Source organism: Podarcis muralis, chromosome 3 (assembly GCF_964188315.1).
Source record: "Podarcis muralis chromosome 3, rPodMur119.hap1.1, whole genome shotgun sequence".
Lineage (NCBI taxonomy): Eukaryota > Metazoa > Chordata > Lepidosauria > Squamata > Lacertidae > Podarcis > Podarcis muralis.
Genome location: NC_135657.1, coordinates 120,675,977 through 120,913,710, shown reverse-complemented (window position 1 = coordinate 120,913,710; position 237,734 = coordinate 120,675,977). Strand labels below are relative to the sequence as shown.

The 237,734-nt window shown below is 44.4% G+C and overlaps 8 protein-coding genes across 23 annotated transcripts; 6 read left to right on the top strand and 2 right to left on the bottom strand.

Moving 5' to 3' along the window:
• Positions 1–4,423: 4,423 nt before the first annotated feature.
• Positions 4,424–9,215, bottom strand: ANKRD66 (ankyrin repeat domain 66). The gene is made up of 5 exons (XM_028721680.2): positions 9,077–9,215; positions 8,544–8,698; positions 7,308–7,536; positions 5,800–5,974; positions 4,424–5,328 (listed from the first exon to the last, which is right to left on the bottom strand). The coding sequence occupies exons 2-5, from the start codon at positions 8,680–8,682 to the stop codon at positions 5,308–5,310; spliced, it is 564 nt and encodes a 187-aa protein (XP_028577513.2). The 5' UTR covers positions 8,683–8,698; positions 9,077–9,215; the 3' UTR covers positions 4,424–5,307.
• A 6,872-nt stretch (positions 9,216–16,087) lies between these two features.
• LOC114593256 (dual specificity calcium/calmodulin-dependent 3',5'-cyclic nucleotide phosphodiesterase 1A-like) lies at positions 16,088–39,198 on the top strand. Its single transcript, XM_077926617.1, has 15 exons — positions 16,088–16,248; positions 17,317–17,499; positions 19,012–19,078; positions 19,855–19,971; positions 20,692–20,832; positions 21,497–21,597; positions 21,941–22,066; positions 22,659–22,769; positions 22,915–23,035; positions 26,106–26,187; positions 29,031–29,151; positions 30,320–30,501; positions 32,024–32,302; positions 33,974–34,255; positions 37,446–39,198. The coding sequence occupies exons 1-15, from the start codon at positions 16,142–16,144 to the stop codon at positions 37,805–37,807; spliced, it is 2,382 nt and encodes a 793-aa protein (XP_077782743.1). The 5' UTR covers positions 16,088–16,141; the 3' UTR covers positions 37,808–39,198.
• A 1,861-nt stretch (positions 39,199–41,059) lies between these two features.
• PLA2G7 (phospholipase A2 group VII) lies at positions 41,060–57,420 on the top strand. 4 transcript variants are annotated; one of them, XR_013392433.1, is made up of 12 exons: positions 43,611–44,987; positions 46,345–46,456; positions 46,789–46,939; positions 47,910–48,003; positions 49,114–49,182; positions 50,169–50,313; positions 51,507–51,620; positions 53,109–53,200; positions 54,004–54,174; positions 54,320–54,428; positions 55,481–55,629; positions 57,079–57,420. XR_013392433.1 is itself a non-coding variant. In XM_077926613.1 (11 exons), the coding sequence occupies exons 2-11, from the start codon at positions 46,370–46,372 to the stop codon at positions 57,189–57,191; spliced, it is 1,185 nt and encodes a 394-aa protein (XP_077782739.1). In that variant the 5' UTR covers positions 41,060–41,166; positions 46,345–46,369; the 3' UTR covers positions 57,192–57,420. The 4 variants fall into 4 exon arrangements, 3 of the variants coding, with proteins under 3 accessions (XP_077782739.1, XP_077782738.1, XP_028577672.2); XM_077926613.1 differs by lacking the exons at positions 43,611–44,987; positions 54,320–54,428 and adding an exon at positions 41,060–41,166; XM_028721839.2 differs by lacking the exon at positions 54,320–54,428 and having other exon boundaries at positions 44,762–44,987.
• A 2,568-nt stretch (positions 57,421–59,988) lies between these two features.
• On the bottom strand, positions 59,989–72,875 carry TDRD6 (tudor domain containing 6). Of its 4 annotated transcripts, XR_003705700.2 has the most exons (6): positions 66,583–72,875; positions 64,630–64,748; positions 64,411–64,500; positions 61,875–62,000; positions 61,393–61,453; positions 59,989–60,192 (listed from the first exon to the last, which is right to left on the bottom strand). XR_003705700.2 is itself a non-coding variant. In XM_028721845.2 (5 exons), the coding sequence occupies exons 1-5, from the start codon at positions 72,842–72,844 to the stop codon at positions 60,146–60,148; spliced, it is 6,579 nt and encodes a 2,192-aa protein (XP_028577678.2). In that variant the 5' UTR covers positions 72,845–72,874; the 3' UTR covers positions 59,989–60,145. The 4 variants fall into 4 exon arrangements, 3 of the variants coding, with proteins under 3 accessions (XP_028577678.2, XP_028577677.2, XP_028577679.2); XM_028721845.2 differs by lacking the exon at positions 61,875–62,000 and having other exon boundaries at positions 66,583–72,874; XM_028721844.2 differs by lacking the exons at positions 59,989–60,192; positions 61,875–62,000 and adding an exon at positions 60,199–60,971.
• A 3,967-nt stretch (positions 72,876–76,842) lies between these two features.
• CYP39A1 (cytochrome P450 family 39 subfamily A member 1) lies at positions 76,843–123,213 on the top strand. 5 transcript variants are annotated; one of them, XM_028721847.2, is made up of 12 exons: positions 76,843–77,575; positions 83,684–83,819; positions 87,400–87,574; positions 89,408–89,557; positions 92,023–92,116; positions 95,858–95,956; positions 102,461–102,551; positions 104,093–104,226; positions 104,813–104,908; positions 109,529–109,617; positions 114,114–114,201; positions 116,211–120,989. In XM_028721847.2, exons 1-12 carry the CDS (start codon positions 77,396–77,398, stop codon positions 116,280–116,282), a joined length of 1,404 nt encoding a protein of 467 aa, XP_028577680.2. In that variant the 5' UTR covers positions 76,843–77,395; the 3' UTR covers positions 116,283–120,989. The 5 variants fall into 5 exon arrangements, with proteins under 5 accessions (XP_028577680.2, XP_028577681.2, XP_077782736.1 ...); XM_028721848.2 differs by having other exon boundaries at positions 114,114–114,234; XM_077926610.1 differs by lacking the exons at positions 114,114–114,201; positions 116,211–120,989 and adding an exon at positions 122,536–123,213.
• A 10-nt stretch (positions 123,214–123,223) lies between these two features.
• On the top strand, positions 123,224–135,966 carry RCAN2 (regulator of calcineurin 2). 3 transcript variants are annotated; one of them, XM_077926616.1, is made up of 4 exons: positions 124,082–126,930; positions 132,027–132,130; positions 133,423–133,594; positions 135,642–135,966. In XM_077926616.1, the coding sequence occupies exons 2-4, from the start codon at positions 132,047–132,049 to the stop codon at positions 135,800–135,802; spliced, it is 417 nt and encodes a 138-aa protein (XP_077782742.1). In that variant the 5' UTR covers positions 124,082–126,930; positions 132,027–132,046; the 3' UTR covers positions 135,803–135,966. The 3 variants fall into 3 exon arrangements, with proteins under 3 accessions (XP_028577688.2, XP_077782742.1, XP_028577687.2); XM_028721855.2 differs by lacking the exons at positions 124,082–126,930; positions 132,027–132,130 and adding an exon at positions 123,224–124,048; XM_028721854.2 differs by lacking the exon at positions 124,082–126,930 and having other exon boundaries at positions 128,825–132,130.
• Positions 135,967–142,086: 6,120 nt separating this feature from the next.
• On the top strand, positions 142,087–151,377 carry ENPP5 (ectonucleotide pyrophosphatase/phosphodiesterase family member 5). The gene is given in 6 exon segments (XM_028721637.2): positions 142,087–142,267; positions 148,253–148,381; positions 148,384–148,425; positions 150,988–151,095; positions 151,098–151,306; positions 151,309–151,377. Coding segments are annotated over 6 exon segments (738 nt in total).
• Positions 142,141–206,705, top strand: CLIC5 (chloride intracellular channel 5). 4 transcript variants are annotated; one of them, XM_077926614.1, is made up of 7 exons: positions 168,084–168,439; positions 171,125–171,237; positions 184,437–184,546; positions 185,872–185,997; positions 188,118–188,224; positions 202,072–202,253; positions 205,289–206,705. In XM_077926614.1, exons 3-7 carry the CDS (start codon positions 184,491–184,493, stop codon positions 205,454–205,456), a joined length of 639 nt encoding a protein of 212 aa, XP_077782740.1. In that variant the 5' UTR covers positions 168,084–168,439; positions 171,125–171,237; positions 184,437–184,490; the 3' UTR covers positions 205,457–206,705. The 4 variants fall into 4 exon arrangements, with proteins under 4 accessions (XP_028577694.1, XP_028577689.2, XP_077782740.1 ...); XM_028721861.2 differs by lacking the exons at positions 168,084–168,439; positions 171,125–171,237 and adding an exon at positions 142,141–142,223; XM_028721856.2 differs by lacking the exons at positions 168,084–168,439; positions 171,125–171,237 and adding an exon at positions 153,981–154,527.
• Positions 206,706–237,734: the final 31,029 nt, after the last annotated feature.

The following is a 237,734-nucleotide window of genomic DNA, read 5'->3' as shown; positions in this document are numbered from 1 at the left end:
TATATAAAATAGTGTGAGGAGGGAGAGGAAAGAGGAGAAAACATTCCTTCTAGAAAGCAGAAATGCTTGCGCTTCTGGAACAGTCACCTTAGCACAGAGGTTGTCAACCTGTTTTGGGTCCACAGCTCCCTTGACCAACTACATTCTTTCTGTAGCACCCCTGTGGGGCGCAGGACGGAGCCCAGTTACCGGCATGTCACCCCTTGCCTGCAGAACTGGCAGCCCCTCAACCCTTTTCCAACACCCTCCCTTGTGGAGTGTTCCCTCAGCCTCCTTCCCCCTCTCCTTGGGAGTCCTCTGGGCAGCTGCTGCTGCTGCCCCTGGTCTTTGGGTGCCCCCCCTGCCCCAAAGAGAGGCACCATTCGCCTGGGGAGCTTATAGCCAGGGCTGCTGCAATAAACAGCTGTGCAAGCCTTTGAGAATCAGAGACGCGAGAGGGCATCAGAGGAGGGAGGGACGGAAAGAGGGACAGAAGGCAGGCTCTACCTCTCCTTCAAATCAGAATCAGTGAGGCAGTGAAGGTCCTGTGTGAGTGTCTGGAGGCAGCTGGTGGATGGAAGGTGGCTAACAGATTGTTGAATCCTGACAAGACAGAAGTCCTGTTTTGGGGGGACAGGAGGCGGGCGGGTGTGGAGGACTCCCTGGTCCTGAATGGGGTAACTATGCCCCTGAAGGACCAGGTGCGCAGTTTGGGAGTCATTTTGGACTCACAGCTGTCCATGGAGGCACAGGTTAATTCTGTGTCCAGGGCAGCTGTCTACCAGCTCCACCTGATACGCAGGATGAGACCCTACCTGCCCACAGACTGTCTCGCCAGAGTGGTGCATGCTCTAGTTATCTCCCGCATGACTCTACCTTTGAAGGTGACCTGGAAACTACAACTACAGTAATCCAGAATGTGGCAGCTAGACTGGTGACTGGGAGCGGCCGCTGGGACCATATAACAATGGTCCTGAAAGACCTACATTGGCTTCCCAGTACATTTCCGAGCACAATTCAAAGTGTTGGTTCTGACCTTTAAAGCCCTAAATGGCCTCAGCCCAGTATACCTGAAGGAGCGTCTCCACCTGCATTGTACTGCCTGGACACTGAGGTCCAGCTCTGAGGGCCTTCTGGTGGTTCCCTCACTGCAAGAAGTGAGGTTACAGGGAACCAGGCAGAGGGCCTTCTCGGTAGTGGCGCCTGCCCTGTGCAACGCCCCCCCCCCCATCAGATGTCAAGGAAATAAAAAACTATGACTTTTAGAAGACATCTGAAGGCAACCATGTATCAAGACGTTTTTAATGCTTGATGTTTTAGTATGTTCTTATATATGCTGTGAGCTGCCAAAAGTGGCTGGGGAAATTTATATTATTATATTATATTATATTATATTATATTATATTATATTATATTATATTATATTATATTATATTATATTATATTATATTATTATATTATTATTTTAAAGGCACCCCAGGGTGCCATGGCATACTGGTTGAAAACCATTGTCTTAGCATGATGTAGGATTCCACACTTTAATTTAAGCTTCAATCCACTGTTACTTATTATTTCTATTTATATTTCTGAATATTTATAAACTGCCCTCTCATGAAAATAACATCACTAAAACATCGTAACACTATAAGATTATAAAACAAAGAGAAATGACCAACATTGAATCAAATTAATTATCCTAAAATGCTTGGTGGAAAAAGAACATTTTCAGCAGGTGACAAAACGTTAGAATGGCAGCTTCCTGTTTGGCTTCCAGAGGAAGTCTTCCAAAGGTGCCACCACCTGACCCGCCTGTTGGTGTAGAAACGAAGGGCTCGTCCACACTTCCCTTTCTCCAAGGAAAACCCATGGCATAGCGCTGAATTGGAACAAACGGCCAGGGGTTTTTCCGCAGATAGCTGTTGGTTCCGAATGAGTGCTGAAGAGTGGGTTTTCAGGGGAAAGAGACCGGGCCAAGACCACAGGGCTGGGACAAGTGGGAAACCGCTCAGACATTTGCTGCTTTCTAGGCACAGGGCAGCAGAAGATGAGCCCTAATAGAAGTCAGGAGGCCTTCTCTCAAGGATCCCAGGGATCCGATACACCATTCTGGATGGTGCATAAGGGACATGGGAGTCCTTCAGGTTAAAACTTTTAAAAGCAACCCTTTAATGAGGCAGTTTCATTCCTTTGCTTGTCTGTCATTTTTCTTTCCTCCCCTTCTATATTGCCAATGGAAGGGATTCCCCCCCCCCCAGTGGAGTAGAAATGAAATTGAAGAAGAATAGGAGGAAGGAATCCTTTGTTTAGAAAGACTTCCCCCTTTGTCTCACTGCAGCTCTAAGGGAAAGGGTCTACTTCTTGAAACTCCTAGGATGTCTGGTCACATCCACAACATACATTTTAATCACATTTAAAGCAAAAGGCTAAAGAATCAAGGAAACCAAGCTATGATTTCCAGTAACCTTAGCAAACTGTGGTTCCAAGGATTGTTTAGGGGAAGTCAAGTGTGTCCAGAATATATCTAAATGATGTATCAAAATGTCCACAAACTTTTGAATATATTTGCTACCAAACTAATTCAGATGGTGAGTCTAATATCAGTTTAATGGTAGCAGGGAATTAAGAAGATTGACTTATTCATATATTTTTTCAAAACAACAATAAAAACTATTTTAAACTGTGTGAAGCATAGCAAGATAAGTTTTTGTTTATTATAGCATCTGGAATTCCAACCTTCAGGTTTCCACAGAGTTAATGAAACTCACCATGTTTCTCATATGGTTTTTAAATGCTGTTATCCATGGCACTTAGCTTTTCTACATAAGCATGCAAAACTGAGCATATGACGCCATGCCTGTGAAAAGAATACTCTCCATATTTACATTTCTCAGAGACCTGGAGCTTCATTATGATGGATATAACTCAGTGGGTTTGTTTTCTCTGGACAAGTCTGAAAGCTCAGTGGCTGTTCATCCAACTTCCATATTCTAAGGATGTGGCATGAAGATTTTCCTCCTGAGTGGAAAAGCTGTTTTAAAGGATAACAGTTGTCAGGAGCTGGACTGAGGAGGAATGATGGGAGCCCATCCCCCTTTTTCTGAACCTTCCCAAGGGCAGGAGGACAGTATTGATTTAGAACAGTGGTTTGCAGAGGGACATAGTCCAGAGAGAAAAGCTGGAAATGCTGAGGGAGGAACAGCTAGAAGAGGAAACGCCAAGAGAGCTGGCAGATTCAGTGTCCTTGGACAGCATTCCTGACCCCCCTTCGCCTAAGACCAGACGGGCTCTGAGAGTGATAGAACAGAGAGCTCAGCAGCGACAAGCTCAGATTACCCAACGTAGGAGTGACGCAAATTAATGGGGACGGAGGGGTGAAACTTTACTGGGAGCGACACCATTTTTTAGAGAGATATGCATTCCTTTGTCTCTTGCTGTGATCATTAATGAACTTATTTGGTAAGACCGCTCCTTTCGTTTTATCTGCTTATTTGCTGCCACAGGGGGAGGGATCCGATCACCCAAAGTCTGACAACAGTCCATTGTTGCAGTTTTCTAAATTTTGGGCATTGGCACAACCATTAATTGCGTTGCTCGTACTTGGAAGTCAAACTATAATTGGAGACACTTGGATTTAGAAAATAAAATATGGGCTGTTACAGCAATCTACATGTTTCTTGCAAAGCTATAGAAATTGCACAAAGGTGGTCTGATTCTGGACCTGCTTTACAAACTCTAACCATGTCAATAATCCATTGCTATACTCTGGTTTTTCGTTGTTCTGACCTCCGATTTGCTGTTTGCTTGAGCATTTCCACAGTGGGAAGGTTTGCAAACTTCAGTCCCTTCCTTTACATTCACCTCCTGGATTCTTTATCTCTGATCACCAGCATCTCTTTCTTCAGTGTGATTTATCCAGCAATGTGTTATCTCCTGTTGCTATAATTCTAAGGTCCCAAATATAAAATAAATGTTCATAAATGTACATGGCAAACACATACATAAGTATATAAACCTTGTGTCTGAAGCATCACCACCACAGGCACCAACCTCTTGGCATCCTGCACCAGCCGCTCCGGTTTCACCTCTAATTTTTACTAGATATGCCCAGTAAATGGTTTGCATCGAACCAAAAGATGCTGTAAGCGCTGCTCAAAAAGGAAGGTCATAGAAGTCATAGAATCATAGAGTTGGAATAGACCACAAGGGCCATCGAGTCCAACCCCCTGCCAAGCAGGAAACACCATCAGAGCACTCCTGACATATGGTTGTCAAGCCATAAAGACCTCCAAAGAAGGAGACTCCACCACACTCCTTGGCAGCAAATTCCACTGTCGAACAGCTCTTACTGTCAGGAAGTTCTTCCTAATGTTTAGGTGGAATCTTCTTTCTTGTAGTTTGGATCCATTGCTCCGTGTCCGCTTCTCTGGAGCAGCAGAAAACAACCTTTCTCCCTCCTCTATGTGACATCCTTTTATATAATTGAACATGGATATCATATCACCCGTTAACCTCCTCTTCTCCAGGCTAAACATGCCCAGCTCCCTTAGCCGTTCCTCATAAGGCATCGTTTCCAGGCCTTTGACCATTTTGGTTGCCCTCCTCTGGACACGTTCCAGTTTGTCAGTGTCCTTCTTGAACTGTGGTGCCCAGAACTGGACACAGTACTCCAGGTGAGGTCTGACCAGAGCAGAATACAGTGGCACTATTATTTCCCTTGATCTAGAAGCTATACTCCTATTGATGCATCCCAGAATTGCATTGGCTTTTTTAGCTGCTGCGTCACACTGTTGGCTCATGTCAAGTTTGTGGTCAACCAAGACTCCTAGATCCTTTTCACATGTACTGCTCTCAAGCCAGGTGTCCCCCATCTTGTATTTGTGCCTCTCATTTTTTTTGCCCAAGTGCAATACTTTACATTTCTCCCTGTTAAAGTTCATCTTGTTTGTTTTGGCCCAGTTCTCTAATCTGTCAAGGTCGTTTTGAAGTGTGATCCTGTCCTCTGCGGTGTTAGCCACCCCTCCCAGTTTGGTGTCATCTGCAAATTTGATTAGGATGCCCTTGAGTCCATCATCCAAGTCGTTGATAGAGATGTTGAATAAGACTGGGCCCAAGACAGAACCCTGTGGCACCCCACTAGTCACTCTTCTCCAGGATGAAGAGGAACCATTGATGAGCACCCTTTGGGTTCGGTCAGTCAGCCAGTTACAAATCCACTGAGTGGTAGCATAGTCAAGACCGCATTTTACCAGCTTCTTTACAAGAATATCATGGGGCACCTTGTCAAATGCCTTGCTGAAATCAAGGTAGGCTACATCCACTGTGTTCCCTTCATCTACCAGGCTTGTAATTCTGTCAAAAAACGAGACCAGATTAGTCTGACATGACTTATTTTTCAGAAATCCATGCTGACTATTGGTGATCACAGCATTCCTTTCTAGGTGCTCACAGACTGTTTGCTTAATGATCTGCTCCAGAATCTTCCCTGGTATTGATGTCAGACTGACTGGGGAAAATTATTTGGGTCCTCTCTTTCCCCCTTTTTGAAAATAGGGACAACATTTGCCCTCCTCCAGTCTGCTGGGACTTCGCCTGTTCTCCAGGAATTCTCCTCCTTCAGCCGCTGCTCTGCAAGCTCTGATAAGCTCCTCCCACAGCTAATCACCTGACTCAACAGAAGCCCTGCCCCCTCTGACCTTTGCACAGGGAGAGCAGCTAATCAGCCACAAAGAAACACACACACACAAGAAAACCCTTTCGCTTGTCCGTGTCACTTAGCTAAGGCAGCTGGGCTGCATCTATAGAGCTCTGCTCATTACTTACTCTAGGAGTTGGATCGTCGTCTTTCCCCACATGCTTTTTTGTGGGTTTCTTTTGTGTGTAGGCTTTATTTTTCAAAGTTTCTGCCTTTTTGCACTCCCAATCTTCGTCCTCCAGGTCCAGCTGAGTCCCCTTTAATTTTGCTCTCTGACAGAACTCCCTACACTCTACCTCTGCCCTAGATGAAAGAGAAAGGACGGTCATCTTCACCAAATTCAACAAAACCTCTCAAGCCATCTGGAATTGATATGGCATATTTATTTAATAGTGGACGTGGGTAGCGCTGTGGGTTAAACCACAGAGCCTAGGACTTGCCGATCAGAAGGTCAGTGGTTCAAATCCCCGTAATGACGGGGTGAGCTCCTGTTGCTCGGTCCCAGCTCCTGCCAACCTAGCAGTTTGAAAGCACGTCAAAGTGCAAGTAGATAAATAGGGACCGCTCCGGTGGGAAGGTAAATGGCATTTCCGTGCGCTGCTCTGGTTCGCCAGAAGCGGCTTAGTCATGCTGGCCACATGACCCGGAAGCTGTATGCTGGCTCCCTCGGCCAATAAAGTGAGATGAGCGCCACAACCCCAGAGTTGGTCACAACTGGACCTATTGGTCAGGGGTACCTTTACCTTTTATTTATTCAATAAAATATAATATTCTTAGTGTGCTGATTGGTTCTTTTCAATCAGTAACCCAAACCACTTATTTCTATGTTACATTTTGTTTGTCCAGGACAACAATGGGTTGGGATCTACTTTTTGCTCTGGTGTGGACAAGCCCCTGGTTGGAGTGGGGGTGGACTGAAAATCCTTGGTTCAGATCTAGGATGCCAGGAAGGGGAGGCAGGCCATTGCAGAGCTTATGTGAGGCCGGGGTGCGAGTCTTGCTCTTCGCATGACAGCAGAGGTCCGGCAGGCCTGGAGGGGGGGGGGTGCTGAAAGGAGTCCTGGCCAGGTTAGCTCTCCAAGGCCTGGGGCAAGCGTACCTGGCTGCCTCCCCCCCCCCCCCCCGCAGGCCAGAGAGGCATAGTGGAGCCCACCAGGACAGCTGTGTGGATCAACAGCTGGCTTAACTATGGGCCAACCAGCCCTCATGGCAATGCACCCCCCCATATGTTGCCTGGTCAGTCCGTCCTCCTGGCTGGCACCCCCCCCCCCCCCAGGACTCCTTGACACTCGCCTTCAGCCTTGCACAGCCAGGGCAGCGTCACTGAACTCCCTTCGGGGTCCTGAGGTACCTGCACAGGTAGTGGTACTGGAGCTTTGGAATATCCCTCCAGGGGGGATTTGGCTGCTTCTTTATTGTCACTCAAACACTGTTATTTTTAGAGCCTCGTCTTCTTAATCTGATTTTTATACTAATCCCTGCTTTAAATTGCATTCTTTTAACTTGATTTTTTAAAATAACAACTTTTTAATTCTATTTTGAATGATGTAGTTTCTCTGCTCTACCAGCTGAGGAGTGGGATATAAATCTAGCTAATAATAATTGATTTATCTGTTAACAATTTGTTGATACTCACACCTCTAAGAACGTGACACAATCTTTGTGTCCGTAGATCTCTGCGATCCTCTTTGGTGTGTCCCCATAAAGATCTGCAGCATCAATAGGCGCATGCAGAGAATGAAGGGTTCTCAACACTCCTAGTTTCCCTGATTCAGCCCCAAAATGAGCTGCAGTCCATCCTGCTTCAGTTCTCAAGCACAGGCGAGCACCATGATCCACAAGCAGTTTTATTATCTTTGAGTGCCCTGTAGAAATACAAGTATGGGAGCAAAGTGGGTGAAATGGATCACAGTGGAATTTCTTCATTATAGACAAGTTCCAGTTGCAGCCACCTGCTACCTGAGGCAAATCACAAAATAGTGTCCCCCTCCCTGCCAGGTAAGAAGGGTGAGGGAAGATGTACAACAGGAACAAGGGTGGAGGAGAAAATAAGGATCTCTATCAGGACCTGCTGCCCCATGGATCCTGCCACCCTTGCCTCATGAGTGGGCCAGTCTCGGTTGCTGCAAATATACCCAAGTCTCTGTGGCACCTTAAGGGGTCTCTCTCTCTCTCTCTCTCTCTCTCTCTCTCTCTCTCTCTCTCTCTCTGTGTGTGTGTGTGTGTGTGTCTATAGTGTTAAATGGTGGCTCCCCACATGCTGGCTCTCATCCACCATTCCTGGCCCTCAACCAGGCTGGCTGGGGCTGATGGGAGTTGGAGTCAAAGACCTGGAGGGCCACACATTCCCCCCACCAGCCTTTAAAACGAACCAATTTATTGTAAGCTAAGCTTTCATGGCTCAAAACCATTTCATCAAATGAACAAAGTGTAATGCTGTGTTGATGTGTAGACATGCGCATGAAAAGACAAGAATTGCAAGCAGTGCTGTTAAATGGCCAAGACAGGCAACAGATGAGATTTGGGGCAATTCAGTCAATACAGTGACCATTTACAAAAGCAGTAATTGGTCATAGTGGAGTCATCTTAACACTGTTATGTTATTTCCTACCCCTAGTGGAAAAGGAAACCAACAACTCACATAAGGGCCATGTGAACAGAAACTAACCTCTCAATGAGCTGTCATTCAGACATTTCATGCTGCAGCCTCCCTCTGGAATTTCTTTCTTTGAAGAATGTCGCTTTTCAGGTCAGGTCAGCAGCAGAGAATCTTAGGAGACTGAAATGCTCTATTTGTTTCTGAATTCTGCTGTTTTCTTCTGTGAGATTAGTACCCGCTTTGTAAATGCAGTAGAAGAGATTTATTACTTACCTTTTGCTGCAGCCCAGTGCAGTGGTGTTCTGTCACTCCAATAAATATCTTTGCAATTTGGGTCACACAGCCCTGTCTTGAGAATCTCACCCACCAAGTCACAATTGCCCAATGCTACAGCTTCGTGCAGCTCTGTCATGCTGTTACATTAAGCTCTGTGCAAGACAAAACAAAAACAAAAAACTGAAAACCCAAATCCTGCATGATTTTGTACTTTTTTTATCCAAATGAGACACAGTTATTAGTGGTACTGTGGTACCTCGGGTTACATATGCTTCAGGTTACAGACTCCGCTAACCCAGAAATAGTGCTTCAGGTTAAGAACTTTGCTTCAGGATGAGAACAGAAATTGTGCTCTGGCGGCGTGGCAGCAGCAGGAGGCCCCATTAGCTAAAGTGGTGCTTCAGGTTAAGAACAGTTTCAGGTTAAGTGCGGACCTCCGGAACGAATTAAATACTTAACCTGAGGTACCACTGTAGTAAGAAAGAAAATATTTACAGGCAGTCTTTGCTGAAAATGAATCACATGCCTACCGCCTGTGCTCATGCTCCAATCCTATGTCCCCTTGTTTGGGCTTAAGTCCCACTGACATTAGGAGAGAAAGACAACATGAGATTTTGCCCCTGCAATAAAGAAAGCAAAGTCTGTCTGCTGATGACAAAATCCCCCAGTCTGTTGTTACTTTCTCTCTATGGGAACTGGCTCCTCCCTTGTTAAAGCTGCAGAGCTTTAAAGGAGAAATCTTTACAGGAATGTTTTCAGCAGATGCATGTCACACAGGCTTAGGCATTGAATTTTAGACAGCCTGTGCAAATAAGGTAAAGGGTCAATATTGCACGATAAGAGAATTGGGTTGTAAGGTTTTGTGATGCTGCAGATTTATTAAATATTTTAAGGAAGGCATCTTTTCCAACTGCTCTTCCCTATCTGAAAAAAGGATGGCCTGAACTCTTTTGAGGGATGCTTCCAGATGGGGAGCACCTGAGGCTTCCCAATTGTTGCTCTTCTCTTGCAAGCGGCAAGCGGAATTGCAAGCAACTCTCCATACTAATGAGCATATTGTGCTTTTTAAAATGTGTACAATCTGCTATGTTCAGTCCTACGCACCAGCAGGCTTGACACGGCTGCTGTCTATGTCAAAGGGAAGGTCCCAGTTGACCTGAGCTGCCCTTGATTCTAAGCCCACATTTGCCACAGTGGCTGTTGTTTTATCAGACATTGGGGTTTTTAATCAATCTTTTAATTAACACAAAATGCTTTGTTTAGTTATAATTTTAAGAATGTTTTAAAATATGGAAATGCCATTTAAATGAAAGTATAGAGCTGTAACACTATAATGCTAATTCTGAAAAGAAGGGGGGACTTTCTGGTCACCACCACCTTACAAAGGTAATAAATGACGATGAGAGAAATGGCTTTTTAACAAACATTTTTATAATAGCATAACATCATCATACTTTAATACTGTAACACTTTCATTTAAGTGGTATTTAACTAATTTTTTAATATTAAAAATTATAACCAGTAATGCACCAGTAATGAAAAGATAGATTAAAATGAACAATACAGTATAAAATGGCGCCCACTGGAAATATTATGGTGAGTGTGCTCTGTGATCATTCACCTGCCTGATACATTATTGCGCTTCTTCAAACCATGGACTTCAAAAAACACACCAGTTAGTGCAGTTAGTGCTGCTCTTCTGAAAAAAGGGAGGACTTTTTGTTGCCAGAGGAAAGACAGGAAAAAGTCCAGGATTGCAATGATTGGATGTTGTGTGAGTATCCCATAATAACTGAGCAAATTCTGCACTAAATGCCTAGTGTACAAGATCTGCTTAACTATTGTTGACTGTTGGCTGTTATGTTTTTATGGTGTGCTGCTACTATAAGTTGTCATTTTATTACAGTATTTGTTTTTAATATTAGTTTCAAATAAAGTATGACTATATTTCTGAAATTTGAAACTGTTGCTTAATCTAATAAAATAAAAGACAACTTCCCTGGATGTCTAGATGCAGGTTTGGGGCAAGTATTTGATGATGATTTAAAATCACAAAACATGCAGCAAAGCATGAGAATATAGGCTGTTAGACCTCTAAAACAGACTATTCTAAATTAATCCCGAAGCTCTCCAGTTCCCTTACCATAGAAAGAAACCACACATTTAGTAAGGAACCAGGAGAACAAAAACTTTTAAAAAGAATGGGAAAAATTATAAGTTATCTAGGAGACCACTGTAAGCAGATGAAAACATTAGCAGGATTTTAATTCCACTTATTCTACAAGGAAGGCTCAAGCAGTATGTGGACCGAGAACTCCCAGAAGGGCAAGCTGGATTTAGAAGAGGCAGAGGAACCAGAGACCAAATTGCAAACATGCGCTGGATTATGGAGAAAGCTAGAGAGTTCCAGAAAGACATCTACTTCTGCTTCATTGACTATGCAAAAGCCTTTGACTGTGTCGACCACAGCAAACTATGGCAAGTTCTTAAAGAAATGGGAGTGCCTGATCACCTCATCTGTCTCCTGAGAAATCTCTATGTGGGACAAGAAGCTACAGTTAGAACTGGATATGGAACAACTGATTGGTTCAAAATTGGGAAAGGAGTACGACAAGGCTGTATATTGTCCCCCTGCTTAGTTAACTTATATGCAGAATTCATCATGCGAAAGGCTGGGCTGGATGAATCCCTAGCCGGAATTAAGATTGCCGGAAGAAATATCAACAACCTCAGATATGCAGATGACACAACCTTGATGGCAGAAAGCGAGGAGGAATTAAAGAACCTTTTAATGAGGGTGAAAGAGGAGAGCGCAAAATATGGCCTGAAGCTCAACATCAAAAAAACGAAGATCATGGCCACTGGGCCCATCACCTCCTGGCAAATAGAAGGGGAAGAAATGGAGGCAGTGAGAGTTTTTACTTTCTTGGGTTCCATGATCACTGCAGATGGTGACAGCAGTCATGAAATTAAAAGATGCCTGCTTCTTGGGAGAAAAGCAATGACAAATCTAGACAGCATCTTAAAAAGTAGAGACATCACCTTGCCAACAAAGGTCCGTATAGTAAAAGCCATGGTTTTCCCAGTAGTGATGTATGGAAGTGAGCGCTGGACCATAAAGAAGGCTGATCGCAGTCCCATGGATTGCAAGAAGATCAAACCTATCCATTCTTAAGGAAATCAGCCCTGAGTGCTCACTGGAAGGACAGATCATGAAGCTGAGGCTCCAATACTTTGGCCACCTCATGAGAAAAGACCTTGATGTTGGGAAGGATGGAGGGCACAAGGAGAAGGGGACGACAGAGGACGAGATGGTTGGACAGTGTTCTCGAAGCTACCAGCATGAGTTTGACCAAACTGCGGGAGGCAGTGGAAGACAGGAGTGCCTGGCGTGCTCTGGTCCGTGGGGTCATGAACAGTCGGACACGACTAAACAACTAAACAACAACAATTCCACTTGTAATGTAACAAATACTATGGATAATATGGATTAATATAAAATTTAGAGTATGGAAGAATATGCAGTTGTAAGTGTTGAAAATAGGACCCCATGGGGAGTGGGTCGTGAGATTGAGAGTAATCTCAATATATAGATATGTATGTGGATTGTTGCCTTTGTCTGTTCAAGATCTGTTCAAGAAAATTGGAGATATGAAAGGAACATTTCGTACAAAGATTACCATAATAAAAGACAAAAGTGGAAAGGACCTAAAAGAAGCAGAAGACATCATGAGAAGAGAAGACTCCCTGGAAAAGACTCTGATGTTGGGAAAGATGGAGGGCACAAGGAGAAGGGGACGACAGAGGACGAGATGGTGGGACAGTGTTCTTTTTTTTAAAAAAAATGATATTTATTACTTTTCCAACATTTTCAACACAACACTACAAACAAAAAAAAGAAAAAAGCAATACAAATACAATATAAAAACACTACCCAACACCAACACACCAAACTAACAAAACAAAGCAAAAACAAACAAAAACAGTTTAAAAACACCTCAAACATTTTCAATATCCCATCCTTCATTCACTTATTTCCAGCGACCTCCTCACACCTCCCTTTTTGTATTCCACTTCTATTATTTGTTTCAGCAATTCCTTTCCATCTTCCTCTGTTTCCTATCCTATAATTATCTTAACACATTCTTACCTTATTTTTCCCTTTAAATTTCTATTAATCTGTTTGTACTTAATTCCTTATAACATTTCTACTAAAGCCATATAACTTCATTCCAACATTCTTCTAACATTCCTTAATTTTACAATATTTCTATAAATAGTCTTTAAACTTTTTCCAGTCTTCTTCCACCGACTCTTCTCCCTGGTCTCGGATCTTGCCAGTCATTTCCGCCAATTCCATATAGTCCATCAACTTCGTCTGCTATTATCCAACACTTCAGTGCTTTCAAGAGCAGCCATTCTCTCAGCCAGCAAAAAGCAGATGGTTCACAACAAAGTTTAGGGGTCTGGCAGGGCAAATCCACCTCCTTCTTTGGCATCCGTCAATATCTTAAATTTTACTCGAGGCTTCCTGCCCTGCCAGACAAATTTAAAAACATCCCTCTGCCACCTCCTGAAACAATCTGTCCCATCCAAAGCTTGCAATGTTTGAAACAAAAGCAACATCCCCAGCAACCCAGCAGCCCTCATCCCCACCACAGCAACTCGGCCCAACAATAACAACTTCAGATTTGTCCATATTTCCAAATCCCCCTTCTCTTCGATCCAACATCCTTCACAGTTATCCTTGAATAGATTCACATTTTTGGCGGTCATAAAAGGTAAAGGTAAAGGTACCCCTGCCCGTACGGGCCAGTCTTGACAGACTTTAGGGTTGTGTGCCCATCTCACTCAAGAGGCCAGGGGCCAGCGCTGTCCGGAGACACTTCCGGGTCACGTGGCCAGTGTGACATCGCTGCTCTGGCGAGCCAGAGCCACACACGGAATGCCGTTTACCTTCCCGCTAGTAAGCGGTCCCTATTTATCTACTTGCACCCGGGGGTGCTTTCGAACTGCTAGGTTGGCAGGCGCTGGGACCGAACAATGGGAGCACACCCCGCCGCGGGGATTCGAACCGCCGACCTTTCGATCGGCAAGCCCTAGGCGCTGAGGCTTTTACCCACAGCGCCACCCGCGTCCCTTTTGGCGGTCATACTAACCCCCAAATACCTCTCTTTCTCAACCGATGTTAGTCCTTTCTCCTCCTGAAACTCTATCAAGCTTTCCTTTTCCAATTCAAGTAGGGCTCTGGTCCTCAAATTCGTCTGTTTTTCTTTAAGTTCAATCATAACGAATGTCAGCTTATGTTCATCAAATTGTCTTTGTATGAATGGGGCTCTCTCTCTCTCCAGTTGCATTGCTTTACATTCAGCAGCAAGGGTTTTCTCCCTGACTTCATCTGCAGTTTGCCGTATCAGAGTAGATTCCTGTATCAATTTCTGGGTGGTTTCTGCAGTAGTATTCACCTTTTGTCCCAGATTGTTTAAACTTTCTACAATTAAGTCAATTTTAATATTTGCAGCATCCACTTTCACATTCATCACGTCTGTTTTCTTGTGAAGTTGTTCCAGCGAATCGTTTATTTTCACTAATGCAGCCACTAAGGCCTCTTCTGTCAACATTCAGTCTGTTTTTTTCCTTTCCATTTGCCATAACACTTGAGAGATTCAAGGTCAATTCCAGAGTCTCACAATTTTTTATCTTGCAGCTGGAAATTCCCCTAGCCCAGCTCCTGTAAAGCAACCAATTTCAAAAGCTTCCACTAGGGGAAAACCATTTCTATTTGTATTAGTCAGTAAAATCCTCTTTTAAACACAGTTCCAATAATCCAAAGTTAGTTTCAATTTTCAGTTACACTTACTCCTTTTTTTTAAAAAACAACTGGAGACATTAGAAACAATGTATTCTCTTGTTTAGCTACCTGTCAATGAACGTTCTAAACGCTGTCAATGAACATTCCAAAAGACATCAATCCTGCTAGCAGCCCGTTTCCAGGGTCAGAGCGGCAGTATTTTAACTCTCTTAACTCTCTCCTGCAGGCATTATTCAGTCCACCACTTCCCCCCTCTTCTCCTGTCTCCGAAAGGGGGGGGGGGTTAGTTCTTTACTGATGGAAATTTAGTATTTTACAAAAGGCTTTCCAAGACTTCAGCTTGCAGCCTTATTGCTTCAATTTATATATAAAAAGGGGAGGCAGACTTCCTGTATTGAACCTCCCCGTTTCGATGCCAAATTAAACGTTTAAAAATCCAATTCTCCCACTTCAGCTCTACTCACGGATAGTTACTTTAGAGTCAAATTGTCCACAGGAAAAAGTCAGTGCTCTCCGGCAACAGCTATGCGGCTTCGCTCCGTGGAAGTAGCAGACGATTCGAAGCACCGCGCCGCTCACCCCACGTCGCTCCGGGTCCCCGAAACCGGGTTTCCCCGCGAGTAGGGGAGGCGCAAAAGGTGCCCGCCGAATCCCACGTTCACAGGCTTCTCCCGCCTGTGATTTTTACGGGTCTCCACCTTCGCCGTGGCGGTACAGACCCAAATTCCCACGGGGCAAGTTCCTCCCGATCAGAGGAACTCCGCCATTGCCGGAGGCACCAACCCGGAAGTCCCGAGATGGTGGGACAGTGTTCTTGAAGCTACCAACATGAGTTTGACCAAACTGCGGGAGGCAGTGGAAGACAGGAGTGCCTGGTGTGCTCTGGTCCATGGGGTCATGAAGAGTCGGACACGACTAAACGACTAAACAACAATGTGGATTGTTATAATTTCATAATTGTAAAATCAAATAAAAATGTTCTGGGTTTTTTTTTTTTAAAGGTTTTCAACTCTTCAAAGGTCAAACTCTTCAAAGGTCAAATTTATGTGCTTTTCCATACAGCAGTCTGAAAATGCAGGCAGTAAAACTTAGGTTCCAAAGTGGTGAATGTTTCTAGATTATTTGTATAGAAACACAAGATGGCTTGCTTAAGCCACACTGTCTAAACTTGGAGCACCCTGCTTAAACCTCCTTACTGGTGGAATCACATGGTGGAATGGCTTGATAACCTTTCCTCCCAAGGTGAGGGGCAGTGACTTAGCTAAGGCTGGCAGGACAGCTTACTTTATGGTCTTAACCCCTTCATGCATTAATTAGTGTTAAGCATGTTGGTTATATGAGGCTGATTTATCCCACAGAAAGGATAACAGTCCATAAAAGTTTTTAAAAAATATGTTGACCATTTAACTAGGGTTGGACAATTTCATCTATTTCACTATTTCATCTCGGGGCTACTAGATTCTCCTGCTTTTGACGTGTACTTTAGCAATCCTTGCATCTGTTGTCAGGACCACTAGGTTTTCACATAAAATATAAGCGAGGGAGGGGGGAACAACCCTGGGAAATAAGTGTGGACTGCTGTTTACGCCAAGGTTGTTAGTGGCTACATCAGGATGACATCACAATGCTTATGTAAGGGCTTGACTTCCTTCTGTTGAACTGACACCCACAAGGTATTTATAAGAATGATGTGCACATAGGGATAGGGAGCTACTCTTAGCTTACGTATATTTAAATGTAGCAACTTACTGCAGTAAAGTTAGTAGACAAAACAGCTGCAAATATGACACAGGATAAACGGGGGAAGCTTGGTGCCAGAACAAATTATACCTCAGCAAAGTCAAAAACCTGTGATCAAAGGGCCAAGAAGAAACTTTCTGCCACTCTGCTGTAAGTCCAGCATCTTTACTTCTAAGCTGAGGGCAGGGATGGGCCCCGTGGCTCTCAGTCCTTGTTGTGTTTCATCTGACCCAAGAACACGGCCTGATCAGAAGCTTGCCACTCTTTCTTTTGGCTCTGACAGCTGTTTCAGTCACATTGTCCAACCCTAGTTAAATGGTCAACATATTTTTTTAAAACATACGGTATATATGACTTTTATAACAGAAGCTGCATGAAAAGTCCAAAATCCACACTTGGACAATACTTTTATTGGGACCAACAAGTAAGATGTTACACAAATTGGGAGGGGAGAACCCCCAACCAAAATACATAAATTAGGCTGGATGTAGGAGCTATGAGGTCCTCAGATTGTAATCATCATCTTAAATAAGAACTGCAGATCATTGGCATTATTCCTTTTATCAATCTCCAAACACAGATTAGATATCAATAGAAAATGTCAAAAATTGTGTGCTGATTACCCCAATCCCCATCCATTGCCATTTTGTTATGGCTGCACCCTGGCACCTCCATCTTCTGTTGTGTTTTGCTCTCTCAAGTGAGTCCTAGGGATAGAAGTTTGAGAACCCCTGAACTAGGACACCTGGGGAATGGCAAGTAAAAGAGAAATTCCCTAACCCAGGAGATCTAGGCCAAAGGGGGGCAAGATGTGGCCCTTCAAACGTTGCTGTGCTCCAGCTCCCATCAGCCTCAGCCAGCATGGCCCATATGGTCAGGGATGATGGAGGGCCACAAGGACCCCGACCCTAATGTATCCCATCTATAGAATAGTGTGACCAGAAAATAAAAAAATAAACATGTTAAACCAGGCCACTAATATCATTCTGGTGGCGGTGGTAAACAGGATGATAGCATTTATTTATTTATTGGAAGGCATTTTATAATTGATTTTGATGTTTTAAGTTGGTTTTGCTGGTATTTCTGTTGGGCATTTTATATTTGACTTTTAGAATTGCTTTTTAAATTGTTGCTATATTTTAATCTTTCTTTTAGCTACTTAACTTATTTGAAAACTGGGGTATATATTATTTAAATACATATCTCTGTTCCTTGCAGGAGCCTTTTGGACACTGAGGATGACCTGTCTAATATCCAGTGGGGATCAGTGCCTTTAGAAGTACAGGACTGGCTGACTGTTACCTTCGCAAGGAAAAAAGAGGTGTACAGTATCAAACCTGAGGATCAGCCAAGCATTCGAACTATTTCATATGCAGTCCAGGCTAGTGTTTTGGTAAAAAGGTAAGCATGGGCCATAGAGCAAGTAATGAGCCTAAACTCTGTAGCTCATGACTGGTGGAATTAAAGGTGCATCTAACGCAGTCCCTTCAGGAAATGTTACATCCGGAATCTCATTCACCAATTTACACGTGTTCATTAGGTAAAGGTAAAGGTACCCCTGCCCGTACGGGCCAGTCTTGCCAGACTCTAGGGTTGTGCGCTCATCTCACTCAAGAGGCCGGGAGCCAGCGCTGTCCGCAGACACTTCCGGGTCAAGTGGCCAGCGTGACAAGCTGCATCTGGCGAGCCAGCGCAGCACATGGAACGCCGTTTACCTTCCCGCCAGTAAGCGGTCCCTATTTATCTACTTGCACCCGGGGGTGCTTTCGAACTGCTAGGTTGGCAGGCGCTGGGACCGAGCAACGGGAGCGCACCCCGCCGCGGGGATTCGAACCGCCGACCTTTCGATTGGCAAGTCCTAGGCACTTAGGCTTTTACCCACAGCGCCACCCGTGTCCTTAGAAGACCATAAACACAGGGAGTCTGGGGGCCCCAGGAGACCCAGGACCAGCAAGCTCACCCAGCGGGGGCTGGAGTGGTCCTCTGCTTCCTGCTCACTCCAGCAGTGGCACAACCAGGGTGGTCTGAGCTGGGGCTGCGGGGAAAGGCACTGCTTCTTCCCATTAAACAAAGGATTCGCAGAGGGAATTACGGCAGGTGTCACTGTGACTGAGAAGATGTTCTCTGTGGCACACTTAATGGAATATGCAAAATAAGGTCAGATCGAGAGCTGGTTGTTAACGGCATAATGCAGGGGTGGGGAACATCCCCTCCCACACCAAGAGCCACCAGCACCCACACATCCGCTGGCATCAGAATCATCACAACCCTAAACCCGTTCTCTATGAAGAGAGAGCACGGGAGATGGGAGATTTAGGTGAGGCAAGGTGAGGCGACTGCCTCAGGCAGCAGGATCCAGCAGGGCAGCAGATCCCCATGTCTATCTTTCTTCCTCACTTGCCTCTGATGCAGGACAAGGAGTTGGGGCTTTTGTCTCCATCTCACTGCTCACCTTTCCTGAAGGCAAAGGCTCCAATGCAGCACATTCGCCCCACTTTCCCAGCCCAGTGAGAACAAGGAGCCTTGAAGTCACAACACACACCAGCATTAGGCTGGGGGAAAAGCTTCTGTTGCCTCAAGGCTTCTTGCCAGACCCATTTCACTGGGAGGAGGGGCGGCAGGACCATGCAAGCTTCTCAGCAGCCTGAGAAATGGCCCAGGGGCAATTAGCTGTCTATAACGCTTGACGGAGCAGCCCTGTCCAGTTGTGGGGGGGGGGGGGCAACATTTAGAGATCATCCAGTGAACTTCATGGCCATGTGGGGATTTCCACCAGGGTTGCCTCATCAGCCCTAGTCCAACCCTCTTCCTGCTTTGCCACATAGAGTCTTCCCCACTACTTGACTTGACCTACTCTAAGGGTCTTCTTAGAAAATAATCTATAGCTTACATATATTTCATTTGTTCTCCTAGGATGTTCCGTACACCCACCAGTGCAAGTGGTTTGGCTTATCCAGAGAAAGTAATTGCAGCTTTTAAGGTGAAAGTGGTTTTTTAAAAAATAATAAAATAAAACGGGAGGTGGTGGACTCTCCTTCCTTGGAGGTTTTTAAGCAGAGGTTGGATGACCACCTGTCAGAGTTGCTTCATTTCTTAAATCAAAGAAAGAAAGAAAGAAAGAAAGAAAGAAAGAAAGAAAGAAAGAAGCCATTTGTATTGATGGCAGAAGTCATTGGCCAAGAGAGCCTTGTTGGAAGGATGTGAGGGTCTTCTCAAGGGAGCCAGGGGGCCTGCTGTGGCTGGGTGTCCAGAGAAGGAGGAGGTCATTTGGTTGAGGGAGTTCCTCTCTCTGCATCTCTGGCTTGTAGGTCTGAGGCCCTTCCTGCTCTGAAATAGGGGTTTCATTTCTTGTGTGCCTTGAATCCCGTGAGTCTCCTCGGCATAGTTAGTGGTGGTGGATCTGAGAACTTTGCAGCCATAAAATGAAGATCTGTAATAAACTATTATGACCAGCCATAAGAACACCTAATAAATTGCTCTTTTGATCTCTGTAAACCCCCATATCTATAAGCCAAATGTGGCAAACAGGTTGACTTTATTTAATGGAAACTGCAGTTGGAGGAAGAGCAGTTTATTATCTACACGCTTTCAATAATCTGTCATAACTACATTCATTGGTATTACATTTTTTACTCACGTGACTTGGGAAACAAAAATGTTTGCATTTATATTTTTACATTTTACATTTTATATGTTGTCCAGGAACCTAGATTAAGAAATAAAAGTGCTTTTTTGTGTGTTTTCAATTACCAACAGGACATTGATAAATGGGATTTTGATGTATTTGCCTTAAATGAAACTTGTGAAGGGCACAGCTTAAAATACCTGATGTGTGATCTGTTCAACAAGTATGATCTTCTGAGACAATTCAAGGTCAGGAACTTACCTAGTTAAATCTTAATATGTTAACAATTCAGTGTTTCCAGACTTTCTTTTAACAGAGCAAATTCCATGTTCTTGAAGGGCAAATTATAATACGGCAGTATCTAAGCAAATGAGAAAAAATTATGATAGGTGTGAAATAAAGCACATAGTGAAGCAAAGGGGTGAGTGAGTGTGTGGCTGTACTGGGAGAACGGGGGGGGGGGGTTGTTGCCCTTTCCAGATTACCCCAGTTTTGTGTTGGAAAGCTGTGGGCTGCCAGTTGGATGGATGACACCTAAAACATCAATGCACATGGAGCTTCCAATCTACATTACACTCCCATGTGGACGAGCCCTAATTCTTGCCTTCATCTGTCCATTCCATGCCATGGTGCCACCATGGATGTTTCACTTGCTTCTGTGCATCTGCGCCGTCCCCAAATCTGCTCTGGAGGGTTGCTGGAAAGCTAGAAGAGGGGGGGCAGGGGGGGAGAGGGGAAGTCCTATTGTGAGTGTGGTTGTTGCTTTCCATGCACAATGGTTTGGTTGGAAACAACCCAGGAACATCTCATTTGACCCCTGAATGTCTGGACCTAAATCTTAAGTCTCCTCTGTCACGTCCGAATGATAATTTCAGAAGGGTGTTTGTTATACAACTGGTCTTGCCAACGGTTGCAATAAAAATGTTTATTTCCAGTTCTAAGCATGTCCTAATTCTTGCCTTGCATAGATCCCAATTACCTGCCTGATTTCATTTGCAAGTGCTCTGGAAGTTGGCTACAGCAAGCACCAAAATCCGTATCACAATGTGATGCATGCTACAGATGTTACCCAAACTGTGCATTGCATAATGCTTCACACTGGTATGATGGTAAGAAATGCCCTACAGTGAAGGAAAAGAGCATTTGGGATTCTTAGGTCCTCCTTTTCTTGACCTAGGAAAGCCTTTTGTTAGAATAATTTTAGAAACTCACATATTATAGTTCTTTACTAAGGTCTATATTCATTATTTACTAACACATCAGTAGCCATTTCACTCATAGGATATAGCTGACCCAGAATCATAGAATCACAGAAGTGTAGAGCTAGACAGGGACCCCGAGTGTCATCTAGTCCAACCCCCTGCAAGGCAGGAAATTGGGAACCAGTGAATTATACATGGTGTTGCCATGCTATTAAAAAAATGCATTGACTCATGAGATCAATGGAAAAGCTAAGGCAGATGAACTTGTGTTAGTGCACAGGATTCAGAAAGGCTGGCATAAGATTTAGGAGGAACCCTAAGTATACATTACTCAGGAGCGTCAGGCATAGACTCCACCATTGACCCCAGTATTGTGAGAGGAAGCGGAAGCTGCTTGGCCCACAGGACAAAATGTGCACCGTGATCCCAAATAACCCCCCACCCTGGCAGCTGCTATTACCACTTAAAAAAGAAAAACTACTAGAGGAGATTGTAGTCATAGATCATTCTGCATCATGTCTAATTGTTAGTTGCATGCAGGACATGACTGACTTTTAATTCTTCTCACTAGCATTGGTTCACTGACCTGGAGATATTAGCAATTCTTTTCAGCACGTCAATCCATGATTATGAACATACTGGAACCACAAACCATTTCCATGTTAGGACAAGGTAAGTCTCTTTTGTCATTTTCCAGTGTGACCATTGCAGCTCCACCTAAACTGAAATGGTAGAACTACCGTAAGTGGCTGAAATAGAAGCAGCTCGGGAGAGCTAGCATTGCCCATCTCTCCCTCTGCTGGAACCAGTGGAGTGCTTGCTAATAGATGTCAGATCCCCAGAGCACAGTGTGAAAACCAGTACTCTAAAAAGTCAACATTTCCCCCCTAAAAATGGTATATTTTCATCTCTGGGGATGACCTGGCACCAGGAAAAAGAAATGTTCAATCTGTGACTGCGCAGCCCTTCCTAGGTCTGTTCTGGGTAATATGGCTAGTTTTTTGTTTTATTCTAGGTCAGAAATGGCACTTTTGTACAATGATAAATCAGTTCTTGAAAACCATCATGTGAGTGCTGTTTACCAACTCATGCAAAGTGAAGATATGAACATCTTGGTCAATTTAACCAACGAGGAATGGAGGTGAGATAATATAGGGGTGCTACATAAGGTGTAGTGATGCTTGTGCAGTTACAGGCCTTTCAAGAGTCACTCAACAATGCTATGATTCTATAAGTAAGGATTGCCTTTACAAGCACTCCAGAGTTAACAGGGAGACTTTACTAATTTCCACCTTTGCAGCTATGGCTTGTAGGCCACAAATGACAAATACAGTTTTGTATGTGGGTGGCTTTCCTTCTCAGGGTAGCAGACAGCTTAATTCAGATAACTTTGGGCTCTGAAGGAGGGCAGAATGCATGGAAACCCTTGTTTTAGAGAACTCACAGAACTCACTGTTAAGTTGTGGGTGAACATATCAGACGACACAGCGATTCTTCAAACAGCTCTTCTTTATTCTGAGGCCAGAACTGAATTGAACCGAAGGGCTCAGTCAGCCTGCTTATATAGCGCTCCAGTACCTTGTTACTGTAACAACTTTCTAAAACTATCCAATCACTGAATGTCGCTTTCGATCCTTCATTTGCATAACTATCTACAGTATCCCCCTGCTGGCCCAGGGTGAGAACTTCAGTACATAACACTCACCATGAACAAATTATTTATTTGCCTTCAGGGAACTGCGCCGGCTGGTCATTGAGATGGTTTTAGCTACGGACATGTCAAATCATTTCCAGCAAATGAAATATCTGAAACACGTTCTGAAATGCCTTCAGCATGTAAAAAGGTTGGTTGTATTGGGAAGGGGGTGTGCGTGTTGGAAATCTGAATTTTTGTTGGTGGTATGAATTCTTTAAATCATCTCTCATTTAATATGAGAAACAATCCTACTCTTCTGCTGAAGTAATTCAATAATGCCCTACATTTGACAGGACAGATAGAGATAAACTCATGTCCATGATTGTCCATGCAGCTGACATAAGTCATCCATCAAAGCCCTGGAAATTGCATCAGCAATGGGCAAATGCACTAATGGATGAATTCTTCAAGCAGGTACCATTTTCAAAAGTTCATTGGTAGGCTAGATTCCTTTGCATGTTTGAGATAGATATTAAATTCATATCTTACCTGCCCAGAAAATCCCAAATGGCCTAAAACCTTTATAAAAAATATGCAAGCAAACATGCATAAGATAACACTTGGCATTTATTGTTGTATGTAATGTAACATAACCTACCCTTGTTGCTTGCACCCATCGTCACAAGAAACCACTGTGAAGCGCTGTCTCAATTCACATGTAGTACTAAACCAAATCATGGCTAAGTGGGAACAAGGCAGCGCACACAGAGCGGACATGGAAGCCTCTTCCCTCTCCCAGAGCTGCTGCCGCTACCTCATTACTCAGGATGCACCATGGTTTGGCTTAGCATTACATCTGAATCCAGGCTTGTGGTTTGTCTCATGCCAAATAAATTACAAGCTGTTTGCTTTCGGCTTACTGAGCATGGTTTCTCTGAGGAGGGACAAACCAGTTTATGTAATGCCAAGCCAACTCATGCCTTAGCAGTGGGTAGCAGCAGGACTAGGGAGGAGTGTTTTTGGTTCTGTGCATGCTTCCTCGGTCATGCTAAACCATAGTTGAGTTTAGGGTTCTGTGCAAACCAGGCCAGTGAGTAGCTCCGGCTTCTCAGTCCAAGCCATTGAATGTCAGGCCTGAACGGGAATTAGAGTTGCAGTCTCTCTGGTCCAACATGTTATCTGATTCTCCACACTGCTTCCCAAAAACCTTTCCTAAGGAAAAAGGGGCACTTCTCTCCAAATTGGGACACACACATCCTCAAGAGCTTTATACATACAGTGGTACCTCTGGTTACGAACGCTTCTGGTTACGAATGCTTCTGGTTATGAACACTTCTGGTTACGAACGTTTCAGGTTATGACCTCTGCTAACCTGGAAGTAGCTGCTGGTTGAGAACTTTGCCCCAGGATGCAAATGGAAATTGCGCGCTGGAAGGCCCCATTAGCGAAAGTGCGCCTCAGGATAAGATCAGTTTCAGCTTAAGAATGGACCTCCGGAACAAATTAAGTTCGTAACCAGAGGTACCACTGTATTACAAAGCTGAATAATCTGGCTAATTATAGTTGCTCTAAAGCTTCTTCTGCCAACAGCAGAAGCAGCATCCACTGTAAAGCAAGCAGGACAGGTCTCTCCTGCTGTGCTGCATACTAGCAGCAACCCCATTGGAATGCATTGCTCCCAAATAGCAGGCTCTGTTGTGGCAAAAATATCTTCAGGAGGACTGATAGGTGTGCCTCTCCCTGTGCCCCCATCCCTGTATCTGTACACTTGAGGATCCCTTCTGTTGTATTTTAAGGATAAATAGGTGTGATTAACAGCTTGGTGTGAAAGATTAACACCCACATGTTTCAAACTCTGTGTCAGAATTTGAAAATGTTGCTTTTCAAGATGATTGGAGGAGCAGAAGTTTCAACTCTTAGGTATTTGCTTCACACACTTGCAGGTTGACAATAGGAAGGCACAAACTGCCCCACATTGTGCTTCATATTAAGAATTTTGGGCATGTTCAGCCCAAGGTCAAGTAACAGCTGCAGTGATTCCATTCTGGCAGTGAAGCCAACAATAGACAATTGCAATGATTTATGAGATTCATGTGATTCACTTGCATTCCCCACCCCTGCTATATGTGGGGACTGGAGGTTATTTTACTGATATTGTGACTGGAGAGAAAAGGCTTAAGCAGCACACACTGCGCTCCTGAGGACAATCGTCCTGTGCCTGGTATTTAACTTTATCAAATTCATGGTGTGGTTGCTGATTGTGTCATTTATATTATGTTTCATTTGGCCCTATGTCTCTGGAAACAGGAGTATCTGTTATGTTAGAGGTTCTCAGACTGTGATCTGCAGAACATCGCTGGTCTGTTGAGCTTCATTCAGGTGGTCCATGATTTGTCTGTAGAAAAATAACTAAAAATAATGTGTCATCTAGTGCAGCGCATGACAATTGCTACGGCAAGCAGAAAAAAATATTAAGTGGTCAACCAAGACCCTCAGCAATTTTCAGGTGGCTTTGTGGCAAGGAAAGTTTGGGATCCATTGCATTATGTTATACCAAATAATGTAATGTGTTTAAATAAGGAAAACACCTTGAAATAAAGGTTGTTATTTATTTCTTATTGGGACTTGGTAGAATCTTTGAAATTCCAAGTGGAGGGCTCACACTGCACTCTCACAAATAGTGTCTCTTTTTACACAATTATAAATAAACACACACTTATCTTTTCATATTACATACATTCTCAGAGTGTAAGGGCTGATTCAGATGCAACAATCTTGTATAGCCCATGGTTTCATTAAGTCAGAAATGACTATTGAGCCTACACTCTCCCCTCTCATTTCTCCCTCCCATGTACGAGCTTTAAAGCTTTTGTGTTGGTATCTTTAAGCCACAGTTGCCCATTATGTCTGAAACAAGAAACTGTGGTTTAATGCTGGTTTTCTAAGCAGTAGGAAACCTGTGGGCCTCCAGCTGCTGCTAAACTGCAATACCCATCAGGTTCAGCAACATCTGGAGGGGAATCAGTTCCCCACACCTGTTCTAAGCTGCTTCATAGAATCATAGATTTGGAAGGGACCCCAGGGGTCATCTAGTCCAACCCCCTGCAATGCAGGAATCTCAGCTAAAGCATCCATGACAAATGGCCATCCAACCTCTGCTTTAAAACCTCCAAGGGGGGAGAGTTCACCGCCTCGCGGAAGTCTGTTCCACTGTTGAACAGCTCTGTCAGAAACTTTTTCCGAATGTTTAGTCGGAACCTCCTTTCTTGCTCCTTGAAGCCATAGGTTCGAGTCCTACCCTCCAGAACAGGAGAAAACAAGCATGTTCCCTCTCTTCCATGTGACAGCCCTTCAGATACAGTATTTGAAGATGGCTCTCATATCTCCTCTCAGCCTGCTCTTTTCCAGGCTTAATATACCCAGCTCCTTCAAGTGCTCCTCGCAAGCCTTAGTTTCAAGAGTTTCATATCAAAATAGAAGTGAATTTATTGGATATCGTTCACGCTGTCTTATATCTCTGTGCATTCTTTCCCCTCCAACTCAGGGAGACAAGGAGGCTGAATTAGGATTGCCTATTTCTCCACTCTGTGATCGTGGGACTACCAATATTGCTGAAACTCAAATAGGTAATGTGAGGGAGGGAGCCAATCTTTAGTCCTTCCTCTCAATCCTTTTCTTTTTGAAAATCAGATGTATGCTTTTCTCCACCCAACCCCTTTTTAAAAAATATTTTTTATTAAGTTTTCCATTTAACAATACAATCATATCACATTAGTTAATCCGAATTATGCCAATACATATCATAAAATCCAAATATTTTGCCGAATTTTTTAAATTTTTGTTGGGGGTACCCATGCTTCGAGTTCAGTAAGGGTCCAGTCATCTCATATTTCTGCTGCTTTAAAGATGTATGCTTTTCTTTGTCACCACAGCAAAACAAAAAACAAAAACAAACAAATATGCCCCAGGTGCTAGAAAATGTCCTGGCTGGATCCCCATTTCCTGAAGCTCAAAAGCAGATCCAGAAATCACATTCATCATATTATTATTATTATTGTTGTTGTTGTTGTTATTATTCAGTGCTATGTCCCTTTCACCACCAAACCACCTGACTCATTGTCAAATTCCCCCACTGGACTGCTTTGTGGCGTTTTTATAATCCCTTGCAAGCCATGGGTCCCCTACAACATCCCAGTCCTGAATGCCTTTGAGCTCCATTTGGGTCTTGCCTTTCTTTCAGTTCTAAGCAGTGCAGATTACTCAGCAGTTTCCAAGCCTACACTACTTCACCATTTTAAAAAATAATAAATTTTGGCTACTGGTAAACTATTTCTTGAGGGAGTTAATTCCATAGTTAAATTATGCACTGTGTGAAAAAGTATTTTCTTTTGTCTGTCCTAATCTTCCAACATTCAGCTTTTTTGATGTCCACAAGCTCTCGTGTTATGAAAGGAGAAACTTAGGTATCTCTGCCCACTTTTTCCACTGTTTTCATGTATGTGCTCTTTGAATTCTTTAAGGCATCCCTTATTGCCTGGCTGTATTTATTTTGCCAAAGTTTATGTTCCTTTTGGTTCTCCTCATTTGCACAAGTTTCTAAAGGAAACTTCCTTGCCTCTGATGAGTTCTTTGACTCTGCAGTGGTACCTCGGGTTAAGAACTTAATTCGTTCTGGAGGGCCGTACTTCTGTTCTTAACCTGAAGCACCACTTTAGCTAATGAGGCCTCTTGCTGCTGCTCATCCTGAAGCAAAGTTCTTAACCCGAGGTAATATTTTGGGTTAGCGGAATCTGTAATCTGAAGCGTCTGTAACCCGAGGTACCACTGTACTCATTACAGCACCCTCTTGGCGGTGATGGTACCTTTCTTAATCTGTGGTATAAATGCTTATGAGATAAATGCTTAAATGATATGCACTTACTGTTTATCCTTTTATTACAACTGTTGTTGATTTTTTTACATCATCAGATACGGGGTTGCACATTTCATGTTGTTTGCTCTGGTGCCTGCTTGGTCTAATATATGCTCACTGGGCTGTGCTTCTCTCCAAATGCCAAACCTGTTCTGGCAGAGCTGCACTTCTACCAATTTTCTGCGCCTCATCCACCAGGTCCCCTGCTTGTGGCCTTCATGCTGGCCTTCGCCACCAAGCCCAACATTTCCGCCTGAGGCCTGAGCACCCCAGGCCTTTTCCTGTGCTGACTACTGCAGGGCGACTTGGCCGGCCTCTAAAGTGAACTGGGAGCTACCACTGGGGTTGCAAGCTGCAGGCTGAGCTTTGCCATGTCTGAATCCTATTAATAGGTATTGGTGCTTCAAGGAGACTTGGATATGCTGAGGGTTTATGCAAGACATTCTCACCACTCTCTCATTACTTTGGGAGACCAGGCCTCCGCCAGGAGAAAACTGGAATGGCTGTGGCAAGACCAGCTGAACTTACCATATTGCCCTGGTGCTGACATGCTAAGCCAAACTTTGACTGAGTGAGCTTGTGGAGAGGAGCTCACATCCACTTTGCTGCTCCCAGGATCCCCAAGCTAAGCTAACATTTGGCTTAGGGTGCTGTCCAAACCGGAACTTGTGGTTAAGCTCCATCCTTATTAACCATGATGTCTTAGGTCAGTATGGAAGCAAAAAAGAAATGGGAGGAGGCAGGCAGCTGCAAGCTCCTCCCCAGGAACCTGCATGTTCACATGGACTCAGGGCCTGATTCACACATGACCCTAAACCATGTTTATTAAACCATAGCTTAGTGTACTACCACTAGAAATAATAATAGTACAGTGTTGCCCCGCAAGACGAATGCCTCGCAAGACGGAAAACCCGCTAGACGAAAGGGTTTTCCGTTTTGGAGGTGCTTCACAAAACGAATTTCCTATGGGCTTGCTTCGCAAGACGAAAATGTCTTGCAAGTTCCTGCAGGGTTTTTTTCCTCCCCCCCCCCTTTTTCCCAAGCCGCTAAGCTGCTTATCAGCTGATCCGCTAAGCCCGCTAAGCCACTAATCGCGCTAATCTGCTAATGGGCTTGCTTCGCAAGACGAAAAAACCGCAAGACGAAGAGACTCGCAAAACGGATTCTTTTCGTCTTGCGAGGCACCACTGTAATAATAATAATATTAATAATTTAACTTTTTTTTGGGGGGGGGGAACTTGCCTCTTTAGAATCCTTTCCAGATATATCATAGTTTTAGCCAAAATATCTGCACTCATCTCAGACCAGGGCTGGATCTACACAGCTATAAAAATGCTATGGGAAAAAAACATTTTAAAGCTCACAATGGAAATGATCATTGACTTTGTATTTCAGCTCTACAGAGCTATCTGATGTCACATTGTTATAACACATTTATAACGTTATAAGTACACTAATGTAGCTGAGTCCTAGACCCATAAGCTCTGTACTGAAGAATGTTTCTTCATCTAGGACAAGAAATTGAAGAATTATGTCTGGATGTTTTCTTCTTTTCAGGCTTTATTGATGTCATAGTGAAACCAATTTTTTCTCTTATAATTGAAGCAGCTGAGAAAATTGTTGAGCCTCTTATTTATGAAGCTTTTGAAACTGGATGTTCCTCTAGCAGAGATTCTGGGTATTTTTCTGGGTATGACTGTTCTTCTTGCTTTTTTTGTTAATGTTATCCTTATTTTTTTTACAAATTGCTCTTGTCACCATGGTCTTTGATACTGGCAAGATATTAACTCATTTTCAGTTTTGTTTCAATAATTGTTCTTCATTTAACTCCCCAACCTTTCATTTTTTAAATTTTTGGTGTTTTTTTTTTTGTTCTGTTAAGAGCCCCGTACTTCACCTCTGCATTTCTTCTCTTTTCTCCTCCAGGGCTTCCTGATAGCCCAATGAGGAATTTTAAGTTAACACTGTGAGTTTACTGCATTCCAGTAACTTTCATGTTTTTGTAATGTGAGATTAGTTTTTAAAATGTTGAAGTGGAGTAAAATTTTGATATCAATATTTCACTTTTATTTCCAGTGAAAGGGTGAATTGGACTCCACTAGCAGATTGATAGGTCTTTAAAAAGTCCCGCAGTAGCTGCATTTGATTGTCCCAGTGTTCATTTCTGTTCCTGAAAAAGAGGGCATTGATTTTCTCTCATTATTATACTATATATATTTTCTGGTGTTTTAAAATATATGCTGGTATACGTTTGAGGAAAGACGCAAACCCCCAAACCCAAGAAATTAATGCATGCCAGATTCTAACTAATATTTGGGATAGGAAGGGGAAATGCAAGCTGCCAAATTCATGCAAAGCAGCCTGGCCAGGCTAATTAAGTGTAGCTCCATTAAGAACCATTGGCAATGCAAGAGAACTGTCTTTTCCAGGAGGAGAAATGGCAGGAATAAAGGTTAGGGTTTTTGGTGAGAGATTTACTGGGGGGAAAGAGGACAAGGGCAGAATGATCTTGGCTGCTGACCCTGTGGAGCCTGGCGGCGGAGCTGGAGCCGCAGCATTAAGCTGCTAAACACGCCCCCCGGAGACACCTGGTTGGGTGCCTGCCGAGGGGCGTGGGCGCCAGCCAGGTGAGGAGGGGCGGGGCTAAGGCCCCCGGCCAGGGGCGGAGCTCGGTCTCCCGCCCACAACCACTCCCCTCTCTTCCAGGGAGGAGAGTCTTTGCTTCTCCAGAACTCTAAAAACCTTAAAAATTACTTCAACAATTTCAGCCTGACTCATTACTTATGGTTTTCTTTCCTTTTGTAAAGATCAGGGTCAATTGAAGATGAAAATAAACCAAAACTTAGTGGGAACAGTTTTGAAGAGGAAGAAAACGTTAGTCTGGGAAGCGTCAAAAGTGAAAGTGGGACTTGCACAGAGAGAAATCTCTTAATTTCATTGGATATAGCAAGCTTTGAAGAACACTTGGTGCATAATATTGAAGCAAACAGAAAAAAGTGGAAAGAGAGCCAGGAGCCCAAGAGCAAAGGTAGGAGGATCCATTTCTGCAGACTCTGAGCCCTCCATACACTGCAATAACCATTTCCCACATTTGTGTCCACGCCATTCTTGCTGCTCTCAACAAAGTCCTTTTCAGAAGGAAGAGACTGTTTTCTGGAGCAGAACAGATTGCAATTTATATTTTCCTTCAATAAAAATGTCTTACTATTATTAAAAACAACGACAAGGTCTTAATTTGGCATTTCAATTCTCCTAGACTAGCCCTAACCCTCTGTCCAATTAAACAGAATCAATACTGGGAACAATCTCAGCTCATTGCTATTCTTCTATGTATAACTATGGGCTGCACCCAAGCTCCCTCCCCTCACCCCCCCATCCCATAGTGCTCCCCCTTCCCACCCCATTCAGCTAACTACTAACCCTACTTTTTACCTTCCCGGCCCCATTTCTGAAGTCACTTCTTTCTCCCCTTCTGCAGCACTGCTTTGCACCCAGGTTCACCTTCACCACGTTTAGGGAAGTTTTTCATGTTTGATGTTTTATCGTTTCTTAATATTCTGTTGGGAGCCGCCCAGTTAGATGGGAGGCATACAAATATTATTCTTATTCTGATGTCTGTGCCTCCTCCCTCTCTTTTTGTGCAAGTTGCCTTCACAAGCCACACCTCGGTGACCTCCCACATCTTCCTCCTCCCACACATTGCAACTCCTCGGCACACTTGTCACCATTCTTTCTTATTCTTCAGACCCTGCCATGCTCTTGCTCTCATCTCCAGCCCCACTCCCATGTCTCATACACCCTTGTTTTTTGCAACCGTCTTTGGACCCCTTTTTTCACCTTCACTTTCCTTTTTCCTTCACCTTCCTCCTCTTCTCAGTTCTCCCTTGCCCACGCATCACCCCCATTCCCATGCCTTTTCCTCTTCTTTTGTGCAGCCCTCTCTGCAGAGGCACACAGTTAATCACCTTCCCTTCCTTTTTCCAACTCTCTTGCATACAAACTGACCCTATCTCCATGCTGCCTCCTCTCTTATTCTGCAGCTCTCTTTGCAGGAACACCCCCCCCCCCATGCTGACACATGCAAATTTATCTTTCAGATGCATTTGCATTAAGAGCAAGCCTGTCAGTTGACCTGTTCAGTTAGAGAAGGTTCGGTTCCCACTGTATCCAAACAACAAATGTTTGAGTAAAGCAGGGGTAGAGACACCAAGATGAATATATTTATGAGTTTGGGTGGGCGGATTCCCCTTAAAGTCTTGGGTACCAGTTTCTCTCCCATAATTTGAGTTAGCAGATGTAGGAGATGACTAAAAGCTTGAAGTCTTCACCCATGTGCGAGACAGCTTAGCAGTGTACAAAGGCTGATTCTGATACTTTTGTACATGTAAAAAACAAGAATGAAAGCCTAAAACGAGTGGTCCACAAAGTGGTTGTGCATAAACCACATTTTTTAAAAAATGAATATTGGGAAATGTTTCATAAATATTTATCTGTCTTTCTACAGATGAAATTATTTTAAGGGGAATATCTTACATTTCCTTTGTTTTTAGAATCACCAATGAAAGAAAGTAACAAGGCCAAAGACAAAGTAAGTAAAGATAAAAAAGAGGGGGGGAAACCCCAGAAAACATCAAAGCCCAAACACCATCCTTCAAAGTCCAATAAACTTTGTATTGCACCACAAAGTCCTACCGTTTGCGATTGTGAGCTTTGCCACAACAGAGCATTTGAACCAATGGATGTCAGCTTCATCGTTTACAACGCAGGTGCATCAGAACTGTTTCAGCCACAGCCAGATGATGAGGTCATGGATGTCACAGAATCATATGGTATTCAAAATAACTTTTCTATCCAGATTGTTGTCTTCATAGATCCATTATTTTTATTTTGCCCAAAAATGCATTCAATCTATCTTTAGGTAGTGCGCTCGCTCTCTCTCTCTCTCTCTCTCTCTCTCTCTCTCTCTCTACTGTATATCACTCCCCAACCAATTTTCCTTGCATCCTTTCCCCACATTTAACAAATTCCAGTTCTGCAAAACCTCAGATTTTGCAGCACCAAATTAAGAGTTTTGTAATTTGCATTCATTCACTCATAAAAGAGATAAAAGGATTTGTCAGTTTTGGTCCTCTTAGGTTTTGATTTTTCTGATCTTTTGCCACATTTCTGCAGCAATTTGAAAATGAATCAGCATTCTAGTGCAAGTGTTATCTAATAAACACATTTTTGTAATCTATTTTTATTAATATACATATTTTTGCAAGCAATGTCTCCTAATATAATGCATTTTCATTAATATATGTATTTTTAATGCACACTTTTACCTAAATATGCATTTTTGTAAACATTGGTTGATTGGAGAACTGCATTTCAGTATTCAGAAAAATACAAATTTTTAAGGATGGTTATGTTTTGATTAAAAGGGACGCGGGTGGCGCTGTGGGTTAAAGCCTCAGCACCTAGGACTTGCCGATCGAAAGGTCGGCGGTTTGAATCCCCGCAGCGGGGTGCGCTCCCGTCGTTCGGTCCCAGCGCCTGCCAACCTAGCAGTTCGAAAGCACCCCCGGGTGCAAGTAGATAAATAGGGACCGCTTACCAGCGGGAAGGTAAACGGCGTTCCGTGTGCTGCGCTGGCTCGCCAGATGCAGCTTGTCACGCTGGCCACGTGACCCGGAAGTGTCTGCGGACAGCGCTGGCTCCCGGCCTATAGAGTGAGATGAGCGCACAACCCTAGAGTCTGGCAAGACTGGCCCGTACGGGCAGGGGTACCTTTACCTTTATGTTTTGATTCTCATATTGTTTCAGAAAAGGTAAATTTGAGAAATTCGGCTTTAAATGCAAACTGAATTTAACTTCTCCCCCATCTCTATTCATTTCAGTAACAGAACCTGTTATTTTCTGTTTACAAAAGTATAGCAGGAACTGATGTAGAAATCTAGACATACCGTCTGTAGCTTCCAGATGAGTGTTGCTTCCTTGAAAAATTGAGTTCCTGAATTGGATTCATATTTTCATGCAGGTAGTCTACAAAGGCACTTGAGATAAGGGAGGGTAGATCTGCATTGATTGAGCCTCAAATAAGCCAAAATTGCAGGCAGTTCCAACCGATGTTCATATGCTTCACAAGTAATTACAAGAACCCAGTACTTTTGATCAAAGACGACAGTGCATGAATGTAATACCTTATTTTTAACACATCACAGTAATTTAGGAGACAAATATTTTATGGGAGTGGAGTATTAGGATCAAGTTCCTAGCACATGAACAAGAAGCTGATTAAATATTTCCAGTTATGTTTCTACTTTAATATTTTTGCTGGTCTCTTCTAAGGAACTAGTTTAAGGAGTTCCTAGTAATGCAAATCCTAAGTTTTTAATTTTTATCAAAAGTTGTCTAGATTACAAGAATGTAAGCAGAAGTGGCATTTCATTTGAGAAATAGAATTTTTCATTTGAGAAGATTTAGCTGACTGTCCCTCTTTTTGCATATTTGTTTTGTAGAGGAATTGGTGGATAATAAAAGTTCATGGAGGAAAGCTGCTGGCCAGGATACAGATAAAAACATATACGAGATGAGAGGCATGGTTCCAAAAACAAAACCTCTGCGTCCTAATGAAAGCGATGATGTGATCATTGAGGAATTCATACCAGACGATCCTGAGCCCCCAAAAGAAAGTGAACCTCCTGCCGTCCCTGATCACAATGGTGCCCAGATGTCACCTGGTCTTGGCTTTATGTCAGAGCTAACCAAAAGTGAAGTCGAATTCTTTTCCCTGTGGAACGGTAATTGGCCATTTCTGCTCAGGCTTCAGTGATGATTAATAGGTAGTTTTAGCACAAACCTCAATGAACCTTCAACATTTCACAGATGAAAATGGTCACTTATTGGCTGGTGCCATCGGTGAACTGTGACAAGCCAACATCATACGGGTGGTGGAGGAAATAGCGGTGCCAACACAACCCAGGCACTGTGTGCCACAAATAGAGATGGCAAAAGCAGTACATTGCACTTATACAGTGGTACCTCAACCTTAATCCGTTCTGGAAGTCTGTTCTTAACCTGAAACTTCTTAACCTGAGGTACCACTTTAGCTAATGGGCCTACCGCTGCTGCTGCTGCCGCATGATTTCTGTTCTCATCCTGAAGCAAAGTTCTTAACCCGAGGTACTACTTCTGGGTTAGCAGAGTCTGTAACCCAAGGTACCACTGTAATCTCATTTTACAGTCAAGGAAGACCATCTGGTGACACAGAATTCTTAGGAGAAACAATAATAGAGTACTGTACCTCCCAGCCTATACAGAGTTCCTTCCACTTGCCAAAATGACGACAGCTTCTCCCTCCCCTATGCATTCCTTCCTGGTTTAAGGTATGTCCTCATCAGGACTCAGCCTAGAGTTTCAGTGCCAAGACTGAGTCCTGGACAATGGCAGTCCAATTATCTGATTATGTGGCTTTCATCACCACTGAATAACTACAGTTTCTTGCTTCCCCTCAGAATTCAGAAGGATGTTGCCTTTCAGCACATGCATGGCAACAAAATTAGAATTTTTGATCATTTTTGACATTCCTTTCCCTCCACAAATTCTACAACTGGTTCCCCCTTTTCCCATCCCTTCTTCTATCAGTACAACAGACACGTTGACAAAATAAAGGTGTGTTTTAATGACTTCTAAACATGCTGGAAAAGTGCGTTTTTTAAATTTTTTATGTTCAACTTAATGTTTTATCAATGAGCTAAAAAGCAAAATTTGGAAATTGAATAACTCATTATTGTATGAAAAAGAATAACGGAGAAAGTTAAAAAAAACCTGAACTGAAATCCTTTCTTCAAAGTAGCAAAACAAAGGAAGTACCAATCTTAACCATGTGGGATACATGTAAAGCTTGAGGATGTTCATAAGTATTTATGGATTATTCATACTTTCAGTAATTTAGTAAGTCAAGACAACAACAGAAAAATACAAGGACAAAATGAATGTGATTTTGAAATGAAACATAAGGAAACAGAATCTAAGGAACTTTTTTGCAAGTTTTTAAGAGCAAAACAAAAACTGCAAACAGTAGATACTTATAAAACGTGTAAAAACATGTGCATACTAAACAGAAATGCTTTGAAATAGTAGTAAAAACAGCCAGACTACATGACCTACAATATATATATATATACACACACACCAGATATTGGCACTCGATAGAAACAATGGTGGCGTACACCCTCAGATCAGGACCGGCCCACCCATGAGGCAAGATCCACTGGGGCAGCAGATCCTGACATCGATCTTTCTTCCCTCTTGTTCCTGTTGTTGATCTTCCCTCGCCCCTTTTTCTCTGGCGAAGAGAGGGGTACCATTTGACGTCCGTCTCGGGTGCCATAATGCCTTGGCCCAGCCCTCCCTCAGGTTCACTATATCATTATACCTCTCAGGCCCCAGAACTAGGACAAATAACATATTTTTTTAGAAAAGTCTGAAATTCTGAAATTAATATATGACGATGGAATGTTTATTGATGACCCTGACTTGAAACAAGTGATATTAGAGACTAATAATTTCCTAAAAGTCAGTTGCGTGTCGAGGTCCCCAGGGCCACCCCAATAACTCACACATCACACTGAATTTTTTGTTTAAGGTTTTTGGCATAATTTTGGCCACAACTTTATTAAAATACAAAAATGTGAGTGGTTGCTTAGGCATTGGTTGCGACTATCTGCCCCCACCATGGGGGACAGACTGACATTCCGCACGATGCGAAAGTCAGAAAAGGGGAATACACTTGGGGGTAGCGACGGAGCAGGGAACCTGCCCTCAGCCCTCCCCAAATGCAACCAGGAGCTCATTGCTATGGCCCGAGCCCCCTTGACAGAGTGGACAAGCAATAGTTAGCCCCCGATTCCTTTAACGGAATCCCTTGCAGCAGCAGCATTAGAGGGGCAGGCACAGCCAATCCATGCCCCTCAACCAACCAAACCATAAACCAATGCCTAACCGCAACCTTACAAGTTGTGACGATTTGCTACGCAGTAGGCAAAAACCAAATGGCCCCAGCCAATCAGCCAGATGGACAAAATTCCTACCGGGCCCCTGCCCCAAGAGCAGACGACCCCATGACAGGCATAGCAAGGTCAAAGCGAACAACCCTAATTCTAGGGAGGGGGGGACGGGCAATCCGATGCACGGGCGAAAAGAGGAAGCCCTAGCCTCGTGCAAGGAGTTTTAGCATTTCTGGCTGTCAATCAACAAATGGCAACATTAACTTCTTCCAACAACAAGGGAAGCCCCAATCGCATCAGTGGCCAACGATCAATTAGCCCGCCCCCAACTTTGGAGTGTCCTGGTGGCCCCCACCGCAACACGTGCTCTCCATGAAGGAGAACACGCTTTGCCACAATTCAACACACAGAAGGATGAGCAGATCTCAGCCTTTAAAGCAGAGCTCAAACATTGAGTTGGGTGAGGATAAAAAATGATGGCATTGCTAAATAGTATGAAAAAACAAAATTAAACTTTAATCCCACATAAAAATGTTGAAAAGTAACAATAAATTTCTTAAAATGTAACATTAAATGGACTCATCTCTCCAGCTCAATGCCTGGTCAACAAACTAATGTGATAAATCCCGGTAATTAATAAATTATGTGTATGAGAAGAGAGAAAAAGCTACATGTGGATCATCTTTTTAAATGGCATATACAGAACCTTCATCAGCACATGTACATGCAATGAAATATGTTTATGTGGACTTGTCAAACATGGATGCTTTCACACATTTCCAATATGATGTGATTCACAAACTCTAAGCATGGTTTTCCCACTATGTTTTACTCAGAATAGACCTAATTTAAATCATGTTTATTAATGTTAATAGATCTACTGTGAGTAACACTTAGTTAAATACCACCCTCAATCAGGCAAAATGCATGCAAACATAGTAATATATTCTCTAACGATATACTTTTTTCTCCCTCTCTGCAGAAGAAACTATGAGACGTGCTGCGGAGCAGCAGAAACAAGACCAAAGCAGAATGGCTGCTGACGCTGCATTACAGGTGGCAACATCAGCAAAACAAAATGAGGGTTGTCAAGCAAACTCAGCTGATCAAAACTTTGTTCTACAAGTAATCTCTATTGACACCCCTATTGTAACAAACAGGACAGAATCAGAACAACATTGTGACCCATCCCAGAAGGAAGTTGCCAGTACTTCTGCCCTAAAGCAAGATATCACCACGCCATCAAATGCATGCCAACAAAATGAAACAACCCCACGTGGAGCTGGAGCTGCAGCTGTATCTGTCACATCCTTGAGCTATGGGGTATTTAAAATTCCCCAGTAGATTATTGATCTAACTGGTAGGCTAAGATTGCACTGTCTTCAAGCTTAACAGAAACCAAGAGCTGATCAAATACAAGGCACCTGACTCAAACATAGAACTTCTGACTGCTAAATGTTCAAAAGTTAAGGGAGAAATGCTTATTGTGAGATCAGTTGACAGAAATCTGAAACACGCATTGGTCACTACAGAATAGGTAGAGGTAATTCTTAATAAACCTTCTTATTGGTGGAAATGAAACCCACCTCTTCCCCTTCCCCTGAAGATTTTGAGTCTGTGGGACTTTTCAGGAGGCTGAAATAGAAGTGTGAGAGAAAATATACAAGGAGAAGAAAGGCATGTCTATGGGATGGAATTAGTAGCAGTATTGTGTGCTAAAGAAACAGACGTTAAATATTTATCTTGATACCATTTTTAGTCAGACTACAGAGTTTGTGTTTGGGATAGAAGAATGGTGAAGGGGCAGAGAAGGAGTATAAAGATTGCACATATGGTCTTGAAGAGGAAAAAAACAACCTTTTCAGGAGCACTTTGAGACTTCCTAGCCATCATGCACACTAGGGACCCATCTCAGGATCTGGCAAAATGCACGTGGCAGAGAGAGCACACTCTCAATCCGGTGTTTTGTTAGGGGATGTGATATGTTGGGGGAGCTCTTTCTTGTTCCTTTGAGATGGACAGATCATTGCCTGGTCATTCCCAGTGCTGGTGAGAAACATAGAATCATAGAATCATAGAGTTGGAAGAGACCACAAGGGCCATCGAGTCCAACCCCCTGCCAAGCAGGAAACACCATCAGAGCACTCCTGACATATGGTTGTCAAGCCTCTGCTTAAAGACCTCCAAAGAAGGAGACTCCACCACACTCCTTGGCTGCAAATTCCACTGTCGGACAGCTCTTACTGTCAGGAAGTTCTTCCTAATGTTTAGGTGGAATCTTCTTTCTTGTAGTTTGGATCCATTGCTCCGTGTCCGCTTCTCTGGAGCAGCAGAAAACAACCTTTCTCCCTCCTCTATATGACATCCTTTTATATGGAAGAACATGGAAGAACTCTCCCAGATCAATTGACTTACAACTTTTCTAATTTCCTGTGTCTCTCAAATGGTGGCTGTTTCTGTTCCTCTTACACAGCAAAAAACAAACAAACACAAATATCTATTTTCAGACACTGAGATGTAGGGTGCGGACTTTGTAAGCCTAGCCTATCAGTGCAGTAAAATCCTGCATCCTTAAAAAAAGTCCTCTTAGGGTTTAAATGTTATGTTAACTTTGCAGGAAGGGTGTGGTATACTATTTTTGTCCATAGTAATTTACTATGGAATTGCTATGTTCCTACATCACAAAGCATCAAACTATGTAAAATATGAAACATAAAAGTCAACATTCTGCTATGCTCATCTAGAACGACTATTGTTACATCCTAGAGGAATCAGTCTTGAGTAGACAGTTTTCAAATTCATGTGTTCTTTTGAACAGCAATGCCTGGCCATAGTAACTTTCTCAAGTTGCAGTGTCCTCCAAACTAACAAGGACAACTTCATAAATATTTTTCCTACATGGAAAACATATCAATCAGCCTAAGAAAATCTGTGCAACCTGCATGTAATCAGCCATGTGTGGCAATCAGTCGGGATTCGCTTTTACTTAGTGTCCAATGCAGTCGGGATTCAGGCCTCATCATGGGACTGAAACTGCCTTGATCACGCTGGTTGATGATCTCCGGCGGGCTAGGGACAAGGGTGAAAGCTGTTTCCTAGTTGGATCTCTCAGATGGATCTCTCAGCGGCGTTTGATAAATCAACCATAACATCCTTCTGGACCGTCTTGAGGAGCTGGGAGCACAATGGTTCCGCTCCTTCTTCCTGGGTCGTGTTCGGAAAGTGGTGTTGGGGGATGAGTGTTCAGACCCCTGGGCTCTCACTTGTGGGGTGCCTCAGGGCTCTGTCCTCTCCCCCAAGCTTTTTAACATCTACAGGAAGCCGCTGGGAGAGATCATCAGGGGGTTTGGGCTGGGTGTTTACCAGTATGCGGATGATACCCAGCTCTACCTCTCTTTTAAATCAGAACCAGTGAAGGCGGTGAATGTCCTGTGTGAGTGCCTGGAGGCGGTTGGAGGATGGTTAATGGATTGAGGTTGAATCTTGACAAGACAGAAGTACTGTTTTTGGGGGACAGGAGGCGGGCAGGTGTGGGGGACTCCCTGGTCCTGAATGGAGTAACTGTGCCCCTGAAGGACCAGATACGCAGCCTGGGAGTCATTTTGGACTCAGTTACCCATGGAGGCCTGTGTCCAGGGCTGCTACTAGCTCCACCTGGTACACAGGCTGAGACCCTACCTCCCCGCAGACTGTCTTGCCAGAGTGGTGCATGCTCTGGTTATCTCCCGCTTAGACTACTGCAATGAGCTCTACGTGGAGCTACCTTTGAAGGTGACTCAGAAACTGTAGAATCCAGAATGCAGCAGCTAGACTGGTGACTGGGAGCGGCTGCTGAGACCACATAACACTGGTTCTGAGAGATCTGCATTGGCTTCCCAGTACATTTCTGGGCACAATTCAAAGTGTTGGTGCTGACCTTTCAAGCCCTAAACGGCCTCAGTCCTGTAGACCTGAAGGAGCGTCTCCACCCCCATCGTTCAGCCCGGACACTGAGGTCCAGCTCTGAGGGTCTTCTGGCGGCCCCCTCTTTGCGAGAAGTGAGGTTACAGGGAACCAGGCAGAGGGCCTTCTCAGTAGTGGCACCTGCCCTGTGGAATGCCCTCCCTTCAGATGTGAAGGAAATAAGCAGCTATCTTCTCTTTAAAAGACATCTGAAGGCAGCCCTGTTTCGGGAAGCTTTTAATGTTTGATGTATTACAGTATCTTAATATTTTTGGGGGGGAAGCCACCCAGAGTGGCTGGGGAAGCCCAGCCAGGTGGGTGGGGTATAAATAAATTATTATTATTATTATTATTATTATTATTATTATTATTATTATTATTATTATTATTAATTCTTTTGAAGAAGAGAAAATTGCCTTTTTATTATATATCCTCAGTTCTCCCTTTTTCATAGTGGCGTTTTTTGTTATAAAGAAAATACTACACAATATGACGGGTGGGGGAGGCAGCCCAGGCTGACCCCCCCCCCCTCGCGGCCACTTCAGTCCTTCCTTGGCGGCCTTTCCTGTCAGGGGAAAAGGTGGGGCAGAAACCGAGGGATAAAAGAGGATCCCGCGTGTCCTCTCTGGCGACCAGACCCGGAGCGGCGCCTCCCTCCGACAGGCCCAGGGCGGCCGGGCTGCGCGGCTTCTCCTCGCTCGAGCCCCGGCGAGAGACCCCTCGGAGGAAGGAGGAGGAGGAAAGGTCGCTGCTACCTATTGGTATTCTTCCTTTTCCTTTTTATTCTGCGCCTCTGCAGCCGGTGTCCCCCTTCCCCCGGGGAGAGGAGGAGAGGCGGGCCGGGGCCTCAGCGCCGTCCCGGGCGGCGAAGGGCCGGCGGAGAGGGAGGCCGAGGAGGCGAGGCCGGCGGGCGGCTGGGCCGGGAGTCCCTCGGGAGCCGGCCGCCCTTCCGCGGGAATCGAGAGGGTCTCCGGGGGAGGAGGAGCCCCTTTCCGGGTCCCTCACAGGCCCCGAGGCGCCCCAGGCCAGTGGAAGATGCCCAAAGGGCTCCGGGACCCGGTCCCTCTTCCCTCCGGGCAGGCAGAGCGGCAGCGAAGCCCAGAGGAAGAGAAGCGCCTTTGCCCGGACTGGAAGGAGGGCACTTTTCACAATCCTGTCGTAATTTCAAAACTTAACAGTCAACGTTTGTGATTTAAAAGAAAAAATTAGCCTTCTGAAATGAAAGGGTAGGGTGATAAAGATCATAGTTAAAAGTTATCTAAAATATCTAAAAGTTAAAATAATTTATTTCTTTGTGACTAGCACACTTAATACAAGAGACAATTGGGCAAATAAAGCATAATGCCCTTTTGGCACAGAAGGTATTTAGGATTATTATTTTTTTAGTACTGAGGACATTAATAGAAATGTTAAATCTCTTTATTATTTGAGATGATGCTCACTTTAAAAAATTAATATGTAGAACAGTGAGTGCATTGTCTTGTATAAAACATGGTACATGTATTCAAGATTCCGCTTAAAAATATGTAAATGTGAGTGACTTTTCTATTTGTTATAATCTTGTCTCATTTGTCTCTGTATGTAGTCAAATGTAGTCAAATTTCTCACAAAGGAAACAGTCGTGCTGCTACTTATGCAACCAAGCTGAGGTCAGGACACAGCCTAGTTTAGGGAGGGCCATCACTTATTAGCAGAAAAGCACCAGTATACTGAGTTTATTGGTGGGGTTTATTCTGATATGGCTGTGTGCTGTTTGTTATATTGTTATTCTTAGAAGGAAAGGGAATCTGGTTTAGTATCGCTTCCAAGGTCCTGTGTACATTATTCATCCATGTATACATGAAAAAGCAAATATCAGACCCAGAGGCATTCCTAGACACCCCCACATCTCCTCCCCTCAAAAAAACACCACACACCCCGGGATGTAATTCATAATCACAAATGACTCTTAAACTGGGTGTTTAAAAGCACACACCTGTAAATGTCTACACATAAGTAAAGCCCACCAAGTTCAATGGGGCTTACCATATTTTTCGCTCCGTAAGACGCACCTGACCATAAGACGCACCTAGTTTTTAGAGGAGGAAAACAGGGGGGGAAATATTCTGAACGAAACAGTGGATGTATGATTTTTGTGGTTCATGCTGTAGCCATGGACATGCTATGTGATCTGCTGTGCTGGAGAAGACTCTTGAGAGTCCCATGGACTGCAAGAAGATCAAACGCATCCATTCTTAAGGAAATCAGACCTGAGTGCTCACTGGAAGGACAGATCATGAAGCTGAGGCTCCAGTACTTTGGCCACCTCATGAGAAGAGAAGACTCCCTGGAAAAGACCCTGATGTTGGGAAAGATGGAGGGCACAAGGAGAAGGGGACGACAGAGGACAAGATGGTTGGATAGTGTTCTCAAAGCTACCAGCATGAGTTTGAACAAACTGTGGGAGGCAGTGGAGGACAGAGGTGCCTGGCGTGCTCTGGTCCAGGGGGTCACGAAGAGTCGGACACGACTAAACGACTAAACAACAACAACAATGCAAAAATCCTGAGGATCCATGTGGATCCGTGCTTTGTAACCATGTTTTTGCGCCATTGTGGTCCCAAGAAACAGTGGATGCATGATTTTTTTGGTGCAGGCTATAGCCATGGACGTGCTATGTGATCTGATGGTCAATTTGGGGTGACCCAATGCAAAAATCCTGAGGATCCATGTGCTTTTACCTTCCCCCTCCCAGGCAGCCTCCTTTATCGCTAGCCTCCCTTATCTCCCTCATGTTGCTTGCCGCTCAGCAGCTTCCTTTCAACACCCCCTTCCCTCTTGTTTGCCTTAGCATCTTTTCCTTAGCTAGAGCAGTTTTTTGCTCCCCCTTTTCTTCTAATTTCTCTCCTCATTGCTTGTTTTAGTATTCCTGTCTCCTCTCCTTGCAGGTTCGCTGTCTTTACCTGCCCCCCTCCCCTGGCAGCCTCCTTTACCCGCAGCCTTATCTCCCTCCCGATCGCTTGCCAATCACAGCTTTGTTTCAGTACCCCCTTCCCTCTTTCTCAAAAAAAAGGGGGGGAAAGCACGATCTGTTTTTTGCCCCTGGGCAATTCGGCTCCAGGGACCACGCATTCGTTCCATAAGACACACAGACATAGAACTAGTCTAAATCTGGCAGGAACTTTTGACAGTACCCTGCTTGTCTGTGCATGACTTTCAACAAGGCGCCAGCAGAAAGGCACTAACTGGAAGGTTGCGCCCCAGAGTTCACTTTACTTAGAAGTAAGCCCTGCTTCAGTCAGTGGCCCTTGCTCTCTGGGGTAAGCATGCAGCGGCATGTGTGCTGAACATTGGTTGAGGCAGGAGAGAAACCAGGGGAAAGCTTGGCTGTCTAGATTAAGAAGTGCCTTGCCTGACACATCAGCTGAAAGGCTGCTGTGGGGCAAGCAGGGGGAGCAGAGGGTGGGGCGTTAAAAAGCTGTGATGTGCACAGGCTGGGTTGTGTGTTGCCCTCTGAATCCTAGCCAAAATGCTCGAGTTCTAAAGTTTCAAGAATTCTAAGCAGAATCAGACTGCTTCACACAGGTTTGCTGCATGTCATGCAAAGCCATACTAAATGTGTGGTTTTCCAGAAATGTATTGAATTGGAAAATGAGCCATGAAAGTAAATGTCATTCTTGAATTGAGCATCTTGATCTTCACCTATGAAGAATGTTAAGGACAGTGTTCTCAACACTTTAAATTCTCATATTTCAAAGAATTGGTCAGAATAACAATTTGTGGAGTTAATAATCTCATGAGCTTCCTGTGGAATTTGTTTGGCATAACTTCATTTTCTTTGTGACAGGTTATGATGGATTTTGGAACTGTTGGTGGCTAAAAAATTGTCTTTATTTTTATCAATTCAACATTTGCAGACCTAAGGGGAGATGTAGGGAGATGCTTCCCTGCTGACTTGCTGTAGCCAGGTTGGGAGGTGAAACAAGTTTTTCTTCTTCTAATGTGTGGAGGGTTTTTTTTAAGTCCCAGGAAATTTATCCAGGGATTTTTGGGAGAGTGAGCAGGCTTTGGAACAAGCAGATCCAAGTCCATGCCAACACCCAGAGAGGAGGAGAAATAAGCATTCTGTTTTGTTCCTTTCCCATCTCTCCTGGTCTCGTCTCCCTTTTCTTTCTTTCTGCTTCCCTGCCTTCCTTTCCAATCACAGTGTTTTCTGAATTTTGCCTGGAAAATGAGAGAACTGAAAGAGGAAGGGAGAAGGAGCAGCAGGCCTCCTGACAAAGGAGACAGTGAGGGGGAAGGAATGCAGATGCTCCGTGGGTGCCACATTGGGGGGCACTAGGCCTAGAGGCATGCCTTAAGCGATGGGCACTAAGGAAGTGTATGTATTTGAGGGGTTCCCCGTGCCTTGTCTTTTATTTAGGCCATTGTCGTGGGTTGTTTTCCCCCTTGCAGAGATGCTTGTTTGTGTTTTTGTTCGTGTTCTGGCCCAGCCCCAAGGTCACCAAAGCAGCAACAGTAGTCCCCTGGAGAAGGAGCTGAAGAACTGTTGGCAGTCACCCAAGGAGCTGGTTTCCAAAGCACAGAGGGCAAAGTTTCAAGAGTACGCCATTCCTAACTCTACAAAAACTAGTAGTGTTGCTGTGGGAAGGGCATGAGGGATGCAGTGCATATTCAAAATGTCTCCCAAAACCAAATCATGGGTGTTGCACATTCACCTCTGAAGTAAGACCCTTGGCTGCAGGCGAGAGAGGCCAGAATTCTTTAAAAATGGTGTCTTTCCCCAACCAGTTCTCAGTGTGACAAAGACAATGAACATTAGGAATAATCTACGTTGTTAATGTTGTTGTTATTTTAGACCAACTTTCAATTTGAAGTTCCCAGAACACTAGAATAATTGCAGTAAAATATCAGAGCCACATTAAATTTGTAAGATTATCAAGACGCACAAAACTTCAACAAGATTTAAGCAAAACAAAAAAATTCCTTCCAGTAGCACCTTAAAGACCAACTAAGTTAGTTCTTGGTTTGAGCTTTCGTGTGCATGCACACTTCTTCAGATAAAGATAACTTTGTTATCTGAAGAAGTGTGCATGCACACGAAAGCTCATACCAAGAACTAACTTAGTTGGTCTTTAAGGTGCTACTGGAAGGAATTTTTTTGTTTTGACTATGGCAGACCAACACGGCTACCTATCTGTAACAAGATTTAAGCAGTGCATGATGCACAGCACATAGAACTGCTCAGCCATCTTGATGGTCAACTGAGGGCAAATGGAGGAAGTAGGTCAGGGGTCAGCAACCTAAGGCCCATGGGCTGGAAGTGGCCCACAGAGGTCATTTCCCTGAGCTGCCCTCAAACTAAGTTGCCCCCACACACCACACACACACACACACTGCGCTAAACTGGCATAGCATGGTGTGGGGACTCGCTTCTGCTCCCCGGAAATCATGTCTGTACACGCAGACGCTGCAAATTGCATCTGTGCAGACGCAGACACAGGAAATCGCAGGTGCGCACGCAGTCCGATGTGCCCCAGGCAAGTTAAACCTTCCAACCCCTGAAGTAGGTCTTCAGCTCCTGACTAGAGTAGATATTCTGTGGGCTATATTATCGCTTTGAAGTCCTTTTCAGTTTCAGTAGCACTTTATATTGTTTTGGAGAATCTTTACTGATTTTAAATGTTCAGTTCAGCATAATTAGTTATTAATATTTACTAGCTGCATGGCCTATTTCTTTCAATTGAATGGAAGACAGCATATTTAGACTATGTCCAGACACTGACTGACCAAGCCTCTTTAGTTTCCACATGGTTGACAATTTTCTTGTAAACTGCTTTGAGGTGGTTGGTTTTTTATAATCAAGTGGTATATAGATTTTATGAAATAAATCAATAATATGCCTTTGCAGCATACCCATAGTTATACCCACACACTCGTAAGATGATCTTGCTTTTCAGACTTGCCTGTCAAAGCGCCAAGGAAATGGGGAGCAACCTTGAGAGGATTCCTGAAGGGAAAGGCCCTTACTCAGTTGGATGCACAGATCTTATGACCGGCCACAGCATTCAGGTATCTGCAGCTGTTAAATCATCAGATTTTCTTTTAGCACCCAAAGCAGCTTACGCTAAACAAAATGAAGGTGATCCAAAGTACAACTTAATAGATTTAACAGCTATATATGTAGAATTATGTATAGTGCCCCCTTGTGGTCCATAGACAAAACATCCAGTCACATTTCAAAGGTAACCTCTCAGTTAACAATGTATACTTGGGGCCCCTCAGCTGAAGGGCCCCTTAAGTCTGCACATATTATGCATACCTATATATCTGCCACTGCATTCTTCTCTTTTAAAACTTTTGAAAGCAGCTTTGAATAACTTGATTTTCTTATTCATTGCTAGGGAAGTTTTTTGCGTCTCTATTACCCATCCCAAATTGGTACAAGTGATGAAGAAACAATATGGATTCCCAATAAAGAATATTATTATGGACTATCTGATTTTCTGAACATAAATCGGACATTAGGAGGGTTCTTTTTCACATGCAACTTTGGTAAGTTTTGAAGGACATTTTTAATACAGTTGGAGTCAATGAAGAGCATGTTTTACTGCATCCCTTGTGTTTCAGTTCCTTTATTTCAAGTGAATACATACCAGGGATTGAAACTGGGACATTCTACATGGCTTTACCCCTGAACTATGGTCCCTTCTTGGGTCTTCTTCTGAAAAAATCATGTCATGCATTCATTATCATATATAAGGCCCGAGTTATAATTTCATTTATTTTGATGACATTGTTCTGAAAATTCATATAAGAGTATTCTTGTGATCACCATATCTCCTATCAGACGAGTTTGCTTATTTCACTTAATATTTCGAACTTAACTGTAGGGCAGATTCTTTTATCTTTAATTCCTTTCAGTGACTCCTGTCCTAAATGCTAAACTCCAGACACAACAGGTTCAGTTGATTTCCCCCCGTCTGAAACGAATTTGTGCAAGATGTTACAGCACCTATCAGTCTTCTTACTTGAAGTAAACATACTGTAAATAACTGCGGTGATAGGTTCATGTCAGGCTCCTTACTCCACAAACAAATGCAGCTCTTCAACATTTATGATAACAGCTAGCAACCCATATCTGAAAAACGCAGAAGTCTAGTGTCCAGATCAAGGGAAGTCATAGTACCATTCTATTCTACCTTGGTCAAACCGCACCTGGAATATTGTTTTATTTAGGTAGGAATAGAGGCAAACCCATTTGCATAAACCGATATATATTATAACTCTAGCCAAAGATCCCAAACCTCTTGCAGCTTTGTGTATATGAATACGTGAGTTCTGGACATTCATGTGGCTTCAGATACATACTGTAACAACTGCTGCTACAGGCTCAAACATGTATGAGCTACTGTTTGGGGTGGTTGAGGAAGAGCAATTTCAGGTGTGAAGTACTATTTGCATGAGAGCAACAAATTGACATTTCCCAAATTCATAATACAAACACATACTCTATTCAATTTAGGCTCAGTGACATGTCCTGCAAAATGGAACGCTGCATTCAAGCTTGGAGAAAAATACCCCCTAATTATTTTCTCCCACGGACTTGGAGCTTTCAGGTAGTGTTGCATTTTGGTAGTAGAGTGTTTCCTAATACAGTGGTACCTCAGGTTACATACGCTTCAGGTTACAGACTCCGCTAACCCAGAAATAGTGCTTCAGGTTAAGAACTTTGCTTCAGGATGAGAACAGAAATCGTGCTTCGGCAGCGGGAGGCCCCATTAGCTAAAGTGGTGCTTCAGGTTAAGAACAGTTTCAGGTTAAGTACGGACCTCCGGAACGAATTAAGTACTTAACCCGAGGTACCACTGTATAGATGATTGCATTTAAGCAACATAATATATCAGAACTAGACAAACTAACGGGAGAATTCGGAACCAGCAAGACCAAAGATTTACCGAAGACTGGAATAATTTTACAGAGTATATCAAAAATATATGTGAAGGACAATTAATGTTTGTAGGCTTTCAAGAAGCTCTGTGATAATAATGGAAGGAAATATTGTTTTATAATAATTGTTAAGATTAATATGGTTAAAAAAAACACAATACAGATGGAAGAAATGTGAATAATTGTGATAATATGGAAATTTCCAGATAGACTGAAGGAAGTCTGAAAGTGGAAGGATTAGAATTGGATGTATATTTTGAACGGAATGTTTTTCCTTTATTGTTATATTTGAAAAATTTTATAAATAAAAAATTAAAACAAAAAAACAAAATATGTGGTTCATGAAGTTGACAGTCCTCAATAATGGTTTCAGCCTACAAAGATTATTACTACCTGACTGGGGATGTGAGTACGAATTGCTGCCATCCAACCCCACCCCAGTTGGAGAGCGCAGCCTGAAGTGCAGAGCCCACTTTGCCCATGGAGGCTCCCGACATGCGGTGACTAGATCCCTGCAGAACTGGGGTTCTAAAGCATGTGGGGAGCCTCCGTGAATGAAACAGGGGCTCTCCTTCAGGCTTTACCTTAAGTTCATTTGTCCCCTGCTCACTGTGCTCACATGTAGGATTTACCTGCAAGTGGAACAATTGGGTTTTTAAAATCTGTGTACAGCATCTAAAAAACTTCATCATCATCAAGATGTAGTATGCACATGAATTATAAATTCTGTCAGGACTGAACTAATCTGTATAACTAATTTGTCGTGTTTTTATTTACAGAACTCTGTATTCAGCAATTTGCACTGAAATGGCATCTCAGGGTTTTGTTGTTGCTGCTGTTGAGCATAGGTATGCTGACTACACATCTTGAGTTTTGTATTAGCTGAAGAAGCAGCATGTACACAAATATCTGATTAAGTACTAACTAGAAACACAGTAAATAAAGAAGACGTATGGACTAGATTTAGAAAGTAGAAAATAGGCACTTTAGAATTAGATTTTAGAAAGCTTAATTTTACTACACAGACTTTCTTTTTCTTTGGGGGTGTTGAATGATACTCAGAGGTGTGGACAGTATGACATCAGAACTGAACATCTTCATGGATCTTTTAGGAATGTGTGGCACTCTAGTTATTTGAGTATTATTCTCCAAAACGGTTGGCCTAATAACTCCTGGTCAAGAGCAGCCATGGGCATGCATGTTTGCTTCAAGTGTGCTGAGTTGACTTATGGCCTATAAGATCTAATTTGTTTGTTTTTTAACTGGAACCTCAGGATCTACCAGTGAGAGCCAGGTGCAAAGCACATACATTTAGGAACCAAGATCAAGGTGCCTTTGAGCATATTCTGAGCCTGGGATTTGTATTCAGTAGCAAGACTGAACTGAGCTCACTGTCATTTCACATAGATGTCCACTCCTTGGTAGCTTTCCTTATTTCAGAAGCCAAATTTAGGTGGGGAAAGTTGCTTGGGAGTCAAAACTCCATCCCTATATCCTCCAGAGGTCTACCAGTGTGTCCCAATCTGTCATCTGACCACCACCGTTCTACACTGGCTGGCAGCAGCTCTCCAAGGTTTCAGAGAGAAGCCTTTCCCAGCCCTGCCTGGAGTTGCCAGAGATTGAACAGGGAACCTTCTGCATGCAAAGTAGAATAACAACCATTTTTAATAGAAGTTTCCTTCAGTACTATCATTCTTCAAGGTAAATTGTAAATTGGTTTTTCAGTATTTCTACTTGAACATAGAGGCAGAATATGGTGCTTGAGAGGAAAGGAGTGCAGCTATCTCAAAAGGGAGGTCCAGAGGCTTCAGAACAGCATTTTTCTTTTTATTAGAGACCAGTCATCTTCAGCTACATATTACCTTAATGAGAAACCTGCTTTAGGAGCAAAGGGAGAAGCCTCAGAACTGCACAAGGAGTGGATCTATTACAGGAAATTAAAAGCAGGTGAAGATGAAGTTGCTTTACGTCAACAACAGGTATTTGAAGAAGTCCTCTATCTTGGAGCAGTGTGCTTTTGTGGTAGTAGAGAGTTCTCAAGAAGGTTGAAGATGACATGAGAGAATCATTGGCTGTGGTGATTATATTTGCTTCCCTTGTCCTGGAAAAGGACAAGCTCCTTTTCCAGGTTGTTTTTTTTTAGCATTTTAAAAAGGGAAATGTGAACTTACGTTAAATGGGGTCTCTGGGGTTTGGGATAGAGCAGTCTTGGAAGCACTTCCTTTTGGTTGACAGGCAGGGCTCTCTGGTAATAATTTACCCCAGAGGAGGAACCTTTCCACAGATCCCAGAGCAAATCCAGGGCTTTGGGGGGGGGCACTCATTAGTCCTAGAAAGTGAAAATCATGTAAGAAAAACAAGAACAAAAGCCAGCCGTGCTAAGTGCAGTAAGTGGAGCACACTGGATAGAAGGAAACAGGAGGAGGTTCTTCTGGATTCAGAATATCTGAGTCGGATGCTGAGAAATTCATATATCCAAGAACAAGTCAGAGGCCGTGGACTCTTGCTTCTGCCTCTGAATGTCAGGTTTTCTTTTCTTATAAAATAGGGTGGTGGGAAAAGTGTCCCACTCGAGACCCCATGAGAAGAGAAATTTAAATCAAGCTCAAGGGTTCATTTCTGCAGCAGTTCTAGAAGGGTGACAGTCATTATTTCTGGGATTTTTTAAAAAAAACACCCCACATCCATACACCCAGTGAGACTATAATCTTTCATTTGCTAGATATAACCTTTTGGAGGATGTGGAGAATCCTGTGAACTGTAGTTTGTTTAGGGCGTTGGGAATTGTAGCTCTGCAAGGTCAGTTCCCAGGACTCTCCATGACTGATGAAGTGGCATTATACATGAAAAAGTGTAATATTTCTTTTCATGTATGGTGTGCGTGTGACCTAATTGTGAGGTTCTGGGACTAATGGAAACTAGATTGGAAGTACTGTACCTCTGCGGAGTGATCCGACACTTGCCGTTCTAATGTCAATTAACAAAGTCTACTGTTTCTATAGATGAAGTCCAGTACTTGGTTTAAAAAAGATTTTGACCACATTTCTTAGGTTCTGTTGATGTCAGACCATAGATTCATAGGAAATTTCCTCTGCTTATCAAATCAGCGTCTTGGTGCATTGGCTATTTTAAGTCCAAAAGGATAATGATTTATGTTTGCTTTTTTGTGTAGGTGCAACAAAGAGCTGATGAGTGTGTTAGAGCCCTTGACCTCATGCTTGATATTAATTCCGGAAAACAAATAGTGAATGTGCTGCCATTGAACTTTAACTGGATGCTTTTAAAGGTAAAGAAACTTGTGGGCTCCTAATACAAATTGAGTAACTACATGGGCTAAGCTGTTTGCTACAGACTTTCCAATTTCTTTGTGCTGTTTGCTACACTTCCCAGCTGTTGAAACATGGCGGAACTGCCTTTGTACATGGCACAAATGTTCATTTTTTCAGTCTGCAATGAAGCTGGTTTTGTAGAGCTCTTCAGCAGTGTGTCAAGTAATACCCAGAAGCTGAAACTAGTGCTAGCAGTTCAGCCACCACCACAAGAGAGCTGTGTTGTGTTTTGAGGTGACTGTCAGAGGCACCTACTGGTTTTGGCTCCTTTTAAGTATGGCAATTCACTCCTCTTTTCAGTTACCAACTCCCGGTGCCCTATAAAGAGAAGTGCAGTGCTGCCTGCCTCTCACAGCAATGTCCCACCATTGAAGATTCTTTCTTGACTTTCCCTTAGGAATGAAGACTAAAAGCTGGTTATTGACTCACTATCCTCCTCACATAGGTAAAAGGTAAAGGGACCCCTGACCATTAGGTCCAGTCGTGGCTGACTCTGGGGTTGCGGCGCTTATCTCGCTTTACTGGCCGAGGGAGCTGGCGTACAGCTTCCAGGTCATGTGGCCAGCAGGACTAAGCCGCTTCTGGCGAACCAGAGCAGCGCACAGAAACGCCGTTTACCTTCCCGCCGGAGCGGTACCTATGTATCTACTTGCACTTTGACGTGCTTTCGAACTGCTAGGTTGGCAGGAGCAGGGACCGAGCAACTGGAGCTCACCCCGTCACGGGGATTCGAACTGCCGACCTTCTGATTGGCAAGTCCTAGGCTCTGTGGTTTAACCCACAGCGCCACCCGTGTCCTCCTCACATACCTTTGTACAAATACCAGGGTACTAATACCTCATGATCAGTGCCACAGCAGTTAAGGGAAACTGCTCCCATTGTTTCCCAGAAATTATAATCTGTAATCAGTGTTAATAGGGTCAGAGCCAGCTCCAGGCAGGAGTCACCATTCTGAGGCCCCATGATTTGTCAAGGGGGTGGAGGCAGAACTGAAGGGGGAACTGGATAGGTTCATCTTCTGCAGGCAAGATTCCAGATGTTGTTGGACTTCAGTTCTTCTTCTTCTTATGATGTTGTTGTTGTTGTTACTAAATTCAACACTTCATCATAAGATCTCAGGGCAGTTCACAGAATAAAATACAAGATAAAAACACAAGTAAATAATTAAAACAAAACAGTGAAACAATAACCCCCCTTCCCACAGCCACATATTAAAAAAGGCTGTGAAACATTAATCAGCCAAAGGTCTGGTTGAAAAGGAACATTGGGCATTTAAGAATTGTATGTATTAGCCTCCTGGTTTCTGTAGGTCTAAGCATGTTTAACTCTGTCTTGGACTGAGTGTGTTCAGTTATTCCCAGCCAGATGGGCGGGGTATAAGGAATAAATTATTATTATTAACCAGCTAGAAGAGCAACAGTTTCTCTTATCTTTTGTATTTTCAGGATTCTATTGATGTACAGAAGATAGCTGTGATGGGACACTCTTTTGGTGCTGCTACAACTATTGAGGCTCTTAGCAAAAATGTCCAGTTCAAGTAAGAACTGTCATCTTAAAAGCCTGTGAATGTTTTCTGATCCCCACCCCCTGCATTAACAACCGAACTCTGTTCAAAAGGTAGGGCTTAACCCTGTGGCACCAAGAGCACACACCGGAAGCGCTAATGGTGACATGTGCCATAGCATCTGGTAAAATCTGTGTAAAAAGCCATTATGGAACTTAAGAACCGGTACCAGGATTTATATCGCTTTTATTATTGTGCGTCTTAAGATTATAAAACTGTGGGGAGAGGTTGTCTTGTTTTTTATATCACTTCAGTGCCTAGAAGATTGAAGGCAGTTTATAAAATAAAAACACAACTACTAATACTGGGAGGAATTCAGTGATGCGCTCTTCTGATGGTTCTGTAGTGCAAGCATTTCAGTTCGCCAGACAGAACAATCCCTTTCTCTCCCCGCCCTCCCCCCACATATTGTTCCCAGGATTCTTCTGACTGCCCCCCACCCACCCTGGATGCAGAGCCAATTTCGAGGGGCACACAGAGGGAGGAGGAAGCCCTGTTGCATAAGCAGAAGCCCCTGTACAGAGTTTTCACTGATAGGACTCCTGAGTTGAATCCCACTCATTGGAACAAGATGTGGCTTTGAACAGAACATCCTCCTAAAGCTTGTATTTGTAACATCTCTGAGAAACCTGTGGGAAGGCTGAATGATGTGCAGTATATATAGAACTAGTGTCCCACGTCCTCTGCAGATCTCAGAATATAGTCTCACCAAAAGTATAGACCTTGTGCAACTAATACCAACATGCCCACACACTTGCACTTTCCCCCCCGTACAGGTGTGGCATCGCCCTTGATGCATGGATGCTACCCCTTTGTGAAGAAGTGTATCCTAGAGTTCGTCAACCATTGCTGTTTATTAATTCAGAAAAATTCCAATGGGCTTTAAATATTCTAGAAATAAAGAAACTTAACTACAAAGACAGAGAGAGAAAAATGATCACTATCAAGTAAGTGCTAAATTGCAACAGTATTAGTTTATTTTCAGGGGAATTGGAATTGTCTGTGCATGTTGTGAAGGCAGCAAGCTATTGCAGGAAGAAAACAGCACTTTGCTAGATCACATAGCTGTTTCATCTTCAAATTCTATTTCAGTCCTACCTGTCCTGTGGCAAAATGGTTATATCAGACTAACCCATGCGACAATGCAGCCTGTGACTATCCAAGTTCTAGCATGCCCTCCAAAAGAGCAGGAAGAATCAAGGTGCATCTTCTTAGGGCAAAACTACATGTGATGTTAAATGTATATTTGCATTTATAATGTGCAGGTTCTTAAAAATGTGAATAGTTCTTAGCCCCCACCCAAAGGGACACTATCAAGATTTAAGCAGTTAGCTGGAAAGAAATCAATTATTTATTTCCCTGCTGCAGCCCCAAGCAAAACTCTGAAGCTGCATTGAGAGGAAATTTTCACCCATGGAGCATTTCCTCCTCTCTGTATAAATAAATGCTTCAGATGATGGGTTTTCATCAGGACCACAAGGGCAGAGGAGAGGGAGAGAATGACTTAAAGTCTCCCTATTTTTGCTTCTTTCCTAATAATGGTCAGTCCCCTGCTCCAGGTGTTACTATTTGCTTTTTAAAAACCTGCATGTTTCAAAAAACAGAACCAGCAAACTGGAGGGAAAGGGAAACTTTCTTCTGAATGCAAAATTTTGCAAGTTCTGAAGATTCTCAGCATGACAGCAAAACCTAAATAGTGGGCTCACCCTTCTCCTGTCCCTAGAAAATGTTCATGAAAAAGCTCCCATCCACTTCATTCTGTATCCCAGTTTCCGTTGTGTCAGTCTGCAGCGACTTACAGAAAAGAAAGAGTAAAGATTTCAAAGCAAATCCTTTTCAGTATCTGCCTGTCTCTAAAAAGGGCTACATTGATGAGCAACACATAAGGGCAAAAAGATACAGCAAATTACTAAACTGTAATTTGGGACGCATATTCGCTTGAATAAAATGTTTTGATTGGTGGGGCAAAGATGTCAGGTGACCTGCTTTTGCACAGCACTGTGCATTGCAACCCTAACTATCATCTGTATGCAGCTGTTATTGATTAAAATTTACCTTATTAGCCTACTTAGATTTATTTGGGTGAGAATCACATGCAGTTGTGATAAGAGGTGCTCCTTTGCCATCCTAAGGAAAAAACCATTATGCTTTACTTTTAACAAAAAACTTAATTTTTAAAGATGTTGCTTATAACTGTACAATTAACCCTTTTGTGGCTGTAATGTAGTTGAGAAATATCTTTGCTATTTGCAGAGGAACGGTACATCAGAGTTTTCCAGACTTTACATTTTTGACTGGCAACATTGTTGGAAAGATTTTTGGACTGAAGGGACAATTAAATCCTAATACAGCCATTGATGTTAGCAACAAAGCTTCATTAGCCTTCTTACAGAAACATTTAGGTAAGTTACTACATTTGCTACATGATTTTTATATGTGATTTGTTGTCTACCCCATCCGAATGGTAATATCTGAAAGTCAAAAGATGGAATTCAACATCAAGCCATGATGAATGTTCCATCTGCACAAGTATATCATCTTACCAGGTGGAATGATTCCCCCCCCCCTCTGTGCACTGTTCTGAGGTCTCTCTTGACCCCCAGCCCTCATAAGCCATTTGGGGTGTCTGTGCAGGAGAAGGGGGAGCCCCATTGCAGAATCTGAAATCCTTGTGCAGGCGCTGAGGGGGCCTGTTAGCTGAACGTGTAATTCCGTTCTCCTGAAGGGGAGAATTGGGATCCATGATGTGGGTTGTCTCCACCCATCTCGCCACTGGCAGGAAGTCTTGGGGGGAAAACCTGAGGAATTCTTCAGGGGAGAGACGGGGAAAGCATGGATCTGTGCCTGGAAAGCACAGGGCAAAAAGTAAGTGTGGAGAAGCCCATTAGAAAGGTTGTTTTCTGCTGCTCCAGAGAAGCGGACACGGAGCAATGGATCCAAACTACAGTGGTGCCCCGCAAGACGAATGCCTCGCAAGACGGAAAACCCGCTAGACGAAAGGGTTTTCCGTTTTGGAGGTGCTTCGCAAAACGAATTTCCTATGGGCTTGCTTCGCAAGACGAAAATGTCTTGCGAGTTCCTGCAGGGTTTTTTTCCTCCCCCCCCCTTTCCCAAGCCGCTAAGCCGCTTATCAGCTGATCCGCTAAGCCGCTAAACAGCTGATCGCTAAGCCGCTTATCGGCTGATCCACTAAGCCCGCTAAGCCGCTAATAGCGCTAATCCACTAAGCCGCTAATGGGCTTGCTTCGCAAGACGAAAAAAACGCAAGACGTAGAGAATCGCGGAACGGATTCTTTTCGTCTTGCGAGGAACCACTGTACAAGAAAGAAGATTCCACCTAAACATTAGGAAGAACTTCCTGACAGTAAGAGCTGTTCGACAGTGGAATTTGCTGCCAAGGAGTGTGGTGGAGTCGTCTTCTTTGGAGGTCTTTAAGCAGAGGCTTGACAACCATATGTCAGGAGTGCTCTGATGGTGTTTCCTGCTTGGCAGGGGGTTGGACTCGATGGCCCTTGTGGTCTATTCCAACTCTATGATTCTATGATTCTATGACTTCTTGCCCTTCTGGCTGTTCTAGCCATTCTATACTATTTATTAATATGCACAGCAGATTCAAAATTTAAAATAAATTTCAATCCCCAACCTAACATTGATAAATCTCCTAAAATAACTGGTAGGAGCAGAATGTCAGACATCTAAAAGAAGATCAGTTTTAATATAATGCAACTCCAACATGTCACAAAAGCTTGATATTAAAAGGCAACACTGATATGTTATTTCACCATATCTGATTTTAATCATTCTTCTGCCCTGAGATATGTTTTCATTTGATTTACGCTTCTGTTCTGTAGGTCTCAATAAAGATTTTGACCAGTGGGACTCTCTCTTAGAAGGCAAAGGTCATGATGTCATTCCAGGCACCAACATTGATCTACCTCCAATGCCACCTCAGTCCAAACAATAAAGACAGAATGGAAATTGTGGACCCTTTAACAATTGACAAGGAGCTCTTGATTGTTGACAGTGCTATTTGCAAATTGAGAGCTTGAAGAATAGTTTTGTAACATGAAGGCAACTGTGCAGCAAATTATAATTGGTTTATTGTTAACATCAGTATATGAAGGTGCCACCACTCTGCTAATTTACTTTCCAGAGCCAAGAAATATACCAAGTAAACATCAGTTAATAATGTGCCTTCTGTTGCCTGAAGATGACTTTGTGTAGAACAGATCAGATCAAGTGCTGTGTTCCTAACGTACACAAACATTGGGGTGGGGAGCTAAACATGAGATTAGGAGGCCTCCATTTCAGTTATTGATAGCACATTTTTTGCCACTCATATGTAATGCAGGTTTTGATACTGTGCAGTTTAAGTCTTTAAAGGACATTATCTCTACTGTATGAAAAACAAAAACAGGCATCGCTATAACACCCACTTCCACACAAGTGGAATGTTTCACTAGGTGGGCTGCAGGCTTCGTCCAGCCTCATCATCTTAGGCTCTCTTTATGTTAGCATGTTAGGGGTCCCAGTGGAAGAATCAGGTCTATTACGTGAAGTTCAGTGTCACTGTGGAGTACACTACCATGGGCTCTCTTTCTTCCCACTGCCATCAAGCTGGATCTGCCCAGGAAGGCCTGTATTCCCAGCCAATAAAATTGCATTCCTAGCCAATGAAGCCTCCTGGGCTTCAAGGAGTAGCCCCAAGCTACAAGCCTCCTCTTTGCAGAGGAAAGTCATGACATCCAGAACAGGTGCGCTCACTTCCCAAACTCAACTACCCACAGTGGCTCGCATGAAGCTCATTGCTTCCCCCAGGTAGTGGTCCAACACCTCAACAGCATCTCCTGATTCAGATGGCACAGGTAGAGTTGCATGCCAGCAACATACTGGCGTAACACTCTAAAACCCCAGTGGCTTCATACAGATGTTGAACAGCATGAGGGACAAGATTGACTTCTGGGAGACACAACTCCCATGATGTAGCAGTCCCCCACTACTACTCTATGGAAATGATTCCTAAGGTAAGAGAGACATCACTGCAGCACATTGTCTTCCCATTTCCAACCCCCAGCTGCTCCAAGAAGCTACTATGGTTCATGGTATCAAAAGCCACTGAGAGATCAAGGAGAATCCTTGGTGTTACTTGTGCTTGAACTCATCACTGGTATCATGAGTGCTGAGGTGGGACCAGGCTCGGGCATGGAATAGGAGGTTGAGAAGAATGAGGGAAGGGCTGAGATAGGGCAACAGAGCCTGGAGATAGTGGGTGCTTCTCCCTTGCAGAAGATGGCTGTCTCAGCTGGGGAAAAGAGCATGGGAATGGAATCTGAGGGGCGGGGGAGAACCAGAGTCAGAAAGGGAACTCACACGTAGCCTCAACACATGCTCAAGCATCTCACAAGTGAGCCAGCCTTGCCTCTTCTTAAAAGTGAGTGCAGCTACCAACCCTCTGGAATGGCACCACTGCTTCTGTGCAGTTGTGAGCTCCTTGCCCTAATCTTGGGACTCCATAAACTTGGACCGCTGCTTCTAGTCTGGCTAGCCTTGCCTTTCCTATTGCCAAACTTGATCATGGTGGCTGCTGGGACACATTACCTGTTGCTAAGCCTCTCTCTTGTCATGGTGGCCTGGACAAGAGCCAAGAAAAATCACTTCTCTTGCTGGTGGCAGAGGTGCTGGGCCTGGTGTGGGATAAGCATCCTGCTTCCTACTGGGAGATCCCCTTGAGAAAGAGTGGGCCAGATCCTGATTACCTCCAACCCCAAGGACCACTTCAACAGATGGGAAAGAGCCGCACACCTGCCAATTACCTAATGTTAGCTGAAGTGTTTTCCTTTGCCTGTGTTGTGGCACAAGCTTGGCTGCAAACTTTGTTTCCTTTGGCCACAAAGTCTGAAATCAAACCATGTGGGCAGAGGAAGTGCAGCCAGCCATCACCAACAATGAGCTAATCGAGCTGCCTAGTGATTGGTGTCACATAGGGCAGGGAACCAGACTTGGCGAGATGTAACTAACAAAGCTGTAACTGTTATAAACCCACTGCAAACTGGGCAGACTGATCCCCACCTACCATACCCCTAACTCTGCATTGTTGTACAAAAATCCTATACAGTGGTACTTCGGGTTACATACGCTTCAGGTTACAGACCCCGCTAACCCAGAAATAGTACCTTGGGGGTTAAGAACTTTGCTTCAGGATGAGAACAGAAATCATGCTCCGGTAGCGCGGCAGCAGCAGGAGGCCCCATTAGCTAAAGTGGTGCTTCAGGTTAAGAACAGTTTCAGACCACTGTATACAGTATTATAAGTTATACTGCAAGGTTTAGCATAGTTCCACATCTCTGTGTATGGTCAATCATGCATGTAGCCTATTTATAATGGCTGAGATCACACACCATCCATGAAGCAGGAAAATGAAACGGCAAGAATGAATACTACCCACACTATAAACTTTATTCTTGTTTCATTAAACAAAACAAAAAAGAAAACACAAAGCCTTTCATACAGCTAAGGCTTAAAATTTTTTTGGTTTGAATGGAAGTGCACTCAAAATACGCAAGGAAGAGTATTTCTTTTACAAAGATGCTCCAAAGCTTAAACAAACTAACATTAAAGATAATGAACACACATTTGAGGTTTGCCGAAGGGTACCATTAGAAAATGAACATACTTGAGTGGAACATATTTTAAAGACTCAGAAGTGGCATTCTCCTGGTTGGAAGAGGACATGCCCATTAAACGCTTGTCATCAATGTGTGCAAGACTCCTCCATCTCTCAGGTGCAATTTAGTGCAATATCCACAAAGCAGGAAGATCAGCACTGCCATCTGAAACGCCACTCACTTCCTCCACTGTAGGATATACAGGCAAGTTAACCGTTTATACCATAGAGGGTTGTGTGTGCTCTCAAGTGTATTAAATACACATTTCCTTTACAGACGTTAATCTGCCAGTAGCAACAGCTGTAAAGAGACAATTTTTCTGATATCAGTTGTCATTCAAATCATGAGGAACTTTATTCATATGACCAGTTCCAATAAATTTAATTCTACTGATCTGAAACTCCAGCAAAATTGAGAGTGGGAGAGAACTCTCGTTCACAAGTTCCACAGCTAACAGAATAGTACCCGAGAATGACAAGGCAACAATCAAGACTGAGCAGAGATGAAAGCAAAGAAACAAAAGAACAGGGGAGACGTAGACCTTGGCCTCCCTGCCAACTGCTTCACAGTTCTGACAACAGCACTTCTCCCCACTCCAATTGCTGGGCGAGCAAAGCAAATCCTCCCCACCCCCTGCAGAAAATTAATTTATCATGCTGAATCCCACATTCTATTTTCCTGCAACAGAGGAGGGGCTCCTTGGATGGGATATATCACTGTGGTCCCTTTATAATGGGGCAACTCATCCAGGGATCTTCTCCTCTGCTCCAGGAAAATGAGTGCCATGCCGATGCAGGCTGCTGCTCCAAAGTTTATGCTTTGCTTCTCTTCTGTTTTTTCAGCCCCTGGAGGTGCACTGCATTGTCTCTCGAGACAGACAGCTGCCAACCATAAGCTTCCTCAGGTGTCTTTGGGTAAGGTATTTTCTCAAAAGCTTTTAGACATTCCAGGTATGCTGTGTCAACTGGATCGCCTCTATGTTCTTGTTGACACTCTCAAAGAACTCTTAATAGGTTTGTGAGGGGCAAAGCCATGCTTCACATCCCACACCTCTGGGGTGTTTGGGAGGCCCTGTGAATCTAAATACAACCAGATAGTTGAAATTATATAACAAAGGGACCGTGCGCTGCCCCTCCATAGCCAGGCAGCCATCATCCCAGCCAGGACAAAACAAAACACTAGCTCCAAAGTATGTGCTACATGAATGGGGTTCAGTCCCACATGGAGGCCATGATATCCTGGGCCTCTCTCAGCCACGCGGACGCTTGCCCTCCAAAGCACGAAGGGAGGCAGGGCTGGCAGCACGAGAGGCTGCAGCTAGCTAGCAATCCTCACTCTTCCCTCACAGAATTCCAGCTGCATGAAAAGAAGACTTGCAAAAGGACTAATGAGCAGCAAGAGGGAACGGAAGTGAGGCAAGGATTAAATATACGATACACATAGAAGATTAGATATTATTTCGTACAAGTTACAAATTCAAACATTTTCTAAATATCTTACCTTCTGTGCCAACAGGTGGCTTGACAGTTGAATACACAGTATCCCTTTTGTTGTCTAATATCTGTAGTGAAAGGAAGGGGAAAGAATTATCTCAAGAACAAAATAATATTTTGATAGCTGTTTCCAATGTATTGCTTAATGGTATTGTAAGATAGTACTGAACTACAATTCACTGACAAGTGCAAAATATAGAGAGTGCTCCTCATTTTACTCATTTATGCAAGGGCTTCTGTTACAGGAGAGAACTGGCAGTAAGCCTTTATTAGAAACCAGCATTCAGCAACAAAAATGTTCTTCCTAAACTCTGAATCAGTTTCCTAAACAAAACTTGCTTCAAAAGAACTTTACTGAAATAACAAGGCATAAGCTCAAGTCTTTTCAATTAACAAATAATGTACATTATTGAATAAGGTTCTAGTTTTTCACACAACAAGCAGTTATATTACAACACCAACACACTTCACAATTCTAAAAACACTTACAGAGAAGCAATATCCTATTTATTATTGCAGAAGCCATGTTGATTCTTCATCAGCAAGGCTATTCCAAATGCTTAATTCCAGGATAGACATTAAGGGTATAGATTAGGGCAGAAAGAAGAGAAGCATCTGAGAAGGAAAATGGGATAAAATATAGATAGAAACAAGTTTTTACCCTCAGCATTCAATGCCCAGGTCATGTTTTCCTTACACCACTGTGCAAGATAGTGAGAAAGGAAGAAAAAGGGTTCTGCTACTTTCACGTCATCCTGCCTCTATAATGAACTCTCTTAGCCTCACCCCTGCTAGCACAGAAAAAAGGAGGAATTATTGCTGGACATGAGTGAGAGGAGAAATGAGTATGAGGTGTGAGCAACTTCGTTGGTTAAAATTATATTAATGCAAGGACTTCTGCTTGCACAACTGAGCATCCCCGTCCTCTCTCTGCAGCCCCCCCCCATCTGCTGCAGAGGATTGGGGAGCTCCCAAAACAAATCTGGTGGCACACGGAGGAGGGAAAGGGAAAATTAGGTTACACAAGCAGAGGTCCTTGTGCTAATGAAACAATTTTGTTGGCTACAACCCATCATTCTGCTTGGTCTAGGCAGTGGAGCATTCTTACTGCAAAAGACAGCCACTAGTTTGAGGGAGGAAGAGCAAAAGGATTTGAAATGGAAATATGGGGCAGAGGACATTCAGGCTGAGAGCCAGAGTGCAAAGCCAAGCAGGAGACTTACAACACTTGTACATAGTGCTCTTTGTTGGCTCTAACAGTGTCCTATGCTCTAATAGGTTCACTGCATGCTTCAGAAGCATAGCACACTTGCACCTTCCTGCTCCCTGGTGGAGTCAGAAGTCGAAAAAAGAGCCTGCAGGAGGGCCTGCCTATTTCTAGCCCAATGCACATCACAACGGGAAGACCAATTCTATGCCCCAAACACAAGCGGTCAAGATACCTGGGATTATCTCAGGCTACCAATAAATAAAATAATAATAATAATAATAATAATAATAATAATAATAATAATAATAATAATAATATATTATTTATACCCCACCCAGCCACTCTGGGAGGCTCCCAATCAAATATTAAAAACAATACAGTATTAAATATTAAAAACTTCCCTAAACAGGGCTGCCTTCAGATGTCTTTTAAAAATAGGATAGTTGCTTATTTCCTTGACATCTGATAGGAGGGCGTACCACAGGGCGGGCGCCGCTACCGAGAAGGCCCTCTGCCTGGTTCCCTGTACCGCCAGAAGGCCCTCAGAGTTGGACCTCAGTGTCAAGGCTTGAACGATGAGGGTGGAGACGCTCCTTCAGGTATACAGGACTGAGGCCATTTAGGGCTTGAAAGGTCAGCACCAACACTTTGAATTGTGCTCAGAAATGTACTGGGAGGCAATGCAGATCTCTCAGGACCGATGTTATATGGTCTCAGCAGCCGCTCCCAGTCACCAGTCTAGCTGCCGCATTCTGGATTCTACAGTTTCTGAGTCACCTTCAAAGGTAGCCCCACGTAGAGCTCATTGCAGTAGTCTAAGCGGGAAATAACTAGAGCATGCACCACTCTGGCAAGACAGTCTGCGGGGAGGTAGGGTCTCATCCTGCGTACTAGATGGCGCTGGTAGACAGCTGCCCTGGACACAGAATTAACCTGCGCCTCCATGGACAGCGGTGAGTCCAAAATTAATCCCAGGCTGCGCACCTGGTCCGTCAGGGGCACAGTTACCCCATTCAGGACCAAGGAATCTCCCACACCCGCCCGCCCCCTGTCCCCCCTAAACAGTACTTCTGTCTTGCCAGGATTCAACCTCAATCTGTTTGCCGCCATCCTTAAAGGCTGAATGGTGGACTTACAAGCATTTGTGGCAGGACTGTAACTATGTTCATAAATTTGGGGTTTCAATAGTGCAGGTAATTTGACAGTTTATGGGAGAAAGGTTAATGATGGACTCCAGTTTATATTTACTTTCTACGTTTGTCAATGAAAATGTTAATGCAATTTGTAATCTTCTAATGTTCCATATTTTGGTTGCCGCCATCTGGTAATGGCTCAGGGTTGGAAGGATGTCTCAACTTTTTCTCTGGACATCTGGCTCAAAAATCTTTCTATATTGCCATATCTCGTCATCTGTGAGGCATTGGGGGGGAGAGGCTGACCCACAAGACTTTGCAGCCACTTGGTGGCTTTTTGAGACTTAGATGACAAGACCAACATATGGTTGCACAAAATAGGATTTTATTTGGAGAGATGTGTAACTTTATTTATTATGTACTACTGTCTTTTTCAACAATGATATTCATTTTGCACAACCCCAGTAGTAGGTCTGGATTTTCTCTATTATTATTATTATTATTATTATTATTATTATTATTATTATTATTGACTACCTTTGGATTTAAGAATTCCATTGTTTTGGTTTCTATATACCGTACAATTCTTTCTGGGTTTTGTGTCTTACTGCTCTTGGGTTCTAATGAAAATGTTTTTAAATAATTAAAATAAAGCAACTTAGCACTTTAGAAAATACTTTACCTCAGTTGGACTTGCATCCTGTTCAGGAATCCGATTCCAAACATTGATAGGACTTACTACCTCTTCATTTCCACTTGAAAGATTCAAAACCTTTATGTAAAAAGAATGCAATCTTTACAGACGTAACTTTTATAGGGCACCTTAATGGACAAGTATCATTGACATAACAAGATCCAGTTACATGTGGCAAATTCATTCACCATATTCAAGCTGACTTACCTTTGTACCTTCAGCAGATACGCCTAAAATCTGAGCCTTGTACCAATGAATGCCAGACCACACCATGCATTTGGAACCAATATCAAAGCCATTTAAGTTGCAAGTAGTTTCATTTTTTTCTGAAACAGAGAATGTGCATTATTTTTCTACGATGTCACACTGCAAGGCATAAGCAATTTAAAATGAAGCTATAGGGTTACCGATTGCAGTCCAAAGCTATGACAACTCCCAAGCAGTATTGCCAGATTTCAAGGCTTCCCTCCATGTTGTCTTTTTTACAGCTGACTCAATCTATGAACAGACAATTTATTACGTTGAAGGCAGCTTGCTTTTTCAGTATTCCACTGTAACACCTGACCACTAGTCAACAGTCTGAAGTTATCTTAGTTAACAGTTGAAGTTAGGGCAATTTATAATATGCCTGTTGGGCATTTTCTTCCTAACAGAAAAATGGTCACCGCTAGACTGATCAACCACTGAAAGAAAAAGAAGCCAGCAGTGCAGGTGTGGGGCGTGTGCAAGGAAGAGTGAGAGAAGTCCTACTGCTGCATGCGTATGCAAGGAACATGTGCATTGCTCACGTTATCTCTAACTACTGTGTTTTCTACATTCTAAATGGCACTATGCAATCCATAATTTGATTTGCTTCTTAAGCATCTGCTCTGGAATCCAGGCTGTGGAGCTCCTTGTCCTGCAAGACTGGTCTACCTCCGCTTGTGTTATTGCTTTAGCCACTTATCTGTTTAGGCAGGCATTTCATGTTGGCTGGCTGGCTAGTCTCTGCAGGACTCCAGAAGTGTTTTTAAGGGGAAGGGAGACAAAAGGCAAACAGGGCATGAATAACACTGCCAGCTTTGGAGGTATATTCTTTTCTGGCATTTCATAACCCCACAGCGAAATCCTATTCTTTATTATCACTATAGATTTCAAACAGCATGCTAGGAGATGAGACAGGACTTCGCCCTCTCCTCTTCTCCCTCACCCAGAACTCCCTATCTGCTCCGGAGGCCGACTGCAGAAGGGAGGAAAGGGAAGGAAAGTCCAGTGTCTGTGAGTGGGAATCTGCTGCACAAGTGGAACACTGCAACTGGATACCATCCTATGGAGCTAGAACTGCTTGTGCAGTTACAAGCCTATTTCTCTTTGTTAAAGTTTACCAGTGCCAACCCAAAAGAGCCCTGATGATGTCGAAGTGCACAGAAATGAAGCATGCACTTCATAGGTCCAGAGAAGAGTTAAAAACAAAGAAAACATTAAACAATGCTGCTGTGGATATTGCTATGGATGGAACAGGGAGTAACTCTTGCTTCTTAGTGCACAGACAGAAGAACTTCAGTGGATGCACCTTTCCCCACCACTGTGGTAAAGCTACGGCTGCTGACCTTCTATCTACCTGTAATAATAAAAAAAGGAAAAGCCCTACACAACATTCTATTCAACAACTTTAGCTAGAGCCCACCAAGAGATGACAAATATGAATGGGCCTTTCCCTTAATGCATGTTTTGCATTGTCAAGAATTCCCGTTTTCCAGAAGGGAGCAGCACACCATGTGACTAGAAATGTTACAACAGGTGTAACTCAAAAAGCCAATTTTTTCTTTTACTTCAGTATATATCTATACAGTATTTACTAACCAGCACATTTATCTGAGCCCAGCAATTTTACAATGTTTTGTAAAAGGAAAATAATGTCATTACTCATTCTATATTCAATAATACATTTCAGTTTTGACAAATAGTACTCCTAAGTGGTGGTGATTGCAATCCTTGAAACAATTTTTACATTCATTTCCTTCTGTACAATTCCTCCTCCTAGCGACCACTTATTACAGTATTCTTACGTAACAAAACCTGCAAAGTAAGAGTAACTCTCTTCAGCGAGAGACACCATATGCACCACAGGTCACCTGCAACACTTAAAAGTAAGCAATGTAAAAGCAAGCACTGTCTTACCTGTACTGTGACTTGGAATGTCAACTGCTTCTTCATCTAGCAGTGTGCTTCTCAAAAAATCCTCTCCAACCAAATTGCTCTCTTTAAATCTTTCACCCGCATCATGGCTCCTCTGTGTTTCAATGTGGTTCTTCAGCAGAGTTTGCCTTGCTAGACAACGGTAACCTTCACTTTCTTGTCCTGTTTCACACACCTCCACAACGTCCTCACGGCAAAAGAAGTCTTGCAGTTTGAATCCAGTTTCTGAAAATGGTAACTGGATTTCATTATCCGCAGGCAGCTCCAACAACATATCCTCCCTGATTTCACCAGCTTGTAAAAGATACACTTCAGGTGTAACAGGTTCCGGCAGTAAACAGTCACTTTTATCCTTTAGTGAAGAGCACTGTTCTAACTCCCCTTCTGCATGTGTCATGTCAAGCAAGTCCAATTCGGCTCTCTCTCGTGTTTCCTCACACAGGGGAGGGCTCACTTCAACTGTCTCCAGATCCAGTGTGTCTCCAAATGGGTGCACCTTCAGTTGAAAAGGCAGCTGATTTGTATCTGATAAAGTCACCACCTCAATAGGCACCAAATCTGACACACTCAGTGTTTCATCCACAGCTAAATGTACTTCACATGTATCCAGTGTTAACATTTCCGCTTGGCCTTCAGTCTCTTTCAGAGTTTCAAACAAATCTAGTTCTAACATCTTAGATTCACCACCATTAGGAAGCTGTGTTTCAGTAACATCTGCAAAATCTGGTATATCACTTTCTTTTGCAAATGCAGAATAGTCAGTTCCCTTTTTAAATGTTCCAGACACAGTGTGTTGGTCTCCAATGTCAAGTACTTCAGAAGTGGTTTGGTGGTGCTTGGTTTGAGATTTGGGTGAAGAAGTTGGGGAAAATGCTCCAAATGAATTACCACTCCCTGTAGCAACTAAACACTTATCTGCCGGTTGGAATGCCTCTGAACAATGTAACAGATCTTCTGAAGGCATTAGTGCACAGGCAGATACTTTGGTTTCATTTATAACCACCTTTGAACTATCTGTCCCTACATCTTTAATCTGTTCTTCAGGTTTGTGAATACTATTTGTCAAAGTTAAGGCACAGTCTTCAACAAGAGGCTTCCAAAAGGGTTTCATTTGTTCATTGATGCTGATTTTTTGACATTCCAATTGAACAACAAATAAGGGGATTTCAAAAGGGTCATCATTTTGTTTTTCCATGATGGTAGTGTCTAATAGAGAGTCTGCCGTGACATCACAGAAGATCTTGTTTATTCCTTCAGCCCACAAACCTTCTGCAGAGTTAAAGCCAAACAAACAACAAAGAAATGCTTGAGGTGGTATTACCAGCAGGTCATCAGGAATTTGCCTGATCATCTCTGCACTGGTAAGTTCCTCGGTTCCATGGTCAATATGAATGAGACTCAAGGTTTCCCCCTCTACACTGCTAATAACTGCCCGGTGAAAGGTATTATCTTCACTATTCTTTGCTAGACAGGGACAGCCACTTTTTATATCCTCAACATCTATGCCCATAAGCTCTCCGGCTTCCTGAAGCTTTGTTTCAATTAAACCAATATCATCTGAGTCAGCAAACTGGCACCAAAAATATCCTGGGTGCTTTGCAACTATCAAAAAGGTTTTCAAAGTTTGACCCACCTTAGGAATCTTCCAGAGGAAGGATTTGGTGTTTGACATATTGAAAGGTTTGATATACTTATCAGGAACAGCAACTTCACACAGGTTTATCAGATCAGTGTCACTCTCCATTTTGTCAGATGTTTCCCCCAAAGGAGGTTGTTTGTACTCAAGGTAATTATCAACCAAATCCACTGCTATATTACCATCTTTGTCACAGAGATGAATGTTCCATTTGCTTTCAGTTTTCTCCACAAATTCGCCATTTAGCTGAGTATCACTTGTCCTTTGGGAGAAATACAGCACTGCTTCCTGTGTCCATTCTGAAAGCTCTGTGGTCTTAACTCCATACAATGAACAATGAATGCTCATCACTGGGACTGATGAACAGTCTTCAAGGAGTCTACCTGTTTTGCAGATGCTAACCAGTGCGGTATTGCCATAATCAATATACTGCACCCTCACCAGTTTACCAGAGGGTTTTTCAATGACTGCAGCTCGATACCATAAGCCATCTTCTGAAAACAATGCACACATTATGTCTCCTATGTGAAGCTGTTGCCCATTCAGGCTCTCAATATTTTCAGATTTATTTAGTTTCTCTGAAATGCTGTCAAGCAAGGGCTCATCTTCTACTAGGTGAACATAGAAGTCGGATGGATTATTTATATGAGAAACATACACCAAAGTTTTAAGACCAAGGCTTATGATTTTTTGAGGTAAAGCACAAATATTTTTAAGTGAAAAGTGTGTATTAGTTTCAGATTGATTTCTGCTTTTCAAGTTATCAGGGGGAGTTTCTCTTCTTAGCATGGAATCTCTATGACTCCTACCTGTTACAGGATCATTTCCATTATTTTTTTCCACTGGTCCAGGAAGCTTAATTGTCACCTCTCTTTTTGTTTTCTGCTGAATTGTCACCTCTCTTTTTGTTTTCTGCTGAAATTGTCTTACTTCTCTACATACAACAGTGTGTTTGCTACTGCCTACTATGTCCAAATTTTCATTGTTCCACCTCTTGTCCTCAAAAGTTGGTTTATCCATTTCTGTCAAAGATAGCCTTTTTTCAGTGTTTTGTTCCCTGGTGAGCAGATATCTGGATGCTGAAGCTCCATTTTTTGTATATTTGGCCGTCCCTCTGCTGTACTGCAAACTCTCTTTCAGTTTTGCATTGATCTGCATCTTACCATCATATAGTTCAATGATCAGTTTTCCATCAGGTTCTTTTGCTACAATTAAAGCCTTTAAGGGCTTATCTAGTACTGCTTTTTCAAACCATGCAGAAACTTCTTTTGGAACATCAACAACATCAGATAGAGAGCATTTTATGGCTTGCATTGGCAAAAGCAGTAACTCATAAGCATCATTTGGTACTAGGACCAAGTCTCCATTCTTTAGCAACTGCCTATTCCCAAAATCCACAAAGAAAACTTCTTTGGTATCTTTTGCTGAAGTTACTACTGCCCTGTACCAGCAGCCATCCATATACTTTGCAAGATACACATTTCCAGGGCCCTGTGATGTTTCCAAATTGTACTGCATTTTGCTGAGTTTAGCAATACTAGTAGTTAACTGCCCAATAACATTTGCATTTCTAGCAAGTTGGCAGTAAAAGTGACAGGGATCATTAACATGTGTGATATAAACCACCTCTTCACTTCCTATTTTAATGTCATGTGTAGAATAATAGTATGACAGAAGATGAACAGAAGATATTAGAGGTTTTTGAGGCTGCACACATCTGGCTAGACCCTTCTTTGTTAAAAAATGGCACACACTTTCAAAAGGGGTAATCAAGTCCACAATATTGATGAAATCTGTATTGTTTAATGCTGCAAAAGCAAATATGGTACATTTCAGTTCTAATGTGCTTGCTGACTCCACAAATTCATGAAAAGCTTCAGTGGCTTTTTCATCCCACACAAACGGATCCTGACCATTTGGCTGAATTAAGTTGTAAAGGCTACATCTGAAAGCTTGAGCTTTCAACGTCAGAAACTCTGTCTTAGTTGCACGGACATTCTTTAGTGAAACATGCTCTTTGTTCCCATAGTCAACATATGCAACTTCCACCTCTTCAGCACAACATACTTTACTAGTAATAAGAGCTCTGTACCACTTCTCATCCTCAGAATACTTAGCCAAACATACATAATTTGGCCATTCACGGGGTTGTGCTGAATGCATACAATAATCTTGAATTTTAGCCATAAGTGCTCTCAGGTCTTGGGAACTTTTAGCTAGCTGACACCAGAAGAGACTAGGACTTTCTGTATAGGATACTACCACATCTACTGTATTTCCAACTTCCAGATGCCCTTCACTAGAAAACCCTGGCTTTATTTCAGAGTAGTTTTGCATAACATAGAGTGAAGGGGTTGGGGCAATGCTAGAATCCTCTTTTGCAAATGCTTTGCATGACAAATAGCAACTACCTTCACTGGGCTGCTGCCTGACGATCAAAGTTTCAGTAGGATAAGGGGCTGAACTGTGACGTTGTGGCGAGGGTTCATTTTCATCTTTGGGGAAAAATTTTCTCACAGGCTTCTGCCCTATGCCCTCTATTCCAGACGTGCTCCTCAATGGCTCCTTGGTCACTTTCTGGAGAGTCTCTAATTCCTCACCCTTATGATGCTCAGCATACTTCTGTTGAGACATGATTTTGCCCAAGTTTTTTTCTCCTGCTAGTGAATGATCAAAAACTTCCACTATGTAAATGTCCCCTTGCATGCCTAAGACCTTGATTACCAGCTCCTTGTTTAGCACGGCTTTCCTGAAATAGTCTACAGCATCTGGGCTCCATGACTGCCCTGGTGGGAAAGGATTAGCCAATGCACATCTGAGTGCTGCAGCAGGAAGTTCTCTGAACTGGGGAAGCAATTCCTTCACCTTATGCAAGTCAATAATTTCAGTGTTTCCTCTGTCGACCAGATAAACTTCAATTCCTTTTCCCAGCACCTTGGTGACAACAGCACGGTGATAGCAGTTCTCCTTCAATGCGACACAGCACAGGGATCCTGGTTTGGGCTGAAGCAGAATACCCTCTAGTTTTTTACTCTGAGAATAGAAGTCACTTAAGTTCTGTATGAGGCAACGGAGGGGTTGGCAATGCTCCTGCAGGTGCACCCAGAAGTCTGTGGGATCCTGGAGGAAGGACACTTGAGCACTGTGGTACTCACCAGCCTTCAAACGCACAACAGGAAGTGGGTCAGCGGCAAGCATGGACTGAACTCCCAACAGAGAGGCACGTTCTTCCTTGGCTGTGGCACCTACCTTCTTTAGTTCAGCCATTGAGTCAGAGGAATGCTCTTGACTGCTGTGAAGGAGGCTCTGCTCCAGACAATGGGCCTGGACCCCATAGAGGCAGTTAAGGTTCAGGCCATCTTCTCCATAGAGAGTAACATAGTAGAGGTGCTCAAAGGGACAGTAGGCTTCAATGTGGGCTTGCACCACCTTGCTCAACAGCAATGTTTTAAGCTGACTTATCTGAGAGCGGGTCCAGCCACAGCCTCCATCGGTAATACCTTGCAATGAACAAGGATAGGTCACCACCGGCATTCGGAAACACTCAGCAGGCAAATTGCGCAGGTTTTGCTTTGTCACAAATTCCTTCCTCCCATAATCCACATAGATCACCTGCGCCACCTCTCCAAGCGGCTCCTCCGGGCCACCCAGAGGATCTACTTTCAGCAGCAGGGCCCGGTACCAGCAGCCATCGATGCCCCGCGCGGCGCAAGGGGATCCTGGGGCCGGCAGGGGTTCCTGCAAGTCTTTCCCAGCGGAGGCCTCGAAAGCCTGGCGCATGGCGTCCGAGAGCAGCTGGATCTCTCTGGAGAGGCTGCGCAGTTGACAATATATCCTGCAGGGGTCGGATACCTGGGTCACCAGCATGGGCTCCGTCACTCTCATCTGCAGCTGCGGGTAGAAGTAGTCCAGGGCTGTGGGGCCATCCTGGGTGCGGGGAGCGGCAGGGCCGCCGGGCGCCTGGGGTGGGGCGCTGCTGGGGGCCCCGAGGGAGGTGGCGAGCAGGCCGGTGAAGGTGCTGGGGGAGACGTGGCCGGCCAGCCCCAGGTGGCGCATCTGGGCCAGCAGCCAGGGCAGCTCCAGCACCACCAGGTGCTGCGCCACCAGCACGTCCCTCACCAGGCCCGACACCTCCTGGCCCTGCAGGCGGCCCAGGAACTGGGCGGCGGCCGGCGGCCAGCTGCGGCGCTGGGGCGGCGCCAGGTCGGCCAGGACGCAGCCCAGCACCTCGGAGGGCAGCTGGAAGAGCTCGGCGGGGCCGCGCGCCAGGGCCTGGGCGCCGGCGCTGAGCGTGCGGCCCTCGTCCAGCAGGAAGACGCGGTAGGCGGGCGCGGGGCCGGCGCGGAGGAGGCCCAGCACCCGGCAGCGCCGCCAGCGCCCGCCCGCCTCCGCCAGGCACAGCTCGCCCGCCGCCAGGGGCCCCGCGCCCGCCAGCGCCGCCAGCCGAGGCCCCGCCCGCGCCTGCACCTCCTCGGCCAGCCGAAGGTACTCCTCGCGCCGCTCGCCGCGGAGGCCCCACAGCCGCACCAGCGGAGCCTCCGCGTGGAGCTCCACGAAGGACACGCGCAGAGACAGGCAGCTGCCCGGGCTGGGCAGCGAAGAGCACATGGCGGAGGAAGGCGGCCGGCCGGCGGGCAGGCGGGCGGGCAGCGGGCGGACACCGGCGCCTCACGCGGCACCAACGGCGGAGCAGCGGGGAGGGGGAGGGGCCCGTTCCTCGCCCCGCCCACCCGCGCGCGCGCCCGCCCCTCCCCGCGGAAACGAGCCAAGGAGGGAAGCGGGCGCGCGAGGGCAGTTACCTCACGGATATTCCCCCGGCGCTTCGGGGAGGCGGCAGAAGGCGGGGGGAAACGGGGCGCCCGCCGTGGCCGGGACAGGGAGGGTCCCGCCAGCCCAGCTGCCGAGGGCGGCCTGCCGGGGCGCTGCTTGCAGGCGGAGCAGCCGAGCTGCGGCGCCCCTTGTTTCCGCCCGCCATCCTTTCAGCCCGCGACCTGGACACAGGTGTCTCCCGCCCCCCCCCGCCCCCCGGGCCGGTTTCCTCAAGGGCCGGAGCAAAAGGTGTCCGTCGTCTTCCTCCTGCCTCGCCATGCGGGAAGGAGCGAGCCTTCAATGCCCCACAGACAACACCTCAGACAAGGCTGGCAGGCGCTCCCTGCTTTTGTGCTGAGCTGCCTTCAGAGGGAGCTGACATTTGGGCTACCAGCAGAAATCAGCATGTCAAGTTGAAGCAAGGAGAGGAGGTTTCATGGGGCCAAGTCACAGGCAGGCAAATACCCTTGACCCTAAGGGGCCTCCAGTCCAGTCTCCTGCAATGCAGGGATCTTAGCCGAAGCATCCAGGGCAGATGGCCTTCCAACCGGGGCTTAGAAACCTCCAAGGAAACCTCCCACCTCCCGAGGGAGACCATTCCACTGTTGAGCAGCTCCTGAAGTTGAGTTGGAATCTCCTTTCCTGTGATATGAAAGCATGGGTTCAAAGCCTGCCCTCCAGAGCAGAAGAAAACAAGCCCGCCCCACCCTCCATGTGACTGCCCTTGAGAAGATAGCTATCATATCTCAATCTCCTCTTTCCCTGGCTCCTTCCATTGTTCCTCATAAAGCTTGGTTTCCAGACCCTGGATCATCTTGGCTGCCCTCCACTGCACATGTACCAGCTTGTCAATAACTTTACATTTTTGTGCCCAAAATTGGACGCAGTATTCCATGTATGGTCTGACCAAGGCAGAATAGAGTGGTATTATGACTTCCCTTGATTTGGACATACTTATCTTGATGCAGCCTAGGGTAGTGTTAGGCTTTTCTGCTGCTGCATGACACTGTCAACTCGTGTTAAGCTTGTGGTCCACCAAGGTCCCTAGATCCTTTTCACATGTAAGCCAGGTGTCCCCCATCTTATATTTATGCATCTGGCTCTTCCTGCCTACTAAGTACAGAACCGTACATGTGTCCCTATTAAGATCCGTTTTGTTAGTTTGGGCCCAGTTCTCCAATCTGTTAATGTCATGTTGATTCCTGATTCTGTCTTCTGCGGCATTAGCTACCTCTCCCAGTTTGGTGCCATCTGCAAATTGGATGTGCATCCCCTCAATTCCTTCATCCAAGTCGCTGAACAACAAGGGGCCCAGGAGAACTCTGCAGCACCCCATGTGTCACTTTCCCCCAGGATGACTAGGAACCATTAATGAGTACTTTGGGTTTGGTCTGCCAACCAGCTACAAATCTAACAGTTGCCTCATTCAACCCACATTTTACCAAGTTCCTCACAAGAATATCATGGGGGACTTTGTCAAAAGCCTTACTGAAATCAAGATACACTATGTCCACAACATTCCCCTGATCCACCAAGCTTGTAACTCCATCAAAATGTAATGAAATTCGTCAGAATGACTTATTTTTGAGAAACCCACGATGGGTCTTAGTAATCAGAGGCTGGCAAAGCATGTAAGACAGACATTGCATGGAGGATTCCCCATTGCAGAGATCATGAGAGGTGAAACAGTATTTCTGAAGTTTCGTGGAGGAATTATAGAAAAATTAGCTGAAGGCAGATGTGCAGAAGAGGGACTGATTGAGGAAAAGAGAGGGAGGGGCTAAGAAGGGTGGCTGGAAGAAAAAGAACCCAAGAGACCACAAGTAAGTAAAAGGGAGAATGGGGCAAGGAAGTTGCATCAAAGGGAGTTTATACCAGTTTGTTTTTTAATTGAAATGTAGTCTGGTGTGTGTGTGTTTTTTAATTGTATTATACCAAATTTTTGGGATTTTAAAATTTACTCATAGGTTTGATAAATGTATTATAAGCAAGGACAACAAACAGCATCACGTTTAGTAAGCAGACAAATGTTTTGTGAAAAAAATGTAGCATATACTCATTAATGATTAAATAGCCTATAGTGTAGCTTGATTCAAAGGTCGTGTTTTATCACCAAACTTTGCTAGGTCAGCATGATACTAACAATCAGCTCACTTTGGGAAGCTCAACTATTCTAAGATAAATCCAGTATTTTTTCAAGATTGCCTATGAATGTAACAACAGTACTTGGATATTATAGCTCCATCTACATGTATGACAGCTTGGAAGATAAACAGATATTTTACTCAGTTCATGGTCAATTTATTTATATACCACATTTCCCACAAATATGTATGTGCTGAAAGCAGTTCACATAAAAATGTTTTAAGTACTGTACATTATTGAGATGTAATAAAAAATATAATCTCATTACAAAAGAATCCAGCATTAGCATTCATTAAAATTTAAGTGAACGTGCGCTCCCGTTGTTCGGTCCCAGCGCCTGCCAACCTAGCAGTTCGAAAGCACTCCCGGGTGCAAGTAAATAAATAGGGACCGCTTACTAGCGGGAAGGTAAATGGCGTTTCCGTGTGCGGCTATGGCTCACCAGAGCAGCTTCAAAACAAAAAAAATTCCTTCCAGTAGCACCTTAAAGACCAACTAAGTTAGTTCTTGGTATGAGCTTTCGTGTGCATGCACACTTCTTCAGATACAGAAGCTTCTTCAGAAGCTGCTTCAGAGCAGCTTCGTCACGCTGGCCACGTGACCCGGAAGTGTCTCCGGACAGCGCTGGCCCCCGGCCTCTTGAGTGAGATGGGCGCACAACCCCAGAGTCTGTCAAGACTGGCCCGTACGGGCAGGGGTACCTTTAAAAGTTCACCAATATTAAAAGCAAGGCTTTCCAATAACTTCCTATCCAAAAGTAGCCCAAAAGCTGATGATGCTAGTACCCGGCACCCCTCGACCTATGCCTCAAACCAAAAGCCCAGAAAGCCCATGGGCGTAGCCAGGATTTATTTTAGGGTGGGCAGGCATTTTTTTGGGGGGGGGTGCAGAATGAGTTATATGCGACGCAGTCAGATAGTTAAGTATTTTTATTTATTTACTTGATGGGTGGATAGCTGCCCCCCCCCCCGCCCTCCCCGGCTACAGAATTCTTCTGGGAGGCTCTCAGGCCTGGAGCGTGGGGCAAGGCAGACAAAAGCAGTCATTGCCAAATGACACACAGAGTCTTTCTCCCCTCACAGTTCTGGAAGCAGGTCCCTCATGAAGGCTCATTGTAGAAACACAAGTGCAATGTGCTTGACTTTTTTTTTTTTAAGTTTTATGTACAAGGAGTCCTCAACTTACACAGGGCTTACATTCTGGGGATCACACCTAAAGCTAAAATTGGTCACGGTAAATGGCGAGTGGGATTGCCAAAGTCTTTTCCCCCAGATGCCCATCCATTTCTGTCCTCTTTAAAGAATAAAAATTTAAAAATAAAATTTTGCCAAGGGCATAAAACTGAATGCACACAAGTTAAATGTGCATTAGTTGCAGGTTTACTGTACACCACTTAGAAAATCTGAATATTAAAAAGTATATAAAGACCTAGATAAACAAATGAGCAAGCCAGCTGCTAGAATCCCTGAATACAGAGACCCAGAGCTCCTTATGAGTACACACTGCTCTTTTCAGCCCCAAAATACAAGGGGAAGAAAAGGGGAATCTTCCAAATAGCTCCCGTGGCTGGAAGCCTGCAGATAAAATGTGGAGAAAAAGCTGAAAGAGCTCAGGTCATCACAGCTAGTCATGTGGTGAGCTTCTCCATATGGTGGATGTGATGAAAGTCCTGTCCTTTTGAACTACTGGAGTGCACAGAGAGAGACAGAAATGAGTAATGATCAGCAGTTGTGACACATTGCTCCTGGACCTGTATGCATTGTGTCTGTTCCTAAATGTCTGTAAATACCAATTGCGCTCAGGCTCAGGCTCTGTGGCCCCAAAACTATAATACTGTCTATTGATATAAAAAATATATCAAGGCTATGTATGCACAGTTAAATAACAAAGGATCTATTTTCATTATTTGGAACAGAATAGCTTACAACAGTTAATATTGGACAAGAAGGAAAATGAAATATGGCTTCATGTTTCAGAGAACAGAGAGAAGAGAAGTCCATTTTGAGGGTCAGTTAGAAAGTAAAACTAGCCTCTCCCAGAGGCAAGCTGAACTATGTAATAAACTTGTCTTTTATCATAGCATCCACAAGAAGGCAGCAGTACAAACAAGATTTTTTTGAATACTATCCTGAAGTAACCCCTAGCAGCATTATATCTTACAGCGGCAGCCTGTGTCAGAAAAGCAACTGCTACAGAGGAAAGAAGATGGAAATCATTTTGGCTCTCCTGTTTACAGTGGTTCTAGGTTTTGTTGTCAAGCATATTTTCTTTCCATTCAGAAACGTCAATGAGCCGCCTTGTATCCGTGGCTGCATCCCTTGGTTCGGAGCTGCCTTCAAATTTGGGAAAGCTCCTCTGGAATTCATCAAACAAGCCAGACTCAAGGTAATAACTGTGGGAGCCAGGGATGGGGAGGGAGAATGAATGAATGAAACCATTTTGTACAGTCACGGACCAGAGATTGGGGAGGGAGAGGATGAAAAGGCTTGAGCTTGAGCTGAACAAGCCAGGTTTCTAACTTACCGTATTTTTTGCTCTATAAGACTCACTTTTTCCCTCCTAAAAAGTAAGGGGAAATGTGTGTGCATCTTATGGAGCGAATGCAGGCTGCGCAGCTATCCCAGAAGCCAGAACGTGAAGAGGGATTGCTGCTTTCACTGCGCAGCTATCCCTTTTGCTGTTCTGGCTTCTGAGATTCAGAATTTTTTCCCTCTTGTTTTCCTCCTCCAAAAACTAGGTGCTTCTTGTGATCTGGTGCGTCTTATAGAGTGAAAAATACGGTACTTTGCTTTTTACAATTTAATATGCTTTGTGTTAGCTGACTGTTATCAAACAATTTATATAGTCTGAATTACTATGATAGAATAACATGCTGAGAGAAATGCTAAAACACGTATTTGCTCTCTCTCTCTCTCTAGCTTTAGGGCGCTGTTCAGAACAATGTGGCTGTTCTTGTCTAACAGGACAGTTCCCCTTGAACAAGCCAAGTGTTAGGTTACTAAAGTTCATGTGTGCTTTTCAAGCTGTCCTGAAAGCTACTCAGTGTTGAAAGAATGCATTAAAATAGAATTCTACGAGAGTCTTATAAAATGAGTATTTTCAAGCACTATGTATACAAATGTGTTTTTTATAATAAATTTTGCAACTTCATTGTAATGCAGTCTGCTTTTTTCCCCTTTCACAACAGTATTGCTAAGAGATTTTAGATAATACTGTTTTCTGCATTTTCAATGCAGCCTTCAGTGCTGATGGCATAAGTAGGCAGAATAACACCGGACATGTAAAAGTGGGAGGTCTCTCTCTTTCTCTCTGTACTCAGGTGATCCCCAAATTAGCAAAAAATGAAACCTAATAGGGAAAGTTAGAACTGTGCATATGTTCCCACATGCAGGAAAGAGGTAGAAACAGAGTATAAACCACATTCATAGAGTGGGAAAGATTGTGCATAAGGAGGAAGGAGGAGGAGTAGCAGAAACGCAGAGTGAAACTGGGTAGGAGAGGCAAGCAAGGACAGAGACCAGAGAGGAATTGAGGTTTGTGTGGACCAGAAAGCGCTTTTAAATCAGAGCCATGTAGGGGAAAGGCGGTGTGCTCGCAGCCCAGCAAGGAATGAATGGCTGTGGCTGCCAGTTTGTCTTGCTCTATTTCATCACAACAACCACACTTAGCATTTTGTTTTTTGTATATCTCCCACCCCAACTATTATCCTGCTGATCTTCAGAAATGGGTAACAGGGTGGAGATACCTTATGGGTGCATTACCTCCCCCTTGTTCAAAATCCATTCCCTAGAACAATGTTTCTCAACCTGTGTGCCGTGGTATGTTGGGGTGCCTTGAATGATAGTCAGGTGTACTGCAGGCAACACTGGCCTCTGTCCCTGTTCCCTCCCCTCCCTCCTCTGATGCCCTCTTGTGTGTCTGCCTCCCAAAGGCTTGTGTGGCTGTTTGTTGCAGCAGCCCTGGCTATAAGCTCCCCAGGCGAATGATGCCTCTGGGGCTGGCCAGGAGGTGCTGGTTGCCAGGAACTGAGGCAGCCTTGGAGTAAGCAAGCAAGCAAGCAATTGGGTGAGGCAGCCCAGCCAGCCGGTCTACCAGCCCTTGCTGTTGGGAATAGATGGAAAAGTGGAAGGCTGGGCATGTAGGCAGGTGCCATGATTGCTTTTCTTGTGCTTGCTGTGTGCAATGTCTGCCTGGGAGCTGAGTTTCTGGTGCCGAAGGGGAGCCAATGGGCAGGACCCAATGGCTCCCCCTTAATGTAGTTGTATTAAACTACTTAACTTTTTTATTATAAAAATTACATACCGGTATTTTTATATGTAAAAGATTACATATAATCACATTACGTAGCATCGTACCCTCTTATTTTATCTCTTTGGCTCAACTGAGCCTAAGGACTTCCCTCCCTCCCGTCTGGTGGTTTACAAAATTAAACTTTACATCTTTACATTTCGCTTTGTTTCCTATCCTTGTTGTATCAGTACCTAAAATATTATATTACTCAACCTGCATAGGTAGCAATTTCTATGCCGGCCAAGAGGCCAAAAGTGCCAAGAAAGGCCAATCATGGCGTCCGGCACACTTCCATTGCGCAGCTTGCTAACTATCCGTGCCACTCCAAAAGTCCTTCTGCCTCTTCAGCCGGTAGCAGAGCAATTGCAGCAGTTAGAAGCAAAGTGCAGCGTGTGGGTAATAAACTCAGAACAGACACAAGGCTTTCCTTATCTTCTTAGCCTTTAATCATGTAGAATAACAGCATAAATCAGACCTGGCGAAAGCTCGCCCATCCTCCCTCTCGCATAGCGTACCAGAGGCAGACTGAGACACTCAGAGCAAACCACTCCCGTAAGTGTCTGTGACCACGCCTCATGATGCAAGGCGTCACACAGAACCTCTTAACCCTGTAGGTTCTGATTCTCCCACACCCCCTCTCGCATTGCATCTTGAGGGGACCTGTGCACACCTCTTTACGGACCTCTTTGGGTTCAAAACCTTCCCCATTGCCTTTCGCCCCTTCCTGGCATCTTTCCCAGGCACCTGTTGAATCCCTTCCACACTCCCAGAATCACACTGTGTGAAACCAACCCACGCACTGGTGACCTGAAACCTCTCAGGTGGAACACCCTTTGTGGCCCGAGATGAACGCCTGGGCACAAACTGGGGTGCTTCATCTGAACTTCCCTCTGACCCACTGGGGCCAGCAGGTGTGTCTTCTCCGTCAGACTCTTCCCCCTCTGACTTGACGACCCGTCTGTGAGCTTTCTCCATTATGCTAACAGGAGATGAAGGCTCGCTCTTGGACACTCCTTTCACAACTCTTGGAGATGCCCAAACCTGCCCTGAACCCTGATCCTGGACTTGGTCCCCATCACCGGGTTCAGCCTCTGCCTCCCCTTCCTCCTCAGAATCAGACAGACATTCTGAGAGAAAATCAGGACCATCCCTAGGCCGTGACCAACCACCCTGCTCACAGAACTCAGCATGCTTGCTGACCAGCAGTTTGGTCTGATCACCCTCTGGGTATGCAAACTTCCACCCATTGCTTGCAGGTTCATACCCACAGAAGATCATGTCCTGGTACCTTGGACCACCCTCCTTCCGTTGTGCTTTTGGTATTGGCACTGAAGCCCTTGAACCAAACGAACGGAAGAAATGCACCTGTGGCTTTTGCTTGTGCAACAGAAAAAACGGTGTGTCACCTACAGCGTGATTGTAGGACCTGTTAAAAACAAAGCTGGCAAATTTCCAAGCTTCACTCCAAAAGCTCTGAGGCAGCCCAGAGTCACACAGCAAGACCCTGACAGCTTCAGCCAGTGTTTCACTCCTGTGCTCTGCCACGCCTCTCTCTTGAGGAGACTTTGCACCCGTCACCTGGTGACGTATTCCCTTTTGCTTGAAAAACTCCTTCAGAGCAGACCCAGTAAACTCTGACCCTCGGTCGCTCTTGAACCCTTGCACCTTGGTGGAGAACCTTAGTTCCACCTCCGCAACCCAATCCTGGATCAGTTGCGCCGCCTCCCCCTGCGATTTGAGAGAGAAACACCATGAATTCTGAGAAAAATCATCTGTCACCGTCAGCAGAAACCTGGCCCCACCCAGACTCTCACACTTCATGGGTCCTGCAAGGTCTGTGTGAACCAGCTCAAAAGGTTTTGTGGTTACCCTCTTTATCCCGGGAAAACTGCACCTTTGAACCTTTCTGCATGCCCTGCACTCTAGGGATCCCTCACACGGTGTGATTTTACAACCTTTGGTGCAGCTGGGCAACCTCTTAACATCTTCCAAACAAGCATGAGACATTCTCTTGTGCCATACATGAACACATGAATCATGACTGGGAACACTAGCACACTGCGCCTGTGCTCTTTCGGTATTCCCCCCACCCTCCAGAGGTGATTCCAGAACAAAGAGATTGTTCTTGCTTTCCATGTTGACAAGTTGTCTCCCCCCTCTGAAAATGGAACAGGTATCATTTTCAAAGCAAACTTTGTACCCCTGCATCACAAGAGCAGGTACAGATAACAGGCAACAATGCATTTCCGGCACAACGTAGACCTCTAGCTCCGCCTGTAAAAAGGAAAGATACATTTTAGCAACAGCAGAAACTGGCTTTTGTGTCCCATCAGCGAACGTAACAGTCATTCCAGCTGAAACAGCCCTGCAATTCCGCAGCCCTCCAGCAGGTGGCGCTCTAATCAGGTGATGACTGGCTCCGGAATCCACCACCCACTGCACAGCTGTGTCCCTGCTGGAGTTGTTTTTCAAAGCCGCCAGAGAAGCCGTGAGATGATAACAGTCTCCCTTCTCTGAGTCACGTCCTTCCTTTGCGTTCCCACGCTGGCCTCCTCTCCGAGACTGGTTCCCATGGGAAACGACCTTGGGACCTTCCTGCCCAGCTGCCTTCGCTCTCTGTGGGCAGCAGCGACGTACGTGGTCAGCTGACTTGCAAATGTAGCAACGACGCGTGGAAATATACTGGGGTGAGCTCTCAGCTAGCATAGCTTCCGGACCAGCTCCGCCCCCTCTCAAATGGCACTCCTCCACGACACACACAGTGGAAACCTTTCCAAAATGGCTTTTGGGCTTCTCTGCCCCCCCGATGCTTCCAACAGCACTTCGTGAGGCTGCAACAACAGGGCCTCCGGCTGCGCACTCGGCTTCTTTCTCCTGCTCCTGGCCCCCTGCTGAGCTATTGCACAAACTTTTCAGCACTTGCCAGGCCTCACACGCAGATTCAATGCCTTCCAGGTGATGCTGTAACTTAGCATGTACACCTGCCCTCAACATGCAGATCTCAGCTCTCACAGCTTTCTCTCTCTGCATTTTCTCCTCCAGAGAAACAGATTGCAGCGTCTCTGCATCTCTGTCCACCAGTTCTACATTTCCAGTAGGCACTGGTTCTCTCTGGGATATGTCCCAAATTTCCGTGGCTAAAAACCACGCTCTCACCCTCCTGGCCCAGGTATTCCACGACTGGGCGGTGAGCTCTTGAAGCCTTTCAAACGGAGCTTCAAACACCTCCTGGCCATCTGCCATCTTCCCCCGGGGCCCCCAGCGTACTCACAACAGCGTCCAGCTCCCGGTACAGCAGACCAGCCTCCGGCAGATTAGATCTCCTTCTCCCAGCGAGCTGCGTTCAACTTCAAAGAACAGCATGGCCCTAGCTGGCACCAGCTTCTTCCCAGCCGGCCCCCCACACATGGGACGTCTCCTGCAACAGCTTCAAAGCTTTGGCAAAGACCCATAACCTATGCCGGCCAAGAGGCCAAAAGTGCCAAGAAAGTTTGATCATGGCGTCCGGCACACTTCCATTGCGCAGCTTGCTAACTATCCGTGCCACTCCAAAAGTCCTTCTGCCTCTTCAGCCGGTAGCAGAGCAATCGCAGCAGTTAGAAGCAAAGTGCAGCGTGTGGGTAATAAACTCAGAACAGACACAAGGCTTTCCTTATCTTCTTAGCCTTTAATCATGTAGAATAACAGCATAAATCAGACCTGGCGAAAGCTCGCCCATCCTCCCTCTCGCATAGCGTACCAGAGGCAGACTGAGACACTCAGAGCAAACCACTCCCGTAAGTGTCTGTGACCACGCCTCATGATGCAAGGCGTCACACAGAACCTCTTAACCCTGTAGGTTCTGATTCTCCCACAATTTCATCTTACAGAACTTCAGATAACCCTGCTAATGATGTTAATTGCTTACAGTTGTCTTTCAAATATAATATAAATTTGTTCCAGTCCTTTTGGAATGCTTGGTCTCGCTGGTTCCGGATTCTTTCTGTCAGTTCGCCAGTTCAAAGTCGATCCGCTTCATCTGCCGCTCTTCTTTTGTTGGTAACTCCTGTTGTTTCCATCTTTGGACTAACAAAATTCTTGCTGCAGTTGTTGCATAGTCTATTCTTCCTGCTGTTTGTTATATATATGTGTGTGTGTGTGTGTGTGTGTGTGTGTGTGTATAAAATAAAAACTACGTAACTTTTTTAACACTATATTTTTCAGTATGGACCAGTATTCACAGTGTATATGCTGGGAAAACGATACACATTTGTAACTGATGAAGAAGGTTTTCAAGCATTTTGTACATCTAAAGATGTGGATTTTGAGCAGGCAGTGCAACAGTCTGTCCAGCGTACAGGTAGGTAAATGATATTTAATTTCAGTGGGGAAATGATTTCTTTCTATTTTAGTTGATAAAGGGTTGAAACATGTGAAGTGGGATATCTTTTTACTTTAATGTAGCTTTGGGGACTCCAGTTTTGACTGGAGCAATGTGCTGAGGGAGCAAGTATTTCTCTCTCTCTCACACACACACTCATTTTTTTAAAAAAATTATTTAATCATTTTTTCAATATAAACAGCAACCACAAAAAAACACATACAACAAAAACCACAATAACACTAATAACACAATTTAACAATTCAGATTTGGATACACTGATATACGTATGACTACACCTTTTTAACAATATTTCCCCACCTCTCCTCCCCCTACTTCCTACCACTGTCCGCCTTACCGCTTAAGTATTCCTTCCAGATTTCTTCATATTTATCCATTCTTAATTTGTGTCAATATGCAATTTGTTCGTATGTCGCTAGTCTGTTCATATTGTCAATCCATGTGCTCAATGGAATCTTTTTGCGGCTCTTCCAATTCATCAAAACAAGGTTTTTTTGCTTCTAATATGGCACGATACATCCATTTTTTTGACCCCTTGTAATCTCCCATGTTTCCGGTATATAATTTAGAATTAAATTCAAATCCCCTAAATAACAATTTATTTGTATTACTCTTGCTATATATATCCTCACCTCACACCAAAATGATCTTATCATCGGGCAGTTAATCATCATATGTACTAAGTTCGCATTTTTACTTCCACATCTCCAGCAGTTGTCTGCATTTGTTATTTTCTTCTGGTAAAGTTTTGCTGGAGTCCAGTGGACTCTGAATATTATTTTCTGCTGAATGTCTTAGTCTTAGATCCATAGAGGCTATTTCTGTTGATTTTATACTTGACTCCCATTTATCATTTGTTATCTGTACCCCTAACTGTTCACTTCATTTTTGTCTATCATATTCTAAATCATATTTCTTTCTGTTGAGTAGGGTTTTATATAGTGCAAGTGTAGAGTTCTTTGTTTTTGTTGCCGAAATTAAATCTTGTAGCAACATGGGTGTTTCCGATGCTGCTATAGCGTCAGGACCAAACTGCCTTTCCAACATATGTTTCAATTGGACGTATTGCCATTGTGTTTCACTGGTTAATCCATACTTTACTCGCAAGGTCTTATATTCCACAAATTTGTAATTTTCATCAATTAATTGATTCAATGTCAAAATACCCTTTTTCATCCAATTTTGCCAAATTATTACTTGATTTCCAATTTTTAATTTTGGGTTGGCCCATATTGTTAATTTCTCATGCTGCAAGGGGTCATCCTTATTATTTTTATTTATATTCATCCAAATTTTTATAGGTGCTTTAATAGTCTCCAGGGTAATAGGATATTTCATAAAATTGGAGCCCAGTTTAGTCCACCCTACAAGAGGTTCAAAGAAACTATATTCAAGAGTAGCCCAATTGGGATTCCTGCTAGCTCTCCAATCATTAGTCTTACTCAGCAGGTAGGCCTGGTGATACAGTTCCAGATTTGGGAGACCAAAGCCGCCTTCCTTAGTTGGAAGTTGCATTTTATGTAGTAATATTTTTGGTGGCTTTGTACCCCACAGGCACAATCTATTCTTGTAAAGAAGCTGGTAAAATGTGGTCTTGACTATGCTACCACTCAGTGGATTTGTAACTGGCTGACTGACCGAACCCAAAGGGTGCTCATCAATGGTTCCTCTTCATCCTGGAGAAGAGTGACTAGTGGGGTGCCACAGGGTTCTGTCTTGGGCCCGGTCTTATTCAACATCTTTATCAATGACTTGGATGATGGACTCAAGGGCATCCTGATCAAATTTGCAGATGACACCAAACTGGGAGGGGTGGCTAACACCCCAGAGGACAGGATCACACTTCAAAACGACCTTGACAGATTAGAGAACTGGGCCAAAACAAACAAGATGAATTTTAACAGGGAGAAATGTAAAGTATTGCACTTGGGCAAAAAAAATGAGAGGCACAAATACAAGATGGGTGACACCTGGCTTGAGAGCAGTACATGTGAAAAGGATCTAGGAGTCTTGGTTGACCACAAACTTGACATGAGCCAACAGTGTGACGCGGCAGCTAAAAAAGCCAATGCAATTCTGGGCTGCATCAATAGGAGTATAGCATCTAGATCAAGGGAAGTAATAGTGCCACTGTATTCTGCTCTGGTCAGACCTCACCTGGAGTACTGTGTCCAGTTCTGGGCACCACAGTTCAAGAAGGACACTGACAAACTGGAACGTGTCCAGAGGAGGGCAACCAAAATGGTCAAAGGCCTGGAAACGATGCCTTATGAGGAACGGCCCTAAGGAAGCCAGACTATCCTCCGTCACTTTTTCAGTGATGGCTCCGACCTGGTGGAATGCTCTGTCCCACGAGACTAGGGCCCTGCAGGACTTGAGCTCCTTTCGCAGGGCCTGTAAAACAGAGCTATTCCACCTGGCCTTCAATTTGAATTAGCCTGAACCTCTATTCCATTTTCTCTTTCCTCTTCTATGAAGAAACCCTTTCTGGGACCCCACATTTAAATTCTTCCCTGGTCTCCTTGCTGGCCCTTGTAGGACCAACTTGGCCAGTTAGCCCTGGTGATCATTTGATGTCTACTGACCGGGTTCCCCCCCCAAAAAATGACTCCTGAATTTTTGAATTTTATTGATACTGATGCTGTATTTTATGTTGTATTTTATGCTGTTTTAAAGTCGCATTTTAATCAATGTTTTATATTTGCTGTTAGCTGCCCTGAGCCCGGAGTCCTGAGTCCGGAGTCCTGAGCCCGGAGTCCTGAGTCCGGAGCCAGGAAATGTGGGGTATAAATAGAATTATTATTATTATTATTATTATTATTATTATTATTATTATTATTATTAGCCCAGCTCTCACTTCCATACATCACTACTGGGAACTAACTAACTCACTGGGAACTACTTACCTAACTCCCACATGCCGCCTAACCCTGCGGAAAGCAGGATTTAACCCCCACCTATCAACTGATCACTATCTTCCCCACCCCAATGTAAAGGAAACATGCTGAACATGCCATTAATTACTTATTGTTTGTGGACTTAACACACACTCCACAATAATGAATTCTGATCCTATTCACTTTACTGGTTCTAGAACACAGATTAATATGCAAACTACAGCAATATGCACTTCCATGTACACTTCCGTGACATACAGGTACCTGTATTTTTCCACTGGGGGGGGCATGAAATTTAGATGGAAGAAACAGTGTGGGAGTGCCATGGCATCAGACTCGAAGGAGTCTGCCATTCCTATATATGCCATTAAGAAATTCTCAGTTGCTTATTCACGCTATAATGAAGACATATTTAGTGAAGACAAGGAGGCACCCAACTTTACCAGGGAACATTATGTCAAGATTCTGTATCTACATATTTTTTATGTCTAATCAGAAAGAATTGCCTATTTTGAAAGACAACACAACATGAAATATAGGAACAAAACTGTTCATGATGCCTGCACAGATTCTAGGGTATTTTAAGTAAAACTTTACAGCTTATTCTGACTGATGTTATTTTTCCCACTTGGATTTTGAAGCTTCAATTCCTGAAGAAATATTTTACAAGAATAGGAGCAGGTTATATATCATGATGAAGGGAAGACTGAGTACATCTAATCTGCAGCATATGCCTAGGAGTCTCTGTCAGGAACTTCAGAAACACATGGAGGACTTGGGTCACGAGGGGACTGAGGAGCTCAGAGATCTTGTAAGGTAGGTGATTTTGCAAACCAGCCAGAATGGCACAGGCCTCCATTCTTTTCATTAAATAAAATTAATATCTAGAATAAGCCATAAATGTTGTATTTTAGAATAAAATAAAATATAGTTTAAACACTACAAGAGAAAGCAGAAGGGTAGGGCACTGGTGGAGTTGCCATAAACCCATTTTACTATTGGATAGGATATTCTTGTGAAGCCAACAGTAGCACCATCCTTGGTATGTAATAGCAAGGGAGTGTGATAAATATACTCTTTGAGGCTAATTTCATAGAATCATTGAATAGAGCTGGAAGGGACCCAAGGAGCATCCCGTTCAACACCCTGCAATGCAGGAATATGCAGCTGGCCATACAGGGATCAAACCATAATACATACTTGTACATTGGAACAATTTGACTTTGGATCGGCTTTGGATCCATTCCAGTCTAGTTTTTGCTCTGGTCATGGGACCGAGACGGCTCTGGTCGCCATAACAGATGACTTCCGTAGGCAGCTGGATTGAGGCGGGTCGGGGCTGTTGATTCTTTTAGATCTGTCAGCAGCCGTTGACATGGTTGACCACAAACTTCTAGACCACCACCTCACCTACGAGGGGATTCAGGGTGCAGTCCTTCAATGGCTGCACTCAATTCTCTCTGGTCGGGGACAGAGGGTGGCACTGGGGGGGAAGGAGTTGTCGTCACGCTACTCCTTTGTGTTTGGAGTACTGCAGGGTGCAATTCTCTCCCCGATGCTTTTTAACATCTATATGCGCCCCCTTGCCCAGCTTGTCTGGAATTTTGGTTTGGGAGAATTGGATTCTAACATTACAGTGGTACCTCGGGTTACATACGCTTCAGGTTACATACGCTTCAGGTTACACACTCCGCTAACCCAGAAATAGTGCTTCAGGTTAAGAACTTTGCTTCAGGATGAGAACAGAAATCGTGTTTTGGCGGCGCGGCGGCAGCAGGAGGCCCCATTAGCTAAAGTGGTGCTTCAGGTTAAGAACAGTTTCAGGTTAAGTACGGACCTCTGGAACGACTTAAGTACTTAACCCGAGGTACCACTGTATTAGAATGACATATCCTGATGACACCCAGCTTTATCTGTTGATGGACGGCCACCCTGACTCAGCCCTAGACACACTGTTCAGATGTCTGGAAGCCGTGGCTGGATGGCTACGTGGGAGCTTGGTAAAGGGAAATCCTTCGAAGACAGAGGTCCTTTGAGTGGGTCGAGACGATATGGGGTTGTGGGGCCAACTCCCATCCCTTGCAGGGGCGCAACTAGTGCCAGCACCTTCCGTCAAGAGTTTTGGTGTAATTTTCGACACCTCCCTTTTTAGGGAGGCACAGGTTACAGCTACAACAAAGGCAGCATTTTTTCATCTCCACTGAGCTAAGCAGTTGGTCCCTTACCTCTCTCACCTTGACCTCACCACTGTGATCCATGTGATGGTCACCTCCAGGCTTGATTATTGTAACTCACTCTATGTGGGGCTGCCCTTGAAACTGATCCAGCAACTCCAGCGGGTGCAGAATGCCTCAGCGAGACTCCTTACGGGATCTTCGCTGTGGGATCACATTTACCCAGTGCTATACTAGCTGCATTGGCCCCTGGTGGAGTACAGGATCAGGTTTAAGGTGCTGGTTTTAACCTTTAAAGCCCTATACAGCAGAAGTTTATCCACTACAATCTATTTCACCTATTTTTACTTTACTTTTTACTTTACTATTTTTACTTTAGTTGTATGAAACCAGTATAGCCAACAGCTGACCATTCCAAGTGGATTCTAACATTATTTTCCTCCAGTCCACAACTATACCTTTTCTCCCATTGCAGGCACATCATGTTCCCATCAACAGTGAACACCCTGTTTGGAAAAGACATATTTTTGACCACCAGGGATAATGTCAAGGAGTTTGAGGAGCACTATCAGAACTTTGATGATGATTTTGAATATGCTACCCAACTTCCAAAATATTTTTTGAAGTAAGGGAGTAGTGTTTCTGTTTGACAATATAAATTTATCCAGAAATTCATGTTCTAGCTTAGACTGTCCTCAGATTCCTGTTGCTTATGTCTACAATATTATGGGTGTAATCCATAGACAACGTACCGTATATGATGGCATGCTTTCCCTCCAACTGGCATACTCCTATAGTCATTGGATCCAAGACTGCTTGCAGTAGCTATTTGGGGAGCCTAACTAGTATGCGCAAAGTTCACTTTTGATTTGCTAGATTTACACTACAACAAAGAGGGGACCCTGCATTCTGTGAAGAGGTGTGAGCACAGAGTCAGCTTAGTGTGATGTTATGGAACAGGGGCAGTGCATCCTGTTTTACCCCCGGAGGAGAAACGTAAATGTGCCACCTTGCTGCCCCACCTCTGATTATGCTCCTCTCCCCCGCCACTGCTGAAGCCTGCCTTACCCGCATTGCACAGCGGCACTCACAAAGCACCAGCAGTTGTGCTGGCTTCTGGCGAGATCTCGCTGAAATCTCACAAGTTCTCATGTGCTATGTGAGATCTTTGCAGAAACCATTGCTGCTCTGGGTGCCGCTACTCCAGAGGTGGCAGGACTCCATGGGGCACTGCCTGGTGGGCTTCTGTCGCTCAAGGCGAGCTTGCCTCATGGCCCTGCTATGGAACCTGCTTGAATGGGAGCAAATTTAGGCCAAGTGCAGTTTTGGCTATCTGGAAACAGATGCTAAACTTTTTTCAAAAAATAATTGTGGTCATTTAATCCTCACCTCAATGAAAATAGAGATAGGTAGTAAGGGAAATCCTGGTTAACCTTAACTGCATCATGAGTTGACAAACTGCCTGAGCAGAGTGGAAGGATGTTCCAAAGATGGCTCTTTCTTTTCTGGGAGTTAGCTGTGAGCCAGTCTGCAGTAGCTCACCATGTATTTAGAACAAAAAAAAAATCCTTCCAGTAGCACCTTAAAGACCAACTAAGTTAGAAGTGCTTTTGTATGCCTAAGAAATCCTTTAGATCCTGGCCTGCAACAAGCCCTTATTGGATCTTCCCCCTTCTTGTAAGGTGTTATATATTTAGTGGTCTGTGTTTGCCTGAGCTTGAGTCTGGACTAAGGATTCTGAGCTCCTGTATTCTGATTCGATACATGATGTCCAATCACAGAACATTTCAGGATTTGGGCCTCTGCCATTGGCCCTTGAACTCTGAGTCATGATTCGCAGTTTGGAAGTTTAGACATCCAATCACGTTGAGAGTGGGAGTGGCCCAGGCTTTCAGGAATGTATATAAGCAGTTTCTTTGCCCCTGTTTCCCAGTTATGTAGTTCAATAAAGGTTCTTGCTGTTATCACTGAATCTTGCCTTGTGGGCACCCACCTACACTTCATAAGGCTCTTCTGAGAAATCCTGCAGGGCTTCTCATAAAAGTGAAAGTACTTGCCCTGCGATCAGAGTTGGGATTAGAAGTGGTTCTGCCTCAAGCAGAAAGCCTTCCCTGATTCTGCTGGCAATTCTCCAGTAGTGACAAAAGGGGCAGTGGTAGTACTATTCCTTCTTTTTCAACGCACCCTGTTCAGGAAGGCCAGCATGGCAGGTCCTTTCAATCTTACTGACCAGCATGAACTGGGAGCTTCTTTCTTTCTCCTCCTGTGGGGTGTAATGGCTCCATTCATTATTGTGAGGAAGGGGAAAACCCCAGTGGGAATGAAAGAGAGTAGGGGGGGAAGAGAGGTGTATTTCTTTTTCCTTTACATATCATGAAAACATTTAAGTGGTTTACAACAACAGTATCTATATACAATAAAACCACATAAAAATTAAAATTGAGAGACTACCCTCTGAGTTTGTCCCACTAGAGTTTTATTCCTTATATTCACTGACAGGATATCACCACTCTTTCTTCTGGCAGCACGCTCTCTTTATGCCAGCCAGTTAGGAGAAGAACCATTCTTCCTAGCCAGAATAAACAGAAAGCAGCACCTTAATGTGGTGCCTTGAACTGTGAGCAGATTTGGTTGCTCAAGGGCTCATCCACACTTACCTTTTGCCATGCTCTTTCCAGGCAGAGGTCCAGACTTTAAAGCTCCATGCCTGAGTGTTGGATTTTTTGCCCCAGAGCTTTCCCCACAAAACCGCACTGTTTAGTGCTTAATCTGAGCAAATGTCACTTTGGGTTTTCCACCGGTTGCCGTTTGCTCCAATTGAACTTTGAAGAGCAGGTTTTGCCTGGAAAGGCTCCAGAGCCAAAAATATTGACGTGGGATGAGCCTGGAAAGAACAGAGCAAAGGTCAGGGTTGCTGAGCCTTATTGCTCAAAAGCAGGGCAAGCACCTGACACTGCGTTCTGCTGAACTTCTGCAACTGAGCATTACTTGAAAGTTTAAAAAATTATGGGAAAATTGTTTAGAATTATTTCCTGAGTACAGATAATCATATATATTTCATAAGGGTTTGTTTTCCTTTTTGCTTCCTAGAAAATGGTCTAAATCAAAGAAGTGGCTCCTAAAAAGTTTTGAAAAAGTTGTCTTGCATGCAGAGGAAACTAATCCTTCAGATGACAGTTCTAAGGTAAACCTTCCATAAGGCTTTTCATGTTAATATTATTATTTATAAAATACTAAGCCAGGTGCTGCGCAAGCCAATGAAGAGTGAGGAGTGAGGCGTTGCTTTGACGCCAGAGAGGGAAAGAGAGCCTGTGGTCCTCCAGCTGGAGTCCAACAGAATCCCTCCTCATTGCCTAACAGTCTGTAAGGGGGGGGGGGCAGTCCTATGGGCCACCTGTCATCTACAACCTGAGGCGTCTTCCTAGACTACAAAATGGCAACAGGGGTGCTTTTCTTCCTTTTTTTCTATTGGCTCTTCTGTGAGTTTATCTATAATAGCCTGTAAAAAATAAGCTGGTGAAGGCTATGCTCGTGTGTGTGTGTGTGTGTGTGTGTAAGACTAAACTTGAGCACAGTGGGATTTCCTTCTAAGTATACCTATAGAAGAGATATGAACATGTGTTATTAGCAATTGTACCAATGTTTTAGGGTTCCAGAAGTTTCACTTAAACAGCTATCTGATGTAGGAGCAAGGGGTCCATCTGATGTTACCTTCCTTGCCTCTGCCCCACCAGTCCTAATGGGAAGCAGGCACCACGACTTGGGCATCAGACAAGCTGATAATTAGGCAACCTATAATTAGTAACTCCCCAAGTTACTATTAGTTGGGCAACTAAATAACACTGTGGCTATATGTAAAAGAAGCATATACCATGTATAGCTAAACTAGCTAGGAGCCTGACCCTGCTATCTGTAACCCACAAAGTTCCCCAGCTGTGGTTATATATGAAAAGCACCAGCTGAGGTGATGCCAGTTGGAACTCAGAGCACTGACATCAGGATGAAAGCACCCTTGTGATCTCAAAGGCAGGCCTTACTTCTGAAGGTATAATCCTGCTCTTCCTATTGGCAGCAGCCTGCAAGGCAACTTGCAAGCATGAAATAAAAACCACAGTCAATATCTAATTCTGGTGACCTCGCTGTAGCTTGGTGGTTACCTCTAATGCCAAAGCAAAAGGAAACTTGGGAATTGCAGGAGCAGAGATGGAGTTTGCTCTTCATAGGGTCAGCCTTATGTGGAGACTACTGGAATCAAGGTCGACCAAACATTTAATAATAATAATAATAAATAATAAATAATAATTAAATAAGATAATTTCATTCATACAGTGGAAAAAAGGAGGAAAGAAAAAAGTGAGAGAGAATATTAAAAAATACTGTTATATTACTATACATATACCATGCAGATATGTATATTCTTATTATCCTAATACACATATATTCATCAATAACCTAATATATTCTGTGCAAAGTTGCAAACTCATTCGAAATATCACTGTATCTATTCAAAAAAAGTCTGCGTCTATAAGCTGTCTGTTCATATGTTGCCATGTTGTCAAGCCATTGATTAAGGAGGATCGTATCTGTATTCTTCCAATTCATAAGTATCAGTCTAGCTCAACCAACCGTGGGAGCAGCTGACTGTAAGCCTAGTTTATCAGGAGCAACTGGCTGAAGGCTTCTCTTTTCTGGCTGCTCTGCCCACCAAACAATGCTCTGGGCATCAGCAGGCTGTCACTATTTCGGCAGAATGCCAGATAGGCCACTAGCCATTCTGCTAACAGAGATACGTTGGTGGAGCAAATGAAGGGGTTGAGCTGTGGGCAGCATGTGGGTGAGAAATATGGGGAGGAACACATTTGAATCTAATGCTACCCCCTCATTCCATTGCCACATACCCCATCAATTGCAGAACATTACACAAGCTCCAGAGCTGCCATAAGACATTTTCCTCACATGGTTTTTGTATGTTCTGGTTGTGTATTTCCCCATTCCAAGACTCAGCATGTACTGGATCAAGGGTTCTTTCTAGCAATGTCGCAGTGGTGTTTCTTTAGTTTTGGCATAACAAGAGCACAGATTTACCGTACTTTTCCATGTATTAGACGAGGGTTTTTTACTCCAAAATAGTGTTTAAAAATAGAGCTTGTCTAATACACGGGCAGTACATTGGGGGACCGGGTGATTGGTTGCAGCCACAAGCTGCAGCTTGTAAATGGCGATTTGGTGAGTGATTGGTTGCTGCGTCAAGGCCTGCCTTGGATTGGCTGCCGCTGCGGCAATTGGGTGTTTGGTTTCCAGCTTGTGTTTGCAAATGGGCAGGTGCTTGTCGGCTTCTGCGACGTGAGCAATTCTGAGCTCTTGTCTTTAGGGTTAGTGATTTTCTGTACACCCCCCCCCCCCATGGGCAATCCCCCCCAAAAGCCCAACAACTCTGCACAATCCTTCCCAAAAGCAATCCCCCCCCCCAAAGACGCAGCAACTGTAGGCAATCCTCCCCCCCAAAATAGCTCAGCAACTCTGGTAATATAGCCATCTCCCCCCATTTTCTTAAATTATAGCACCCCAAAATAGGGGGCGTCGTATACATGGGGGCATCCTATAGACGGAAAAGTACGGTACTCTGTCTGGCAATTAAAAGCAGCTAGCAGCAATAAAACATACAATGACAATAAACAAGGGCGTGTAGGGTGTACACATTTCTTCCCTACTGTCACCTTGAAGATGTAAAATGTACCTATTTCCATTTAACAAATATTTAGAAGCATGGAATCATTAAAAATAACTCTTGTGCTTGGGCTTCTTTGTGGTCTGACCATCAGTGCCTATCTCTCCCACCTAGGTGGCAGTTAGGGATGAAAGAATAGGTCAGTTTCTGAATCACTTCCGAAACAGTTCAGTTCAGAATCATTTTGCTTAAGGAAAAAAGTCCTCATGGAAAACAGCCAAGCTTTTAGTGCAAATTTGTTCAAATACATACATGCATGCGATTTTGCCCACTCTAAACATTTTCCCCCAAGAGATCCATAATAATAATAATAATAATAATAATAATAATAATAATAATAAATAATAGTCAATGCATTTTAGTACAATAATATTTTATATGTTATTTTCACTAATATATGCATTTTTATGCACCCCTTCCCTTAATATACACATTTCTGTACACATTATTTGACTGGAGAACTGCGTCACACAATTCAGAGAATTTTTACAAAATTTGAAGGTTAACTGTGTTTTGGCTTGGCTCTTGTTTCTTCAAGTGTGGATCAGGCAGGGCTCACATTAAAATCCAAATGAAATTGGTGATGAGCAGAGCACGGGGAAATACCAGCTAGCATGAGGCAACAGATTTGACACTTTTGTCTCTTTCCCCATCATCTGTACCTGAAGGAAGTGTGGTCACTTGGGCATTCTAGAAAATGGTGTAAGGAAGAAAGCTTGTGTGTGTGCAGCGCCTCACACCTCTGCAAGAGAAGGCAGGGCCACCTCTTCCATAGTAAAACTTGCAGTGTATGGGGAAACAGCCACACACACATGTTCCTCCTCATCCCCTGCCCCATGAAATTTCTCTCACCTTCCCAGCAAAAGAGGCATTAAAATAGCCTCTTTCACAAGGAGGAAATTGGTTAGAGCATGGTGCACCATGATAACAGGTTCGATCCCTGTATGGGACAGCTGCATATTCCTGCATTGCAGGGAGTTGGACTAGATGATCCTCAGGGTCCCTTCCAACTCCATGATTCTACAATTCTACAAAATTTAAAATAAAAAGCACTTGATAGCCAGTGGCCGGTGTAAGTCAGCTTGTTATAGAAATAGCTTGGGTTCAAAGTAAAATATGGCTGCTCTGTGAGAATGACTTGTTACCCCATTAGTGTATGCTATTTTTATTTGGTCTGTGTTCTTCTGATTTTAACAGACACTTTGGCAACATGTCCTAGACACTTTGCAAGGAAAGACCTTCAGTGCTAATTATGGCCTCTTACTCCTTTGGGCATCTCAAGCTAATGCAATTCCTGTAAGTATGAGACAGAAAGTATGCTTCCTTCAGTGAGTAAAGTGAATCAAGGAGCCACTGGCAGGCAATTTTCTGAGCCTTCAGTTTCTTAGAAAAGTACCGTATTTTTTGCCCTATAGGACGCACTTTTCCCCCTCCAAAAACAAAGGGGAAATGTGTGTGCGTCCTATGGGGCGAATGCAGGCTTTCGCTGAAGAATGGAGAGCGAGAGGGGTCGGTGCGCACCGACCCCTCTCGCTCTCCAGGCTTCAGGAAGCTATCCGCAAGCCTTGGGAGCCCGCGGGAGTTCCCGCCGGGCTCCCCTGGCTTGCGCAGAGCTGCCTGCACCCCGAAGCCCGGCGCGCTGAGCAGTCGCGCCAGGGCTTCGGGTAGCTCTGCGCAAGCCGCGGGAGGACTCCCCCGGCTTGCGTAGAGCTGCCTCTTATCCCGAAGCCCTGTCGCACTGAGCGGTCGCGCCGGGGCTTCGGGTAGCTCTGCGCAAGCCGCGGGAGGGCTCCCACGGCTTGCGGAGAGCAGCCTGTTCTGGGGGCTGGGGTCAGGGGAAGCTCGGGCTTCCCCCGCCCCAGCCTCGCGCCTGGGGGGGAAATAATTTTTTCCCCTTTATTTCCCCCCCAAAAAACTAGGTGCGCCTTATGGGCCGGTGCGCCCTATGGGGCAAAATATACGGTAAGTCTCTAGCTGTGCTGGTCCTGGGGGGAAGGTTACTGTTACCGTAGTCAAAGTTCAGTCCTGAGTCACTAGCCTGGAAATAGTTCACAAGGTGCGAGGCGAGGTCCGAAGCAGGGAGCCGGGCGGGGACAGGAACACTCGAAGATCAGAAGCAGGGAGCCGGTCGGGGAACAGGAACGCTGGAAGGTCAGAAGCAGGAAGCCGGGCGGGGAACAGGAACACTGAAGGAACAGGACTGGATGCTGGCCGAAACAGCTCTTCAATGACGACGTTGCTCCCGCAACCTGGGACCGGGCTGACTGGCCTTTATCTTCTCTGAGGCCAGGGGCGGTCCCGGCCCCCAGGAGCCCCGCCTCTCCTGGCCTTAAGGCGAGCACTCCTCCTGGGAGAAACCAGTTCCCTTCGCCTCTCTGCCCTGAGCCTCTGCAGTTCAGGAGAGGCTGAAGGGTTACTGGGCCCAGGGGGAGGCTCACCTGTAGGCACTGAGTCCTCAACCACCTCTGGAGCCAGAATGGATTCGCCTGGTGCCTGCTCCTGAGGATCCGGCACAGGTGCAGGCTCCTCAGAATCAAGGCCCTGCCCCAGTTCAGCCGGCCCTGGAGGCGGGGACTCCTGTGCAGGCTGGGATTCCTCCGGTTCAGCCTCTGAATCGGATTCCCAGGCCATCACACTAGCCCTTCCAGGAAGAAAGTTATGAAATAATGTGCAATTTCTATGTATTTTCTTTCAAATGACCTGGGCTAGCTGCTCCTGTGTTGATGTTTATAGCCAGTGAGTGAAGTCAGGCATGTGACTGATAAGGTGATTTGTTTGAACACCAGGAAATCAGAATAATTGCACCAGGGCCCATGCCAGCAACCGGGGCCCCAGACTCTGAGGTCGCATTTTTTAAAAGAGTAAGTCTCTTGTCCTTATAGAAAGAAAGGTATTAAGCAACCTTCTAAGTTGGGGTCTGATGCAAGCAGAGACTGGTGTAACTTCTTCTCACTCTGCAGACAAAGAGCCCTGGGTGGAGTTGGAAGGGCCCACCCACTTTCAAATCCCGTTGGTTATGATTTTAACTCCTCTCTCCCTTTCTGGAGGGAAGGACTTGCCTGGGCAGTTATCATGGGACCCAGATGGAAAGAAGAGTGTCAGGGACTGGGCACATGAGGAGGAGCTTCCACCTAATTCAGAGGCCTCATTATTATCATAATCTTCCCCCTCTGCCTGGCTTACAGCAAAAATTGTTTGGGGAGGGGTGACCGCAGTGCAAAGGCACATTCAGCCCCGCCCCACAAAAATGGGCTGTGCACAGGGCCTCACAAATCTTGAACCTGATATTGCCATCCTCAATTCAAGGGACAGCACTCTGCTTTTGTATGTGAGGCAGGCATTCTGGTAATGCTACTTCTTTCTCTGGGTCTCACTAAGGTGGGATTTCTGGATTAGGCGGCAGTTTTTGAGGAGAATCCATAGGTATCTGAGGATGCTGTCAAGAACATATTCTTAAGAGCGGGGAATAAAGGAAGCACTATCCTTTGGGGTTCTTCCTCCCCTTCATCTGAGGCAAAATTTGCAGGAGAGATTGATTCAGTAACAAAAGATTCTGAATCCCATCGTAACATGACGCATGAACGTTTCATCTCGGAACCCTTAAGAATATTACGCATAATGCCTTAACAGGTTTTAGAGGCTAGGCATTATTCTGAACGCACATTGAAAACAGCAGCCCTGTGTCAAGTCTCCCCCCCCCCCCAATGATTCTATGATCTTCCCTTCCTTGTGTAGAAAAGCAAATGAGTGCCCCTTCGAAAGAAGGGGCATCCCAGAGTCACTTTCTCTTCCTGCTGTACACAGGGAGCCAGCCAAAGAGGAGCTCTGGGACTAGAAGCAAATTTTAAATATGTAATCCAACCACAGTTATGCAATTTTATGATAGTGTATTGTTAAGAAGAGATATTAAGTATATTTAATATTTAAGAAAAAACAGCAAGTAGCTGAGATGAGGCATGTCATAGAATCATAGAATTGTAGAGTTGGAAGGTACCCCAAGGGCCATCTAGTCCAACCCTTTGCAGTTCAGGATTCTAAAGTATCCATGGCAGATGGCCATCCAATCTCTGCTTAAAAACCTGCAAGGAAGCAGAGTCCACCACCTCCCTAATGAGACTGTTCAGAGGGATGTGAGATCAGTTAGTCTACTCTAGCAATTTGAACTTTGTGGTCTTTAACCCCTTCATATACTTATGAGCATTGTTTGACTGCGGATCTCCCACAGATTTTAGGTCCCATACATTCCGGTTTCAGATACTGAAGCAAAAACAGTTGAGTCTAATAAAAATTACATTTGGCTAGATCACGTACATACTGTTGCCAGAACACCAGATATAGTAAACTACTCCCCTCAGGAGGAGATGGGATAGTAAAGGTAAAGGTACCCCTGCCCGTACGGGCCAGTCTTGCCAGACTCTAGGGTTGTGCGCTCATCTCACTCTACAGGCCGGGGGCCAGCGCTGTCTGCAGACACTTCCGGGTCACGTGGCCAGCGTGACAAGCTGCATCTGGCGAGCCAGCGCAGCACACGGAAACGCCGTTTACCTTCCCGCTGGTAAGCGGTCCCTATTTATCTACTTGCACCCGGGGGTGCTTTCGAACTGCTAGGTTGGCAGGCGCTGGGACCGAACGACGGGAGCGCACCCCACCGCAGGGATTCGAACCGCCGACCATGCAATCGGCAAGTCCTAGGCACTGAGGTTTTACCCACAGCGCCACCCGCGTCCCTGATGGGATGGGGGATATCAAATTTAGAATTTTATTATGAAGTGTTCCAGTTGAAATATTTAATAGATATTGATTATAATGATAAGATCAAATGGTTAGGATGGAGAATGAAATAAATAATGGAATAGGAAGAGAGGGGATCTTTATCAGAGATATACAGATGGCATGTAAGAAGACGACAGGACCTAGGAAAATAGCTGCAGCAATTTGGAAGAAGTGGAATAAGAAATGGATGCCTATATATTCAAAGTGAGCTCCATTAAAATATATAGATAAGAGTGATACAGATCCTGGATGGTGGAAGAAATTAGAAGAACATGGATTCAATAAATTAAAAGATGTGTTAGATGAAGACAGGAAGTTAAGGACAAAAAATAGCATTTTGGAGAAAGTAGGAAAACAATATTGGTTGGAAGTGCAAGGGCTATATAAATTAATAGAAGCGGAAAAAATAGAGGATATGATGAGGTCAGGATCCGTAATTGATGAAATACTTAACAAAAGACAATTAACAGAGAAAGGGATAGCAAGCATGGTATATAATAATAATAATAATAATAATAATAATAATAAATTTTATTTATATCCCGCCCTCCCCAGCCGAAGCTGGGCTCAGGGCGGCTAACAACAATCAAAATAATCCGACATTCTAAATCATTCATTATAAAATTAATTAAATCAAATTAAAATCAAATTAATGGCAACCATCAAGCCAAATTCTGTGCAGATTGCCGATTGCCAGAGGAGGGGGTCAGGCTGCGCCCTGACCAAAGGCCTGGTGCAACAGCTCTGTCTTGCAGGCCCTGCGGAAGGATGTCAGGTCCTGCAGGGCCCTAGTCTCTTGTGACAGAGTGTTCCACCAGATTGGAGCCGCGACCAAGAAGACCCTGGCTCTAGTTGAGGCCAGCCTAACCTCTTTGTGGCCTGGGATCTTTAGGATGTTTTTATTTGCAGACCGTAGATTTCTCTGTGGGACATACCAGGAGAGGCGGTCCCGTAGGTACGAGGGTCCTAGGCCGTATAGGGCTTTAAAGGTTAAAACCAGCACCTTAAACCTGATCCTGTACTCCACCGGGAGCCAGTGTAACTGGTATAATACCGGATGGATATGATCTCGCAGCGAAGACCCCATAATGAGTCTCGCCGCGGCATTCTGCACCCGCTGGAGTTTCTGGGTCAGTCTCAAGGGCAGCCCCACGTAGAGCGAGTTACAATAATCCAGTCTGGAGGTGACCGTCGCGTGGATCACAGTGGCTAGGTCAGGGCGAGAGAGATAAGGAGCCAACTGCTTAGCTTGGCGGAGATGAAAAAATGCCGCCTTTGTTATAGCTGTAATCTGCGCCTCCATAGAGAGGGAGGTATCGAAGATTACACCCAAACTCTTAATGGATGATGTTGGCACTAATTGCACCCCCGCAAGAGATGGGAGTTGCCCCCTCAATCCCATATCGCTCCGTCCCAGCCAAAGGACCTCTGTCTTCGAAGGATTTAACTTCAACCGGCTCCCACATAACCATCCAGCCACAGCTTCCAGACACCTGGTCAGTGTATCTTGGGCCGAGTCAGGGTGGCCGTCCATCAACAGATAGAGTTGGGTGTCATCGGCATACTGATGGCAACCCAGCCCAAAACTCCGGACAAGCTGGGCGAGGGGGCGCATAAAGATGTTAAAAAGCATCGGGGAGAGAATCGCACCCTGAGGCACTCCACACACCAAGGAGTGGCGCGATGACAATCCCCCCCCAAGCGCCACCCTCTGTCCCCGACCAGAGAGAAACGAGCGCAGCCATTGAAGGACTGTGCCCTGGATCCCCCATAAATTAATGATAAGAAGTAAGGAAAGGATGATAAGGATAATTCAGAATAAATGGGAGCGGGAAGGGCTGTTTCATTTGAATACGGTCCAAGAGATGATGAAGAGTACAGATAAAATAAAAAGAATAAGATAAATATAAAGAATTAAGTAGGAAATTCCTATTGAAATGGTATAGAACCCCGGTGCAACTGGCATATATAGTTAAAAGATGTTGGCATTGTGGTCAAGAGTTAGGGTATATGCACATATGTGATGGGAGTGCATTTGTGTAAAGGAATATTGGCAAAAGATTATATAGGTTATTTCTGATGTATTTCGGGTTAAAATAGAAGTCAATAGAGAAATGCTTATCTCAGGAATACTGGAGAATAGTAAAACAGAAAGAAAAGAGCAAGATTGGTATAAAATTATGATCTTAGCTGGTATGCTTGTTATTGTATTAGGATGGAAAGAAAATGATAAATCGACAATGGAAAAATGGAATGACGATGTTTTTGAATATATACAATCTGATATATTTGAACAGGTAATGACGGAAGATACATGGGAAAACAAATGTCAAAAGATTTTGGATAAAAGGACAAGTTATAGGAACTGGATAGCATGGGGGGAAGCCAACCCAAGCATCCAAATTAGAATGAATAATCTGTGTACATGGTTAAAGATATGAAGAAAGAACAAGTTTTGGAGGGAGGGGTAAAGGGGAGGGAGGAAGGGGGGAATTAAAAAAAAGGATAAATGAGTAGGGACAAAAGTATATACTGCTATGTATAACTAATAGGAGGAGGATTTTGATGCACGTTATTGTTAGAGTTTCAACTGAATGATTTTTTTGTAAGTTATTCGACATCCCTAGATGAAAGTGTGATCATAAAGAATGGGGGGAAATAATAATAATAAAAATAACTTTAAAAACAAACAAACAAATGTACATACTGTTTAATCATTAGGAAGAGAATAAGAGGAGTCCTGGCTGTCTAGTCCCATCGTGTACAATGAGATGCTCCTGAAAGCCCACTAGAAGGACATGAGGGTTATAGCCGCTGATATTCAGAGACTTGCTACCTCTGAATATAGCAGGTTAGCCACTTAGACTAGGAGCCATTGATAAACCCATTCCATGTGAATCTGTCCAATCCCACTTTAAAGACATCTGAGGTAGTGGCTGTCAGCACTCACAGTGACAACAAATTCTATGGGTTAATGTGTAATTTCCTCAGGTCATTCTATGACCATTTCCTCTGGTCTTTCTTTAGGTTTCATTCTGGACACTAGCATTTATTCTATCTCAACCTTCTGTTTACAAAAAAGTCATGGATGAACTAGAACCGGTTTATAGAAAATCAGGTAAATATGCCTAAATGCCTTACTATGACATCGGAACTGTTTGGAACAGTCTGCATATCTGCATCTATGTGCATCTATCATAGGCTTTGATCTGAAGGATTTCACCAAATTAATTTAGACATAGCAGTAAGCAGTGAATTGGTATTGGATGCAATTTGAGGATCACAAAATGCTTATTGTTTTAGTGTTGAGACATATGCCCCAGGTACTTCTTGATATTGAAGTAGACATTTGTATAACTACACTTATGTTCCAACTGGGATTAATCTATGCACATATCTTAGTTTGTTTGTTTTTAAACCACATGGGAATTGGCCAGAAGAATACGCTTGTGAAGAAGTGTCAAATCCTGCCTATTATTAAACATACATGTCTATTGGAAAACCTTGTGTATGAACCTGTCACCCAAGTATCCCTTTAAACACACCTTGAGAGGAGGGGGAACTTTTGGTAGAGATGAACCAGGCACTGTCCTTGAATGGGTCTGAATAGTTTGTGTGTAACCCAAGAATGTAGGTCCAGACCTGACTAAAGCAAAGCTTTCTTTTATTGCAAGAAAAGAGAGAGAAACAAAATTATTTGGGTGTGTGGCAGCATTAATTATGAATATTGTAATCTATTCATAACTCTAAACTAAGACATAAAAGGTCCCTACTGCTACAAGAAGTAACAGGTGCCAGAAATTATATCTTCTAGACTGAAGAGTGTAGGGAGTGGTATACAGTAGCATCTGTGAAGAATATACCATATTTTTTCATGAATAAGATGCCCCCATGTATAAGGCGCCCCCTATTTTGGGGGACTCCAAATTAAGAAAACACCCCTCAGCACTACCTGTGTATAAGACATGCTCCAATTTTAAACCTTATTTTTTTGGTAAAAAAACCCCTAGTCTTATACACAGAAAAATACGGTACTTTCTAACACTATAGGCCAATGACTTGTTCTGCTATCTTGAACAATGGGATTTTCCTGCCAAGCATGAGGGAAGCTGCCAAGGAGATAAGATAAAAACTCTTGTCATGAACTCATTGTATTTTGGGGAACTCACAAATTTATTAATTAATTTATTGCAAGTTGAAATGCCTGAATCCTTGTCATGTCAAATGAGTGAAACCCACAGTGGGTAGAAAAAGGAGAAGGGTGCCTGTTATGAACCAAGTGCTCCAAATGAACTAAGTGCTGGTCTGCCAAAGGCATCCACCTAGCACTGCCTTGCACTTTCTAAGCAAGCAAGGCCCAACCCTCTACTGCAGTTTACAACCCACTTGTTGAGTAAGATTATAGGTCGTTTGCTAGACATTTGATATGGTAGGGCTGCCAGAGAGGAAAGTGAATCAATATTGTTTCAACTGTTTAACATTTGTAACTTCTCCTCCAAAATTTGATCGTAGTCACACCACCTTTCTCTCATTATACTTAACCTGAGTTCTACTGCTCTCATTAAGAGTTCCCACACTTGCATGGCTGTGAATTCACATAAAGATATGGGAAAGCTTGCAGTGTTTCAGTAACTGGACTTTTGTATGTGACTTTTGCAGGTAAAGAAAACATCCAGTTATCTGAAGATGACCTAAAAAAGTTCCCATTTATCAAGTGGTGTATTTTGGAAACAATACGATTAAGGGCACCAGGTGCCATCATCAAGAAAGTGATCGCTCCAATGACAATTCAAGTAAGGTTTTGTTAATGACGGTAATAGTGTACCACAGTTCTTCATTCAATAATCTTCAAAATGAATATGTTGTTGAATGTATGAAACATACAGATACACATAGAAATTCCTGTCAAGTCATCTATTTAGCACAAATGACACCCTCTCCAGCCTCTTTCACTGTCTTGAAGGTAATGAGGGATGCTGAAATTTATGTGAGATTCTACTCCAATGAAGGCATCATAGATAAAAGCTAGCAAGTACAGTACATCTTCGTGTTTAGGGTCTGGCTAACAATCAATTATTACCTAAGTGCATCCCTTTATTAGTGACCTCATATAGACAGGATTATCTGCTGTGTTCTTGTGAAATAAATATGTTTATAAATGACTGGCTTTGTTGGAACAGAGTTTGAAGTATGCATTAGGCAGCACTGTTTAGGGAAGTTTTTAATGTTTGATGTTTTATTGTATTTTTAATATTTTGTTGGAAGCTGCCTAGAGTAGCTGGGGAAACCCAGCCAGATGGGTGGAGTATAAATAAATATATTGTTGTTATGATTGTTATGATTGTTATTATTATTAAGAGCATGTTCTTCTGCTTTTAGAATTTTGTTATCCCTGCTGGTGACCTGCTGGCCTTGTCTCCATATTGGATTCATAGAAACCCCAAATATTTTCCTGAGCCCAATACTTTTAAACCAGTAAGTTATAACATGGGAGCCGTTTGTTTTTCTCTTTTCTCACTAGCTGATGTGGAGTGTAGTATGTATGTATGTATGTATGTATGTATGTATGTATGTATGTATTTGATGCTGGTTGCATTTTTAGCCCACCTTTGCCAAAAAACTTAAGCAACCCTGTGAGGAAGGTTAGGCTGAGTGGCTGTGTGTGGTGACATCGCCCCTTTAAGACTGGTTTATGGGAATGGGTTAGGGGCTTCCGATCCCGCCTGCCTTAATGGAGGCAGCCCCCCTGACAGCAGGTGAACAAAAAACAAGGATGACAGAGGGCAAATCCTCCTTGCAAATTACTCCAAGGGACGGGGGAATGGACTTCACTTGCAGTTCATCTCAGTACCTGGCTCTCGCTCCAGCATGGAATGTGGGAGGCAGGGAGGCACTGAGTGCAAACGTACTTCTCCTGGCAAAAACCCTCCCACGCTGCCGTGAAGAAGCAGAGGTTCTCGGTTTCCGGCCACACCCACGATTCATGGCGCTAGCTCTCCTCTGCCCTCTGGGGAAAGCAGGGGAAAGCCAGGATTTATGAGGCAAAATTCCTGGCAATGCTCCTGGGGGGTTCTGGGGAGTTCACTGCATCCTGCGGTGCCGCTTATTCACATCTCTGCCTGGGAGTGTGTCCCTGCCATGGACGAGCCTCCATCCATCGGCAGCATGATTTGAGAATGGTTCCTCAAGAATTCAGAATATTGGCATTAATTATGGGGCGCTCCTGAAGTGGCATATGATAATGGGCTGCAACTAACCAGCTACCGAATGGACTGGATGTGAGCAATGAAGGTATCTGAATGACTGAACAAGCACGAAATTTCTTACAACAGTAAGGAACAATGATGGGGGGGGGGCAATGTTTGCTTTCGTGGTTTTTTAAGGGTCTTTTATTTTCTGACCACCTCCCCACAAAATGGAAGAATCGTGTGCAGGCGTTATGATGTTATCTGATATCAAGAAATGTGGGAGCCATTGATTTATGCTCTATAAAGGGTTTTACAATGCTTTTCTATACCCTCCCCTCTCAAACGTATGGATTTTATATAAATTATTCTTGGACTTGATCTGTAGTGAGATGAGATTTGCAAGGACGAGGGTCTGCTAATTGCACTGGGGGGAGAGATTTTATATGTGTCTTTGATTTTTAACTGTGGGCTGTGGAAAATAATCCCCAGAGTTTTAATGGTGGAATGGTCATCTTGTTGGGGATTTATTTATGGCTCAGTGTGTCCTTGAAGAACGGAAGGACTGCTTTCAAAGGAGTCCTTAAAGGAGAGGAATGTGAATGGACAATGAATTATGGCAGTTAATCCCTCTACACACCAGACCTGAGAAAAGAGTGCCTGAAGGGCTGCACACGGGAAATGGACTTTTATGTGTTTGGGAAACAACAGAAGAACTGACTGCAAGGCAACAAGAGCGGATAGCTATATAAATGGATTAAAACGAATAAAAGGATGAAAAGATGATTAAATAAGAACAATGAAGCAGCAACATCAGGAAGAATTGGACATATTTGCAACAGGAGCTGGAAGCCTATTTTTTTTATTTAAAAAATGTTTAAATAGTTTGGATTGATTTGTTAAAATTTGGAAAACAAGTTTAAAAATTTAAAAAGAAGCAGAGGTTCTCCATTTAATTGGATCTTTAATTGGCTTTAAAGTACAGTGGTACATCTGGTTACGTACTTAATTCGTTCCGGAGGTCTGTTCTTAACATGAAGCAGCACTTTATCTAATGGGGCCTCCCGCTGCCACCGCACGATTTTTGTTCTCATCATGAAGCAAAGTTCTTAACCCGAGGTACTATTTCTGGGTTAGCGGAGTCTGTAACCTGGAGCGTCTGTAACCTGAAGCGTATGTAATCCGAGGTACCACTGTACCAGCATGTGATGGAAAAGGGTTGCAACAACATACTGCTGAATATACTAACTACAGGGATCAAAGGTTTGAATTAAGATTTTCTTTGGCATGAGAGTCGGTTGGAGAGAAGGAAGCATTTATATATTTATGATCTGGCAACCCTTTGTGTGTGCTACTGATGGAATGTAATCTAAGATGAAGTTTAATTGAGCCATAAATCTCTTGCTGGAAGGAAAAGAATTTAGGAACTATGATAAGAACACTGCAGAGATTCTGGGAGCTGGAAAGGAGTATTAAAGGAGGGGGAAATGGCAAAGATCTGTGGCATGTTTTACTAGTGAGACAGAATGGTTTCTAGCAGACTGCTGCCTGTTCCGAGACATCGAAGTAAGGGACGGAGAGATAAGACCTCTGAGAAACTTGGAGATTCAGTTCTGTCCAAAGCCATGATGGGAGAAAACAACAGCTAAGAAGTGAAAGAGACAACACCATATATGGACAGAAGAAATATCCATGGATATAACAGTTTTCACACGCAGGGCAGAATAAAGATAATAGTTTTGAAGCTTTATAAATTTATATATTACAACATCAAAAATGGAAACCATTAATTATGTAGCTGTTGACTATGGGATTATTATTATTATAACTGAAATGTAATTGACAATTAAGTTTATGGGACGCAGTGATATAGAATCGGAAATACACCCAAACCACCATGCGGGGAGCCACTTTAACTAAAATGTATTAATTGGAAGTTGATTGGCACTTTGATAATTGTATAATTTGGGATTTAATTGTTATTATTATAATTTGGCTATTATTGGGGGTATATTGGAAAACTAATTAAAAAATGATTCTTTAAAAATTATATGGAAATGAGTTAGAACCTCAGAGATAATGAGCTTAGATACAGCTGTTTCCCGTTAAGGCTTCAAGACCGGTGTCACAAGGTACTGTATTTTTCGCTCTATAAGACGCACCAGACCATAAGACGCACCTAGTTTTTGGAGGAGGAAAACAGGGGGGAAAATATTCTGAATCTCAGAAGCCAGAACAGCAAGAGGGATCTCTGCGTAGTGAAAGCAGCGATCCCTCTTGCTGTTCTGGCTTCTGGGATAGCTGCACAGCCTGCATTCGCTCCATAAGACGCACACACAATTCCCCTTACTTTTTAGGAGGGGAAAAGTGAGTCTTATAGAGCAAAAAATACGGTAATTGGGTGGAAGAGGTCTAAGTCCCCATAAAACCTGGGTTGGTGGGAGCTCTTGGCAGCCAGCCAAGCAGAGGCTGGGCTTCTGATAGCATCTTGTTCCATTGCTCAGCCTACTGAGATTTAAGTGTGTTTATGTTAATTAGCTGGATAAGTTAGTGTTTGTTGTTTTCTTACCTTTTGAGCTATTTGGAGTTTCTCTCTTTCATAGGGTTTTGTTTTAGTAAAGTCTGTGGATGATTTTATGACATTTGGTCTGGTCTGAACTCCTGAACCCTTTAATTTTGACCATGTTTTTTGGAGCAAGGGTCATCCACCACACCGTGACTGACCCAAGGGAGCCAGGGAGCTTCATGGTTGACTGGGAATTTGAACACTGGTCTTCCAGGTTGTAGTCCAACATGAATCACTACAAGGCACTGACTTTCTGTGTGGACATGGTTCTCATGGAGCAGGCATTTCCAACACACTGATCACGATTGACTTGGGAATCGCTGACCGATTTTCATCAGTCGCAGGCTGAGAAAGAAAAGCCTTTCTCTGCAGCCTGGGACGCAGCAGCCGCCGCTGCTACTGTCAGTCTCATGCAAGCCTCAGCTCCTCCTCCTCCTCCAGCCATGGAAGTAGGCTTGCCTTCCTTCCCCAATGCCTGCTCTGCACTGTGCTCTGGGGGGGGGGGGGTAGAGCGCCAGTGGTGGTGTGAGGGGGACGCAGTGCCCTGAGGGAGGGCTGGGATGTTTGTGGGGGCAGGGTGTTCCTGCGGGGTACTAACTTAGGGGTGGGGGCAATAACATGATTGAATGAAAAGCTCCAGAAGCAGAAAGACTGAGGTGGAGGGAGAGAGTGAGGATGCTGTGTGTGTGGGAGGCAGGGGGAGGGAGAACAGGGAGGGACGGAGGGAGGGAGGGAGGGAAAGAGTTAACACACACAGAGAGAAGCTGGTTCCTCAGATCTGTGCAAACTAATATAAAAATATAGTTTGACTTTTCTCACTTGTTTAGTTACGGTACTTGTTCATATTTAATAAACTTAAATGACTTTGGAGGGTGGTAGATCACTGCCAGTCGCAGCCTCCTTGAGGTTGGACTTGCCTACCATAGAGGAACTGGAATGCTTCTCCTTAGGCATGGCTAAAGGTCATAACAGCTTGTACTGCCATAATAGTTTGTACTGAGGAAAGTATTGGGGAAAGGAGAATTATTTTAAAAATAACCACAACCATGGGTATTGAAAGTAGACCTTTTATTCAAATGAGAGCCAAGTTCTTGTTTACATTGCTATCACAAGGATTCTTGGGATTCTAAGAGAAGCTTTTGAGCGTCAAAACATCTGCAGCCGCACTTGCTGCACTTTAAGCTTCCCTGCTATCTCTCTTCCGGATCTAGAATTTATGAATGTTTAAAATAAACTCACAAAAGTAGCTTCTTACTCCATGCTTTGCCAAATAGAAGGTCATGTTTGTTATTAAGCTTATTTACCACAAAGTTGATTTTGAGAAAGGGAATTTTCATCACACAGGATCGTTGGAAAGAAGCAAATTTAGAGAAAAATGTTTCCTTGGAAGGTTTTGTGGCATTTGGAGGAGGAGGACACCAGTGTCCAGGAAGGTCAGTAAAACAGCTGGAGTTTATTTCTTAAACTCTTTAGAGAGTGACTCTACTCCTATAACTTCATTCCCTCTTAACAACAAAGCTTCACAGATGATTTTGTTTTTTCAAAAAGGATTGAAAAGTTTATTACTGTTACAAGCTATTACAGCAGATACCTTGATGGAGGTCTTCCAAAGTTGAATGGTAAAGGCAGTGCTGGATAATGTGGCATGTAGGAATGTCTTGTAGTTTCTCTGAATTTACAAAACAAAAAAAATTCCTTCCAGTAGCACCTTAAAGACCAACTAAGTTAGTTCTTGGTATGAGCTTTCGTGTGCATGCACACTTCTTCAGATACCTGCATGCACACGAAAGCTCATACCAAGAACTAACTTAGTTGGTCTTTAAGGTGCTACTGGAAGGAAATTTTTTTGTTTTGACTATGGCAGACCAACACGGCTACCTATCTGTATCTGAATTTACAGTTTCCTTGCCACCTTCTGAAGCTGTGTAAAGTTAATTTCAGTTGCTCCATACAGTGGTACCTCGGTTTAAGAACAGTCCTGTTTATGAACTATTCGGTTTACGAACTCCACAAAACTGGAAGTAGTGTCCCGGTTTGTGAACTTTACCTCGGTCTAAGAATGGAATCCGAACGGTGGAAGGGTACCGGTGGCGGGAGGCCTCATTAGGGAAAGCGCACTTCAGTTTAAGAACAGATTCGGTTTAAGAACGGAGTTCCAGAACGGATTAAGTTCGTAAACTGAGGTACCACTGTATACTTATTTCAATATTTGGTCACAATGCATTCTGTTGATGTTGCAGGATGCAATGTTAAACATTAGCTGAAACAATAGCTTTTGCATCCATTTGTATAGGTGTAAACCAATTTTCTCACAAAGTGCACCGTGTCAACATTCTGTTGTTGATGGCTTTCACTTCTAAGAATTAGAATATAACAAACATTCCATGATGTAACAGTATCTTTTTAAAAATTGTGGGAAAGCTTGCAAAGTTAAATTGCAAAAAAGATGCAACCATTTTTTTTCAAGTTTGAAATTTGAATGTATCCAAGAGCAGGCCTGGGGGTAAAAGCCTCAGCGCCTAGGGCTTGCCGATCGAAAGGTCGGCTGTTCGAATCCCCGCGGCAGGGTGCGCTCCCATTGCTCGGTCCCAGCGCCTGCCAACCTAGCAGTTCGAAAGCACCCCCGGGTGCAAGTAGATAAATAGGGACCGCTTACTAGCAGGAAGGTAAACGGCGTTTCCGTGTGCGGCTCTGGCTCGCCAGAGCAGCGATGTCACGCTGGCCACGTGACCCGGAAGTGTCTCTGGACAGCGCTGGCCCCCGGCCTCTTAAGTGAGATGGGCGCACAACCCTAGAGTCTGTCAAGACCTGGCCCGTACGGGCAGGGGTACCTTTACCTTTACCTAAGAGCAGGCCTAAGAAACTTACTGAATTTTACTTCTAGTACGCCGGCTCCCTCGGCCAATAAAGCAAGATGAGCGCCACAGCCCCAGAGTCGGTCACGACTGGACCTAATGGTCAGGGGTCACTTTACCTTTTTGGGAAAGCTATACTTAAACATCTTTTTTAACTCGTTATAAATCGATTCCCAGAACTCTTTTAATTTATTACATGACCACCACATATGAAAGAAGTCGCCATCCTTTTCCTTGCATTTCCAGCAAGTTTTACTACTAGTTCTGTACATTTTTGCCAATTTGGTGGGAGTAAGATACCAACGATAGACCATCTTCATAACATTCTCTTTTAAGGCAGAACAAGCGGTGAATTTTATACTCTCATTCCAGAGTTTGGCCCATACATCATAGTCTATGTTGTGTCCTAGATCAATAGCCCATTTTATCATAGCCTCTTTTATAAGTTCGTCTTTTGTATTCCATTCTAATAGGAGATTATACATTTTTGAAAGTAGTTTAGACTTACTTTCTATAATGTCTATTTGAAATTTCGATTTTTTGTCTTCAAATCCTAATTTTTTGTCCTCTTTAAAAACATCATTGACTTGATGGTATTGCAACCATCCTGTCAATTTTCCAGCAATACAATCATAAGGCTTCAATTTCCAACCTTTTTCGGCCTTCATCAGAATCTCCTCATAGGTGGCCCCTCTCCCTTCTATGTTCAGTTTTTGAACTGTTAACATATCAATTGGTGACACCCACCACAGTGTTTTCCTTTCCAACAAATTCTTGTTTCTGTCCCAGACTTCAAATAGAGCACCCCTTATCACATGATTTGTAAACCCTTTATGCACTTTTGCCTTACCATACCAAAGATAGGAGTGCCATCCAAATCTATTGTTGTGCTACTCCAAATCTAACAAATCTGGGTTCTCCTGGGTTATCCACTCCTTTATCCAACATAAACACGCTGCTTCATTATAGAGTTTCAGATCAGGTACAGCGAACCCCCCTCTTTCTTTCTTATCTGTCAGTATTTTAAATTTGATCCTTGGACTTTAAAAACCTTAATAAATATCTTTTAAAAATAAATAAATAAATTTGATCCTTGGTCTTCTCCCTTGCCATATAAAACGCGAGAGAGTCTTTTGCCACTCTTTAAATTGTCTTAAACCTCTTATTATCGGGATTGTCTGGAACAAAAATACCATTTTTGGTAATAAGTTCATTTTGATCGCTGACATTCTTCCAGTCATTGACAGCTTTAGTCTGTCCCATATTTCTAAATCTCTTTTAATCTCCTTCCAAACTGGTTGGTAATTGTCACTGAATAAGTTTATGTTCTTTGCCGACATCCAAATTCCCAAATATTTAACTTTTTTGACCACCTTGATTTCAGTTTCTTGTTCTAACCTTTCTACTTCACTTTTTTCTAAATTTTTGCCTAACATTTTCGTCTTTGTCTTATTCAATTTAAATCCTGCCAGTTGCCCAAATTTTCCCATTTCTTCCAATGCTATTTTTACACTTTCTTGAGGTTCTTCTAAGGTTAATACCAAGTCATCCGCGTAGGCCTTAAGTTTGAATTCTTTGGCGCCTATTTTGACCCCTTTTATCTCTGTTCTTCCTCTCAGGCAATTTATTAGTACTTCTAATACACTGATAAAAAGCAGCGGAGATAGTGGGCAGCCTTGTCTGGTACCCTTTGTAATGTCAAATGAGTCTGTTAAGGTGTTGTTCACAATTAATTTTGCTTTCTGCTCTGAGTAAATTTCCTCAATTCCTTTTAAAAAGGTGCCACAGAGCCCCATCTTTTCTATACTCTTCTTCATAAATGACCAGGATACATTATCAAATGCTTTTTCAGCATTGATGAACATCAGTATGGCTGGCTTATCATTTCTTACTTCCAGGTATTCCAATATATTAATAATATGTCTCACATTATCCTTCAATTGCCTACCTGGCAAGAAACCTCCCTGGTCTTTATGAATTAAATCATTTAATATTGTCTTCAATCTGTTGGCCAAGATGTCCGCAAAAAGTTTATAGTCATTGTTTAACAATGATATCGGTCTGAAATTTTTAACTCTGATGGTCCGTATCTTGTTTGGGGATCAACGTTATGTAAGCCTCCTTCCAGGAGTTTGGTATTTTCCCTTTTCCTTGTAAATAGCATTCATTACTTCCCCTAGAACAGGTACTAGCTGCTCACCAAGTGATTTATAATACTTAGAGGTTAACCCATCCGGTCCTGGGGCTTTACCTTGTTTCATCTTCTTTATTGACTTTTGGATTTCTTGATTGGTTATTGGGGCGTTTAATTGTTCTCTTTCCTCCAATGATATCTGTTTTCCTTTGTAAATTTCCAGATATCTTTCTATCTTTCTTATATCTTCTTTTTCTTTCCTGTAAAGTTCCTTATAGAATCCTTGAAAGGCTTTTCTTATTTCTTTTGGATCTTCCGTCAGCTGTTCCCCTATCCTGATTTTACTAATTAAATTTTGACTTTGACGTTTTCTCAGCTGCCATGCCAGAAGCTTCCCAGTTTTATTTGCTGATTCAAAGATTTTTTGTCTCATTAACTTTACTTTCCATTCCACTTCTTGATTCACCAACATGGAATACTGAGTTTGTAGCAGATAAACACACTACTCCTAATACAAACTGGGCTAATGTTTGTATTACTCAGGTTTTGAAACTATCCCATCATTGACAAAACTGTCTTACCCATGAAATGAGCCCACACAGACTACCCCCCTCCCACATTGTGCAACCAAAGGGGGCATTGTGCAAATGGTTATCTGCACAAAAGTGGCTGAAAACATCTGCTTTAAGATAAATCAAGTCTACTGTATATTTTGGAAAGTTGTTTCTTTGCTATATGCCTCTTTAAAAATTGGGGAGGGGTATTTTTTATTATTGTTATGTTATGCATTTTGTGTTTTTATGTTGTAAACTGCCCTGTGATCTTTGGATGAAGGGTGGTGTAAAAAAATTAACAAAGAATGAAGCATTGTAACAGAATTTTAGATGATGTTTCCTGAGATCAAGTCAGTTTTTATCTACTTGTACTGTTTGCATTTTAGATGGTTTGCTATCATGGAGATTCAAATTCTAGTAGCTATGTTGCTTTGCAAATATGAATGCCATCTTTTGGATCCACTACCAAAGGAGGTAACATATTCATAATGAAAATTAAAGTTCATAGTATGTAACTTTAATTATCTTTCATCTCCTCTGTTAAGCTTTTGTAACATTTCTAACTAGATAAAAGTTCACCATGTAGTGCCTTTTCTTATGCAGCAGTTTTTTTAAGTGGAGAGTATCTGTGGAGGAACAGACATGAAAAACATTGCAACAGATGTCAACCAATACAGATTTTTGATTTCAGTCTGTTGCTTGTGTATCTTTCCAAAGTCACAGAAAAACATATCACTTGGGACAAATGCTCCACAATAAGGACTCAGCTTAATCGATTATCAAGCTGATAAGATAAAACAAGATATATAGTCAACATCTATTTCCGGCTGAAATGGTTACATTTCAGTGAGAATACATACATCATATATTAGCTGCACAGTGAAGTCTTAGTAGTAAACAAGCAATAGCTTAGAAAACTGGACAAATCTATAAAGATACAACAAAATGGCAATATTATTAGTCTAATTGCAAAATGGCGGGAAGAAACTCTGAGTTTACTGGAACATTGTCTGGTTGTTGATTTACAAGTTGATGTTACTTCTATCAAATACATGAGGTATTGTAAAGAAAAAGACTACGTCTCTGTTGTCTGCTTGTCTGTACTCCTTATTGGTCTTGGTGATATATTTTTCTGTAACTTTGCATTCTGCTGTTATATCACCATTCTCTGTATTGTCTGTTGTGTATCTTTTCTGCAAGATTCTTATGGATTAGGAATTTGAATTTAATAATTTTTCACATATACTCCTCCATAGGTATTTGTCAGTGGAATATTAAGTTGAAGCTGGCACCCTAGTTACTTTAAATGGAAGTTAAATATGCTTACCTGAGTTCTGGGTTGCAGCCATAGGCTACAGGCCTGCATCCAATTAGTCCATGCTACAGTAAATTATCTTGAAACCTCCACATTTACTAGGTGCAGGCTTATAATCATAGTGGACGGTCTAGCTTCATGGAACTAACAGGAATTTTTTCATGCTCTTTTATTATTTGAACCAACATGCAGCAACCTTGTGATGTCAATGAAGTTACTGTACTGTTTTAACATCCCCTATTATGTTATAACAGACTTTTATTCCCATAGTTTTTTGAAAGATCCTTAAAAGTACGGTATATGTTCATAAAAATTCCACTAAATATAGATAATCTCTATTTAGATCTCTACGTCTCCCTTACAGTTCATGATTAGATAATCTGAAATGTAATCCTTGTTTTAAAATGTGAAAGCTTGTATATGCTCCACTTTTGAATAACTAGCATCCTAGATTGTTAGCTGTGTCCCTTGTTAGAATATTTATGAAAAACATTTAATCCCACTTTTCTGTCCCATTATGAGGCATGATAAGATCAATTGCAGGCAAAAGAGAAAAAAGCATGCATGAATAAAAACACTTTAAAAACCCAGATTATTCATAAAGTGCAAAAAATAGACAACATCAGTCAAGGAATAAGGGTGATGGTTTGTAGCACACTTTTCCAGTTACAACTGCCCAATATCTACAACCTGAGCCCTCCTACCATGTGAGCCTGCCTTCTTCCTCTGCCCAATATCTACAACCTCGTTTACTTAGGTTTTATCTTGTCATAAAGTAGAATTCAACATCACTCTCTTCCAGTTGTTCTATCTGTGCAAATATTATGGCTTGCCAGATAGAAAACCCCCCTTCTCCTCCCACACACTGTTCTGGGGATTCTCCCAAACTACCCCCCCCCACTTAATTTTGGGGAGTAGGGGAAGGAGCCCTGTCACACAAGCAAAAGTCCTTTGGCAGGGCCTCTGTTGACAGGACTGGCTATGTGAGACTTGCCCACAGAGTTTAATTCTAAACTGCTTTGGAGACTGATTCTGGCTCAAAATAATGAACATTTGGGGGGGGGGATATACTTAATTGTTGGTAAAATTATTGTTTCAATTACACTTATATTATCACTTGTATTATCATCTGAAGTGTCTGCTTGTAACTTCTTTTCTGTTTTTGCAGAGCCTTCTCCACTTGGTGGGGACACAGCAGCCTGAGGGACCATGCCGAATTCAGTATAAACTGAGAATATGAAGCTGAGCATTGGTGCCCATCCCGATTCCTTAACTGTCAGACTGAGAATCAGAATTGGAAGGGACCCCAGGGGCATCTAGCCCAAACCCTGCAATGCCGGATGGATTGGCTCCATTCCTTTTTTTATTTTTATTTTTATTTTTAAATAATTTTTATTAAGTTTCATATTACCAAATTAAACACATCAAATCAATTAATCCAAATTATAACAATACATATCATGTAATCCAATTGTTTTCCAAATTAAAATTTTTTGTGGGGGGTACCCATGCTTCTCGATCGGCAAGAGTCCAATCCTCGAATATTTGTGCTGCTTTCATCTTAAGAATGATATTTCCAGTCCCGTCTTCTCAATCCTTGTCATTCCTCATTTTCCTTTTCATTCACCTCCGAGTTGCTCCGCAAGTTGGTTGGGAAAAAAACAGTCTTATTTGTGTTTCTATGTGGGCTTTGTACTGCTCTCTCGTAAATCGCTCTCATCCAATAATCCAGGCATTTCCGCTCAAGCAAGCAATCACCATTTTGTTATTCCGATGAAATACAGTCTAAAAGCTCGCTCTTTAACTTTCCCGACCTGTTGCATCGTAAATTAGTCTTTTTCCAGGAGGGCTGCCCCTTCCAGATCACAATCTCCTTGTAAGTAATAAATCTTCGGCTCGCCCTCCCCAAGACCAAACCTCTGCAACACAGGTCTCGTATCAAATCTCCATTCTTACTGCGTCACAAGAGAGCCCTTCTTCTTTCCAAATTCTTCACAGAGTAAAACCTTTAAGTTCAAATTATTCCCCCACAATTCATATTTAGTCCCATTTGCAATTAGTTGCTGTGACGGATCTTCTAAGAGGGAGGGTTATTAGTTAATCACATAGAGCAAAAAAAAAAAAAAAGGCATTTCCCCCCCTTTCAGTTCCGTCGCATTCCATTCCATATACCATGTCTGTAGTACTTTGATGTAATCTTCCGTCTCAGTCTTCTTCATTTCAGTGGTAAAATTGTTAGCAGATAAGAACCTCCTGCCTCTCTTGAAGCATGTGCGTTATCTTTCACCAATTTTTTTCCTTTTAAGTAACGCAACTAGTTTCGCACCTGGAAGCAGCTTCGGAGGAGTTCTGAGGCCCGCTGAGGGTTGTGCACCCAGTGCCTCACCCCTTCTTCCGAACTCGGGGGTGATTTATGGCAACAGTGGATGAAAACTGCATCTCTCCCCCCTGGAGAGATGAAGGGAGACTGATTTATTCCCCATAATCAGCCTCTAATTACCTCGTGCGGGCTGGATAGATGTTAATATCCGCCATCTTCCAAGGCGCCCCTAGCGGCCCCCCCCTGGATCGGCTCCATTCCAATGTGTCCTGCATTCTCTGTTACCACCTTTGATCATCAGAGGTTTAAATATACCACACAATCCACTTCAATCCACTTCAATTGTTTTTATAGGATGCCAATTATACTTCCAGTTTTGGGCTTGGCTATCCAGAGAACTGCCAACTTTTAAGTAGACACATTTTATCGTCATTGAAATACCCAGTTAATTAGAAACCCCCACAACCAAGCGAGTTAACTGAGGGCAAATGATTTCTCTCAGCCAAACAGAGTTCCTTTTAAATATACTGTAGGTTGATTAGTTCTTGTTCTGCAGCTGCATGAGCGCTGATAAAATTAAGAGGGTGTCAAATACTACCAAAATTTGAAGGGAAATATTTGCTTTGTTAGGTGCAGGGCATTGGTAAATTAGACTACACCTTCTGTGAGCTGACTGAGTATGATCATTTAGCACAACTAAATGAAAACATATAGTGAACTGTCCCGTGTTTTCTCCTGAACACTGTGTCTTGTAGCGGCATCACTCACCCAAATTCTGGATTGCGTCCATCTTGGTGAGTGGGTATTCTTGTAATGCAGCTTCATCTTTCCACATTGTACAGTCGTACCTTGGAAGTCGAATGGAATCCATTCCGGAAGTCCGTTCAACTTCCAAAACATTTGAAAACCAAATCACGGCTTTTGATTGGCTACAGGAAGTTCCTGCAGCCAATCGGAAACTGTCGAAGCCCTGTCGGAGATTCGGGTTCCAAAAGAACATTGGCAAACTGGAACAATCACTTCCAGGTTTGCAGCACTCAGGAGCCAAAATGTCCAAGTTCCAGGGCATTTGGGATGCAAAGTACGACTGTACTTGGAAACTCACTGCACAGAGCTCTTGTGAGAGACCCTCTAGGCTAATTTCTAGAATACTCTCTGTGGGCATTCTGCCCATCTGGATCTCTTTCTTCAAGAATCAAGTTTCTTACAGCCCACTCTTAAGCATCTTTGTAGAAGTTAAGTGACACTTTGTTCTCTTGAACTTGCTCTTCATGTACACATTTTGGCATAGCTGAGAGGGACCAGCAGAATGTCCACCCAGAAGGGAGCAGCAATTTACAAATGGGATAGTCTGCCTCCCTTGAGCTGGCCAGGTTGTGCTAACTTGGCAGGAAGCTGTGCTCTCCTCCCCCGAGGCTAGAGCATCTCTTACCTGTGCCTCTTATGCAGGGCTGAACGACAAAGTAAGCTCTCAAGCAGCTGAGGGCAGCAGTATTCCAAGCCCTTTCAAGGGTATGCTGCTGCTTTGCAGCATCTCAAGTTGCAGAAAACTGCACAGCCATACTCAGTACTCAGTACCACTCTGTACCACTAAGAATCTGACAGGAATACACACACACACACACACACACACACACACACACACACCACAACCATGTATGTTCCAGATAGAAAGCATTCCAGTTAGTTTTTTACAATTACATTTTTTTTAACCGCAGGTACATTAAAGCCACAAGCAACACGTAAGTAGTATGTGGAAGTAACACACACAACATTTAGGAACATGTTTCTCTTTTTAGATTGGAACATTACTGTGGTAGCTGGTGCCCCATCCCCAAAGTCTACCATCTGACCTACCTATGCAACTACTTCAAATAAGGAAGTTTAATTTGGCAGATATCTGCACATCAGCTTTGTGGCTGTGAAACATGACAAGTATGGAAATGGATTAAGGTAGAACAGATTACACACACACACACACACACACACACACACACCAGTATACCTTTATCTCCAGAACATGGAAAAACTTAAAAATCACCAGTCCATCAGTTTCCTCAAAATTGAAAATGGAACACCACCAGATTTGGTCATTGAGCAGGAAAACTAAATGCAGAGTTTGGATTTTATCATGCCCAGATTATCTGGAAATCATTTTACTGATGGAACAGCTGACTGAAATATTTTATATAACAAGTCATTAAAATAAGGAAAACTGAGACTTGATGCAGGAAAAAGTCTGCAAGGATGTTCTGGTGGTACCAGTAATTGAATATTTAACAGAATAATCACCTAAAGCTGAAGAATAGTTGCATTGACAGATATAAATGGGGATGACATAGCTAAAGAAATGGACAAGAAAATAATAAAATGATTTGCAGAACTTCCAAATATATTTCATTTAAACACATGGACACAATTAGAGAAATAAGTACCAAGCAAACAACTGATTAAACTATTGAGTCAACCTTTTAGAGATTCCCCTTCACTGCAAAATCTAGCAGCATTTAAGAAGAATGTTGCATCAGATTCAAATTGTGGCTACACCCAACATCCTTGTCTTGACTTCAGCTTATTTTTCCAAAAACAAAATAAATTACTTCATACTATTCAAATACTATTTCGAACAGACAATACTCTAGTATGTAGGCCAGCAAGTGGAATAACATTTGTGCTGGATGGGGGCAGAGGGAAGCTCTTCTACATGGGATCCAATGAAACTAACCATATTCAGCCATCTTGGAATAGTATTCTACTTAAGTGTACAAAAATATGTGTGTACATGTTGCCCAAGAACTACAATCGTGGTGGATGGATATACTAATACCAATGATCTTCAGCTGTGCTCCCCAGGTTTTGTCCCTCAGCATTGGATAAGCTGGCTGGGGATGTAATCCAACTGCATATGGGGATGCAGGGTTGACAAAACACCGCAGTACAGTATCAAGGACATGTTGTATAGCAGAAGAGAAGGTCGAGAAATCATATTCAGGGACAAAATACAGATCCACAAATTGTTTTCATGCAAGTCAAAAGAAACAATGACCCATCAGTGCACTGACAACAAGCAATTTACAGTAGCTCGGGCTAATGGCGGTGCTGGTGTTTTGTTTTTCCCAGCAGCTGTCAAGCTAGCTCAGTCCACCAACACTACAGTTGCATGGGAGATGACACCAACCTGTTTCCCCTGCTTTGTTTTCATGTTGCCAGTCTAGTAAGGCATTGTGTTTTTCTGCAGAGCCACCGAAGGGAGGGGAACCAAAGGTATTGAACATTAAAAGTGTCCAGCAGCAGTTTAGTGAAAGAACCTCCAGGGTTTATGGATCTGGGAAAGGATTTCATGTGAGCACATTCATGTACAGTAGTGAATTAATAAACAAAATTGAAACAGGCAGGGCTGTTTCTTAACCACAACACAGCACTAAGGCAAAGTATGTAAAGCCAGAGGCAGTTTGTTGGAATACTAACAAGGGAACTGTGATTAAGTCAGAACATTACGACGATCACTGCTGATATAAAAGAGTGTTTAAATGCTGATTTAACAAAGCTGGATGTCACAACTTTTAGTATGCAGTTTCTTATGTTAAGTCTATTGTTCTCTCTCAAAATAAAATACTTCTGCAGGAATTTTACAGTTTAGCCTTATTTTTACAGGACCATAAACAGTATTGCTTTGAATAAAAAATTGTCCAGTGGCACCTTAAAGGTAAAGGTACCCTTGCCCGTACGGGCCAGTCTTGACAGACTCTAGGGTTGTGCGCCCATCTCACTCAAGAGGCCGGGGGCCAGCGCTGTCCGGAGACATTTCCGGGTCACGTGGCCAGCGTGACAAGCTGCATCTGGCGAGCCAGCGCAGCACACAGAACGCCGTTTACCTTCCCGCTGGTAAGCGGTCCCTATTTATCTACTTGCACCCGGGGGTGCTTTCAAACTGCTAGGTTGGCAGGCGCTGGGACCGAGCAGCGGGAGCGCATCCCGCCGCAGGCATTCGAACCGCCGACCTTTCGATCGGCAAGCCCTAGGCGCTGAGGCTTTTACCCACAGCACCACTCGCGTCCCTCCAGTGGCACCTTAGAGACCAACTAAATTTGTACTGGTTATAAGCTTTCGTGTGCATGCACACTTCTTCGGATACACTGAAACAGAAGTATCTGAACTGGACAATTTTTTATTTATTTCGACTTTCTCAGACCAACACAGCTATCTACCTGAATCTAGTATTGCTTTGGTTACTGTTTAAGAATTTTTACAGGAAAATGAACATTTCTGTATATTGATAGGGAAATTATTTTGGTACTTGAATGATTGGCAGAAAGATGGAATACGATAAAACATATGAGAGCTGGATTCCTAAGTAAAATTGCAACAGAGGTTGCAATGTCATAGGAAAACATGTCATAATTTCTTTTTTATTGTGTGTGTTCTACTTAAAGTTTGAAATGCTTTTTGGTTTTTCAGTTCTTTTTCAGGCTCCAATTGAAGGGCAGTTCAGTAATGATGTGTGCTCCATGGTGTCTGTGCTGTAGCCTAAGCAAAAGAAACAGGAATCTACACTTCAGTTTTATAGTGTCAGATTCATTTTGCTGATGCTGCTGAACCAAAATCTTTGTGCTCCTAAGTGCAACATCAGCATTGCGGAGCATGAAAGAGAACAATTGAACCCATCTCCCTGAGCTACTTCTCAGTTTGCATTTTATTTTTAATCCCATTGGTCAAAAGGCTTTGAGGACAACCAGGCACATTCTGACAGACATTTCTGTGCTATAAGAAAGCTGAACGTTTACCATTCATTCTATTACCAAATTCAAGGGCAACTAAGGTGTAGAATGATGGACTTTGCAAGTCAAATGAGTCTTGCTTTCAAAAGACAAAGCCTGCAGCATGTGTGTGTGTGTGTGTGTTTGTATGAAATATCCTATATTCCTGTGTAAATCCTAAAACCTAATAATTAAATTCCTAGTATTTCTAGAGGAGCTGGGTTGTTGTTGTTTTTCAAGACTAGAGACAGGCTATGAAAAGGCTCAGTCATCAATTCAGTAAAATTTATGATGGAAGTACATGACTGGATATAAACACTGCTGTTTATTTGCTGTGAAAATTAATGTTTTCTAGCCTAGAAAGTACTGGATTTGGCCATAACATACAGAGCAATCCTATATTTCTATAACACCAGGATCAGAGATACGCTGCCACTACATTGCCACGTCCAGTGCAGGCTCAGGCGAGGAGGGGAGAAGAAAACGCTCAATTGGAACACACAGAAGCAGAGTAAAGATGGCAGACCCACATCCCTGGAAAGGCCCACCTCTCAGGAACTCTTCAGGGGGGGAAAGAAGGGCAGGTGTGCCAAGTGGAAGTAAGGAAGAAAAAGGAGTGAGTGGAGTGGCGTCCTTTGTATCTGTTGCAAGCTGTACAGAGCGGCTGGTCCTGTTGCAAGTGCCCGGCCTCAACCTGAGACTACAGAGCTACATGGGCTACTTGCCCGTCCGAGAAGGCATCCAGGTAGTAGCTCATGTTGTCTCCCTGAGCTGATGGTTTCCTCTGCCCCGAGTCCCAGAGCAGCCTGTGACAGGAGCCTGCCTGGTCTGAGGTGAGCCTGTCTTTTGCAGTAGCAGCTTCCTGGGGGCAAGTTTGTAGAAGAGGGTAATGGATCTGAGGCATGGCCCTGCTCTACAAGCATTCAGTGCAATGCCCACCTCTCTTATTCTCCATGATAGCAGAGAAACTTTTGGCATTATCGTAGGACCTTCCAACCATATTGCTGAGGAGCTCTCATCTGTCACCACTGGCTCTTTCAGATTCTCCTGGTCAGCCATGTTGGCCACCTGGAAGGGAACCTGGAAGAGGGTTAGGGAGGGTCTGTGCATGGGATCCATTTAATTAGGTCATCAGGACATGAAAGCATTCCCAAACGCTTATGGAGATTTGTCTTCTGTGCACCATTATTCTGCCACCATTAATTCTGGTTCAACTTTAATTGCTATGTTGCAGGGAGATGAATATGTTCCAAGCATGGGGGGGGGGGGGATTGCTGAATTTCATGCAGCTATTAAAGACACAGGAATTATGTTGAGGGAAAGTGGTGGCAACTGACAACCCTATCAAAGGGGGATCAGTAGCAGCGTTGCTGCATCACAGGTTGTGGCTGGGACAAAAGATGGGATGTTGGCTTTTAACAATGGCTGAGGGTTCTAGTGAGTACTGTATCCAGAAAAGCAAAATGCCTTGGAGGACGTTCATGTTTTGCCAAGACAAACTATGATGATTCCGTTGCCAGCCCGTGCTGCCTACATTGATTTAGTCTGGGTTTATTATAATCATATTCTGTTTGCTTCAGTGTGCTGCCTGGAGTTGATAAAACGTGCGAGTTGGGGGTGAGGTAGCTTGTGTCAGTCCTTGTGGTGATGTAATTGCAATGCGAAATGGAACAGCGGCGCTTGCATAGCTGGAAGTTGTGTTGGAGGCTAGAAACAGCTCAGGCGAGAATTTGCATCTGTGTTTCCTCCACTTTAAAGCCGCTGCCTTTAGCCCTGGAGGAGCGTCCGGAGCAATTAGGAGGCATCAGCTCCGAGGCTGCGAAGCTCCTTCCAGACTGACACCGGGGGAGGGGGGGCATGGACTGTGCGGCCGCCTCTCTGGCTGGCTGCGCTCTGGACCTTGAGGTTTTTACCATCCAAGATGTGAAGGTATGGAGCTGCCCCTCCGGGGGAGAGGGGACGGAGGGCAATGGGAGTTACTGAAGGGCTGCAATAAAGCAGATAAGATGCTGGCATTCTAAGCACAACAACTGGAGCGCGTAGGTCTGTTTATATGAAGAGAATATGGGGCTGTTCCTTAGTATGAGCTTTTAAAAACATAGCTTTTGAATTACCTTTGTGAGAGTAACAAATTTTTTTTGCATCTTAATGGAAAGCTGATTTCTTAGCAAAATGTCCTTGTTCTTTATTTACCAGTCTTTTAGCATAAACAAAATGATCTTTGGTTAAAGGTAAAGGTAAAGGTACCCCTGCCCGTACGGGCCAGTCTTGACAGACTCTGGGGTTGTGCGCCCATCTCACTCAAGAGGCCGGGGGCCAGCGCTGTCCGGAGACACTTCCGGGTCACGTGGCCAGCGTGACAAAGCTGCATCTGGCGAGCCAGCGCAGCACACGGAAACGCCGTTTACCTTCCCGCCAGTAAGCGGTCCCTATTTATCTACTTGCACCCGGGGGTGCTTTCGAACTGCTAGGTTGGCAGGCGCTGGGACCGAGCAGCGGGAGCGCACCCTGCCGGGGGGATTCGAACCGCTGACCTTTCGATCGGCAAGCCCTAGGCGCTGAGGCTTTTACCCACAGCGCCACCTGCGTCCCACATTTACTCTGCATTTTTTGGGACAGCATGATAAGGAAATGAATAGTAAATGCCATGTGAGTCCAGGAGAGTGGGTTCTCTGGATTTTCTTCCAGTATGCCAACTGTTCTAAGCGCCTGGAGCACTCACTTGGAAAAACCCATAACGTTGACTAAAAATTATCAATTATAAAGGGCTAGGTTTTCTGTTTAACCCTGGCGATTGAACCATGATCAACTTAAATATAATTTCCCTTTTTTTTCTTGAGCTGCCAAAAAAGCAATCCTAAAAATAAAGATCAATTTTGTGAAAATGTGTAATTTTAAAAGGCAGTGAGATAAGCCTTCATTTAAAGAATAGTTGCAAATGGCATAATTTGGACCAATGAAGCATCCTGGATGCAGCGAGAGGCGACCCAGGGCTGAGGGCATGAGTGAGTGTGACTGCCCCCCCGGTGGGTGGTCACCATCGTATTTGGAGTAAGTAGACCACTATGGGGTATCTTGTGATTTTTACTATTTTATATTATTTTGAAGATTGTCACTGCATTTATTGAACTTTTATTGCACCCTTCTTTGAATTGATATACTGTTCACCTCTTTGGGCCAAAAAGGTAAATATGTAAATGAATCCTTAATGTAGCATATGTTGTGCCCCACATCCCACATTTTGTGATGGAAGAAGAGGCAAAAAGAAAAACGTTGGCATATTCACATCCTGTGGGTGCTGCACAGTACAGGGAGTCTGTAAGTCAGTCTTTAATATTTTCACCATAGCGTACAAGAGAGGATAAAAACAATTAACAATAATTACAAAAAATGATATTCAAAAATCTTATGTACTAATCACATTATGTACAACACAAGTAGAAATTTGGCTTAAACTTTGGCAGCTGCCAAAGCAGATCTTACGGCAGCTAAAAGAGTTGCTTGGTTACAAGATGCCACAGCAGAGGAAGCATGAAGTTTAGAATCTGTCTCTTTAGAACTTTCCAGCTGAATCTGAGCTGCAGTCCTGAGACTAGTAACAAGCAGAGCCCGGCCAAACTCCAAGGCAGGGTGAGTCAGTGTGGCCCCTCCAGGTGCTGCAGGACCCCCACTCCCATCAACCCCAGCCAAAATGACCAATGGTCAAGGACGATGGGAATTGTCCAACAACATCTGGAAGGAGGCACATTGGTTGCCCCTGTTCCAGGGCATGTGCAGAGTTCAAGCTAAGTGTCTCAGTAACACACAAACACATACCTTAAAATGACTGTCTCACACTGTTTCTTTCTTTTCCCCTGTAAAACAATGTGGGCTGAAGCATTGGATGTCACCCCCCCCTCCATCCCCCCCCACTCACATCCACACATCCGTTCCATTTTCTCCCCCCCCCCGCCCCCTTTCCTTTCTCTCTCCTTTTGCCTGGGACATCCAGCCTGGCCAATGGCTTCCCCCACAGCCTGGAGCACCTGTGTGGCTGGCCCCTCCTGAGCCTGCTCCAGACTGTGCTATGCAGACACAACCCCTCACAGAGGCACATCTGTCGGACATGAGAGTGGGTGGGCTGCCTCCAGGTGTTTTTTGACAATGTATTAAACTGTGATGAGAAGGCAAGTTTGACATTAGAAAGCTTTGTTTTGTGGTGGTCCACCGTATCGCGGTTTTTTACTGCATTAGTTGGTTGTGGCTTGCTCTTCCCTTGGCTTCAGCTGTCTCTCAGGTAGATGTGTCTAATTTTACTTTACAGCCAAATGGTTTTGTTCATGGACTGCTGGAGCAGGGTTATTTTATTCCCCCACTGTTACTTACTGATTGTTTTTTGGCATTTGTATTGATCATTAACTGCATTGGTTATTGTTTCATAGCATTTGCCTTTTGCTAGAGCATCTGTTTCTGTAGGTTGCTTTGGGCTTCCTTTGGGGTGGACAAGCAGAGTGCAAAAAGAGGGATGAGACCTGGCTCTGCAAGTTTGCCCAGGTTCTTTGGTGCTCTGTAATTCTTTGGTTGTGGGATTGCCTCCATTTTACATTGTGTCCATTTTACTGCTTCAGTCGGCAGAATTGGCGCTACTGCAGGTGATACATAATCCCCATTCCACATTTGTAAAAACTCAATCATTTCGTGAGGCAGCAGCTAGGCTGGAACTCCCTGCCTCTGACATCACGCAGGCATATTCCCTGCCCTCCTTTTGGTACCTGCTTCTTCTTTAGACATTCTTCTTTAGACAAGCCTACTCAGATGCTTAGGAAATTGAGGTAATTTTAATCAGTTTTAATATTTTAACTTTTGTATGTTTTAAATTATGTTTGTGAATATTTCTTGATTTTACTATTTTATCTTTTGTAAACTGCTTTGAGGTCCTCTACAATCAAGCAATGTATAAATGTTATGAAATAAATAATACAATAAATACAATAAATAAGATAAATAAATCAATGAAGAAGCACAATGCAGGCAATAGATTGCTTTCCACGAAGGCTCCATTTTTCAAAATAAACAGGCCTGACTCTGCTTCCCTGTTTCCAAATCTTGTATCCAGCCAGAGTGGAAGTGTCTTCACCATTTAGAAACTACAGTATCACTCTTCTTCTTCTTCTTCTTCTTCATAATAATAATAATAATAATAATAATAATAATAATAATATGCCTGAGGTAGGAAATCAGAATGAGCCACTTGCATTGTGGCCATCCTTTCTTCTAATGTAATGTCTGCATTGTCTTGAGGGCCTCCACCCATTAATATAAATGGCACTACAATTAACGTGCCTGTAGTTGAAGGCTTGCTTTGTTTTTAGTTTGATATGTTTATTCCGAATTTTAGCTCCCATAGCAAGGTTTAATTTTCTTTGCAATGTGTGGGGCAAAAGAGCTTGTGACCTCTGTAAAGGCAATACATGACTGCACAAGAAACTATGGAAAATTTAATTGATCTGATCTGATCTGATCTGATCAATACCCTAATCTTTTGTTCTGTTTATACCACAATTAGCCCTGCTGGGACATGGAAACTCTTATCATATAAAGCTTACTGGAGCAGTAAATACAAAAATGCAAACAAGTTTGTGCATCTGGGGAGATGTGCAACCACATAAAAATGCAATAAAAAGACCCATCAAGTAATAATTATTGCTTTTAGTACTGTTACAGTATGTGTCTGAACCCACATGCGTGTCCAAGCCCCCAGCCACCCATGAGAGATTTGGGGTATTTTGCTTATGAACGTGCACTTTGTTAGAAGAAAAAACTGCTCCTTTTCCCATATGGGGTATCCTAGAGTCCGGAGAGAGTCCTTATGTGGGTTCCCTATCAGTGGGAGAAAATAACAGAGGCCAACCAGTGAATGTGTTCACCTGCTCCATTTGTTGCTCCAATGAAGACACTGAGGAGTCCAAGTAAATAATTATTAGGGATCTCTTCCAGTACTCTAAAGGGCTGGACGTTGGAGGGTTGGAGCCATGTTGCTGTCTTCTAACAAATCTCGACACTCTCGAAGAAGAGTGGAGAAGAGTGACTAGTGGGGTGCCACAGGGTTCTGTCTTGGGCCCGGTCTTATTCAACATCTTTATCAACGACTTGGATGATGGACTCAAGGGCATCCTGATCAAATTTGCAGATGACACCAAACTGGGAGGGGTGGCTAACACCCCAGAGGACAGGATCACACTTCAAAACGACCCTGACAGATTAGAGAACTGGGCCAAAACAAACAAGATGAACTTTAACAGGGAGAAATGTAAAGTATTGCACTTGGGCCAAAAAAAATGAGAGGCACAAATACAAGATGGGGGACACCTGGCTTGAGAGCAGTACATGTGAAAAGGATCTAGGAGTCTTGGTTGACCACAAACTTGACATGAGCCAACAGTGTGACGCGGCAGCTAAAAAAGCCAATGCAATTCTGGGCTGCATCAATAGGAGTATAGCATCTAGATCAAGGGAAGTAATAGTGCCACGGTATTCTGCTCTGGTCAGACCTCACCTGGAGTACTGTGTCCAGTTCTGGGCACCACAGTTCAAGAAGGACACTGACAAACTGGAACGTGTCCAGAGGAGGGCAACCAAAATGGCCAAAGGCCTGGAAACGATGCCTTATGAGGAACGGCTAAGGGAGCTGGGCATGTTTAGCCTGGAGAAGAGGAGGTTAAGGGGTGATATGATAGCCATGTTCAAATATATAAAAGGATGTCACATAGAGGAGGGAGAAAGGCTGTTTTCTGCTGCTCCAGAGAAGCGGACACGCAGCAATGGATCCAAACTACAAGAAAGAAGATTCCACCTAAACATTAGGAAGAACTTCCTGACAGTAAGAGCTGTTCGACAGTGGAATTTGCTGCCAAGGAGTGTGGTGGAGTCTCCGTCTTTGGAGGTCTTTAAGCAGAGGCTTGACAACCATGTGTCAGGAGTGCTCTGATGGTGTTTCCTGCTTGGCAGGGGGTTGGACTCGATGGCCCTTGTGGTCTCTTCCAACTCTATGATTCTATGACTTCTATGACATGTGCATAAATGTTCCTGCCCCATTTTTACACCTCCAACAAACCTCTGAACTGTTCTTATACATCTTGGCCAGTTTGGCTGGGGTTAGGTACCATCTGTATAACATCTTCATCACATTTTTTCTTGTTTCATGAATTTTTCTTTAAGAACCCCAAATCAGCTGTCCGTGCCAGAACAGAACTTCATGAAACACTGTTCTAAGGGAAGAAGTTAAAACTATACTTTGCAATGTCTCTGTAATGGTTGGGTCTCTCCTACAGAAGCGAGACAACTCCGGCAGCAATGAACTCAGGTTTATTGCTCAAAACACACAAATCACTCTGGAGCTCAGTCACTCAGCGTCTGCTTCCAAATTAGCTGCTGCCGGGTCTGAGTTCTGCCCCTTCCTCTCCCCCCATTTAAAGCCCCACTTTTGCTTCCTTTTCTGTTCACACCTCTCATTAATTCTTGCTTGCCTGCGCGTCATGGGATGGGCTACCGTATTTTTCGCCCTATAGGACGCACTTTTCCCCCTCCAAAAATGAAGGGGAAATGTGTGTGCGTCCTATGGGGAGAATGCAGGCTTTCGCTGAAGCCTGGAGAGCGAGAGGGGTCGGTGCTCACCGACCCCTCGCTCTCCAGGCTTCGCACATCTCTCCGCAAGCAGTGGGAGCCCATCGCTGGGCTCCCGCTGCTTGCGGAGAGTTGCCTGCATGCCGAAGCCTGCCCGCCCTCAGCTCAGCTCAGCGCGTCCAGGCTTCGCGCACCTCTCAGCAAGCAGCGGGAGGGCTTGCAGAGAGCTGCCTGTTTGGGGGCTGGGGTTGGGGGAAGCTCAAGCTTCCCCCGCCCCAGCCCCGCGCCTGGGGGAAAAATAATTTCCCCCCCTTTATTTTCCCCCCAAAAAACTAGGTGCGCCTTATGGGATGGTGCGTCCTATAGGGCGAAAAATACGGTATTTCCGATGGCCCTCCCTCTGAGTCAGAGCTTAAACTGTCAGTCTGTGTCTTCCCCCTTGAACTCCCCCCTTCCTTCTCCATGTTCTTGGAGCTCAGGCTTCTACTGCAACTAGGCTGCTCCTCTCTCATTCTGCATTCCTGCCTAATTACCTCCTCCTGTCTCTCCCTCTGTCAGCGATGGGATGCAGGTGACAGTCTCCAGGATGAACATGTTTCACATGTATATATCATATGTTGAATTCTGTTCAGTTGTATCTGTTGCAAATAAGAATAATGCAATAATGATAATAACAGTGGGGTAATCTGCAGGGCTAAACAGTACGTTCAAGCCACTTTGGGCCGCTCCCAACAAAATATTTTAAACACAGTAAAACATCAAACATTAAAAAGCTTCCCTATACAGGGCTTCCTTCAGGTGTCTTCTAAAAGTCATACAGTTATTTCCTTGACATCTAACGGGAGGGTGTTCCACAGGGAGAGCGCCAATGCCAAGAAGGCTCTCTGCCTGGTTCGTGCAGTGAGGGAACTGCCAGCAGGCCATCAGAGCTGGACCTCTGTGTCTGGGCCGAGCAATGCTTTTTCATCCCACTGTACTGTGGGAAAAGGCTCCCAGAGCAGCTCATAAATATCACTGAGAAGACAGCCCCTGCCCTCAGGCTCACAATCTAAGAGACATAACACAAAAGGAAAAGAGACAAGGTTGGAGTAGGAAGGAAAGAAGCTTGGGCCCTTCCAGGGTGTTGCTCTTTCCAAGTGGGATTTGGCCACACACTGGGAAATTCAGACAGTGTTGGATTTCGGGAGATGCAGGGCGTTCCCGCCGCACAGAGCACTAAGATGAGGGGACCACAAAATTGAGAAGATCCATTTGGGGGCACCAAACTTTGGCCTGGCACAGGGTACAGTCCACCCCTGCTTCAGGCTGTGCAATTAAAGTTGATTTGGAGCTCTTGTGAAGCAAACTCTATAAGGAAAATGATGGAAGGATGCACTGGGAAGCAAGGATTAATACTCGTTTGAAGCAAAAATTCCTAACCACTCCACAAACTAATGAGAATGAATGTGCAATAAATTTGGATAAAAAGCATGAGAGGGTAGGTTTGCTAAGATGCAAAGCAAAGCAAAACAAAACAAAACAAAACAAAACAAAAATGCCACCACCCAAAGCTGGGTAGTTTGGACCAAGACAATCAGTGCATTATTTGGTTGAGTGGTCTATGTTCCTCTCACCAGCAAAACATGGTTTCTCAGTAGATAATGGTTGAGTTTCAAGACATCTGGCATGGTGCTGCAGCTTCTCATATAGCAAAGAACTAATTCCAGCCTTCCTAGTGTACTTAACCTGTGTAAAGACTTTACAAATATTTAGTCCCTTGATAATACACTACATATTGTTTATGTTACATGTTTTTTTGAGCTGGTATGTAGTCTGTGGATGAGCTCATATGTTTTAGCTACGTTTGTTTCATGCTGCGCAATAGTAGATCGGCAACAGAGTCTCATATAATCTGTGAGGGTCATGGTGTGTGTGCGTGCGCGCACATGCAACCTTATTCTTTCACATTCTACCCCTGACAACCAATTTGAATATGAACATGTGAGACCACACATAATCAGGTCAAGGAATTGGCTACACTCACTTACCCAGCAGCGGGCCCTGTTGGATTCAGTAGGCCTTAGTTCTGAGTAGGCATGTTTTGGGTTGCATCCTTAAGATTGCGCTCCATTGAACTTGGCATGCATGTATAAGATTGCTCTCTGTATTCACCTTTGAACAACTGAAACTTGCAGGTTTCCTGTGAAAGTGCAATGCACAGCGTTGCTGGGTGCTTGCTTGGGGTGCTGAATGGAATGTTTAGCACAAGCATATTGAATCATACCTAGAATATTCTACTGGTGTTTTAATAAATTTTGACTTGCAGAAATGAAGTCTTAGAACAATATGAAGCTGCTTTTTCATATGCACCTTATTCAGATTTTGTTCCATAGAAAAACAGCATCAACAATAACAGCCAAGAGTGATGAGGTACATATTTTTGCTTATGTTGTAAATTAACTGGTATCCATGTTAATCATAATGTTTTTCATTACATTCCAAGTATTTTGAAGAGTTCAAGAGTGTAAGTAGTAAGGCTGCAGGAGTATAGTCATTGCAGCTCATGATGTAGAAACTCTCTACATAAGATTTACACATAATGTAGCTGTATAACTGAGGTAAATAAAGTGCACTATTACATAAATGTCTTCAAGATCTTACAAGTAATTCTTATTTAAAGAAAGGATTTTAAAAATCCCTTTAATCCCCACTAAGGTTAAGAAGGTTTAATTTTCTCTATAGTAGATTCAAGCATGCACACCTATCTTTTAATAAATATTTCACCTCCAGAGCCTTGAAAAATATTTATTAAATGAACATTTAATACACAGAAACCTTGACACAACTGGGGGTGATGGTTAAACTTATAGTTAAACACACAACCCAGTGACTGCTAGAAGTCTACCACCTATTTCCATCTCTTCAGATACCAACCATAACAGAAATCTTTTTAACCATGATTCATCTCTGGTGGAGAACCGTTTTGGTGCAGGGAGTGCACCAAAAGTGCACCAAGGGAGCGCAATGTGTTGGATCGTACTGCTTTCAGTCAATGTTCATTATTCTGCTTTACATTTCTATGTTTATATTGTACTGTTTTATTTTTCACATTGTAAACGGTTCATGGGCATATTGGCTGAAGAGGGAGGGAAAGAAAGAATAAGTGAATTATTTTATCATTTATTATTATGAAATTACTCTTGTATAATGTTATGCTGACTTAACTAGAATCATATGTCAGTGTATCTTCAAGACCACAGTAGGACATAATCTTGATCCAATACCTTCCAGCTGCCATAACTGGAGTATAGGATAACCAAAGATAATCCTAGGCTTCTGTTTGCATTCAGGACAGAGACAGGGGGAAATGATGGGCAGATAAGGGAGGTGGCTGGAAGGGATCAGACATGTAGAAAGAAGTAAAAAAGGACAGTGGGACAAACTGGACAACATCTCACTACTACATTTCTCAGCTTCCAGAGAGACTTATCACAAAATGTGGGGTTTCCATTCCTCCCCCCCCCCACACATTTTATGCAATGAACTTCTGAAAAGTGGCTCCACTTAATGGTCATTGGGTGCCAACAAACTCAGTTGGTAGCAGCCCAGCAAAATTCAGTATCAATGATATTCTGAAAATGGCAGTATATACTAGCTAGCACTTATTGCCAAAGCGCTGTCTTCTCTTCTTTAGTGAGACTCTTTCTTTCATCCATGTAAAGGTCCGGAGTTCTGAGATCGAAGGGGACAAACTGCATTTGGCTCCACCCCAGCCACCAAAGCAGTTTCTTATCCCTCCTCCAGCCTCTCCTCCTGTAGGTTGGCACCCAATGAACGATGCAACACCTGCTGCTAACTATGACCTCCTTTATGCAGTTTCTAAACGGGAATCAGGTAGGTATTCTGAAATTTCAGGTATTTGAGTTTAAGAAGAGAAGATGAACTGAGCCAATAGAGACATGAATACCTAAATTCTATCTATCGTTAAGTTCACCAAAGTTCTCTTTTTAATCACTTGTGTGCAAATCTTGGGTAGGTATTGTAATAAATCTATATGGATAGCTTCAGTTTCAGCTTGAGGACATTTTCTGTGTGCTTCAAGGACATGAGTTTTCCTACTTCTTGTTCTGAGAGTAGTTCTGAAACTGAAACATGTACAGCATCACAGAACTTAATACCTGCATTTCATGAGTTTTTCTTATCTAAATGAAAAACGTGATGTATGGTTGCATGCTGCAGTTTTCAAGAGAAGTAACCACTGACCGTATTTCTCCATGAGACCTCGACTTGGTCTGAGATCTATAGCATTTCTACCTATATCCACATTTTTTCACAACCAAGGACAACTAGAAAGGTGGCTTAAAAACCCTCAAAAGCTCAGGTTTTGAGGCACCATGTTCTGTACTCTGTTGCATGGCACGATTGTGACTAGAACCACCAGCAGGATCTTTTATGATTAGCTGTGCCTCTTCTGGAATCCTTCCATGCACCCACATAAATAAATGGAGCAATGCAACCATGCTAAACACCTTCAGCAAGCAGCCCAGTGATCTATGCATAAGATCAGCTCATGGCTGCTGTCTGAATGAGCACTGGAGAAGTTGAGGAGATGGGCTGTTGTGTTCTGGAGGAGGGCACAGTTCTTTCTGCTAAGAAACATCTGGCCACCTTTCTTCCCATCTACTGTATTCTATGACATATCCTCAAATACATAGGTGTTTGTGCGCTTAATTAACAACTAAGAGGATGTGATGGCCAAGTAATGAACTAACTTGCAGAGCAATCCTAACCATGTCTATTTAGAAGTTAAGTCCTGTTGAATTCAGTGGGGCTTTCTGCCACGTAAATAGGGTTAGGATTGCAACTGTTTAAACAAAATGAATCTCAGTATAAAGGTACTGTAACTTGGGGGTAGACAACTATGTCGACAGACTCAAACAATTTGCTGTGCGTGTGTGCACCTTTGTTGCAGAGCAGCAGGCAATGACCACCAAGGCTGTTGGTCAGCTCCAAGGCCATCTCAAATCAACTGATGCCTGCAGGCAAATAAGCACTTGTAATTTCTCCCTTTGTATTTTATCCTGTCAACAAGCCCATTAATGTTTTATTACACATGAATTAGTAGATAGGAATCCCAAGATATTCTTAAATTTCAAATTTAATATAGGCACTGTGATAAAACTCATCAGGAAGATAGATTTATAGACACTGTCGGCAAAGCTTGCTAATCAAGTTTCCTCCCATCTGCTACACTGAGAGCTGCCTCTTTCTGTTTCTGTTTGGGAATGATCTCTGCTTGTGCAGAAAGTCATACTATAAAGTACAAAGGGCAACCTAGTATTGCGCAGCAGGTACACAGAGCAGGCATCTCTCGTATTGCCCAAGTGCGCTCTCTCTTCTAAAGACTTTTACAGTGAAGGAGAAAACGCATGTACATGGAACAGCACAAAGGCCACTTGAACTGGTTGCCAGTTTACAGCCAAATATGGTAAGTGCATTTGTGCAAAATGCTCCTCCACAAACTAAACAATCACACACTGCCCCCTGGGGAGAGGTTAGGCAACAGCATGTTCAATTACAGTTTGTGTCCCAAATGGGATACTTAAACAATAGTGGCATCATGAAGGTCTTGAGTCAATGTCCAAAATCCATTCATGCCATTTTTGCATTTATATCCTACCTTTTCCTTTGATTCTCACCCTCCTCATTTAATTCCCACAACAACCCTGTGAGGTAGGTTAGGCTGAGAGGCAGCGACTGGGCCAAGGTCCCACAATGAGCTCCATGGCTCAGTGGGGATTTGAACCCTGGTCTCCTAGGTCTTATTCCAACACTGTAACCGTGACGCCCCTCTTGACTGTCCAGTTGAGCAGTAATGTATTCTAGTGGGGCTCTATGATGCTAAATAGCATTTAGTCTAAATGTTTGTCTTTGCTTGCAGGTGAGAAATACGAGCTGCACGCAGGTACAGAGTCCACCCCAAATGTCGTGGTGCATGTCTGTGACACGGATGCAGCAGAAGAGGGAGACCCAAACAATTCACCCAAGCCCAAAATTGTTCAAACTCGACGTCCTGATGTGCCATCTTCTGTGTCTAACTGATTTTCTCCAACAAGAGCACCTCTTTTTTATTCCACTTCTGTAGTCTTCCAATGCATTTTAATTTCTATTGGCTCTGTTTGTCTGGTAAAAATATATTGTGTGTTTCTGGATATTTACCTTATTGGAATACACTCTTTGCTGCAATGAAATCTTACCAAAGAGTATATGTTGTTGTTGTTGTTGTTGTTGTTGTTGTTGTTGTTGTTGTTTGTGGGGGGCTACAGTAATCATATTGCACATCACACAGAACAATTGGCATGAGTCAGATAATGCAAGGCTGGTAAGTTAAGTTGACTAGGCAATATTTCATTGCTCACTTGAATGTCAAGCATTGTTCAATGAACAGTACCAGTGATTTGCAATTCAGGATCCACAAGTTAGTCTTCCAAGTAAGCTTCCTTTTCAAACAGGATCCCCATATGCCCTGCTTAACTACACGGCTTATGTTGACTTACAGAAGGCAATGGCTTGGCAGCCTTTGCGGAGCAGGGAACAAGTTACATTCAACACTATCTAATCATTTCCCCTTCCGATATATCTAGTCCTATCTAAACCTTCAGTTTTGGGTCTAAGATGGGAGATGCCTCCACGCGGTGAAAGAACACGAAAGGATGCTATTAGAGGCAACAAAGCTTCCTTTAGGAAAACGGAAGTCTTGTCCAAATGAGAACAAAAGAACTGCAGGTAATTGCAGACAATTAGAGATGCAACAGTAACAAGGACAAAAATCTGAGAAGCACAACGCTAAAAATATTAAGATCAACAGTAAAACAAAAAACAAAACAAAAAACTTTAGATAAATTAGAAGCAGGAAACTAGCTGGACCTTTGGATGACAAAAGCGTGCTAAGGGACAAAAAGGAGATTAATAATGTACTTATTTATTTATACAAATATTTAAAGACCACACCTTCATATAAAATATCAAATACAACCAAACATCAAATACCGTAAAAACTAGAAAATAATTATAAAAATGACTGATTCTTCTTGAAAAAGTTTAAACAACTTAATAATTTGCTCTTTTGGCATAAAAATCTTTAAGAGATGCCTGAAAGCTAGCAGCTAAGATGGCCTGCAGAATCTCTGCTGGAAGAGTATTCCACAACATGGGACCATAGAACCAAAGAATTGTGGAGTTGGAAGGGATCCCAGGGGTTGTCTAGTCCAACACTCTGCAATACAGGGACACTAAATGCTCTACTTTTAGTTGAAGCCAGTTGAGCTTCTGAGTCACGGGGGGTGGCGGGTGGAATGATAGCACTGATTTCAGTGACTTAGCTGGGATGTATGAGCTCAGCTGGCCCTTAAGGTAGGGTCACCAGACGTCCCCGTTTCCTGGGGACAGTCCCCAGATTTGCGAATAAGTCCTCGGACAAATTCCATCCCCAGAATGTCCCTGGATTTCATCAAATGTCCCTGGGAAATGCAGCAGCGGCAGTCTCAGCAGCCCGGAGCAGTTGGCTCTGGCTGGCTTCAGGAGCTGCTCAGAAGTCCCCATGAGATGGTGGTGCAGGGGCTCTAAGATGCAGCTTCCGGGCTGCCTCCACCTTCCCTGAACCCAGCAACTAAGCTGGGAAGGGAGGCTTCATGCTGCCTATCGGAGCAGCCTCCCAAATCCTACTTGTGTGCAAGCAGGAGTGGGGCGGGGATCTTAGCTGTGAAGGGAGGCTTCACGCTGTCTATCAGAGCTTGCGTGCAAGCAGGAAGGGGCAGGGATCTCTCAGGAAAGGGGAAGCCTCCCTTCCCAGCTGAGGGATCCCCACCCCCTCCTGCTTGCACGCAGGTAGGAATGGGATTGGGGCTGCTCTGATGGGAAGGGAGGCATTGGGCTGCTGAGCCTTGCTGCCGCTCTTGGACCTCCTTCTCCACCTTCCACGCCTGACCTACCACACCGCTTCCCCACCACCACCAAAGAACCAACAACTCAGGGGCTGCGCAGGCTCATGGAGAAAGGAGATAGAAGCCTCGGAGGAAGGGGAAACGTGGTGGTTGAGGTCAAGGTGGCGGCTGCCCCTCTGCCACCGCCATCACTGCAGCATCAACATCCCAAACGTGTAGTATTTATTTATTTATTTAAAGTGTCCCCGGATTCATTGAAAAAAATATGGTTACTTTACCTTAAGGAATCTGCCTGGCTTGTGCTCTGGCAGGTTAGGGGGGAATGCAGAACAGACTTAGTGGGAGGGGAAAGTCCCATTGCTCAAGTTGACATGACAGTTACTTAACACTGCATTAGATGCAGCTGGACCCCAGTTGTTCAGGGCTTTATATATAGAAACCTTTAGCCTGGCCTGGTTGCATATAGGCAGGCAGTACAGAAGTTTTAGCAGAAGTGTTCCCTATTGTCGGCTAGCTGGAGCTTCGAGGCAAGGCCAAGGTTCAGCCCCATGTAGAACACTTTGCATTAATCCAGTCTTGAGGTTGCCCATGCACAATCCAGATGCAGTTGTAGCTGGCATATACTGTAACAGGCAAAGGTGGTAAATGGCACTCCTAGCCAGTATAGTCACAAAGCTGTATCTGGGAGTCATCCCATTCCCCCAAGCTTTCTTTCTTTCTTTCTTTCTTTCTTTCTTTCTTTCTTTCTTTCTTTCTTTCTTTCTTTCTTTCTTTCTTTCTCTCTGCCCATCTGGCTGGGTTCCACAGGGCAGGCGTCACTACTGAGAAGGCCCTCTGCCTGGTTCCCTGTAAACTCCCTTCTCACAGGGAGGGAACCGCCAGAAAGCCTTCGGAGCACACACACACACCCATCCCGGTGGAACCTGCCCCAGCCAGGAAACAGCCTGCCTGCAATTTTTTTATGTTAAGTAGTTTTTATTAATTTTCAATTACAAAAATCCAATATGCGCCAAATTATATTAATACCAAATAACAATACCAATTCAAATACAAATAAATTACATAGTCAATTATACATTTTGTATGGCTTACCATGCGCTGTACTTCAGGGTCTGATTCCCTTTACTGTAATGTTTATGGGGAAAAGGGAAAATTTATAAGAGAAGGAGCCATCCTTTCTTCAGGACTACTTCCTGCTTCTTCTATGGGGTGGGTGGAAGTCCTGTTGCAACAGTCTTGAATAAAGATCAGGCCTACTGGCTGCTGTTTTGCTCCTATATTCCTGGCTGGTGTCTTTGTTTAGCAATCCAAATGAGCCCAAGGATTTTCCTTTAACAGGGTCCAGGGAATTACAGGCTTCACATCTGTTCTGGGGAAAGCAGTGGAAAGTGCTATAAAATATATGATGACTGATCACATGAAAGAACAAGTTTTGCAGAAGAAGAATCAGCATGGCTTTTGCAAGGGAATGTCCTGGTTAGCTAACCATTCTATGAGAGCACCAACAAGGATGATGTAAACAGGTGATCCAGTTTACATGGTGGGCTTCGATTGTCAAAATAGTTTTTGACCATGGCTATGAACACATAGGGACGCGGGTGGCGCTGTGGGTTAAACCACAGAGCCTAGGACTTGCTGATCAGAAGAAGAGAAGAGTAGAAGAGTTTGGATTTGATATCCCGTTTTATCACTACCCGAAGGAGTCTCAAAGCGGCTAACATTCTCCTTTCCCTTCCTCCCCCACAACAAACACTCTGTGAGGTGAGTGGGGCTGAGAGACTTCAGAGAAGTGTGACTGGCCCATGGTCACCCAGCAGCTGCATGTGGAGGAGCAGAGACGCGAACCCGGTTCACCAGATCACGAGTCCACTGCTCTTAACCACTACACCACACTGACTCTCAGAAGGTCAGAAGCTCAGAAGGTCGGTGGTTCAAATTCCCGCGACGGGGTGAGCTCCCATTGCTCGGTCCCTGCTCCTGCCCACCTAGCAGTTCGAAAGCACCTCAAAGTGCAAGTAGATAAATAGGTACCACTCCAGCGGGAAGGTAAACGGCATTTCTGTGTGCTGCTCTGGTTCGGCTTAGTCCTGCTGGCCACATGACCCAGAAGCTGTACGCCGGCTCCCTCGGCCAATAAAGTGTGTTGAGCGCTGCAACCCGAGTCGGCCACGACTGAACCTAATGGTCAGGGGTCCCTTCACCTTTTATGAACACATGAGCATTTCCAATTGAATTCTGTCTCAGTGTTTCCTGTCCACACTAGTAGGCAGCACTTGATGCATCCTCACCGTTGTCTCTCACCTCTGCAAGGACCTCCCTCCCCTCCCCACACCGTAGGGACCTGAGGTCCACGTGTGTGAGAGGTATTTGTTTACATGTGTCCTAGGCCATTTTTAAAAGGAAGCTTTGAGATAACATGTTTTCTGATATACCAGACTTGCACTATCACTAGCCCTGGAAACAGCAGGCCAGGGTGGCCAAGGGCACAGCCTTCTTTACTAAATTGCTTATTCAAAATAACAGGTGATTAAGCTGAGTTTCTGGCAATTGTTGTGTCTCCATATTCCTTGAAGACGTGCTCCTGTTTCTTAATATGCTTTACAACTGGCATGTCCAACTTTTAGTAGGCTGTGATCTACTATTCAATATCAAAAACTGGCAGTGATCTACCACCCTCCAAAGTCATTTAAGTTTATTAAATAAAGAAATAAATGGATCTTTATTTCACAGATACAGTAGTTATGTTTGGATATCATCATGATGGATCCAAATAGTTATTAGATGGACAAGTAACTAAACAAGTGAGAAAAGTCAAACTATATTTTTATATTAGTTTACACAGATTGGAGGAGCCAGTCAGAGTGCACCAGGCTTCTCCATCTTTCTAATACTGTTCCTTTAAATCGCAGTTGACTTTGGGTCAGCACCCCCATCCCTCCCCCCCCCTCTTTCCCCTGCTGTTGCATTAAAGCCTTTCCCTCCCTCAAACTCATGGAGTACTAAGGGGGCTTTCCCCATGTGCTTTGTTCTTTGCCTTCCTCACTGCTTGTGGAGAAGTTGCGCTCCTTTCTTACTCGTTTCTTTGCATTTGAATTTGCATTTGAACTAGCGGGTGAGCAAGTGCAGAGCTTTTCGTTTCCTTCCATATTTTTGCACAAATACATTAGTTCTGTACTTCAGTTGAAAAGCAATATTAAAGTTTGGTGGGAGTGATGATTCTTGTCTACGCTCTACTCCTCATATTATTTTATGCATTCATAATGTTTGTAAGAACGCCTAGGCACTTTGGAAAAATGATCTATACAGGGAATTGTTATGTACTAAAGTTCTCACTCTGGGCCAGCAGGGGGACACTGTAGATAGTTTTCACGCAGGTCCACATATGCAAATAAGGGATCGAAAGTGACGTTCAGTGATTGGATAGTTACAGAAAGTTGTTACTGTTGCGTTGTAGTGGAGCTCTATATAAGCAGGTTGGCTGAACCCTTCAGTTCAGTTCTGTTCTGGCCTGTGAATAAACAAGAGCTGTTTGAAGAATCACTGTGTCGTCTGATATGCTCACCCACCACTTAATAGGAATGCTGCCCCCCCCCCATCCTGCAGCATGAATTCCCTTTTTGTATTGGGCATCCACCACCTTCTCCGCTATAGAGATGGATGGCTGCTGCTTCTTTCTATACAGGAGTCACTGTGCCAGGCAAAAGGAGGCTCGACTAAGGAGGCTGGATTCCATCGCATGAAGCTAAGAGACAAGATGGGGGGAAAGCTGCCATAAAGCACAGCCTCCTCCCCCCCCCCGGCGAACCTGGGCTGTGGTGACACTTCCATGGGTGTAGCCAGGATTTTTGTTGGGGGGGGCAGAACCTCAGGTTTGTATTGATTGGGGGGCAGCTGCTACCTGCCCCCCCCGGCTACGCCCATGGACACTTCTGGGGGGGGCATAGCACCCAAAATGCCTGAAAGGGCACCCTCAGCCAGGCAGGGGCCCCAGACTCTGAGCTTTCCTTTACAAGAAAGAAAAAAGAGAGGAGCGGGGGGGGGGGGGGCCTGAATCACGGGGCAAACTGCCTCCCTCCAGGATGAGACGGGGGGGGGGGCTGCTGCGTCCCTGCGTAGGGCAGCGGGGGGGGGGGGCACACACCCTGTCTTCTCTGTCCAGCCTTTGCACGCCTTCACGACTGGCTGCGAACTTTCCTCCGCTTTCCTCGCTTCCTGGTTTCGCGAGCTTCTCCCGCAGTCAAGCGCGGGACGCGAACTCGGCCAGGCGAAGAGGCGGAGCCCGAGCGGGGGGGGTCCTCCTTCACCGCGCAGGCGCGCTCAGAGGGAAGAGGGGGCCTTTCCCCCCCCGCCACCTCCTTCTCGTCCCGGGCCTCCGGAGGCCCCGGAGCTTCGCGGGCCGGGTCCCGGGCAAGAGGAAAGGGTCTTGAGGCGGGCGCCTCAGGGATGCCGCTAAGGAGCGGGGCTGGCCGGGGTGGGAGCTGCAGAGAGCAGCCTTGCGGGGCGCCCGTGGCGGGACGTGGTCAGGATGGAGAGCAGAAGGACCAGCCCTTCGCCTGGTGCAGCTATTTCACCAGGAGGAGGTACCAAATGACCACGGCAGAGCCTCAGTATCATGTAACAGCCCGTAAGGAATGATTGGATGCAGCACTTTATCTAGAATTAAAAGAACACCTCTTAAAATATTGCAGTTGGGCTAGAAGCTTAATGATAATAATTCCTTTATAGCTTTTCAAACTGACTTGTTCAGCAGATTACAGGGAAATTGTTTTGGAGCAGTGTCGGGATATTTCGGTAAGAGCCTTAAGTATTGCTCGTTTCGAGATTCTCTTCAAAAATCTTAGCAGTGATGTTCATATTTCTGTGGTGGCCACAATGAAGAAGCCAAACTGAGCCCATACCGACTTGGAAAGTGTGTGCCTGCGATTCAGCCATAATCTAGTCCTGCCTTCCCCAATGTGGTGCCCATGGGCCATAATCCAGTCCTGCCTTCCCCAATGTGGTGCCCATGGGCCATAATCTAGTCCTGCCTTCCCCAATGTGGTGCCCATGGGCCATAATCTAGTCCTGCCTTCCCCAATGTGGTGCCCATGGGCCATAATCCAGTCCTGCCTTCCCCAATGTGGTGCCCATGGGCCATAATCTAGTCCTGCCTTCCCCAATGTGGTGCCCATGGGCCATAATCTAGTCCTGCCTTCCCCAATGTGGTGCCCATGGGCCATAATCCAGTCCTGCCTTCCCCAATGTGGTGCCCATGGGCCATAATCCAGTCCTGCCTTCCCCAATGTGGTGCCCATGGGCCATAATCCAGTCCTGCCTTCCCCAATGTGGTGCCCATGGGCCATAATCCAGTCCTGCCTTCCCCAATGTGGTGCCCATGGGCCATAATCCAGTCCTGCCTTCCCCAATGTGGTGCCCATGGGCCATAATCCAGTCCTGCCTTCCCCAATGTGGTGCCCATGGGCCATAATCTAGTCCTGCCTTCCCCAATGTGGTGCCCATGGGCCATAATCTAGTCCTGCCTTCCCCAATGTGGTGCCCATGGGCCATAATCTAGTCCTGCCTTCCCCAATGTGGTGCCCATGGGCCATAATCCAGTCCTGCCTTCCCCAATGTGGTGCCCATGGGCCATAATCCAGTCCTGCCTTCCCCAATGTGGTGCCCATGGGCCATAATCCAGTCCTGCCTTCCCCAATGTGGTGCCCATGGGCCATAATCCAGTCCTGCCTTCCCCAATGTGGTGCCCATGGGCCATAATCTAGTCCTGCCTTCCCCAATGTGGTGCCCATGGGCCATAATCCAGTCCTGCCTTCCCCAATGTGGTGCCCATGGGCCATAATCTAGTCCTGCCTTCCCCAATGTGGTGCCCATGGGCCATAATCTAGTCCTGCCTTCCCCAATGTGGTGCCCATGGGCCATAATCTAGTCCTGCCTTCCCCAATGTGGTGCCCATGGGCCATAATCCAGTCCTGCCTTCCCCAATGTGGTGCCCATGGGCCATAATCCAGTCCTGCCTTCCCCAATGTGGTGCCCATGGGCCATAATCTAGTCCTGCCTTCCCCAATGTGGTGCCCATGCGCCATAATCCAGTCCTGCCTTCCCCAATGTGGTGCCCATGCGCCATAATCCAGTCCTGCCTTCCCCAATGTGGTGCCCATGGGCCATAATCTAGTCCTGCCTTCCCCAATGTGGTGCCCATGGGCCATAATCCAGTCCTGCCTTCCCCAATGTGGTGCCCATGGGCCATAATCCAGTCCTGCCTTCCCCAATGTGGTGCCCATGGGCCATAATCCAGTCCTGCCTTCCCCAATGTGGTGCCCATGGGCCATAATCTAGTCCTGCCTTCCCCAATGTGGTGCCCATGGGCCATAATCTATTCCTGCCTTCCCCAATGTGGTGCCCATGGGCCATAATCCAGTCCTGCCTTCCCCAATGTGGTGCCCATGGGCCATAATCCAGTCCTGCCTTCCCCAATGTGGTGCCCATGGGCCATAATCCAGTCCTGCCTTCCCCAATGTGGTGCCCATGGGCCATAATCCAGTCCTGCCTTCCCCAATGTGGTGCCCATGGGCCATAATCTATTCCTGCCTTCCCCAATGTGGTGCCCATGGGCCATAATCCAGTCCTGCCTTCCCCAATGTGGTGCCCATGGGCCATAATCCAGTCCTGCCTTCCCCAATGTGGTGCCCATGGGCCATAATCCAGTCCTGCCTTCCCCAATGTGGTGCCCATGGGCCATAATCCAGTCCTGCCTTCCCCAATGTGGTGCCCATGGGCCATAATCTAGTCCTGCCTTCCCCAATGTGGTGCCCATGGGCCATAATCCAGTCCTGCCTTCCCCAATGTGGTGCCCATGGGCCATAATCTAGTCCTGCCTTCCCCAATGTGGTGCCCATGGGCCATAATCTAGTCCTGCCTTCCCCAATGTGGTGCCCATGGGCCATAATCTAGTCCTGCCTTCCCCAATGTGGTGCCCATGGGCCATAATCCAGTCCTGCCTTCCCCAATGTGGTGCCCATGGGCCATAATCCAGTCCTGCCTTCCCCAATGTGGTGCCCATGGGCCATAATCTAGTCCTGCCTTCCCCAATGTGGTGCCCATGGGCCATAATCTAGTCCTGCCTTCCCCAATGTGGTGCCCATGGGCCATAATCCAGTCCTGCCTTCCCCAATGTGGTGCCCATGGGCCATAATCTAGTCCTGCCTTCCCCAATGTGGTGCCCATGGGCCATAATCTAGTCCTGCCTTCCCCAATGTGGTGCCCATGGGCCATAATCTAGTCCTGCCTTCCCCAATGTGGTGCCCATGGGCCATAATCCAGTCCTGCCTTCCCCAATGTGGTGCCCATGGGCCATAATCCAGTCCTGCCTTCCCCAATGTGGTGCCCATGGGCCATAATCTAGTCCTGCCTTCCCCAATGTGGTGCCCATGGGCCATAATCCAGTCCTGCCTTCCCCAATGTGGTGCCCATGCGCCATAATCCAGTCCTGCCTTCCCCAATGTGGTGCCCATGGGCCATAATCTAGTCCTGCCTTCCCCAATGTGGTGCCCATGGGCCATAATCCAGTCCTGCCTTCCCCAATGTGGTGCCCATGGGCCATAATCCAGTCCTGCCTTCCCCAATGTGGTGCCCATGGGCCATAATCCAGTCCTGCCTTCCCCAATGTGGTGCCCATGGGCCATAATCTAGTCCTGCCTTCCCCAATGTGGTGCCCATGGGCCATAATCTATTCCTGCCTTCCCCAATGTGGTGCCCATGGGCCATAATCCAGTCCTGCCTTCCCCTATGTGGTGCCCATGGGCCATAATCCAGTCCTGCCTTCCCCAATGTGGTGCCCATGGGCCATAATCCAGTCCTGCCTTCCCCAATGTGGTGCCCATGGGCCATAATCCAGTCCTGCCTTCCCCAATGTGGTGCCCATGGGCCATAATCTATTCCTGCCTTCCCCAATGTGGTGCCCATGGGCCATAATCCAGTCCTGCCTTCCCCAATGTGGTGCCCATGGGCCATAATCCAGTCCTGCCTTCCCCAATGTGGTGCCCATGGGCCATAATCCAGTCCTGCCTTCCCCAATGTGGTGCCCATGGGCCATAATCCAGTCCTGCCTTCCCCAATGTGGTGCCCATGGGCCATAATCTAGTCCTGCCTTCCCCAATGTGGTGCCCATGGGCCATAATCCAGTCCTGCCTTCCCCAATGTGGTGCCCATGGGCCATAATCTAGTCCTGCCTTCCCCAATGTGGTGCCCATGGGCCATAATCTAGTCCTGCCTTCCCCAATGTGGTGCCCATGGGCCATAATCTAGTCCTGCCTTCCCCAATGTGGTGCCCATGGGCCATAATCCAGTCCTGCCTTCCCCAATGTGGTGCCCATGGGCCATAATCCAGTCCTGCCTTCCCCAATGTGGTGCCCATGGGCCATAATCTAGTCCTGCCTTCCCCAATGTGGTGCCCATGGGCCATAATCTAGTCCTGCCTTCCCCAATGTGGTGCCCATGGGCCATAATCCAGTCCTGCCTTCCCCAATGTGGTGCCCATGGGCCATAATCCAGTCCTGCCTTCCCCAATGTGGTGCCCATGGGCCATAATCTAGTCCTGCCTTCCCCAATGTGGTGCCCATGGGCCATAATCCAGTCCTGCCTTCCCCAATGTGGTGCCCATGGGCGCCACAGCAAGGTCTTCTGCCTCACCAGATTTTTTTTAATTAAAAAAAATAATGCAGTTGGTGGGACTCCAACTCCCCCCCCCCCCCCCGCTTGCTTTCCCACTTGGGCCATGAGGCATTCTTGGGGAACTGGGGCGGCAGGCAGCTGAAACCTCTCCAGCACTTTGCTTTGAAGCACGTCCATCTGACTGCAACAAGTGTCCCCCTCCCCTGGCCCCTTGTAAGAAATTAAATAGTGACACTCCCTGCCCCCCCCCCCTGTGTTTCATCAGCTTTGCAGAGTGTGGAGGGCAGCTGGTGCCACTGACTTGCTCAGGCTGGGAAATAAGAGTGCATTTGCCTGTGTCGTCCTTGCAGGATGTGTCGCCTGCAGAAAGCAGCTGGCTCCGTTCCATGAAGATTGCGCACTTGTAATGCACTTTGAGCTCCTTACCTTTCCCAGCCTAAGCGTAATCCTAAACCTACCCTAAACCAGGTGTCAGCAACCTTTTTCAGCAGGGGGCTGGTCCACTGTCCCTCAGGCCTTGTGGGGGGGCGGACTTTATTTTGAAAGGGAAAAAAATGAATGAATTTCTATGCCCCACAAATAACCCAGAGATGCATTTGAAATAAAAGCACACATTCTACTCATGTAAAAACCATCCGCAGGCTGGATTTAGAAGGCAATTGGGCCAGATCCAGTCCCCGGGCCTTAGTTTGCCTACCCATGCCCTAAACTTAATCTTGAGCATGACTTTCATTTCAAAACAGAAGTAGGGCAGTGCTGGAACACGGTGCCTGAAGTGGGCCATCTTTTCCAGTCAGTGTTTTGTTTTTTGTTGTGAAGAGAGCACAAGTTTTCTTTCAGTCTGAGTTGGTGACTGAGGAGCAGGGTGACTGCAGCTGTTTTGGCAGAAATGAAAGTCTGGTGAACATGGTAGGCTTGGTCCCTTTAAAGACCAACTCCCTCTTCTCAGACGCCAGAGATTGGTCATGGAAGTGAGTGGTGATGGCGTAATGAAGGGAAAGAAGCTTGCTCTTGGCACCTTCTAGGCACCTGGGGAGAATGGTGAGCTAGTCTTGGCTGGGCTCTGGCACCTGGAAGGATTTCTACCCCTCCCCCAACTAGCAACACTTCTTCCTCTCGCCCCATGTGTACACTTTATACTGGTTGGGGACCCTTGAACTGGTCCATTATTACTACCTGAGAAATACTCGCCTAAGGCTTAACTGGGATACTGGGAGCATGCAACTAGTAATTATATATGGGTGGCCTGGAATTGCATTTAAAGGGCTCTGAACCTATGCGCCAATATGTATGTTCACTGAATTTACATGCCCCACAGCAAGGCGGGGAACTGGTGCGACATGTAAATGCTGCATACACACAGGCCTGTGTTTATGTAAAGAACCTAACATATGATGTGTGATTTTTGCTCATCACTTGTCTTGTTTAAATTCAGCTTGAGTTGCGGTTGGTATATCATACCATGAACTGGCCTTACATATTATGTTTATTGTGACACTTCGCTTTATAGCATAAAGCTGTAGCTGCTTAACACTTTATGCATCTGATGAAGTGAGCATTACAGGGGGAAACTGTATAGGTCAACTCAGAAAAAAAGCCACATTGAATTCAGTGGTGTTTACTTCCAGGTAAGTGCATGTAGGATTGAAGACTTGGACTATGAAAGCTCATGCCACAATAGATTAATTGGTCTTTACAGTGTTACAAGACTATGCACGTGTGCTTAATATATTATGGTTGCAATGGTTGTCAAGTTAGGCTGCTTAAAATCCTATTGAAATCTGGGAGAACAGCAAGCAACTGACCACAATCTTGCAGTAGGTGGATTTGTTTATCTATTAGCTACACATTTCTTGACCACCAGCTTCTTCTTTGTGCATGTAAACCAAACAATTTCTCAGGATCCTTCTATTAAAGCCTTCTTTTTGGATTTTATCTGAAGGGAAATTTGCTGAAGTATAAAATGCATTAGCCAATGTTCATCCTCACATGCGTGTTGATAAGAAGGAGGATATCCCAAGTAGACTGCATTTCCAACACAGCTGTAGAATTCAACCCATTTTAGCAGTTGCTATGAAGGATGGGAAATCTTGCAAAACAAATCTGAATTTGTATGCAAGTATTCTTTCATTCACCTTTGAACCTGCTTTGTGGGGGGGGGGGGGGGAGAGACACCAAACTCACAATTGAAAACCAGTGTGATTCAGTAAATATAGTATGTTGTGCTTAGCCAGAGTTAGGTTATCCCACTTTACCCTACAGTGTTACAGATTGAGGTTGAATCCAGACAAGACAGAAGTACTGTTTTTGGGGGACGGGGCGGGCTGGTGTGGACGACTCCCTGGTCCTGAATGGGGTACTGTATTTTTCGCTCTATAGGACGCACTTTTTCCCCTCCAAAAATTAAGGGGAAATGAGTGTGCGTCTTATGGAGCGAATGCAGGCTCCTTGGCTTCAGCGATAGCAACGCGAAGCCTCTGAAGCTTCGCGTTGCTTTCACTGAAGCCTGGAGAGCGAGAGGGGTCGCCTGAAGCCTTTGGAGCGCAGCGGGACCTCGCGCTGCGCTCTGAAGGCTTCGGGTTCCTTTTGCTGAAGCCGGGAGAGCAAGACTCTCCTGGCTTCAGCAGAGAGGGAGAGCTGCTCAGCGCCCCTTCAGCGAAGCGGGAGGAGAAGTGGAAGGGGCTCCGTTTCTCCTGCCGCTTCGCTGAAGGGGCGCTGAGCAGAGAGGGGAGAGAATCCCCCCCCCCCGTTCTCCCCCTCTTATGGTCCGGTGCGTCCTATAGAGCCAAAAATACGGTAACTGTGCCCTTAAAGGACCAGATGCGGAGGCTGAGAGTCATTTTGGACTCACCGCTGTCCATGGAAGTGCAGGTCAATTCTGTGTCCAGGGCAACTGTCTACCACCTCCATCTGGTACACAGGCTGAGACCCTCCCTGCCCACAGACTGTCTGGCCAGAGTGGTGCATGCTCTAGTTATCTCCCGTTTGGACTACTGCAATGTCTTCTATGTGGGGCTACCTTTGAATGTGACCCGGAAACTACAACTAATCCAGAATGTGGCAGCTAGACTGGTGACTGGGAGTGGCCGCTGAGACCATATAACACCAGTCCTGAAAGACTTACATTGGCTCCCATACATTTCCAAGCACAATTCTGTTGGTGCTGACCTTTAAAGCCCTAAACAACCTCGACCCAGTATACCTGAAGGAGCGGCTCCACTCCCATCGTTCAGCCCGGACACAGAGGTCCAGCTCCGAGGATCTTCTGGCGGTTCCCTCACTGCGAGAAGTGAGGTTACAGGGAACCAGGCAGAGGGCCTTCTCGGTAGTGGCACCTGCCCTGTGGAACACCCTCCCATCAGATGTCAAGGAAATAAACAACTATCTGACTTTTAGAAGACATCTGAAGGCAGCCCTGTTTAGGGAAGTTTTTAATGTTTGATGTTTTATTGTGTTTTAAATATTCTGTTGGGAGCCGCCCAGAGTGGCTGGGGAGGCCCGGTCAGATGGGCGGGGTATAAGGTACACCTCAATACAGTGGTACCTTGGGTTACATACGCTTCAGGTTACATACGCTTCAGGTTACAGACTCCGCTAACCCAGAAATAGTACCTCAGGTTAAGAACTTTGCTTCAGGATAAGAACAGAAATTCTGCTCCAGCAGGAGGCCCCATTAGCTAAAGTGGTGCTTCAGGTTAAGAACAGTTTCAGGTTAAGAACGGACCTCCGGAACGAATTAAGTACTTAACCCAAGGTACCACTGTACTACAATTGTTCATCCTTCTATTCCCCTGCTAATAATGTAACATTGCTGTAAATTAATGTTCAGAAATGAACTTTGAGAACATGGGACTCTGACTGCAAATGAGATCTTTGGTTATCAACTTGCTAATGTTTCATTAAAAAAGCAAAGTGCCAAGATACACACCTGGCAGCTATGGTAGTAATGTCCAAATAAGCTCTTAGAAGGTTTCTGTTGCTTCAGGAAGCTTTGCAATGCTTCATAATCTAATAATTCTTAGAAATGTGTTGTGCTCTGTGGAGATCTAGGTAAAATACTGCTTTTATAGAGAAACCCAACAGTGACATTGTCTGCCTCTGGAAATATGTAAATTGGTAAATGTTTCACATGTATCTTGTGCCATAGGATTTTATCAGTCATCTTAATCAGTTCAAACTTAATAGCCACATTAAAGTCCTCATATTGTGCCAGTTCAATAACTCCTAGTCATAGTGATACATAGTGAGTTAGTGTGGTATAGTGTGGTATAGAATGGTAGACTAGGACGTGTGGAGACCAGGGTTCAAATCCCTCCTCAGCCATGGATCTCACTGGGTGGCCTGGGCCAGTCACAGTTCTCAGTCTAACCTACCACACAGGGTTGTTGTGAGGTTAAAGTGGGGAGAAATAGAACCATGTACTTGGTGGGTTATAATAAATAACTAAATAATAAAATCTTGATGTCTGAGAAGTTTGGGGACTAAAAACCCAAACTTATCTATAGAAGTATATCTGTTATTACTGATATAACCGAGGTCATATGACTGCATGTTCCAGCAGTTGTTGTTTTTCTGGGAAAGAGGTCTAAAGAGTCTAATAGTCTCTTGAAACATAGCTGTATACATATGAATGTCAAAAGATGGCAGTAAATGAGAATTTGTTTGTTCTTTTTCAAGTGAGTAACTACGGATGTGACAATGTGCTACCAGATACGCAGCCTATCTTCTTAGCTCATGGGCCTGCCTTTAGAAAGAACCTCACCAAGAAAGCTATGAATTCCACAGATTATATCCCCTTTTGTGTCATCTCTTGGATACTACTCCACTGCCCAACAATGGGTCGCTTGACAATGTGAAGGATCAGCTTGTTAGTGCCGTCCCAAAAGAGCCACAACATATAAACTATCAGCAAGAATCATATGCCTGTTTTATTGGAGTTTTTCTTGGCAGCATACTTGTCTTTGTCTTTCTTCTAGTGTTCATAAAACATTTACGGTAATTCACAGTGACTAGCCAGGTCTGTGGGTACAAAATGCTGAAATAATTGAGCCATTGCTTCAGACTTAATGCTTTCTTAAAATAAAAGTATTGCTCATAAGAAGCCTTCTTAAAAATTGTATATGTGTATGAACAAGAGCAGTACCATGTGAAATCTCCTGTTCAGCTAGGGTAGACAGCAGAACATTTGTGGGAAGGGTTAAAAGCTTTTATAGAGAAACATGGAAGGCTAAGTCACTGGAAATCTGAGATGGAAATAATCTTAAATGCGCTTTAAGCTTTCAGTCTTCTAACTTAATCAAATAATTAATTTTATAACTTGCAGTTCTGCAAGTTGTAAAAAGTGGAAATCACACATTCTATATCATGCATGCACAGATTGGTTTAAATTGCTATGTATAAGAATTTTTAGTGGCGCTGTGGGCAAAACCTCAGCGCCTAGGACTTGCCAATCGCATGGTCGGCGGTTCGAATCCCCGCTGCGGGATGCGCTCCCGTTGCTCGGTCCCAGCGCCTGCCAACCTAGCAGTTCGAAAGCACCCCCGGGTGCAAGTAGATAAATAGGGACCGCTTACCAGCGGGAAGGTAAACGGCGTTTCCGTGTGCTGCGCTGGCTCGCCAGATGCAGCTTGTCACGCTGGCCGGAAGTGTCTGCGGACAGTGCTGGCTCCCGGCCTATAGAGTGAGATGAGCGCACAACCCTAGAGTCTGGCAAGACTGGCCCGTACGGGCAGGGGTACCTTTACCTTTACTTAAGAATTTTTATTTTAAAAAATTCTCTTACAGAACGCTAAGGGTTGAGCTATGTAGCAATTGCATATGCTTTAATAAGATCTAAATGAAAATAAAGGCAAACTTTATGTTAAGTTATTGAAGAAATGTGATGGCTTAATCTAATATAAGTAGCAAATTTTCCATTTACTGATTCAAAATTACTTTGTCACAATCCTCTTCCTAGTGTATATACAGCAGAGGAACTAGCAGTAGACTCAGCATATACCGGTAGTTAAAATTTCTAGATCTACTCTCTCCTACATGGTCTCTGCGTTAGAGTACACGAATAGGTGTTTTACTTAATACCTATTATTATACTCTAACTAATTTCCTTCCTGTAAAGCTTGAGTGATCACATTCCTAAACAAAGTTATTTCCAAGGAAGTGTCTTCTGATAGTTTCCTCTATCTTCAGTGCATGCTAAAACAAGGAAAAGTGAGTGCCAAATCATATCCATATCAGTTTGAATTTCACAATTTTTTGTGTAAAGCTTTGTATGTACCGGTATATATGTGTGTATGTTTAAATGCATTCTAGAGTCTGCTACATTTTGGTTTATGCTGCAGGCTGTCTTTCAGGTTTCAGTCCTGAGCTGCCTAGAGCTTTTTATGTCAAAATGTGAACTATAAATGTGCTTCAGGAGTGCTACTGAAGTCAGTTGGCAGTCAGTTCAGAGCTTTCAACACCTGCATTGTTTGTGAGATGTCCCCCAAAGTGTTCTACACCAACTGCAGCTTCTGAGCCAGACCTTAAGGCAGCCTTGTAGAGGGAATTGTGCTGCTGATTTCAGCCATGAAATCACCAATAGTAGCCAGACACGGCCTGTTCAGGGACAGCCAAAGCTGGTGAAAGGCACTCAGCTGTGGTTTCCACCTGGACTTGCACCAGCATAGTTTTCTCAAACTCTACCCACAGTCTACAAGGGGGAGTGCAGTATCATGGAGAACAGTCCCCAGTTCTTAGAAAAGGGAGTAACCCACCAAGGCTCTGTCTTTTCAAGATTCAGGTTTAGCTTATTCACCATCACCGAGCCCACCACTATCCAGGCACCAAAAAGCTGCACAGTCTCTCCCAACTCAGGTGTTACAGAGAAAGCTGTGTGTTATCAAAACATCTCAATTGTGATTCTGTCCCCCCCCCCCATCATATGAATGTACCCCAGTCCTAATTGTTTGGGAATGTTTGTAAGAGTCCTTGTGTTTGTCTTACAAACTCAGTTAATGCAAAAAAAATTCCTTCCAGTAGCACCTTAAAGACCAACTAAGTTAGTTCTTGGTATGAGCTTTCGTGTGCATGCACACTTCTTCAGATAAAACTTCTTGCAGTTTTTCTTGCAACACTTGTGGAACACCGTCCCATCAGATGTCAAGGAGATAAAAAGCTATGGGACTTTTAGAAGACATCTGAAGGGAGCCCTGTAATGGGTAGTTTTTAATGTTTGATGTTTTATTATGTACTGGAAGCCGCCCAGAGTGGCTGGGTATAAATAAAACTATTATTATCTGAGACTGGCGTGATACTGGGTCCCTACAATGAGATGACAAGGGAATTCATCCTATATCCAGAACAGAAAACAACCCAGCAAACATTTGCTGCTGTTGCTTTCAGTCTTCAAATGGTAAAAGTGTGTGTGTGTTTTGATAGATAAGAGATCAATCCCAACAAAACCAGGTGAAAATAATTACATTTTATTAGTCCTCCCATTTTTACAAAAACCATGATGTAAAAATAGAACATTAAATTATTTTGAGAATCGTGTGTAGGTACTTTGAACAGTGCAAGGGTTAAAGGGGAGCAAGTCAGGAGAGTGTTGATTTAAAGCTGTCTGTAAATGATTGCTGGTAATCTGTCACGTGTAACAATGCATTCAGAAAGTATACCACAAACATTGCTTACTCTCACTGTTTATCTGTCACGGTTGCCAAGTTAGTTCCAAGTCTCAGAGATCACCGAAGCAGCTGATTTAACTAACTGCCCAGCATGGAAAAAGTGGGAAACACGGAGAATGCTAGGCTGTGTGGAATTCCAAATTCAGAGGAAGCGGAACAAGTTTATGATCAAATCAGTGAAGACCTAGCATGCCTTTCTTTTAAGGCTGTGGCAGACTGCATGGACATGAGAAGTGAAGAGAGCCTGGAAAATAGCTATGTGGATTCTCTGTCATTTCAGTATAGCTGCAATGGGAAAGAAGAACGAAATTCCTTTCAGAGAGAGATTTTTGCTCTGGAAGGTCAGCAACATCAGGATGAGATGCAGCTGCTTAGCCCAGCACAAAGTGACAAAGGGAGCTCCTCTGCAAATAAAGCGTCTTCAACCGATCACATTCTAAAGAAGATCCACAGCATGGCCAGAAATGCTCAAAATACCATCAGATTGCCCGGCAATAATAATTCAGAAGAAAACAACTTTCAGAAAGAGGACCTTCAGCTTTTCCTCATCATTAAGGCAGGTTCTTTTTCCAAGTATATACACAATTATGTGAATGAGACTAAGATTTCCCTAACTGGGGGGGGTGGGGGGGCCGGACACGGTGGGAGGGGAGAATGTCTGTATTAGATTTGCTTGTTTCTTTGCTGTTTTGTCTGATGAAATCTTTTTGTAACTCAAAAGCAAGCTACTCAACAATTGCCCATTGCTAACTGGTTTGGACATTTGATCAACCTCTAAACTACCATAATAATTGTGATCATATTTGAGCTATTGGAGGACTTGTGCTTTGCAGAAGAAAATAACACACTTTAGAGCTCATGCTTTCCTACAGTATAACTTCAAATTAACTAATAACTAATAACTACTACATAATTTGAAGTTATACTGTAGGATGTGCATGGTTTGTCCTTGTGAATTGCTCAGCCCAGCTTGGAGAGGGGTCTCAGGCAGTCTTCTGTCCAGGCAGTTTGCACAGTCAGACCTGATTGGCTTCAGCCGTAGAACTGCACCTGTGTGATTTCAGACTGTCCCTCTGCTCTTTCATGGCTTTTTCCAGGGTCACTTTTCTGACATAATGCTCTCTTGAGAAAAGCTTATACTTTGCTATGTTTGCCTGGTTTCTGGGCAGAAGTGCTTTTGTGCCATTGTGCATGAATTGAGAAGCCATGGGCTGTGCTGGCTTCCTAAGTGATGCCTCTGTTGCAATCATTCATGGTGAGGAAATGGGCAAAACACTTCCCAGATCCCTGATGAAGAGCCTTCTCTCTATCAGAAGACAGAATGCGCAAGGAATCCTGTTCTCCCTCCTTTGAGCACTAGGTAGATTACCACGTAACACTTGCAGGGGCAGGATCCATTGGTGCATATATCACATATAACAGAGTCATACAAACTATAGGAAATTCTTTTCAGTGGATACACTGGGGTAAATGATGCAACCAAACTTCATTCAGGAGAAGGGCTGCTGCTGAGCAGGGCTGGCGCAATACATTTTGGCACCTGAGACAAACGACAAAATGGCTTTGGCTTCCCTCACCAGGGAAGGAGGAGGGAGTAAAGATCTACATTGGGAGCAAGCAGGGAATCTAATAAGCCTTAGCTGACAGCGGAAGTGGGAAGCAAAGCCATTGGGGGGGGGGCTCTCTGAATCGTGCTGGGCAGGTGCAGACCCCAGGAGACCCCAGAGGGCAGCCCCTGCCTTTTCTTGCCTAGTGGTGGAAGGAGACCCACAGCAGCTCCTATTTGCCGAGAGGCTGCTGTGGAGATGGCACTGGGGGCAAGGATGGCAAGGAGGCAGCAGATCTGGGCGCCAAAGAACATTCTGCAGCAGGCAATGCATTCATTGGAGGCCAGCTGTGTTGCCCCTGTGAATCCTGCCGCCTGAGGCAGTTGCCTCACCTTGCCTTATGGGAGGGCCAGCCCTGTCGCCAAGCCTAGCAGAGGGTAAGCAAGCCTTTAGACACCACTCTTCTGCCAGTGCACCTTCTGCTGGGTTGCTAGATCGTGTCACCAAGCTGAACAAAGTTTGGAACAGGGGTCTGTCTGCCCCATCCCATCCATGCCCCCTTTTCAGCATTTATCCTGCCCTCGGCTCAGCCTGCTTTGCTGGAAGGAGGACTTATACTGATGCGTCTCTGGCTGAGGATGAGCCCCTTCTGAGCCCAACCAGAGATGTGCCTCTTCCTAACTCCACACATCCTGCTTGATCTGATTTGGATTGCTCCCTTACTTCTTTACTGAAAGGAAAATGTATACTAACAGAAAAAATAGTTTTAAAGCATGCCTATTGTGTTTACTAATGAGAAAAAGTGTTAGGGGAACCTAAGCTAGGATTGTTCATGAAATGTAAAATAAATAAAGACAACAGCTCCAACCTGTCGCACTGCTGTCCATTTGTGTACTTAATGGGGACAGAGTGATGGAGCCTTAAGGGGTGGTGCTGGTTCCCCAGCAAGGGGAAAACACCACCACCAGTGAGCTCTGTCCAGCATCTGAAAGCCATGCGCCCTGGCCTGGAGAGCTTTGAGGGTCCTGCCTTGTGAATGCTTCCTGGGAGATGCACTGTGCTCATTAGTTAACTGGCATGTTGGCAGCTCCCAGTGCTACTCCGACAGAAAATGCATTTTTATTTTGTAGCCAATAAGAGTGCTCTCGACACTACTGAACAGATATGATAATATTGGCAGAGCACCTAAGAGATAATAATGCAAATGCTAATTCACACCAATCATTACAGAAAATCCCTGAAAGTTCTGTGGGCATCACATGCACATACCTGAGATACACTTTTAAATATTTTATATGTAGTGATTAGCAATGTTTACTTTCAAAGTTATTTTATTTATTTAGCATATTTATATGCTACCAAACATCCACAGATCAGAACGGGAAACAATAAAATTCCATAAAACCAAGCTCTTAAAACACAGAAACATGCAATAGAAACAGCAGTTTAACTATTCTCAAATAATAATGGCACTATTGACCTCACTCAGTAGCTTCATATAATTGTTAAGTAGCATTGGGGACAGAATAGAGCCCTGAAGGATCCATAAATCAACTGCCATGGTGGCGGGGGTCAAACAGAAGTCTCCCAGTGCTACTCTCTAGTACCAGTCTGGTGTACTTCCCTATTAAAACAGGATAGTGAAAAATATATTTTACAAGGAGAAAACTCACTAGGCAAGCAACATTGATGGACCTTGATATACAGATATTTGCATGCGAAGCCTATGCATGTTTACTTGGCAGTAACTTCTGCTCTGTTCATTGGTGCTTGAATCCTACTCCCTGAATGTAGGATTGCAGCCTATGATACCAGTTGTTGAGGGTGGGAAGGATGCCCCTGTGAACATCTCCCCCCACAATATAAGCCTGGCCATTTAATGGCCATTTTTAGCTGACTTGATTTATGGTTCCATAATTTTAACACTGTGTCCCACACACAGGCCTGTCCCATATCACACTAGTTTGCTTTACAAAGACTGTTTCGGGAGAAACCCACAAAGCTAACAAATAGTTTCTGAGTGTTTGTGGCATGTCTGAACTTGCAGAGAATGAACAAAGGTTTCCATGGGGTGTGTTTTATACACAAAATCAAGTGATTCTCAAATCTCTCTATGCTTGCGGATCAGACCTTACATTTTCTCTCACCTGCTCTTTTGCATATCATATTTTATGATGGTATGACCACTTTTAATTGTGAGCCACAAGTTTGTATATTGAGCCAGGGTAGGTGTTATAAAAATAGTAAAAATTGCTTATGGTGGGTTGTTTACATTAAGCTGCATGCATATTAAGAGCATTGTAGCACTGCCGCATTGTTTCTGCCTGGACAAGAGTTTTGCAACAGTCTTCTTCTTTGGCGATCACTTGTACAGTGGTCGAGTAAGATTGTCTTCCATGAACATGGTTTTAACAGTGAGTCCATAAGTGACTGTGAGGGCCAATTCTGAATCCACACGTCCTTCCACAGTGGGGACATAGGTTTCTAGGTGGGAGTTGATCATGGTGAGGGTTTGCCAAACATGCACATTTCTTAGCACATTTCTCCTTTTCATCCTGAGTTTGAGCATCTTCAAAGCCCATGACACCTTTGGTAAAGGCTGTTCTCCAATTGGAGCACTTGCAGGCCAGTGTTTCCCAGTTCTCAGTGTTTATACTACTACTTTTTTTTAAGAATTGCCTTGAGAGAGTCTTTAAACCTCTTTTGTTGACCACCAGTATTACGCTTTTCATTCTTAAGCTGGGAATAGAGTAGTTGCTTTGGAAGATGATAGTCAGGCATCCGAACATTATGACCAGTCCAACGAAGTTGATATTGAAGAATCATTGCTTCGACACTGGTGATCTTTGCTTCTTCCAGTACACTGGCATTAGTTTGCCTGTCTTCCCAAGTGATGTGTAAAAATTTTTGGAGACACCATTGATGGAATCTTTTGAGGAGTTGGAGATTGTGTTTATAAGTGGTCCATGTTTCACAAGCATACAGTAAGGTTGGTAGTACAATAGCTTTGTAAACAAGCATTTTGATTTCCCTCCTCAAACTCTCTGCCCTTCAGTCGGGAAAAGCTGCATTCACAGAACTCTGGCAATGCTGGATTTCGGCATCAATGTTGGCCCTTGTGGAAACGTAACTGCCCAGGTAGGAGAAGTGATCAACACTTTTGAACGTTACACCATTGAGTTGGATTTGTGGTGCTGCAGAGGGGTTGTTTTGTGCTTGTTGGTGCAGCACTTTGGTTTTTTGGATGTTGAGCAATAGGCCAAGCTTTCCTTAAACTGTGAATATATTTATTTAGGATGGTTTGGAGGTCACCCTCTGAGTGTGCACACACTACGTTGTCCAACTACGTTGGAACTTATGGTAACCTTACTCTTTGCTTTCAGCCTGCTCAGATTAAAGAGCTTTCCATCTGTTTGTCTGTTTGATATATGATTTCTACCACAGTGGGAAGTTTCCCTTCGACAGTTGTAGGATCATGGCAATGAGAAAAATAGAGTTTGGGCAATAACACAACCCCATTTAACACCTGAGCCCACTGTGAATGGTTCACTTTGAGAGCCATTGTTATCTGCGGTGGTTGCTGTCATATTATCATGGAGGAGCTGAATGATGTTCACAAATTTATCTGGGCAGCCAGTTTTCAGAAGGACAGTCCACAGGGCATTACGATTTACAGTGTCGAAGTCCTTAGTCAGGTCAGTAAACGCCATATACATAACCAAGGCTTGACTGTGTAATTGCTTACTCGGAAGAAACATTGAAAGTTCTGAGGAACTATGCTCATTCAGCATAAAGTACCGGTACGTATTCTTTAAATGGCTGCTTCATTGTTTTCACTGCCATTTTGAGGTGCTATATCCTTCCTTCTCATAAACGTGAAGCACACTGAGATGGCAGTAAAGCATGCAGCAGTTTGATCAGAAGCAACTAATTCCTCCGATAAGAGCAATTAATTTCACATATTCATTCCTCTGAACATTGCATTGCTGTTGATTCAGCTGGTGTCCATGATAGGTCTAATTACTGACAACTGTAGCAATAAAGCCTTTTCTTTGGCTCCTTTCTCCACTGGCTCTGAAAAACAGTTGAGCAGGGGGCAAAGTTTCTCTCAGGCCTCGAGAGCTGATTGGCTGTGTGCTCGATAAGAATATATTCTAAGAATAGCAAGAGTATAAAAGCTCCAAGCACAGCAAATCAGGGAACATATTCAGGCATTAGGTCTCCTGCGATGACACTCACATGAGAGGAAGCACAAGGCTTCACTTGCTGGCCTTGGTCCGTCACCCCATCCTCGCCTTCCTCGCCCCCTGCTCCACCCCCCACATGGTGTGTGTGTAAAGCTATGCAGAAGGGAGCCTGCTGTGCACGTTGAGGCTTCCTGTGTGATTCTGCGCCCTTGTCAGGGTTCTCCACCATGTGGGGAGTCCCTCTGTCTGCCTACTTCAGAGCATCCACTCCCAAACAGGACCCGGCCGATGGGGCTGTGACAGAGGAGGCCAGCCAGTGAGCCTGGTGCTGCTGTCCACCTCATGTGAGCGCAGTTGTGTGAGCACTGAAAGGTGCTTTTTCAAACATATTGCCAGTTGCATTGTGCTCACTTCATGTCAGGATGCACCCAGGAGTGATGAGCCCACGCTGGAACTGCATCCATCCCATTTTGGGCAGGCCTCAACTGCCTCCATCTTCCAGCTCTGGGGATGCCAGGGGCTGTGGGGATTGGTGGACAGCTGGTCCTTGTGGCAAGCAGTGTGCTGCAGGCAACAGCTCCTCACTGAAGGTGCCCTCAGGCACTGGACTGGCTCTGCCCCTCCAGACTGGACCCTCCTGGACAGGAAAGCTCTCCTGTTCCCGTTGAGTTGTGACTGAGCAACAGGGCCTTCGTGTCGTCCTGCAAGTTCCTCTTCCATCCTGACTGCTGGCTTTCGGTTTCCAACCTCTGGCTGATCTCGGACTGCTGCCCGTGGCTCAGCCTTGACAGTAGAAACCTGTTATTCCTGCCTGAAGCTAAAGGGCTCTGCACTAAGTGGCCTGTGTGAAAGGCCTCTTTCCCGTGTCACACACTTCCTGAGAACAAATGACTGTGCTGACTCCCAGAGAGGAACTTGTAGTGTCCAAACCTTCGACTCACATTTAAGCTCTCTCCTCCATAACCATGACCTCTTATCTTGGCTACAGTTGATGGGACCTTCACCACAATCCTGGGGTCAAACTGCATACTAAGCCAAACCTTGACTTAGCTGCTGCTGCACCTAAAAGGCTCAGTGAGGAGCAGAGTGCCTGCAGTCTCCTCTTCCTTTGGAGCCAGCAGGTTCATGAGTTATTGTTAAGCCATGATTTGGACATGCAAACGCGGCCACAGTCCCTCACAATTGCTACAACAGTCAGAAAAATCATTAAGTGGTCCACCAAGACCCTCAACATGAGGGGTTGGAGTTAGGGAACCATGGTTTCAGATTGCTTTAAAATGATATGTGAAAAAAGGACTAATTAGACTGGCAAAGTTTGTGGAAACTTTAGCACAAAAGTATCAAGGTGCGACATTAAAAATGAATAAGGGCAGCAGATCTCGAAGGAGAGCAAGAGAGTGATACTCCTCACTAGGTCAGCAGTCAGGATATTATTCATTTATGGAAGGTATGCAGCACTGCCAGCACAATGCCAGTCAAACCCCTGAGCTCGTCATGCTCACTGAGCATGCTCAGTCCTTACTGGGCTGTCAGGGGTTCCCCTCCTTCGCAGGACTTTCCCTGCTGCGCTTCTGCAAACACCCCAGTTCTCCAAAGGCTACTGGTCCCTCTTCTTCTGGATGATTGATTCTGTTTTGGCCACCAGAGGATCCATACTTGGTCAATGAGTCCTCTTTTAGTATATAGGACCCTGTACACTGGCTCTTCTCACTCTGTTGGATCTGTGCTGGAAGGAATTGTGAAAGAAGCAGGAGATGACCATTTCTGATCTGCATGGATGTCGATGGTCATGTGATACTTGCGCAGACTGGGATAGGCACAAGCCAGGAATGTAGCAAATGTATGTAAGAGAATGCAATGGACTCAGTGCTTCTGACTCAAAGGCTGCAGTCCAAGATTGTCATGTCCATCAGCCAGATCTCTAGTGCTATGCGGATTAGTGCAGCCGTGTGTCATGGAACTGATTGCCTAGTGGGGTAGCTTCTCTTTGTCAACGGCAGTCAGTCCTACGGGACCGCCTCTCCTGGTGTACCCTGCAGAGGACCTTAAGGTCCACATATAACAACACTCTGGAGGTCCCAAGCCGCAAGGTGGTTAGATTGGCCAGGGCCAAGGTGGCTAGGGCCAGGGCCTTTTCAGCACTGGCCTCGACTTGGTGGAACGCTCTGTCACAAGAGACCAGGGCCCTGCGGGACTTGACATCTTTCCTCAGGGCCTGCAAGACAGAGCTGTTCCGCCTGCCTTTGGTTTGGACTCAGTCTGACCCTTATGTTTCCCTCCCCTTATGGTTTTGATTTATGGGCTACTACTAAAATGAGGCTGCATTTTAAATTGTATTTTAACCCATATTTTAATTAACGTTTTTTCCCTTTTCTTCCTATTACGTTTTATTGTAACTTCATTGGTGTTAGCTGCCCTGAGCCAGGGAGGGCGGGGTATAAATAAACAACTACTTCTTCTTCTTCTTCTTCTTCTTCTTCTTCTTCTTCTTCTTCTTCTTCTTCTTCTATGATAGGACTGGCACTATATGCCTGGCATCCTGCTGGGTTCAGATTTCTTCTGTGCTTTTAATACCAGCCCTTAACATGGGGGGGGGGGGTTCAGAAGAAGACGAACTCAGGTGTGGAAATGTACTTCTGAGCCCAAACCATTTTAAACTAGAGGCTCATCCAGACTTCCTTTTGCACGTACTTTCCAAATAAAACTCTGTATCTCTACCCTTAACATCCAGTTTTCTAAGTGGATCCTTCCTGGCGGGTATTTGGGGGAGCATTCAGTCAAGTGAGCATTCAATCCAAAATAATACATCCCTGCTGCAGGTGAACCACCAGCCCATATTATATGAAAGATTTGCAAAGTTTGTCATCAGGTTTCTTTTCCTTTTCATTCATTCGGGTTTTTTGGCCACTGGTATAAAACAGCAAAATAGTGCCCTCTGGAAGCTGTAACAGGAAACAGCAGGAGTGAAATGAAGACTTGCTGCAGTGCTATTTAAATGCATGTGTATACAGTTAGATTCTAAATACTGTAATCACATTAGTAGGTTTGCCAATACATGAACTACAATCTTGTGGCTTCTATATATCATAGAATCATAGAACCGTAGAGTTGGAAGGGACCCCCAGGATCATCTAGTCCACCCCCCTGCAATGCAGGAATCTCAGCTAAAGCATCCATGAGAGATGGCCCTCCGACCTCTGCTGAACAACCTCCAAGGAAGGAGAGTCCACCACCTCGCGAGGGAGACTGCTCTACTGTCCAACAGCTCTTACTGTCAGAAAGTTCTTCCTGATGTTGAGTTGCAACCTCCTTTCCTGTAACTTGCAGCCATTGCTTTGAGTCCTGCCCTCCAGAGCAGGAGAAAACAAGCCTGCTCCCTCCTCCATGGGACAGCCCTTCAGATACCTAAGACGGCTCTCCTATCTCCTCTCAGTCTCCTCTTTTCCAGACCAAGCAAATCCAGCAAACCCTTCAACCGTTCCTTATAAGGCCTCATATGTACTGAGATTCACATGAGCCGGGGCTCTGTCCACACAGGCAGAGTCTTTTTCTCCTTCATAGTCATAGCTGTCAACGCTCCCCCTTTTTAAAGGGAAATTCCCTTATTCCGAATAGGATTCCTCGCAAGAAAAGGGAAAAGTTGACAGCTATGTTCATAGTAGAGAATGGAGAGCCCTTGCGTATATTAGGAGGTCTGTGTGTGCCCCAAGTTACAAGGAGAAGTGGAAAACTCTCAGTATTTGCTAGGCAGGTTTTGCTGCTAACAAGGCATTTACAGACAAACGAGCTTCTGAGAGGCTTGAGATTTCCCCCCTTTCTTTCCTTTTGTCGAAATTGGGCAGGCTTCATCCCCTCAGAAGGGGTAACTATTTGTGTGAATTGCATCCAAATTCTGCCAAAAAAATCAAAAAGTTATATAGACTTTAGTTTCACTTTAAAAATAATAATTAAAGGTGCCCTGCACCGGAAGACTTGGATAGGTTTAATCCATTCTGAAGGGGCTTCTGTGTGTGTATTTCATGCACTTTGGCCCCAAAGGGAAAAGCCTCCTTTAGCATCTCCATTATGATGAATAGGTAACACTGAGGCTTGTTTTACATAGAGCAGCTTGGAAGCAGAGAGTGGTAAAGAGAGATTTTTTTTTAAATGTGCAGATACAAGGTGAATGGGGGGGGGGGAGGGCTGTGCTCATTTCAGCATATACAGGACTTTAGGTAGTAGTTAGGCAACTGCTGAAAAGCTTTAATAGTTTTCTTTACAGTACAGCAAGCACTAAGTGGAGCTGGCCATTTAATCTGGTTTCCCCATAGTGACCATTGCATGATAACCAGCCCTTGGCCTTGTTTTTAACAACTGGCCAAGGGCTTCTTTTACTGTTCTCTGTGAGCAGATTCTAGAGCTGACCAGGCTCCCTCCAGGGCTGCCTGCTCCCTTGCTGAGCTGCCGCTTGGTGAATGGGCTCCAGGAAGAAAGGGGTCCACATGGCCCTGCCAGGGCCCCCTGCCAACCCTGCCAGGGCCACTCTTTGCTGTGGTTGCCTCTCCAGCTGCTCTCCCCAAGCAAATGAGCAGGGAGAAGAAGCAGTCGCCTCGCCTCCTTTCCCTCTTCCACGGGGCAACGCAGCAGAGATGCTGGTGGGCTCCATGCACCCTTTGTGTAGAACCCCCAAGCTAAAGGTGGTGGTTCTTTTTTTAAAAAAAAAGAATTTTGTTGTGCAGTGATGTGCTTTATGATCGGCCTTGCGCTCACCTTATCAAAAGTCTTTGCTGTGAAGTCGTACTTAGCTCAGGCCTATGAAAGATGATCACACCTTAAAGATGAAGTACAATGACGTTTTCTTGCACAGAATGTGATTATTCCATTTCTTGAGCAGCCTTCCTGTTTTATTAATGTGGTGACATGATCATATTCTGCTGTATACTTCATAAGGGCAAATGCCAAAGCCCTTGCGGAGCTGAGTTTATATTCATTTATATTGTGTAATCTGAAACCTGGATTGGTATAATAACTAATTGGCCTTGCTCACCAGCCTTTTCTGATGCAGTAAGATGAGCATGCACTAATATTTGTTTCTTAGTAGATTATTCTGAATGCATTATCAAAAGAAAAAATGGTCACCAATAAGACAGATGTGACCGAAGTTTCATCCCTTTGACCCTTGTCCATCTTGGCTGCTTAATGAGTAACTCCTTGGGTTATTTGCTGCAATTTTTAATATCTTAACATATTTTACACTTGCTGCCCCTGTGTTTTACTTTGTTTTAGGGGTTAACTGTATTTTGCTATTGCTTTTAGAAATTGCTGTATTACATTTTTAATTATTACATTATTTGGCTTTATTATTATATTCTATGCTGCTCTTCAGTAGAAGAGTTGGATACAGTCAAGCCTTGGTTGTCGAACGTAAACAGTTCCAGAAGACCATTCAGCTTCCAAAATGTTCAACAACCAAGGCGAGGCTTCCAATTGGTTGCAAGAGCTTCCTGCACTCAAGCGGAAGCTGCGTTGGACGTTCAGCTTCTGAAAAATGTTCAAAAACCAGAGCATTTACTTCGGGGTTTTCGGCGTTTGGGAGCCGAAATGTTTGAAAACGGAGCTGTTCAGGAACTGAGGTTTGACTGTATAAATAAACTGTTGCTCTTAAGTTTCACTGACATTTAAGTGATTCATGGATGTAATATGACAACACTTGGGCTATCTTCATAGATTGGTCAGGGCTGTCTATGAAGTGTTGTGTACATCACAAGGGAGTAGGGATAGCAAAAACGGGACAAAATAGCTAAGATTTGGATGTTAGTTCCAATTAAGAGTTGTCACCAGACGTCATTCAAAGCAATTTTGCCCTATTCTTCAGCTAGAAGTACTCCCAGAGTGGCTTACAGATTTATGAAAACAACACACCTGAAAGCACCTGAAGCAAAAATGTTAACCTAAATTAGGAAGTTCCTACTCAGACTATTTGAGTTTTTTGATGTAAGCCAAAAGAGTTTCAACAAGGTTAGGAATATTTCTTAGTAGGGGTCTGCATAGCTCTAGTTAAAATGGGTTTCAGTTTGACAAGGGAAGAGGGCAGGCTTCACGGGGGGGGGGGGGTGTGTGCCTCAGGTGCCTCCACATTGGCAAAATTATTCTTCTACACTGAACCTTTATTAGGCAATACAAATATAAGTTATCATAAAACATCCATATATAAATGTTTAGAATATATACAAATAAACAGCCATGTAAAAATATGTAATGAGGATTTTCATTGGACTTTCTTCCCACTAAATAGTGCCATTCACCACTCTAAGAGATACTATTGATAAAAACTCTTCCTGGCAAAATTCAGGAAAACGTCCATTCAAGCCCTCCTCCAATGCACAAAACTGAACAGACAAATGATGTTAAATTATTTGGAAGTAAACAAAATATATGTGTAAACATAGTTATGACTGAGCTGTTAATATGTGGTGTTAAGTATAACTTGAAAGTAAGTTTTTAATACTTTGTATTCATTTATACAATTATTTGGGTGCTGCTTTTGGGTGCATAGCCTTCCCATGGCAACTCACAATATTGTAAAAGCACCGTGAATACAATAATATCAAATAACCAAAACTAACAAAAGCAGCAACATTGACAGGGCCAGTTAAAACAATTAACAGAGCCTGTTAGACCAACTAAGCAGAGCTATAGGCTGTAACATAGCGCTGTAGGAAAAGCTGCACTCAAGAAAAGGTGGTGGTTTTTTTAAAGGTGGGGTTGGAGGCCAGACCCCCCTCTGGGAAGAAAGCCTGGCATGCGCAAGCTCTGTTGAAACAGGTGGGACTTTCTTCTAAGTTAATTGTGGCACGAATGGCATTCTTCTGAATATGTTATCTTACAGAGAGGCACTTGATAGCTGTTTCTATTAAGGCTCCATGGAGGGAGGATCCTGGCGTTTCATTATGGCATTTAGATAACTCCTGGCAATCGAACAACAACACCTTCCAAATGAGCATTACTGTTAAATTAAAAGTCTTTCCAAAAGAAACTGATGCCCCGCAGGAGCATTTTGTCCCCCACGCTTTGATTATTGGCATTTTGCTGATCTTGTTAGAAGCAATGGCAGTGAAACAGTTCAGATTTATTCAGCCGCAATTCAGATGAGCTCTGCGTTGACATACACAGAGCAGGTGACAGAGAAGGTCGGGGGGCTGGAAGAGCACTGTGTGTTGATCAGAACAGGCTCACTGACGGGACTTCTAGGCAGAAGAGTTCTCATTCAGCATGTTTGTACTTTGCACTTGTCTCCTTGTCTCTGGCCCTGGTCCCTCTTCCACTTCTTGCTGCCTGTCCACACGGCTTTCCAGGTGTTGAGGAAGAGGCCTAAGGGGCCTGGAAGCTTCCCTGTGACTTCAAACCTGAGGGAGGAGGCAGAGCGTGGTGTCGTCATTTACCTTCATTGAATTATAACCCTTTGAAGGAAGACTGTGTGAGATGGGGATCATAGATCCACAGAACTGCAGCATTGGAAGGGAACATGAGGCTCATCTAGCCTAAACCCCCACAATGCAGGAATTTTTCAGCCCACGTAGGGCTCAAACAGACAACCCAGAGATTAAGAGTCTCAATCTATATTTTTCATATGTATACACCCAGAGGACTGCAGATCATCCATCCCTGCTTTAAATGAATGGGAATAGCCAATTGATACATTCCAGTTGTTTTTCTGTAAAAATGCAGAACACAGGATGAAGTAAGAACAGTATAGGGGGAAAAACATTATAGTTGAAATGTAATACCTAAAAAAGATGGATTATGCTCTTATTGCTCGAGAAATCTAAGAAATCAATATATCAGTGCAGTTTTGAAAGCTTCGATCTCAAAATGTAAGACAAAAAACTGCAGGAAGATTCCTTGCCCACCTTCCCACTCCCCACTTCATACACACATTCGATGTTCCCCAAGTGGTCTCCTCTTCCCTGCTGCATTGCATTTTATGCACCTGTCACGTTACTCTATGAGTTTGCAGAGACCTTCTCTATAGCCAGCCTCTGAATAGGAGAATGAATGAAAGGCAGAGAATGACATGTTTTGTTTTTAGCTCTGTGAGCCAGCAAAATGAGCAGCGTTGGCAGGAACCTTGGAGTGCACGTCTTTAGGTCCCCTCGAAATGTGGGTAATGAAAATAATATGCTTTGGAAGATAACATTGAGATTTAAGGAAACACTCTGGTATCATTTTGTAAAAACTGTGGCAGAGGGAAACACATGGGGGATGGATTTCCATATAATGCTGAGAAGAAACTATTTGTCCTGAGGTACCAATAGCTCTCTGCTCTCCTGTGAGCTAACTCCACCCTCTTCTCTGGCACGGGGCTATTTTGGGCTGGCTGTGTGAGCCAGAGCTCTGACAGATGAGCACTCTGAAACACAACGCAGCACAGTTAGCACTTGTTGCTCCTGTGAACCATTAAACTGTAGCAGAGTCTTCTGATAAGTCCTTTCTCAGCTAGGAAATTTATTTTCTCAGGTAACAGAAGTTTCAGAAACAGCAAAGAGATGGTTTAGAGGAGGGGAAGAAAGCATTGCAAGCCTTCTCTTTCCCCCCTTATTATAAAAGGAAGCATAGCTGTTGTGGAGCTGGAACCTTTATTGCTTTGTGGTGTAAGCAGAACACCTCCTAGCTTGGGGGGGGGGGGTAAAAAATGACAGACTCATCTCCTGCAAATGGAGAAGGAAAGGACCCTGAAATCGAGCTCTTTGTAAAGGTAGGTGAGACATGGAAATGTTTTAACTCTCTTGTCAGCTGGGCTTCCACTGAATGCACTGAACTCTCCGGCTGCTGCCTGGCAGGGCTGACTTTGACAGCTCGGTGTTCCCTTGGAGGTGTTTCAGTTTTGTGCTTCTGTTCTCTTGCTTGTTCTTTTGTGTGCTGTTGTTTACCTTCCTTCCTGCTTATTGCACTAGTCTTTGTTGTCTACGGTGCCACGATCTCCTCACTCGCGTGGGCCAGGCATGCCACAAAGAGCCACAAAGAGCCTTGCTTCTGTCTTTTGAATTCTGTATTAGTGTGAGAGAGAACGTGTTCCTCTGAGGAAACAGGAGGGAGGGTCTCATCCCAGAAACCCCTTTGTCACTGCACACATCTGCATGTGAAAAACTCTGTGAACCCTCTCCCCTTCAATATATATTTGCAGTGTTACCACTGTCCATGCAGAAGTAAAAATATAGGCAGATTTTGTTATTGTGTGGAACCAGTCCACGCTGCTCGAGTGTTTTGGTCATAGCTTGGTTCCACTTGTGTGAACTTCACTGAAAATGGTACTGACTGGGACAAAATGAAAGCTTTTGTGGCTTTTTATATGTGAAGTATTTTCACACATGTTAAGTCACTACATGTACCTCAGGCAGGTAGAAGAGCAGAAGTTCCTCAAGCCGCTCAGCTTGGAAGCAGCAGACACAAGACACCTGCAGGCAGATAGGGGCAGCAGGTTCCTCACCCTCCGTCTCCACGCTGAGTAGGGTTGCACTTGTCACACAGCTTGCAGTCACGGGGCCTGCAGAGAAATGCTCCTGGTCAAACCGTGTGCTCCCATGTGGTCTGGGCAAGTGGTGCTGCTGCCCCTTTTGCTGCTAGACAGGGCCCTGTGGAGAGCAAAGGGAGAGCAGGAAGGCAGCATCAGAAAGCAACCACCAGTGGCTGCAGCACATGGAGGACGCGATGGGTGGAGAGTGCTGCCACTTGTGTGCTCTTTCCGTTTCCCTGCCTCAGCCTTCCTCCCTTGGATCCTTCCATGAAGAAGGCGGAGTGTGTCTTGGGACTGCTCTGTTCTGTGGGCCCAAAGCAAATGTCTCCAGTCGTTGCCATGGCAGGAGGGGAGATGCTGTTATTTACCCGCAGGTGAGAGCACCTGCTTAGCCTTGTGTCTGCTGCCTGGGAGACCCCACTCCCAGCTGTTGGGGGCAGGGCACAGTTTTCACATATGGCAAAGGAAGGGTGACACATCTGCAGCAGTTCTGCTTTGTAGCGTAGCTCCCCCTCTTCCCTTGCATACCTGTGTGGGGTGATTTTTCTTTGACCCCCCACTTATAGGAACGGGGGGGGGGGTTCGTGTGTTAGATACAAGGTATCCATAACCATTCTGGAAAGAGAAATGTTATCAATATGCTCTTATAGGTACAGTGGTGCCTCGGGTTATAGACGCTTCAGGTTACATACGCTTCAGGTTACAGACTCCGCTAACCCAGAAATAGTACTTCGGGTTAAGAACTTTGCTTCAGGATGAGAACAGAAATCGTGCAGTGGCAGCAGGAGGCCCCATTAGCGAAAGTGGCACCTCAGGTTAAGAACAGTTTCAGGTTAAGAACGGACCTCCAGAAGGAATTAAGTTCTTAGCCGAGGTACCACTGTATGTCAGGAGACCAGGCTGCTTCTGTCCAGGGTCCTTCTGGTTGCCCCCACCCAAGTCCCCCTTGCGTGGTCAGTGTGCAAGTGAGAGGCCAGAGAGAGATGGGCTCATGCCATGCACTCTGTCCTGCTGTTGATGTGCTTTGGTTGGTTTTAGAGTTTGTCTGAATCCTGACAGCGTGGGCAGGGGAGGAGGCAGTGGGTAGCACTATTGAGTTTTTTACCTTTACCACATCCAAAATCAGTGTAATGTCATGCCAAGAATTGGGGCAGGACCAAGGTCTGGTGAAATACAGGAATTGGCTCACGTTGACCCTCATCCTGGCATGTTCTGGCCGCTCTGGCTTGGCCTGGTGGTCCATAGTGTCACCTGGCACCAGGGCATTTCTGCTGGTGGGGGCATCTCTAGAGGGGGATTTTATAGCAGGGCTGCCACCCAGCTAGCACTGAGACTTTGGACCCCCTTCCTGGGGAAATATGGCTGGTCCCCCTCCTTTCCCTACTATTCTTCAAGAGCCACTTAAGATCACTTGGGTCTTTTGAGAATTAAATGTATTGGGGATCCAGCAACTGTAAATTTGACACTGTAGTTTTTAAGAATTGATGCATTTTTAATTTTGTTGTTATTGTGAAACATTTTGTAATGGTGTTTTAAATACATTGTACACTATCCTGAGCTCCTGTTTGGGAGGAAGGATGGCATAGAATGAAAATAAATCTGGGGTATAGGATTGCACCCACAGTTTCCTGTCTCTGCAGTGTGAGTGCAAATCTGTAACTGATATAAAATTAGGGCTGAGGCAGAAGTTCTTCTGTCTCCAACTGGTGGTGTTATGGGAGGATCAAAACCATGCACGCTCCATGGCCTATTTTTTCCACAGTGGCATGTTTTGTGGGCCTGGGGGTGCTGCTGTTCCTGGAGCCCGATGAGCCTGGGAAAACACCAGTGCTTTTTTCTGATTGTACTCAGGGGTAAGCAGTATTGGCACCTTCTTTTTCTAGATGAAAAGCAGTGGAAAACACCATTTTGTTTTCTTCCCAGCAGCCTCCAGAGTGAAGGGAGAATGCTTCCTGTCCTCATTCTGTAGTCTGCTGGAAAGAAAAAATGAGGGTTGCCTCCTGCTACTGAGATGCTGAGGAGAGCAGTCACTGCTGGTGGTAAGTTTGGAGCATCTCCCATGATGGCAGCAGGGGGAAAGCATGGCTCAGTTTGGGGAGGCATTTCAGCTCATCAGCCCTATTTAAGGTAGGCTCTTTTTAATTGCCCCATCCATCAGCGTGTGAGAGAGGAGAGGGGGTGGGGGGAGAGGTTAATGGTGAGTACCAGCAACGTTTTTTCTAGAAAAGAAGCACTGCAAAAAGATGTTATGATTCATAGTGCAAGTGATGCTGAAAGGTGCTTTAAACATCATTCGTGGAAATTCTCATATACACTTATCTAGATATTTTGTATGAATGGAGAATGTTTTGGCAGAAACAATAGTAAAATAATCCACCTAGTTTGGGAGACAGATCTGTACAATTGTATATTAAGGCCATTATGACAAAGTCCCCCATTGTATTATTGCAGAAAAGCTGCTAAAATGTGGGCTGGACAAGGTAACTGTTAGGTGGATTTGTACTGGTAGCTGGTTAACTGACCAAACCCAAAGAGTACAATGGTACCTTGGTTGTTGAACTTACTCTATTCCGGGAGTTCGTTCGACTCCCGGAACTGTTTGAAAACCAAGGCACAGCTTCCGATTGGTTGCAGGAGCTTCTTGGACTCAATCGGAAGCCATGGAAGCTGCATCGGACATTCAACTTCCCAAAAACATTCACAAACCGGAACACTTACTTCCAGGTTTGCAGTGTTCGGAAGCCGATTTGTCCGGGAGCCAAGCCATTTGAGAACCAAGGTACCGCTGTACCCATGAATGGTTCCTTATCATCCTAGAAAAAGTGACCTGTGGAGTGCCGCCAGGTTCTGTTATGGGGCCATTGTTGTTCAACGTCTTTAGGAATGACGCGGATGAAAGAATTGTGGGGATGCTCATCCAATTTGCAGATGACACCAAACTGAGAAGGGTTGCTAATGCTGCAGAAGACAGAATCAGAATGCAGAATGATCTTAACAGATTGGAGAAATGGGTCCAAGCTAACAAAATGAATTTCAATAGGGACAAATGTAAAGTTCTGCACTGAGGCAGGAAGAACCAGATGCATAAATATAAAATGGGGTAGACTTGGCTTACTAGCAGTACATGTGAAAAGGATCTAGGGATCTTGGTGGACCACAGGCTTAACATGAGTCAACAGTATGATACAGCAGCAAAAAGAAAGAAAGAAAGAAAGAAAGAAAGAAAGAAAGAAAGAAAGAAAGAAAGAAAGCAAGCTAATGCTATTCTAGGCTGCATCAACAGAAGTCTATTGTCTTGATGAAGGTAAGTAATAGTCCCGCTCTATTCTGCCTTGGTCAGATCACACCTGAAATACTGGGTCCTGTTCTGGGTCGCACCATTTAAGAAGGATATTGGCAAGCTGGAACGTATATAGCGGAGAGCGACCAAGATGATCAAGGGCCTGATGAGTAATGGTTGAGGGAATTGCATAGGTTTAGTCTGGATAAGCAGAGACTGAGAGGTGGCATGAGAACAGTCTTCAAGTATCTCTAGGGCTGTCACAAGGAAGATAGAGCAAGCTTGCTTTCTCCTGCTCTAGAAGGTAGGACTCAAACCAATGGCTTCAAGTTACAAGACAGGAAATGCTGACTAAACACCAGGAATAACTTTCTGATGGTAAGAGTCATTTGACAGAGGAGCAGACTCCCTCAGAAAGTGGTGGGCTCTCCTTCCTTGGAGGTTTTTAAACAGGTTGGGTGGCCACCTGCCATGGATGCTTTATGGAGATTCCTGCATTGCTGGGGGTTCTCACTATGAAGCGAAAGACTTGTAAACATGGCATGGGAAAACTCAGGGCCATCCGATGAAGCAGAATGTTGTGAGATTCAGGACAGATTCAGGAGAGAGGGAGACTTGGAAATGTATGAAGAAGCTATGAATTGCAAGCAAATTGGTAAAGAGGCATCTTTAAAATTTGAAGTTGGGAGAAATTGGCCATGTATTTTAAAGAGCAGCTTCTTACTGCTACGTTCGAGAAAGATAATGGTCCCTTCATATGGGATGCATTTAGCCTTTCCTATGAGGCATTGACATTTTACTATGGTGTGAAAACAGAATTGCTCCTATAGTAATGTTAGAAACTGTTGGGTTATGGGCAGCTGGTGCTAAAGCAAAAGTCAGTAACAATGTTCCTAACATTTGGCTTTTAAATGGCATATAAAAGGCCTGCACAATTTGTGGCCCACGAATTCTAAAAGCATTCTGACAGATATTTATAGGAGCCCAGCAAGAATTGCTCTTGCTGCTCCCCTGGTACTGCAGAAACATGGGCTTGTGTAAGGGATGCTTTCAAGCCATCTGCAGGTCACAGGACACGGGTATCAAGCTTTCTTTCGATTGATGTGCCACACATTTTTCAGACATGCCCCCATCCTGAAGTTGTATACACCAGAGTTCACAAGCCTCTTTTACTTGACAAGCCCCTCTCCCAATGGAGGAACAAACTCCCAGTGGCTGCATTTCGTTGTGACTGTTTCACCTCCTCTTTCAGAAGCCTCTGCAGGCTGGTTGTTGGGAATCCCAAGTGGGGAGAGTGTTGCTGCACTCGTGGGCGTCTGGCTGGCCACCGTGTGCTGGACTTCATGAGGCCTTGGCCTGGTCCAGCAGCGCTCTTCTTGTGCTCTTACGTTAAGTGTGTGGCTACTTCTGAAGTGTACGCTTAGAGACAAGGCACTTCAGTGCCCCCCCAGATGTCGCCCCTAACAATTGCCCTCGCTGCCTGGGGCTGATGGAAGGGAAGAAGGGTGGGGGAGGCTGGTCTAGTGGTTAGAGTCCAGGACCAAGGGAGACTCAGGTTCAAATCTTCACGATGCTCATTAGCCTTGGACCTGCCACTTTGCCAGCCTGTGTCCTCTGGCTCTGCCCCCCCCCCCCCCCCGGTTTGGAGATGCCTAAAGAGGATATTATTTCCGTTGCTGTTAAAACACTTCCTACCAACTCTAATTTTTTGCTAATTATAATAAAAGCAATAAAATATAGAGGGAATGAATAGGTGTGTAATATCCAGTTGTTTTGAATGAAAAGAGCACATCTTCCCCTCATTTCCAACAAATATTGCTGATTTGAATATATGTGGTTTGCCAGTTTTAGTAGAGTCATGCATCAAACAATACAAAATAATGTGGAAATTCTCTTTTAAAGTAATGCATAGATAGATATTTGGCCCATTACAAAAAAAAAATGTTTCCATTGAGAAATAGAATCTGAAATTTCTTGCAGTTTCACTATCTTGAGCTAAATTGGTTAGCTGATCATTCAACATCCCATCCCATCCTTGTCTAATGATTTTTCCCTCCCCAACAAAGTCATTTCCCAACATTTCTATCTCTTAAATCTATCTCTTTAACCTACCAGTTAAGTCATTATTATTACTTTTACTTAAGTTTATTATGTCAATGGGCTTGTAATTTTAGTTAACCAAGGTTGTAGTTTTACTTTTGGCCTGAGAACTGAACATTTAAAAGTCATCTCAATGAGTCCTTTGGTCCTTCTAACCCAGTAATGGTTACAGGCTGTGGCTATTTAAGATCTCAGGCGCTGGTTTTTCGTAACTTTGCTTCCTGTTATCTTTTAAGTGAAGAAGCAAGTGACTGAACCAGAGACCTTCTGCACACAGAGTACATGATCTGCCCACTTGAAACCCCGTCCTTGTTCTTGCTGTCCCCTAACTCTCCTTGTATCTCTATCTGCCCTAAATCTTATTTGCCTGTTTTGCCGCTAGCCTTCCTCTCTTGCCTAAATATACAGGCCTCCAGTGCAATATTTATAGACCACTTTGGTCATTCTTTTTGGTGTATAATTCAACCAAATTAATAAATAAAGTCTTGCTGGCCAGAGCAGACGGAAGGGAAGGGTTTACAAGGGGACTAGAGAAAGAATGATGGCGGAGGCTCAGCAGCCTCAGGGTGCTGACCTGTGAAGCAGCATCACTGGACGGGGAACTGGCTTCCCTAGCAGGAGACATTCAGAAGACTTTAATCCAGGCAATCTATTGGTTGTTTTCTTGTAGTGAGAATTACACAGTCAAACCTCGGCTCCTGAACATCTCCGTTATCGTACGTTTTGGCTCCTGAACGCCGAAAACCCAGAAGTAACTGCTCCAGTTTTTGAATGGTTTTCGGAAGCTGAATGGCTTCCGGGGAGTTTTTTCTTTTTTCTCCATTGACTTTGCCGACCGCCCTTTGATCCTCAGTTGTCAAATGTTTTGGAAGTTGAACAGTCTTCCGGAATGGATTATGTTCAGCTACCGAGGTTTGACTGTAGTAGTGCAAAGGGACAGGTATTTGGCTTTGGATGCAAAGGTTTCAAGACATGGAGAGGTTCCATCCTACTATTGCAATTGCTGCAATAGTTCACAATAGTTTCCAGCAATTTTACTTTTTCTGTGCACACTTGTGCTTGCATGGTGTCTGTGTCCCTGCTATCTGCATGCTTCTAAACTGTAGTGCCGGTTTTTGTGTCATGATGCTGTAATGGAAGTGAAGCTCCTGGAACTGTATGAGGCTAAGGAGAAGGCAGAGGTCATTCCACAACAGTAAATGTCACAGGGATCATTTGACATTGCATCCCAAAAATATACTGGAGGGATTTTGCAGAAGGTCAGCAGAAAGAGCTCTTTCTCGTGATAGGAAGTTCACAGTCACTGTCAGTTTTGTTGACAATTACATGGTCATTTGGTGAGTGGACTACTCTGAAGTAAATGGCAAATGTTTCCTTTGGCTTCAAGTGAGGGAGGATGAAACTCCGGTTCAGCAAATATGCCAGGGGAGAACGTTGCTTCTTAACATGCACTTTTCACTAAAAAAACATAAATAACTGATAGAAAACATTGCTGTTTTATTGCTATAGTGTAGTATGTTTGGCAGACCTGATTTTGCAGACGCTGTCGTAATCTGCAAGGGATTCCCACACGACAGGGCTCATGTTGCCAGCCTTCATGCCACGTTTGCAGACGTTTTTGCAATACAGGGTGTGCAGGACTAGCAGGATGCAGGATGCTCACAAGTGTGCCCTGGGGGAAGGGGGACTGGAGTCTGACTTGGGAGAGGGGGCCAGGGAATTGTGGGTACCTGTACTAGCCAGGAGGCAAGAGAGAGGCAGGGGAAGCTTCAGAGTTGGAGGATGGAGCCCAGGATGGGTCAGAAGAAGAGGAGGAAGAAGAGGCAAGTCAGGCAAGGGAAGGGCTGGGTGCTGTCTCCCAGAACCAGGAGGGGATTGAAGGGGGAAGAGCAGAGGGAACTTCCATGCAGGGGTAGTCTCTGGCTATGTGCACACAGCCTGTCTGCGGCAGATACATAAACTGGTGGAGGGGAAGTGGCCCCCTGTTGCTGCAACTGCTCCATAGAGCGCAGACCCGGGAATAGCTGCCTAGATGCTCGTTGTGTGTGTGTGTGTGTGTGTGTGTGTGTGTGTGTGTGTGTGTTGGGGAGGGGTGTTTGGAGCCATAGGAATGACTGGAAGTGTCCCCTTTTGGCTATCTGCTGTGTGCATTCCTTTGGCTGGGCAGTGGCTGTGGCTCAGAGTTGGCCTGCCAAGAGGCCTGGTGCCTGAAGCCAGCTCCCCATTCAAAGGACATGACCAAAGCAGCACTGGCCTCGCTGAGACAAGAATGTGAACATGCTGGGGATGTGGGCTTGGGACAAGAGATGGATCTTCAAGATGAGATTTGGAAGCTGCAGTATCCAGGCAGGATTGATCAGCACCTCTTCTTTCAAGAATTAAGCAAGGATACACTGTGGCAGTGACTTCTCTAGCGGTATTTCAGAAATAAGTGTAATTGCCAACAGCAAAACCTTCATTTTTGAATCCATTGTTGTAAACCGTATTTCTTCTGGAGTTACAACTTTCAACACTGCTCTGCACTGTATTGATATATACTGTGCAATTAACAAAGTTCCCATTACTGTGATGACAGCTGGTAATGAATGATATATCTTGCAAGGACTCCATGGGAATCCAGTGCATTTATTTATTGTTTATGGGGAAGTACCATAGTTCATTTCATACAAAAGGTCCCAGATTTGATCCCTGACACCTCCATGGTTTTCCCAGTAGTGATGTATGGAAGTGAGAGCTGGACCATAAAGAAGGCTGATCGTTGAAGAATTGATGCTTTTGAATTATGGTGCTGGAGGAGACTCTTGAGAGTCCCATGGACTGCAACAAGATCAAACGCATCCATTCTTAAGGAAATCAGACCTGAGTGCTCACTGGAAGGACAGATCGTGAAGTTGAGGCTCCAAGACTTTGGCCACCTCATGAGAAGAGAAGACTCCCTGGAGAAGACCCTGATGTTGGGAAAGATGGAGGGCACAAGGAGAAGGGGACGACAGAGGATGAGATGGTTGGATAGTGTTCTCGAAGCTACAAACATGAGCCTGACCAAACTGCGGGAGGCGGTGGAAGACAGGAGTGCCTGGCGTGCTCTGGTCCATGGGGTCACGAAGAGTCGGACACGACTAAACGACTAAACAACAACAACCTCCAGGAAGAGCAGGGAGTGTCCCTGTGATGAAACTCCGGAAAACTGATCAGCCAAAGGCCTAGTTAAAGAGGACCATTAAAACCAGCCCTTTGAATTGGGCCGGAAACTACAGTGGTACCTCGGGTTAAGAACTTAGTTCGTTCTGGAGGTCCATTCTTAACCTGAAACTGTTCTTAACCTGAGGCACCACTTTCACTAATGGGGCCCCCCGCTGCCGCCACACTGCCAGAGCACAATTTCTGTTCTCATCCTGAAGCAAAGTTCTTAACCTGAGGTACTATTTCTGGGTTAGAGGAGTCTGTAACCCGAGGTACCACTGTAATGGGCAGCCAGTGCAGTCAGGCCAGGATCGGTGCAAAATGCTCAAACAATCTTGCCCCAGTGAGCATTCAGAACAACAGTTGAGTTTACTGCATTTTCCCATGTATGAGATGACCCCTATTTTTGTAAACCCAAAATTAAGAAATTAATATTTTTAAACATCCACAGAACAACTTTTATATTTTACTAAATATTCAAAGCACTGGCACAGGCGTAGCGGCCCCTGCAGGCGCCTGAGGCGGGTTGTGTGTGTGCACAAGTGGGCAGCAGCAGAGCAGGCCTCACAAACACCTGAGATCGCCCAAAGTTCTGGAAGGACAGTGGCTCCATGCCCTGCAGCCCACGTGCCACTTGGTGCGCGCGCACACACACACACACACACACACACACCCTGCCTTCTTATGCTAATGAGCACCAGTATATTTAGTGGTAAGTGTGATGATTGGAGCATTCACCATCCGTATATAAGACAACCCCCATTTTTGACTATTTTTTTTTAGCAAAAACCCATTGTCTTGTACACATACAAATATGCCACTTTATCAGAAGCTGAAAGTGGCCAAGGAGATGATGGACTATTAGATGACAAGTGGAAGCTACAGGAGAAGAGAGCAATGGCGTGTGCTTCTTGAGGGTCCATCTGCCCTTACCTGTGCATTGTAAGCAGGGCTGCATTCCTCCCTAGAGGCTGACCTTGGACAGAAATGCTGCTATTGTTTGCCCCTGTTTTTCTAGTTCCCTGTTCCTTTTGTGATGGACAACAGGCATGTGGTGCGAATGTTTTCCTTTTTGCTGCTGAAAGGGCAGATTACTTCACACAGATGTGGACGCATATCAAAAGAATAAATATTCCCCCCTCTGTCTGTTGTAATGAGCCATTGTTAGAGATTATTATGCAAACTGGGTTCATTTGGTGTTTTAGTCATAGGGCTGATCATTTGACACCTGAATAGAAAAGAGTTGCACTGTAGAAAATTCTCACAGGTTGTGGGAACCCCAGGAAAGCGAGTTTCAGTATTTTTATTAATCTCTACTTTCTTTTCAGAACATCATCTCCTGATCATTGCATGGTCAACATCTTTTACCTCTCACTGTATTCTCTATTCTACTAAGCTTTGGCTTCAAGCAAACACTAGCTGAGTAAAAGAAATTAGTTTTCCACCAACTTCTGTCCCAACACAAAATGTCATTTCTGGAAGAGGGAGGAGGAGAATCACAGAATCATAGAATTGGAAGGGACCCCCAGGGTCATCTACTCCAACCCCCTGCAATGCAGGAATCTCAGCTAAAGCATCCATGACAGATGGCCATCCAACCTCTGCTTTAAAACCTCCAAGGGAGTCCACAACCTCTCAAGGGAGACCGTTCCACTGTCTAAAAGCTCTTACTGCCAGAAAGTTCTTAATGATGTTTAATTGGAATCTCCTTCCTTGTAACTTGAAGCCCTTGGTTCAAGTCCTACACTCCAGAGCAGGAGAAAACAAGCTTGCTCCATCTTACACGTGACAGCCCTTAAGATATTTTAAGATGGTTATCATACATCGTCTCAGTCGCCTCCTTTCCAGGCTAAACATACCCAGCTCCTTCAACCTTTCCTCATAAGTCTTGGTTTCCAGACCTGTGACTATCTTGGTTGCCGCCCTCTGTGCATGTTCCAGCTTGTCAACATCATTCTTAAACTGTTGTGCCCAGAACTGGACACAGGACTCCAGGTTTGGTCTGACCAAGGCAGAATAGAGTGGTATTATTACTTCCTTTGATCTGGACACTAGACTTCTGTAGATGCACCCTAGAATAGCATTAGCTTTTCTTTTTGCTGCTGTATCATACTGTTGACTCATGTTAAGCCTGTGGTCCACCAAGACCCTTAGATCCCTTTCACATGTACTACTAGTAAGCCAACTAATAGCTCTGTAAGCCAGCTGTCCCCTGTCTTATATTTATGTAGCTGGTTCTTCCTGCTGAAGTTCAGAACCTGACCTTTGTGCCTATTGAAATGCATTTTGTTACTTTGGGCCTAGTTCTCCAACCTGTTAGGGTTGAATCGTGATTCTGTCTTCTGTGGCATTAACTACCCCTCCCAGTTTGGGATCATCTGCAAATTTGATGAGCATTCCCTCAATTCCTTTGTCCAAGTCTTTTATAAAGATGTTGAGCAACAATGGGCCCAGGACTACGGTCCCTGCAGCACCCCACATGTCACTTTCCCCCATGATGACTAGGAACCATTAATGAGTCCTCTTTGGGTTTGGTCAGTCAATCAGCTACAAATCCACCTAAAAGTTACCTCATTCAACCCACATTTTATCAGCTTCCTTGCAAGAATATAATGCAAATTTTTGTCAAAAGCCTTACTGAAATCACTATGTTCACAGCATTCCCCTGATCAATGAAGCTGGTGACTCTATCAAAAAAAGAAATGAGATTTGTCTAGCACAGGGGTAGTCAACCCTTTTTATACCTACCGCCCACTAATGCATCTTTCTTGATGGTAGAATTTCCTTACCGCCCCCCAGTGCTCGATGGAAGGAGGATTGAGCTTGTACCGCAGAACCCCCTGCCGCCCACCCAGAATCCTGAAACGCCCACTGTGGGCAGTAGGGACCAGGTTGACAACCCCTGGTCTGGCATAACTTATTTTTGAGACACCCATGCTGAGTCTTGGTAATCACAGCATCCTTTTCTAAATGCTCACAGACCGACTATTGAATTATCTGTTCTAGGATCTACCCTGGTATCAATGTCAAGCTCACCGGTCCATAGGTACCTGGGTCTTCTCTCTCCCTCCCCCCCCTTTGAAGATGGAGACAACACTTGCCTGCCTCCAGTCTGCAGAACCTCACTTGTTCTCCAAGAATTTTCAAAGATCATAGACAAAGTCTCTGACATTACATCCACAAGCTCCTTTAGTACCCTTGGATGCAGCTTATCAGGCCCTGGAGATTTGAATTTATTTAAAGTAGCGAGGTGTTGCCTTACTACCGCTTTTCGTATCTTGGGCTGCAGCTCCCCCCTTCCATCATTTATTCTGTTATCACCAGGTTGGGCATTGCTTTCCTTTTGGGTGTAACAAAATAAAAAAATTCCTTCCAGTAGCACCTTAGAGACCAACTAAGTTTGTTATTGGTATGAGCTTTCATGTGCATGCACACTTCTTTCATTTCTAAACCACAGAGTCTAGGACTTGCTGATCAGAAGGTCGGTGATTCGAATCCCCGCGACGGGGTGAGCTCCCATTGCTCAGTCCCAGCTCCTGCCAACCTAGCAGTTAGAAAGCACATCAAAGTGCAAGTAGATAAATAGGTACCGCTCTGGTGGGAAGGTAAATGGTGTTTCCGTGCGCTGCACTGGTTCGCCAGAAGCGGCTTAGTCATGCTGGCCACATGACCTGGAAGCTGTCTATGGACAAACAGCTCCCTCGGCCAGTAAAGCGAGATGAGCGCCACAACCCCAGAGTTGTCCATGGCTGGACTTAATGGTCAGGGATCCCTTTACCTAAGACACACTTAGGCTGTGTACACGCTACCAACTGGAATCCTGATTTTCCTGAAGGAGCCTCCACGAGCTCCTTCAGGCAGTCGCAAGGGTGATGGGGATGACAGCTGGAGTGCTTGTTTCTGCACCCTCACCCTCATGTGTAATAGTTCTGGATTCATAGAATGCCTGAGGGCTGTTGTGTGCAAAGGTTTGTCCATCCTCTAAGGGAGCATGATGTGGGGCCTGTGTGACATAGCCTCCTGCTGCACAGCCTCTCCTGCGAGGGATGGCCTCATGGTGGGGCTTCCATGTTGCTAGAAATAGGATAGCAAAAGACAACCCCTGCCTGGACACAGCACCCAAGTTATTTTGGCTCCTGAGGCAGAAAATCCCATGAGACTTCTCTGTGGGAGTAAAACTACAACCACAAGACTAAATTAAATAACTAACCATTTGCTGACCTTCATGGCACAGGCCTCAGGCAGCTGCCCCACTGGCTAGGACTGCGTCCAGAATTGTGCCAAACCCTGCTTTGTCATGGTGACAATGAGGGGAGACGGGGCAGTGGGTTTTCAGAACTGTTTCCACCCTTGCTCCATTGAGCTCAGTGAGTGAAATGTGCCTTTTGCCTGACCTGTGGTGGTGTGGTCAGGAGCTCAAGGGGAGTGTACATACATGCAGCCATCATTTTATTTGTGTGCTGCGTTCCCACAGTCAAAACCATGCTCAGGGTGGCTTATAACAAGGGGAAAAATGCATTTCAAAACACAACTAGCCATAAACAATAAATAAGACATCAAAAAGTACACAACCAAACTGAACAATTTCCACATAAATCATAATATACTAAAAAATAATATCAATAACAGCAACACCCCCCTCCTCAAACACACCCACCCCACCAGCAACACCCGAGCCCAAGATTATGTTGAGTGACCTCAGCCTTTGTAGCCGGAGTCAGTCAGGGCAGCCCCTGCCCAAGCCAGCAAGGCAGGGAGGAGATCTTCCAGGACTCACAGCCAAGGTGGGTGTAAGATCTGGGGCAAATCTCCTCCTCCTCCTCTGCTCCATCCACATCTCTGGCCACCAGTGCAGATGTGCTCCCGTGTATCTCCAGTGGTGGTGGCGGGTCTCTCAAGTGCCACCCACACAATAGGAATCCTATATTCCCCCAGCCAGTTCATCTTTATAGGCATGCACTCTTAGGCTTCAATCCTAAAGATATTACTTGGATGTAAATCCCATTGAAATCAGTGGGACATATTTCTCAGGAAATGTTTCGGACTGGAGTGCCAGAGTCTATGCTTGTTTCTCCCACGAGCAAAAGGTTCTTGCTCAGTATTTGCACTAGCTGCAGATTCACCCGGCTTCTAATACAGCAAGTAATGTAATGGAATTTCAATAAATAATTCAAGCTTATCTCCAGTTACATTTTCAGGGTTAACTTTCAGCACCTGACTGCCATTATTTTTTGCTAGCTGAATTTTGTGCTTAGAGGTATGGAAATTTGGCTGAGGGTCACCAACATTTATGAGGCTACAGGCATAACCAGATTACTGATCCCAGTCTATAGATTTTAAAGAGAAATTAGAATTCCAGATGTGGATAGCTTTCTATTTTACATAAACTTAGTTGAAATTATCTTGCAGTAAGTTTTAGCTCCTTGTTATATTGGTATTATTCATGTTTTATGCACCTGGCTTTTTGTGTTTCTACTTGGTGTTTTATTGCTGTTTTACTGTATTGTATTCACAATATGGCTGCAAGGGGCCTTGAGACCATTTAATAAACAAATAAACAAACAAATTATAGCATCTCATTTCCAGAAACTTCTCTTAGATTTGTAGCTGTACTTCAATGAAAAATACTGTGCTCTTCTTATCATCTGACGATGTTAATTTGCCACATCTCCCATAACAGTAGTTCAATTTCCAAGCAACTGGGTAGTATTCAACTAAATTAATGTGCAAGCAAAACGACTTCTGCTTGTGCAGTGAGACTTCCCTTCCTTCTTACTGTGCTCACTTGGTACCATTTCCAAATCTGCGGGGGGCGGGGAGAGAGGGGAAGTGTCCTCTTGCACAAATCAAAGTTGTTCCAATTGCACGAACTGCTACTTAACACTATGTTAAGTGTTTAACCTTGGTTTTGAATTGGAAGCATTTAATCAGAAAAAGTTGCTCAGATTTGTTGGTGGGTTGGTGGGGTGGCAGGAAGGCCAGATCCCTGTGAAGAAGAGACTTAGTGAAAGCTATGGAGAAGATTGTGTTGAGATGAGAAACCTTTGGGAGGGCCAGGAAAGCTGATTTTCTTAAGGAGACACAAATACATGTGTTTAAGAGTCCTGGGGGACTTCTATAGCTCGGCCTGCACAACATGCAGAGCCAAATTCACTTCACTGGCCTTGGTCTACATCTGGAGACTTGCCCAGGACTGCAGACTCAGCTGCCAAGCAACTGGCAAACTGCGTATGTGGCTGGTGGGCGACCTTCACCTGGCAGGGTCACAAGTTGTGCAGGTTCTGCTGTAGTTCCCAGCTGTGTAGGGAAGCCAAGGCAGGAAGCACAGGAGCCCCATACTCCCAAAACAATCTGTGTTTGCAGTGGGAGAGTGAAAAGATAAGTCTCTCACCCTTGTGTGTTGCCTTCCCAGTAAGAATGGCACCCGCCATGTAATTATTTAAAGAAAAAGAAGACTCAAAGCTGCCATGTCCAGTTTGGCCCTGAAAAACAAAGTACGAGAAGTCTGGGAACAAAGTGGAGCTGAGCTGGTAGGAGGTGGATGGAGATGGAATCAGCAGCTTGGAAGAACTTGACAAGGATTTTGGGTGGACTCAAACTGGCATTGTGATGCTTGCAGTGATAGGAAAAATACACCTCCAGATAATTTTCTTCTCTATTTCTTATTTCCTCTAGGCTGGTGTAGATGGTGAAAGCATTGGGAACTGCCCTTTTTCACAGCGTCTCTTCATGATACTTTGGCTCAAAGGGGTTGTGTTCAATGTCACCACAGTTGACCTGAAGAGGTAAAGGATCTTGATAAAAAATATTTGATGAGACACAATGGCGTTCGTGTTTTCTTGTGTTTATTTATAAGAATTATAATAAGCCTGCCTTTCACCAAAGAATTATGTAAACCTGCCTTTCACCAAATGGTTCTACACCTGGGTAAAATTGGATTTAAAGACAGTATGAACAGCCACAAAAACCATGAACCATAAAATAACCAGCATTTAAAGCCCGCTGAACCAGAACTGACTGGCAGACTATTGCTCTGCCAGCAAAAACACCACCTCAGATGAGAGGTCATTCCAGGGAAGTTTGTAATGGTTGATGTTTTCTTGCATTGTAATAGTGGCTGGGGCAACCCAGTCAGATGGGTGGCATATAAATAACAAATTTATTGCTATTGTTATTAAATGGGGCTCCACCAGCCCTCTCAGCTGGTGGAGGGAGCAGCAGCAGAGCTCTCTCAGCTGGTCTTAATGCATGGGCAGGTCTGTGAGGGAGGAGATGTTCTTCAGAGAGCTGTACTCTTAAGTCACTTAGGGCTTTGTATGTTAACATCAAAACCTTGAGTTGGGCTTGGAGCATATTTGCAAACAGTGCGCTTCTTTCAAGACCAGTGTCATCCAATTGGCCATACCAGTTAACATTCTGGCCACTGCAATAAGTTCCAGCTGCAGTTTTCAAACCGTCTTCAAGGGCAGTCCCACGTAGAACGTGTTACAGTAGTCTGATCTCGAGGTCACTAGAGCATGGGTTACTGTGACCACATTTATTTCTGACCACAAATGGCAGTAGCTGGTGAACCTGTTAGAGCTGGAAACCAGCACTCCTGGCCACTGAAGCCACCTGAGCTTCAAGTGTGGGAGGTGGCTCTATGCACCTGCTCCTTCAAGGGGAGTGCAACCCCACCTAGAGCAGGACCCCTTTCTTCTCTCACCTCAGATGGAACAGAGAAGCAGAGTTGAATGTCATCCACATACTGATGACACCTCACCTGAAAGCTCCTGGTGAATTCTCCCAACAACTTGATATTCCTTCTGATCACTTTATTTGCATTTTCTGTTGGGAACTTTAATATTTCTCATACAGACAGTGAATCCTACTTTGCTTATTATTCTGCACTCTTTAAGTACAGGCAACTCCCCATTTGCAGATGAGCAACCGCCGATGCAGGCACTGCGTTTGCCTTGGCGTACAACCCTTGCATAAATGGAGAGAGGCCTGTATATCCTATATGTAGCTTAAAAAGCAAAGGGCTAATTTTCTCAGTAGTACAAAACCAATGGGACTTCCATGGCATATATGATTAGTAATTTATTGAACTTTCTTTTTGTTTCCACAGAAAGCCAGCTGATTTACATAATTTAGCTCCTGGGAGCCACCCACCATTCCTGACGTTCAATGGGGAAGTCAAGACAGATATCAACAAAATTGAAGAATTTTTGGAGGAAACGCTTTCACCTCCAAAGTAAAAAATAAGAGTTTTTTTTAGAATTATGGTGTAGTTACCACATGAAATGGGTAAAAGTAAAGGGCAAATTGATATCTGCTTTGTGTTACAATGAGTCTGCTTGCCTCTTAGCTAGTCAACCTAGAAAAATACATATTTCTAAAACTTGCCTCTCCTCCTCCTCTGGTACTAATTTGAGCATGAGCTAAGGACTTTTAACCATAGGACCTGATTTCATGACCCCCCCCCTTGTATAGCCCACAATTTGTTCTTTCCTCTCTCCCCATTTCCCATCCCGCAAAGTATAACTTCTTAAATGCAGCACTTAAGTTGTTGTACTAAATCAGGCTTCCACAACCTCGGCCCTCCAGATGTTTTGAGACTACAATCCCAGCATCCCTGACCACTGGTCCTGCTAGCTAGGGATCATGGGAGTTGTAGGCCAAAAACATCTGGCGGGCTGAGGTTGAGGAAGCCTGTACTAAATCCTTGTACCTGTAAATATAATTTGTATGACTCTGGGTTGCAGGACTCCCTGCCCGCCCCGCTTTGTATGCAGTGTAACGAGAGGAGGGAATACTATGGGATGGCCTCACCTTCTGTAGCAGGTTTGCCCAACATGTGATCCACTAAACTGAACCCAGCTTGCCAGCATTGTGTTGAGGTCCGTCAGGTCCTTGACGCCTCTCTCCGGGGTTGTTGCTTCAAGGTAGGGCAGACCCAAACGTGCAGAGGTTCTGATGGGCTGGCTAAAACCTCCCATAAAGGGGGGTGGAGGACAATGGATGTGTGGGGAGGTTGCAAGGCAGGGGGAGAACGTTCTGCTTGGGGGGTGGTTACAATTTGACGAGGGGGCTGGGTGGCCTTCCTCCTCACCCATAAGGGAAAAAAATAAGTGTAGACAAGGCGCTGTTCTCTGCAGCTGGCTGCCAGTCACTTTTAAAATAGCCAGGGAGACAGCCATCTTCTTTTTGGTACAGCGTGTCTGGGAACCGTGCCATATACAGTAGTACCTCGGGTTAAGTACTTAATTCTTTCTGGAGGTCCCTTCTTAACCTGAAATTGTTCCTAACCTGAGGTACCACTTTAGCTAATGGGGCCTCCTGCTGCTGCCGCAGCACAATTTCTGTTCTCATCCTGAAGCAAAGTTCTTAACCCGAGGTACTATTTCTGGGTTAGCGGAGTCTGTAACCTGAAGCGTCTGTAACCCAAGGTACCACTGTAAATATAGCATCAGTCCCAGCACCAACCTTAACTACCTGCTACTGAGCAGAGCAGCTTGCTGTTGTTTAAAGTGAAAGAGGCGTGTGCCTGTGGGGAGGCAGCCTGGGGGGCTCATCAAATGGTAAGCAACCCCCTGCCCGACGGTGCTGTGGTCTTTGCCAGCTCACAGAAGGTCTCCTTGCCCATTGCTACAGGGTGGAAGTGGTGGTAGCCGAGGGGGTTGCGTCCAGCCCTGGCGCTGAGGCTAGTAAGCAGCTTTCTGCTTCAGGGTCACGGGTTGCCCAGGGCTGTTACGCGGCCGTGGTGTTTCATTATTGCTGGAGGAAGGCATTTTGATTGGACGGACCCCTTGAGGTCCCGACTCACAGAAAACAGAAACCTTTCCAAGAAGCACAATACACTTTTCAGCAGCCCGCACAGATTCATTGTTGCATTTCAGCTCCCTATAGACTCCTTTTCGCCAAGCGCCTCTTTATAAGTGCCATTATATCCTGGAATGGTTTTCTCCAAAGGCCTCCATTCACACAGTGAAGAGAAGCAGCTGTTGCTGCCAAACGCCTCTGCATCTTTTGAAAACATATGACTAGTTCTGATTTAAGGATGCTGTTTCTCGGTTCCTTTCACATTAAGCCCCGGTACAATTAACCTTGTCATAAAACCATCATTGTGTAACTTTTTAAAATTCTTGGCTCCCCACGGTGGCAGCAGTATTCAGTTAGGGTCCTGAGAGGCTGACATGCTGAGATAAGAGACAGTTTTAAAAGTAGTACTTGATCTGCAAGAATTTTGCTTTGTGTTACAAACAGCACTAGAAGTGAGCGACATATGCCTTTTTGTGGTATTTGTGTGCAGTTTCTTTGCTTTTACATTTCCGCGGAGGCCTCCTTTTTAAAACCACTCTTCTGTTTTTGCAGGTATCCCAAGCTAGCTGCCAAGCACCGTGAATCAAATGCTGCAGGCATAGATATCTTCTCCAAATTCTCTGCGTTTATCAAAAACACAAAGCAGCAGGACAATGCGAGTAAGTTTGTGGGTGGTGAGGATACTCTTCCAGTACATCCCCATCCTTTGTGGGAGCACTCTGCAGGGGAAAGGGTTAAAGGCTGTCTCACCGGGTCCCTAATCAGAAGTGTAGCTGACAGAGGCCGCTTAAAAACTTAAAACAACTCTGAGCTTAGACCACTTGAGTCAAGTCTGCAGATACGTTTGTTTGGGAGGAGGGTTGTATTGCTCTCTGCTGGCCATTATGAAATGTACAGATCAGGGATGGGGAGAGTGTGGCCCCCAGGTGCTGCTGGGCTATGACTTGCACCCTTTCCTAGTGCTACTCATGTCAGGAGTTGGAGGCCACAGGTTCCCCACCTTAGGCGTTAAAGGAAATAGCCTGAATATTCAGAAGAAGGTTGTGAACTGTAGAAGACATGCCTCACACACACCTCACAGGTACACAGGGAACTGCCTCAGAACACTGGCCCTCATTAATGCTTGTTGTTTTTTGAACTTAGAAAAGGCTTGTTACCTTAGATACCTCATTTTATTGCTCCTTGCGAGGAGGAGGATGCATCTGGCGGCAGCCCCACCCCTCCTCTGGCCACAGGAGTGGAGCTGGCCAGGGCAAGAGCCAGAGGAGGCCTGGCTTAATAGTCTGCAGTAGAGTGACTTTTATATCCACAGGGAAACGAAATAGTGTGTGCGATGCGCTTTATAGCGATAATTGTGTGATGCGCTTTATAGCGATATTTGCTTTATTGTCATGGTCTAGAACCTGAAATATACAACCAACCACACTCACTGGCGACTCCACTCCAGTGTTTGGGGCAGGGGATGTTTCCATCTCTACCTGGAGATACCTGAGATTGAGCTTGGGACCTTCCACATGCACTGAGTTCCAGCCCTTCCTCTCTCCTTTGTATTCTGGGCAGGTTATATATATATGGCAGTGGCAAATGTCTTTTGCTCACTTTACCTGAATAGTAATTTATATCACCACCCCCTGCGCTTTTGGTCCTTTTCTCCCATTTGTTTGGCTAGCTTTCCTGCCTTGAACATATGAAAGGTTTGCAGCAGGCTGGTTGGGGCTGTAAGCCCAGAAGCAAACACATTTCTTCCATATCAAAGTTCCACAACTTTTAGGCATCTTGAAAGAGAAGGAATTGATTCCAGATTCTCAGGATGTGGCAAGCTGTGTTTGAAGAAAGTGTGCATATTTATTATTTCATGCCAGTTCAATTACAGCCAACTTGATTCCTTCTACCCCCAACATCAGCCAAATCATTTTAATAACAGGCTTTCCTCGAGGCGTGATCTTCGCCACGTCCCATCTCAGCACGTAGCGTGACTCTACGCTTCGACTTTTCCCTGCAAAGTCCTAGTACTGTGGTTGACATAGCTAGAATTTAATTTCCTCACATCTGATACAAGAACAAAGAACACAGAGAAGATACAAATGAGAAGGATCTTGACATCCGTTTCCTAGAATCAGCTCTTTGAATTCCTATCTGATGGAGGCATATCTACACACAGACTAAAATTGACTTAACGGGTATTTCCTCTCCCCTGGGAACCATGGGAACTGTAGCTCTGGAAAGAAGGAAGGAGATTGCCAGCAGGTTTCTCAGCGCCCCCTGCAAAATGAAATAAAAGACTTGGGATGCCTTACAGGAAGCCATGGGCAATAAAAACGGCATTAAACTGCTAATACATGTACGTAATGAGGTTGTGTCCATTTCACAGGAGTTATGCAGGCTTCTCTGCAGGTTCTGGGGTACTGAAGGTCGACTCTTTATTACATGGCATGGGCCGAGACCAATCTAGTTCTCCGAGGGTGTGATGTCCTGGCCCATCACTTGCCAGCCCACAAAGAAAGAGGAGCATGGAGGGAGGGGTAGCTCCATGGTGGGGAGAAAGATTAGACCATGGGTAGGCAAACTAAGGCCCAGGGGCCGGATCTGGCCCAATCGCCTTCTCAGTTTGGCCCGTGGACGGTCGAGGAATCAGCATGTTTTTACTTGAGTAGAATGTGCCCTTTTATTTAAAATGCATCTCTGGGTTATTTGTGGGGCATAGGAATTCGTTCATCCCCCCCCCCCCAAAAAAAAATAGACTGGCCCCGCACAAGGTCTGAGGGACAGTCTGAGGCCCCCTGCTAACAAAGTTTGCTGACCCCTGGATTAGGGCCTTGCCCCATCTAACGTCTGCTTCTTCCTCAGAAAAGCAGCTTGTTAATCAGAAATTAGTGCCATTTGATATCCTCAGTATACCTGATTCCTCTAGTCCAAATTGGCAAATGCAAAGAATCCAACTGATTTCTGACAATTGCACAGGAGATGCAGGTAAAAGCAGGGATTTATGTGCCAATGATCAGCTGAGTACTCAGGTGCCCCCCCCCCCGCCACACCCCCGGCTGTTTATTTGCTTCTGAAGGAGATGGTTGTTGAGAGCAACTAGCTGTTTGCAGCTGACTAATCTTTCCTAAAATTGTACTCACCTTGACCGAGAGAATGAGCCCTTTGATTTCATATGAGGGTTGTTTTTTTAAATTTGTACTGAATTGAATATTTAACGGTGCCCCGTGTTGGTGGCCACCTTCATTAAGGTGTTCCAATGTTCTGCTCTTCGCTGAGCTGCGAGACCACCAGCATCGATTTCATTCCGTGGAATTTCCAGCCGTCTGCCCAGAGGAATCCACTGGTCTGGCCTGGATTCAGATCAAGGCCCTAAAAATAAAAGAACATTATATCATTAATTTACATATGATTAACCCCCTCCCCCCTCCCCGTTGCTGCATCATGTGGTTAGGTCAGAGAGGCGGGAAATGCCTATTGGCTATATATAGCGAAGAGTATGCTGCCAGAAGTCTCTGTTGGATACGATTCCCAGGAAGACCTGCATCAGTTTGACTCTAGCTTAGCAGTACTGACGTTGGCACATTTGCAGGAAGGCAAGTGGTGATTTACAGTGCTTGCCGTGTGCATTTTAAGTGTGCTCTTTCCTTTATCAAGCAACCACCAATTTCTGAAAGAATCTGTATTACTTGGAAGGTAGAGTTAACAGGTCTAGCTAGACCTGAAGAGGAAACCTTTGCATTGAAGAGTTACAGTCCCATTACATGGAGAATTCTCTCAAGTACAGCTTCTCCCGTCACTGTGATGGGAAGAACTGTGCAGCACAGGACAGAGTTTAGACATGGGAACCTTACTAGGAAGCAGATGTGCACTTGAAGATGGTCAGAACCTGGTCGTTTATTATTTAAGGATAAGGTTTAAAGTTACAAGGGATTTGATTTCAGGATTTGCAAAAAGGAATTCTATTCACTTTTCAAAAGTGGGTAATTGAAATACAAAGAATTTTTTCTCAAATATTTTTCAGGGATTTTGTTGTTTCATGTTTCTGAGGATCCTGTGGGAAACTGAGGATTTATTCAGAGGCAGAAGTTGTCACTGTCTGTCAAGCATGGTAATTAATGCTGTGCCTGGAGGCTGTTAGTCAAAGAAGGACTCGGCCAGCACTGATCCTGCCAAATCCAAGGTGAAGGGAGTAGAGGAGAGAGGACAGGCAGGACAGGCCCAAAGAGGGACCACAGTGCTGCATCTCCATCCCAGCTGCTACCTTTCCGTGGCTGGATCTTTCACCTTGCTTTGAAAGACGTAAAGGATCGGTACTCTCCCCCCCCCCCTGTTATATGGCTGAAAACAAGATATGAAGCAAAACTAATGACAAGAAAAGTACAGTGGTACCTCGGGTTAAGAACTTAATTTCTTCCGGAGGTCCGTACTTAACCTGAAACTGTTCTTAACCTGAAGCACCACTTTACCTAATGGGGCCTCCCACTGCTGCCACGCATTTTCTGTTCTCATCCTGAAGCAAAGTTCTAATTCTGGGTTAGCGGAGTCTGTAACCTGAAGCGTGTGTAACCCGAGGTAACAAGTGTTTCCAGTTGGGATGTCAGCTTAGCCCTGCCTCTAGGATTTTGAAAACAGGCCGATGTGGAGAAATTAACAGAGGAAACCGGCCTGTCATGATGGGGCAAACTTTGAATGCAGAAAGTTTAGAATCAGAGCTCCCCACGCCCGCCCCCCATTGATGCCATTCACAAATCTTCACCCCATTTCGATTTGGGTCTGGACGGCTTTGAGTCTGGATCTGGCTCAAGTGGGTCTAACCTTCCTCAGTCACCCTTTCCTTACCATTTCAACTGGCTTGTCAGTCAGGGCCTGTATTTAGGTGAAGCCATTTCTTCCTAGTGGACAGAATTGAATTGGGAGGCAGGAAAAACTGGACACGCCACAATCCCAAGTAACCCGTATTGGTGGGACCTGCTCAGGAATGTCATTTCTAAGGGCAGGTCCCACAGGACCTCTTGGGTGTCTTTCTAGCCCTCCCTGTTGCTGGCTACACGCATGCACAGGAAGAAGGTTTTGTTGCCTGGGAAGGAAAGGGACTAGAAAAGGTACACAGGCCATTGGGACTTCTTCACCATCCCTGCCAAATGCTCAAAGCAGCCAAACGGTTTTTTGGGTGTGCCACGGATGGTAGGTGTGTTGGCCTTGTCTCCATGGCAGATCTGCTTAATTTGTGTTTCAGGCTTCTGTTAAAAGACATAGAGAAAAAGGCAAGAAAACATAGCAGGCCTAGTTTCCAGAAATGTACTGTGATATATATATATTTTGGGACGCGGGTGGCACTGTGGGTAAAAGCCTCAGCGCCTAGGACTTGCCGATCGAAAGGTCGGCGGTTCGAATCCCCGCGGCGGGGTGAGCTCCCATTGCTTGGTCCCAGCGCCTGCCAACCTAGCAGTTCGAAAGCACCTTCGGGTGCAAGTAGATAAATAGGGACCGCTTTCTAGCGGGAAGGTAAACGGCGTTCCGTGTGCTGCGCTGGCTCGCCAGATGCAGCTTGTCACGCTGGCCACGTGACCCGGAAGTGTCTCCGGACAGCGCTGGCCCCCGGCCTGTAGAGTGAGATGAGCGCACAACCCCAGAGTCTGTCAAGACTGGCCCATACGGGCAGGGGTACCTTTACCTTTATATATATATTTAAGCTTTTAAAGTACAATGGTGCTGCCTGCCCATCCCATACTTTTTGTGCCTGTCTTTTGGTTTGTGGTCTGAGAGCTGATCCATATTTTCTCTCATCCCTCTGCTCTCCCGCTGGAAGAAAACCGTTCTTTGGTGTTCAGTCGGAGCAAACAGCCATTCGGCTTTTCTGTGGACTACCCTTTGCTCCAATTAAGAGGTGAAGAGCTGGTTTTCCCTGAGAAAAGAGCCAGGCAAGAGGGAAACCACTTGGACCTGTACCTAGAAAGCATGGGTCAGCAGACGTGGGGGTCAAGCCCTGACTGTATGTGTGTGTAGATGAATGGAATGTGTGCCCCCTCCAGCGCAGCATGGTCAAGGCCAACTGGTCGTGACTCTCCAGGGGGCAATGGAGCGTTTTGGTTTTGGGTCTCGCTCATGTACTTTTTTCTGTTTTATTCCAGTACAAATCAAAAGCAATTTATAGAGATATCAGTGGTGGTTAAAAAAGTAAGTGATATGAAAGAAGAGAATCTTGTATCGTCATGAGGAATATTAAGAAATACATTCCGGTAACTGCTGAGTCTGTGTAAGACCTTGCACATACATTTGACTTTTGTTCTTTTTGCAGTTGCATTCTTCTTCAGTGTGTACACAAAATGTGTCTAGTAATGTGTCATCAAAAATCGTAAGCTAGCGTGTGACATGAACCCAGTGACAGGATGCTCCCCATGTGTCAAATGTGGTAGTTTTCTGGCATGGGGAATGCAGCAACAGCAAAGCCATCCGCTAAAATATGGAGTTTCCTTTATGAGAAATGGATTCTTTATCAGTTTGTACATAAGCGTAAAATAGAATAGAATATAAGAAGATGACACCAATGGGACCTTCTTTTTGCAAATTGTTAATTGTTCTCTAGAACTCCAGGGGGCACTGTAGTCCAGGCCAAGCACACTAGAAGATATTCCATTTTCCTGTGGCCATGGCCTAACACGTTTAGTAAAAATCTGAAATTACTTTGGGATGCCTGGTTTTCGAGGTATCTCCCGCTGCTCTTTGATCATTTAAATTGCACTGCACAGTCTGTGTAAACACACAGCAGCTTAATTTGGAATGCTGTAATGATCATCTTTCATTTATAAAATGTGGCTTTACATTTAGGTCTTGATTTTTCTCTTGCAGCATTAGCACTCGGTATGTGGTGTAAAGACATTTTTAAAGGAGGCAGATAAAGGGCCTTATCTACTAAGCACAGTTTCTTTCCAGAAAAGAAGCAGCAGCACTTGCTGGGCCTGAGAATGTGGCTGCTAGAGAAATTCAAAGATTTGCACGAGATGCTTTACTCACTTGTTCCCCTCTGTTTCTGGCCCAGTGGCAGTCCTCACACGAACACGGTACAAGCACAGGAAGGCACTGCTTGTTTGAAGTGGGGCCTCCATGAGGGGGCTGTGCTTCAATGTGGGGTATAAAATCCTTTTCTACTCATCGTTTTGTTGTTGTTTAGTCGTTTAGTCGTGTCCGACTCTTCGTGACACCATGGACCAGAGCAAACCAGGCACTCCTGTCTTCCACTGCCTCCCGCAGTTTAGTCAAACTCATGTTAGTAGCTTCGAGAACGCTGTCCAACCATCTCGTCCTCTCTCGCCCCCTTCTCCTTGGGCCCTCCATCTTTCCCAACATCAGGGTCTTTTCCAGGGAGTCTTCTCTTCTCATGAGGTGGAGTCTCAGCTTCAGGATCTGCCCTTCCAGTGAGCACTCAGGGCTGATTTCCTTAAGAATGGAGAGGTTTGATCTTGTTGCAGTCCATGGGACTCTCAAGAGTCTCCTCCAGCACCATAATTCAAAAGCATCAATTCTTTGGCAATCAGCCTTCTTTATGGTCCAGCTCTCACTTCCATACATTGCTACTGGGAAAACCAGAGCTTGAACTATACGGACCTTTGTCGGCAAGGTGATGTCTCTGCTTTTTAAGATGCTGTCTAGGTTTGTCATTGCTTTTCTATTTGTTCCTCAGAGTACTTTTTCTGCTTCAGATGAGCCAGTAGAGGAAGTGAGCTAGACTAGGGGAATGGATGGAGGTAGGGCAGGTGGGGGTGTCTGCTTCAGACAGGTAAATAGTAGTGGGAGGGTTCAGCTTCCCCTACCTGCATGTGCTTTAGCTACCCTGTATAATAATGTACCCCCACCTGTTTTATATGTGGGTCAGCCAAACTATCAGCCAAATGTGGGTCAGCAAATGGGACCGTTACATCAATTTGGTCCTAAAAGTCTATAAATTGTATCCCAGATATTGCTTCACCCTGCACATTTTAGGATCTCAGTAATTTCACCCACAATTATATTACCTACATGGAAACTTTTAAGAATTTGATAAATATTTAATAAGGGCTTTTCCCCCCAGCTGGAACTCAGTTGGGTGCCATTGTCATTATAAGAGAACAAGGGTTCATGGTGAGTTTTGGCACCTCTTTTTCTAGAAAAATATCAGATGATTTAATGTTTAAAAATTATAATTATTTGATTCAATTCTACCTGCATGCAAGGAGGAAAATAAATTTCAGAGCAGTTTGTAAGGAGAAATTGTTATATTTTATTATTACAACTTTATTTATATGTTGCCCTATACTCAAAAGGCTCAGTGTGACTTACAAAGTAAAAAAAAAAAAAAGGTAAAAAACTTACAACAGCAATAACAATTAAAATAACCATTGAAAGTGATCACAAGGAGCCTCTCTCCAGGTATACTTTTCCTGGTTACCATTCTGAGGCGAGTGCTGGACTAGGTGGGTCTTAGATCTCAGTTATATTTACATGTATGGATTACTCGGTTGAGGAGTGGAAAGAGGGGAAGAAACCCCCAAGTAAATCAAGGTGTGTCTGTGCACATGTGCTCTGTAACGGAAGCGCTTTCTGCTGGGTGCTGGTGCCAACTTACTTCTCAAGCTGACTTCTCATGGTCTCCACTCGAGATCTGCATGGCTTCAGCACAGAGACTCCTGAAGCTGCCATCCAAAGCAAGATTAGCCAAGGGTACAAAACCTGCCCCAGGGCAAAAACAATATCTAGACGAGCAGTTTACTTGCTGAAGATGAATTCATAAAGAAAACTAAGGGGGTTGAAATTTGCATTAGGGTATTACTTGTCCAGATTATGTGAAGTTTAACTAAGATGTGGTCTTTAAATCCGACTGCCTAATGAAGCGGAATGGTTTGATTTTGTTGTATTTTACCTTAATTTTCTGTTCCAAAGTAGTGGGAACAAACCAGAAAAATGCAATAGACCTCATGCAATACTCTATGAATCTGGAAGTGATCAAGAAAGGTGGTGTGTGTGTGTTCTAAGGAAAAATAAATCTCAGATTGTTTGTGTGAGACTGAATATTTATGTACAGTTTCCCCTTTTCACTCATTGCATATTTCATCCAATTCATTTGTGTGTGTTATGGGATAAATCTTGTGTGGGTGGAAAAGAGCAGTAAAAAGAAAAGGCATCAATCAGTGGCCAAAGGTAGCAGCAGTCACGATTCATTTTGTACACAGGTCATAGTTTGTTAAACATGCCTCCGCGTGACAATTAAGCAGCTTGCAGGTTTACAGAGGTCATTTTGGGGTGGCTTCATATTGCAGCCTGAAAGGAAGTCTGCTTGCCTTAGGAAAAAAAGAGAGCTCTGGAGCGTTGTCAGGAAGGCTTCATCCATTCCCATATGTGGCTGCATGAACTACTTTCCCTCATAACTAGTAAGGAGTTACACAACGGAGGCAGAAGAACTCGCCCTCATTTGTTTGAAAAGTGGCTTCTGTTCTCAAGAATTGTTGGGTCATTGCCTGGAAAGGTATTCTTGTTGGTCCATGATGCTTCCATCCAGCCCTGTCCATCAAACGGTTAACATGGAGGTCCAGACCCTCAAGGCAATGAGTAGCTTTGGGCCAGTTATTCTCTCTCACCCTCTCCTCCCTCACAAGGTTATTGTGAAGATAAAATGAATTGTACGGCTAGGCCTCTGTTGTGCACGCTGCCCAGAGGAAAGGGTGGGATAGAAAATAAAAGAATGGATCAGGCTCAAGGCCCGTCGGAACAAAAACACCTTTGGCTGCTTCTGGAAGGACTTCAGGCTAAAAAGAGAGGCCTCCCTGGCAAGGAGCTCTGGCCACCGAGAAGTCCTGAAGATCCTCAAATTGGGCTCATAGGACGGAATGCGGTCTTTCAGGGAACCTGCTCTCAAGCCATTTGGGGCTTTGTAGGTTATACCTAGTTATTTGGATTGTACCTAGAAACAGATGGGTAGGAAGGCTGCCGTGCTGGAGTCAGGCGCGTCCTAAGACCGTCCCAGGCAGTTGAATGGTGGCAGCATTCTGAAATTTCTGGACATTCTTCAGACATTCACACAGAGTGTGTTACAGTCCAAATAAGATGCAATTAAGTTGTATTGCCTCACCATAGCCAGATCGGACATTTCTACACCACTGCTCCCACACTGCCAGTTTGTTTCATTCCTCCTCCCTGGTCCTTTTACATGCCTTTCTTCCTCCCATAACAACGTCCCTTTCTTATCCCATTCCTCTCTCTCTCTCTCTCTCTCTCTCTCTCTCTAATAAATGTTCCCCTTTTATGTCCAATTTCCTTTAACAAGTCCTCCAGCCTTCCCTTCCCCCCAAAAGGCTATGGCAAAACTAGGGGGGGGGGGCAGGCAAGCAAGGGAGAGAGTCCCTGGGCAGACTGTGGGGCCCTGGGTGCTGCTGCCCCCCCCCCCTAAAGTAGCCCAAGGTTCAGTGGCAGGGATGCACTGCTCTATCCTGCATGATTTGCGGGGGGGGGGGGGATATGCATCTGTCTTATGCAAATGTCTGAATAGCTGTGCAAGATACAGTTAATATAATTGGAGGCTTGGTATCTAGTTCCCGGAATAGTGTTGCCGTCATAAAAACACTGCTGTTTCTCTAAAATGGGAATGGCCAGTTGGCGACATGGGGCCAGACTCATCTCCAAAAGCAAATTTTATCTGCCTCTTCAGTGGCACACCAAATTGTGAAAATTATGAAATCTTTACATTTTGAAAAAAGTTACTCACCGGCAGTATTTCTCTTCTGGATTTTATATGCAACGCCTGAGCAGGTGTGCCCCATAGCTTTAGAAACCTTGAGTGCTGGGTGGTTTCATCTCTATTGTGGAGCCAGAGAACAGGTGAGGGTGAAGGAGTCAGACTTGCGTGGAGAAATTTGCACCGTCAGGAGATCAGAGAGGCTCCCAAGAAGGCAGGTGCTGGCCATGCTTCTTCTAGGAGACAGAATATAAGCCATGCTCTCCATTTCCTCTCCACCACCTCCTCAAATGGGAAATAGGAAGCAGATGGGCAAGTGCAGGCAAGCCTATCTGAAGACGACCACCACTGAAAAATAGATGGTTGAGCCAGGATTTCCAAAATCCAATTGAGTTAAATTAAGTAAATAACTTGATTTTGAATGGGACAGTAAAACAATATTATTCTTTGCTTACCGTGCAAGGAAAACCTTTTATTCAATCGGTGTTAATAGGTTCGAAAAATTAAAGGGAATTCTCCATATTTCCAGGGCTGCCCTGCCAATATTGTCATTTCAGTGTGGCTTGCATAGAAAAATGCAGCCGAAGGAGATTAATCGGGCAGTAGAATATCAAGTGCAAAAATTAAATTTAGGGTTTATTAAATTAGAGATAGTAACACTTTTGTCTGAGAAATGGCAATACTTCAATCACTTCATATCACTGCTTTAAAAAATGATAAGTGGGCCCTTGTTCTGGTGTGTGTTATAGTTCCTTAAAAGGCCTGTGCATGACTCATCGCCAGCCTTGAACACAAGCCTTGCAGAGTTGCCCAAGTCAGAGGGGGAGATGTTCCAGGAGGGCAGGACATGGAAAAGACCCTTCCCCACCACCACCTCCAGGAAGACAAAGCTGACAGCCCAATGCCACCTCCTGGGGGGAGAACTTTCATAGGGCACTGGACCAGCCGGTTCACCCTAATGCCTTTGAAGACCTGAAGAAATAAGTTTTTGTCACACACCCACCCACCCACCCACCCACCCACCCACACACACCCTTTGTGCTTGTGCACCTTCCCTGACAGGTTAAGGCCAGGAGATGTCATTGAATCCCATGGAATTCAATTGTGACATGGATTGATTCCTCAACCTGATTCCACCAATATATGATTCATTTCCGGTCATTGGGATACAGAGTTTCATTCACAATTTTCCCAAAATGCTCCCCCTTGCCCATCCCTGGTCTTCCCTGTCATCTCTCTCAGCCCTGAAGGATAAATATTTACAATTTAAATCTAAAAGAAGAACATGGTAAGAGATCATGTGTTGTAGCAGGAAATGGGTTGCTGGGCATTTTCATTAAAGTGATTTCAGCAGAACCAATGCAAAGGGGCAACTTTGGAAGTAGGAAAAGTAGAGCCATTGAGCAGAAACAACATATTCTCAAATTTTAGAAATGGAAAAGAGAAGAGAAGTGTTGTGATGATAGGCAGCTTGGGAATAAGGATCTAATGACAGCTTATTTAAGGCAGGTAATATGCCTATAAGATCTACCTGTGCGAGACAATAAAACATTTATTGGTATATATAATCTTATTAACTTATCCTGGTGCTTTAACCTTAAGTATTACTGTCGGTTCTTCAATATACAAAAGACTCCGTAAGTGTATTTAAGAGGGGGAAGTTATAAGTTTAAATTAAAAGGGATTTGCACTGTATGGGAACTGCACTGTTCATTGAGATCTTCATTCTCAGTCTCCACTTTGTCTCCCCTTCTCTTGCCATACAGCTAAGGTTGCAGTCAGCCCCATCCCTCCCTCCCTCTCATTTATCAATCAGCCTTGACTAGTGATATAATCTGTGATGCTGTCTCACTTGGTTCATTTTCTGTGAATTATTCAGCCCATCTCACTTTGCAGCTTGTTCACTTTTGAAATTTTGATGTTCTTTCATAAGATTCCATAATTGTTTTTGAAAACTTCAATGTGTGTTTCATCACAGTAATTCCAGCCATATAACAGATAACATATTTCTGTTTGTGTAATTTTGCTTAATTTTACTATGATCTATGTTTATGTGGAAAGGAGATTACCTGTGGAAAGTGGTGCCAACCACTTTTATTATTATGAAAACGGGTTTTACAAATATATCATTTTGTGAATAATATAGTTCACAGCATCTTCATTTCTCAAATGCTCCTGGAATCTTGCTCAATGTGTGCTTGCTTTGACGAGAGCACGGAATAGAGAATTATGTGGCATTTTATAAACAATTTTTAAAAAGATGAACTTCACATTTTTAGCTTTGACTTACAACATCAGGACTTTGTGGGGTTTGCCTGATCATTTGAGGGGGGCTCAGCCCTCTCCCCCTGGACAATTTAGCACTCTGCCTCACTCTGGCCCCCTGGCTTTGGGGGAAGTTTTTATAAGGTAAAAAATAACAGTCTCTTGGGTTTTTTTTTAGTATAGGTAAGATCTGTCATTTATAGCTTGGATCCCCCCCAAAAAACAATAGAGATTCTCTGTGTTTGTAAAGCTTGATCACAGCTTTTGTCTGTTAGTCAACTAAAGGTTCAGTTGTAACTGCAATGCGTTATACACAGGGCTGCCTCTGGAGACACTTCGGAAACTTCAGCTGGTGCAGAATTCGGCAGCCAGGTTGCTCACCAGGAACACATGACACCGATCCTGGCCTGACTGCAGTGGCTGCCAGTTAGTTCCCAGGTCCAATTCAAAGTGCTGGTTTTGACCTATAAAGCCTTAAATGGCTCAGAACTGCAATGCCTCAAGGACCGCCTCTCCCATATAAACCACAATCATCCTCTGAGGCCCTCCTTTGTGTGCCGCCTCCATGTGAAGTCCGGAAGGTGGCAACAGGAGAACGGGGCCTTTTCTGTAGTGGTTCCCCATTTGTGGAATGCTCTCCCCAGGGAGATGCACCTGGCACCTTCATTTTACATATTTAGGCAAAAAAGTTCCTCCTCAACCATGTCTTTGGCTGATTAATATTCTGCAGCCTTTAAAATGTGTTTGTGAGAGGGGGGAATTTAAATTTGATAAATCATCATCATCATCAAAATCTACTGAATATACACTGTGCAGCAAAATCCTAATTGCAATTACTCAGAAGTAAGACCTATTGTGTTTAAGGGGATTTATTCCTAGGTAAATGTGCATAGTATTAAACCTTAGCCCCCGTTTGTCTGTTGTTGACTCCCCATGACTCTTTCATAGCATTTGATTTTGTTGTCAGATTACTCGTCTGATATATTCTAAGATCCTGGTCATGCAAGGCCGGGCCGTTTGGCATCACAGACCCCTCTTCGAATTGTTTGAATGTTGTGAAGGCAAAGATACTGAACTAAGTTTTCAATACTTTTTTTATTTTTTTAAAGTGGCACAGAGATTTTTATAATTGCAAAGTTTTAGAAGGAGAGAGAATGGCTGGAGCAGAGAGATGAGATTCATTCTGCATTTTGGGGAATGTCCAAAAATAACAGTGCCATGATGAAGTGCCAAGCCAACAGCAGGCTTGGGATTGCTCTGTAGGAGACCAGAAGCTCAATGAAATAGCCCCAAGTATCCCAAAAATGCTCTAAGGTTTCCAGGGTGGGGTGTAGAAGATAGGATTTTGGACTTTCCTTTTCTTTTGTCTGTCCCACAGTCAGTCTTTATTAGTGAAGACTAGGATACATCACCCCAACAGTACATAGGCCAGACACACAACTATCACAAGCTTTGCCAGCAGACTAGGTCCAAAGTTTTCTGTATATGGCTGTGAACTTTATTGGAAATTCTGTTTTATTTACTCTTCTCTTTATTTGTTTCTTGACACAGGCCTGGAGAGAGGCTTAACGAAGGCTTTGAAGAAACTGGATGACTATCTGAGAAATCCTTTACCTGAAGAGATAGATGCAAGTAGCACAGAGGTGGAGAAAGTGTCGAAACGCAAGTTCTTGGATGGGGATGAGCTAACTCTTGCCGACTGCAACCTTCTGCCCAAACTTCATGTTGTCAAGGTGAAAAGAATTTGTCTTCAGAACAGGCACCTATTTGCCACCATTCCTCTCAGGGTTTTACATGCTTTGCATTTCCCTGAGCAGTGAGAAGCCTAGGAGAAGGAGCACTACATAAACCTTTGGATGAGAGGGAGATCACTGCAGCCTTTGCTGACTTGTCTTATTTACAAAAGTCCCAGCAGAGCACACTGCAAACATGGCAGATTGCTCAAGCTGGCAGCATAACTCCTAAACCTGCATGAGATCCCCAGGTTCCCTGCCCAAGATTCACAGGTGGGGACCTCCAAGCCACCTCCAGACATGCTAAGTTCACAGCTGATGCTGCTCAAATTCAGTAAGCAGCCTCCATGACTTCTGCCTACACAGGCAGACTGCACCCTGCAGGAAGATTTCCCCTTGAGAAAATATCTTCACCATTGAGCCCATTAAGGAATATCAGCTGATCGCTCTTGATAATTAACAAGCAATCAGCTTAGCAAAGGATGGTCAGCAGTTCCTTGGTGCTCTGACCACACTTAGCTTTCAGTGTCTTACTACTCTGCAGTATCTTTTCGATCAGCAGGATCAGTAGAAACCCAATACACTTCTGGGACTCGGGGTCAGGTCAACATTTTGATGCCAGCAACATAAAAACCAAAAGGGCACTTCTAACTGAATCAACATGGCACGCAGTCTAAACATACCCAGCTCCCTCAGAAGTCTTGGTTTCCAGACCCTTGACCATCTTGATCGCCCTTGTTTCAGCTTGTCAGTATCCTTCTTATCCAGAGAGCCAGTGTGGTGTAGTGGTTAAGAGCGGTAGTCTCGTAATCTGGGGAACCGGGTTCGCGTCTCCGCTCCTCCACCTGCAGCTGCTGGGTGACCTTGGGCCAGTCACACTTCTCTGAAGTCTCTCAGCCCCACTCACCTCACAGAGTGTTTGTTGTGGGGGAGGAAGGGAAAGGAGAATGTTAGCCGCTTTGAGACTCCTTAAAGGGAGTGAAAGGCGGGATATCAAATCCAAACTCTTCTTCTTCTTCTTCTTCTTAAATTGTGGTGCCGAGAACTGGACATAGCATTCCAGGTGTGGTGTGGTCTAGCCGCAGCAGAATAAAGTGGCACTATGACTTCCCTTGATCTGGACACTAGACTTCTGTAGATGCAGCCTAGAATAGCATTAGCTCCCCCCCCCCCTTTTTTTTCTTTTCTTTTGGTGCATCACACTGTTGACTCATGTTAAGCTTGTGGTCCACCAAGACCCCTAGATCCTTTTCACATGTACTGCTAGTAAGCCAGCTGTAAGCCACATTAAGCCTTATATTTGTGCATCTAGTTCTTCATACCTAAGTGCACAACCTGACATTTGTCCCCACTGAAATTCCGTTTTTTAATTTGGGCCTGGTTCTGCAACCTATTAAGGTCATTTTGAATCCTGATTCTGCGGCATTAGTTGCTTCTCCTAGGTTTGTGTTGTCTGCAAATTTGATGAGCATCCCCTCAATTCCAAATCCACCTAACAATTTCCTCATTCAACCAATATTTTGGCAGCTTCCTCGTATGATGGAACTTGCTTGTTCTTCCTCTTGCTTTGAGCATAGACAAAGAAAGCTTTAAAAAATATCTCTCTTGCAAGTGGGACCTTGTTTTGAGCTTTGGCCCACCTGAGCTCCCCACCGCAACTGTTGGCTTCTTGTGTATACTCCTCCTTTGTGGTTTCCCCTTTCTTCCATTTCATATATACACCCTTCTTAAATCTAAGCTCATCTATAAGCTCCTTATGCATCCACACTGGTATCTTTAGATGCCTCCCACTTTTCTTTCTTGTTGGAATTATCTGCATTTGGGCCTTCAATATTTCTCCTTTAAGAAACTCCCATCCATCTTGGACTCCCTTCTCCTTGAGTATTTCTGACCATGGGATCTCACCCAGTAGCTCCTTCAGCTTTTTGAAATTGGCCTTCTTAAATTCTTTTCTCCTGCCTCTGTATCATGAAACCCAGGAGGACATGATCACTTCCTCCCAGGTTTCCCAGTACTTCCACTTGCATGGCAAGGCCCCGGGTCCCACAGTTCCCTTATATACATGGATAATTTAGGTTAATGGGCTAAAATAGGGCACAACTTTATTGGTTACAGATGTGAGCAATTTGACTTAGGCATTGGGTAAGACCAGGCTATATCCTGACTCCTGTCCATCTGCAAGGAGTCACACTAAGGGTAGACATATGTCAAATCGGGGCGTCCCCAATGGGTCGTGGCATGGCCCTCGCCCATGGATCCTTTTAACAGGATGCCCTTATTGAGGAGGGGCAGGCAGAGGTTACAACCTCCCCTCCCATCACAAAGGCTTACCTCACAAAGTTGTGACAATTGCTACGAGGTAGGTTGGCTGGTGCCAATTTGCCAAGTGGAAAAATTCCTACCTGGCCCCAACAACATGGCAGCCAACCTTAGTCCATAGCAAAGTTGATGTCATAGCAACGCATAAAAAGAAGGTGGGTGGCCTGGGAAATCCGGCAAGGAGGTGAAAGGACACACACCCCGGCCATGCCGCAGTTTAAACGGCAAGTGGTCACCCCCCCAGCTGTGCCAATTGGTCAGCTGGGGGGCGTGGCACGACCGGGAGTCACAGTGACGCAGGCAGCATCCCTCCACCCTCCTGGCGGGTCACTGGGAGGTCCCGGGTGCCCTCCTGTAACACCGCCCTCCGGGCAAGGGGAGTGGACTTCTCCAATTAGTTCTTCTGTTTGTGAGGACCAGGTCCAAACTAAATGATCCCCTTGATGCTTCTTCCACCTTCTGGGAAATGAAATTGTCAGCAAGACAATGGAGGAATTTGTTGGACCTTTCATTCTTGGCAGAGTTTGCGTTCCAACAGATATTGGTTAAAGTCTCCCATGACTAGTTTATCTTGTAGGGCCATCCAAGATCTCCCGATCTCACAAGATCTTGGACAGCGGGGGGGGGGGCAGTTTTGTCCATATGTTACAAAACTTATTAATAATATTCAAGTATTAACAGCAGGTTTTTTTTGGGGGGGGGGGTCTTCATTCTAGATTGTAACAAAGAAATATCGAAACTATGAGTTTCCAGCAGAAATGACGGGACTTTGGCGATACCTGAAAAATGCTTATGCTCGGGATGAATTCATCAACACTTGTGCTGCGGACAAAGAAATTGAAATAGCTTATGCTGATGTAGCCAAACGGCTCAGCAAATTCTAATCAAAATCTATTTCACTGGATGGCTGGAAATAAACTTATCTGTTCCCTCGAGAAAGTGCAAGGTGGAAATGCAGAAGAGGAAACATGACTTCTGAAATGTGTACTAATTCGCTGGAACAAATTTTATCATTTATGACCAGTGTTTTGAAATCACCATGTTTGATTAAATAGCCTCCTGCTAACAGTACATTCTATAGCTAGAAATTTCAAAGTTAAGTAGAACATGAATGTAAAGAATTATTTGGGTTTGGGGTATTTCTACCTTTTTTCATGGACCCTTGATGTGTTCTATTTAAAAATACACCGTCAATAGCATTGGAGGGAAAATAGGACTGACAGTAAGAAAGGGGACATTGTCGTGTGGGGAGCATAACTTTAGGGAATTGGAAGCATCTTTCGAAGCATGTCCTGCCCTCCTAGAGCGAGGAGACAGTTCTGAGAGAAGTCTCGTGCTGGTGGGGAAGTCTGAGTGAATGCGGGCGCAGGACGCAGATTTGCTCAGCAGAGGCCCCAGCAGTGGGGATATAGTGAATGCAATAACTTTGTCTACAGACAAGGATATTTGGAGGAGCAATAGTAATACAAAAACAGCGTAGGTAATATTGAAAAGAAACTCGGATAATACTGAGATGGAATTTAGATATATATATATTGAACGGCTCTTCACAGCTAACTCACAATCTATAGTATCCTTTCGAACATCTCAGCATGTTAAGAAAAGAAGAAGAAGAAGCATGCAACAGAAATCTGATTCCTCATATGAATGGATAAGAAATGGAGTTCATTGTCTATTCCTAAGTCGTCATTTGGTCTAGAAATCCTGAAAACAGCAGTTTGTTTTTTTAAAAAAGTTATTCCCCACTGCCAACACTCCGTTGAAGTTTGGCAGGTATATAACTGCTTCCGAGAGTTGGTGGGTTTCTTTGTGCTGACAGAGGGTAACATCCAATTGTAACTTCCCCCTGGGCAGCAGATTCCCCTACATTCTCTCCTACAGCTCCCTGCGTGCTCTTAAAAACTATTGTGGGGGTTGAAGGACCCTCCAGAGCAGATGGGGGGGGGGACGGGGGTGAGGGGGTGAGGAGCAGGGTTCAGAGGAAGGGAAATTCTGCTGTGTCTGTTGGCATGAAGTTGGGCTTCACCTAAACTGATTTTATGAAATGGATTATTCTGTGCTCAATCTAGCCTTTGTATTAAGAGTTCTGCTTGAAGCCAATGGATATTTTGTTCCATAAATTACTTTAAAGCATTTATTTATTTATTTATTTATTTATTTATTTAGGTGTTTTAGCTCATATTTCCTAACATTTTGGAAGGCAAAAGGTTTGGCTCTGAATCATATAGAACAAGTCTGCAAGTAGGTTCAACAATGTGTTGCTGTTCTGCTTTTTTCTCCACTGCAGTTCCTTAAGCTACACCTTTTTAAAAAGAAAGAAAAGGAGGACACCCGGTGCTTGCAAAGAGAAGGCAAATATCACATTTTGCCATCGGGGTTCTTTAGCATTCCCTGGATCTATTTTGCAGAAACTGGGTTTGCATGGCGAGGTCCCAAACCATCCCAAGATGTAAGAATGAAATCAGTATTTTAGGTTAATGGGCTAAAAAAGGCCACAACTTTATTGGTTACAGAATGAGTGGTATTGGCTTAGGCACTGGAAGCAAACCGACTATATCTGACTCCTGCCCGTCTGCAGGGAGTCTCAGAAGGGTTAACCTCCAACTAGGAACTCCGCCAGGGTCACTGCTAGGGGTCGTGCCATGGCCCAAGCCTCCAATCTGGGGTTTGGACAGGGACCACACCCCTCAGATTCCTTTAACGGAATACCCTTGAATTAGGAGGGGTAGGTGATGGCCACTACCTCCCATCACTTCCAACCAAATACTCCAATCCCTAACCGCCAAACCTTACAAATTTGTGACGATTTGCTACGAGGTAGGTGAAAAACCAAATGGCTGGTGCCAATTTGCCAAGTGGAAAAAATTCCTACCAGGCCCCTTCAACAGGCGACCAACCAAGATCCATAGTAAGGTCAAGGGATAAGGAGCCTGACCTTAGGGAGGGAGGGTGGGAGAACTGCACAAGCAGGAAGCAAAAGAGGGCGAGTGCTTGACCGTGGGCGATTTAAATAGCCCAAGCCACACCCCCAGACCTCATTGGTCGGTCCAAGGGATGATGTGGCCGAGGACCCCAATGGTGCAGAGGCTATCCTGCCTTGTGCGCATGGACCGGGCTTGTGACCAACCTGCAACGACATCTCCCCGGGCACAGGAAATGGCTTTGTTGATAGCCATGCCTTGATTTCCCCCATGAAGCTAGCTGCTGCTATTCACGCAAGAATATATATATAGTCTGCCTATTTCCCTGTGATCTTATACTGTTCAAACTCCACTTCTTGTTTTTTGTTTTTTTTTTGCAAATCCAACTATAGCATTTAAGTGGCACTACAGTTTTGGACCAAAACCTCTCATTCTCCTCCTTTCTAGCCTATGTGTTCCTCACTTTCAGAGCTTTCTTTCCTGAGAAATACTGAGGCCAATGTGCTTGCACTTTCATTTCCTTGGACACTTTCCCAACTTTGCCCACTTCTGACCACTTTACTTCCTCGTCTCGGCATAATGCCTGCCCCCTTTCCAACACTGCAGCAAATTTGTTGAGAGAATGGTAACAATTATGTGATGCAATCCCACTAATTCAGTTTGCATTGAAGAAGTAAAAATGATTCAGGCATTCAGTTTTTGCAAATTCCAACATGACTAGTCCTGATAGAGATCAAAACATTTGTTATCCTTCAGATTTTGCACTTCTCCAAATTTTGAAGTAAACGTTTCAGATTAGAAATAAAGTATCAAAGTTTTAAAATGCATATTTTGAGAAAGTTATATAAATATGCATTTAAACATATTAAATGCAAATTGGAAAGAATAAAATCCATGCATTAATGTGGAAATGGACTGAGCAGTCCAGAAATAGACTGATCTTTCTCTTTTTTAATATAATTTTTATTAACAGGCCAATCAAATCACATTAATTCCAAATCACATTAGTTCCAAATTATACAGCCAAATTTTTAAATTTTGTTGGGGGTACCCATACTTCAAGCTCCGAACGGGGGTCCAAGCATCACTTTTATTGCTGCTTTAATTAAGCAGTTCTATTCAGTTCTATCCGGATAGTCTCTTTATTACTTTCTTCATCTTCTTGTTGTTATCGTATATTCCTTTCTTTGCCATCTCTGATAAACTTCACAAGCGGGTTGAAAGCAAACATCTTCTGTGTGGCTTTTACACTCTCCAAAAATCATATCACATAGGGACAGCCGCCATTCCACACCTCCGTAAAGAATTTATCCTCGGTCTGTCTATTAATTTTCCCAGGCTTTCCAAGTATATCCGAGGGCTCTGCCAGGTTTAGATCACATTCCAATCATCATTCACATTCCGATAATCCTGGTCCTCCTCCCTCCGTCTTTCTTAGACAAGCCTGTCTTAGCGAGACGCCATTTAAAACTGCGTCATAAAATTTTCCTCCGTTCTCCAGTGTTTACCAATCGTGTCTTTGATCCATAATTCTCTCCACACAGTTCTTAAAATCCTGCTTGTGATTAATAAAATGCAACGATTCTTCTTTCTGGGGTGAAGGGTTATTAATATTCACATAAGGCAAAGAAAAGAAAAGTTATTTCCTCCACCCCCCTTCCGTTTCACTCCAAACATACCAGTCTCTTAATGGTGGTTCATCACTTGATTTATTTGTCCCGCCCGTTGCTCCGGTCCCAGAGATCCATTAATCAGCAGTCTTAACTCCCGAACTTCGCTTGATGTATGTGCTTCAGCTTCTTTCCAATTATATATTTCCAATTATATTTTCGAGCTGAAGCGAACCAGTACGCTGATTGGAGAAAGTGTCAGGAAGAGCGGACTTCACCGAGGGCTTGTGCCAAGTGACCGGGCACCCCCTTCTTTCGATCCGGGGGTGCATTATGGACACCGCTGGCAAGGCAGTCCCCCCCATCTCCTTGGGGGGTCGGGAAGGATGCATACTTCCCATAGCAGCCTCTTAATTACCTCGTGTGGGTCGGAGAGATGTTATTGTCAGCCATCTTCCAATGCGCCACCTGGTGGCCCCCGAAATAGACTGATCTTTCTGACCCTGCATAAGATCCCTAACAGTGAATTTATGGGAGAAGCACGTGTTTGTACAAGAAATGCACATTGAGGGTAAAAGGAATGACAAGTGAGCTAATGTGGGTGTATTCTTATTACCAGCATGTGAACCCTGGTCAGTCAGGGACCCCATCCCCACGGAGGCAGCCCTCTGGGCAAAGTCGCCTGCAGACCTGTGTCAGTAATTGACTAAACAACAACAATGTATTTATATACTGCCCTCATAAAACATCAGGGTGATGTACAGGAATATTAAAACACAGGGACTATTGAAAAGCAGTACAGCAGTGAAAGCAGCAATGCATGGGGAGGGGGGCACAACCAACACACCTTGGCATCCAGGGATGGGGCTGGTCCAGCAGTGCACAAGAAGCTTTTCACGCATTTACATGGGACGCCTGGAAGAAGGCTGTTGCTGGGAAAGGACTTGGATCCTGGGGTCTCCTATCTGTCTCCAGAGCTGGCTGCAAGACTTGTCGCAAGCAGGCACTTTCTGCCAGCACAGTAGCTAAGCCAGCCATAGCTCCAGCCCTGTTACTCCAGCACTGTATATTATAATATACAGGGACGCGAGTGGCACTGCGGTCTAAACCACTGAGCCTCTTGGGCTTGCCAATCAGAAGGTTGGCAGTTCGAATCCCCGCAATGGGATGAGCTCCCGTTGTTCTGTCCTAGCTTCTGCCAACCTAGCAGTTCGAAAGCATGCCAGGGCATGTAGAAAAATAGGTACTGCTGTGGTGGGAAGGCAAATGGCATTTCTGTGCACTCTGGTTTCTGTCACAGTGCTCCATGTGCCAGAAGTGGTTTAGTCCTGCTGGCCGCAGGACACAGAAAGCTGTCTGTGGACAAACGCCGGGTTCCTGGGCCTGAAGCGAGATGAGTGCCACAACCCCTAGTCGCCTTTGACTGGACGGTTAAGTCCAGGGGTCCTTTACCTTTTATTATTATTATTATTATTATTATTATTATTATTATTATTATTATTATTATTATTTGCATATTTTGTGTGCTTTGAAATGGAATAGGATATGATAACTTAATATTTTTGCTTTTTTCCTGCTTCTAGATTAGAGCTAGGGTAGAATCATAGAATCATAGAATCATAGAGTTGGAAGAGACCACAAGGGCCATCGAGTCCAACCCCCTGCCAAGCAGGAAACACCATCAGAGCACTCCTGACATATGGCTGTCAAGCCTCTGCTTAAAGACCTCCAAAGACGGAGACTCCACCACACTCCTTGGCAGCAAATTCCACTGTCGAACAGCTCTTACTGTCAGGAAGTTCTTCCTAATGTTTAGGTGGAATCTTCTTTCTTGCAGTTTGGATCCATTGCTCCGTGTCCGCTTCTCTGGAGCAGCAGAAAACAACCTTTCTCCCTCCTCTATGTGACATCCTTTTATATATTTGAACATGGCTATCATATCACCCCTTAACCTCCTCTTCTCCATGCTAAACATGCCCAGCTCCCTTAGCCGTTCCTCATAAGGCATCGTTTCCAGGCCTTTGACCATTTTGGTTGCCCTCCTCTGGACACGTTCCAGTTTGTCAGTGTCCTTCTTGAACTGTGGTGCCCAGAACTGGACACAGTACTCCAGGTGAGGTCTGACCAGAGCAGAATACAGTGGCACTATTACTTCCCTTGATCTAGATGCTATACTCCTATTGATGCAGCCCAGAATTGCATTGGCTTTTTTAGCTGCCGCGTCACACTGTTGGCTCATGTCAAGTTTGTGGTCAACCAAGACTCCTAGATCCTTTTCACATGTACTGCTCTCAAGCCAGGTGTCCCCCATCTTGTATTTGTGCCTCTCATTTTTTTTGCCCAAGTGCAATACTTTACATTTCTCCCTGTTAAAGTTCATCTTGTTTGTTTTGGCCCAGTTCTCTAATCTGTCAAGGTCGTTTTGAAGTGTGATCCTGTCCTCTGGGGTGTTAGCCACCCCTCCCAGTTTGGTGTCATCTGCAAATTTGATCAGGATGCCCTTGAGTCCATCATCCAAGTCGTTGATAAAGATGTTGAATAAGACCGGGCCCAAGACAGAACCCTGTGGCACCCCACTAGTCACTCTTCTCCAGGATGAAGAGGAACCATTGATGAGCACCCTTTGGGTTCGGTCAGTCAACCAGTTACAAATCCACTGAGTGGTAGCATAGTCAAGACCGCATTTTACCAGCTTCTTTACAAGAATATCATGGGGCACCTTGGGTACTAAAAAGGGGAATAAACAGTTACTTCTGGTGGGGAGCTGGATTTCTTAAGAGTGACCTACTTAATTCAGTAGGCCTCTCAGGCTTGATAAATAATTGGGGAAATCCCTAATGTGTGCTTGCTGTCAACTTCAAATGGACTTCAGTCAGAATTTCTTTCTGTTCCATTCTGAATGTGAAGTGTTGTTGTTGTTTAGTGGTTTAGTCGTGTCCGACTCTTTGTGACCCCCTGGACCAGAGCATGCCAGGCACTCCTGTCTTCCACTGCCTCCCGCAGTTTGGTCAAACTCATGTTCTTAGCTGTCCAACCATCTCGTCCTCTGTCGTCCCCTTCTCCTTGTGCCCTCAATCTTGTGTTAATCATGCTGAACATAGTTTATCTACTTTGGCAAAGTGCTTTTTTTAAAAGAACTTAAATGACAAGACAGACAGTATGGATTAGCAATAACTTTGTTCATAAATTTCTCACAAGATGTAAAGAAAGAGGCAGATCAGAAGGAAAAGTAGCCAACAATGTGGATTTAATCATTGATGTTTCAGAAAATGCAGACCAAATGTCTGTAAAAATGTCCATTGTAGTCAAACATTTCTGAGATATTTGTTTCAAAGACACCAGTACTTCACTAAGTACTTCATTCCTATCCGAGATCCACATTGATTTCCCTCTTAATATTAATTTAGAAACTGCTAAAGGCACCTTTTTCTAATAGAGTACTTGAGCTGTTGACAATCCGGCATATCTGTAAAGCCAAGAAGTTACTAGGATTTTTTAATCGGAACCGTAGCAAACACCTCAAGGATTTCCAGAGGTCATAGCAAAAACAACAGATGCCTCTGATGAAGTAGAGACCACAGAATCAGAGAGCTGGAGGGGGCCCTGAGGATCATCCAGTCCAACCTTCTGCAATGCAGGAATGTGCAGCTGGCCCAAATGGGGATCGAACGTGAAACCTTGGCATTATCAGCACCACACTCTATCCAACTGAGCTCTCACAGACTTATCAGAAACTCCACAGTACACCTGTAAAGTCTTTGAAAACCTGCCAGATCCACTTCTACTTCTGCAAGGTGGCCCCTCTGAATTCTCATTTCCCTGCCCCATTGCTGCCTCCGATGCTCCACCCCACTGGCACAGCTCTCCCCACTGCTCTGTGCCAGTCGCTTTGCAGAGAGAATCTCTGCTGTATCATTGAACAGTCTGAAGTAGACATTGCTTTGCTTTCTTGGATTTATTCGAAAAATGATGAAAGGAAAGTGTTATAAACTGATGATATATGTAGACATATGCTCTGTCCTCCTAAATTTAATATTGCAAGAAATGATTGAGTCTTTGGACTTTAACAAATGCTTAGGATAAGAGATTTATCTAAAAACAGGCCAATAACAATGTGTACTGAACATGCATGAAACTGCCTTCAAAATCTGGATTAATAAGACCCCCTTTCATTACTTGCAAATCAGAATTCTTGTATTAGAATGGGATAGAAGTGGAAATGCTTATAGGGCACTGGCAACTTTTGAAAATGTATTTTCAGGCAAGATATCACAAAAAGGGTTACCATGGAAAATATGCCATGTGGTTCCATCACAAAGGGCCATGAACTCTAGTTATAAAAGAAAGCAGTAGGAAGAATCCAGTTGGAATTTATTTGGCAAAAACTTGTCAGAAATATGCACAAATGCAACGAAGAAGTTGCTAGATGTTAGATCGTCAGGAGTGCTCTGATGGTGTTTCCTGCTTGGCAGGGGGTTGGACTCGATGGCCCTTGTGGTCTCTTCCAACTCTATGATTCTATGATTCTATGATCTATTGGAAATGTGATCAAGCATGCACCTCAAAATGGTAGTTTAAAAATACATGGTTTTAAGTTAACTCAAGTTGTTGGCAATGTGTACAAGCATAACTCAGAGATATTGCAGGTTCTGCTCCAGACCACCACAATAAAAGTGAATATCGCATTAAAGCCAGCCACACAATTCTTTTGGTTTCCCAGTACATATAAAAGTTATGCAGTCTATTAAGCCCCGCCCTGCCCCGCCCCGCCCCGGCTGCAGGGGTGTGAGGGGTGAAGCCCAGGTCCACTCCTGTGGCCAGAGGAGGGGTGGCAGCGGCTGGGGGGCTTCCTTCCCCTGAAGGGGCCTGGCTGCCTGCAGCTGCATCCGCCTCCTCATGAGGAGCAATATCTGTGAAGCCCAATAAAGCAAAAAGCAATAAAACGATGTGTGCCTGCAGAGGCTTTGGTGGTCATGTAAATATGTAATAGCTTTATGGAAACTTATTGTCATAACTATCAAACGGATTATAGGGGAAATCATGTGTTTTAAACCAGAAGGGGGGGGGGGAGCTCGGACTCTTTTAACGATCTAAAAAGAACATTGGTGTTTAGTAAACAATTTGTTAGTCTGCATTATAACTGGAAAAAATGGAAGAAACCAAATTACCTTCTGTGGAGAATTGGCTTCAAAATGCTTTGCAAACTTTGGAGATAATAAAAGCTACTCATAAAAGACTTTGGGGACACAGACATTGTAACTCACAGGCACATGGGGACCATTCCTGCACTTGGGAAAATAATTAATCAATAAATACTAAATTCCCAAGAAATACCAAATATTGTGTGACAGGTTTTCTAGCTGGAGGAAGAGAGACCGCCTGACAGTCGTTTGAACAAAGGGTCAGAGGCAATTGTGAGTACGCTTTCGGAGGGGTCTGCATTTATTACTGTTGTTTTTAAAAAGATAATTTAGAAACCTCATTTTCCCTCCTATTAAGCACATAAGCACTGGAGTATTTTCTTTATTTGGCACCTGTGGGAACAGCTCTAATGTAGCCTGTCGCGCGATGCCAAGCAGGCTGCCCCAGGTAAATTTCCAACCCTCCTTATTGCCAACACATGTGCAACTTGGGCTACTGTAGAGCATTGTAAAATCTTACTTAGAAACAAAGTACTGCAGACTGACTACCCGTGAGTCAGACCCCATACGGCTGCAGCAGCGCAGCCCCTAAATTGGCCTGACATCAGAAACCGCAGGGTGAGAACAGCAGCTCTGAAGTGATGTTTTTGTCACCAGTCATTTTCTATTTATAACAACAGCATAATCCCATTTTATAAGAACACAATAAAGCACAACAGGAGCAGGCATTGTTCTGCTCAAATCGCTTTTCTCATGCGGGTACATTTAAAGCACTTAGCCTTTGGCCTCTTGTCTCACTGCACACACCCAAGACAAGCAATTAAGGGGCAACAATGCACACCCTGTTGTGACTGAATGCACAAAACCCACTTGAGGAACAATCTTCTACTAAACATTTTTAGAACATACTGAATTGCTGCTTTTGCCTGTGGTGGTCTGCACTCCACCTTTGCAGCCCCTTTGCTAAATTCGCTTGATATTAAGAAAATGGGGGGGGGCATATTTTGGAGATGACCCCCTTGTCTCTCATGTCCCATTGTCACTGGGGGGGGGGGGAGAGGATGAGTGGCTATAGTGTTTCTTAATTATTGTAAAGTGTGTGCCTCTGATAAATAGTTTTAACGGCTTTAAGCTGGACTGTACGAGGAGGTGTCCCAAGAGATGCCATTCAAACCAGAAAAGAGAACCTTGAAGCCCAGCATGTTTGCTTCTGTGATAAGTTTCTTGTAGGCCCAGTATTTATTTGGGTGTAAGAAATGTCCCTTTCAGTTAAGCATAGGCTTCTCTGCTTTTGTACGCTACACATTTGAGCAAAAAGGTAATTTGCTGACATTTCAACTACTCGGAAGAGAAGTTCAAATTAATCAAAATGCAGTCTGAAAAGATAGTATTTATTTCATTGCTGCATCATAAAGATAAACAAAATAAGACGGGCATCTTTTGATTTGACCAGGAGCTCCTTGCATGGATGGTCACTGCGCTGCTGCCTCCAAAGTCCAGCTCTGGGGTGCAATAGTATAGCTTCACCAGGTGGTAATATGACATCCCTTCAGGAATTGGACAGTGCAGCTTTGAAACTTGCCTCAGAAGTGGGTAGATGTTCAGTTTAGAGCAGCATGTAAATAGTGAAACATTGAAATTGCAACCTACATTCAATGCTGTGCTTTTCAGGGAAATGCATATGAATAAGGAAAATATAATTTATTCATTTTATCTGTGTGCCCATGATATAATACAAGTTCAAGCAGCCACAAGCCTAACTAGATTGTTTAATGCCAAGTGGGTTTTGCTCCTATTAGGCAATTCTGTCTTGTCAGGACAGTAAAGTCTTTGATTTTTAAGTGATGCAGAGTTGTCTTTAAAATTAATACTACATATTTGTATTTTTGAACTCAGTGTAAGTGTATGACAATGGCAAATAGTCCAATAAAAAAACAATACTAAGATTTTTATATTAAGACTTGTCACTTTGTAAGTAAATCTGTTCTTTTGAAGAGCTTTGAATTTTAAAAAGGAGGCAATATTTTTAAAGTATTAATATTTACAGACGTTTGAAAGACACAACAGAACTTTCCAAAGTTGAGATATTTTATAACACTTCTCTTGCTCTTGAATAGCACCTGCTGATTTTAATAAAAAGGGGTTTATTTTCTCATATTAACTAAACAACTGTCTTATTTAAGCTATTTTTTAAAGTCACATGTAGCTTTCTTGTTCATTAAACCAGAGTAAAAAATGCCATCCTGCTTTTGTGACAATGTTCATAGGCCATGAAGTGGGGGGCTTTTTTTTTTTTTTTTGGAGGTTGCAGAAACTGCATTTTAAGAATGGCTGTAGGAGGAGGAGCATTGTTTAAACAAACAAACAAACAAACAAACAAACAGCATCTTTCTTTAACTCAGTTTCTCCATTCACCATAACTGGTAATGGATTTTGCAGCATCTGGTGGGCTGCAAGTTTATTCCGAAATGAGGGTCTGTTGTAACCAAAGGAAAGAATAGTGGCCTATTGACTGCTAATCATTAGAGAGTAGTAATAAAGCAATTGTCTTAAAGGAAGTATTATTATTTTTAAGACAGCACGGTAGACACTTTCCTAGTAAGTCACTTATTCCCTGAAAAGCTATTTCCTTTTTATCCTGCAGTCTCTTTCTTTTCAGCCCACTACTGTTGCTTTTTCAGATAACTTTGACCTAGCTTTAAGAAAAATGATTGTAGTTTGGAGTTCTTATCAGCAAATCTTTTAAAAGGGTACACTAAACTGAAGAAGTCAGGAGTTAGATCATGCAGACTATTAAAAGAGACCATTCTGCCATTACAGCACCAGAGTTGTCATCTGCTTAGTGGACTTTGTCCTGTGTGCTCCTGGGAAAGAGTTATCCTAGTTCTACCAATCTTCTACAGCCACTTGGAAATTTGAGGTGGTTTCATGAAGCTTAATTATGGCCTCCGTGCAGTTCCATTTGACTACAAAGTAAAATATTGTGCTGCTACCTTGTGGCTTTCAGTCATCTGAATCCATCCTTGAAATGCAAATAGGATAGGAAGGGGCATACAATGTATAGTTCATACTGACTTAAAGACAAAATATGACAACTCGGTATCAGAAGTATATTGGAACCAAAGTTCTGGGCATAATCCATCCTTCATATTTTGTGCATGCCTTTACCAGCAGATGCCTTTAATTGCTAGCTACTTCTGCAGGCTTTTTAAAAAAGTAGCCAGGGAACTTTGGAGTCCCTTTGGCATACGATGAATCAAAGGGGCCCAGCACTGTTATGACACTTCTTGGCAGGGAACTTAGTTCTGGGAAGAACAGAGTCCTACCTCCCTTTAGATAAGCACAGAAATCTTAAGCAGATGCTTGAGAGAGAGAAATGGATGCTCTGGGCCATGGAAGCTGCAAGAGACTGAGACGACACTTCTTCCCAAAAGTTACATTTTGCAATAAAGTCCACTTCTTCTATCGCTACTTTCCAACTTCTAGACTCCTGAATGTGTCTGCCTATTCACATCAGTCAGGGTTTGACTTCACCCACAGAGGTGCACTCCATTGTCACAAGAACAGCATGACATTAGTATGTGAGTCGGAAAAGTAGACTTGCAGGAAGGCATAAGCCTTTCTGAGGAACTGATGGTCCAAAGAGTAGGCACACCCTGAGCTGCTGCTTTTTTCTCTTTCTCTTTTTGCCTAGAAAAACTTATTTCATAAGGAATCACATATATTTATTTGTTTCATTAAGTTTCTTTAAAACTTGTGCTACCCATTTGTCATTGCAGCAGGGTGGGGTACATATGAATATTAGAATACAACACAAAGAAAGTAAAAATGTATATAACCTAACATAGCTAAAAACCCTGACAGGCTCAGCCATTGAAGTTCAGTAAATTTCTCAGCAAACATATGTGTCTTCAACTGGCACTGAAAGCTCCTAAGGGTGCTCAGAGATCCTAATAGATATGGAGGGTAAGGCCTGTTTGGGCACGTCCAGAAAAGTGCAGATGGAGAAGCTGGGCCACCAAGCGGCTGCCCATTTCATAGAATCATAGAGTTGGAATAGACCACAAGGGCCATCGAGTCCAACCCCCTGCCAAGCAGGAAACACCATCAGAGCACTCATTTCACACAAGGCTACCATTCTGCAGGAGCTACTTGAGGTGAACCAGTAATCTGACCCTTCTCTGAAGCCCACTCAACACTTTCAGAGGTGAGGCTGGAGAAGAGGACTTTCCAGTAGAGGCCCTCTGGCATGTCCAGGACATTGGCCAAGCACCAAGCTTTTTGACACTTTTTGCAAGCCTTTCTCCCATACTGACTTTTGTATACTTCAATTGGTCCTCACAATGTTTTATTACTCTTCTTTTTAATGTTTGTTTTAAACTTATACTGTAGGCTGCTCTGAGAATCCTAACAGATGAAGGAGCAGGGTCTAAAATTATATAAATACAACAAACAGATAATCTGCCAAATCCCTTTAAAGCCCTGATTCAGCCAGGACAGCCTTTCCCCAAGCCCTTTCTTTAAGGAAAAGACCACCATCCAACTGCAATATTGCCAAACTCCAGTCCTGTTTGCTGCAATTCCTTCAGATTGCAATTTTTGTAGAAGCTTTACTTGGTTTGCAGCCCCACTGCTTTTAAGCTTTCAGTTTCTCTTTGGGCACTGTATAATATTTGCTCCTACATCCTCATGAACAGAGATCACAGTGGGCAAGTTCAACACTGTGCAATACTTACAGCAACTGAGTTTGAAAAGACTGCAGCCTTGGCTTTTCATTTTCTGGGGATGTCTTCCAGGACTGCTTCCATTCATGGAATACTTCAGAACCTACTGTCACCATGCCTACATTTAGCTTTTATTTCCTCCAGTTTGCAGGGGAGGCGGGGTCCTCATCTGAGTTAAGACATTGTTAATTTTGGCATGTGAGAGTGCAGAGCTGTCATCCTGCAAAGGGGAGCATAATTCAGAAGGAAAGTTGCATGTACATCACTTTTCCAAGTGTTAAGAAGTCCTAGAGAGAGTGCTAAGGGAATCAGCTTCCGCTGAATGAAAGAACATGGAAGTTGGGGCTGGCTCCAGGATTGCACGAGTCTTTGGGCGTGCCATCTCCCCATGCCTGTTCCTTTCTCCACCATGCCATGGGCAATGGGTGACTCCAGGCCCTCTCTCTCATCTCCAACCCATTTGTCCTATGACAGTGGTGCTACCAGTGGAGGAGGAAGGTGGCAGCATGGACACAGGGCTAAGTTACCAGCATGTGGCCAATCATGCCTCCTGTTGCTTTATTTATAAATATACAAGCAGATAATACATGGAGGAGTTAAAGAGATATCAGATCATCAGAGGGAGGTGCTGGACTGCCTGCCTCTGTCTCTATTGCAAACTACTTTTTTTCCACACACACAAAGCTGTCCTCTGCCCTTTGCTGTGTGTGATCTTCCCCAAGCTCTGCCTCCTTCAATACCCTCAAGAAAGATATCCAGGAGGAATCAGGAGGACATCTCCTAACAATTACCTTTCCTCGGACAACCATTCTTAGCTGCTAATCCGCCATCTGCCCCATGAATGGTGCTGGAAGCCACAATGTTCTTCAGCGGTACAAATGACCGTGATGTCAGTCTGGAACAGCTTTCATATTTGTCGCCTTTGGGTTCACATCTTTACAAACCAAGTTGAAGCTACAACGCCAGTTGCAACCACTGAATTATTCTGGAAGAGTAGAGGAGGATATGCTGCGATGGGAAGAGAAGGATTTGTGGAAATATTGCAGTGTTACACACTTGCTGTTTCCACCACTTGCTGTCAGTTAGGTCTTTCTGTTAGTTACCTTTGCCATTATGGATACATTTTAAGATTCAGACTTCCAAAATACATAACTTTAAATCATTAACATCCTTCATAGCCTATGATTTGCTAGTTCCATATGTAGCCTTTTGGCTCATTCATCTGGCTCAGATTCAAGGCTTGTCCTGCCTTCGGTCTAGGGTTTTCCTTCTTTGATGAGAGAGAAAGAGAAATTCACAACAGTTTTTAACTCTGAGTTGAAACTGGTGTGTTATTTAGGATAACAGTGACAACCCAGTCTCCACTTCAAATCACATATAGTGATTCCTCAGGAATATCCATGGCTCATCTTGGATCAAGGGCAGAACTTTGAACCTTTTGGCAAGATTTCTGCCTGTGACTCTCTCTCTCTCTCTCTCTCTCTCTCTCTCTCTCACACACACACACACACACACACACACACACACAAATACACTCTCACACATACCAGACTTGGCACCTTTTAGTTGTCACCTTGGCTTTGAGGGCATCAGCCATTGTGTGTGTCGGCTTTGAGGTAAACTAAACTACACAATGGCAACAGTAGCCAAATTCAAGTCTGAAGGCTGCTTTAAATACAAACTGCAGCCTGTGGAGAACCCCAGCCTGTGTCCATCTCTGTCCTGACATGTCACTTCCATATGACTATTCCCCCTCTTTCCCCTCCTCCCTTTCCTTCAATGACCTCTGTCCTCTAACTGCCCCCCTTAAGCTTTTCAGTACGTTTGTGTAGAGTCAGCTGTCTTAAATTTGAGTCTCTTTTGTGATTTACCAGGGTTGCTGATGTGCACCCAGGTGATTTAGTGCTGCAAAAATACCCAGGAATGCAAGGCAAGGCAATCTCCGCATTATTAATAACAATAATAATAAAACTAAATGTCCCCTCTCAGAGCTTTCAGTGGACATGCCACTCAATTTAGCATTTTAACAGTGGCATGTGGCCTCTACATGGCACCTGATTAGAGCTGATGGATTTGAGCAAGCAAAGAAAAGGTTATTTGTCAAGCCTTCCATGGCAACTGTGTGCTGTTTGGAAAGCTCCAGGTCAGAGCAGCTCCAGCTGCATTCCTGTCCATGACACGGAACGAGACTGAACTTTGTCACATTATTAAGCTGTCAGCGGGGCCAAGGTGTCAGCCAGATTTCTGGTGGGAACTCCATGCATACGCTGAGGGACCTGGAGCAGAATTATATCAACACTATTGTAAAACAGGCAGAAATGAACTGTGCCATAATTGCCACCTTAAAATCTCCACCAGGAAGACGAGTGGAAATATCCGATAAACACCAATGTTAGGCATCTACCAGGATGTTTATCGACAAGGCAATGCAGCCATGGGCAAGAGTTTCAAAGGGAAAACAGCACTTCCTGGGTGACTTCACTTCCTGGGCCGGCCATTCCGAGTGAGGCAACCAAGTGTCCTATTTTATCACTTTCGAATAAGAATTTACATTTGTGAGGAGATATAAAACATTAAGCAAGGTTTTGAAAGAAGTTCATAGAATGATTCATGGAATGACTCATAGCTATGCGAAAGCCAATAGAGGAACATTTTAATCCCTCTGTCCTAATGCTAGAATTTGTAGACGTCCAATAAGGCTGAATGTTGGAAGATTCAGGATAGATAGAAGAAATGACTTCTTCACACAGCTCATGGCTAAACTAGGGCACTCCCTCCCTCCCTCCTTCCCACAGGAAGCATCGGTGGCCACTAATCTAGATGGCTTTGAAAGAGTTTTCGACAAATTCGTGGAGGAGGAGGAGGAGGAGGAGGAGGAGGAGGCTATTGATGGTTAGTAGCTACAATAGCTCTGTTCCACTGCCACTCCCAGAGCGGGATGACCCTGAACACCAGGGAGTTGCCGGGAATTGCGGGTGGGCAAAGCGCTGCTGGGCTGATTTCCTGCTTGCAGGCTTCCTGCTGGCACCTGGTTGGCCACTGTGAGAACAGGTTGCTGGATGGGCCTGATCCAGCAGACTCTTCTTACTGAGTTAGCAGAAAGGCCTGATTCTGGGGCCCCTCAGCTATGCCAGCCTAGAGCCCCTCCGCCCACATCTGAGCCAGCCAAACAGTTCTGTGGCACAACCGGGGGATGTGTGCGCTCGGCTAAGGTCCATAGAGGAATGAGAGCAAGAGGGCAGTCTCCGTGGGGCAAGGCCTCCTGCAGTCCAGGGCCTTGGCCAATGCTCCAGCAGGCTGCGCAATGACACTGGGCCCAAGGGGCAGATGCTGTTTTCTGCCGTGTCCACAGCTCTGCTCATGCAACTTGGCAACCACTTTCACAAAGGGATAAATCCATGATTAATGTCACATTTCTCTATCTTAGGGCTAGACACATTTGTCTAAACTATTAAGGAAAGAAATAAAAATATAACGAATTTCAGTAACCAGTATATATGGGGAGAAACGTAAACATAGTCTGGCTGTCTCTATGGCCTTTGATCACATTTGCTACATTCTTATTTGTCTTATACAGGACTATGCACCAATTTGCAACAAGAGATTTCCACACGTCTTTCATCCTCTTTTGTTCTTAGGGATATAATATCCTAAAAATCTACCCAATAAAACAATGTTAAGTATCTAGATAAATCCAAATTTTAAAGCATCTTTTGAATTCACTGAATAGGAGAAACACCCCGAAACTACTGTGCTGTTCATAATATTGAAGCATTGTAATTTTTATTATCTATCTTGTATCCCAGATGCACTGCTAATGATATTATTCAGGAATCTAAATGTATCCAAATGAAGCCATTCTCCTTATCACTCACACTCATGTCTTGTGAAGGGTACAACAAATGCAAAATGAAAGTATAGAAATTATAGTTTGCTTTCTTGTATTTATGCTTTGCTCACTGGGTGACCCCTTGTATAAGATCTAGTTCTCTGCTCGTTCTACAGGTTCTACACACTGAATGACTACTACTATAAAAAAGAGGGAAAGTCTTGGTCTATAATAATAAAAAATTAAAAATGGAAACCCACGATTCTGCATCTGGTGAGAGTTTGGGAAATGAATTTGGAAGGAGGCAACAGACATTAAAATGGATTGCAGCAAGAAGGATAACACTAGCTAACTACTAATCTCTGGAAAAATAAGGTGCTATGTACTGAAGTTCTCACCCTGGGCCAGCAGAGGGATACTGTAGATAGTTTTCACTCAGGTCCACGTCAGTTATTTTAGGCGGGAAACCCTGGGTTGTTGTTGCTACAATGTTGACAGCTGGCTGCCTATAAAAGCAGGCCGGCTGAGCTGTTTGCTGTTCAGTTCTGTCCAGCTTACAAATAAAGAGCTGCTCTGGAGAAATCGCTGTGTCGTCTGATATGTTCACCCACAACTTAACACTGGCGACGAGGATGGGATCGATGGACATCAGAGCACAGCCAGATGCAGCCACCCTCTGAGCAGAGCTGAATCACTGAGCTGAATCACTGAGTGAAATCACTGAACAGAACCAATTCAGAGCTGACTGTTCTGGCTAGAGCACTGTGTTCCATCCATCGCCCTTCACGCCGGCATCGGAATCATGGCTTCACTTGTGCCTCTACCGCCAGCCTCTGAATCATGGGACTCCTACCTTGCTTGGTTCAACTGCTACCTCCAAGCCAACGAGCTGACAGCAGTATCAAATGAACAGAAGCGGGGCCTATTCCTCAGCCTCTGTGGGCCTGAGGTGTTTGAGACGGCCCGAGCATTGGTTGCGCCTGGCAGGCTTTCTCCCAGGAAGACATTTGTTTGATAATACCAGGAATATTATTGACATTTTGGAACTCTTGCAAACTAACATCAATACAAGAGCAGTGTTAATTTTTATTGATGCGGAGAAAGCCTTTGATAACATTTCTTGGATGTTCATGAAGAAAAACTTGGAAGGGATGGGAGTGGGACGGGGGTTTGAAAATGGAATAGAAGCAATCTATTCAGAGCAGAAAGCTAAATTGATAGTGAACAATGTGGTGACAGAGGAGTTTAAAATTGAAAAAGGGACACGACAGGGGTGCCCCTTATCCCCTCTGTTATTTATTTCAGTCCTGGAGGTGCTTTTGAACATGATTAGGGAGGACCGGATGGTACAAGGAATACAGGTCGGAGTGAAACAATACAAACTGAAAGCATTTGCAGATGACTTGGTTTTAACATTACAGGAGCCAGAATCTAGTACAAAAAGAGTTTTAGAATTGATTCATGAATTTGGCCGGGTGGCGGGATTTAAGCTGAACAAACAAAAAACCAAGGTTTTGGCTAAAAATTTGACACCTACAGAAACGGATGGGTTTCAGAAAGAGACAGAATTAAGTGTTGTTAAAAAAGTGAAATACCTGGGCGTTCATTTGTCTTCCAAAAACTTGAATTTATTTAAAGACAACTATGAAAAATGTTGGGTAGAAATCAAAAAAGATTTGGAAATTTGGTCAAGACTGAAACTTTCCTTGTTGGGTCGAATTGCAGCTATAAAAATGAATGTATTGCCGAAAATGTTATTTTTGTTTCAAGCCCTACAGATTGTGGACAGAGTGGAATGTTTTGGAAAGTGGCAGAAGGACATCTCCAAGTTTGTCTGGCAGGGCAAAAAGCCCCGAATAAAGTTTAAGATATTAACTGATTCGAAAGAAAGAGGGGGGTTTGCCCTGCCAGATTTGAGGTTGTATTATGAAGCTGCAGCCTTCTGTTGGTTGAAGGATTGGTTTTTGCTGGAGAACACTGATGTCCTAGATCTGGAAGGGTTTGACAATGCTTTTGGTTGGCATGCATATTTGTGGTACGACAAGGTCAAAGTTCATAAATTGTTTAAAAACCATATTGTCAGAAGAGCAATATTTATGGTCTGGATGAAATACAAAGACTTACTAGAGGGCAAGACTCCGAGGTGGCTATCACCGGTGGAGGCCAAGGCTCGAAAAAACCCCAACATGGAGGCCTACTGGCCGAAATACTGGGAAATAATTGAAAAAACTGGAGACAATTGGAGGTTGCAGAGCCAGGAGAAAATAAAAAATAAGGTGCGAGACTGGCTACATTATGCTCAAATTCAAGAGGTGTTTAAAATAGATAAAAAAGTTGGTTTCCAGGTGGAAAAATCGAAATTAGAGACGGAACTGTTAGAACCAAAAACTAAGATACTCTCTAGAATGTACAACTTGCTGCTTAAATGGAATACACAGGATGAGACAGTAAAATCTGCCATGATAAAGTGGGCACAGGACATTGGGCACAACATTATGTTTGAGGACTGGGAAAGGTTATGGAACACCGGAATGAAGTTCACGGCATGTAATGCCTTGAAGGAAAACATTATGAAAATGATATACCGGTGGTACATGACCCCAGTCAAGCTTGCTAAGATATACCACTTGTCTGATAATAAATGCTGGAAATGTAAGGAGGCTGAAGGGACATTCTTTCACCTCTGGTGGACCTGCCCAAAAGTGAAGGCCTTCTGGGAAATGATTTACAATGAGCTAAAAAGGGTACTTAGGTATACCTTTCCCAAGAAACCAGAGGCCTTCCTCCTGGGCATGGTAGACCAGAAAGTGTTAAAGAAGGATAGAACTTTGTTTATGTATGCTACTACAGCAGCAAGAATTCTCATCGCAAAGCACTGGAAGACACCAGATTTACCCACGCTGGAAGAATGGCAGACGCAGTTGATGGACTACATGGAACTGGCTGAAATGACTGGCAGAATCCGAGATTTGGGAGAGGAAGTAATGGAGGAGGACTGGAAAAAATTTAAGGACTATTTGCAAAAACAATATAAGTTGTATGAATGTTAAGAATATGTACGATTAGGAAACTTTTGCTTCAGCAACTTGAATAGGTGAATTGGAAACTAAGTTATAAGAAAGACGAGGTGGACAACATGAAACAACCATACTATGTTTATTTTTAAGGTACAAATAACTGAGATACAGTATTTTGAATTTAGAAACATAGTACTTGAAAGATACAGTAAGACATGAAATAAGGTAACAAATTGCTGATGTTTTAATTGCAAAGAACGCAGGATTCGGAAGATGTGCGGAAGTCCGATTGGAATGGTTAAAGTATTTTGGAAAGTTGGAGTTTATGTATTCTTTCTTTTTCTTATCTTCACTTTTTACTTTTTATTCTGTAAATCTCTGACTATCTGAAAGAAAATTTAATAAAATGTTTTTTTTTAAAAAAAGAGCATTGGTTGCGCCTGAAGCAGTCCAGGCAACACCATGGGACATGATCCAAGAGAAGCTCCGCAACCACTACGCGCCAAAGCCGTCCAAGATTGCTGCCCGCCATGCGTTTTACCACCGGAACCAGGCAGAGGGGGAGTCAATCAGCAACTACACCACTGCCCTCAGACAGGCTGCAATGCACTGTGAGTTCCGAGACTTAGACGATGCCCTGGTGGATCAAATCGTCTGCGGGGTCCGGGACATCCATCTGCAACGGCGTCTCCTCGCCAAGCCAGACCTCACGCTACAGAAAGCCATTGAGGAGTCTGTGGCCTCAGAAGCTGCTGAACCAGGAGATCCGCAAGTCCAGCAGCCCGCGTCTTGCTAGGAAGCCAGTTCCAGTGCATCATGAAGAGGCCAGCAGTGATGAGGCATCCTCCAGTGAAGACGATGACGTGCACCAGACAAAGCGGGAGCGCAGGAAGTTCCAACAGAAGTCCAAGGGCCAACCGGAATGTGCCGGCTGCGGAGGCAACCATTCCCGTGCCAAGTGTCGATTCAGAGACGCCATCTGTAGGAAGTGTTCCAGAAGGGGCCACATCACTAAGGTCTGCCGATCGGCTCCGTCTGACACCCCCCCTTCACCGACTCGCAAGTCCAAGTCTTCACTCCAGGCTGCCAAGGAAAGCTGTTTCGCTCTCACCAACTGCCGCTGCAAGTCTGGAACCACGATTGGCCAAACCGACTCGCCTACGCGACGCAAGCTGAACGTCACGGTGCTCATTGAAGGAGCTCCATGTGACATGGAGATCGACACCGGGTCTGCCCTGTCCATCGTGTCTTGGAGCACCATCAAAAGACTGGTACCCAGAGTGTCCAAAAGGCAACTCGACTCTCACAGCGTACACCTGAGAGACTACCAGGGAAATGACATTCCCGTGGTAGGCGTTGGCCGGTTCCAGATTGCCTTCAAGGATTTTTCGGGTCTGCTCCGGTTGGTGGTGGTCGAAGGTCAGCGGCCAAGCCTCCTAGGGCTAGACTGGTTTGATGCCCTCGGCCTGGAAGTCACCGGCATCAACTGCATCTCTAACGCAGAGACTGAGGGTCTGGTCAAAGACTTTGCTGACGTTTTTGACGGCACTTTGGGGCAATATACAGGTACGCCCATCTCCTTTAGCCTTGATCCGCAAGTCGCCCCCATCAAGCTAAAGCCACGCCGGGTTCCCTTTGCTCTCAAGGCTAAGGTGGACGAACAACTGGACAAGCTGATCGCCCAAGGAGTTTTGGAGCCGGTTGACCACGCCAAGTGGGAAACCCCCATCGTCACGCCTGTCAAGCCAGACGGGTCGGTGAGAATCTGCGCTGACTACAAGTGCACGATCAACAAGGCACTTCAGCAGCACGCTTATCCGGTTCCTGTTGTCCAACACCTGCTGCATTCCCTGGGTGAGGGTAAGCTCTTCGCTAAGCTGGACCTTGCCCAAGCCTATCAACAACTGCCCGTCGATGATGCCACTGCTGAAGCCCAGATGATCGTCACCCACTGAGGGGCATTCTGTTGCTGCCGGTTGCAGTTCGGGGTGAGTGTGGCTCCTGGCATCTTCCAAAGCCTTATGGAGCGTCTCCTGCAAGGGCTTCCAGGTGTGGTACCATATTTTGATGACGTCTTGGTGTCCGCAGACTCACAACAGCAGCTGTTTGAGCGCCTCCGCGCTGTGCTGACCAGATTCCAGGAGGCCGGGCTCAAGGTAAAGAGGGAGAAGTGCCAGATCGCCGTTCCACAGGTGGAGTTCCTGGGCTATCTTATCGATACCTCCGGCCTTCACCCGACCACATCCAAGATCCGCGCTATCCAGCAGGCCCCCATCCCAAAGAACAAGACGGAGTTGCAGGCGTTCCTGGGGCTGCTGAACTTTTATAACATGTTCCTGCCCCACAAGGCCACGGTGGCTGAGCCTCTTCACTGACTCCTCAGCACAAAGACGCCTTGGTCCTGGGGTCATCGGGAGACGGCGGCCTTCAACGCGGTCAAGGCTCTCCTTTCATCGGACCATGTGCTGGTACAGTACAGTGAATCCAGGCCGCTGGTCCTTGCCTGCGACGCCTCACCTTTTGGCATCGGCGCTGTCCTTAGTCACCATTTTCCAGACGGAAGAGAAGCACCGCTCGCCTACCTTTCCAGGACGCTATCTCCGACGGAACGGAATTACAGCCAGCTCGACAAGGAGGCACTGGCACTTGTGGCTGGAGTGAAGAGGTTCCATGAATACCTCTATGGCAGGACTTTTGACCTCATCACTGACCACAAGCCACTCCTGGGCCTCCTCGCCGGTGATCGTCCAACTCCACCGGTCCTCTCGCCATGCATGCTGCGATGGACTGTTTTCCTGGCTGCCTACCACTACCGGCTCGTCCATCGCCCGGGGAAATCGATGGGCCATGCCGATGCCCTCAGCCGTTGCCCTCTTCCAGCGATTGTGGAAGACCCGGCTCCAGCTTCATCGCTCCTCCTGATTGAGGATCTTCCGGCAGCGCCTGTATCGGCTGCCACTGTGGCCTCCGCATCTGCCCAGGATCGCCAACTTAACAGAAGGGATGACTATAACCCAAGCCTGCCTCCATTCTTAGGAAAAACACGCAGATTCACTGAAAGGAAGAAAAAAGGAATATAGAGAAACTATAGAGAATATAGAGAAACAAGAAACTACCGTCTCTTGTGAGGTGGAAAATAATTTTATGGTAGTGTGTTAAGAGAAGCCAAATTGGGTAGCTTTGCCTAGCAGTTGGAAGGTATGTTTCACTAGAGAAGAAAGTCACATCTTCAGCGGGTGTCAAATCCACCTCCTTTGCTTTGTATTCCAAAGTGAACTACCATGCAGAAGTGGGATCCTATACAAAGACATTCACAACAACCTGCCCTGATTGTACCGTGATTTTGCTTCCTTTTCCGCTATGAACTAAGTTCAGTGCTGGGGAAGGAGGAGGTGAGCAGAGATCAGGTGTTTAGGACAGGGAATGTGTTATTTTTCGATCAGGAACAAAATAAACAAACAGAAATAGTTCTTTACAGTGATGGTACATCAACTTTCCAGAGATTAGACTTTAGAGGCTGCACTTAAAGCAGATGCAGCAGATGTTCAGAGTCTGATGCTGCTGCATTTAGGACCAGGTAGGAATTCCCCCAGGCCAGATTGGCTACAGGCTGATGACTGGGATGGTGATGGTGATGGGCGGAGACCCTGGGGCACTTGCTGCCCATTGAATTGCTCCAATTTTTCTCTGCTTATGGCACAATGTTGATTGGTGGCAGGAGGAGGCACAGGTATGCTTTCACCTTTGATGATGGTAGGGCTGGACCTAAATAGTATTTTGGATAGATTTAAAAGCCAGCTAAGCGCTTAAGTGACAACATCTATCCTCTAAAATAGGCTTGGTGTGAGGATTTTCCTTCTGTTCCATCTTTTCTGTATCATTTCTTCATTTGATACATTACTGGAGCAGTGCAGGATGCACCCACAGGGAGGGAGGGCTCAAACACAAGCCGCTTTCCACCCCTCTATCCTCCCTGCCCATGTGGAGCACATGGCAGTGGGACGCGGGTGGCGCTGTGGGTAAAAGCCTCAGCGCCTAGGGCTTGCCTATCGAAAGGTCGCCGGTTCGAATCCCTGTGGCGGGGTGCACTCCCGTCGTTTGGTCCCAGCGCCTGCCAACCTAGCAGTTCGAAAGCACCCCCGGGTGCAAGTAGATAAATAGGGACTGCTTACTGGCGGGAAGGTAAACGGCGTTTTCGTGTGCTGCGCTGGCTCGCCAGATGCAGCTTTGTCACGCTGGCCACGTGACCCGGAAGTGTCTCCGGACAGCGCTGGCCCCCGGCCTCTTGAGTGAGATGGGCGCACAACCCTAGAGTCTGGCAAGACTGGCCCGTACAGGCAGGGGTACCTTTACCTTTACCTTTAAGGCTGACTCAATGGAAGACACCCTTTTGTCATCAACACTGGAAGCAGAATTTTGCTTTCATGGCAAAAGCCAAACAATCCTTAAAAGGCATTGGAAGGAAATCCGGGTTACAGATGTCAAACAACATTTAGCAACCTCTTGTAGCACTGCTGAAGTGAAGCCACAAACCCCTGGTGTCGCACGCAGACTTCTTTAGGAGAGGTCGTGGCTGACGGGGCTCCTTTGGATTTCCAATTGTTCAGTCCCAATTCACTGGCTACTGTTCTCACTGAATTGTATGAGTTAGGTATCAATAAACAGCTGCAAAGTCAAATTAGTGCTGTTTACTGTCAGATGAACATGGAAAGCGATATGTTGCGCTTTGTGTTCATAGCTTCTGCCCAGGCTGCTCCAGCAACAGAGTGACTAAATGAGAACGGGCAACTTCCAGTGCTGGATGCTCTTTGAGATCAAACAGAAGGCAAATGTTGTTTGTCTTATAAAATAAACAGTATCTTTTCAGGTTCATGTGCTCAGAATAACAGCTATTATATTTCGCCAGCTGTTTTTTATTTTCCAACTAATTGTATGTCTCGTTCTCCAGTCGACTTCCAGACCATTGTTTCCATTCTACTGCTGATTCAGGGAAAGAGAGAAGGAATGCAGGCCTATGGATGTAGAGGTACCACTGGGGGGAGGGGGATAGAGAGGCGCACACTCATCTGTCTGCGGTATGCTGAGGGGCTGAGGACATACCCTGGCTTTTCAACTCTGTCTTGGGGGGGGTGTTAATTTTTGGAAGAAATTCTCTACATTTAGATTTCCAGTGCCTGCTTGGTGTCAGGGACTGGCTGGATGACTAGGGGGGGGGGGGAGACGCCCACCCAAGAATCCCTCAGGGATGACACAGAGGAAGAAGACTTCGACCCAGGACAGCGGTGGTGGGACACTGACGATTGGTCTGTGGAAGAGGCAAGCTGGGAGGCGATTGAAGCAGGAGGTTTGCGTGAATGTGGGGAGTCAGAAGAAGAAAACTAATTTGAATTCAGAAGGACCCATTCTACCTCTCTCCTAACTGGTCTATCAAGACTCCCATTGCTGCTTCTTCAACAAACGCAAACTATTCAGCCAAAACAATGTCCTAGACACCAATATGTCATCAGAGACACCTAAATAATGTTGGAATAATAATAATAATAATAATAATAATAATAATAATAATAATAATAATAATAATAATAATAATAATTTATTATTATTTGTACCCCGCCCATCTGGCTGGGTTTCCCCAGCCACTCTGGGCGGCTTCCATAGAAACCAAAAAACACTAAAATATCATACATTAAAAACTTCCCTGAACAGGGCTGCCTTAAGATGTCTTCTGAATGTCGGGTAGTTGTTTATCGTTTTGACATCTGATGGGAGGGCGTTCCACAGGGCGGGCGCCACTACCGAAAAGGCCCTCTGCCTGGTTCCCTGTAGCTTTGCTTCTCGCAATGAGGGAACCGCCAGAAGGCCCTCAGCGCTGGACCTCAGCGTCCGGGCAGAACGGTGGGGGTGGAGACGCTCCTTCAGGTATACTGGGCCGAGGCCGTTTAGGGCTTTAAAGGTCAACACCAGCACTTTGAATTGTGCTCGGAAACGTACTGGGAGCCAATGTAGGTCTTTCAAGACCGGTGTTATGTGGTCTCGGCGGCTGCCCCCAGTCACCAGTCTAGCTGCCGCATTCTGGATTAGCTGTAGTTTCCGAGTCACCTTCAAAGGTAGCCCCACGTAGAGCGCATTGCAGTAGTCCAAGCGGGAGATAACTAGAGCATGCACCACTCTGGCGAGACAGTCTGCGGGCAGGTAGGGTCTCAGCCTGCGTACCAGGAGGAGTTGGTAGACAGCTGCCCTGGATACAGAATTGACCTGCGCCTCCATGGACAGCTGTGAGTCCAAAATGACTCCCAGGCTACGCACCTGGTCCTTCAGGGGCACAGTTACCCTATTCAGGACCAGGGAGTCCTCCACACCAGCCCGCCCCCTGTCCCCCAAAAACAGTACTTCTGTCTTGTCAGGATTCAGCTTCAATCCATTAGCCGCCATCCGAAGTGTCAGAGTGCAACACAACTCACATTGCAGCTGCTGTATCTGCATGAGGAAGGGTGGTGGTGGAGAGAGGAACCTCCACATTTCCTAGACTGTCTTTCTTCTCCTGACATGTTGCTCTTCCTTCAGGTTAGACTGATAATTTTCAGGTTGCTGACCCATGTCCTGTTCCCCTTCCTCCTCCTTCTCCAGGCTTCCCCAATGAGAGCAGATATACTTGGAGCTCTTCGTCTTGAGAGGCAAGAGCAAGAGCAGCTAACTGCATCTCCACCTTAGCCAGATAGAACTAGATCTTCTATCCTACTGGAATATGTGATATTAAAGCATCTCCATAGCTCTCTGGTGTTCCTGATGCCACAGCTGCTACCTCTAGTGGCCTGTGGTGAGCCCAGGGGAAACAGCTCTTCTCTAGCCGAAGTAATTCTATCAACCTTATTCCCACCATATAAAGCCCATCACGTATGCCATTTTCTCTGACAGTGGCCATGGCGCATAGCGTCCTGAGCTTCAGTGGTTCCCCCACCTGAAGAGAAAAAAGGTTGACTGAAAGTCAAAGGGAGGGAGCATGGAAGCTACGTTTTAGGTGAAGCTCTTGAACATTTACTATTTACATGGCACAAAAGTTAAGGTGGGTGTCTTAACTTACAATTTTCATGCTTTTGGGTGCATGAATGAGTTAGTAAGCTCTTTTATTAAAGGAGGGCTCTTTAGTTCTAGAATTTCTTTTCATTTTGGATGGAGACAGCTTCAATTACTCAGATTGTTCTTTGGCTCTGAGCATCCAGCTCAGTCCCTGATGTTGGCAAGCTCAAACCTGGTTTGGCTACATCTTCCTACTTTCACATTAGCTGAAAGCTATTAAATTTAGAGTGAATATTCAATGTTTTCAGCCTGCATTTTCTCCCCTGGACATTTAATGTTATAAAACTGCTGTGGGAGGTGGGGTGCTGATAAACTTACATGAAGTCTTACTGAACTGTTTCATTGGGGGGGGGATTATTCACTCTTTGGGGCAACTGAAAGTTTCATGTATACATTTTAAAAAGTATATCAATAGTAAAAAAAAGGTTGTTGAACATTTCCAATCCGTCATAGCAATACAATTTTTACACTTTTGTTTCTTAAACATTTTTTCATTGCTTCAGAATCCATGTTGTAGTGTTCCCAGTACATCTGTGGGTTACACTATTCTGAAGACGTTTGGTATTCAGCTTTTGTGAGGTACAGGCTTCCGTGAGCCAGTCCTGTTAAGATCCCCCAATCTCAAACTAATTGGAGCCATACTTCACTATTCGTGCTGACTTCAAAAAGGGTATAACGATACCAGCCAGAACTGTTTGCTCAGTGTCAGTCTGAATTTAACTCCACACTATTTTGTTTTGCTTTAATTTGACATTATTTTTGTGTTTATTTTACCTAATACGTGAATCATATAACTGTAAAAGACCCATTCTGGAAGGTTAAGGATGGATTTCAAGAATGGGTGAAACTTGGAATAACCACTGACCTACTCAATTATATTGCAGTACTGTGTGAACAATGATGTCACTGCAACAGACTTGTTGCGATAAATAGACCTGCCACTCTACTCTTGGTGGAACCAAAATCTCCATTTTAGCCACTTCATGAGGAGGAGTAAGAGTGAGCAAGCTCGTGATGGATTGAAGATTGCACTGATTCCATTTTCATTTTGGAAAAAAGGGTTAGTAAAGAAGATGGAAGATTTAAATCCCTATATAAAAAACTGTTTAACAAGCTGTTACAATATGAAGAATAGTCCCATCCCATATGCTAAAAAGATATTCATAAGATATTAGATGTTGAGAGGAATTTTCCCTGGTAGGTTTCAGCTAGGAATGGGGGAAGATTCAATTCAGTTCACATTTAAAAGTGAATTTAGATAACCTGCACTTTCTGAAACATACACAACCAAAGCACAGCCATCTTTCAAAATTTCTGAATTTTGCATTGTGCTTCTCCAGCCCAGTAATGTATGCAAAAATGCATATAGAACTGTATACATTAGTGAAAATGCCTCATATTGTGGGGAAGTGTTTTGCAAATGTGTATCTTAAGGAAAATTTAAAATGTGCATGTTAAAAGAAATCTGCATAAAAATGCTGATGGTTTTTTAAAAATTGCAAACGGTTGTAGAAATGTGAAGAACTGAAGACAGGAAAAACGAGAAACTGAGAGAAACCAATTGACAGATTTGCCCATCCCTATTTATAACATTATCCCAAATATAAGATGCCATTTAATAATAATAATAATAATAATAATAATAATAATAATAATAATAAATATCCAATTATAAACAACATAAATCCGCACGTCAAGAAGAAGTTGATTGAACAGAGATCCATTTCTCTAATATGTACAAATATGCCTTTTTCTTGTAGAAAAGTTGGGTGGGTGACTCATCCCCTTATAAGATACATTTGTTTTTCACGTAGTGATGTTGCCTTGAATTGTCAACAATGCTACACCACAGTAATCTGATTCACAGACATTTCAAAACTGGATATTGGCAGTCAGTCTCACAGTACATGGTGCAGGCCTAGACAATACTGAAAAATATATCTTTGTGGTTGTAGAAAGAGCATATTACCACATGAAGTTTGAAGGAAGACATTTCTGTGGAGAAATGGACATGACTGCGGTAAACATAGTGAGTTCCTCTAACTCTGAAGACTAGCATGCCTGTTAACAAATAATAATACCCACTTCCTTATGCCTTACTAAATTTGCTCATTGCGCTGTCTGGAGACCCAACAGATAAACCTCCTCACCGGAAGATTAGCAAGAGACATGCCACAAAATTGGATGTGCCAATATTTATACTGGCCTTTTGTGGGTGTAAAGAAAATATGGCTCTTTATTTTTAAATTATATATTTTTTTCCTAAATCTTTTCTGGTTATTTGTTCACTATGTATTCACTGTAAAGTTATTATAATGTGGGAAACTGTCTGACATGGAATGAAGCCACTGGTTTGATGACCCTGTTTTTATATCACGGGCTTTATTCCCTCAGGGAAGATCTCATGGGAGCTGCAAAAGTGGCCAGGGTCATTTTTATTCATGACTACATTTTGGGTTTGGTGGTACACATTTAGTATTTAGAACATCATATATCTAACTACAGGTAGCACACGTATAGGTATGTAAGAGCAGGTGGTGACAAAGAGGACCTAACTTATGCCTGGTTTTATTTGTACTTGTAGCAATGATATCTGAGAAATCGATAAATTTCCAGCGGGGTCCCCAATCCTTCATAGCAGATTTTGGGGGTGCATAGAGGTCTGCATGGGGGTGGAGAGCAAGGGGAAATCTATTGTGCGAATGGACTGACACCATTGGTTGGCACCCTGACAAATTCATTATGGAATAAATGTTCATGAACTGCACACATTGCTCTTAAACAGATACCTGTATGTGCCCAGAGTAATTTAGAGAAGCTGCCCAATAAACTACATTTGCTCTTCAGGACTGATCTGCTGCCTTGACAGTAAATAAAATCCTTGTTACCAGGTTCCAAATTATCAGGGTCCTTCCATCAACCATCCACCAACTTCTTGTGTGTGTAATCCTTGGGCTCAGAGCAGAGGACACCAAAGGAAAACAGAAGGGGGGAAGGGGGAGGGGAGAGAGAGAGGAAAGAAAATAAAAAAGCGAAGGGAAGGAAAGGGAAGGAGAAAAAAGAAAAAGAGAAATAAAAAGGACTTCCAATTTTTTTTGTCTGTATGTTACATAAAAGAAATTATTTAAAACATTCACTCCTGGATGACATCCTATTCCGCTTTCCATAAAGTAGCATTTTTCCAATCTTCAAACCCAAATGTCTGAAATTCATTCATTTTCCTTTTCGAACAGAAAGTCCAGAACGGGTTCTTCTTCTTCTTCTATTATTATTATTATTATTATTATTATTATTATTATTATTATTTAGTCAGCAATGGTTTTTCTCCAATCAAACATATCTATTTTGCCTCCAATAATTTCAACAACCATGCCTCCATATTAAACAATAATAAGTCTTCTCACCTTTGTCCATATAATAGTCCCTATGCTATGATCATATATTGAAATAGTATTCCATAGTTCTTTTCTTGCTATATATTCCTTAAGTTGCACCCAATTCTGTATCTTCCGTTTCCATTTTCTGTTGTATTTACCATAGTTTTCCATCTTTTTTTCTTTTTTAAAATTATCCCTTCTGCCATTCTTTTTCCAAGAAAAGCACCAGAGATTTGATAGCTTTTTCCTGTAGGTTCACACCAGGTTGTAAACAGAGTTCTTTCTTTATCAGTGCCAGGTCAGGATGTATCTCCATCTCTATATCCATGACCTTAAACCTCTTCTCCAGCATCACAGCTCCACCATTTGGCTGTTTTGTTCCTTCAAACACCTATGTGAAGGATTTTTCCATTTCACCGTCTGTTTCATTCAGCTCTACCATTTTACTCTCCTGTTCTGGCAATCCTTTATTGATATTGTTCTTCAAAGCCTCTTTAATTCCATTTTCCATTTCATCCTTCTCTTTGGTCTGTTTTCAATCATCATTTCATCAATTTCAGCTCTAATCTCTTTTAATTGCTCATCCAATAATTGCTGTAAGATGCCAACAGTCAATGGAATGTCCAGCAATGTATTTGCCATACTGAATGTTCTTGGTCTTATTAACTGTTCAGTCTCCACCTTAATATCTTCACCGACTCCAGCTTAAAATCTTCAATCTCCTGTCTCCCTTTATTGTTCCAAAATTAATTATGAAATGAAGGTGTTTGCAGTCTTACTGTCCATAATAGGATTGCAGCATAGTTTGGGCAATATGATGTCCTCGACTTCTAGTTGCTTCAACTCACAAGAAGAAGACTTTGGATTTTATATCCTACTTTATCACTACCTGAAGGAGTCTCAAAGCGGCTAACATTCTCCTTTCCCTTCCTCCCCCATAACAAACACTCTGTGAGGTGAGTGGGGCTGAGAGACTTCATAGAAGTGTAACTAGCCCAAGGTCACCCAGCAGCTGCATGTGGAGGAGCGGAGATGTGAACCCGGTTCCCCAGATTACAAATCTACCGCTCTTAACCACTACACCACACTGGCTCTTTCAAAGTAATAAGAGCAACTTTCAAAGGAATAAGAGGTTAATCCTTTCATTTCAAGTTCTTCTTTGAAGTGAAAGTTGACAGTAAAACATATGTTTGGCTATCATCAAAAACTACGCTGCAATCTCCGTTGACAAAGAGCCAGTAAAAGACCTTGGAACTGTCATGATTCCCTCCATACAAGTGGCCCTTCCTTTTAGCAAGGAGTACTCCCAAAGATAAGAAAGTCTTAGGGACCCTGACATGTGATCCATGCAGGCATGAGTAATGTACTAGTTAGCTTGCTCAGCAGGATGCAGCTTGTGCATATGAGAGTTGGAAGCACTGTCACGGAGAACCCAGCATAGACCAGGAGAACCCAGGCTGGTGCTA

Excerpts from the sequence above, each read along its gene's own strand:
- PLA2G7 (XM_028721839.2), top strand. The coding sequence starts at position 44,842 with ATGCTTGTTTGTGTTTTTGTTCGTGTTCTGGCCCAGCCCCAAGGTCAC. Across the intron at positions 46,940-47,909 it reads CTTTTTCACATGCAACTTTG|GCTCAGTGACATGTCCTGCA; the intron begins GTAAGTTTTGAA and ends TATTCAATTTAG. Across the intron at positions 48,004-49,113 it reads CACGGACTTGGAGCTTTCAG|AACTCTGTATTCAGCAATTT; the intron begins GTAGTGTTGCAT and ends TTTTATTTACAG.
- LOC114593256 (XM_077926617.1), top strand. The coding sequence starts at position 16,142 with ATGACACAGGATAAACGGGGGAAGCTTGGTGCCAGAACAAATTATACC. Across the intron at positions 21,598-21,940 it reads CATTTCCATGTTAGGACAAG|GTCAGAAATGGCACTTTTGT; the intron begins GTAAGTCTCTTT and ends GTTTTATTCTAG. Across the intron at positions 26,188-29,030 it reads TATTGCTGAAACTCAAATAG|GCTTTATTGATGTCATAGTG; the intron begins GTAATGTGAGGG and ends TCTTCTTTTCAG.
- ANKRD66 (XM_028721680.2), bottom strand. The coding sequence starts at position 8,682 with ATGACAGAGCTGCACGAAGCTGTAGCATTGGGCAATTGTGACTTGGTG. Across the intron at positions 7,537-8,543 it reads GCACTGGGCTGCAGCAAAAG|GGCACTCAAAGATAATAAAA; the intron begins GTAAGTAATAAA and ends GTATTTCTACAG. Across the intron at positions 5,329-5,799 it reads ACGACGATCCAACTCCTAGA|AATTACAAGCCTGGTAGATG; the intron begins GTAAGTAATGAG and ends GTTTTTTGACAG.
- CLIC5 (XM_028721856.2), top strand. The coding sequence starts at position 154,063 with ATGGAAAAAGTGGGAAACACGGAGAATGCTAGGCTGTGTGGAATTCCA. Across the intron at positions 184,547-185,871 it reads ACCACAGTTGACCTGAAGAG|AAAGCCAGCTGATTTACATA; the intron begins GTAAAGGATCTT and ends TTGTTTCCACAG. Across the intron at positions 185,998-188,117 it reads GAAACGCTTTCACCTCCAAA|GTATCCCAAGCTAGCTGCCA; the intron begins GTAAAAAATAAG and ends CTGTTTTTGCAG.
- CYP39A1 (XM_077926610.1), top strand. The coding sequence starts at position 77,396 with ATGGAAATCATTTTGGCTCTCCTGTTTACAGTGGTTCTAGGTTTTGTT. Across the intron at positions 87,575-89,407 it reads GAGCTCAGAGATCTTGTAAG|GCACATCATGTTCCCATCAA; the intron begins GTAGGTGATTTT and ends CTCCCATTGCAG. Across the intron at positions 104,227-104,812 it reads TCGCTCCAATGACAATTCAA|AATTTTGTTATCCCTGCTGG; the intron begins GTAAGGTTTTGT and ends TTCTGCTTTTAG.
- RCAN2 (XM_077926616.1), top strand. The coding sequence starts at position 132,047 with ATGAAGCTGCTTTTTCATATGCACCTTATTCAGATTTTGTTCCATAGA. Across the intron at positions 132,131-133,422 it reads TAACAGCCAAGAGTGATGAG|GTCCGGAGTTCTGAGATCGA; the intron begins GTACATATTTTT and ends ATCCATGTAAAG. Across the intron at positions 133,595-135,641 it reads AGTTTCTAAACGGGAATCAG|GTGAGAAATACGAGCTGCAC; the intron begins GTAGGTATTCTG and ends CTTTGCTTGCAG.
- TDRD6 (XM_028721844.2), bottom strand. The coding sequence starts at position 72,844 with ATGTGCTCTTCGCTGCCCAGCCCGGGCAGCTGCCTGTCTCTGCGCGTG. Across the intron at positions 61,454-64,410 it reads AGGATGCAAGTCCAACTGAG|ATATTAGACAACAAAAGGGA; the intron begins GTAAAGTATTTT and ends CTTTCACTACAG. Across the intron at positions 60,972-61,392 it reads GCCACCTGTTGGCACAGAAG|ATTCACAGGGCCTCCCAAAC; the intron begins GTAAGATATTTA and ends GGTTGTATTTAG.